This window comes from Takifugu rubripes, chromosome 13 (genome assembly GCF_901000725.2).
Source record: "Takifugu rubripes chromosome 13, fTakRub1.2, whole genome shotgun sequence".
Classification (NCBI taxonomy): domain Eukaryota; kingdom Metazoa; phylum Chordata; class Actinopteri; order Tetraodontiformes; family Tetraodontidae; genus Takifugu; species Takifugu rubripes.
In genome coordinates, this window is record NC_042297.1 from 12,457,277 (window position 1) to 12,713,178 (window position 255,902).

General features: G+C 43.2%; 6 protein-coding genes and 2 long non-coding RNA genes across 15 annotated transcripts; 5 read left to right on the forward strand and 3 right to left on the reverse strand.

The window, feature by feature from the left end:
• Positions 1 to 6,048: 6,048 nt before the first annotated feature.
• Positions 6,049 to 9,243, forward strand: htatip2 (HIV-1 Tat interactive protein 2). 3 transcript variants are annotated; one of them, XM_029846271.1, is made up of 8 exons: positions 6,049 to 6,264; positions 6,361 to 6,406; positions 6,927 to 7,116; positions 7,192 to 7,299; positions 7,601 to 7,738; positions 7,824 to 7,885; positions 8,454 to 8,688; positions 8,810 to 9,243. In XM_029846271.1, the coding sequence occupies exons 1-7, from the start codon at positions 6,249 to 6,251 to the stop codon at positions 8,668 to 8,670; spliced, it is 777 nt and encodes a 258-aa protein (XP_029702131.1). In that variant the 5' UTR covers positions 6,049 to 6,248; the 3' UTR covers positions 8,671 to 8,688; positions 8,810 to 9,243. The 3 variants fall into 3 exon arrangements, with proteins under 3 accessions (XP_029702131.1, XP_003969822.2, XP_011608176.1); XM_003969773.3 differs by having other exon boundaries at positions 6,049 to 6,406; XM_011609874.2 differs by having other exon boundaries at positions 6,049 to 6,406; positions 6,927 to 7,299.
• LOC105417259 (uncharacterized) lies at positions 6,771 to 9,967 on the reverse strand. 2 transcript variants are annotated; one of them, XR_003890486.1, is made up of 3 exons: positions 9,841 to 9,967; positions 8,441 to 8,622; positions 6,771 to 7,088 (listed from the first exon to the last, which is right to left on the reverse strand). It is a non-coding gene; the product is annotated as an uncharacterized lncRNA (long non-coding RNA). The 2 variants fall into 2 exon arrangements; XR_965012.2 differs by lacking the exon at positions 9,841 to 9,967 and adding an exon at positions 9,240 to 9,438.
• An 18-nt stretch (positions 9,968 to 9,985) lies between these two features.
• On the forward strand, positions 9,986 to 12,631 carry LOC105417258 (titin-like). Of its 3 annotated transcripts, XM_029846270.1 has the most exons (4): positions 9,995 to 10,130; positions 10,214 to 10,275; positions 10,343 to 10,459; positions 10,565 to 12,631. In XM_029846270.1, exons 1-4 carry the CDS (start codon positions 10,102 to 10,104, stop codon positions 12,532 to 12,534), a joined length of 2,178 nt encoding a protein of 725 aa, XP_029702130.1. In that variant the 5' UTR covers positions 9,995 to 10,101; the 3' UTR covers positions 12,535 to 12,631. The 3 variants fall into 3 exon arrangements, 2 of the variants coding, with proteins under 2 accessions (XP_029702130.1, XP_029702129.1); XR_003890485.1 differs by having other exon boundaries at positions 9,986 to 10,064; positions 10,343 to 11,928; XM_029846269.1 differs by having other exon boundaries at positions 10,343 to 12,631.
• A 2,437-nt stretch (positions 12,632 to 15,068) lies between these two features.
• prmt3 (protein arginine methyltransferase 3) lies at positions 15,069 to 46,627 on the forward strand. Of its 2 annotated transcripts, none has more exons than XM_011609875.2 (16): positions 15,069 to 15,135; positions 15,399 to 15,519; positions 15,709 to 15,791; positions 15,874 to 15,923; positions 16,025 to 16,130; positions 17,049 to 17,205; positions 17,658 to 17,799; positions 19,207 to 19,272; positions 20,330 to 20,451; positions 22,397 to 22,496; positions 28,038 to 28,116; positions 31,678 to 31,865; positions 33,684 to 33,770; positions 39,726 to 39,776; positions 40,315 to 40,402; positions 46,388 to 46,627. In XM_011609875.2, the coding sequence occupies exons 1-16, from the start codon at positions 15,114 to 15,116 to the stop codon at positions 46,495 to 46,497; spliced, it is 1,572 nt and encodes a 523-aa protein (XP_011608177.2). In that variant the 5' UTR covers positions 15,069 to 15,113; the 3' UTR covers positions 46,498 to 46,627. The 2 variants fall into 2 exon arrangements, with proteins under 2 accessions (XP_011608177.2, XP_003969666.3); XM_003969617.3 differs by having other exon boundaries at positions 15,082 to 15,144.
• A 2,334-nt stretch (positions 46,628 to 48,961) lies between these two features.
• slc6a5 (solute carrier family 6 member 5) lies at positions 48,962 to 68,544 on the forward strand. Of its 2 annotated transcripts, XM_029846542.1 has the most exons (16): positions 48,962 to 49,300; positions 50,107 to 50,574; positions 51,605 to 51,752; positions 52,015 to 52,146; positions 52,253 to 52,426; positions 53,581 to 53,731; positions 53,931 to 54,063; positions 54,936 to 55,070; positions 55,136 to 55,239; positions 55,607 to 55,731; positions 58,229 to 58,341; positions 60,061 to 60,192; positions 60,397 to 60,496; positions 62,328 to 62,428; positions 63,787 to 63,954; positions 64,893 to 68,544. In XM_029846542.1, exons 1-16 carry the CDS (start codon positions 49,298 to 49,300, stop codon positions 65,046 to 65,048), a joined length of 2,343 nt encoding a protein of 780 aa, XP_029702402.1. In that variant the 5' UTR covers positions 48,962 to 49,297; the 3' UTR covers positions 65,049 to 68,544. The 2 variants fall into 2 exon arrangements, with proteins under 2 accessions (XP_029702402.1, XP_003969823.2); XM_003969774.3 differs by lacking the exon at positions 48,962 to 49,300 and having other exon boundaries at positions 49,932 to 50,574.
• Positions 68,545 to 79,968: 11,424 nt separating this feature from the next.
• Positions 79,969 to 240,021, forward strand: LOC101068019 (protein kinase C-binding protein NELL1). The gene is made up of 21 exons (XM_011609877.2): positions 79,969 to 80,135; positions 109,094 to 109,234; positions 109,673 to 109,801; positions 127,522 to 127,672; positions 135,074 to 135,244; positions 147,919 to 148,015; positions 152,908 to 152,980; positions 153,444 to 153,526; positions 157,603 to 157,737; positions 158,680 to 158,782; positions 159,684 to 159,757; positions 161,807 to 161,906; positions 164,877 to 165,005; positions 202,577 to 202,702; positions 213,583 to 213,705; positions 223,625 to 223,720; positions 230,059 to 230,199; positions 234,255 to 234,448; positions 235,507 to 235,683; positions 236,053 to 236,277; positions 236,761 to 240,021. The coding sequence occupies exons 2-21, from the start codon at positions 109,150 to 109,152 to the stop codon at positions 236,809 to 236,811; spliced, it is 2,463 nt and encodes an 820-aa protein (XP_011608179.1). The 5' UTR covers positions 79,969 to 80,135; positions 109,094 to 109,149; the 3' UTR covers positions 236,812 to 240,021.
• Positions 176,189 to 180,580, reverse strand: LOC105417260 (piggyBac transposable element-derived protein 4-like). Its single transcript, XM_011609876.2, has 2 exons — positions 180,329 to 180,580; positions 176,189 to 179,320 (listed from the first exon to the last, which is right to left on the reverse strand). The coding sequence occupies exons 1-2, from the start codon at positions 180,418 to 180,420 to the stop codon at positions 177,400 to 177,402; spliced, it is 2,013 nt and encodes a 670-aa protein (XP_011608178.1). The 5' UTR covers positions 180,421 to 180,580; the 3' UTR covers positions 176,189 to 177,399.
• Positions 226,804 to 230,123, reverse strand: LOC115252215 (uncharacterized). The gene is made up of 3 exons (XR_003890630.1): positions 230,041 to 230,123; positions 227,357 to 227,382; positions 226,804 to 227,008 (listed from the first exon to the last, which is right to left on the reverse strand). It is a non-coding gene; the product is annotated as an uncharacterized lncRNA (long non-coding RNA).
• Positions 240,022 to 255,902: the final 15,881 nt, after the last annotated feature.

Sequence of the window (255,902 nt, forward strand, 5' to 3'; positions counted from 1 at the left end):
AAAGACTGACAGGTTTTACAGCATTAGCTCCTTTTTCTATAAAACTACAATTATTCCTCATCAATATTATGTCAGCATGTGCAGAAATAAAAAGTGTAATTCAAGTTTATAGCCTTTGTTTAATTGCAATAATCACTTTAAAATGATTATACTTGGGATTTAATTGAGATTACCAAGGCGATACTCCTCATTTCTCCCTCAGAAGATTCACTTTGTACCTCTTTATCACCTTAAATCTGTCTGAGCCAAGCTGCATTTGGACTGCAGATCAGAGCATCCAGGCACCGAGTGTGGTCCATCAGCACTAATCAACCCCGGAGACCCGGGCCTTTTAGCCAACAGCCCTCAACACGGCTCGCTGTGTTTACACACGCTGATTAGTTTGGTAAGTGTACAGAGGATGGTGATCTCTCAATCAGTGCGTCCCATCCTTTATCTTCCTATCCCTGTCACAAAAGCCAGAGATCCTCTTGGAATCAGCAAGCGAAATTAGGGGATCAGAGTCGGCCAACTCCTGAGCAAACAGACTGAGCTAATGGGCCAGCCGCTCTCTCCTCCCACCAAATTATAAGCAGAGCGAGGGAATGTAGCCAGTCCGGTCATGATGTTAATGCTAAAGCATGCTAATCCCTTACACACACATTGGACTCGCACTTGCTGTGATACCCACATGGCTACTGGCTGATGACTCCACCACCCAGGCAGTGGGAGAGGAGCAAAGGAATGAAACCAAAAGTGAACACATGTACACTTGGGAGGTTCCCATGGAGCTTAGTTTTCCCTTTTTGCTTGTGTAATGTGGATGTCACGTAAAGTAAGAAACCCCAAGAGAGTCTTGTGTCTTCAGTGGGAATATTACTGCTGAAGGGAACGCAGGTAAAATCCTAAATTATCCCTCTTTCATCACAATCAACACATTGCTAGGGAAGCCCGTCTCCACTGGCTTTAGTCTGGCAACAGCTGGCTAAAGCAGAATATGCTAATGCAGGTTCTTGGGAGGAGAACTTTAGGCTTATGAGGGATTAGCGCTTGTTGGCCAGCCGTGACTCCCTACTGGGCAAGCACGCTAATACAGGTGTTAGTAAACTGGCATTAGACTCCAGCTAATTAGCTTCCATTCACCAGCTGATTGTCCAGCCAGCTCTGCCATTTGTAGCAGTGTTTGCTCATCGGCAGGGAGGTCTCTGTGCTGTGGTGGGTCCGGTATGATCCGACATGATCTCCCTTCTCCCTTCTTTCACCAACTCTGTAGGCTATTGGACTGCCCAGCCATCCAGGAGAATCAACTCTTAATACCAATCAGACCCCAACAAAGACCAGACCCAAATAGACTGCAAATGCACAATGATGACCATCATTAGACCTCTAAATATGAATATGTACTCATCTGTGATAGCCTTTAACCACATGAAAATTATCTCTGCCATATCCATGTGTAGCCAGATAATTATATTTCAAATCTTATTACAGTATACTCTGTGCATGCTTTTTAATTAAGATGATTTTACCAGAAGGTACAATATGATGCTTTTAGTTTTGAATGGCAGAATGGCAATCAGTTAAAAATAAATCAAAAATTGAACTGGAACTTTAAATGTGTAAATGAGTGCCCTTAAAACAGAATGCGAATACCACCAAAGTTTCCATTAACTCTCCTTCGTCGCATAAGTGATAGACATAAAGATGCACTGATGACGAAAATAGGTGGAGAGCAGCATTTCGCTGTTGCTGGATGTGGGAAAGAGACTCAAAGGTTAACCGGATGACATTCCCAAAGCCATTCTGTTGGAGATGTCGGCAGTTCAAAAGCAGTCATTAAGCTTGGGCAGTTGTGCCACAAAGGGGAGATTTAAGACAGACAAATAGATCTGATGGCGAAAACTCAAAACCAAACATAAATGTCCACTAAGAGGCTTTTCTGCATTATGCTGTTATTACGCCCCCATAAAGAGCACACAGATTTAACTGTTTCAAGTCTCATTTTCTCCTGGGAAAGTCTCATGACAAATCGTTTCATCTCACCTAGTAAGAAATAGAAAGACGAACTGACAGCTCTTTAGAGTTGGTAGTTTCTGCGTAGTTTAAATGCAAAAAAAATAATAATTCTGCCCATAAAAAATATGAAAATGCTAAAATTAACTTTACTTCAATGCGCGTTAACTAATTTAGCTCAGGCAGTACTAATACATTACTTGCCCACCTAGTTAAGCTTATTGTCTAGTATAAATCAAGGAAACAACCTTACCTTCACAGTTAAATTTCTGCTCCTCATTTCTTTAGATTGATCCATATGTCTTCGCGTCTGGTATAAAATTATTTTTATGTTGATTGTATGTATTGAGTAAAGGACTGACAAACCGGTAAAAAGCTAATTTCTACTTTTATAGAAACGCATTTGTAAGAAAAACCTATTTGCGTTCACACACAAATGTCTCCCTCTAATATCTGATGGTGCATCTGCTGATTAAAATTGCACATATTCCTACATTATTCCATTCATTATTATATATTCCTTCTATTCTGTACATCTAAAGCATCAGGCACATCTGATGATGCAGAAAAAACAATGACCGGATGTGCCGATTTGAAAGTTGTGCTGCAAACACCATGTCTTGGACACCTTTTTCCAATACTGCAAACAATCACAACAGACTCCTCTATACTTTGTCAGCTGTGTAAATGTGAGAAGGTCTTTTGTTCATTAGTGTGAACTCGGACGTACCTGACTGACATTTCTTCTCCCACCCCTGTGCTGCTGGACCTCACCCTGCTTACTCAGGGATTACTCTCAACATCGGTGCCTTTCACCACCCCGAATATTCTGAAGGGGCAGTAGATGTCAAGGACTTCGATTCTTCCTGTGCAAGATTTTAAAAAAGCTTTTTATAACTTATATAATATATAAACTTTTATATACATTTATTTTAAAAAAATAATCTATTATGAATCTGTTTCACTACTCAAATATTAAGGCATGATCGTGGAGAAAAAAAACATTAAGACCAACTCAAGATTCTCACGCGACTCCAGTTTTGGATCAATATACTTTAATTTCTAACTAAAGGAAAAATGTGTAAGGCTTGCCATTTAAATTGGAATAATTTGAATGGGGCACTTATCTAAAACAGAAACTGATAAAACAGTCCGCAGCAGGCCAGCCAGATGTACAAGTTGCATCTCATCTGAACCTGCCTGAAGCTCCAGGTTCCCCCAGACTCCTGTTTGGCAGCCTCCATTGAAAGACAGTGATAATCTGTTTGCTCCTGTAAGGAGCTCATTGTTCCTCAGAGGAGGAGAAGCAGGCTTCGGTGCTGCTTAGCTGCGGCCCTTTGAGCAGGAAAGCTTCTCTTAGCACCCCTGATACTCTGTCTCACCTCCAGCATATTGTGAAGCTTTGAGCCTCCTGTCTGAGCCCGGGACAAAGCCGAGCCCACGGAAGACCCAGAGCCTCTGTCTTTATTCTACCTGTGATATTTGCAAAGCAAATCCGTAACCCCCCCACCAAGCAAGGCAATAAAAAAGTTAAAACACTTTATTACCAATTGGAAATAATAATTGACCTTGTATCATTCTGACAATAAAAGTGATTGGTAAATAATTCTATTCAAAATGCATGACAATGAATGGATATCTATCAGAGGGTCATAGAACAGCCAAAGATGTCATCTCGACCATTGTTCACACCAGCTGCAACAGCAACAAATGCCGGCCACAGTCGGCTCTGAAATTGGAGGCCTTGTCCAGACTCCGCGAGCGAGCGCGCACACACACACCCACCACGGGTACCATCAAACCGTGCATCTTGATCAGACAGCCCCGCTCTAATTGAGCTAATCCCCACTTCAGGATCGACTGTCCCCCGAGGTCTGACCCTCCACTCAGTCCGTCTCCAGCTCTCCCCGTCTAAGGCCTCAGATTAAACCTCCCCATCCCCTCTGTGGACTGTAAAGCTGTTTATTGGGAGACAATGGGCAGCAGATTGTGCTGTCAGGCTCCATTAATTTCCATCATTAGCATCACACTCCAAAGTCTGTGGAGTTGAGGACCAAAGCCTTAATCTGTGCTTGTGGACGGCATACGTTGTGTGATTTGTGTAAATATGCAGGCATACATAATTGACCCTATGAGATGCATGTATACCATTTCAATAAGGTGCTATTGTCACTTGTGTGCATGTTTGGGTTTGATACTACATACATCCATGGTTATTTTAACAATCTGGCTTTTTCTGCAAGCCCCCCTGTGGAGAGATAAGCATCCACATGAATTGTTATGATTTGTACTGTCTTGTGAAAATTTAACCCCCCCCCAAGGCAGCAGCAGATGCCGTTCTTTGTCATACGCATAAAAGGGCAGAAATCATGGCAGAACGACAGGCCGGGGCCAAAGGGAGCCAGATTCGCGTATGCATGTTTAATTTACAGCTCGTCATCCTATGCATTAGTCCATCAAGAGGCAACAAAATCTGAGAGCCTCCTACCAGTAAATGTGCTTATTTCAAGTGAATAACTGGCTTCTGATTTTAAACCAGCATTATTTGCATGAAGATGTAAAAGAACAAATAGACTTTATAACTATTGATATAATATAGTTAGAACTATTGATAATCGTTTTGTGACACACATCAAACACGCACATCAGCGTTTTTGATGACAGGTCAACCTGTCATCAAAAACGGTTTAACATGTTTATATACGACTGGGTGAAGAGTGTCAGAAGGGAAAAGGCATGAAGAGGAGATGCAGAAAGTAGAGCACCAACCAACAAAGAACAAACTTCTAATGATCCATACGTCTTTTAGTACGAGCTAATCAATGGACCAACGCCACTGACCACTGATCGCCATTGGTATTTCCACCTCTAATGGTGGCGCTCTAAAAGGAAATTGAACCACATTTCTGCAACGCACCCACTGAGGCATAAGCCTGCCTGATCCAACTTCCTGTCTGATCAATGTGAGAAACAATGGCTCAACAGGTGCGACAGACAGGAGCCCAGCAGCAGTTTTCCTCCCTGCAGTTAGGCCCAATTAGCACCTGCGGCTACGGAACAAAGAGGCGACATTTCATTTAAGCAGAGTGCCAGTTTAAGGCCTCTTCTCTCAACCTCAACTGCTTTTCTTTCTGTCTCTCACTGCTGACATCTTTACAGGATCATCCCGAGCTCCACCATATTCTATTAAAGCGGGTCGATACCTTGTGTTCCAAGTGGCAGGGGTGTTAAAAACATGGGGTGTTGATGAATTCATTGCATGTGACTGGACTTGCTTTCTTTTGTCTGGAGATTTTGGCTAATGAAACCCCCTGAAGCTCTGACAAAAGGCAAAGATATTTTTCAGTGTTAGCTTTGCATGCAGGGCTCTATTTCTCTGACCAAATTAATGCAACATGCTGTCGTCAAACGAGTTTGCAACGAAAATTCAAAGAGAAAATTTGGATTTCCTTCATTTTTTCAGTACCAATCATGCATCTGGTGTTGTAATGGACCTTTTCAAAATCTCTAAAGATAAAATTACAGCCCACATTTACAGTAGCAGCACCATGAGTCATTTTGAAAGAAACGGTAAAGAAAACACACCAAGTGTAAAGTGTTAAATTCAACTAGCCATATTTCTCTTTAGCCTTGTGTGTTTCCAGTTTAAAACAAACCATGACAGCCTGACATACTCCTGTTTTTCTTTATTATGCTCTATATACCAAATGTCCTTTAGCATAAATAAAGTTGTTTGAACATGTATGAATGAATCCATACATGTTTTGCAGAGCACCTAAATAAAAGTGATTAAGATCCGAGTTAAAATTACATTCACAATGGGCAGAAAACACCGATAGTGTTTGATTTTTGGTCATTGAATATACCAAACATATATATTTTTTAATAATATGCATTGCCACAGAAAATGATCCCCAATTCTTCACAATAACATTATACATGACACACACTTAAAACCAAGCCCCTTGTCGGTGTGAGGCCAAGCCACAACGTCCTCACTTTGCTAGTAGAATGCGGGAGCTTTGGTTCAAGGTTCAAGCGCAGCCGCAGGACGTGCGCATGCGCAGGATCGCCGTTTCGGTCCGGGCAATAACAACGGTTTTCTGCTGGGTTTAGCGTGATCAGAATTTCACGAAATCAATTAATAAAATTCGTCTTAACGAACAGTTTCATGTGGTGAGTACATCCACTCTCGGACAGCGGAGATCACCTCACGTCGATTCCCCACCATTATCTGGAGAACAACGCCCATAAAGATGAAGCAAACAGGAAGTGTGTGAGCTCCTGGCATGTCTGTGATCGAATTACTGTGCGACGCTCTCAGAAAAGCTCTCTGGTTCTTTTCTGTCATTATTGTTGTCGTCGCAGTCGTTCTGTATCACCTCGAGGACCCTGGTTCCACTAAATACGACAGGTAAACTGTAAATCTGCATGTTACCTGGTTTGCAAGTCGAGCTCTCGTTAGCTTCTGTTATGTTGATTCATATGCGAGGTAATGGGAATTTACCCAACCTCTCATCAACCACTGTTATTTAAAATGATCCCCGACCACCAACGTCAAGATAATCGTAAGAACTGCAGTTTGATTGCAAAAACAAACGTTTTTTTCAAAACCCAGAATTGGATTGCATAATAGAGTGAACTTTCCTTGAATCTGACGATTTTGTTGTGCAAGCCAACTGTAGCAGATATAATTAAATCCATCTTATTTCAATCACATTTTACCGTGGCCAAACCACGCCTTTTCCCTATATTTCGCCTTGAAGTGAAAGTTAAGGTGCGGTTAATAATTGTTTTATTTTTTTCGTGTCTTATAATGCATTAGGGATTATATAGAGAAGATTGCAAATGGTGGACCAGGTGTAATACATGTCAACAGAACAGTAGTAGAGTTACCTGGAAGTGTTTTAAAGGGAACTAAATCTGGCACACAGCATGGCAGAGGACATGAAGACCCTGGAGGAAAATTTCAGGGAGGAAAACAAAAGCTGTTTCATCCTCGGTGCTTCTGGAGAGACGGGAAAGCTGCTGCTCCGAGAGGTGCTGGAGCGAAACATCTTCTCCAGGGTGACCCTCATCGGAAGGAGGAAGCTCACCTTTGAGGAGGAGACGTACAAAAACGTGGTAAGTAGTTGTCCTCATATCCATCTTGATGAAGGAATTATATTTATTCTTTGCACGATTTCTCTGTCTCTTCAGGTGCAGGAAGTGGTGGACTTTGAAAAGCTTGATGACTATGCTGCTGCCTTCCAGGGTCATGATGTAGGATATTGCTGCCTGGGAACCACCAGAGCCAAAGTCGGGGCTGTAAGTTCAGCCATGACTCCGTGACTACCTTTAAAATTAATGTCAATACTATATTGTGGGATATAGCTCTTTATAGGAAAATAACCTGGTGAGGTTAGTTTAGTAGCAATACCTCAGCAAATATTAACATCTCTTACAGAGTCAACATGCTGTTACGCTGTGCATACTGTGCAAATCTTTTCCATATCATTTGTAATAATACAATTTTAATATATTCCTTGGGTAGTTTTCACAACTCTAAAACATGTCAAATATCAAATGTATAATATATATATATATATATATACACATTTAATTTTAGGACGGATTCATCCGTGTCGATCATGACTATGTACTTAAATCTGCCGAGCTTGCCAAGTCAGGAGGCTGCACACAGTTCCACCTGGAGTCCTCCAGAGGAGCCGATAAAAACAGCAGTTTCCTTTATCTCAAAGTCAAGGTAGCAAATATAGATGAACTCTGACACACTGACAGTGAGACCAAACACTGGGTAAAACATCAGTAAGAAACTCTCTTACTTTTAGGGACAAGTGGAATCAGAGATCGAAGCGCTTGGTTTTGACAGATTTGCCGTTTACAGACCAGGGTGAGTCAACCATGTATTCTGTCCCAACTTTTCACTGAACTCTCAATGGCTGATGCTCACGTGTCCCTGACCACATTTATTCCTGGTTGTAAACAGAAGTGCATCAGCCGTTGTGGATAATTTTGCTTTTATATCTGCCATTCAAAAGTTGAGGCTTTATTTTCAACGGGGACAGCGGCATCTGGTGGCTAATTGATGTTAAAGCAGCTCTAATGTCACGTCTGCAGTGAAAAGCTGCAAGTTTGACGCAAAGCTGGTTTGCTAGATTAAGATCCATCCTCAGTTTTGGTATCTTCATATCGTCAAAGACCATCTGATTATAATTAGATCACATAAACAAACAACTCATATTATAATACAAGATGGAATGGGACCTCTGCCTTTTTGTTAGCTGTGTGCGGATATTTGATTATGATTAACGTTGGTTCAGTGAGAGAGGGGAAACAAATTATATTTTGGAATTAGCAGTTAGTTGAATATTATGATTAAAGTGCTACACATATCTGGATTTTTTTTTTCCTATTCCAACCCAGTAACCTCTAAACTCAAGCGTACTTTTGTGTTCCAGCGTTTTGTTGGTAGACAGGCAGGAGAGTCGACCTGCTGAGTGGCTCGCCAGGAAGTTCTTCTGTGCTCTGTCAACACTGGGTTCCAATTCCATGTCTGTTCCAATCCAAATGGTGGTCAAAGCCATGGTTTCAAACACTCTGCTGCAGCCCGAGAATAAGACAGAGATCCTGGAAAACAAAGACATCATTGGTTTGGGAAAGCCTGCAGAGAAATAAGAAAGTCATCAGCTGCAGGTGAGGCACAGCAGTTCACACAGAAACAGATGTCACCCATTCTCTCTAATGATATACATCTTACATTAAGCTGTTGAACGGACGAGAGATTTGCTTCTTCTTTTTTTTTTTTTTTTTACAGGTTCTTTATTTCAAGGGATGCAGCAATGGATGATGGATGAATTATTTGAGGAATATTTTCATCAGGGAACTGTTGCCAAGTTAATTGCTTTGAGAGAATCCAGCCCCTCCATTGTTCCCCGAGCAGAAATAATCTGCTGTTAACGTGCGTTCGATGGATGCAGCTATTGCTAAGCTGGTTATTTAATATAATAATATAATGACTGCATTAAACTTTTTAAAGATTTTTAATGTTCTAAATAATGTTATTTTTATTTATGTGTGAGATTTGAGGAAAACAGTATCCATTTACACATGTGTTTTGGTTCTTTATTGTACGTAGATGTTAGCAGAGTTAATGTTTTCATACACTAAATTACTTCAGTGCCTTTCTATACACAGTGTGAATAAATTAAATATGAGGACGTGAATAAACTTTCTTGGTCACCAACCTTGCATATGTCCTTCAATTCGTTTCATTTAAGATGTAATTAAAAGTTCTAGTAGCCTTTTCAAATACCATTTTGCCATTAAATGTTAAATTTAGGCACTGTGCAAACCGACTCAACGCTCCAACCAAACCAACCCCGAATGTTTATGGACATCTCTGGCTTTGGTATCATAGCGCCACCCTGTGGTCAAATTGGATTGATTGCGCTTCATACACGTCACTCAACGATCGTCCTGCCGTCTAGTGGTAATTCCACATGAAGGCTTTTGGTCCTTCCAAAGCTACATTAGGTAATCTAGATCAAATCTTTATTAACTAACCCCAGTTTACTATAAATTAAGCATCCATGTTAATAACACCTGTGTTTTCCTGACACCCAGTTTGTGTTAAATGAATCACTTGTGCCAATTGAATATTATAACGTGAGGGGTCCCTTTAATTGCTAATAACCTTCAGCAAAGTTTTTCAGCACCTGACTTAAATTGAAACCGTCCGTGTCGCACAGTTGAACTAAAACAAGCGTTCCATAACAGAAAACTAAACATAGAAAATAACAGCTAACACCATATGTTCCTTCATAAGCCATCATTTTGTGCACTTACACAATTTTCTCTGCATTAAACACTAACGTTTAATACAATGCAAGCAGCTTCAACTGACTTGTTTGAGTGAACATCTCCTTCCTCCTCCTCCTCCTCCTCCTGCAGCTGTGGCTGCTTCTATCTTGGTCTTGCAGTAATTAGTCCATCATGACCATCAGCTGGATTCTTCTGCCTCATGCTGGGCAAAGATCCTAAATACTGGTCTGTGATTCCTGTTCCAGCAGGTTTGTCTGCCTGTGTGTTTTAAATGCTTTGGCAGAGATGAAAATGGGGCTTCTGGGTTTTGTTAGGTAAACTTGTTTTCATTTGGTAGACCTGTAACTAACTGAATGTTAAAGTAGTTTGGAATTTGATTATTTGTGTTACTCTTCAGGCTGCTTGTGCTTTCTATTTGCCTGCTGGATGCTGAGGTACATTGTTTGAAGACAGAAAAAGGTAAGAAAGTGTCCTCACCTGCAAGAATATTTTTGAAAACTTGCTTTTAATTGTTGTTTTTTTGTAGGACATGTCCAGGCAGGTCAAGCAACAGTGGCAGTTCAAAAGGCTAATGAGACCTATAAAGAATGGAATGGTACCAGTTACCACCCAGTTGATCGTAGGTCTGTAGGTTCTCAAAATGCTCCCCCAAAACAAGTCAGCCATTCTAAATTTGGCCAAGCAGGACAACGTGCTGCAGTGAACAAACCACCGGTAAGAAAATTGACTCAACCCAGATCTGCCTTAGGAGCGGAAAGAGTGAGGGGTCTTATTTCTGTTTGGAGAGATGAGACTGCTTTAGGAAAAGAGAAGGAAAAGCCTCACATTCGTGCACGAAGCCCCCCAAGAAAGATTGTACGTCCACAAGTACAACAGAAAAAGCCAAATGAAGCTGTGAAGAAGGGACCTGTTTCTGGAAGTTTAAGCCCCCCAAGGAAGATTGTACGTCCACAAGTACAACAGAAAAGGCCGACTGAAGCTGTAAAGAAGGGACCTGTTTCTGGAAGTTTAAGCCCCCCAAGGAAGATTGTACGTCCACAGGTACAACAGAAAAAGCCAAATGAAGCTGTAAAGAAGGGACCTGTTTCTGGAAGTTTAAGCCCCCCAAGGAAGATTGTACGTCCACAGGTACAACAGAAAAAGCCGACTGAAGCTGTAAAGAAGGGACCTGTTTCTGGAAGTTTAAGCCCCCCAAGGAAGATTGTACGTCCACAAGTACAACAGAAAAGGCCGACTGAAGCTGTAAAGAAGGGACCTGTTTCTGGAAGTTTAAGCCCCCCAAGGAAGATTGTACGTCCACAAGTACAACAGAAAAGGCCGACTGAAGCTGTAAAGAAGGGACCTGTTTCTGGAAGTTTAAGCCCCCCAAGGAAGATTGTACGTCCACAGGTACAACAGAAAAAGCCGACTGAAGCTGTAAAGAAGGGACCTGTTTCTGGAAGTTTAAGCCCCCCAAGGAAGATTGTACGTCCACAGGTACAACAGAAAAAGCCGACTGAAGCTGTAAAGAAGGGACCTGTTTCTGGAAGTTTAAGCCCCCCAAGGAAGATTGTACGTCCACAGGTACAACAGAAAAGGCCGACTGAAGCTGTAAAGAAGGGACCTGTTTCTGGAAGTTTAAGCCCCCCAAGGAAGATTGTACGTCCACAGGTACAACAGAAAAAGCCGACTGAAGCTGTAAAGAAGGGACCTGTTTCTGGAAGTTTAAGCCCCCCAAGGAAGATTGTACGTCCACAGGTACAACAGAAAAAGCCGACTGAAGCTGTAAAGAAGGGACCTGTTTCTGGAAGTTTAAGCCCCCCAAGGAAGATTGTACGTCCACAGGTACAACAGAAAAAGCCGACTGAAGCTGTAAAGAAGGGGCCTGTTTCTGGAAGTTTAAGCCCCCCAAGGAAGATTGTACGTCCACAGGTACAACAGAAAAAGCCGACTGAAGCTGTAAAGAAGGGACCTGTTTCTGGAAGTTTAAGCCCCCCAAGGAAGATTGTACGTCCACAGGTACAACAGAAAAAGCCGACTGAAGCTGTAAAGAAGGGACCTGTTTCTGGAAGTTTAAGCCCCCCAAGGAAGATTGTACGTCCACAGGTACAACAGAAAAAGCCGACTGAAGCTGTGAAGAAGGGACCTGTTTCTGGTGGAAGTTTGGTAGTAAAAGATGGCAAGCGCAAGTCTAATGCATCCCAGAGTCCTAGAGGATATGTCAGTGTAGAGCTGTCCAGAGGGAAAGGATATGCCTACGTTCGCCACATCAAGCCTGGCTCTGACACAAGGCAACAAATGGCTGAGAGGACATCAAGTGACAGACACTTCAATCTTGAGTCTGAGTACAGCCCAAGAAAACAGTCCGGCAGCTGGCGTCTCTTTCACCCACATAGAGCACAAAAACAGGGAAAGTTCAGTCCTTTCCAAAGACTTTCAGGAGAGCACCCTCGTAATGATGAATATTTATCCTCCAATACATTTGGAGAGACGACCGTACTTTCTGAGTTGAACTACACAAGTGTCCCTTTGTCTCCTGGAGATTCAAGCACCATTTCCACTGCACACCTGCCAACTGAGGGCCAGATAGTGGGGTTTGAACATCAAGCATCAACTTGGGAATACCAGACTTTGGCTCTCCCCTCACAGGGACCAAGTCTGCAGGCTACAGAAAAAGTAAGCATCGCTGAAGTCCAGCAGAAGTTGAAGCTTCCCTTAGGAACCAAGGCTGCAGACTAGAGGAAAATGCGCCTTGAGGATGCATCCAGAAATGTTCTTGCATTGAGTAAATGTCTGACCCTATATTATCTTTTCAAAATAAACTAAATTCAAAACATTTGAGTCTTATTATTCATTTTTAGTACTTGGTCTAGGAACTAGCTGAATCTTTACTTGAATGAAAAATGTCATTTACTGAGAATGAATAAACTTTCTTTTGAATGTGATCATTTTAATATGTAGTCAATCTTCCTGCTAAATGAACTCGATATAGATAACATTTAAAAGTGTTTTATTTGTGTTACTAGTATAATTCATTGAATTGCTAAATAAATTGAAGGTATATTTTTATAAGGTATATAATTAAATCCAGTCTCATTTTGTAACTTTTTTTTAACCATGAATTAAGATAGAAGGTACTGATGGTGTCTTTACATGCTATTTTAATGTCTTATCATTGATCTTTATCATCTCGTCTGAACTTTCATCACTGTAAAAAACAATTTTTGTGATCAAATTTTTTATTTTCAAGTAAAGGCAGAAAAACAATACAGAAGAAACAAGCCCAAGGCCAAGAACATCAGCAGTGAAGGCCCTCTTCTTGTTCAAAAGGGCCTTCAGGTCACTTGTCACCCATGGTTTGTTGTTTGGGTACCAGCGTACCTTCTTGGTGGGGACGGAGTTCTCAGTGCAGAACTTGATGTAGTCAGAAACACAGTCTGTCAGTCCATCCAGGTCCTCACCATGTGGTTCACAGAGAGCAGACCGGTTGGTGGTCTCCAGGGCATCCTGCAGACAGTCCATGGCACCATCTCACCATTTCCTAACATTTAGCAGCCTCATTGAGATGTAGGAGAGCAGATTTGGACCAATTAATTTTAAAACCTGATAAATTCCCAAACTCTTCCCAAATAGCCAGTAGGTGTGGTGTAGATTGAGCTGGATTTTCTAAGAAAACTAAAACATCATCTGCATATATTGACAGCTGATGCTGGGTGTTGTAGACGGAGATAGGCAAGATCAAATTGGATTGAAGAATTGCTTCGGCTAAAGGCTCCAGAGAAAGTACCAATAATGCAGGGCTGAGCGGGCGGCCCTGGCGTGAGGACCTGGAAACTGAGAAAGGAGAAGAATACGTTTGACCAGTCAAAACCTGAGCGGAAGGATTTGAGTAAAGCGTGTTAATCATTCCAATACAATTCTTGCCAAAGCCCATTGTCTCTAAGACAGACCATAAGAATGGCCACTCTAAACGGTCAAAAGCTTTCATGGCTTCATTGAGAGTACAGACATAGGTGTTTTGTTGTCTGTTGCTGCCTCAATAATGTGAAGAAGACGCCTGACATTATCAGTTGCCAGACGTGACCTTATGAAACCTACCTGGTCAGGGTTGACCAGCAACGGCATGTAACGTTCAAGACGGCAAGCAAGGAGTTTAGCAAAAATCTTCAAGTCAGAGTTTAGGAGGCTGAGTGGACGGTAGCTCGAGCAATCAGTGGGGTCTTTATCCTTTTTCAGCAGTAGGGAAATGAGGGCTGTGATAACATCCCTCGAAAATCTACCTTTTTCAATCGAGAACACAATCATATCTAAAAGAAATGGGCCCAGATGTTCCAAGAAAGTAACGTAAAATTCAGGAGGGATGCCATCAATGCCTGGTGACTTCCCTATCTGCATTGTTTTTGCAGCTTTTTGAAGTTCTTCCAGGAGAATTGGTCTTTCTAAGTGAGAGGAGTCAGTTCTTGGTAGTTGGGGTAAACGTAATTGATTTAAAAATCTGTCATATTGACTTTTATCCAAGGACACGTCTGTTTTATATAGCTCGGAGTAAAAAGTTCGGAATGTGCAATTTAATTTATTGCTAGTATTGCCATCTGCCAGTTTAATGGCAGGAATGTCTGAAAAATGGTCACTAGCTCTAATTCTCATAGCCAGGAGATGGCTCCATCTAGCACCATGAAAATAATATTTTTGTCTGGTCCTGTGAATTTGAAATTCGGATTGCTGTTTCAAAATGTTGTTGATTTCCTTTTTAATTATTGTGCGTTGTAGAGCAACTTGTTCTGTAAAATTGGATTGCAAAATGGAGTCCAACCTGGTAAATTCTCATTCAAGATTTTGTAAATGAAGGGATCTTGATTTGTGCGCATTAGAGCTAAATAAAATAGTTTTGCTTCTATTAAAGCCTTTAATAGCGTCCCAAAGGATTCTGGGGTCCTCCACAGAACCAACATTGAAGTTATGAAACTCTTTGAGGCCTGAAACAAATTGTTTGGTGTACTCTTCGTTTTTAAGTAATGAGGTATTAAAGCGCCATCTAACAGCACGTTTGGAGATGTAATTCAAAGTTACAGAGCAGAAGACACTCTTGTGGTCTGAAAGAGCTATTGGGAGTAAGGTTGCAGTATTGACATAGTTGAAATAGTTGTAAAAAAATTTAAAAATAGTTTGAACTTCATATATCAAGTTTGTGGTCTGTGGTAATGAAGGTTGTGATATGGCGCCATCTTGTGGATTGTTTCTGGAAGTGCTTTTCTCGGCTCGTCTGTCTTTACGTCAGCACCCGTCACCCGGAAGTTGATTAAAACCAGGGCGACATCATGGCTGAATACATAGATACACGTGAGTTGGGTAAATAACAAATTGACACCCCCAGATTGTAAATGATAAAACTAGAAACTCTTTTTTTGACTCAGGATAGTTTTTACAGCGATTACCTTTAATGACGGACACATATAGGTGTTAGCATCTTTTTGTTTAGCCTTAGCTGTTCAAAAGCTCAAGCTAATCAGGAGAAACTGATCCGTTAAGGTTTTCTTTGTGGTTTCGTGGCTTTTTGTTTTCCATGTTGCATACATGCCTTTGCTGTAACGTTTTTTTTCTAGATTGTGATGCAGACGAAATGCCCGAGCTCTCTGATGGTGATGATGATGCTGATGACGAAGAGCAGTGGATGGAAGAGGGGGACACAGAGCGGGTCAGCGTTCCCTGTCTCTTTTGTGACAGGTGGGATCATGGCACGGTTGATTTCGAACGATTTAGAAAATCGCACAGCTTTGCATTACCTTTGTTCTACAGTGTATCTTTGCATTGTTATGTATATGACAAATACTGCTCAAGATCTTCCCTAAGCTTTCAAAATCGATTTTAATGTTGTCACGTTTTGAATGTGGCGGATTTCCCTTTTTGTTGCAGGCTGCTGAGTTCAGTGTCTGCCACCCTGCAGCACTGCGCCACTGAGCACCAGGTTAACATCGTAGACATGATCAGAAAATACAGTAAGAACATTCTGGGCCTTTCAGCATGGTTAAAGAACCAGGGTGGAGTTTGGATTTGTCTGATAACTTTTTCTCATTTTAGACTTGGATGACTACGGTTACATCAAAATGATCAACTTTATCCGGTCAACAGTAAGTACAGCCTATAATAATTTGTTGGTTTAAGTCTAAAGAACATATGATGTTTAGCAGTAATTTCTAATTACTCTGTGTGTTTGTGTGTATTTGTATAGAAAGCTGAGGCAGCCTGTCTAAATGGGCTGTCAAATACTTCCTTACCATGGCAAAGTGAAGACTTCCTGCGACCAGTACTACAGGATGACCCTTTGCTTCAGACAGGTTAGTCAGCCCTTCAATTGTTTTTAGCAGAACAGATTCAAATCAGTAAAGTGAAGGTAAAGTAAAGTGAGTTTTCTATCCAAATCAATCAAATTTATTCATGTAGCACTTTAAAAAATCCAAATAGGTACCTAAAGATCTTCAAAAAAAACCATGTGTAGACAATGAATTAAAAAATAAATAAAACAAGTGGGCAAAACTGCAGGAATCACTGGAACACTAAAATAACTAGTGTAATAACTAGTAAAAGGAATAATAAAAATCTCAAGATATATAGATAAAATAAACTCAGAATAATAAAATACAGAATGATTGTCAATTAATGCCAATTTAAATAGATGTGTCCTGAGTTTCTATGTGAAAAGGCCAACACCCATGTGGTTATCGTGGTGTGACTTATTCCACATTCTGGGAGCAGCGACAGCCAACGGATGGTTTTCCACTATAATGACACATCAGGACACTGAAGTTGGCCAGAGGAACGCAGGACCCTGCTTTGGTGGGAGATAGTTCAATAGGAGCCAGGCCGTCAATGGCTTTAAAAACAAAGAGTTTAAAATGAATTCTAAACTGGAAGCCAAGTGAACTGCAGCAGCTTTCCGTACTAGTAAAAGACACCATGAACATTGTAGGAAGGTCCACAATTGAGTGATCCATGTGTTTGTTATGAAAAAGCACTAAATGCAGTTTGTTACTATGATTTTTACCTTCTCTGTCGTGATCAGTCCACTATTTGACATATGTCACATTTAAAGTATTATTCTCAACCATGTCACATTTAATGACTTGTACAGGGTTTTAAATCCTCAATTTTACACTTCTGTGTATCACTTTGTGCATCATTTCAGATTTAGAATGTGCGTAGAGATGCCGCTAGATAGTACTGAAAACCCTGAAGTCATTCATTTGTATGTGCAGACCCTGAAGAGCTGTGTGGGGATAATGAGTCGAACCTGTCAGTCCCGTCACCGGGGACCCCTGATGCACTGCTGCAGAGGGCACAGGCTGCTGAGGAGAGAGCCCGTCGGTCAGAGGAGGCGTTGGCCAGAGCCATGGAAGACCTACACACACTCAAGTCAGTCACAATTAACCATTTTCACTTTATCTTTTACATTTATTAAACATTTGCTTCTTAGAAAGTGAAAGATTCTATTTTTCTGTTTTGAGTACTTGCCATAGCCTCAGTTTGCTCTTCTGAGTGCAGTCCTGCGCAGCCCCCAGCAGGGGGCAACACTGAACACTACACGGCAGATTAACTGGAGTACCATATGGCCAAAGTTTGGAGGAAAGGGAAAGATAAAAAAGGGAAGGGAAAATTCCACTGCAGCATGGAGGTGACGGGGTGGGGGCGGGTGTGCAATGTGGGAAAATAACTGAAAGAGTGAGACTGGGAGTAGGCGGGGGGCTTGGAAAGATGAATGCCTCCCATCTTCTCCATTTACTGCTACGCCCTGCATGAAGGTTGTGTGCATTCCACTTGCTTAATATTCTAATATGAGAAGCTGAATCTGTCCGGTGTGTTTTCAGACTGCTGGCTCAGGGTTTGGTTCTAAATGCAGAAACCAGCAAATCCAGTAACCTTGGTGCTGTGGCCGAGCTCAGAGAAGACGAAGACGAGGCCTATTTCAGCTCTTACGGCCATTACGGCATCCACGAGGAGATGCTGAAGGTCTGGCTTGTGCACACACACACACACACACACACAAACACAGACACAAGCTCAAGAATGGGCCAGCAGGTTTCATCAGGGTCCTGTGAGTTTTTCCCTGGGAAGCCAGGTGCTACACAGCAGAAAATTAGGTTAATCAGCACCTGTCTTGGATGGAAGATTTCCATGTAGCACATAAATAAAAAAAAAATTATCTTACCGCATGCATTTATATTGAAGACATTTTCTCAAAAGTAACAAATCAGCAATCAGCTGTCATGTGAGACGTGGCCATGCAGGGCGAACCCTCAAAATGGGAAAATATTCAATTTTGGCAAACTTGGGCACGGAAAGCTGATGCTGTCAGCAGACGTAGGGTGTGCTTGCACGCGTGTAGGTGTGCTCAACTTTGTCTCCTCCCATCCAGTTTTACTTACCGCAGTGCTTGAATATATTCTTTTGGCGATCCTGATTGGTGGTAAGCGCCATTAAGATTTGCGTAGTGTGTGCGTCAGGCTGTAAATTCCATCAGGGCCTCAGGAGGGGCCAAGAACACGTGATCAGATGTTGCAGTGCAACTCTTTACCAGTTGATGGGAAGTGCATCACCTGTGACGCATGGTGCATTTAAGAGAGAGATGCTAGATGAAAATGGTCATATCTTGACTTTAGCATATAGTGCTTCTATTTGAAATGAAAAGAACTGAATGTATCAGGTGGTGACAGTCATGCTGCCTTATGCTGAATCTGCTTCGCTTTGCTTCATTGATTCTTGGCATCTAAACTGAGCCTGACAATACTGTAATTGAAATGATACAGGACAGACGTTTTGATTCATGTTTTAAAGATACCATCCAGACATATTAGGAGATGTGGACTGCACCTTAATCATTTCAAATATATACATTTTTTGTTTTGTGAAGTAATCACAGGTATGATTTAAAATATGGAAACAATGCAAAAATGAATGGCCAGGAAATCATTTCAAATTATGAATGACTCATCCCATGTACAGTGACTTGATGATTTTGTGCCAAAAATAAATTTGAAGAGAGTCTTTCTTTAGTGTTAACAGATAAAGCTCAGCGCAAACTGATGCACAGAAAGATGTTTGTAGATGAATCCCAAGTGTTGTTAGTTGTGGTCCTTTAAATTGAAATTCTTTATGACATTGTAGCTAAATGATAAAGCTTCCTTCACAGCTGCAGTGGGAAGGAGCATCGGTTAGTACAATCACCACTACTATTTAGAAACTTCCAGATTTTGTCTGTGGTATTAATAGTCACAGTACACATTTTTTGGACTCTTTTTCAGCAGTGAATAATTTTAGCTGACACTGGATATAATGTTTGTTTATTTTGTAGGAAGCTGTCATAGGCAGGACAAATGCTTGTAATCTGTTGTAAACATTGGAATGTTATTTCTTTAGGATAAAGTACGCACAGAGAGTTACAGAGACTTCATGTACTGCAATTCTGAGGCCTTCAAAGACAAGGTAAGCTGTTACGGATGCAAACATAGGAGTGTTTACAGGAAGTGCAGGGCAGCGTGCTTGCACAGCCTTCTGAAGGATGGTCATTAACAAGGTGACATTGTCTGATTTAAAACACTGTCTTTTTATTAGTACCTCGAGTGTTGACTGCAGAGCACTGATAACAGACACATGCAATTCAGCACAGATCCTATAACAACCCCCCCCCCCACCCCCGACCAAAAAAATAAAAATAAAATCCCTTTCAATGCAGCCCCCCCTTTACATTTTCCCTCTGCCGTTAGTTGCAGGAAGCAGTAGTGTGTATCATGGCCATCCATTATAAGGGCAGCTTCTGGTTAGGATGAGCCTGTAGGGGAGGAGGGAGGGAGGCAGCGTTGATGGGAACGTACGTTATCCCTGTCAGAGCCAAACATTCGGCAGAGAGAGAAGTGTCACCTACAGGAAGCGATAGATGGGGAACGGGACATGATAGCCTTGTCCCACCTCTGTTGAGATGGGGAGGATACAGAAAGATCTTGCAGGAAGAGCAAGAAACCAGGCTTCATTTCGCGGCATTGAGTCAGCACCGCGTTTGACGACCCTCTGTGAACCCGCAGGATGCTAACAGAGAAAATCCCTTAAATAGAGGCTCTAACCCATCGTGGTACAGGCATCACAGCTGTGTTTCACTCACTTCAGACCAGTTGGAGGCGGAGCTGAGGAAATTAACTGTATCCTATGAAAACCAAAAATAGAGGCACTCAAAGACACTGGTGTTATTAAACATGCCAGAGGAAACCAGAGGAATGTTCATTAACTATCAGATGATGTAACACATAGATGTGGAAGCTGAAGAGCCAGATACCACTTTTTTTTTTAATCAAATCAACTTCCTTACTCTTGCAATGGATTTAATCTTCCTTTTTTGAATAATTCAAGTCACACTAGGAGCCCACAGCCTTTCATTAATGAAATGAAACAAGCCCGTAAATCTGCAGTTGACCCTGTGTGTTCATGACCCTGTGTGTTCATGTTGCGGGCCTCTGATCCCAAAACTGTTTCACCTTCTAACCTGCAGGTGGTGCTTGATGTGGGCTGTGGGACAGGAATACTGTCCATGTTCGCTGCCAGGTCAGGGGCCAAAAAAGTCATTGCAGTCGACCAATCAGAAATCATCTATCAGGCTATGGACATTGTCAGGTAAGTCACACACACTTTTTGAAGGTATTTCCTGTCCTGGCCATGATGCACAGAATTTATCCTTTTGTCCAAGGCCCCCAGTTAACACACTCACAAAAACACGTGGACATTCAGATGACCTCCAGTTGGTACCTTCCAATATGATCCTCACTTCAATTTTTCAGTGTCACGTGCTCCCAGTTTTTCAGAGTGGAGTCATTTACCTCCACCAGAGCTTCTGCTCTGTATATTTACCTGCAGCACTCATTTCATCACACCCCTGCCTCTAAAATGCATTTTTGACTTAAGGGCCATTATAAGTGCTATTGCCACCATTATGCAAGTGAGTGTCTTATAAGCAAAACAATGGGGTTTGCTGGAAAAAAAAGGACATTTTTAATTTTACAGCCCACTGACCCGCTGTTGGAGTGTGTGTTAGCATGCAAGCTCCGTCACAAGTTCCCAAGAACTGAAAATTTTGCAGGAGGAACTAAAGACTCTGATGCGTATGCAGCAAAAAAGTCACATATTTTGAAACCTACATGGTTTCAGGGTGCCATTAATTCTTTGGCTGTCTTACGTTGTGAAGCTCATTTTGGTGTGTGTGTGTGTGTGTGTGTGTGTGTGTGTGTGTGTGTGTGTGTGTGTGTGTGTATGCAGCTGGCCTTTGTGTGTCACTTCCCCTCAACGTTAATATCAGGGCTGTAATTAAAGTGGCTCCTGTTGGTTAAGCAGGAGCATCCATCTCCTGTCTCCACTCCATCGGCAAAGTTTAAATGAAAAGCTAGATGTGACTTCCTTCCTTCACAGTCACTTCCTTAATGGATAATGGCCAAATACGTTTTTTTTTTAAATAGCTCAATTGATGGATTATCCAATAGAGTGCTTTGAATTGTAACAAAGTGGAAATCAACAAGATGGTTGAAACTCATTCTTTCGAAGGTCAGGTGAAATTATTGGGTTTGAGAATTCAGAACAATGTGTAAATGTACTCGTTTGTGTCTGTCATCCTTTTAAGAAATGAAAAAAAGCAAAGATTTATGGGTTTAAATACTTTTTCTGCCTTCCGCACCTCCTTATTCTTTCTCTATCTTTTTCAAGCACACACACACGCACATACACGCACACACAGTTACAAAGCTATACAGATCTTTCCCCAGAGTCCTGACATTGTCCTCTAAATTACCCCAATAATGAGATTACCGGTACAGTGTTTCCTTCTTGTGAAAGGTGCAAGGGGTGGGGGGGTGTTGTGTTCTGGGAGCAGGTGATAGCAGAGCAGCAGAGAGGGGAGAGACAGTTCAAGATAAGGATCACTGCCACAGAAATGCTCACTGGGCCTCTGTGAGTAATTGTTCTGTCCTCTCTAACATTAGCTGTCATGATAATGGAATATTCACAGAGATTGATACCCAGACTGGCCAGTCTCAAAGCAAGACTCGTTTAAACGCAAGCACTACTCCAACAGTCCAAAGCTGAGCCTGACACCTCAGTAGGCTCACACTTGCATTTTCTCCCTTATACACTCACAGGACAAGCCAGGATAGAACCGTATTAGACTGATGTCTGCTCAGCCTTCTTCAGAACAGAAAAAAACACTTGACAAGAAGAACTGCAAAAACAAAGCTGTTTGTATCCCCAGATATCGTGCCTTACACTTCTAGTATACTGGAGTAAATACATAGGCAGGAGTAATACAAGGTTACGCAACATAGTAGCTTGCTTTGTGATTAAAGCCAAAGGTCAAAGTCCCTTTGGAATCCAAAAACATCACCAAAATATAATCTTCTGTTCCTTGGTCCATGATCAATGATTCCTGAAAATCTTATTAAAATTCATTCTTAAGTTATTTTATATACTGTATGTTTTTTTTTACTAGCAATAACAACGCCGGTCATCACATAACCTCCTTGGAGGAGGTCATTTTAACCATTTTTTCATCTGCCTTTTCACGTGTTACACCCAGGTCAAACAAGCTAGAAGATAAGATCACCCTGATCAAAGGCCGCATAGAAGACATTACACTTCCTGTGGAGAAGGTTGACATCATCATCTCAGAATGGATGGTAAGAGCATTAAAGTCCTGTTATTGGCTGTAAATGTCCGTCTTCTTCTTTTACTTTTGAATAACCAGCCTGTTGTCCCACTTTTCCCGGTGTAGACCATCTAATCTCTTTGTTGCACTGACTCTCTGTTTCGGCATTTCTCTTTCACATTGTCATGTTGCTTCTTTTGAACTTTTAACTAAACTAACTAAAACTGATGTTACATTGGGGTATATTTGATATACTGTAATGAGACGGCAGATTGTTGGTTGCCCGTAGCTTCATTGCACATGTTAACGTGGTGTAACCATCACCAAACTTGACCATGAGCTCCTGTGAATACCAAAACAGGAAGAGCTGTCTTCCCTCTCTTTGATGGCCATTTATCAGGGAGATTCTCTGTGGCGATATAGACTGGCCGGCCAAAGTTGACTGCTCTGCTGAAGTCATCCATAATTCATGAGCATCCCGTATCTGTCCCTGCTGCACCTCCTCTATCCATCCTGAACCCCAGGGTCACGAGCAGGGGTCACCAGGCAGAGCCCTCCCATCCTCTCATGAGCGAAATTGAAATGGGGTGGTTGATGTGCTGGTGCACTGGTGAGGGATAGGGGATGTAATCTCTGATGACTCGAGCTCCTAGAACACTAATAAATCCAAAAAATCTCTCATCACCTCTCATCCTAGTGATGAGAAGTATTTCTCAGACTGAGAGAAATTCAAAAGTCTGCCTGTCTGAAATGGGAGAGCATTTGTCACAGGAGCTGACTTTCTGGCCAGTTTAGATGGTTTGATCTTCAATAAACTGAAATTGATTTGCTTCCAGCGTAAAGTCCTGAGAGTGGTTTTTATTTCTTGTACTATTGGATTTGAATTCATTCATTGAAACAAAAATAGAAAATGACTCTTCTAAACAAACGTTTTATTTTGTATCAATCACTCTTTATATGCTTTATCTACCAGATCCCAACCTCTAAAGAAATTCATTCTCACTAAAACATTTTGTAGCTTTTCTTTGTTAAAGCTCTTAAAAACAGCTATTGAGTCTTTTTTCACTCTCTAATTACCACTAATGCAGTTTTAGGTATCTGCAAAGAAATGCTTTCAATAACATGATGCAGTGAGCCTCTTTCTCCTGTTTAGAAGATTTTGGTGAGCTGTAATATTAAAAACCTCTGGCTTGACCTAAATATGTCACTAAATATGCTGGGCCTTATCTCATATGGGCTCATAGGTTAGCTGCTGTACAGATTGGCATCTTTGGTCTTGACTAAATAATGTTTTAATTGATTATGACCATGGGTTGGAAAAAGACTGACCAGCTCAACTCTCTTTCACTACAACTAACTTGTGGTGTGTGGTTCACGTCACTAAGATTCACCATTATTTATCCAGCCGAGAGAACAAGAGACCCATTCCCTGAGAGTGAGAGGTGCAGGAGAATACGTGTGACTATGGTTTAAAGAGGTCCTACTGGTACCACACTATTCATTTAGTATCAAACCATACTTTATTTTTCTCATTAAATCATATTTGTGAGCAACTTATTTGATCATTGAGGCTATTTTAAAAGAGTAACCATTGATTATATCACTGAACTCCATCTGTCAGTAGTTGGACCGAGCAGATGGACAGTAGTTGGGGGGCTAATAGACAGAGATGGGTGATGAATGTGGTTTATCACTGGTGCTGTGGAAGGGCACAAATGGGAGTCTCTCTGCTTTGCCAGTGTTTGAGAGACTGCCGGTTGCGGGACTCCTGTCATTTCATAAGTCACAACATTGATCGGTGCTCAACACATGGAGAAAACAAACACTCCAGAGAAGATAAGACAAGGGAGGTTAAGGGCTGTTGAGATGGAGAAGGTCCCAGTTTCCCAAAGGCTAAATAAAGAATCACTGCAAGGTCTATTACTTTGATGCACTTTGGGAAGGAAAGCAGCAACTCACAAGGAAATAGGCTTCATTTGTTATATAAGACATACACTTAAGGTAACTGTGACAATGCTGGAATATGCAGTTTCTGATATAATTACTTAGGTCACTTACTTACAATAGTGACCTTGTTGCAGATCAGAAAGTTTTGACATCAGAAACTTTCAGAAGCGGTGAGCGTTCCATCATTATAATATGAAAGCAAGCTGGCGCATATAGAAATGTCCCTTTGAACTCTGTTGTAACAGACTTTGTTAAACTCAGCGCTCTGACAGTTCCTTGATGTAAACAGAGTTTGAAGCTGCCACCTGTACAGTGCTCCTGATCATTGTGCGTGGTTAAAGTGTAAAGTCAAATGAATGGCAGCCCTTTCTCTTTAGCCTCATTATCAGCGCTGAGTGTCTCACCTGTTCAAGAAGTAGGCAGCAGTCATCAGTCATCCTGTCCTTCAGTGTGGCTGTCAGTCAAACTTACACACATACACACGCACAGGGAGTGCCACGTGTGTGTCGCTGTTCTAATGAGGATTTATTGGCTGTAGTTACCCAGAAAAAGTGTTTTTTTACCCCAATTCTCATTTAACAAAATTGTCTTCTCTTTCAGTACAGACGTTAACAAAGAAGTTAATTCCGGTTTAATCAGAAACACTCAGATTTCTTTTTAAAAGAGCCGTGCTTGAACGGTTTATATGTGGTGCTCAGTTGTGAATCTGCTGCTGGGAAAAGTTTGATCAGGATTGTCGAGGTTGCTGGAGAGACAGGGGACACTGTCCAAAGTTAAGAATGTTGCAAACATGACAATTCCCTTATATTTTTGTGTCCGTAATGTGAAAGTCCACGTAAATGATGATGGTTTCTTTAAAACACAAGAAGACCCTGTTTCTAATAACCTTGTTGCTATAGTGCATACTGTTGGAGAGACATCATCCTAATTTATGTGTCTGTATATGGAAATTAAGCTAATTCTGTCTGCTACTGGAACTTGCACGAGGACAAAGAGAGGAAACTAAACAAATTTATATTTTAAAAAACAACCCCAAAATAAAGCTAAGACAGCCACTCACTCTTTGATTGGATGGATTGATGTAGAAATCAAATCAAATGAAGGAGACAAATCTAATCTATCACAGTGAGCCTTTTTAAGCACCAAAAACTGGAGGGGTGTTAAAACTGTCTGATGCTTTGGTTTGATGTTCGTCAGTGGCACATGTGTAGGTGTGTTTGCACGTTAGGGCACCCATGGGAATGTGCTTTATATGCTAATTTTGTTAATGCATGTAAGCTGCTCAAGCCCATTCTCATTAGGTTTTCATTAGTCCCTTTGATGGAAATGCTCAGTGGCTGTACTGCTGGCACCAGCCTGGCTGACTGACACTAAAGAAACAGGTAGGCAGAGGTGACGAACACCTCCGCCAGCCAAGACAGGTCAAGACAGATTAGTCAGTTAGTGAAAATGGAATCAGAAAAGATCGTAAATCAACCCCGTGTTGTCATTCAATCATGTTTTCCTTAACATAAATGATTAAAAAAAGATAAATGATCACATCTGATGAAGAAGGAGGAAGGGTCATGTGTTCTAGGTGTGTCTTTACTTTAGTTCATCTTGCAAACGGAAACTGTAAAAACAAGTCTAAAACTAGCATTAATCCACATTGACACAAGTTTATTGATCTACCAACATATCAGGGATGGCAGATACATCAAGTCGAGGTGTAAATGTGACCAAAGCCCATAAAGTATTGCTCACTGCCTCCACAGGGAGGACCCACGGTGGATGGCTGACCTTGGTTTTTAAGCATTCTAAAAAAGGGAAAGGATGGAGATTTGCAGTCAATCGGCATTGGGACAAATTTCCTTAATTGAGAAACGCCTCCTGTTGAGTTATTAGCAGTGTTGGAGGGCGGTCTAGCTGCACTCCACGTAGATGCTGAGGGGCGTGCATGATTGTGCATTTTATTGTCAGGACAATGATAAAGCACATGGCAGCTTTTGACTTTTCCCCTTCAGTTTTACTGAAATAAAAATCTGTGCGGAGAACTGAACAGTGGCAACATGCACTCAGGTTTTCATGGAACAGAATTTCAAGTTTTCTCGTTTGGGGTCAACAGCGTTGCAGAAGTGGTTTGGTGCTTACAGCCGGGAGGTCTCTGCTGGAAGGTAGCAAAAGGGGCAACAATTTAGGTTTGTTGACCATATAGGTAAAGCGTGACTGCTTTCAGGCATCCTGCTCTGTCCAATGTCCCTTTTCCTTCAAGTGAATCGGCGTCCCGTGAAATTGGGATCTAAATTACGAGGCCTCTGTATTCATTGTGCGAGTTTTAAAAAATGGCCGTCCCCCCTGAGGATATCAGCTAGACCACAACAACGAGCAGACCTGGCTTAGGCCTGGGACCGGACCACGGTTGATAAACAGTAAGTTTCATTAATCACCTGTAGTGGATGAGTCAGGTATATCTGCTTCATCGTTGTTGTTATTATCAGCTGTGGCCTGTGACAGAGATGGTGACAAGAGTGGAGTCAAAGTTATAAATCAAGGCTGTTTCCTTCCTGGTGAGGCCTTGCTCTGCTCCTCTCTCTCTCTCTGCCAGGAAAGGTTGAGTTTGTTTGAATAATAAGACGCTTATTTAAATAAATCACTATTGTCACTGCACCACCCTGTCTAAGTCTTCCCCTTTTTCTTTCCATCATGTTCCCTTCTCCTTTTATCCTCTAGTACCTTGATACTTATTGGATGTTCCTTTTCCCCCGTCATCCTAACACTTCAGTTCTTGTTCTCACATGCATCAAGCTCTATTTCATTTGAAGTGAATGACTATGGAAACTCTTTAATGTTTGTACAATACATTTTAAAGCATTAGTCTGCTAATTAAACATTCACTTCCTTTCAGGGCTTCTTCCATTTGCTCATAAATTGGGCTTTTGCACTAAACTAAAATCGATCATGTACACAAACAAGAGTATCAAAAATCAAAACCGAGGCAAGAAAGTTGATTCCATGTTCTTGTACAGATTTCTGAATTCGTTTGTTTGTGCAGCAGTCACTCAACATCGTGACAGCTTTGAGTGAACAGATGTGGTTTATCCGCTTCCGTAAAACAAACATGCACTTTTTCACCGCCTCCTTATCCCAGATGGAAATACTCCATCCCATATGTTTGGGGTGTAACCCATGCAAATATTAACCTCAAATAAACCACATTCAAAGCACCAGCAGCTTGCATGACTGGCTGATTCGCTGGTTGCGGAGTTAGCCGGTAGCAAAAAGCCATTTGTCAGCAGTATCTGCCACTCTGGTTGAATCCAACATCATGTTGACAAAACTCAATTTCAGCATTAATGGATTAATACTATGGTTAATGTGCCGCCTACTGGTGCAGAACAGGAGGTCACTTCTCGGTCGCACCTTTGGATGCTGACCACGTGGCAGCATCACTTGACAGCACCGGTAATTCAGATTTTCACCGTAGTAGATTAAAAGGTAATTGAATTGTCCAGTGGTTGTATAGTCTTCTCCTCACAGCCTCTCAGTTTCAGCTTTAAAACATTAAAGACACAGACGGGCCTGTATATTATTGCACTTTTGTCTTTTGGTCCATAGGTTTGTACTAATATAAATGATCTCTTTCTAGGGTTACTTCTTGCTCTTTGAGTCCATGTTGGATTCTGTCCTGTACGCAAGAGACCTTTACCTGTCTGACAGTGGCTCTGGTAGGTCAAATTACCTCCTTCACACAAACCATGACTACTGCTACTAATAATAATGGTAGACCTTATTTGTACAGTGCTTTTCATTCAAGACCTCCAGCACTAATTGCATCAGATACAAAAATTTCAGACACAGATAAATAAAAGGCTTGATTAAAAAAAAAAATCAATACTCAGTAATATGGTGATGAAATCAAACCATCCCAGAATTATCCTTTATATATGAAAAACATAAAGATTAAAATTAAATTCTTTTAAAAACTGTGTTAACACAGTTTTTAAAAGAAGGTGTCGAGCACCTGCACTCTAAAATAAGCACTTGCTCTCAATACTAAAATAAAGAGATAATAAGAGAATACCAGGTTTAATTTAGGGACTTATTTTTTCCACAATTATTGAAAGGCATTTTTTTTTTAGTTTTGGGGGAATCTTGATTTAGTCTTTGTTTAGCTTCATGAAATTATTACTCATTTAGTTTACACTGCTAGTGATGCAGCTAATGGCTGGGTTCAGGAGAGCTGTGTAATTGTTTCAATGAAACTTTTTTCTCATCAGACTTTACTCTGAGGGGATTTTAGTGGGAGCAGTGCTGTGGTGTGATCTACAGCTCGACTGAAACGCCTCCAGGATATCACAAACCCTGCTACAGTTTTCTTTCAAATTATTTTCAGATAATTTCCTCAAAAGAAGGCTTGCTATTGGCCTGTAGCTGAAAAATGATTTTATTACTTTTGCCTGAGTCTGGCTCAAATAATACTCAAAGAAGAAAATAAATGTTATTCAGCATATTTAGAGAGACAACTGACATAATTTTATGAACAACCCCAGATCATAACACGTTTCCTATGATATTTTATGCACATTACCTCTTGAATATTAAAAATCATTACTATACATTCATGAAACAATCATGAGTTGGAGTTGTTAAGCCAGATTTCACTGTTTCAGCCTTCTGTTATGAGACGCAACCTCTGATGTTAATGAAGAACTGAGAAGCTGTTTAGTGGAACAACTTGTTGCCTTATTCTGTTTAAAGAATCATGACTTCAGTGATGTCAACTTAGGTTTTATTACTTTTGCACTTTAAGCCATTACAATTAGCAATTAGCATTATTTTGCGTTTGTGTCTGACATTTGTCACTGACCACATTGAATGTTTTGCACCCAGCAAAAGAATCACTGACTGGATGAGGAATTTTTCTCGGAGTGCATGTATGTGCACGCGCCCATTGAAAGAGAGAGAGCAGCTGCATGTATGGAGACGAATCTGTTAGTGGAGGTTGGACAAGCAAAAATGTGAACAGGGCGATGCAGAAAGTGACAGGTCAGAGGTGGCCCTGTCGTCGTCATGAACCTTTAACCATGATGATCCCAACATCACCTACTCTCAACTGGGTCAGCTGACACATAAAAAAATGAATCTAACCAAGATCACAGCTTTGTGGACGTCAGTCAGCAGAAATCTGGGGTACAAGAGTATAATTTGAACATGAGTGAATCAGCGATATGAAGTTGTGTTTTTCCCCAAAGATAAACCGTTCTGAACAATTCTACCCTTATATTTTCCCATCATTTATAGCGGTTTCTTTCTCTTAAGCTATTTTTTTTGGTGTTGTCACAGTTGTGAGTAAACAGCACCAGTCAGGTTCTGCAGCACTGCTGCTGCTATGTGTGTTTAAGATACATTACTAGAAAGTTACAGCGGCTCCGTCATTCTCCCCACTACATTAACCCCCGCTTCATCCTTAAATGTGTCCCTGCATGCCTCGCACTGCAGAACGTCCAGGGAAAAGGGATCTGTTTTTTCCCTGTGCCCCCTCCCAAACTCTCTCTCCCTTTTTCAGAGCTGACCAATAGGGAGATGGCAAAAGCAGGAAGGTGGTGGTGGAGGGGGGCATGACAAACGGGCTCTGAGCAGTGAGTCGAGAAGGACGCAGATGTCAAAGCCATGAATCTGTGAACGCCTGTGTGTATACCCCCCTTTCTGCCCTTCCCTCACACAACTCCCCCTTCTTCTCCTTCTATATCTCCCTCTTCCCTGCCCTCTCTCTTTTTTAATGCACCGCTCAAACGGTGACAATCGCGATTATGACCAATCAGCACCCCTGCCCCCTCCTTTTACCTGGCCCTCGTAATTACCTGCTCGCTTCACTAATCAGAGAATGATGAAATGACAAATCTTCTGTTTGTGTGTGTAAATATGCATGTGCACAGTCGTTAGGCATGATGACACTCGCAGGGTCACACGAAGGCTCTGGCTAATAATGAGAGGCCATGAGTTGCCCATCACTAAGCTGTCACCATCCATTCACTCAGTTTATGGTCTGATGTGTCGAAGGTTATATAAGACTGAGCATCTACATGTATGCTCGATGGAATAAATAGACTGTACACCCTGTAGGACACTGTTCTTTTGGACTTGGTTGGTTCAGCTGCAGCGAGAATGTAGGTTTCATTTATTTCACTGTTTGTTTCAGGAAGTACCACCAAACAAAGGATATCCACAAGCTTGTTTTCTCTGGATCAGAGCAAGAATGCAAAGAACAGAGAAAAAAAATATTTTTTCATCCACAGAGTTGTGTTCTAAAGTTTAGCTCAGGCCCAAGGCTTCAGCATTAGCTAATGTTCTTCTCAGTGGGGATACGGAGGCTTCGAGCATCCATGCTCTGACCTAATCACCAAGTATAATATCTATATAAGTGAAGCTATGTATGAAACAATGTTAGCACTCGTGTTTAATGGTCATTTTAATCAGGAATAATGTTAATTCAATCACCACTGTTATGTAATGTGGTAGCAACTCAATTCAAAGCCACTTTTCTGCGAGATGCTCAGCCGTGGATGTGTAGATCTGCTCTGGCCATGAAACAAAAGTGCTCAATTCCACTGTAATTCAGAATCTATTTCTTATTGAATAATACATTAGTTTAAGGCCAGTGTAATTTCCCTTTCATTATCACGAAACGTCATTGTTTTAATAAACGTGAGCTTAAATTTTTTGCTGTAATTTACACAGGATGTCCACCATTTAAAACACCTTCTGCATACCTTTGCCATGTGTTGTATGGATCGTAAAGTCTAATCCAAAGTAGGACACAATTTCATCAGCCATCTTTTTAAAAGTGCGTGATGGATACAGTCATTACAGCAGCCTTATGAAATTGATGTAAAGCACCACACCCACAAGATGCGAAAGCCATCTCTGATTAAATTTGCAATAAATTTAATTTAAGGTTTGTCTTTGACCTCAGCAGTAAGAATTATGGGAGTGAGATTTGCCCGTTTCTTTACTTTGACAGTAATAATAACAATGAACTTGCTTGAAAAAAGCAAAAAAAGAATTTCTCAGAAGGTGTTTAGTCAATAAAAATTAGACAAACAGGTTTTAAAAGAAATGGCGATGCTGTAAACTAACAAGTAAAGAAAAAATTTTAATTGGTCTGCGTGACACACTGGACATCTTCCTGTTTTTATCTCCTTTCTTTTGGAGGTTAATGTCTGTCTGACTCCTGTTTTTTCCTGGGTTATTTGTTTTGAGAGTTGTCTTTTGTTCTCCTTCGTTAGTGTATCCAGATCTCTGCAACATCAGCCTAGCGGCAGTTGGAGACATAGACAGACACCAGGACCGCATTGCATTCTGGGAGGATGTGTACGGCTTCGATATGGCGTGCATGAAGACGGCTGTGGTGGCAGAGGCTGTGGTGGAAGTGTTGAAGGCTGACACACTCATATCTGAACCTACAGTCATACAGGTTCGACATGGCTTTCTATAATTAATGTGTTTTCGTAGACATTGTTTACTTACTGTATGTAGATGTTGGAGAAATTACTTTTAAAAATGTAACTGTAAGGGTTCAAACAAGGCTGTAGAATACAGAATAATAATCATTACCCAGAAGACGACATACAAGATAAACACTGTTAACTGTTGGAAACCACTCTGTTTAAGAACTACCTGCCCACATAATTGGCATCACACTAAGCTCCTGTGTTGTCCAAACCACTTTAGTTCCAAGCTTAAGGGCTTCAGCTCGTCTTCTTTCTGTGACATCAGAGCTGGATTGATGTTCTGCTTTCCTGGACAATGGAATAGATGCATTAGTGGGAATGAGACAATTATCATCAGGTGGACTGAAGAAAACAGCCTGTTTCTCTCAGTGACACATTTTATTATTATTCGGTTTTCTCAAATGAAATGCACAATTTTAAATTCTTCCACAACTAAAGATAATGAAACTGTAGTTAAAGGAGTAGCAGTACAGATTTGTCATCTGTAGATGACCACACGCTTGATGTGTTTGATGTTTGACAAGACTTTAGGTTACTTGCGTAACCCCGGTCATCTTGAGTAGCATGAGTGAGCGTCTCACACTGGCAACTCCTATGACGTGACTTCAGTGGAAGCTCTTATTACTTCCTGCTAGCCAGCATTGGCTGGAATCAGGTGCATCAGTGTAAAAGAGGGAGGAGACCCTCCCCTATAACCCCCAATATGAGACACAGAAGGGAGCCCAAGATAGATGAAGTGCTGCATCAGCATGATCCTAGTGTGCAAAGATCTCTGAAGCAGCAAATAGGACAAATTAAGTTTTTAGGAAGTGTGCTGCTGAAGCTGTAGATAGAAGGACATCAGGGGTGTGCTGTGGAAGGGAGCATAAATGTTGGGATCGAACTGTTTGAGGCTCGTCTTAGTTATTTTTAAGGAAACTTCCTTCTACTTAGGACCTGATGGATAGATGAGCTTTCACTGGGCTCATGGGGAAAAACACACATTCTCTTAACATTAAGCAAACAAGAGCCGAGATTCTAGTTCCGAGTCTGTGTGTGTAGACACTATGGTCCTTCGTGCCTCTCAGAGAAGTGTGTATTTCTTTGCAGGGTGGCCTGATTGCTTCACAGCGTCTTCTCTGCTGTGGATGTGATGAATGAGGGCAGAAGTTGACATAATGGAATTTGAATCCTCTAATCAATAGTTTCTTCCCTCCAGTGACAAATAGACAGAGCCTTTGCACAAATTACATGGGCTATCATCTATTGCCTCCCGTTGATACGATCCAATAGTATTCCATTAAGTCTGGCTGCTATTCCATAAAATTGAGTGGCCTTTTCGTGAAATTATAAATTCTTGCAAAACAAATGTGTTTAGCACACACTTTAGAAGTTTAAAAAGACTCAGCTTTTGTTAAAAGTTAAACATACATAATATTCACACGTCAATCTGCCAGTGATAAATATATTTGCAAAACATGCTTAAATTAGCAGGTAAGGTGGTTACCCTGCATGACCCACTTGGTATGAGATTGAAAGTATTAGCATAATATTAGCTACAACTAGTTGCTACTTTTGTACCAATGTTGGATTTTGTTAACCAGCTGTCCAAGGTTTTAAGCTAATATATTTTAAATTATACTTTGTCATGTGTTTGGTGCCTGTGAAAGAAAAACATTTAACGAGGAGATACATAAATACTGTACGTAATTCAAATTCACTTTCAGTGAATCAGTGATTCATGTATGTTGAATTGTCTTACTTCCTGTACATATTTATTTTTATTTTTTTACTTTCTACAGACAATTGACTGTAACAGAGTGCGTCTCTCTGAGCTGGAGTTCACATCAGATTTTAGCTTGAAGATAACAAACACCACAGAATGCACAGTAAGTACACACACTATCCTCTTCCACACCTGCAGCCTGAAAATCAGTCTTCCTTGTATTCTTCAACCATCATTATAGCGATCATGATCATGTACAGCCCTTGAAAGAAGGGCTTAATTACCTACACTAGGCGGGCTTATCTTTAAGAACATAATTGGTTTTACGTATTAAAAACCAAAACACGTGTAAAAAGCTCTCCCATGAACTGTCATTCCCAGTATGAGATGCATGGTTTTACAGAGAGGCCTCACAAACAGCAGCAGCATCCATGTGCTCTTCCTGACAGACTATGGTTTCATATTTAAGAGGTTGTCTGTCAGATGGATGTTTAAAGCATCTCAAATGAAATGAAAGCAGCATATGACATTGAATTACATGTCAGAAGACAGTGAATGTTTAGATTGCTTGCCATGTTTACTGTTTCTCAAACACACTCACTTGAAGACAAATGCATACACACCTCACACAGTCTGTGCTGTGCACCTCTTGTCAGAGCAGTGCACATCTGGTCTGGAACTGATGTGATACGTGTCACTAAATCTCACTAGACAGTCTGATACACAAACAGTACCGGTACATCATGTGGCATCAACTGATGCAGTTCACCCTCAATCACGTTGACGTGTAATTCATGCTTAGTGTTGTTTAATAATTCTTTATTATTCCTATCAGCAAACTTGCATACATCATTTTAAACACATTATAATTAATCAACCACTTTTAAGTGTATTCAGTTTTTAAGAAAAAGAACATGAGATAACTTCCCTAAAATGTTCCTTTAGGTGTGCAGATAAAATTGTAAGTGTGTGTTTTGAAGAACTGTAGAAGCAGGCACCAGAGCATAGGAAGTGTATTTTGTGGGGTGCTGACTGTCACCCACTTCAGCAGGACCATCTCCACTGGCCGAGCAACTTTTCCCTCCCTCTAAGACATCTTCAGTTACCCGATGCCTTCATAAGGGTGTCAATGCTGCAGGCTCGGATGCTTTGTGTGAAGAGATGTGTCTCTAGGAATAAAGCTCATTGTGTTGCAGCAGCTTTGTGTTGTGCTGCAGTGTTACTGCACTGTCTGGCATATTGGTTCAATGGATAATCAATAGGGCCTTATTATCTAGCCCGCGCTCCCTGGGAAAGGCTGGGGAATTTAATGGGATTTGTAAACATCCTCTCATTTTTCCTGTCTTTTCTGCTCTGTAATTGAAAACATCCAGTGTCTATTTCTGGGCCAGGAGTCTAGTCATGTTAGTGTTCTGCCACTGTGAGATAAATGATGCGATCAAACACTACACAGGTGTAATTTTTCTTTTTTCTGTTTCATTCTCTTACGTCAAGCTGCGATGCAGAATTAGTGGAGTCCGTCTTCAACTGAGGTGGAGCAAAACACTGCCGCAGAAAGCTGGTGCTCTGCACTGAGTACTGGCTGGAGCTCCCTAGTAGAAGTTATAGTTAGATGGCATAAAGGGTTCATGGGCGCGTGGTGTGGATTGGTGAGGGAGAGCTCCTATCCTGTGATGGAGCGCCTGCTTTTGTTCTCCTGTCGACAGTCCATTCATCAGCTCAGCCTGCCTAACCTTGCATTAAATGAACAGCACAACCCCCGAGTCTGTGCCATTCACACGCACAACAAATTCTCGCTGCACTTTTTACATGTCACGTGTGCTGTTTAGAATGTTTCGCCTTCACAAACAATAAAGCCACAAACAGGAGACACACTTATATTAAAACCTGCGGCAGAAATTTGCCCATGTCATTTTAATTACCGCGTTTTTAGTCGCAGCCCTGGTTTCACCTGGTAAAATTTACCTGAAGAACGGAAAAGGGACGCACAATTATAGTGCGACACAGGCAGAGCAGAATACATTCTGCCTGTAATTAATTTTAACACCTCTGCTGATGTAGCTACTGTAGCGTACAGAGAACGCGGTCTCCGCAATCCATCTCTCACCTACCCTCCATCAAATTTACATTCTGTGGAGGCAGAGAACGGCCTTCTGGACTGACAGGGCAGCACTCTTCAACTTCAAGGGCGATTTTCAACACGCCAAGAAGGGAGAAGTTCATGGAAAAACCCACTCTTTAATTCTCACGAGTGTGACGGAAGCACAGTGCTTAGTATTCAGGGGTGGGTTATCAGCTAACTGTCAACGAGAACTGTATCGACAGCTTTTAAATTGACATTTTCATTGTCAACACACTAGAAGATTTGCCCGGACGGCACTACTTTATTTGTTGCGTTTAGTTGTTGGTATGCAGCTTTAGTAAAATAGTTTTTATCCTATATAAGCCATTGATATTGTTGAAACATATGAAATCAGTTCAAGATTTTTCTCTTTTCCAGTTTAATCGCATGCACATTAAATTGCCGCTAGGTGTGAGTGTAAGTGGTGTTTGACCTATGATGGACTGGTGAGCTGTCTGGTGAGTGCTGGGACCCAACACCCTTATTATAAATGAGTGGTGGGTAAATTCACAAAGATCCAGTTTCTAAAAGATCAGAGACTCCATGCTGCATCTGGTCTTCCATGGCTGGACAAAGACAAATGCATAACATGGCTGTATGGATAAATTATTGAGTCAGTTAATAAGCTGCATTCATATTTTTCCTCTTGCTTCAAATGCTCTATTGCTTTTATAGCCTGATCTGTTGTCTGATACTGAAGCTTCTGCTCACTCGTCACAAAGATCATGATTGACAGCTGCGTCTCAAGCGTGAATCAATCACTTGGGTCTATAAGCTGGAACTTAAATGAAGAGTCTACTAGCAACCTTCAGAAAAGTAACCAAAGGTAGTAAAAGACCCAATTAGTCCCTCTCCCAGTAACAGTTGTGCCGGTTAATGATGCCTGCACGGCAACACATTTGCGGTTTGTCATTTGGAACTTGCAGACGGTTGCTGCTTCTTGTGGAGCTTCAACACTGATGAATGTGCTCAGCGTTTGCTCAAAATTAGAAAGTTGAATACAAAAAGTTTCCCGTATGTTTGATTGTAAGATAAGAGGGAAAAAGCGATCCCCGTTTACGTTTACAGTTGCATTTGAGGTGTCACGGGCGTGGAACGGTGGCTGCAGCTGATGATGACAGTTCTCCACCTCTCCGGAGTGGCAGCAGTCAGAGATGAGTGATGGGGGGGTTGAGGAGGGGGAAATTCACACCAAGCTGCCAGTGAGGTGGTCGTGCTTGAAGCTTCCACGCCTGGATAAACACCATCAAAAGCGCATTAGCCCTCGTCCCCCCCCCACCCCCCCGTCCCTCCCTTCCTCCTATACGATGCCTCCCCTTTCCCTCCTCCTCCCCCACCATTGTATAATAGTATCTGGCCGGGCCACGCGGCTCGTTGACACACAGTCGGGCAAAAGGGGAGCAATGATGAATTGCTCCCTGTTGGTGTTATCCACGATGATAATTATTAATTTTCCCCCTGCTCTAGCCGGAGAATGGGGGCCGGAGAACTGCGGTGTAACGGCGCCTCCTCCGTGGGCCGTCACAGAGCCCCCTATCATCACTTATCACCGACAGAGGCTGGGCCCAAGGCTGAAACGCTGATGAAAATGAAAAGCACTCATTCTCAAATGTCCTGTGTTTTTGTGTTTGCTTGTGTTTTAACTCAAACCCGTTCTTTTCCCCATTCTTTCTTCTTTCTCATTCTCAGTCCTCCAGTTCTTTGTGAACACTTCACTGCCTACTGCTAGAAAAGCTGTAATTGATTTATATGTATTTATAACGTGTATGTGATTATTAATGTTCATTTGTAGATTGTCACACAGAGACATTATTGGTTTAAAAAAGTTTTACAAATCATTTTAGGCTGAAAATCATTGTGGAAATATTGTTATTATTAGTAATAGTTGTTGTAAGGCTACCAAACGATGCATTCATTGATTAATTCATTTGTTTATTAGCTGTGAGGAAAACCAACAACATTCTTTCCTACAGTATTTGTAAAAGGGGTGCGGCAGACAAATGTATACTCTGAGAAGAGAACAATGATGGAAGGCTAACAGGTGGTGAGAAATCTCTGTTAAAAGAAGGAAAAGTTGATGCTTACCACCATGCAAAGAATATTTACATTTTAAAATGCCCAAAGGGAAGTGCATAGAGGAGGACCATTAGCTGCATTTCCTGTATTATGAAATCTTGTCCCATCTGTGTGAATAAGCTACGAGCCCAGCGGCCCAGAACAGCACAATCCCTGATGACACTGCCAGGAGCTGAACACATTATCAAACTTAAATGGTTGCACTTCATGATAGTTTTACTTCTGATCTGCATAATTTATACAGACCTCTGTTAGAGGCTGTGACCAAGGACCCAAAAGCTGAGTACTTTACATTCTCTGTCACTCATGATGAACTTTTAGCTTCTACTATAAAAAGGTGCTGTTAGGTCGGAGTCATTAAGTTCTTTTATTGTTGAACACTTCACAAACTCTTTTGTTTTCATCACGAAGAGCTTAGTTTTCCTTTGAGAAATACTGTACATGCAGCAGGAAGTTTTCCTTTCATTTAAATTGCTCATCCTACTGCCAAGTGAAAGACGCCCAACGCAGTGACAATAAATCTAGTTTACGAGTCTCCGTCACCAGCGAGGCGCGGTGAATATGATCTGTGACTCTCCGCCTGAACTAGGTGAATCCGCTCTGCCTGACGAGTAATTACAGCTAATTTCCTAATTACCTCAGCACCGAGCGTCTCGGTAGCATTCATTAAAAGCCATAATTGCATTTGGTTGACATGCTCTTTTATCCACTCTGGGTTCTTTTTTGGCAGTTTAGCTGGGAGCCGTCGGTACCGCCCGTGCCTGTCGGAGTCGATAAAGGTTGATTGAAGCCTCGGTGTGAGGCGTGCATTGAACACATGCTGGCACATGTCTATCGCTCTGTGTGGTTTGTCCGTTAGGAGTGAACAAACGTGGCGAACAGATGTTGCACTGATTTATACAAAAGTATTTTTTCTAAAAATGCTGTAAATAAGAAACCCTTCCTTGGCTTTTACATGATGTTTCAGCTTTTCCTTCTTTTTCACCTGCTTTCCTAACTTCATCTTCCGTCTGCCGGTTTTCCTCTCACAATCTTGTCCTCCTTTATCTTCCTGTCCCTTCTACTATCCTGCTGTTTCCCTCTTCCTCCCTCTTCTACATCGATTTGGCTTCTTTGTCTCAGAGAGCTGGCCTCCAAGTTGTCAGCTGCGTCAGGATTAAAAGCTATTAGTTCTGCATCATTGCCACTACAAGCGCACGCATGAGATTGATAGAGTGCCTCTCTTTCTCCAGTGGGGGGAGTAGTGTGATGAAAACAACCCTGGGGGTTGGTTTTTACCTCTGCTAACCGGAGTAACGTGGTTCTTTTGTTTAAGTGGATGATTTAGCCTTCGCTTAATTGCATTGGTAGGTAACTACAGCGTGGTTAAAAAGGGGGAAACTTTGGAACTTGTTCTATGTAACAAGAATATTAAACATTTTATATTAATAGCACACATCCTATTTTCTTCCCTTTTGATATAATCTAACTAAATCACGCCAGTCTGGCCTAAACCACTGATTGTATCTTATTAAAGTCACAACTCTGCTGCCCAAATAGCCACCTACTGTTAATTTCACGCGCTAAACTGTATATTTTTCCTTGAGCATCAGCAGTTTTTCGTCATGGCTGTCTCATAATTTATTTCTTTGACAAGTGTCCCATGAGGTGAACACGAGCACGTGGGGGCAGTTGTTGACTCAGCCTTTACTAGAAATCAGGCTGATTTTAAAGGAAATGCTGTCTTATCATGACCTACTATAGCTGAATGAAGGTTAAGGGGTTTGCAAATTGTTTTTTACTTCTAAATGCATACAGCAATTTTTGAATCCTATTAAACTGATCATTTTACTGAGATTTACCGACACTGTTTTACCTCAAACAAATCCAGGGGTTTAATGTACTGTCACCTTCTAACACGCCCCTCATATTTCATTCCAGGCGATTGTCGGCTACTTTGACGTTTTCTTTGACAAAGGCTGCAGCACCAAGGTAAGCAGCAGCGGCAACAACCAGGCCATTTAACGGAAACTCAATTATGCTCACACTTTAGCGTGTTCCTCCTCCCTAAGGCGGCTGCCAGCAATCAACGGACGTCTTTTCCAACTGCTGATATAAGCATTTACCCAGCAGAGGCAGCGGTTTGGAACAGCCCAAGCCAAGCTTTGAGAGCAACACCGTTATGCCTTTTGATTGCACGTCCCCTCCATACCTCAGCCTTTAACTGCATTCTATCTACGCTCTCATAAATTTCCATTTCTGGGCTTCACGAATGGAACAATGTAACAGGAGATTATCTGTTTCAGCGTTAAATACAGCACAGTTTGAAGAGTTGACAAATAGATGTGACACGCAGAACTGTAACAAAGAAAAACATGAAATAGAAGATGAGCTTTATTTTAATCCTAATAATCAGGAACCTATAAAGATTTCCTGTTTTAAAGTTCACCTTTTTTCTGGTTTCAAAGTGAGATTTTGAGAGGTGTGTTCGTTGGAATTGCTGTTTTTTCATCCCATGCTACTGTTGCAGGTGATGTTCTCCACGGGTCCTCAGGTCCCGAAGACCCACTGGAAACAGACGGTTTTTCTGCTGGAGCGGCCTTTTCACGTCAAAGCAGGTCAGTCAGCCTCACACAGTTTCCACACGTGGCTGCGATCCCGCTGCGCTGTTTTCCCATCGACGACATCGGTGGTACTTGACAGTCCGCTTCACCAAGGAGTCACCCTAACACCCGTTATCTGTCACTTGCAAAGACAGTGGGGGATCCAAACAGATCACTATCAGGCATCTGAGACAGCATGTAAAACCCCATTTGATGGCTGCTCCCAGCGCTCAGATCCCCACATTAAAGATGAGCCCCCTGTGCCAGAATGGCTGCATCAGCAGATTTAGGTTTGTTCCCTGATGGATGGATGGAATGTATGGATGTTCTGTGAAATATGGAGCATCTTCTTTGACTTTTTGTGTTAACCTGAGTGTAATTTATCATTGACTGGGCACAAACGTGATAAAGTTACAGTCGCAATTTCGGTGGACAGAACACCGTTTAGTGACTGGGGGGATGGAACCGAAAGCTTCCTGTCAGGAGACTTTTACTACATTATGAATAGATCCTCATGTATTTACAATTATTGGATTATTTTTCTAAAAGTTTTTATTTGAAAGAAACTCAAAGGTTATACAATTTCGTGTCCCCATCGTCTTGTCAAACCAAATAACGAGAGTAGAATTTCCAATTATCTCATCACTCTCCGTTATCACAGTACCCCACTAGGTACAGTACGAACATCTGCACAGTGACATGTCAACTGGAACCAGTGGAATTATTTTAAGACAAGAATTATCTGTACATTAAGCCCTTTTAAGATTATGGAAATGATAAATAATGGTTCATAACGTTAAGATAAAAGACTGTAATGACAGCAAATGTAAATAAATGACCACATACATAGCAGTGAGTTTGGCTGCCTCACATTCCTAACAGAACAAGATCAGTGGAGTCACAACTAAGTGGGTTTATCTTTTTACGCAGTTACTTATCTGTAAGATTCTATGCAGTTTATCCAGATGTTCCAGAAACTGTCAAACTTTTCTTATTCAGTCCTAAGAATGAACGTCAGCTACGTCGATACAATATTATCTAGAACCACTGTGATCCTGCCCTTGACCCGAGGAAGCTTTCTCCACTATCTCCTTGTGATTGTTGTCATACTGACCCCTTCCCAGTTTCTGGTCTTAACCCCGATATAAGGTCTCAAACCTTTAGGGACTCACCATTTTCAGGGTTTCTTCCATGTATAATTGAATGTTTTACAATTATTTAGAAATCACTGTGCAGTCCCAAAACACAAGACAGTGGAATCTCTTTTGATGTGATTCTTTCTTATTGTCATTTCTTAATTTGTCATACTACTAAGAACATTAGCGTTACGGTTGCACCCATTCCAGAATAGAATATAAGTATATAAATACAAATTAGAAATTGATATAGGAATAGAAATCCTCTGTACACAAAACATGTAAAAAATAGAAATAAAAATATGAGCATTATACCATGATACCAACAAAAATCCACCTGTAATCTTTACAAAGCTTTTAATTTTGTCTAATGACACCAATGACCGCCATGTTGCGTAAATGAGCCTATCTGCTGTAAACTGAGGCCCTCTTGTTCTTTATCCTAATGGAAATCTGGGATGTTGTCTGATGTGAGGATGGATGAGGCTGCGGGGCCGGCACCATTTGCTGGAGCCTACTGTAATAAATGACCTACGAGGAGCAGGAAGCGCCCGTTGTCGAGCAGCCCTCAGCCACACTAGGCCCTCGATAAGAACATCAAAATCTCTGATGCTGCTGAAACGCTATCGGAGGACTTCTGCTAGGTCAGATAAACACAGCTGAGCCAGAGAGCTGAAGATGATGGCGCACTAACACTGTACACGAGTGTGTTTCTGCCTGTTATACGTACATAATGCACAGGATAACCTGAAACCTTAGATCATATAGTGTCCTACCTAAAACTCACGCTAACCTTCACCTCAAAACTAGTCTTAACCCTCACGTAGTGCTTTAAAGTTGTCAAGCCTTGTCAGAATGCCCTCAATTTGCAGGTCAAATACATAATCTGGTCTTCACTATGTAAACATGTTCTAGAGTGCACACACAGTGCCAAAAGCTTCATCTTAATCTGCGTTTTCTAAAGCTCCATCACCACACAGAGTGTCCAAGAAAAGTTGTAAAAACTCAGGACTGCACAAGATGGGGGTGGGGGTGGGGGGGGGGCAGCAGATTATTGATGTCCTTACTCCACCCTGGCACGCTGACAGTCCTCAGCCTCCTCCGGGGGCTGTAAACCAGAAATTGAGTTTTTAACAGCATCCACCAGCTTCCTGTAGCACCATTCCGAGCACACCTGCATCCCGAAATGGTCAAATTTACAGGGCTGTTTCTAAAAATTAGCATCGCTGTTAAATTTTTTGTGCGGCTTTAGGTGAATATTTTCCAAAGGCACCTTGAAAATGACTAAACTCATCAGCACAGGAATCATCCAAGGAGCATCTTCTGCCTTGACGGGCTGCACTGAGGGTCAGACGTAAATATCCAGCGGTTTGTTTTAATATAGACTCTGTCGGCGGTGATTTATCTGGCGCCAGAGCTATGTTGATGTATTTGTACAAGTGTGACAGTAATTAACTGTGAGACCGCTCTGCTGTGGGAGGCTCTGGCAGAAGAGAAAGAAGGCACGCAGCAGCCTGGAACAAAACATCCCTGCAAACAATCCCAACTGGCAGCGTAATAAATTAAACAGCAAATCATTTGTCATGCTCCGGTGTGTTTACGTAGCTGGAGTATTGAAGAGGAGGGTCATCATAGTTTATACTTAATTTTTTACCACAGGAAGGAGGTCACAAAGTCCCTTAATCCTCGTGGAGGGGCAGTGATCTGGGCAAGCACGCTGCCACCAACTTTCATGATTCACCTCCTCTGTTTTAAGTAATAGTTTGTCTGAGATTCTCCTCCTTTTCACCCTCTACAGCCTCTGAGAGCTGAGGTTCTCTCCACCGAGCTCCTTCAGCATACGATAGGACAGGTGTACATTTAATTGTGAAACATCGATACGCATCTCGAAGACAGTTCAGTCTGGAATAAAACAAAATGGTTGTAATCAATCTTTCTTTGCAACTTAATATAACGATGCAGGTGTGGCTCCGATTAGGCTTTTTGTGCAGCCTGCACATGTTGGAACACTTTTGCGTCAGGTTAAATTGAATATTATGGAGAATTATTGACTTAAATGAGAATTCATGAGGGCGGCCGGTTACAGGACAGTGCCGATTTAACAAAGGTGTCCAAGATTCACATCAGTTTATATGATAGTTTTGAAAAGACAGGAAGCTGGGAAAGGAGACCGGCTGAGCAGAGCGAAGAAGGTCAAAGCTGTCATCACTCTGCTTGTACCCAATATGAACTTGGCACCAATACTGATGTCAGTTTGTCCTTCACTGCTGAGGAGGGACAAACTGGGAGATGGGCTTCTAACCATTTTGGCTGTTGGCTGAAACATTTATCATAGCGTTGGGCTCACACCTTCATCTCCCTCCGAGTGCAGGTGACACTAAACCGATCCATGGTGAAAAATCTTGTTTTTGTGGTTAATTTAGAAACAAATTAGTTGCATTTATTTTTTCTCACACCGTGATATTAGAGGCCGATACAGTTCAAGTATAAGACAAATGGATAAAATAAAAAATACATGAAGAGAGCGTGAATTAATCACAAAGCATGTCGCGTGTTTCCACGGTAATTTCATGGAGAAAGGCTGCGTGTGACTGCCTCCGCAGGCCTGCCCAGGCTTAATGACACTGGCGCCTTGATGTACGACATGGTGGCTCCGTTTCCCCACTCATTGCTACACATGGTTAACTCTTCTTCTGCAGCATCTGAGTAGCCAGATTACTGAAGTCAGCTGGGCCTTCCTCCATCGGGACCGGGGGCAGGTTGTCAGGGTAGAGTTGTCGTAGTCACGCTGTCTGATTTGTTTTCCCAGACTTGAAGTTTTTGAATTAGTTGGCCAACTTCCTGCAACCTCAGCAGGAAGTTGTCATGTCTATTGATGTAACTTACATTTTTACAGTTTTGAGCATCTGCTGAAACTTGGCGGATGCCCGGCTAACTGAAACTGATGGCTGATCGCTGAAGGTTGTCGATATAATTTCGATTTTTTTCCCGTCCCATGTCACAGATCCAAGTGTTTACCCACTCGGATAAACCCAAGGGTTTCACTGGCATTTCCTTGGGTTGTTCCAGCATGTTGAGCACTGACTCAGTTCATTACATTGGAGCTGGGCTGGAGGGATTATGGTCTGGCTTCGCTCGTGTATCCCTTTGTCCATCTGCACCATTTTTGTAATAGGGTGAAAATGTCAGGAAAATACCTTCCATCCACATTTTGGCACAGAGTTTCAGTGAGCATGGCACTAACTGCATCCATATTTCATCACAGGAATCTAATGTCCTGCTATTTAAACTGGTACTAGTGACCGTGACACATATGAACCACTAGGGAACCATTCCTTAACCTTGCATTTATCTCTACACATTATCAATATATCTGGTGTTGTAATTACTCCTACACTTGCCTGCTAAGGTATTAAAAGTCAAGGTTACGTCACATGCTCAGATGTTGCAGTCTAGTCCTGTTTACACATTTAAACAGTCAATTCAGCGCTGTTGTTACCTGGGAAAAACCTCAAGTCTGGGAAAACAAATCAGACGGCGTGACTACGACAACATCATGTCCCCATGTCCCTCAGGTTGATTGGTGTTAATGAGCTTTGGTTTCCTGTCTCTCGGTCAGTCTGTACATTTTCTGTGATATAAACCGGCGTCAGTGTAAAATGTTATTTGATGGACCGCTTTTGCCTTTATCCCTCATGAATCATAGCGAAATAAATCTCGGACTGCTGCTGCTTGAATTTTTTCTGTTGCCAGGAGCAGAGAGCAAATTAGCAGCCTTAGCAATTTCCATGATCTGGAATCGAGGCTGAAGGGGACCATGGCCAGGCTTTGGAACAACCCGCTTTAATTCTTTTGTCCTTTTCTCTGTCTTTCACATCAAAGTGTGGTAGTGTGTGAAATGTGGTTTGTGCAAACTAGAGCGTAGAGAAAGCACATTACATGAGTTATTACCCAACATAGACCTACAATCCTTTATATTCATATGAATGTACAATATGTACGAGACACAATATAATTTTTGTCCCATAGCTGGTATTCTTATCTGGGATAGTTTCTGCTTCTTCTTGGACTTTGTGTTTTCAAGGTGCTGCTTAGCTGTTTTTTGTCATGTGTCAATGGTTTGATTACTTTTGGGTTGAAGTGGTTATTTTATTAGATTATATGGTCTCGTAAAGCATGATTCTTATTGATTAAGGCTTAAAATTTGATTAGTTGAGGTTCTTCCCATAGATGTTAGTGTCTGTAAGGTGTCCAAACGTGGACTTTAGCACGCAACACTCCGGTTTCTCACGCCACCCTCATCCTCTCTGCAGCACACTGGCAAACCTGGAATGCAGCACCAGCTCAGTAACAACTCGGTAACATGGGTGTTGCCCTAGTAACAAAAAGGAGGCGACAGCGGTGATAGTGGACGCTTCAGCGGAGCAAAAGCCCCGCTCAGCGCTTTCACTCTGTGTCCTCCGCTAACCTCCAGCGATGAAGCACGGCCAGCCCAGCGAGGAAGAGAGAGAGAGAGAGAGAGAGAGAGAGAGAGGATGCCTGTCTGGATAAACATTCATTTACGTCACGCAGCCAATCGTGAAGTTAATCACAGTGATAATGTGTGATAATCATAGGCAGCACAAGCACGTGCGCTGATCAGCATCCACCAACCCGCCGCGGTTTTATACACATCATTTCTCAGCAGCTCATCGGCATCAGAGGAATTTCTGTTTTAGTTCCGTCTTTCCAAGAAACCGGAGGAAGAGTTTGTCTCCCGCTCGCCCTCCGTTTGGAAACACAGTTGAGCTGAGGAACTTCAATGTCTTGCGTTCAGAAAATGTTGCTTTAGCTTCGTAATTTTCTGTTTCCTTCTCGTTTATAGGAGAGGATTTGCAAGGAAAGATCACAGTACGCAAAAACAAGAAGGACCCCCGCTCGCTGCTGGTCACCTTTGACCTCCGAGACAGGAAGCTGACATACAGCCTGCAGTAACAGATGTATTCTGTGTGGAAAATGGACATGTATATGTTCATATACCTCCATCTGTATGCTGGAAGCTGCATGTGTAATGTTTGAACTATTTCTTTGTAATAAAATTGATCTCAGATCCTTTCATTTTGAAGTGTTTTGTCTTAAGGGGTGACCTTTGACCCTGATCCTGTCTGATCAGTACATTCATTCTTCCGCTGTTCTTCACTGACTTTATGCATGCGCCACATCTGGTGTCGTCCCTCCTGGACCTCCTGCTGTGAATCGGTGAGCAGGATAAAGGTGCAGCGTTTTTAAACTGACCCAAGAGGACCTGAGATTAAAATGTCCCAGGTGCTGTTCAGCTTTCTCTTGTTTTCCCACCATATTTATTCCTTTCCCTCCTCCTTTGGAAGAAAATTCACCTTCAGTGCTCCTGCTGATGGCTGGCCAGGTAATGGAAGAGGAATGGGGGAATAGGGGAGGGCAATAAACAGATATACATGCAAATCATTAAATGTACTTTCCCAGCCATAGAGCCTTCATATAAATACACAGAGAAAAAAGTGACACAAAACTACAAAGGAAGTGGAGTTAAAGACATCCGACACAGGAAGAGAGGAGAAGGAACCGTGCAGCCATGAACCAAGGAAGTGAGATGGAAATGTTGCTAGTCTGAATCATGGAGCTCATTGGCAATTACATACAACAGTAGGGAGAAGGAGGCAATCCTGTAACTAAATTCACCCGCAAAAAACATCATTTGGGCCTCTTTCATGAATGCAGCATGTGTGAGAGCTCCTATAGGAACAGGGTGGATGGAATTGCTCCTCACATCCCGTCTAACATCCTTGGTATTCAAACAAAACTGCATCTGAAACAGATTTTTTATGCACTTGAAATGGACCCTAATGATCCTCGGACGACCCACTGACCCGAACCCTCTTTGCCTGAAGATCCAGCTGCACAGGCCTCTTATCACCCCGAAGACTGGGAGCGATCGATTAATCACGTGACGTGTAATTAATTGCATCGCCTGTAATTAAGCAGAGATGCCCAACCTCTCTGCAGGGCTGTGTCGTTTCAGAGCAGGGAGAGGAAATGAAATTGGCTCAGTTTTAAATTGTTGAATTTAAGTGGAATTTTAAATCAGTTTTTCCGTTCGAAAGTTCTCAGGTGTGCCTCCGTGCGGCTGCGCGTTCACAGACCTGAGAAAAGACGAGCAGTAGAAATCAATTACAATTATTCTCTGTTGACAATGTAATTAAAGTCAAGGCGGCGGCTAATACAACCGCTCCTGCCTCTTATCTGGAGCCCGCACAGGGAGCGCAGCGTGCATGTCAAATGACCGGCCTGCTCTCCGCACAGAGGAGCTCCGCAGCTGCCAAAAAATCTGCCCAATCCCCCATTATTGTTATTATAGTATTCTTTTTTATTTATTTCTTCCGGCGCTTTATCGCTTGTTCTGCAAAAACGAGCCCGAAAACGCGGTTGCTAAGCAACTACTCACACGCCTGGCTGGTTATTTTCGTTAAATGCTGTACATTTATAATTGAACTGTCATGCTTGACATTCTAGATTCCACAACCAGTTGGATTCGGTCGCAGTGGTGAGGTTGGCGGCTGTTTTTTTTTTTTTTTATCCAGATAGTTCCATTAACGGACCGCGCGGCCTCTGGGATGTTTCTACACTTTACAAATTGTCTGCTTCTGTGCGCATGGTCTCGTGCTCCTCCAGTCGCTTCATAATGACCCAGCCGTTAAAGGCCTAAAGATAAAATGGGCTGTAATTAAAAAGTTATCAGTAATGAGACAGACTGCTGGACGTCTGTGTGTCCTCTGGTTTGGACATATCAGCAGCCAGAATTAGCGTTTTCCACCGTTGAACAAAGGTATGCGCAATGCAGTGCTTTTAATCTCCAGTGGTGCACTCCCCCAACCCCCTCCTCTGTCACTGCTTCCACACAGGCTCCAGTTGGGTCCGGGTCCTTTCAACCCCCCCCATCCAACCCCCCTGCGTGCACGATTTAAACAAATGAGTAGCTTTATGGAGACCTCGCCCAATAAAAAACTTGATCAATTATCGTATCGGTGACGCACACAGGGACGCACATGCAGGCTGACGTGCGTAAAACTCCTCAAGCGCAAAAACTATTAATAGTTCATTTTTCTTTAGATACTCCGCAACATGCTTGACGTTTACAAATGGGAAAAAATACACAGTGCTGTGGGATATTCTTATATATGTTATATGTCGCTACAAAACTTGAGAAAACTTGGATTTTAAAGCAGCTGCCTACATTTTAAAAAGAAAAAGAAGGAAAGAGAGAAATCTATATATTGTTGCCCCTCTCTTTCTGGTGTGATTGTACAATCCTTTTAACTGTACCATAATAACCAGACTCAGCATTGGCTCTGCCGCCCACACCCGGAGCTCTGCCACCAGCTGTCTGCTCCTCTGAGATGCGTGCATGTGTGTGCAGAACCGTCCACAGAGACAAGACTATTAATCAGCTTTGAAAGTCCATCCACGGCGCTCACGCATGCACCTTGCGTAACTGGAACGCACAGCGTTCACGCAAGCACAGCACGCGCCCCCTGCGTCTTGGCTCCGGTTGTTCCTTTAAAAATCCGAATCCAAGGCCAATGATTTATCAAACTCTTATTATCAAGAAAATGTCAGGGGAAGGGCACCTTGCTCTGCACTGACGCAAACTGTTCTCTTTCCCACGGACCTATAGAAGCTTTGCACTCTCTCGGTCCGCTTCAGTCCTCTCCGCCGCTTTTTACAGCTGATTCCACACTGTCAGCAGCGCTCTCCAAACATGGTAAGGACTTAAAAAGCCACTTTATTTATTTTTGCACTTTCGCATTCGAACATTGCCTGAGTTTATTCTTTATTCTTTGTGCCATTTCCAGACTTTTAAACGCACTTTGACGCGCGTCGCTGTCCGCGGTGCTGACGCGCAGCTTCCACCTCATTTCAAAAACTTTTACTTCACTTTTTCAAAACATAAATCCTTTTTTTTTTTGTTAATAGCATAAACGCTGAGTTGTCTTTTTCAAACTTTATTCTTGTAATCGACGCAATTATAGCCAACATTTTTTTATTTTTTTTTATTAATAAACCCAAATTCACCGTCTTTTCTGAAACAACCTCGTCTCCTATTCTACTGCTTCAACGGTCCCCATGCAAAATTTTACAGCATCATTTGTGTATCCAGCGCCCCGGGTCCACGCGCTGCTGTAACGCCGGTGATCTCGCATGCCTGCCGGCTACAGCGGAGTTACCGGAGACCCGCAGCAGCTTGTCTATTGCCCATAAAAATCAGTGGATGTGTGTGGCTGAATGACATGAGGGGGAAATGGGCCGTAAAATTAAAGAATCTTGCAGAAAGCGAGGACTGGAGAAGCAAAGCCACCCCCTCCCACAGCACGCAAACGCGCACGCGCGCGCACACGCACACACGCCAGAGTGAGAAGTGAAGTACAGAACAGCCAGGGAAAATGCTGCAGAAAAACGCCGAAACGCTGAGAACGCAGAGCATTTCCAGTCCCGGAGCTGGGATGGGCTGCAGCAGCGTCACGCTTTCACGTCTCCTTTTGTCTTTCTAATCTGTCACTCATGTTCCAGGATTCCTCTGAGCAGAGAGACATGTCCAAACAGCCGGCCTCTGCACCCAGCAGCTACATCCCGATGCAGCAGCCCGATGGTGCTGCGGGACTTACAACAAACCAACCGGATAACGCAGCAGCGTGCCCCCCGCCGGCGCCTCACCATCACCCGGCGCCTCCACCACCGAGCAATGAAAGCAAAAGTTTTTGTCCCACGGAAAATAAACCTGGAGAACTGGACAGCAGCAAAGCGTATGGGACGTTTAAAAACGCCGCTCCGGCGGTGCCCGGGTCCGCGGCCGTTCATTCGGCCTTTAGGAAGGATTCTGCCGGTTCCGCCCGCGGCGGGTCCGTTCACAACGCCGACCCGCTCCGGGCCACTGCAGAGCAGAACAACACGGCGGGCAACTGGACGGCTATGAGCCAGACCACCATCATACTGGGAACAGATGGAAACACGTCTGTTCAGCCCGGGACCGTGACGGCGGTAAGTGATCGTAAATGACGCGGGGAGCGAAGCGGCAGGGCGCGGGGGGCGGCGCGGATGTCCCGCAGATCACAAATCTGAGAGTATTCCTCTGCAGCCAGGGAAGGAGCAAAACCCGGGGGAGCTTCTGTTCCCGGTAGAGTCTCAGTAGGCACGTGCTGCTCATGCGAACGGGGCATGTACGCGTACGTGCGCTGTAATCAGCTGCACCCGCAAAACTTTAAAGCTGAATCAGGTGTGTTTTATTGAAGCCATCTAGATGTTTACTTAAAACCTGAAATTACCCCTTTCCTCTTTATTATTGCTCTGTGTAGGATTTGAAATTTAATTTAAGTACACGCGGTTGGGAAAAAAAGGGTTCGACCGTCGCTACAGCAAAAGGGTCAAAGGAAATGATTCATCATGGTTCATTTTGAACCACCATAAGAACTTTAAAAATGTCGGTGATCGCAGGAACAAGGATGTTTAGTTACCTGTTGAATCACGTTTGCGGTTTGTGTGTGAAGAAAACGAAATCCTGAAGTCTCGCGGTAATTTCTGTGTCGCGGAAGCTCAGGTGTTCTCCTGATGAGATGCAGCATTTTTTATAGGAGGGGAACCCCCCCCCCCCCCCCAACACACACACACACACACACACACACACACACACACACGCACGCACATTTGTGTGATTATAATTAGTTAAATCTCTGAATGAAGTCTGCGGTGATTTATTTGAGTGGTGTGTTTGGTGTCATTTCGTGGTTGGTGATGAAGGGCCGGAAACGTGAAAGATGCATGTTTTTATTTAAGGATACTGAACTTGTTTAAACCAGGAATGATAATGTGGTTTACATAAATGGCACCCTTTTACTGTTAGAATTTTTTTCGATTTTAAATTTAGCATTAATTTATATCAGTTTATATATATCAGGTGTTTTCCCTCCAAATAAAGTGTTTTTTTAATGTTTCAGATATATATTTATATTTTGTCCGGCACGACTAAAATGATTTTTAATGAATAACTGAATAATAATCGTTATTTTATTAGAGTGACGACGATGACGAGGGAGGCGATGAGAATAAGGCCAGAGGAAACTGGTCCAATAAGATGGATTTTATCCTGTCCATGGTGGGATATGCGGTGGGTTTGGGGAACGTGTGGAGGTTCCCTTACCTCGCTTTCCAAAACGGCGGAGGTGAGTGGAGGAAAGAAAAGTTCTAAAATAACCCCTCTTTTTTTTAAAAAAACCAAAAAACTATAACATTAATACTTTTCACTGTGTCCTCTAGCGTCTGGATGTTTTCTTGGCTGAACATTAAAAACTATTATTATTTTTTAAAAAGACCAAAAAGATGAGAGAAAATGCACCAAAATAACAAAATGCATGTCAATAATAATAATAAAAAAGAAGAATTCGACTTATAGTTATTGAGACATATCTATTTTTTTAATCCCAGGGGCTTTTTTGATCCCCTACCTGACCATGCTGGGCATTGCTGGGATCCCCATCTTCCTGCTGGAAGTGTCCCTGGGCCAGTTTGCCAGCCAGGGGCCCGTGTCTGTGTGGAAATGTATCCCAGCTCTTCAAGGTAAACTACTGAACTCCAGGAAACATTCAAGCAAAAATGAAAGCTTCTTTTTTTTCTCCTCTACTTAAGAGTAATGTATATATTTCGTCTCATTTATTTATTTTAGGTTGCGGGATTGCCATGTTGATAATATCTGTCTTGATAGCCATATACTATAACATTATAATGTGCTGGACACTGTACTACCTGTTCGCTTCGTTGAAGGGCTCACTGCCATGGGCTAACTGTAGGAATGATTGGAACACGGTGGAATGTAAGGACAAAGACATGCTGCTGTTAGGTAAGGAACACACGCGCGCACACACACAGACACACACGCACATTAACACGCACACACCTAAAGCACCCCTCTCTCCACACTGCGCAATGCGTCACGACTCCCCTGCTGAGGTGTCCTGCGGTATAATGAATCCTGACCTGTGCTCTCTGCGGGTTTTTCCCGCACACAAATGCGGCTTATTCGTGATGGGAAAGCAGCATTTGCATTTCCAATTTTCTCTGCGTGATAATGTCAGATTTAAAATCCGTCCCTTACAGGTGTAAGTGATTACGCATGGGTAACACATGCTTTTAATTGAAAGGAAACGCGCGCATTGTTCCGTCAATGTTTCGTAAATGTTGTCTATCGACCTGCATCGAAGTAATATTTTTAAAAAAAATCGAATTTAGTGTGAAATGTTCCCGTTTTGAATATGTGAATTCAGCAGAAAAACTGCTTGCTTGACAAATTTACTGTACTGCAGTACTGCAGTGAGCGCGAGAGTGACCCCTGTTGGTCAGGACAGGAAACACACACATTCAACACGTCTCTGGAAAATAAAGAAAAAAACAGGTTAAAGAGAAATAACGACATTATGGAAAACAAAGAAATTGCGTATCATTATTATAAATTATTTAAAACGTGATAAATATGAAAATAATTCAACAAAAAATTAGGAAATTGTACAAGCAACAACTACACGACAGTCACTCATTGTAGCGATAATTCATTTACAAGTTTGACTTCCTGATGTATGGTCCAAAAATAGGGGAGGATTTTCTTTGTAATATCTTACGTCTACCCTGCTTTACTCAGCAAATTCATTTTAAAGGCTCTTGGATTTGAAGGGTTTAATAATTTTCTATGGAACGATAATATATCGTTGTTTTGTTGGCTTTAATTTAGGAAACTGTCCGTCCTGCATGTCTGCATTTTCTGCACGCAAAAGCAGAATCTGTAAAATAAATATCGCCTTTTAATGTAAATAATAGAGACATTATTCATATATGTATGATACACATCATATATGTATGATACACCAGGACATAGATGTCGTGTATCCGGAAGAATAAAAGACACGTGAGGCTGAGCCACTCTTCAGCCTCCGCATCCTCCTCCTCTCTGGCTTCACTCCGCATCTTTGACGTGTGCGTGTTTGGTTTCTGATCGGACAGACTCCTGCATCGTGCGGGACAGAAACGGCATCTCTGTCATGAACTCCAGCTTCTGTTTGTCCGCCAATGCTGTGGGAAACTTAACCAAGCTCATCAACATGACTGTGGAGGGCAACAAGACTTACGTCAGTCCCAGTGAGGAGTACTTCAAGTGAGTGTAACTAAAATATGTAAATGAATAAACAACAATCGAAGAGGGACATTTGCACAGACATTTTAATGAGATGGAATGGATGGAAAATTGCGCTGTTTAAATAGATTTACACCAGCTATTTTATTAATGCAAAATTTTAGTTTGTTCATTCTGAGACTGATTTATTTTTTTTAAATTCATAAACGCCACCCTGCAGGTACAATGTGTTACACATCTCTAAAGGAATTGAATTCCCCGGAGACATCCGCTGGCCCCTGGCAGGCTGTCTGCTCTTGGCCTGGTTCATCGTTTATGCCTCTTTAGCCAAAGGAATCAAGTCGTCTGGGAAGGTGACGCAACACGATCACTGCTCTCATCATTTTCCATCGGAGCTTCTCTCGCCTCAACTTCACGGTCGTAGTCGCCCCCTGGCGGCTATAATTAGTACATCTTTTTAAATTAGTCCTGTAGGTGAACTGTACGTTTATTATTCTTTCATTAATAAAACACATTCTGTGGAAATAAGGGGAAAATAAGACGCCTGGAAATTAATTAAATAATAATTTTTAAGCTGAGATGGCATCTAAAAAACAGTTGAAAGCTTTCAGTTTGTATAAATTAAGATTTCCTTTCTCGCATTAATCAGAAAGATTAGAGTCATGCAGCCATAATTACATATATCTTAACCATAATCTGCCTGCAGCTGTTAGAGCAGCAGTTGCTCAGTAATTCTTTACATCAACATGTGTAGGATTGGAGTTTTTGAAATCAGAAAAACCCCACAACACTAAGATGTGTTTGAAAATGTGAATCAAAATGTTTTTTTTTCATTTGCCTTTCCTTTCTTCCAAGAGGCAATTAAAGAATTTGATCACTTTTTGCAATGATTCAGAATAAAAAAAATAGGAAACTCTCGTGAATACGCGTGAAATGGTTCCCTCTAGTGGACAAAATGGAGACACCATCTTTGTTAAATCAAACTTTTGAGTCCCAACATTTTTTATTTAATTTCAGCCTAAGAAATCACATCAACTGTTGTGAATGTTCTAAATTATTTTTATTGATCTGAGAACCTCCGCATTCATTTATTATTGTCTATTTCCAAAGGAAGGTTTTCATAAAAGCACGCTAAAGGAATGTAAAGAAATGTTTTGAATTTGAGCTTTTCCTACTTTCCTTAACTACACATTTAAACTCTTCATCATGTGGCATCTTTGCACAGGTGGTGTACTTTACAGCCACCTTTCCCTATGTTGTGCTGATCATTCTGCTGATCAGAGGAGTGACTCTGCCCGGCGCCTTTGATGGCATCCTTTATTTTATCACACCAAAGTGGGAGAAGCTAAATGACGCAAAGGTACCCACATATCCACCAGCAACGACTGCATTTTTGTTAGTCTTTAACCTGTCGTCCTTTGCCAGGTGTGGAAAGATGCAGCCACTCAGATCTTTTTCTCTTTGTCGGCTGCGTGGGGAGGCCTCATCACCCTGTCTTCCTACAACAAGTTCCACAATAACTGCTACAGGTAAACACATAAAAGGTAAACCATACTTTCGGCTCCACTGAGAAATCACTCTGTTAAGGTGAAATCATTGTTATGATGATGTAGCAAAGAGTATGTATTCTTTACGCTACAATACTATAAAGCAGGAAAAAACTTGAAATATATGAAGACGCCACTGTGCGCCCTCTTGTGGTCAGTTTATATAAATGCTGTCAGAGGTTTCAGAAACTGCAGTGCATATATTTGCCGCTAGATGGTGACATTGCGTCTCTTATATGTGTAGACAAAGTGTGACTACAACATACATGAATTGTATTTTATTTTTAGCAGCTAAAGCAGATCAATTTCAGTTGGCAACTGTCTCTGTTTTTTCTTTCTCCCCCTGCAGGGATACTGTTATTGTGACATGTACAAACAGTGCCACAAGTATATTTGCTGGTTTTGTCATCTTTTCGGTCATTGGTTTCATGGCACATGAGCTGAAGGTGCCCATAGAGAAGGTAGCAGATGAAGGTGAGATGCCAAATATTAATTTGTTAAACTGTATGTTAGTTAGTGCAATGTTTGTTTTTATTTTATATACATGGACACAACATCAGAGTGCATCTAGATAACTTTTATTGTCTTCTCTCCTTTCATTCCACCATAAACTAGTCAATACGCCATCATATGGCCATGGCCATAACTACACCTGCCCCTTTTTGATGAAAGTTAAAATGTTTTGGCAGAACCTCAAGTCACTGAAACACATTCAACAGGAAGAATTAACAAAGACATTACTAGACATTAATGCCCCTGGTGAAATCGCTGTAGGCCTTTCATGGGCAGTCTTCCATTATGCAGGACTGTCCTTTCGGGCCAGTAGGCCAGCGGAAGCTCGTGCACATCTCTACTATGTTCAGGCCAGCCATTTACAATGTATCATCTGAGAGATTTGCAGGTGTTATCTGAGATTTATGCACTCTAAATTTGTTCCAGCTTTGATAGTCTGGCTGGGAGGTTTTCTATCATGCATGGTACCTTCAAGTATTTTCACGACCATAAGGCGCACCGTATTATAGGGCGCGCCTTCAATTAATGGCCTATTTTAGAACTGTTTTCATACGTAGGGCGCACCGCGTTATAAGGCACATAGCATAGAAACTATGGTAGTGCCTGGGGTTTCATGACACATTCACTAGATCGGGAATGTTAATAAAACAGTCAGATAAGTCAGTCAAACTTTATTAATAGAATACAAACCGGCGTTCTCACAACTCCATTCACTCCCAAAATGAATAAACAGCTGTTTTATTATTTTTCCCGAGTGACGCAGTGTTTTCTCGTAACACAGTTCTTTTAATAACAGCGAGTTATAACAGGTAGTGCAACATTTTTATACGTAGTGCTGTTGTGGTAAATCAAATGTTAGTGCAAGCACAATATACGGTAACTCTCATAACTCTTGAAGTAGTGCAAAGCAATAGCAATATACCTAGCAGCCTTAAATTCCTTTTCCAAGTCTTGCTCCCCCCCATAGCTGTGGCTGGAGGGGGCACCCTGGACAGGGCATTAGTTGTTATCAGGTGTGGATAATGTTGATAACGTTATGATCAACCTTATGATCAGGGAGGCCACCCAGTGCTCTGAACTATGTATAAGTGCTTTGTGATTAGTTCTAATTAAAAAGTCCAGCCACCTCAAGTATCCTCATGTACGCTCAAATCTTGACTCGTCTTAGGTCAGACGTCCCTTTAGAATTAATAACACGGCCCAGGAAGCAAATGTCCGTCATGGTAAACAGGTATTTCTCATTCAGAGCTTCTCTATTGGTGCAGTACTGTGTGCAGCTGTTCGTCACCTCTGGCCGGTCCCTTCCCGAGACACGGATATCGTCAGCATGGCACAGCTGAGAGCTCCTCTTTAGGAAATGTTCGGATGTTGATGACACACCCAAAGCCAACCTCTTGAAGTTTTAGTCGCCCCCTGGTGTGATGAATGTGCTCAACAACATAGTCTTTATGGACCGGTACCTGGCAGAAGCCTGATCTCGTTCTAGCGTGGTCAGCGCCTCACCTGCTGCTGGGAACATGTGCCTCTCTCCGATATCACACTCCCGTTGTCCTAACCCTTTAAAGGCTGGGTAGCTTAAGAGGGTGTGGCTCTATGTCACTGTGCCACAGAGCTTAGGGATCATCTGCGAATGGCAGGGAGACCCAATAAGGGTGCGATCAGGTCCTGTTCCCTCTCTGGATGACAGCGCGTTAAAGGGTAAGTGCATGCTGTCATTCAGAGAGGCGGCTGTCATATCTGTCCTGTACATATTCGGATTCTTGGATAACGGTTACACACACACCAGTATGCACTTTAAAGTGTAACTTCTGACCATTCTTGGTAAGTATTTCAGTCCATGATGGCTGTGGATGGTCAACAGCTCCTAGATAAGCCGCCACTTCACGCGTTTGAGTCCCACTTTTGAGCTGATCTGCACACATCTGCAAACTGTCCCCTCTTTTTTTTATTCACACACTTCGCACGCTGCTTTGACTCGGATGAGCTAGGCTGAGGCTGACAATGGCTTACACCAGGAGCCAGGAGACGCTGCATCTATTTGCCCTGATGAATCAGCTGACTGCAGAACAGCTTGTTGCTTCTTCACGCCTCGCTTGAACTATGGTGGTACCCAAATCCAACTTTGGGTTGAACTGCAGTTTTTCAGACAATTTGGCCCTTACATCGCCATATTCGGTAGCTCAGCAAGTCACCTGCTCTCACTCTCCACATCATTAAAACTCCTCCAACTAGTTAGCTGTGCCTCGAGACTCCTTCTGTTATGAGATATAAACTTGGGACGCCATGTATTGTTCCTGTATACTTCATACTCAAGGACACGACCTTCAGGGAGCAACTAGAAAACTATTTCTTGACATCTCTCCATTCATTCCACCATGAACCACTCAGTGCGCCACCACATGGTCACAACCGGCATTACAGTTAGCTGTTCTGATTCCTGCCTGTGTGTTGTTGACAGGCCCCGGCATAGCCTTCGTGGTGTACCCAGAGGCGCTGACCAGGCTTCCTCTGTCTCCTTTCTGGGCCATCATCTTCTTCCTGATGCTGCTGACTCTTGGCCTGGATACCATGGTAACAACTGCTCCTTCACTGTGTGTGATGTGTGTCTGTGAGTAGAAATGAAAGATGAACACCAAAGAGAAGGGTTAATCACCCCTGTTGTTGGTGTGAAGTTTGTCCCCTCTTAGAAACCCAGATTAAAACATATCATAATGCTCACACCATTCTCTGCTAAAATATAATACATGGCTAAACATTCCAGGGTCTCTTTTATCTATGTGGTACTGTTGGATATAGTAGGGCTCCTTTTGTGAAGAGCAGTTGGATGATGCTAATGAGAGTGAGGATAATGTGAGCAGCGAGACTGAACCAAGCATTAAATGTGCATTAAACCCGAGACGAACGAGCAGGCTGAGGGTAGAAAATTACACCAGCGGGTCCATATGTTCACTTTCTAATGGTGTTGGGGGAAAAGGCACGTTGGACTTTGGGAGCGCCATGCAGCTAAATACAAATGTTGCACACGTTGACCTAATTATGAAGATGACCCAAACAGAGTCCAGGCTGCCGTCTGGGCAGCACGACAGGAGTGAGGGAAGAACACTGAAGGAAATACATTGAAGTAGATTACAGCATTCTCAACGAGACTGTCCGCACGTGTGAGTGCAGCTTATGTTCTATACACCAGTAGAAACCTTGACTGTGCAGCTGTCAAAGGCCCTCAGCTACTTCAGCGACACTGTTGGGCAGCCGAAATGGAGAGAACAGACCTCAGTTCTGCCCATGGTTGGTTTCAAACACTATTAATCCAGTCCTCTGTTTCGACCTTTTTTTTTTTATTACACAATTTCTTCTAATTTAAGTAAATACAAAAGCAATAAAATGAAAAAAAGATGTTGTCTTAGGACAATATAGCGAATAAGAGGGCAAATGTTGCCTTAACCTGTTATGATATCAATATGCAGTTTGGACACACACACACACGCACACACACACACACACACACACACACACACACACACACACACACACACACACACAGGACACCTGAGCGTCACTTTAAAGCGGCTCTTTTCCCAGAACAAACCCACTTTGACGTTGCTGAACAAACGCTGGAGTCTCAGGGTTGCTGTCCCCGTCCAGAGGACATGTTGGTGCGATCTCAAACAGGTTAGAGCACCCCCAGGATGAGACAGGAACTCTTTCAAGGGTTCCTCTGGGCGGGGTGGAGGAACAGAGGGCACAGAGGTGCATTAAGGCTCCAGTCAACACTAACGGCAAATGATGATGTTACTCCGCAGTGGGGGGGGGGGGGTGTTAATCGCTTGGGATACTGGTGGGAAATTAGTTTGGGGAGTTTAGGAAGGGAAAGGGAAGCCAAAAGTGTCAGACAGCTGAACGCAGCGTGTTCTGTGTGCTGGTCTGTGTACTCACTGGCCTCCTCCAGGTTCCTCCTTTACTCTCATCTCACGTTTCCTAATCTCCAGACTTCTCAGGTCTCCCCATTGTCATTTAAATTCTTCAAGCCGATTCCTTTACAAATCGTCTCCTGCTGGGGATTAGGAAGGGGCTCCTGTATCGGGAAATGAATGAAAGTGCAGTGAAAGTCTGCTGGATCGGATGTGGTGAAGACAGACATCAACAGTGAACCATGATGCAGCAGCTCTGGATTCAAAGAAGCTGACCTCTGACCTCTGACCTCCTGACCTCTGCCTGATGTTCTTTAAATATTTACAGTGCTATTTAATGCGCATTTTCTGAATGAAATCCTTTTATCTCCTTTTTCTTCAGTTTGCCACCATTGAGACCATCGTAACCTCGGTTTCGGATGAGTTTCCCAAGTATTTGAGGAAGCACAAACCGCTCTTCACCCTGGCCTGCTGCATCTCCTTCTTCATCCTGGGATTCCCAATGATCACAGAGGTATGAAGGAAACGCTCATCCACCTTTTCTTTGAGTGAAATATATTCCTGACGCGTTCAGAGGACACGTCCTGTAAACAGAACAAAGGTTTGGGTCCTTTAAAACAATCAAATCCCCCCTGAACCGTCTGGTATGAAAACATAGTGGAGCAGAGGAGTATGTGAAGCTACGGCTCATTTCTGGAATCTTTTGTGTGTTGAACAGAACGGGATGTACATGCTGCAGCTGGTGGACACGTTTGCAGCCTCTTACTCGCTGGTCATTATTGCCATTTTTGAGCTGGTGGGAATTTCATACCTTTATGGTGAGTCAGTCTGACATGTTTACATTCCTGCCACCAGGTGGCGCTTTGGTCATTTTACTTCTTTACCATTAAAATGCAAATAGATCAAAAGATCATTTACATTTCCTTGTTGTGTGTCTTTGATGAGAAACTTGTTGGCCTCACTTATTTAATGTAAAAATATGAACCCTATCTCTGCTGTCTGAAACCAATATCTCAGAAATATGAGATTCTGATCTTTTGGTGCAACGAAAGACGAGTGAATAAATAATAAATGAAATACCCTCAGCTAAAGAACTGTTCTAACTTGTACAAACTAATGGAGAGTTTGATACCTCATAAGGATCTTCTGTCAGCAGCTTTTTTATTTTTAAACTTTTCCTGAATAAATTAGCAGTCATCAGCATCATAATCTCTCTTCAGCCAAAGATCATTGAACATTTAAATGCTTTCTGGTATCTTAAAAAGAGTTAGAGTCCCAGCACATCTATAACCCATCACACTTTAAACAGCTTCCAAAAACTGCTGCTAAATCTTTGACCTCCCCCCTGGTGCTGGGCTGACGTATTGGTCTCAGTGGTATCAAATTCAACATTTATTATGGGCATTTTTTTCATTTTATTGAGTAAAATTGGGTAAAATGTGATGATTGACAGATGAGCTTCGCCAGCGGGTGGTGGGTGTGTTTTGGAAAGCTGGTGCCACATTTCTGTTCATTTCTGCTTAATTTATCATTAATTCAAGATGATGCCTTTTATTTTGGCTGGATTCATGCACTGCAGGGGAAACGCAGAGATGTGGTCTGTCTCTATTTACATCAGTGATATGATATATTAAAGACAAAGAGAGACATCATCATCACTCCATGACTCACCAAACGTTGGGGGGCTTTTGTGAGTCACAGGTAATGACAGTGGAAATATGTGGGCTTTCCGTTTCTGCCAGATATTAATCACGGATTATATGCTGTTCAGAGCGGATGTTCCAAATTTTGCTTTTTTCTATTTAGCAAATTCCATTTTGTACCTTTGCAAAGATGCCCATCATCCAACAGTCAAATTTTCTCTCAGCCCTCATTTACCATTATATCAAGAGGACCCCCATTAGTGTTTAGGAGGGGACGATCGTGTACTTTGCATTCTCTCCATCTTATTATTGCAGTAGCATCATCATGTAAATGAACTTAAAAGCACCTTAGTTTGAAAATATTACAGTGTCAGGTTAGCCAAACCCTGCTTGGTGTCGGCGTACAGGTAACTGTAAGCTTATGCTGCTGATACACTCTTGGCAGGGTGATCTGCAGGGACGTGGTGGATGTTTGCCACGTCGCTGTACAGATATATGCCACTAGGTGGCGCTAGCACTCAGTGATTTAGGAACACCTTGCATGGTTTTATTGGACCGCAGTACTGTCTGGGAAGCAAGCAGAACATGACTCCTGCCTGCCTGATACAGATTCAGCTTGACTGCATAGGTGGCATACCAGCCGTGGCCACTAGGTCTCGCTGTTGTCACATAGAAGTGCCTAAGACAGGAGCTCAGGTGTGCGCCAGCAGGTTGTTATCAAGAAACAAACGCCTCTGCTTCCGTTTGTCAGAGCAGCGGTACAGGTGACATAGTGAAATGATTGTGTGACTCTGGCTCTTCAAGTCACTCACTGTTATCCATCAATAAAGGCCGAATGAAGCCATCTGCTCCCTCGCTTTCTCTCAAGGATGGCAGAAACCGATCTTTCTCTGCTAACATGCACCTAAGAATGGATTGAATTTTCTAAAACAGACCCTTGTTAAACCTGGGTCACTCCCTTTGTCTCCCTTTTCTGGCTTTTCCTACTTCTTTTCTTTCAATTCAGGTCTACAGAGGTTTTGCGAGGACATTGAAATGATGATCGGATTCCAGCCGAACCAATTCTGGAGACTCTGCTGGGCTTTTATAACTCCAACCATTCTCACGGTACATATTTGTCCCTCTCTTCATCTTGTTCCCTTGTTGATATATGGAGACACGCACAGGTGTGTGCAGCTGAAGATAGGTCCATTAACACTTCTGCCACCTTTCACATCCATTGGAGAAATGGTTCCTGTTGCACTAAAATGCCAGAAATGTCCCTTTACTTCCTGTCATGCCACCAGGTGGCAAGTTTGAGAGCTGAGTGCCATTAGCAAAAGTAGCACAGACACATGTACATGTTTTTCTTGAGCAGGCTTTCTTCAAAATGGCCACTTATTTCTCCCCTGGTCTGTAAGAAAAGTTGTAAATTCCATTGCACAGACTTTAACAGCACGTCAGAGCCGGACACTGGCCGGCCGTTACTAATTATAACGGAAGCCACTGTAGCTCCAAAACAGAAGTGACGATGACAAATGGAGCAGCATTTGGGCGGGCTGGCCTCCTCCCCCAGTGACACCACATTTCCTCAGGGAGCTCATTGATGCACAACTGCAGGCTAATCTATTTCTGTCTGCCTCCTTTTGGTTTGTTTTCCTTTTCCTTTGACTTATTCTAATCTGTCTTTGTCGATTTGTTTGCTGCTTCCCTCTATCTGGCTCTTGCTTCTCATCGAGCAGAAAAGGAAGTTCATCATCTTAAATGCGTATGCTGGAGTGGACACAGTCTAAGCTTTAAGGGACACTGAGCTGTGCTCCTAATTTGGAAAGAAATGCAAATACAGTCCAGATTTATCAAAACCGAGTGAATCAACCTGTTTCACCACCCACACAGCTTGAACTTCTGATTCTCCTTATTAATAAAACTGTAATTTAACCAAAATCTGGCTGCAGAAGGAAGAAAAAACTGAGCTTTTCACCTGCCACTGACACAGATCTGCTAAGTTTCTACACTCTGAAAATGCAGCTAATTAGATCTGCAGCATGATGCTGCAACATCAGAAGCTTCTGTTCATGATTCAGTAGCTTCTTCAACAATGGGTTCTAGCCAAGCTCACCTTATGCAGGTTTGGGCATGAAAACAACAGTTAGCAAACACATTTGTATTGCTCTTTAATGCAAAGCAACAGCAGTCTTGGCGCTGCATCTACCTTCTTCTACCATCAACTACATTAAACAAACTCTGAGGGTTTTCATCATATTTATCTGGGAAAACTGAGCAGTCTGTGAGCAGCTTCATCATCACTGTGATCAATCAGATACATATTTAATAATTGGCTGAGGACTTCAAAAGAATATTCTTGTCAGGAACCAGAGGCTAGCTGCTGATGCTAACAGGACTCAGCTCGCGATACTTCCTGTGTTGAAGTTCAGTTGTGTAGAAACCAGCTTATCTGTATTTCCTGCACTCTCATCTCTACACAGGGCATCCTGATACTGAGCCTGTACCAGTGGAAAGTGATGACATATGAGGACTACACTTACCCCACCTGGTCCATGGTTCTGGGTTGGCTCATGGTCATATGCTCCGTCATCTGGATCCCCATCATGTTTGTCATAAAGATGCATCTCGCACCTGGCACCTTAATTGAGGTAATCATTTAGCTGAAGTCATTGCTTGATGATGTCAGCGTTGGATGTCATGCGCGCACGCACACACACACACACACACACACACACACACACACACACACACACACACACACACACACACACACACACACACACACACATACACACGTACGCACTTCCGTGCTCTGTTTGAAAAATCAATAGTCATCCTTTGCTCATTAGGGAAAGGCGGAGTGCTGGCTAACTATTAATTAATTAATTTGACCATTTTTCTGGGAGCCCAGCAGTTCCAAATGGAACGCCCAGATGAGTGGAAGATGATCTGTGCTTTGTCTCCTGACATCTCTGTTCCCTCTGTCAGCCGCCTCTATCACACACCATCCTCGCTCTTGCTTAATAACTGCATAATCATCAAACAGTTAATGATGTTTTAATGGTTCAGCTGCAAGAATATCTCACCTCAGATCCCGGGTTTCGATTTTGATTTTTAAATGCAAAGTGCCACATAATGTAAATTACTTTGGAAATTGAATAATTTAATCAAATCAGACTCATACTTCCCTGTGATTAAAGTCTGTTTTTAAATTGTGTTTCAATTATTTCTTCCAATGTGGACATCCAAGGCCATTTTTAGAAAATTGTGTGCTGTAGTTTACGTGTGGGTCCTGCAATGGCAAAGAAATTTGCTTTACAACAGGACAATAATTAAGTGATACCAGTAAATTTGTCATGGTTTGTGGCTGATTGCCCAAAATGCACTTTGGGTTTTATTCAGCAGAGGATGTTTTTCATTGAGAAACAGGTAATATTTACTGGTAAAAGCATTCCTGAAAACACAGAATACAAATCACAGCTCCATATTTGTCCCATTTCCACCATCACTCAACTCAGACTGCTTAGAAATCCTCCCCACTTATTTTGGGACTATTTATAACCATGTTCATGTTGCTTCTCTGCAGCGTCTGAAGCTGGTCTGCTCTCCCCAGCCCGACTGGGGTCCTTTCCTCATGAAGCACCGTGGGGAACGCTACAAGAACATGATTGACCCTCTGGGAACCAACTCTCTGGGTCTCAAATTGCCCCCCAAGGACTTCCAGCTTGGCTCCTATCAGTAGCCCTGGCAGCAGCTCAGACATCTCCTCCAACCCCTGCAGGCACCACGCTGGGATGGGGGCTGACCACCTCTCCTTCTCTTCCCCCTCTTCTCTCCTGCCTGTCTCTTTCTCCCTAAACCCTCTAAGCAACCTTCTTGTGTAGTAGATTTCATGGAAATAGACTCCATTTTGTCTCCCCCCCTCCCTTTTCCCTTGCCTTTACTCTCCTGTAAAGGAGGAGTGGCTGCCCCCGGTGGACTTCACGCCTCCACCGCTGCTTCTCATTCAGTAGCCGGTGACTATTGCCACCCGTACCTGACCAGTGACCACTCCTGAACCCTTTCCCAGGGATCTTTATCCTGTTAAAAAAATAGTGCCATAAAGTGACAAAGCTCAGACTGGCAATATTAGACTCAATGTAGCTGCTCCCTACGGAGTTGCGCGTGCGTATACGTGTGTTTGTGTGCCATCAAACTTGTGTGTAGAGATAATGAACCACCCCGGTGCAAGCAGATACCCGAAAACAAGAAAAGAAAAAAAAAAAAAAAAAAAAATGGAAATTGAGCAGCAGAGAAACAGCAGTTCAGCAAGCTCAACGGGATCTCTGTTTTGTTCCATCTGTGTACAAAATTTCATCGGCAACACAAATAATATCAACTGCCTCGGGCCCGGGGAGGGAGCAATCACAGTATGCAATAGCATTACATTCTGTTTCTGTCCTGGGGTGTATATTATATATTCACATGCGCTATTGCTCATTTCCTCCTGCTTTTTAAAGTAGATTACGTGATTTATGGTTTGTGTTCTGTCCCAGCAGAGTAGTGAATGCATCCCCATTAACACTCTGAGTAGATAAAAGGTGGCCCGGGCCTATCTTTCTCTCTCAGTACGAGGGACCCTACGATACCCTCTCCTAGTATATTTATTAGCGTCTCCCGTATTATCCTTAAATGTGAAGTAGCACATTCCACTAGAGTCGTCTACAGTTCAGTAGGAAATAATGTGGCCATTTAATCTGTCTGCGTCTCCAAAAAGCCTGACCTGAGGTGCATTTATCGCTATATGTGTCGTGATCTTGTTAAGCCACCTTCAAATCCTTTACAATGTACTTCCAATCATTAGAGTTAGAGATTAAAAGCAGAATAAATGTACATATATTGGCAGTAGTATATTTTAGCCGTTGACAAAGAGATACAGCAAGGCAGAGATTGAGTACGTGTGTTTTTCCAAGTCTCTGTGGAGCACAGTTGTCTTGCTAGTGTAATATCTTGTACAGTGCACTTTTGTTTAAATATTATTTAAAGTGGTTCAGTATGCGTGTGCGTCCTTACAGCGTGCGTATGCGTGTGCGTCCTCACAGTGTTAAGAGCAGCTGTTGTGTGTGAGTAGGTGTCGATTACATTAGAAATAAGGCCTCCGTCTTCTCTGGAAGTGTACTTTTGTCTCTCGATGTTTGTGGTAGAGCTCCAGAGACCTCTTTGCCATCCTCTGTCAGACTTATGCCTCTCGCTTCACTGTGTGTCCACGTAAAAAAAACAAACAGGGTCTCAGGTATACTCGACTCCAGCTGACTACTGTTGCAGCTGTGGAAATGACAACATTAAGTACATAGGAAACAGAGTGACGAGCCATTTTTACACAAAAATGTGATGAAAGCGGTCTGTAAGAGGATCAAAACGGACAATTTTACAGTTTGTGTGAGTGAACATAGTGAAGATAAATCAATTTTGAGATGGGACTTTGCTGTACACTGAGCAAAAGGCTAAAGAGCTCAGCAGCTTTGTGGTCACCGTATTCAGGCTTGGTGAGCATGCTACGAGCTTCTTTGGCCTCCTCGCTAGCCGAATTATGTCCTTTCCACCTGACATTTCAACCAGTTGGTCACGTGTTTCCATGCTGGGCCACAAACTTGATTGTCCTTTAACACTGCAGGCATTTCTTGTTGAGTGGCTGATGCGTTTTAAATGGATCCTGCTGGGATGGATGCAATAAGTCATTTAAGAGGTTTAAGGGTCTCCCTGACTATTCCTCTAAGCCATGTATTTCACAACAGCACAGATATGATTCAAGAGGCAGTGCTATTTTAAACTTTAATCAATGAGCACAAAGCCCTGTTGCTAATAGTCCGCTTGTAGGATGTTGCTTCTGTTGAGACTTTTCGCTGTCTGGCTTTATATGGAAGGAGGACCTACTGTATGTGCGTAGGTTTGTGTGCTTGTTGTAGTTTCACAGAGCTCCATTTAGATATCACTTAAATGTTAGCATGGCTGTCGGTTGCAGAATGTTTTGAAGGATGTAAAGTGCCAAATATGAACTTAAACTGGACGACACAAACCTAAACACCTCATATATGAGTACACATGTAACACTAGCTGGCGTTCGAGGAAGCAGGCTGGGATTTTGAATCATGTATTGGATGGTACTATCTTTGTTGTGAGACTTGAAAAGCCTTTTATGCCCTGAGATAGATTTTAATGATTTCCTTTAGGGCCGCAGATAAAAAAAAAAGCTATATGTTTTGTGTCCCCATGCTTCCATTCCTGCTGCGCTTCTCTGTCTTTATTTTTGACAGAAAGAGGTGGCTAGGGCTTAAAAAGCAACTATAACTAAGAGCGTGCATGTGCACTTTGTGTTACTGTAAGTCAGTGTCCATATATCGTAAACTTTGTCCCTTCTCCCTCAGTCGTAGAAGTCTGTGCATGTTTACTTCAGGGAGCTTTTTGTTCTGCATCATGCTAAGAAACAAACATTTGCTGTTGTCCTTCAAAAAAAGGGGGACTAAAAAATTGAGAAAATGGTTGTTTTGCTTTGCCTGCAGGTCAACTTGCAGGTAACCAAAGAGAGAAAACTTTAGAGTCTTTAGCGACAACAGAAAACTAAGAATATTGGAATGTGTCATCTGCATATAGAGGCTTGAGAAACTGCCATTCATACCCCACGTAGTGTTCCTTGATGTTTGCCAATACGTTACAAGACATTTTCAGGTAACCATTGGCCTTATAGTTGTCCTCTAATGGTAGAATATTGTATGTACTTCAGAAATAACACCACAGAATAGCTTTTTGTCTGTCTAGTATGGTACCAGTATTCCTATTGTTATGTCTGTTGTGTCATTTCGGCACTTTAAGGTCTGACCTATGGATGCATAGGTTAAATTTCCAATTACTTGAGTAATGTCATATATTTCTGTGTGTTCTACATGAGGCACTGCTGCCTATGGATATAGATATGTGCCTCCTACAGCTCACGACATCCATGATTTAAAAGTAGAGATTAAAATATATTATGAATACATTTTAAAATTAGCGTGTTATATATATATAAAAAGAAGATATATCATATTTGTGAAATGCCTTTATTTATTTTCATTGTCATCAATCTTTGAGGCCCTACCTCAGATTTTGTATTTATGTATAGAAATGCAAATGGATTATAGTATCTTTGCCAATAATAATATATCGCTATTATATCATGAAATGTATAACCTATCAATCGATAAATAAATGTTATTGTTTTCTTCGTTGTCAATACCTTCTTGTCACCCTGCCGCACATGGAGTACTGAACGATCGCAGCAAAGTAAATAGGACAAGGTAAGCGTCACCCTCTGCAAACTATCCATCAGCTTTTGTATTCAGCTACAAAATTACCGAATGCATCCTGACATGCGCTATTTCTCGACTGTAAACAAAACAAAATCACGTTCGAAGACGAAGACATGCTAATGAAAAAAAAAACCAAAGATCATGACTTAAGCACTGCTGCCGCCGGTGTGATGTTTGTTGGTAGAGGCTCGGCTGTGGAACACCACTTCCTGTGGCAGACACGCTTGAATATTTCATTTTCAAGCGAATTTGAAATTTAAATGAATCCAGCATATCAAACAAAGCAGCGGTGAGAAATCCTGTAACAACGCCAGGGAGCAGAAAGACTAAAGAATGCTTGAATTAGGCTCTATTGATTATTCATTTGTAGTGTGAATAATGTGTGCCAAAAATTGATCAAAGTAAGCCCTATATATGATTTCCAGGAATCAACCTGTGATCAGTGCATCTTGCACCTCCTTATTTGAGGCAGGAGCTGATGATATAAAACAGAATCTGAGCAACGAAGCTAGTGTGCTAATACTTGAACGCTGTATTGTTTCTTGCGGCCAGCAGGGGGTGAATAAAGAATCGTTCCTTTGAAGAAAACGAACAAAAAAAAAAGACGAAATAAAAGTCCTTTTCTTTTTGAACCACAAAAGAATGCTGCCGAACGCGATGCCTGATATAAATTACCTCCAATAAGAAGTCAGGTGTAAAGTCTGAGTTATCGTAACCCCCTGGTGGCCAGTCGGAGGGGTGTGTGTGTGTGTGTGTGTGTGTGTGTGTGTGTGGGGGGGGGGGGGGGTTGCCTTTGTCTGTTACCCTTTAAGGAATAAGGAGCATGTCTGATGGATGGTTGGATATGAGCTGATAGTATTCCAGACTTTATTCTTTAATAAGTCACTGAGCGGGGGCTGGCATTCCTGGGGGCAATGTGGAGTCTTCATTTCAGGTTCTGGACTGCAGGTGGAAATTCATGCAGGCACAGAGAAAACCTGCTGACTCCATAAAGGAAGGCCTGAACCAGAATTAAGCTCAGAAGCTTGTTGATATGAGTTGACCATGCTGACCACTGGCCTTGACTGACCTTGTAATCCCTTCACATTCATCTACGTTCATATAGAGCCACATCAAAATAACAACAATCAATTAAGAAAATATGCCTTAGTTACAAAAATCACATCAATTGAAGCCCAAATAAACCTCATACTTTCAACAGTCTTTCCAGTGGATCAAAGCATTGGACCCACAAACCTGCCTGCATCATTTACAGTCGATCCTGATGTGAAGACATTCTGAGCTGAGAGATCTTGTCTGCTTCCGCAGGTGCTGGCATTCAGACAATTTGCATTTTGTCTGTGGCTTTCCCGCCCTCACGACACCCTCTTTGTTTACATCTCTCTCAGTTAACAGTTGCCGGGCCCTCCACTTGAAGACAACGCGACAGTTTCCTGCCTGTATTCAGCTGACAAGAAAATCCGCTATGATTTCCATCATCATCCCATGAAAGCTGATGAGATAAAGGCAGGCGGCAGCTGTCCTTGAAGAGATGACGACTCATCGTCCCGGAAGGACGACGTGATCTTCTGAATGCAGCTAATAACAGCTTAAATCTAAAATATTTACATGAATTTGGGATGTTTCTGTTTTGTTCTTTTTAAAGAGTCTAATTTTAGCTTATTGCAAGATGTTAAAACAGAACTATGATTATTAAATGGCTCTTAGCCGTGCCTTGTTTGCCAATTGAGGCCTGTAATGAAGTAAGAGGACGGCTGAGAATGCTGCCTGGTGCAAATATTTGAAAGCCCTGGTTGTGTGAAGTGTTTCCCTTTGACTCGAGGGCATCAATCAGGAGAGCAAACATGGTGACCCTGTGTTAACTTGCAAAACCTTTCTAGATGGAAACAAGGACAAACTCGTACAGGACCAAGAGCACATCTGCAGCGCGTTCTTGGCTGTTTCGCAGTGGTGACCCCCCACATTCTGTGAGCATTCGCAGCAAAATATCCCTGCATATTAGAGGTGGTCTTAGATTAAGAGTCTAATGAAAAGTTTTGGATGAGGTCATGCTTGAAAAGTGTCTATGTTCTTTTTGTTTAAGGACGTCCAAGCACTGTCAGAACTACTGTATGTCAAGGGTTATCTTCCCCAAAGCTGTGTTTATCCTGCAAAAGGAATCTTTAGAAACAAGAAAAGGATAAAGGGATGTCTAAAAGGATTGAGCAAAATAAATGGACTTCCAAAGGGGGAAAAAAAAAAGAATTTTCCTTTCAGGAAAGGTCAGATTATTGTTTGTGTCATGGCCACCTGGAGCAGCCTCCACTCTGGGAGGGGGAAGGAGGGGGGAGGGGGGTTATACACAACAGCAGAGGTTCAGCACTGAAGTGGAATGATGCATATCCACACCCAGCCATGTGAAAGGCAGCGTGGGAGGACACAATGCAGAGAGCGCTGTTATTACTTCGTCTGTGAACTCCTCCCAGATAGTGCTCACTTTCGGAGAGCCACTCCATCAGCAGCAGGGTAATAGTTTCCCTCCCCTGCTGTTGCCGTCTCCTGTCCGTCAGTGTGGCTGCACCTGAAGTGCAGAGTAAAATAACACAAACTCGTTTTGGAACTTTAGAGCAGAGCAAACCCCGTTCAAACTGTAACCAGCTACTGTTTTTGCTTCCGTATTTCCAAAAATATATACATGGACGGTTTTCAGAGATGCATTAACTATATCTCCATGAAAGGTGAATTATACAGACGGCGGAAGACTGAAAGGCGTATTGAAGCTTTGCCAGTTCAACATTTCAACATACCAGCGTTCGTATTTCATCATTTCACCAATGTACCCTAAAGAAAGAGTGGCTCAGACACCTAAAAATACATTCCACTGATCCAAATACAGACTAAGACATTTGAGGTGTGTCTTTGTGTGATTTCACAGCACTTCTGCAGACCGCGCTTTCACCACTGACAAAGGAGCTCTCATATCAAGTCCTCATCACGTATAAAACCAGTGTGTGGACGTGTCTGTGCCAGCATGCTGGAATTAAAGTCATTTCAAAGTGATGTGAAGTCAGACTTGTTTTTCCAGTGCCGCCTTTAAACGAACGTGCAGCCTTTTCTGCAGCTTTAATGTTAAATCAAGCAAGGTGCCCTTAATTCAAATGCAAATTAAATGATGCTAAGCTAAACTTAATTATGGACTTTGAGGAGTCGCTCCAACTTGAAAATGACTGGCAGCACACCAGATGTTGGCTGTGGGGACATTTACTCAGATTGAAAGTTTAAAAGAATGACTTTGCATTTGTCCTCAGGTCAGGAACGGCGCCCGCTGGACGGGACACTCCGAGCGCTGAGTCCTTCATAAGGTGAGGTTAAAGTACTGGAAAGCTTTGTCATGGGTAATGGATAATAATATGGAATCCCAGCATGCCATTGAGATTGAAATTATGTAAATAATGTTTCTAATTTTATTGCATCCATTCACACAACAGCAACAACGATACACTGATTTGCAAAACAGTTTAATAGTCGAGCCTGTCCCATCCTCCTGAACATTCCTTTTCATTTCAGTGCATTGTCAGAGATTTGATTAATTTTTAACTTGATAACAATGTAACATCAATTTTTAACTTGACGTTAGATTGTTAATACAATTTTATCCTTGGATTTGTCAGATAAAATTGGTAAGGTCCCAGTTTTCATCATTTTCAGGTCCAGCAATACTGCTGAACTCACTCCCCTCTAATAATTACCAGACCTTGATTTGAATTGATGTCACATATTCTTTGTGGTCACAATTATTGGTGAATTACATCTGTAAAACTGAAAAGAATCGTTGTTAAACGGATGATGTGAAGGTGACAAAAGCAAGTGTGTGTCAGATTTATAGAACTCCTCGTACGTGTATTGTTTCTACAACCACAGACAGGTTTTGAGTGACCGATTAACTGAAAAACTGTCAGGTAGCAGCACTGAAAACTGCTTTGCAACTCTTTCTTCTGTAGTGTTTAAGGTATTCTTTTGTTTTAAATTTCCACTCGCAGAAAACAATTTGCTCAGCTGAAGGTCGCGCTGATCGTAGGGCAGCACCTGCTATGATCAGGGAGGAAGCTTTGCATGGAGGATGCTACCTTGTACGGAATAATGTGTGTCAGCTCCACTATATAAGAGTGCCAGCCCGAATCATCTCAGTTAAGGTGAGCGGAATGTCACAGCACACGGTTTGCATGGTGTTTGTCTCCCTTCTTTTCAAAGAATACAGAATAATCTCCCCCCAGTTCTCACTTCACAAATATTTCTCTTTTTTTTTCATGACAGGAGACAATTATGCAAGCTGAGGCCATTAATTTTGCATCACATCATTAATCTAGTAGAAAATCACTTCAAAATGAGGTTGTTTTAGGTTTTTTTAATCAGCTTTCTCCGTTCTTAAACCCTCAAGCAGCAACAAGTAAGAAAACAAAACTGTTGGTGGATGTTGTGGTGGATTATGAAAGAATTTAATGAAAGGTGAAGCCAAATGAAAAGCCTAGTTTTCTCATGGATGGAGTAATTCCTAATACATATGATGACGTACCTGAGCTCATATGTCAGAGCTGTCCTGTGGATGCAATATAGCACCACGGTTACGACACGATGATATGAATTTTCACCTTGATGTGAAAAACATCCACTATCCAGGTCCCTGAGGAGACAAGCATCAGTATAATTCTAACACAATATGAAGCAGCAAACCAGCAGAAATCAATGACCTTTGCTTCATGAAAGCAGCGAGTGAATGGAGGCAATCATCAGATTAGAGGACTTGATTAGGACAAAAGCAGACCTTTGAGCCCATCATCACTGACTAAGTAACTGTTCCTCATTTTCCATCAATCCATCAATATTCTATTCAAACAGCAGTGAGTTCTTCCTGGTAGAGAGCCACCAGGGAGCTGGAGATATACATAAGGCATCTACTGCACATCTGTCTGTCCAAGGGAAAGGGATGCCCCAGTTGTGGCTCCCCTTCAGGTTTCTTCTTTATCTCTAAAAGGGTTTTAGGTTTTTCTCTGACCTGGTTCGAGGGTCTAATGACAGGGAATGTCACAACAGTGCAGCTTCAAAAAGCCCTCTGATGCAAACAATGTGTTAGAACTCACTGACAAAACACAAGGCGGGACCTGAGAAGACAGACAAGGAAGGCAGCTTCAGTGAACAACAGTTTATTTACAAAATATTTACAACAGTGAAGGGATGTGCACGTGCCACTCGTGAAAATGACGTTGAACAAAATGCCAAGCCAAAACCTAGTGAGGTGTTGGACGTGGAGGGAGGACGTGGTGACCTAAATGCAGCAAGCTCAAGGAATAGAAGTCTGGAGCACTCGGTTTACCACTGGTACTGCCGAAACGATCTGACCCAGGACATCTGGTGCTGGCTGCCTAAAAGGTCTGCTAAGAAACCTGATCAGCTGCAGGTGTCGAGGCCGCCAGCAGGAGAGGTGGGTCACCCACACCCCTAGTGGAGAAGCAGAGCACCACAGACCAGACACAGGATCATAACACAATGTTTGTAATTTTGGGATATACAAGTTGTGTATTTTAGCCAAAGACCTGCTAGCATCTACCCAGCCTTAGCTCAATTGTGTGGATTTAGGGTGAGAACCCTCTGGTGTCTGTTGTTGCTGCTTACACCAGTTCCCCAGTAATAATGCTTTCTGGTTCCCTGTCGGAGGCCCATATGCTCCTTCATCCTTTGGTCCTGCCACCATGGGAGACATTTGTGATAGATAAGCTTCTCCTGATACTCCTATGACAGTGGAGCCAAACAATGGCTGTTGTATCAACCATAATTATATGAAATCTCTGGTGGGAGCTCACTTGTGGAGCACCACAGGAATCCCAAAACAGTGCCATGCACAAATTAACTGCCAACTCAAACTAACATTTTCTAAATGAAATCACAAAAATGACACCTTTCCTTGCTGTTCCTGCTGATGCACCGTGTGTGGCCTTCTGCCGTTCTAAATCGGTTTTGAGGGAACGGTGACAGCAGGCTGGCTTGCCAATGGTCAGTTCCCCTCAGTGAAGGTCCCACAAATGTAAATGAGCAACAGCTGGATAGAGAGAAATCCTGAGGAGAAGGAACACAATCGTTTAACAGTTGATCCCAGCTTAAAAAGAGAAGATTGGAACATAGCAGATACAGAACAGGTGGAAAAAAGCGACTGCTCATAGTGCCTTTGTCTTTGCTTTTATTTCTGTTAGTCCCTGTTTAACTTTATTCTCTGCTGGTGTGTTTCCATTTAGGCATCCTCACATCGTTCCTTTTGCTCCACTTCTACAGTTGACGTTTTCCTAATGCATTTTAACTGCACTGATCCAATTATCTCCACTTCCTTTGTATACGCCTGTATGCTCTTTCTGAGTCATTTTTCTTTGCTTCTTTTAGTGTGTTTCCAGTATTCACTGTAAGCTGATTTTGTCATTCTAATCAGCCTGCTTGTTGGATTTATATTGTTTTTCTGTCCATGCCATCACTCTTTGTGTGATTTTTGTTTGGATCGACTTTTAGGATTTGACAATTGCTTTGTTTGCTGTTAAGGGGGTGAACATCTCGGCCTTTGTACGCTGCCTTTGGGTTAGGCTTAGGGGTCTGTTTAGGTGGAAAATAGGCGGTCATCAATCAGTGTTGACCATGAAATGATTCAGTGATTCAAAAATATGACATTAAATGTCCAATTTTTCTCTGTTCTTTCTGAAAGAGTTTCAAAAGTATGGATACAGCAGTTTCCTGTCCTACCTTGTCTGCTATAATTCAGCAGTGCTGGTACCTGCTGGAACTGTTGGGAGGGGTAGGATCATTCTGCAGCTTCAGCCTGATGGAGTCACAACAGCTCTTGAACAAGACGGCTTCATTTACACCAGAACGTTTACACCATTTACACTTCTTCAAAAACCAAGACATATGGTCAACATCTGTGTGTCTAGGAGAGGCAATTTGTACCGTCCTTGTTTTCAATTTACCACCCCGTCCACTGAAAGCCCTCCTCGGATTTGTCATTTATTCAGTTTTCAGCGTTAACCTACAGAAATCAACATTAGCTGCTAATGCCACTGAGATGTGTTAATTAGTCTGTAATCTGTGGCCGAGTCTCGGGACACCGTTGCCATTACATGCTAAATGTGAGAATGGAATCAAATATTTGTCCGCATCAGCACAGAAAAGGCTGTGTGCGGAGGAAGAACAACATCTGTCTGGCCTATTATGGGCTCTTTGATTTGTTCTTGGTCCAGATGGGATGCCATGCACTGTGGTTTCACAAAGTCATCACTGCAATAACAAATGACTCAGGGTCTGATCCAATGGTGGAGACTTTCCCTGGGACATACACAGAGCCAAATAACTGGGCATCCTATAGCTCCATAGTAGCTGCCAGCCTGCACTTGTAATATCTAAAAAGGAGAAATCATGAAGCAGAACTATAATTAATACTTCAGGGCCAGGCGAGTAATTTAATTTTGCTCCACTTATTTATAAGTATAAAATGATTATTGGTCATTTGTTGATGTAGTATTATGCCATTGATAATAATTTTTGATAAGCTATATTGCTTGGTTAGCATCGGTTGTCTATTACTTTTTGCAATTGCATTATGGGATACATTGAGTGCACTATACAGGGTACAGTGATTATCACCTAACATTCAGATATTAATTACTCAGAAGAATTAAGCTAGAAGTGGATGACTCAGTGGGGCCGGTTGACAGCTCAGTGCACAACTAATGGGGTCGGCAATACCTGTAGGTGTTTGTGTGTGTGGTAGTGAAAATGTCTGAGACTAACAGAGACTTTAGGCAGCAGCAGGAGAAGCAGCTCAAATATAAGTGTTGAGGTGTGAGTAGGTCACCTTTCATGACAGGGTGAGGTGGCGAAAAACATCAGCAAATAAATACTGGATGGAACACAAGTGGTGTGAAGTGGATCCCTCTCAAGATTCCAAGATTGTGTCACCTGCAACAGAAACAAACTAGCAGTTGAGGTGTTTCATTGTCTTCCAGTATGAACGGCGTTGTCTCCAGAAGACATTAACCAATCACTGAAGAGGATCTATACAACACAGGTAACAGGTGACCACGCCCCTCCTATTAGGAACCGATCTGGCATGTTTAACAGCCCAGTAGGCACATGTGTTTATCATTAGCTCATCATCCAGATTTAATAAATACTCCAACTCTGTGTTTCTTCCGTGCATGTTAGAACATTCACATGGCAGGATGGTAGATGCTCACGCCGTGTTTTCTGTCTGTGCCGGCTGTTGTCGAGTTTGTTGTTGCTGTAATCGAGCAGCTGTCTTCAGCAACAGCCTCAGGTTGGAGGTGGCAAATGAGAAGCCAGGAGGAGCCCCGGAGAGTTTCTCAGCCTTCTGGGATTGCTGCAGTCTTTCCAAACAGGAGGAAACACTTGTTTGTTCAACTAATTACACAACTACGGTGTTGGATGAGAAAGAAAATAAATGGATCAAAGTCACATGCAAAATTTTTTTTTTTTTTTTAAACTACAGAACAGAGTTCTGTTGCTTTTTTGGCTGAATGCAGGCAACCTGAAAATCCTCCAAATCTACCATCATTTTTTAGATAATTCAGTGAAACATAATTGACAATTGCCCTTTACCTCGAAGAGCAATTGTCTGCAGTTGAACTCTCAGTCTACAAGGCAGCCCCCTGTTACTAGTATTTATGTGTATAATTTAAAAGCCTTCCAAGAATCATATTACTTTATTCATGAGATCTGCTGACAGATTATCAGGCTTGGATGGAGACGTGGATCTGATTTTCCTCTCTGCTCTGGTCAGTGCTGCACCTGGGAGCCATTGCTCTGTTCCAAACCTGCTTCATTGTCTTTTGCAGGTTTCAGTTGTTTCTTCTTGTTTATGACATCTGGTTTGAAAATAGTCATCACTGCTTTTTTCCCCCTTTTCCTTTCCTTTTTCTCCTTTGAAGAAAATATTCCGTGATTTGAGTACAGGAGGCTTAGGAAAAAGAGCTTCATATAGTATAACCGTTACTCAGAATATCCAGAATTTTTTTTTTTTAAAGAGAAAAAAACATAACCAATATTATAACTACCTAGTTAAAGAAATTAAACCATTGAGGCCATTTTGGTACTTACAAAATGACCTGATTGTAACAGTAGTCACATGACCGTCTTTAAGGGGTCATAATCACAGCTGTATCTGAGCAGTGTTCCCAGACTCTAAGTGTCTTACAGTGTTGTGTTTGATAATGCAAAGTTGGTGTTGCTGGTGGCCAGAAATATACAATAAATGAATATGGTTGTTTATTTCAATGGATGCATAAACTCTAGAATTATGTGTTTGGAGAAGGCCGTCAATTATTTGTACAATTAAACATTTCAGCTGTGTGCATCAGACATTTCTCATGAGACCATTTCAAATGTTTTTTTAAATGCTAAATGTGTTTTGCGATTGCCAAAATTGGCCCATCTGTTGCTCCAGAAGTTGCCTTGTGTTAATTGAACCCATTAAATCAAATTTTTTATTCATTAAACTCACACTAAACTTATTGAGCAATTAGAAAAACAGTCTGGTGCCAAATTTACATTTCCTCTTAAATCAATCTCCCCAGGATACCCTGTATGTTGGGAACTAACCTTTTTGCGGCTTGTGTAAATTAAATGTAACAGGTACATTTTGTACATCCAGAGGTCCTGAATGAGTTTGACCCGGCTGAGCCCAGAAACAGTATGGAGGAAATGGAAACGAGCCCTTTGAGCTAACGTCCACGTAACAGCCTGAAGGTTTCACCACTGACTCACTAAACCATTTTACCATATGTCTTTTTTTTGTTAATGTCATACAAAGAGATTCCGACTCAGAAATGCACCAGTCAGATCTGCCAAATCATTGAAATGTGGTCTTATAAGCTATTATTTTTAAAACTTTACCTTATTTAACATTTAGTTAATTAGGTCCAATTTGTTGGGGCTACTTGACTGGAATAAATGAGATTATTTCACTGCCCTCAGTGGTGAAACCCTCACTCCTGGAGCTGGTGTCAAGCTTTCGAATGAGATTTTGACTGACTGATTTGACTTGATTGGTGAGCAACTCCGTTATTTTGGAAGCTTGAAAGAATTATTCACTTCAAATCCTCCCACCCCCCCAAAACACATCAAACTCATCAAATTGAGCTTTTAATGCTGCCTGGGCCCCAGAGCAGTGAACACAAATGTCAGCAAGATTACCAGCCTCAGTGGCGCAGCAACACACTTGCTTGGAGAGCTTGCAGTGGGGAGAGGAATCAGGAAAAAGATTCACACAAGAAACATATCCACACTGGGAGGAGGAGGCGGAGGAAACGTGTTTCTCCGGTCACCACGCGCACAAGATAATAACGACAATATTAAAACTCATTAGACATGAAAATTGTCAAGTTTCTTCATGAAAATCTCACAATTAAAGAACCTGGATATTCTCACCTCTCGATGATAGTTCTTACACAGTTTATTTTTCTGTAAAAATTAACAGAAAAGTAAACTGTTCTGGGTGACAATTCTAACATTTTGTGAGATCCCCAACCCGGTAATTTACTTCCTAACACTGCCTATTAAAGTTTTGGATGAAACTGAATATTTCCCCACCGATTAAATACATTTATAGAGCTGTAAAATATCAAGTAACAGTATTTCTTTTCAAAGAACAGACTGGTTCTTTACCTTTGATCTTGTCATTCTGTTATTGACTCAAATATTTTGACTTTCTATTTCCTATATTTGCTGTTTTTTGTTGTTTCTCTGTGTTGTCTAGCTAACGGAGTTTGCTGTCTATGTTCCAGATGGTTGGAGATCCCAGGTGGGGTTTGGAGGAACATAGTTAAGATAAGTGTTTTCTAACCAGCCTCTATTATTAATCCAGCTACAGCTCACTGTGCCTCCCATTCAGCCAATAGTTGTTTTACATTTTTCTTAAGCGCAGCCTCAGGTGTGCCATATAAACAAGTCCCCACTGCAATTAAGCTGCCGTGAACTATTTTGGGATGGGATTTATTGTGGCATGATGGCGTCTTCTGTATCTTGAACCCATCATGATGTCCCTGTTGTCAAACCATCAAGTCCATATTCTCCCCCACACCTGGGTAGTGCTGCCTATCAAACACACATTTGTGGTTCTTGTTTTGAGAGAATCATGATTTCAAGTCTATTTTTGGGTTTATGTTTCTTGTACTTCCTATTGTTTGTGTCATCTCCTGTTAAATTTGAAGGTTCTTGACCCCTCCCCACCTGTCTTCCTGTGATTGCCTTAATGTGTTTCATCTGTGCTCTGTGCTGCTTTAAACCCCCCCCATCCACACACACACACACACACCCATATATTGTCCTTTGTCTTTTTCAGGTCATTGCGATTTGCACTTCCATGTTTAAACTTAGTTTCTCTGAGTCTTTAACCTTGTTTTTTCTGGACTGGAAGTGGATTTTGTGTGCTGATTAAGCTAGCTGGATGTGGATCCTGGCCAATCTCTAGGACGGTGAGTTTAATTCTTCTTAATGAGACTATTCGACTCATGAACACGTGACATTAATTTCCAGATCAGCGAACTCTAGTTGTTCAGAGTGTTTGAAGTGAGGTGATTAAGATTGATTAGATGAGGCAAGATGTGGATCCATAGTGAGAGAAATGTATTATCTGGAAGGATGGCAGTGTTACACTCTGACAGGAGTCAGCATGCTGACAGCATATTGATGTGGGTGGTTTTAATATTCAGGAAGAGCAGTGTGTGGATGTTTTTCCTCTTTGACTCTCGGTGACATCACAGACACTAAAGCACAGCATACAGAATATAACATCCTGCCATCATGCTGGAAAGGGTTCCTTTCATGCACAAGGGCATAAATACACAACACTGCTGGTAGGCTCACACTGTGTGTGCTATATATGTTCAGTTAATATCTGATTTATTTTTTTAGTGCCTCTAAAAGTCCTTCGCTTTGCTCTCCTCACACTTTTTCAGACCGTTGCCAAGAAGCCAAATTAGCTAATGTGTGATTGTAGAGGCCCGCTCTCTGATCATGTTGCATTCACTGACACAAAAGAGCCTCTTCTTTGTTGTGCTGCTGACCTATCTGAACTTGTAGAAACTTTGCGTGGAGATGCTGAATGTGGAGCTGGTTGCAAGAGAAATCCCTGCAGTGACTGTCAGTAGTCTCATGTTCAGCGTGCAACAGCTGACGCCTCTGTGACTTTGAAAGTCTTCAGTAAACCGGATATTGTGCAACATCGTAGACCTTTTTACTACTAAAGTCAACAGCTGCAGGCAAAGGGCAGCGAGTTGGGCGGAGGGCAGGGTAAACTGAACCCACACATTTGTATGTCCACACCAGCTTATTTCATCCATGCATGGAAAAGAGCTTCTGGGAGTCAAATCGCTGGCAAGGGGTGCGTTTTGGTCCTACTGTGCTTCAGCAGCAAGAGATCAGGATGCAAAGAGCTAATGGCTTGATTTAGCTGTTAAATTCAGCAGACAGAATTGTCAAAGAAACAAACTGATTTAGAGTAGTGCGACAATATACAGCTGATTTATTCCTTTTTCAACTTTTCCCATTCTCGTTTGTATACAAGCAAATCTCTTGAGTTTTTAAATTAAACTCATTCAATTCACTCATGCCAGGAAAATTCTCCTGTCTGTACTTGTACACCATCTTCCAGCTGATGCTCCAACTCTGCTGCCACACGCTGGTGTGAAACTGTAGCCTGTTGATATATTAGTTCTGACACTTGGGTCATATTTTCATTAATTAAACATGGCTTTGTAATAATTCCACCCTGATGGAGACCAATCTCTGCACAGACTTTAGGCACACAAGATGGACCTTTGCTACGCAACTTAATTAGAAAATGATAAATGTCTTTGCGGTGTGTCCGTGCATTTTCCAAAGGTCGAGGCCAACTCCGACTGGGCTCATTTCAATTCATCTGGCATTCGCAACGGAGCTGTTATCAATGGATGTTGCATCCACATTTAACCTGTTGTGCAGCCTCAGGTGTGTTTAGGTGTGTGACGTTTGTTTCTGATTGTTCCATAACATCTGAAATGATCAGTGGTCATACTATCGTTGTGAGAGACTGACCTCAGGTCAGCATTCATTCTAGAAAACAAGACATTTGAGGCTGATACAAGACCTTCATTTTTTCCCAGTGCCATACTGGTGGACCGTGCTTGTTTTGTGCGAATAACTTTTGCACACTTTGACATGAGTGTGTGTGTGTGTGCTAATTCTTGTCTTGTTTTAATCTCCAAGCGAATGATGGCTGATGCCCTGCTGACTCACATGTTTTTAATTTCCTGCTGCTGACGGGGGGGGGGGGGGGGGAAACCTCTCAAACTCACAGCTTATTACAAGTTGCAGTCGTGTCCGTTTGTAGTCTGAAGCTTTGCTGTGTTCTGTTGGCCACGGACCCTGAGGCTCAGGGAGCCACCGCACATCCAAAAGCACACCTCATTAATTACTTACATGCATCAGAGTGAGGTGTCACGCCTGAGATTAATAGTAACGTTTTTGTTTCAATATGTTATTTTAATAGCTCTCATTGCCATGGGGGTATTCAGGGTCACATGACTGGAGGCATGAATGTCTCAAACTCATGCCTTGACTCCAACATAAATATCGTTTCCAAATTTCAATTCATCATTCAGTAAAATGACACCTGAGCGCGCACCTTGTGTACGAAGCTCGTGGGTGACATTTACAAAGAAGTATGAAACGTGTAGGCAGCGCGAACTGCAGGACTGTTCTGCGTTGTGAGTCTAGCATCCATCACTGTAAGGAATTGTTGTGTGCATTGACATTTTATACGCCGTGAAGGAAGCAAAGGAGCTGCCGCTGCCGCCTGTGATTCATTCATCCTCGTTTCTCGTTGGGATCCAGCAGAGAAGTGGAGGAGTCGCTGTGCTTTGTTTGAATGTCAGTAGCTGGGATGGAAAGGGACTGCTGGGCCCACTGAGCTATGTACAGTATGCTCCCATGATTATGATAGATGGTCTGCTGCAAGTGCACATTTATGAACGTTATGAGCATCTTTTATTCTGAGTGCTTGCTCTGGAATTCTGGCTGTCATAAATACTGAAACATTAAAACATTTCAACCTGATCCGCACAAAGCTTGACGACGGCACGGAAAACCTCAGGTCAGAGGATCCCTTACTTCAGGCTTCACTGGTAACTTTTCTTGTAACTGGTGACCTCACAGAGCTCACAACTATTTTTATATTGATGATTAAATGGAAATTTTATCTTGATCCTTCCAAATTCTCCTGCCGTGTACTGCATTCACTCTATGAATGATAAATTCATTGTTTTCCAATTTTGAAAAAATTCACCCTCCTCTCTAATTTAAATTCTGTCAGTCAATTAATTCTACATTGAAACGCCAATAGGGGAAATCTTCACTGATCAGAAACAATAATGGAAGCAGAAGTAAACTCCTTTAAATTTCATGGCTACGCCCTCTGGTTCTATCAAAACAGCCTGCAGATTTATGAAAACCCAGCACGTGTCTTGTTGCCCTCGGTTGACTGCAGAGATTTAATGAATTGTTTAAAATGGTGCTCACGAGCTTGCTAATGTTCTATAAAGAAAATCACTCTGAACTCTCAAGAAACGTGTCTTAATGATGTTGTGCATTAATGTTGTTTTATTATGGTGATTTAAATATATCACCTTTTTTATGGTACACTGTAGGTGTTTAAATTGGTCTATTTATAGTTATAGTAACTCATTTATAGTGGAACTGAGAGGGATCATAACTGATGTCCAAAGCCAGCTTCTATTAAAGTATGTAGGAGCTGTAAATCCCATTTGGTTTCATGGTCATAGTTGCAAATTGTTTTAGTTCTAAAGAAAATACTATCTTAAAGATGTTTTTGGCATAAAAATGGACCCAAATTCATGTTTAAATATATTAAAGCCATGTAAGTTCAAAGTGTAAGCATGGACTGCGGAGCAGTTCATTCTTTTTGAAGATACCGACATGCGTACATGGTTGCTACCATCTCCAAAACATAAATCAAATGTGCTCGTATGATTTACATTTCAGGAAGGCAAGTTATCTATGCTGTAAATAAAAATGTTTGTTTCAGGAGGCAACGTTTAGTGCTGGTTAATTATAAAGGTAGACCTGTTAATGAAGAGAAAGAAGAACAAAGTGAGATACTGGCCGTTTTTGTCTCTATGTGAATTAGCCTGTTTCTAATGGCATAGATGACAAATATACCAGACAGAACGCACAAGCTGATCAAGAGGTTTTGAGCTGCACATTCCTCTGTGTGACCCTGCTGCTTTGCAAACTGCTGAGAACCCAGCTGGAAATATCCATCCAAAACATCAACCTTCTTTTTGAAGATATCCATTTTTTTTTTTTTTCTTTTCTGGTTTAGCACTGGCTGATATGTTCAGAGAGACATCTTTTTTTATTTTTATTTTTATTTTTATTTTTTTTTATTTTTTTAAAGCTCCACTTTGTTATGCTGACAGATGATCAATGTGACTCATTTAGACGAAGCTTTGCTTCATGACGCCTCGCAACACATCACGGAGCTACTTATTTACTTGTCCAATTAACTACCGTTCTTAGCCTCCATGTTAGCAAGTATAATAACTAATAACGCTGCTAGCAAATGGTGGCTGATATGGGGGCAAGTCTTTTGCTAATTTATGTATCCTAGTCTGGGTTTTGTTTGAAGTTCTGAACAATTTGAAGCCCACCTTTGTCATTTGGTTTTGCAAACGCCAGTAACTAAACATCGAATCTGCACTAATGGCAATTTCCACATCACGGTGAGCTTCTATCAGTGTATTACACTTTTCTCAGGTGAGTCTCTCACCTACAGATAATGAGGTGCCTGGTTTCTTCTACAGGTAACTCGTTTAGATAAATTTGTGAATTGATATATTTGCTTTCCCGTTGCCATTGTTCTGGCCATTCTGTCGGCTGTTGCCATTGTCGGCATGGCCTTTTTCACTTTTTCCATGTAGAGCAAAGCTATATAAACACTGTGATTGCGGAAGCTGTTGGAGGGAGCAGCGTGCTGTCAAACAAACAATGGCCCGCTGGAATTACCTGCCATGGCTCATACACGTCATGGAGCTGCAATCATCCTCATTCACCTGCAGTGTTGGCAACTCCCTTCTGCCTTTTTTGTTTTCTTTTGTCTTCATCTGGGATCAGTCATAGAGAACAACACAATTACTTAAGGATGCTGATTACTATAATTGTTAATCATTTCCCCCATAATTTCTGGAGTCTGCAACAATGCACAGAGGGTGGTCCAAGAACACAAACAAGCATTTGTTTGTGTGTGTATGGGTTTAGAGTCAAATTTGAGTACTTTGATTTTATAATACACATTAGGATTTAGTGGTGTGCCGCTGGGATGTTATGAAACCAAGGTTAGATTGACAGAACTGTGGAAAAAGCTCAGCAGTATGGCCTCTGATATGAAAATCTTTTAGCTTTTATGCAGTCTTGCCTCATTTATATTTTTCAAGCCGTCTTAGCTCGGTTTCCTTTTTAATGCTGCTATAATCCAAGGTTAAGAAAAACCTGGTTCTGTTGACATTTTCAAACCCCCCCCCCCCCCTTTTGAAAATATGCTTCATTGGATGATGGAGATGATGATGAAAGGGGCTCATACGACACATCACAGAAATGCCTTCTGCAGAGTTTGATTTTAAGCCTGAAAAGCTTTGGAATCTTCAGCAAAGAACAATAAAGCTGAATCTTCCTTTTCAGTGTTTGATGGGTAGAAGCTGAGGTGCAGGTACAGACAAGAATTTCTGGATTATTTTCTTCTTAATGCTGTGTGTGGTATTTCTCTCTTATTTATTTATTTTTTTAATTGTGCAGGCATCATTTAAGGGTGATACCTTTTTATTTAACTGAGCTTGTATGTTGTTGGATTTCTGGATGGAAAAGGGCAAATGAGCCAGGAGTCGATCTGTTGGAGTCAATTAGTTTGTGGCATTTAAATTCTTTAATCTTGGTTTTAAATTGACAGATTCTAATTTGGTTCAAAAACAAAGCCCCTAGTTCTTCAATGAACCCAAATTCTTTTCTGCTTGTTTGGGTCTAATAAAAAGCTAAAATATCATGAAAGTGAGTTTGAAAAGAACCCAAAAAAGCTGTCGATCTAAAAACCCTGAAGCGTGAGTAAAGCAGCCCTTTCTTGACGACCATGTGATAAAGTGAAAATCGGTGAAGAAGTCACTTGAATAACTCTCAGAATAAAGAATGTCATGGTGGAAGTGATTGCAACCTTGTCCAGGAATGTGTGCAGTTCCACTAGATGTCTTCCTGCTGTAAAGGGAACAGAAACCTTGGGTTCTTTGCAGCAGCTGGAGGAGAATTTGCGTGTGTATTTGCGTGTGTATGTGCTGGCTGTGCCACACGTGTGGCCTGGATGCTGTTCATCCATTTCTGCTGTCAGATTAGAACTCCCATCCAGGCTGGTCGGTGCTCCTGGTGCTTCAGTCCTGAATGGGAAGCTCCAGCAGCCGCTCGCTGTGAGGTGCAGACCTGACAAGCTTGTGTTGACAGATAAGGCACAGCAGCTTTGGTCAACAACAGAGCTGCGCAATACAAATGCTAATATGCAACCGCAGTGTTGTTCCATCATGTTTGCTACTGAGATTTGATTGAATTCTGCCTCGAGAGCCAACTTGACCAAATCAGATCTCCACTGCTTATCTGGGAGAGCCTCGCTGATGGCTAAAATAGGAAATTGTAATGACTGTGGCCTCTATCAGCATGAGGTTTTCAAGTGTGCAGATGTCCTTCTGGATCCATTCGGAGAAGCTGGCTCCTCCTACAGGCCAGAACTGGCTGGTTCTGACCATTTATTTTGTTCCTGCCTCCAACTGCTTGTTGGCAGTTGGCTTTCAGTGGCACAATGCCACCATTTTCCAGTCCCCCTTGAATTAGGACACTGATCTCTGGAGCATGGCAGTGGCTGCTGTCAGCCATGTACTGTAGTGTGGGCAGGAGAGTGCTGGGCCTGAATAGGAAGATTTTAGGATTACTGCTTCAGACCCTGATGGTCCAGTGTGCAGTTCTTGCCGTTTTGTTTTGGTGCCATTGTGTTTTTATATTACATGGCATAAATTACGGTTGGTTAGGAATAATGTTTCCTTGAGTTTGTTCCCATGTTGGCTCAGAACTGGCAGAAGTTCCAGCATCAATAATAAACTCAAGCTGTCATTACTTGAAACACTTATACAAATACTGTCTATAGATATCAATTAAGCACATTTCTGTAATTTCTAATTTACATGACCTCTACCCCCCCCCCCCCCCCCCCCCCCCCCCCCCCCCGCCTCTGTGGTGGAAGATCAATTTCATGATGGCCCGTTCTGCTTTGTTACTGTTTTACAGCACTACTGTGCTAATTATTAAAGCCATGGCATATTTTCAGGATTTTTAGAGATATTGGCTAGCCAGAATCCAGGAGCTCATTATTTTGCAGCCCCATGGCCTGTGTTCACCTGCGGTGTTTTTCCTATAAATGAACAGAAGTCTTTTAAGACACTAATATGTGGAATTAGTTATTACTTGACACCTACACATTGGTGGAATCTTGAGGTTTTCTTTTAATTCTATGCAGTATTTTCAGGACCAGATAAAGATCTTTCTCATCCACTTATCTGTTCAGCTAATGTACCCACTCGTTCAGGAATTATCAGTGTGCATGAATGTATGAGGCTGTTGTTTGGAAGACCCATTAAAGTCTTCCAGCAGCTGGCTTGCATCGAATCAGTGACGGTTAAATTAGGTTGGCCTTCGTGTACTAATATTTCTCCTTCAAAGCCTGGTCATGTCAAATAGAAACACGGCTCACTGATGACTCCTTAAAAGCCTGATTAAAAAAAAATACATTGACTAATTGAAATTGTCTGAGCGTCTTTGAGTTTCATAAATACAAAAGCATATTGGCTGCTATCATTTCACAGCACTTTCCATTTGCAGGACTTGTAAGAGAGAATTGCTGCAGTGTAAACTGTCACTGCGAAAACGATGAATTAAAATGTGAGGTTTGCTGACGACTGATTGGAATTCAGCTGAGGTTCTCTGGAACCACCAACACGACTGCATTCTTGCCGTACGTCATATTTCCAACTAAGCTGCTGATGAGTTGTAGCAGACCGTGATTAAAGAGTGTAAGCTGTGCAGGTGTGCATAATCTACCTCAGGATGACTGCACCCTGATAGCAGCTAAGACACTGCATCTGAAGTGCTTTATTTTGTGTAAGTAGACCCGCTTCATTCATGATACATGTAAAATCACCTAACATGTAGCTTAGATCCTCATTTAGCTGAATGAGACCACAGTATTGTGATTGATCCTGTGATTAATCTCTTCTGCCCCTTTACATCACCATCCGGTAGCCAACCTCATGTAGCTACGCTGCTCCTAAATGGCTAAACATTTCCTTGTTTATTGGGACATTTCCATGGCATACACACACTTCAAAAATAAAGGTGAGCCTTACAACCCTCTAAAACCATCATTAGTTTACAGATGGGATATACCTCTCTGTAGTGACGCCCCCATTTGAGTGACTATTTCTCAATAAGGTGCAGATGATGAACCAACCCAATATTTCTAGTTTTGATGTCTTAAACATGGTGGACTTAATTATAGTAAACGCTGATCTTGATCAGCACCTGTGTGATGCTCTAAGGGTGACTAATGTGTCATTGCATGGAGCCCGAGGTGGCACCTGATGTTATTAATCAACGTGTTGGTAGTAACAACATTTAAGCTGAACTGCCAGCCTCCTTGTGAATTATCTACTCTCTTAATAATCAATAATCCTATTGTAACCTTAGGCTTTTGGCTAAGGGATACAATGAGGTTAGGATGACCCTTTTATTGTGTTTTTATTTTTTATTGACCCATACAAGAAAGTGACCACAATACATCAATGGGAGTTGAAAGGATTCTTGATCAATGGAACAAAACTTCCTTCCTCTCAGGCTAAGCTCACCTGTTTGTTTTGGTTTCTGAAATGAATTCTTCCACCCAGGAACTGAAAATAAAACAATGAGTTATTGATCACAGGAAAGGATATAAGAGGACAGACGGCAGCCGGAAGAGACAAAGCAGACGGGCTTAACTTTGAGTCCAGCAATGTAGCACATCTAGCGTGGAATGTACAACGATGTATTGCCCATGAAACCTGACTTTCTCAAATTTCTAAAGAGCCCACACTTTTTAACACGTGAATGCTCATTTACAAGAGTACATTTATTATACTATAATTTATATACCGGTAATATGGTGTATATATATATTTATGGCCACTATGAACAAGACCAATTGAGAAGTGAGCTGCAACCTAATAAAATCTGTGATCTGCCACCTTCTGGTGGGAGGAAAAAACTGAATTGTAAATGTATGCAAATGAGGGTGTAAGTTTCATTATCTAAGTGTGTTGATACTGCAAACAAGCTGAAACGCATTTGAGCCACCTCTAGGCTTTGCAATTCATCAGACGATACCGTTACATCATTTGCATATTGATGAAGCCATCACTTTTACTTTCATAAAACTTAATGAATCAAGTGATCTCTCACATTGAGCCATATAAGAGAAATCTTTCGGCCAATGTTCTCAAACTCGCCACGAGGACGGAGTTTAACGGGAAACGGGTATACGGATCTGTTCTCAGATATGAAGGCTACAGGCTACTCGTTAAAACCCAACTTTTTGGACTTTTAAGAACCATTCTTGGAAGAAAAACAGGGCTGTAAGATTTGGATGTAAATGAGATAACAGTTCCATTGACAAATTAAGCTAAATTACTCGATTATATTGTAATATGTTTCATTTTCAAACATACGCTTGGCTTATGTTGTGATTGTGTTTCATAAGAAAAGCAATAGACTTGCTCTTTGCATGCTGGGAAGTAACCCTAATCCCATTTACCGTCTTCCTGTAATTTGCTGACGGGACAATAGAGGGCAAATCCATCAATGAAAGCAATGATTACATCTGTTTTCCTCTTATCTATCTTATCTTCTATATTGTCCTCTGTGATCTGATAACAAAGTCCATCTCAAAACTGTTGACGCAAGTATTATTTCTTTTCGGTCCTCGAGGTCCGTAGAGACATTCGGCCCTTTTTTATCATGGTTTTGTCATTGGCTGACACTAATGTTTTCATTTATTTGGAAAAATAAAGAACCCCTGAAAAGTGTGCTTGACAGAAGTGCTGCACTTTTAGTTTAATTCCACATGAGATGGTTAATCTTGGAACAAATGGGATTAAACCATTTTGTTGCGGTTTGGTAGAGGACGTGTCTGTTCTTCTGTTCGTCTATTTGTCTAGTTCCTAATGATTCTCTCTGAAAGCTGCCAGTCGTCATCATCCATCATTTACTCACAATCCTGTTGGTGAGCTGGAAGCAAAAGCTCAGAGCAAAGTAACAGAATCTGAGAGGAAGGCCTATTTGTGTTACTGGAACATTCATAATCAACAGAACGTATGCACAGGTAGATGGTGTATTTTGCCATGGCTGATAATTCTCTGGTTGTTGAGAAATTGGTCAAAATTAAAGAATTAAATAGGAAAAGTGAGGAAATGTGTAATGTATTGAAATATGCTGGATAGGCATCAACGGGTAGTGGGGTGGAGAGGGTTCAGCTGAATTGTTTAAAAGCCCTTATCACAATCACCTGGAAAATTGACCAGTTGATAATAAATTTGTTCATAAATAAATGATAGAAATCAAAGTTGTATAGCTTTAAAAACTGATGTGTCCTTCCCCTTCTGGATTACATTATTCATAATCTATTAAAGGCTGTCACATCCTGTATGTCAGCATTCTCTACCAGCCCCTTCGTGCATCACTGCTCTTTATTCATGTGTGTTTGCGGTCCTAGAAACCTCTTATACACACACTTCATGGAGCCTCATCATCCGGCCTACCTCTGAGAGCTGGAACTACCGTTCCAGCATCCATTGAAAGAAAGACAAGCACCATCAGTCACACACTAATCGGTTTGAAGCCTATCCACAACTCTGCTAGTTAATGTTTTTTCAGTCTTTTTTTCTTTTGATCAGTTGAGGCAGAAAATGATTTTTATTACCTGGAAGAAGTTTGGATAATTAGGTCTTTCAAAGAAATGGTGGAGGTCTGCTGTTCACACCATTTCTTCCACAGATTTCACACGGCATCATCCTCAGGGCGATAATGACATCATATTTAAATTCCTCTATAGGGCCTCTACAGACACCTTCTCACATATGGAAATATTCTTTCCCCAAGAAGATAAATCGCACACATAATGAGCTGTTAATAAAAGCAGACTCGGGGTAATCACCTGGCGCCAAAGTGTTGTGCATGTGGCGGTCCTCAGGAACTAGTCTTTTATCGATTTCCTCAAGCTATGACTGCACAAGTTATTACCCATCATTTGGTTGGTGCTAAGCTTAAAATTAGTGGGCTGATGATGATTTTAACTTGTATGCTCATTGGCTGTGAATATTAATTTCTTCCTGAAAACAAAACGGGTACGTTCAGTATATAATGAGTTTTAAACCTGCAGTAAAATGATATTACCATCTCCAGGATGGAGGCTCTCCTTCCTTTCTGATTGGAACCTAAGATGTTAGAACCTTGACAGATGCCACTGTTGTGATAAAGGCTTTCTTGGCAGAGGAAGATGTGATGGGGGGCGGCTTCCACCCCGTGGATGCCATGGCAACATCAACCATATATGGGTATATGCATGCGTACTTTATTCAATTAAAGTACACCCTGAAACAAACATGTTCAGCCTATTTTTACAATATCTATAGGATAACCTCACCAGATGTGGGACTGCTTGGAATTCCACCTGCCAGTTGTCAATAGAGGACAAAAGGTGTTTGACTCGTGGACAAATGGTAGCCTGAAAAACCCTCTTGTGATGCAGGATGACAAACTGCAGTGTACAAAAAAACCCAACTCAAACCACACAATGCATTTTGCATTTCTGAGTATAATTCCGTTTTCATGAAGCCGTGCGCAGTTACTGTTAGAAACCAGATAATGGGACTCGGAAATAGTGTCATTCCTGATTACTCCTCATGCTGACATTTCTCAAACTTGACTTTTGTTTGCTCAGCCACTGATTTAGCTTTACCGTACTTTTCTGACAGTCACCCGAGGACTGCTGTCAAAAAGCACTTAACCTATTTAAGTGTTGGCTCAGTTTGTCAATTTGCCTTTATGTTCAGGTGGCCGTAAGCATTTTTCAATTCAGTGCATCTGTCACTTACCATTTAAAGTTGCTTTTATGGTTAAATTGCATACAAAGTGTCATTTGAAGTGTTTGATTGCAAAAGGATATATTTTAAAATGCTATGATGCAAATTTAATTGAGCGACTCGAACTTTCCACAGATGACAAGACTGAGGGTGTGGTGGGGGGAAACCCCCATGAGGAGATTAGAGGACAGAAATGAGCTTCCATATATGTTTAGATGTTGTTTTTTTCTGCTCAAGGTTCAGTGTGCAGGGAAGCTAAAGTAGGCCAGCTGTGGGAGAGCCATTGATTATGCCAGGCACATCATGGGCTTATTTTAGTCCTCCACTGTAGCTTCTGTCCTTGAAGATCTGTGGGGCAAAGATCCAGCCACAGAGGGGAGAAGGAAGCCCCTAATGGCTCCTGTCCTTGAACTAAATATGTGATGGCCCACTGTCTGACATGAATTCTGATGATTTACTTTTAAGAAAATTCATCTTTTGCTGCAGAACATAACCATCTTTTTATATAAAAACTTGACTTGGACAGCTTTGAGAGTACAGACATGTGCAACCTAACGCACCTCTCAAATATACCTAAAATATTTTGTTTCTTTATCCTAATTTCATTGTTTTTTTTGTTTTTTCTGTTCCTCCAGCTCTGAGCTCTGTTATGCAGACCAAAGTTTAATAACTCAGATGATCCAGAATGACACCCCCCCATGCCTTAAAAACAAACCCTTAGAATCTATCCTGAAATGAATAAGAATGAAGATGGGGGGGCTAGGCAATCACAAAGGAACAGTAGTCTCGAATGGCGATCAGGAAGAACTTAGCACAGGGTAGCAGGTAAACCTGGGGGTGGAAGCTAGCTTGATCACGGCTGGTCAAATAAATTATAGCTTTATTTTTAAATGCGAGCCACAGCAGGATTTCACATTGCTTTTTAATTTGATTTGTCAGTTTTTCAAAAAAATAATTAAGAAATCTCTTGCTGTGCGCATCTAAGATCTCTGTGATGTCAGTGTGGAAGGATTTATAAAAAAACTATTTCAAATACGACTGAGAAAATGCATGCATGTAACCTAAAATGTATAAATGACCAACATGTATTCACCTTTACAATCTGTATGTGTTTCTGTTCACTGTATCTACATCACAACTGTTTAAGGTATCCTTCTGGTGTGTCTTCAATCTAACCCCCACAGTAAATGTCATAAATAACACGTATCCTTATAATGCAACTTCCTAACATATGTGAAGGAGGCAACAGTCTTTCTTGCCATCTGAGCAGGATTAGAATATACACTTTAAACAAAAAATGTAAAACCTGCTGTATAAAATGTGTGTGATGTTCTCTGCGGACTATGTGCTTTTATTTCCATCGCTGATCTTGGCTTGGATCCTGGCTATGTTTCTCTGTATCACTGTGGAAGGTAGTTGCCACTGATCTTTCCCTGGACATTATAAAAGAATTTCACAGATCTTCCACATGAACATTTTTAGTATTGATATAAATGTGCAAGTCATTGCTGTCTCTCTTCAAAAGATGCAGTTTTTAATCAACAACATTCTCACCAAAATGCTAAATCTCCACTGCGATAACGAGGACCAACTGGCCGAAACCCTCAAATCTCTTAACTTTGAGACCATTCTAAAGTGCCAAATACTCCGTGTGGAACAATGTTTGTTCATCTACGGAGATGAGAAGAAAGTCTTTTGAAATGTCTCCAGTAAATTTGATTATCTGCCATAAGAACCACACTACCGCTCTGTGTACCTGACTCCTAATGAGTCTTCTCAGACTCGGAGATCATTTTTAACATCAGGGGGTCTGTGATAGTCATGGAGTGTTAATCACCATCATTGTTCCCGCTGCTGGTCGCAGCAGCGCTTCTCCCGCTGCAGCAGTTCTCGGCAGCAGTGCTGTCAATCCGCTCCTTCATTTTCCTCTTGGAGACGTAAACTAGAGCCTCATGGCTAAACGCACAATCCAGTCACATGCTCCACTGCATGTGCAATACACTCATAGCCTTTGATCTGTTTTCTCTCCACAGCCTATTATTTACAGTAGCACTGTCGTGTCTCCGTGACACACGATAACCAGCACATCAGTTTGGTGACGATGCCCGTAGTTTCAGCAGGAGGGATCCCGCTGATGTGTAGAGGTAGGAGCACAAGGTCCAAGTTTCTGCATTAGGGGAGGCCTTTGGAAAATCAATTAGCATTAAGATTCTCTGCCAGGCACTGATAAATAAGCAGGGTCTAGTGTGGACAGCCGCCAGGGTGGATGTGATGGTGTGACTACAGATGGCATTCTCACACCCGCACTGCCCACTGGCATCCTGCACAGCACTTGGGCGAGCACGTGTGGCTTGAAACTAATAAGAGCACCAGATGGACTGAAAAGCCGAGATAGCTGCTGACATACTTCCCGGCGTTCTTTGCAGGCTTGAAAGTGTATTGTTTGTTTTTTGTTCCAAGTAAAAGGATGATTGTTCAGGTTTTTCTGACGCTCTCCTGCATGTCGCATCATCAGTATTCAAGCTCTGTATTTATCGGCACTAATGCGTTTCAGTCTTAATGAGATGAGTTTGAGTCCTAAAGCAATCTTTGCACTAATAAGCTGTTTACAAGCAAATCAATTACAGCACAAAAGATGTGTACAATCAACGCGCAAAAGGAACTATCAAATCGGAGGATTCAAATCTGAGTGCTCACTTGACAGACATTTTAAAGGGATATTTGAAGTGTTAAGATGTATCAAATAAATGTTGTAACTTGAAGCTGTAGGAGATGATTTAATGGACAGAACTTTCAAATTAAAATACATCAGTTTGATCTTCTTGCATAAAAATGAATGATGCTGTCAGCAATTTTTGAAGTCAGTCGATTTCACAAATGCTATTTTAGAGATTAAAACAACACGAGGTTTAGCTGTGCAAACCTCTTGGTCGAACTGATTCCAAAGAAGTCTGGAGATGGAGTTTCACAAATCAATCCCAACTCTGCAGAGATGCGCTTGCGTTATATCTGGGGAGAAAAGGGGTGTGATTATCATTGACTCGGTGTCAGAGAGGGTATGGATTTACATCAAATCAGTAGGAGATTATCACCTCGAAATAAGCTATGCATGTTCAGCACCCGCGTTCCGAGCACTGTGCAACTCTATTGATTTCTACACAAATGTAACACAGTATTTTGTGTGTGCCCCATCAACTGCACTAGCTAGTAGTATTAGTATTACTAGTATTAGTTTGGTATTGCCAGAATTTAAACAAAAAACAAAAGTTGGATGCTTAGTTTTCTACTGTTAATATGTTGAGTCTGTTAAATGCTAATTTGGCATTTTAATTTTACTATGAAATCTTTTGTGTATTTTTAATGAATTTAAAAGCCTCCATGATGCTAATATGGTCCCTTTTGCCATCTGAGTTGTCACACAAATTACACACACAATAGGTCTGACTGCAGCAGTGCAAACAGGAATAAAAATGCATGAAAACAGCGTTACAAGCACTTTAATGTTCTCCCTGCACAAGGGAATATAGATCCAATATGCTATGAAATGGTGATCACAAATGAAAACAACTTTGAGTAAATCCATTAGTCAGACAAATGAAAAACTATTAACTTGAAAAGCTTGAGCTAAGAATGACGAGGTCAGGCCCACACCATGAAGCTCTCGTCCCAGAAGAACAGGCTCCGGCAAAAATGCCATCATCCTTAGCTTCAAAGTCAAAGAGTGTAAAATTAATCAATTGCACAGAGGCGGCTGCACTCCTGCCAACTGTGCGGTGAGTAACACACAGACGCGTTCTACCTTCTCACTGCTCAGCTTGGAGAACCACTGCGCAGCTCTGAAGCAAGGAGCCATGGTGTGCCCACCAGAGGGGTCTTCGGCGGTGACCAATTTTTCCACTAGCTAGTCCAAAAACCAGCATTTGCTGTTTTTTTTGTTTTTTTTTGGCTGGGCTGAAAGGTCGAGTCTTGCAATTACCTCTTGCCTTGTAAACATTTTGTCCTCCATGACGGTGTCCTGCCAAGAGCTGTGAAGCCGAGAAGAACTCACTTCAACGCGCTTATTAGATAAGAATCCTGGCTTTATAACCACAGAGGCAGAACCATTCCATCGTAGCCAATGTGCACTTTTAGCTTGGTCTCAAGCTGAGACTTTGCTTTCGTTTAACCAGCTCCTCAGATATTTCTCTCTAATAGACTATTAAAGGCAAATCTGTGGCATCAAAGAGAACGTTCACATTTTAGCAAAGGGCAAGGGAGGGTGAAGGTCATTAAATAAAATAATCAATGATGATATCAGCCACAAATGTGTGTGTAAAGTACATTCCGAATGCTGTAATTGCACCAAGCTGAATGTTTAATGTTGCACTTAAACACATGTGTGAAATTAGCCCAAGAGAGCGTGAAAATGCTTTGCAAACAATCCTAGCAACAGTGACACGTGTTTTTATGCTGCACGACTCATTAGGATGCAGCAGAACCCTTAAGCCACGTTGTGTTTCCATTTAATTAAAGAATTAACTTCTGTTGAGGCTTTGTTCCAGGCAAGTAGCACTTCCTGAGAAACTAATCAGAGAACTGGGGAGAAGAATGACAAAGCTAAGAACATTCCACATTTACATTCTTGCTATATTAAACACTGGTCTGAAAATGGCAAAGAAAGGAGGGAAAGAGGAAGATGAGTGCTGCAGCCACCACTGTCAAATGGTTGTGATGAGACCAGGACACATTGAATACAGAGCCAGTGGAGCTCCAGGGTCCTGATAGATGTAAATGATGGGATGCTTTTAATTGTATGTTTCTGTGACTATAAAATTCTAATGTTATTTGTCCTTTAGTTGCCCTTTTATACCAATCGTACAACTTTTTAGATGGGAAAGGAAGAAATTTGATCACATTTAAATTAATCTTGAATTATGATTGGCCAGTAACTATAATACATTGATATTACAGTTTATTGGACATTTGCATCAGCTGATAAATGGAAGCAAAATAATATTGACCTGCGCTCAGCTTCGAATCATTACTCCGCTCCCTCACAAGTCATAATGTAACCTCAATTGTTGTAAATGAGTCGGTTGCATTTACTGCTCATGAAGTTGTTGGCTCGCGTCACCATAAGACCAAGACCTAATGGAAGATAAATCGAGACCATCAAGAAATCTGCAACAGTGGAGGGAAGGTGAACAAAAGATGCCCGACGATGATTTTCAGATTTAATCGTAAATGTGACTTATAATAAAGGACATTTCAGAAAATAGGGCCTAAAATTGTTTACTTTCACAATAAAATGCCAAGTCAGAACCTCACAGAAGTGATAATGGAGAGCCAAAGTAATAAGCTCCCAACAACAAACGCATCATGCAAAGCAAGCCTGCCTTCCTCCCCTGATGCTCTGCAGCAGCACAAGCTGTTGTATGGCTTTAAAAACAGAGCCTCCCTGCGTAATAGACTGCAGAACAGCACGTTTCCCAGGGCAAATTGTTCCCTTTTCATCTTGTAAAGACATTGGAAAAACTTTGTGTGGAGATTGCATGTTGTATTTGACAACACAATCGAAAAGACACGCAAGTCAAATGAACTGGTGAACCAGAATTGTTTGTAGGCATAAACGTGACTGGTCTTTGTTAAGTGGGACAAATTACAGCCTCCTCACGACCCAGGAGAGAGTCTAATGAATCAGACTGGATTGGGTTTGAGGTGATGTTTTATCTGCAGCAGTTGAGCATGAAAACACCCGCAAATCAAAGGTGTCTGGAGCCATTTTTAAACATGCACGGGAAGAATAACTGAAAAATACATATATATATATATATATATAGCTGTTATGAATTATGCAGTAGTTTATTTTCATCCCAGTTCCAGGAGTAAAACCTTATCTTGCTCGGATATAACGTTCTTCTCCAGGTTGCTTGTTCATGTTGAATTAAGGTTTCAGTCAGTTTGGCTTATTAAGAGTCCCACTGAATAGAGTACATTTATGATATAAATTAGGAATGAGATCAGTGCGATCCACACTGTATAATTTCTGAAGTGAGAAAAGACATTTAGACTCGTGGGAAGTTGGATAAGACAACTGCTTAATCAGAGATTCTCCTCATTATTATTGTTATACAGCACTTTAAACACTGTCTTTAAAGCGGTTTGAGTAAAATCACCCATTTTATTGTAGTGATTTCCTTTCCTTCAGGTAGTGATCGCTGTTATGCTTGGAGAGATTATGAGACAGTTACAGCCTTCCTGGCTTGTCTCACTCGCTGTGTGCTAACTTTCAATTAAACACTCTGTTGGGAGTCAAAGTGCTGCAAGGCAACACCATCAGCAGCACGTCGTAACACTACAAACATAAAAGCTGCTAAGTTCTAACTTAATCATACGCGATGCTGAACTGACTGGAGTAACGCGATGTAATGTTTGTGTTTACTGGACGCTTGTGTCCGACTCCTGATGTGCAGGTTAAGCCGCATGATTGCTATACAACGCTGTAACACCCAAAGGTCTGAGTGCCCAGTGATGGGCTGGTGACCTGTCCGTGGCGTTTTGCTGCCTTTTTTCCTGATGTAGTGTTTTATTTGTTCTGGCAGCCCTGACTGATCGAGTCCTTGGGAACTTTTCCCATCACAGTGACTATGTTTTCGAATCGTGACATAAGCTTTAATAAACTGTTTTCACTGGGTTTTTCTGTTGCTAAGGGAGGGACTTTAACTTTAGTTTTTAGCAGATGCATGTTTATAAATGATTCAAGACTAATATCCTGGTTGGAACCAGAGATGTCAGTTTTTTTACACTTGACGGCTGGGAAAAAACCCACATTATGCTCTTGGTTTTTGGGGCCGAGGAGCAGCAGCTGCAATATATGGTCAATAAAAGAAATATAAAATGCAAGAAACTAATTTGGCATGCCTTAAAGTTGATTTATTGCATTACATCTCATATGTATCAGTCTTTAGAGGAGCATGACTCAAATAATATGGGGCTCTTGCCTTGGCCTTGAACATTGCTCTTTTCAATTAAATATTTAAATTTTAATTCTGGCACTATTAACACCCAGTATGAAAAAGTCAAAGTTCTCTTGTGACACATTTTCTTTCTCATCTTCCTTATGATGGCTGGATGTGGGTGAAAATCTTCCTATTCTGTTTTTCACATCTTTGCACGTTATCTAATCTAATTTGGCTTAGGGGACGAAAAATGTTGCAGACTATTCTCCTGGAGACCCATGTGTTGCCTGATGTCATGAAGGAGCATAAGCACCTAATACAGAACACCAACCAGAGCTCGCTCTTGTACTTGAACTGTAAATAAGCCAAGGACGGAGAGGATATGACCCTTTAACCCTTCCTGCAAATTAAAAGGTATAAAGATGGTAAAGGGAAAGGTATAGAAGATGGTGTGGGACCAGAGATGCTGTGTGGTTTGGAGACAGTGGCAGGGAGAAGCAGAGCTAGAGGTGGCAGAGATGGAAAGGTTGAGGTTGTCTTTGGAGAAATGAGCAGAGATGGGATCAAGAATAGGTCCATCAGAGGGACGGCACATGTCAGATGTTTGAGATTAAGTCAGGGAGGCCAAACTGAGATGATTTGGAGAATAAATGACTAAACTAGGGGAATAATGCAGAACTGAGAACCAAGAATAGATAGGTGGACATGACATTAGCTGGAGAGAGAAGAAGATGCAGAGGACAGAGCAGGATGAGATGTTTGTATTGTGTATAACAACGCAAAGCTTGACCTCAAATTCACATATTGGCAGTATTTGGTTATATATTTATATGATATCACATTATCTCTGTACAAAAACGGAGCATTGCAGCCACATTATTAGTGACCTCTTCACCCACTTTTACTTCTATCAATCATCTAAAATGATTAAAAAGCTTCATCACTGTAAAACGAACTGATCATTTCATTTGAAGTTTGACCATTTAAATGCTCTATAAATCTGCGTCCTACTGACTGCAGAAATACTTTTATTTCTTGCCCTTTGTAATATTTCATTCACTGTAACAATGTTCTTCTGACGTTCCTACTGCTCTTTCTAATTAGCTTAAATAATGAGGCTGCTGAGGCTGTATGCATTAATGAGCAGAGAAAATCTCAAAGTTAAAGCTATTAAAATGAACCCCACCTTGGGCCAACCTGCATCCAAACTATTTGATAATCACGTAAAAACAGAAATCCATCTTCAAACTGTCAGCACTTGCGCATTATGTATATCATTCACAATGTGGTCAAATTTTACTTTGGCTAACCCTAAATCAAGTAGTAATTCAACATATAAATGTGGAAAAATCATGAATGAAATTGTAACCTTTGTCCAATTTGATGCCAGCAATGAGGCCCAACATTGAGGTGCTGCTAAAATCCATTATATCTATATTTTGTCAGCAAAAATGTTGCTTTTCTTAAATCTAATTCAAAACTTTAATTACTGGGATGTGGTTGGATGACATTCTTTTCTGGGCTCAACGTGGGCCACTAGATGAGGCGGTACAAAATCCAAAAATGATATTAACCTGGGTCCCTTCTATGGGTGCTGGAACGTAGCACCACAGGGGCCCAGAATGGACACGACTGATTGTAATTGCAAGTCTTTGTTAATAGCACGCATCGCTGTAGTTGCTTTGTTCTATCCCTTTTGCAATATAAAATGTTTTATTTCCAACAAACTTTTGGACTGAAAACTCTGCGTATCCAGTGGGATATTCAATTGCACCTTGGGAATTTGTACTTTGTCAGAAAATTATTTGAATATTTATTCTTGGACTTTAAAGACATAAAACCCCAGCTTTGATATAAGTATCAACATTATTTTGATATCTGTATGACTGATTTGTTTAAATTAATAGTAATGTACTGGAAAATGAAGTTTGTGTTTAGTTATTTACAATAAATTTGCCTAATGGATGAAAATCTGGATTTTGTTCAGTAACTTTATTAGTTTGCATTAATGGAGAGCTCATTATGTTTATCAAAATAGAACAATAAGAATGATAGTGATTGAAACACATGATAATCATGAAGACAAAAAGCTTGTCTCCTTTTTGTACAGTTGGTGTAATTAGCTGCTCCCCGTAACAATAGCTGAGCTTCCATCTTCTAGAAGCGGGACAAGATGATGGCATCATTTTCAGCATGAACGTTTTGAGGCGTTCTTTTAGCGCTTGAGGACATGAATCTTGGGCTTTCAAGTAGATGCTGATGATGATTCCCTGTAGTTCTTGACATAATCTCTCAACATGGATGGACTGCTGTGAGGTAAGTTTCTTGACAAGTGCAGGATGAGGATATAACGTCTATTGACAACGACGCACCGCCGTTACAGCTGCTGCGATGCGTCATTCAAATCCCATTTCTCCGATTTCCCACAAATGAAGCTCTCAACAGGAAGTCTTCCCAAACTACTTAACTACTATTAGCTTAACAACACGGCATATTCCATTACGCGTTCCTAAAAGCAGAAGATGATCACGACATCCTTCCAAATGTCGACAGGGTTTTATAGATGTTTGATTCATATGATGACTTATGTCCTACAATGATAACATTTCCCTAATATTGGTGCACTGAAGGTGTTTTAGAGATGCTGAAGAAGACACAGAAGACAGATTACATTTGTCTAATTCCCACAAAGCTCATAAGACAATGGCCGGGGGAAAGTCTGTAATTCTCAGTGTGGTGTGGGTAAAGGAGCAGTCTGGCTTCATATGTGCCATTCGAGGTCATTTAGTATCAGCGTGGCCCTCTGGCCGCTGGGATTATCTACCTGAATTTTCCATTAATCACTGACAGAAGTCACTTCTTCTGGCTATTTATGCAAGGGCACCATCTCCAGAACAAGCTGCAATGCATTTTTCTGTCGGTCTGTGGGGAAATAAAGGATAGATCGCACTGCACTCTTCACATGTGACTAAAGGCGGCAGATGATGACTGATAGGAAAGGAAAAGAAATACTAAGAGCACTTTAGTGGGTAATCTGGGATTAGGCTTGGAGAAAGGGTAAGAATCTTCAACACCACAAAGCTGCTGGTCTTTCAGATAAAACTTTGGACATCGATGCTTCCCTTTGGAGTTCTACTGGATAGAGCAAATGGAAAGGGAATGGATTATTTTTAACTCGTCCGGCATGAGAAAGTCAGTAGATTCCCACAAAGGTGCTGAAGACTGTGCTGCAGAATGGCTTATGGGCTTTTTTCAACCCCATATCAGATAATGACACCGACTTCAAAAGATAGGGTGGAATGGCTCAAAGAGGCAAACACACGGTGGGTATTTTGGGCACAGATAACACAAAGGATATAAATGAATGAATAATTAATTCAATCTATGACGTAATGTGTAATCTGGTTCCATTAATAACGCTTTCACTCTCTCTGCTGCTCATAGATAAAATACTGCATGTACCTGCAGGACTTGCAGCTTTGAGACCACATGTTTTTGGAATGGAGGTGTTTAAAAAGTCATGAAGTACTTCCTCCCTGTGTTGTTGTAATGGGGGGATTCAAGAATATTACCCATGTGAGGTTTTCCTTTTCAATCCATTTGTGCCATTGGAAAAAGTCCAGACATATACTGGTGGGCACAAGAGGCGTTGATTTCATTGTTTATGTCGCTCTCCATGTTTAAACTAACTTTTTCACATGGTAGGTGATTATTTGCAATATTGGCCAAAGTACAGTTTCAGCCTTCGTCTGAAAGAAGGGCTGTCCTTGAAGGCACCGCGGAGGCTTCAGGGAACTGAATGCTGTCGGGAATTTTCAGTGTTTCTAAGATCTGCTTGTTGCCATTCAAGCAAGACCTCCAGCAGAGATTTTTTTAAACTTCTATGTGCTTCTATTTTTTTTGTATGTAAATTATGCTGAAATTATGATTTTTAAAAGGTTTATTTCCTATTTGGTATGTTTGTGCCCCCTGTTTATTAAAGCATCACAAGGTTTATTGAATTGTAATGTTGATTATATCAAAAGTAATCACCTAACACAATAATAACTACATTATTCACGTTTTTAAAATTCAAGATACGTTATTAAACTAAAAAATCCATTGTTCATAACAGCAGCTGTTCATGTTACATTTATGGTCCCACGTCAACAGCCAAGGTGTGAATTTCAGGATTTAAGGGGGAGGAGTCCATATGGCCTCCCACAACAGACAAATATGATCTCACCGTTGTTTTTCTGGCATAATGCACCACGGAGGATTTTTCTGCACTCTGTTTACTGAAAGGCAACACGTCATTTGTACTCTAATAATCCCAAGCAGGAGATGGCTATCAAGGTTCAATCATCTTTAAGCACTTCACTCAATTAGAAATAATCACAGCTCCATTTGTGTAAATTACACATTATGGCATAATACAAATATTAAAAAAAAAAAACACAGGACCATAAACCATCAGCTGTGTTTAGTGCTGCTCTTAGAGGCACTGATTTTAAAAAGGCAGTTGCATAATGAAGCAAGTATAATGAGATGACTCAGTGGGTTATGATGCGAGAGAGATAAGACGCATCACACGCAGAATACTTTCTACCGCTGGCTGTAACTATGAGGACGCGTCTCCATACGGAAGATTACATGATTAACAGCAAATCTGTAAATTTAGGAGGACATTTGTCCGCAGTGTGGGACAGTTGATGACTTATTAATGCATTGTGTTCTTGCTTTATGAGTATTTAACCTTTTTAAAAAGTTTTTATTGCACAAGCCTTGGCAATATGTTTCATGATGCTGTCGGTCTGGAAAATGAGATGCTGCTGGATTTTTGCCATGGAGGAGCAAGTGCCTAATGCTCAACTATAGGAAAGCAAAAAAGAAGGCTTGATAGTTCTGAAGAAGCAAAATGCACTTAGCTTTCCAGCCCTTTCTTTTTAATCCTTATTTGCTGCATTCATTTTGCACCAAGAATAAAAGCCGCCTTTTTGGTTATAACCTTTAGTGCCGTTATAAACATGTTCAGCTTCTACATATTAATGGGTAAATGAGAGAAATCTCACTGCAATGAGAAAACGTGCCTGAGGGCTTTTGCTCAAGACCCGAGATTAGGGAAACAATTGAAGCAGAGAAGAATCTGCACCTTCATCTGAACACTTAATGGTGTGACTACTTCTTTCTCTTCTTCCGGGTGTCATCTTTCAGCACAGTTACTTTTCTTGGGCTCTTATTGGTCAATATGAGACGGTAACCCTCCAGTAAGTTGTGTGATTGTGTGTAATTCATTTGTTTGCTGTAAGAACATTGGTATTGATGTCATTTGAAACTTAAAGGATTCTGCCTCCTGATCTGACCCTCTAGTCGCCAAGAGCTTCTGCACAAAACTACTGAACAGACAAATTCACTCTCTGCTCAAGATTAAATGTAATAACTTTGTTCCCTTTGATTTGATTATTGCACTTTGGAAAACATCACATGCTGAAGAATATCAGCAAATAACTCAAACTTTCTAATCTGTCTTTCCCCAGAGCTGCACTTTGAGACAAAAAGAAAAAAAAAAGCAAATTCAATCATTTCAATCAGCCTAATTGTTGCATTTTTGTATTGCTTTTTCATTATGAGGTGTGAGCATGCAGACTCAAGAGGAAACATATCTTTTCTGGCTTTGTAAGGGCAACACTCAATACTCCTAATTATTTTTATTGCTGCTGTTTGCAAGTTGACACTAATGCGCTCCTGCATTTGATATAAACCTCTTACAGAATTTCTTGGGCAGTGGCAGCATCTTGATTCATCCCTGATATTATCAGTATTAATGTTCTACAGCCTGGTTTAAAGTGAATAGCTCACAAAAATCTCTTCAGTTCAGTTTGAGGGGTTGGTGCGAGTGGGTTGGCATTCCATTCACACTGCTGCAGTCCGCAAAAGAGAGATGTTGCATTTACCCCCCCCCCCATCTAAATTGTACCAAGGATGATTACCTCTGCCTGTCTGAAGAAAGTTGAGAGCAAAAGTGGGTCAGGCTCGGGATAAGTGCTTCTGGATTTGACAAAGGAATCACACCACCCAACTTGCTGGGACAATTCATGTCCATCATGTCCAGAGATGAGTTGCTGTGCAGCCTGATTATTGCCTCCCGGCAACAGTTTTTGTGAACAATGCACCAGTTTACACTGTTGGTACCCACTCAATACACGTTATTCTGCTTTCACAGCTGGCTCGAGTAAAAGCATCAAAGCCACCTGCCAGAAGCCCCCTCTGGTATGAATGCAGAAAACCATTTTAAAAATTCTGGCAAAGCAAATGCAGTTTCGAGATGAGGGTTTGTGGAATCATTGCAGCTCGGTCACTACTGAATGGCACCACTTTAGAATGCACACTGCTGTATTTGCGCGCTGGCAAAACTCTTTTTTGTTGTTGTCGCTGTTGTGGTGCAAGTACCTTGAAGGAACACATTAATCATGCTCCCAGAGAAGTGACAGTGAACGAAGATTCAACTGTGGCTGACAAAATGAAGTTAGAGCATTGATTCCCCTGAGTGCTATTAAGGTGTCCCTCTGGACGTGCCCCCGGTTTTTATAAGACTCCAATAGTGCAGACTCATAACCCTCAGATGCTCTGCACCCCCACTGCTGAACCCATTAAAGCCAGATTGGACATAAACTACATCACAGCATTGCTGAAAGGTATAACACTCACTGTTTACTGAGGCTTCACCTCCACCTCTCTGTTTTAACCACCTGATGGCATGTTCAAAACTGCCAGTGCTACTCTGGGCTTCTTCTAAGGATAATATACTTAAAGTGTGTCACGGTTAAACCACAATTCATTTTGAGCCATGTTCCCCCACATCGCTAAAACCCCAAAACATTGCTCTCTCCCAAAGTATGGTGAGGAAATATCAAAGACAAACATTTTAGTTAATTAAAAAAACGTCTTTCTTAGATGTCAAGTTTGTAAGATTTTCTCTCAAGGACTAAAGTGTGTGTGTGTGTGTGTGTGTGTGCAAGAGCTCCCACCAGACAGGCCTACAAATGGTTTCAGTTGATTTGCTTGAAAATAAGATAGAAAATAATTTTGACTCTTGCGTGGATGCGCATCTACTTGACCAGTGAATGAAGATCCCGATCTGGGCAGGTTCAGTTGTATTTCTGAGGTCAGCCTTTGTAAAATACAACAGCACAAGAAGAAAAATGAAGAAAACCGCACCTGTGTGTTCTCGTACTCGCTAATAATAATAATACAAGAACTAAAATCTCCATCCTACTAGCAAACTGGCATTTTTGGGAAATGAGGACATTTCAACTGGTCGTCAAAACTTCAGAGGATGGTTGAGGGTTAAATTATTTAACGGTTGAGGTTAGATTTGGATTTAGTGAAAGGAGCTGGGTTATCCATTATGCCAATAAATTCCTCACATACATAGAACTACAAGAATGTGTACAGTAGCAATGTGATTATTTTGTCTTTAAAAGGGGGGGGGGGTCCCAGGGGGTCTGCCCCTGGGACTCGGCAGTGTTCCCTAACCGGGTGATAACATTCAGCTTTGTGTTCAAAGCCCTGTCAGAAGTTTGTGTCTACCTGGGTTGCATTATTTTTCTGCACTCAGTAATAGAATCAGCCTTGTCATCACAATCCTGCCTCCTAATTTGACTGCGTGACGCAGCAGGATGCCACGTCACAACATCTGTGTGCCACCGAGCAGAGGATTCACTGTAACGCACTATAAATGAACTATGTCTGGGGAAATTAAAAAAAATAATTAAGAGAGAAACAAAATGGAGCCATAGCAGACAACAATCCTGCAGCATATTACAATAATATAGGTATAGCAAGTTATATATGCATGTCATTTTTGGTTTTTCCAGATACTGAAGGCTCACTTTATCTTCAAGCTTCAAGCCAACTCATGTTATGTCATTTGTTTTGTAAAAGAAGACAACAATTGTGGATTATGACTTCCAGCTTTAAAAATGCAGCCCCAAACTCTCTCAAACTGCACAGACAGATGGTTCTCTCGCTCTGTTCCTGCAGGGCATGCTCCGAGATTTTGCATCAGAGCAAATGGAGCATTAAAGCTGGTGTTTTCTGGATGTTCCCCACTTGTTTTTGCTCACTTAGAATAGACACTAAGCTCCGCCCACAAACACAACAGCGTCCTCCACAAGGCGAACTTGTCAGTTTTCAGCAAACTGGTGTGCATCCACTTTTCTTTCTGGTCTCCCTTGGTTTTTGTATTGTGGTTGAGGTCCACTGACTGGAGTCATTACACATTGAGTGAACTGGGCTGTACTAGCTGATTTGATGAGCACATGATAAATATATATGCACACAGATATGAAATGGCTCCTCTCTTCCACTGTAGGCCAATCTAGGCGTGCTCTTAATGGTTGAGGAAACAGAAAAAGCCCAGGGAGACCCAAAAAGGTCTATTGAAGCTGGGGATTGAACCCACAACCTTCTTGTGGTGAGGCAATAATACTGACCACTGTGCCTCCAGGCGAAACAGTTTAAAAATGCAGGCAACAGGTCCCAAAGAGCTAAACAGAGCTAAATAACATTCATTCACAAATTCTAAAACAAATCTACTGCATTTTATTCGAAGAATAAAGAAGGTATTGACCTGACGGTACTGGGCTGAAGTGGAATTGGCGCTAAATTTCCCAGTACTGGGTGTTCCTCTTAGAGCACTGCTGTTTCCGCTGTTCACCCTTGTAATTGTGTTTCTTGCTGCTTTGCTTCTTGCAGCTCCGTCTCACCATCATTGTTTTTCAGAACGTAGTTTTAGGATTATTCTCTAGCTGCCAATTCACCTGCACAGTAGTGACTCCTGTGACTTTAGGCCTATGTATATCCCGGCGCTGCTTCCCAGGCCAAGATTGTTCAGTTGGGGTAACGCAACAGCCAACCTCACGGCTGGGGATTTTCTCACGTTTGCCTGAATCCCAACTAACACCGTGTTTACCTGTGCCTCGGCTTCTTGATCCTTGTGAGACTTCTGTCTCCTTGCGTCCAATCCAACACTCGGCTCTCACTGCCAGAATCACTCCAATTTTAAATCTGGCCTAACTATGTAGACCTCATTTCTAGCATAACTTATAAATAAAGATGTGTTTTATGCCCACGCCATGTCTCTATAGTAACCAGTCATGGAAAGACCAAAAAGGGCCTTTTTTGGATGTCAGGTAGTTTGTGTGATGACTGTCAAACAAACTTGGCTTTCATTTCCCCAAAATGAGCCAATTATCCCAGTGTTCAGCCTGTACTCTGCCAGTACCAGTAGCTGTAATCCTATGTGGACATATTAGTGCACATTTTGAAAACACCACAACAATATTGCAAAGCGACAAACTGTACCAGCTCTCACCAAAACAATCCTGATTGTGTTTCAACAGTCTAAAATTCCTTTCTCCTCATCCTCCTCGCAGCTCTGCAACCTGCGATTAAATGTTTTCCTTTGTGGTTTTGTAGTTGTGAAACTGTGGATCATGTTGAGAAATGCTGCTATTGTTTACAGACTAATTTGAAAAGGTGAAACAATGACCTACATCACAAAGCAGACCATCCGGTGTGGAGCACACGGCATAATCACAGAGCCGAATGTGCCGCTAGCTTCGATTTTGATGAAGGTAACCTAGACAAGCTGACAATGTACACAAATTAGAGGCAGCAAAAGAATGCTATGATTAATGGCTCCCAATAAGGACAGGCCTCAGAGGAGAGGGGACTGTAGTAGCAGCGCTCATAAATCCCAGGGATTGTGAGAATGGAGAAGGTGGGAGGAAGATAAGTCAAAGTGGAGGATGTTATGGGGGTGCAGAGAGGAGAATCTCGATCATCTGTGCCTCTGATGTGCTAGAATTTCCCCACGAACATATCTGTATTTTCCCACTGTCAAAGCGTCGTCATGTCCATTAAATCTGCTCTAATTTGTTAATCTGTCTCGAGATCATTCGGAGGATATTCTCTGCGTGACAACAGCCTTCTAACTTTCCCTCGAAAAAACCTTTCTCACCTCCAAAACTGCAAGTGTTGTGGACAGGGGGATCTTGACAGACAGAATCTTGACGAGATTGGCAGATATTGCTCCCGTGGTGCAGTTAAAAACATGTTAGAGATAAACACATTGGCAGCTCGCTGGTGATGCCAAAACGGGACTGACCGGACGCGCTCAAATAACAAAAAACGGTGAGATTGTGGCAAGAAGAAAACCCCCGCTGCTGTGATTTGGATCGTTCCGCCGTTCCTGCACAGGCAGACGAGGTGAGAGCGGCGCACTCCAGCAGACGGACCTGAGAGTGGATACGCGCATGCCGAGGACTGAGGACAGAGCAACTCCAGCACAAATGGATATTTACTTCACTTTGTTTTCCCTTTTCTTTTTTACCAAACCAGGTAATCGCAGACTTTTCGCAAATCTGCAAATCATTTTTCTGTTGCGCATTAACATTTTTACGCACAAAGCGCCTTATGTTAAATGTGCCTTTTGACTGCCAATATTTTTTAAGTGCCATTTATCGAGTTTCTTTGTGAGAACACGGGGTGTAAAAATAGAATTGGTAGAGTAATTGACACCTGCAGTTACCTCTGAGTGCGCGCACAGTGCGTCCACAGCGAGCACAGGTGTTGGCGGGGAGACAACGTTGCGTTTTTACGGGGCGAATTAATTACAACATGTCTTTTCACAACGTGCTATTTTTTTTAAAAGAAATGTAATGTCTTTCCTGTAAAAATGAATTTGCATTTCATTTAAAAACCTTCTCGGTTTAATCGCGCCAGCGTGTTTTAACCGGACTTCACCGTGTAACGGTAATTTCGCCCCCTCTCTTGTAGCTTTGGCTTTCGGATCAGATCAAGACTACCAGATTGATATCATCAGTGAACTTGACCTGGCAAATGCCACCTATGGAATTACCCAAGTGGCGGGACTACACAACAACAGCAAAGCTTTCCTCTTCCGAGGTAATGCACGCACGCACGCACGCACAAACGCATGACTGTGGCTTCAACAGAAGTTCTGGATCGTCTTTGTCTCCCGCCTCCACACAGGCGGGCTCACACGATTCTTTGTTTCATTCGTGATTGTGATCAAAAGCGCGCACGCCACACCTTTGTGGTGTGACAGGGGTGCTGAGCCAGATCACCCCGGGAGCGTCCCTTCATAATTACTCCACTTTTAATTTGTCCATGGCAGCAGATGCTCCGACTCCTCAGGACTCACTCGAGCGCCACTTGATGTTCATTATCAATGTTTCACTTCACACATGTTGCCAGGGCACCTGCTGCCTATCAGATATCTGGATTCTTGTGTAAGACACAGATAAAAGTTGCACTTGTGGTGGAAAGATGATGTTGATGATGAATGACAGTTGGAGGTGTGATGGCGGCCTTACACTTTGCGTTCACTTTTCTGCAGCAGCCTCACTTTTGAGCAGAGTTTGTGTTATAGGTCATGTGTAGGAAACCTGTGTCCTTCTGTCAGCAAAAATCTGCAATGACATCTGGTGAAACTTGGTTTACATGACAACATTTTAGTTGCCAGACGTACATATACGGTGTTACACCATCACCACCCTTTTTTTTATTAACACTGGGCCAAACACTGGGTCATTCCACACCAACCTTACTTTGCTGGCTCAGAGAGTAAATACTGGCCCTTAATCCCAGTGTGGATTCCAGAGGAGCAGCACTGGGTGCTGAGAGGCGTATCAGAGTGGAAGTATATCTTTTGTGCGTTTGCTTTTTTGAGTTGTTGGCTGTGCGAGCCACTGGATCTGTGTGAATACAGGCAGGGCAGCTTGCCTGTTCTACCGAGGTGAAGCTGTCCAAGTCTCGAAGCTGGAGGGGATCTAAAATGCACAACCACACACACCCCATAGATTCCTGACAGGGCTGAGGTGCAGCAGCCAGATAATGTGGGGAATGGGAGGCTAATCCAATGGGGAGGAAACCGGACCTCTTACAATCTTTCATGACCTATTTCTCATTTTGCCTGTTCTTGTGTGGCTTTCACGGCCCTGCAACACCGATAGATCCCAAGAACGCGCAAAAAACATTATTCCAAAAGGGGGCAGAAGGCTCCTTGGTATTCTCAAAAGGTGCAAAGTTCTGCTTCCTCCACAGCGGATCGATTCAGCAATTAGTCAAGATGATTTATGCGCTTTGGAAGTAATCGGACTCTGCCCGCGACACCATATTTTATCTGTTTCATTAGCTTAGCTAGATAAGAAGTTATTTTTATATCGTTAGAATATGGAAAAATAGATTTTTATGGATGCATTTAATAAATATTTTAATAACAGGATACGAAAGAAGAGGCAGTGACAGTGTGACAACTCTTGAACTCTGCTAACAATTACCGAAACTATGATTGTGTGAGTTGCATTATAAGCAGCTTTAATTGAGCCCCTATGGTTCTAGAACTTTGTTTGTTCTGTATTAAATAAAGTTACCAACAGGGTGACCTAGTTTCTCAGACTAGATTGTCAACCTAATTACTCATGCTCCCATCTGCCCTAATGTAGATTTAGTTTTCATCTTCTTCCAATAGTGATTATCACTTTGCATGTCGATACCTCCCCTGTGAAGGCATGCCCAGTCTGTGGCTCTCTGAGTGAACGAAATCCACACTGGGCCACTATAATTCTTTAATTCAGTCCTGCGAGGTGGCTGTTGTTGTTGTTGTTGTTGTTAAAACACAGGCGTTTGGGCTCCTGTGAAATCTTGAACAGGAAATTAACGAACAGTATAGATTTTCAAGGGTGCGCTTGCATCTGATTCATACATTAAAATTTCAGTTTGGGCAAATATTCAGTGTTTTTGCTTTATCCGGGGTTAGGCTACTTTGGTTATTTTCATCATTAGACATGATTTCAGATTCAAGACTATGGGTGTGAAATGAGAGACTTCTCAGGAAATAGCTATTAAAACTCTTCTTTACTGTGATTGCTCATTAATTGGGGTCACAAAAATCACGTGGGTCAACTCCAATTCAGGTTCAACAGGTCAGTTGATCTTTTTTGCACATTTGCACGTACAGCATTGCAATAGTTTGACAGGCCAACGATTGTCCAATGATAAAGTCATTATTTTGAAAAGCCGCATCATTCTGTTGGCATTTTAAAAGCTTTGGAATGCTCGGTTATGTTTAATGTTTCTTTTAGCATCAATATGCTTTGGTGCAGGTAATAACCACCATCGTTGGTTGAAATGTAAAGCTGGATCGCTCGAATCAAACACAAAATCAATCCAAAACCAGCTCTTCTATGAGGAACAATGGGCGTGGAAGTGTGAAACAGCACAGGTTCATGGGGCTGAAGACTCAGTTTGCTTTCAGATGTACAGTGACAAATTCTATTCCATACATCAAGTCACTCTGATCAGAAAATAAATCACTTTTACTGTCTGAAAATGTGTAGTTTTCAGGGAGAAACGAGAAGCATCCTGGCAGCGCAGACCTCAAGACATTCCGTTCTACCTTCAGTCACCACTGACTGACACGCTGACCTCTGCGTGTCTGTTTGTGTTCCTGCTCATGATGGACAGGTTGAGGCCGAGCTTCCAGCAGCTGCTCCAGGAGGAGAGTCCGAATGTGTACGGCACTTGGTTTTTAGTGGTCAGCCCGTGCTACTGTTCAGCACCAATCATCAGCAACAAGACGTTTCTGTGTGCGCGATGAGATCAGAAGTGACTGCTGTGAATGTAAACATGGGTTAAGAGACAGATTTATTGTAAAAGCTTGAAATAAGTCTTTTAGAAGAAACAAAATCTGGGATGCAGGAAAAGAGGTGAATTTATCGTTTAATGATCAATACGTGCTGAACTGTGGCTTACATCTTGCTCATTCTGGGCTCCAGTGCTTTTATTATCCACTTTTCCCTGCCTTTGCTTCACAAACCACATTAAAATCTGCCCTGAGCTCAACTCTTTTTTTTTTTTATATTATCAGACAGCTGACTAAATCCGTTGATTACAGTGATTAACATCCCTGAATAGACATCACAATTATCTGTCACGAATGATTTAATATCTGCCATCTTCCAAGCAGCAGGGAGTGTTAAAAAAACTCCAGAAATGATCATGTAATGGCTGGTGTGTGGAGCAGACTTTTCATCAAAATAAAAAATATTTTGATTAAAAAAAGTCAAATACCATGCAAAATTGTTTTCTAGTCGGCTAGAATGTGGACCCCATTGATAACTGGAGCCATCAACAATGATAGTTTAATGCAGTTGGTCTTAATATTTGGCTGTCCTGCAGCTCTAAAAATGTGATGCTGGAGTTGATGCAACCTGGAAACACTCATCTGTGACCGATCCCTTCATGACTCCTCTAAAACAGTGCATTCAACATTTGCATATAGCTTTAAAAAACATCTCAGAGCTGTTTCTCTGGTGCTTCTTGCCTCTTGAAAATCAGTGTAACCCAGCAGGTGGTGATGCCAGCATCTACCATGAACAGCAGCCTGTCACTGGCCTTGACCGTTTTTTTTTTTAATCTTACAGGGGCTGAATGTCCCTATTGTGGCTCCTAATGATTTGGCTATCTCAAGATCTCTTTCACAATCAATCCCGAGCTCCTGTAAATCGGGGCCCATGTTTTATTTATTTATTTATTTATTTTAACAGGATTTAATACACTGACCGCAGCAGTGATGGAGCTAGTAATGGAAGTGATGATGGGTTCCATCAGTTTTTTTGCAGCAGTTTGTTGCTGGAAATGAACCAGTTGTGTGTTTTTCAGTATGGAAACGGTAAATAAGGAGAGAGGAAGGTAAAAAGGGGCAACGTTTTAGATCCACATCTCATTGAACATTTCCTCTTTTCTGAGCATATCGCTATGGCGCACGCTGCTCCTGTTTTAGAACGTCAATGAAGCACCAGTCTAAGATGTGCTCTGCTGAGGTGTTATCATGTTTGTGTCAGGAATTTGGGCAGGCTGGTTTGGCACCACTCAAATGCATCTGTCGTCTCAGGTTGCAGATGAGCCTAATTGCATGGTTTTTGTTTTTTTTTTAAAGAAAAGGCAAATTAACAAGCTGCTTTTAGCTTCCTGTTGCAGATGCTACTGGGATATCTGACAGGAGTTGGTTTCAGGAGGAGAAAGAGGTGATGACACATTTTATGGTAAATAAAAAGGAAATGACAGCGTAACTAAATTTCAATTCGACCGCAGAGTGCAGCATCCGTGTAGGGTTAAGGGATTTGGTTGGAGGTAAACTCATTTAGTCCTCATTCATGTCGTCGCTATTTTCACTTTTACTTTCCTAGCAGAGCTAGGTCGCATGTATCTGAGATAGTACAGATAGAGCCCCGTGCCAGCATGCCCACGAGGCGGTGGGCAGTTCACAGGGTGCCGGCAGCTAAGCCAGGCCATGACTCAAACGTCTGTGGCACACCATCCTGGCTGCAGACTCCGGTGGAGGCCATCAGACTTTTCATCTTTTATGCATTAGTTTCCTGGCTGTCCCAGTGTTGGAGGAGGCGAGACACTGGTCCCACCTCACAGAAACCTCACTGGAATTATTCCATCTGAATTATTCATTGAATATGAAGGCGATATCTTTTAAAGGGACAGACGTGCCTCTGTTTCCCCTCGCTGTCAGATTAAAGGCAGTGTTGAGAAACATCAGAAGACAAGTGATTTCAGTAAGATTCAGCAAGAAACATAAGCTCCTCTGACAGACCCAGAACTGGAATTCTTATAATTGGACTTGATCGTCTAGGTCTCCAGGGTCCCGAATCTGGCATCTTTGTCTGCTACATAAATGAAATCTTGTTTCAGACTCAGTCAAATATTTTACACTTCTACCGAGGTATCATTCCATGGGCGACGCTACGACTGCATGAAGGCAAGCGGCACCATGTTGGGCACATTATGGAAATATTAAGTTTTGGATCCTTATATTTGCGTGCAGTCAACAACCGTGTAATCCCGTCAGAGGCTCACGACAGGAAATTCAGGCGTCAGGATCACAGATAAGAGCAAGATGGGCCTGCAGAGCGCTGAGAGGTGCCAGTGTCATCTTTTGATTTACTGAGAATTCAAAAAAGTGTGTGTAAGGCCCAGCCACCCGGGGCCAAAATTCTGGGGGCGTGTTATGAATACTTTGACATGATAGCTCAAAATCAAAAGCATGTTTAAAGCAAGTGTTGAATCTGCGTAAGAAGATTAAAAGATGATGATGATGGTAACAGATCGCCAACAAGGTATCGGCCAGCTGGCTCTTGGGAGTTTGTGGTCATTTTTAAGAGAAACTTTAATGATTCCTTAATTTCAGTAACAAAACTGATTAATTTAAAGTTTGATCAGCAACTGAAATACATTCGGTCCTAATTACTGTGATTTTGGGCGCAGTTCATACAGTTCCCACTCAAACCGGTTCCCTTATCACACCCACAGAAATCGTTGCGAAATGTGGCGAGCTCCGCAGTGAATCCTCTGCCGCGCATTAACGTAAAGCGGCGCAGTCGGCGCAGCTGCAGTCCAACACTTTTGATCACGCAATATTTGTCGAAGGTGAGAGTAGGAGCATTCAGCATTCTGCCATCTCCATCGGAGGCCTGATATAATTAGCCTCGTTTTTGTTCCTGCCTGCAGCCATTGTCTTTGTTTTGATAGTATGACAGATTCAGTGTAATTGCCTTCGCTTTCGCTCAGGTGGCTTTATAACCCACCGTAGATTGGAATTGGAGTTGGCTCTGTTGCGACTAATTGGAGCTGGTGACATTTTGCTGTCACCTTTTCATGTTGTCAAAACTTTATTGCCAACCAGCTGTAACATACAGAGGAGAGGAAGGAGGAATTCCATACATCCAGTTAATGTTAACTGTGTTAGAAAACAGCCATAAATCTGTGGAAACCAAACAGATTTGATCTGCCCCATATCAATAAAAGGTTCAGATCATAATTAAAATATGCGATTTGTATGTAATTGGATTTTTCTCTACCCGTTTATCTCTAGCTGTCTAGCTGAGGCGCGATGGATGTTGTTGATAACGTGTTTGAGACATAAGTCTAGAGGGACAGCATATAGAAATGTAGAGCACTGGGCTCGTTTCCCTCAATCTGGGCTCGGTTTACTACATGGATTAACTGTCAACGTCAACAAGCTGATATACTGAGGCAACGCTGGCACCACTGCGCTTGCACTTCCTGGGTGATTTTCCAGCACCACAAAATGTGGCTTCAAGGCCAAAAGGTTTCACTGACAACCTTTAAACTGCAGCTAAAGCCTGTTATGTGCTGTAGCTTATTGCTTTTCCATGTGAGCGCCTCGCTGGAGCAACCTGGTGAATATTCCAAGTTCAAAGTGCAGCCGTTATAGTTTCATGCCTGTGGGGAAAAAAGGCAGCTTCAAAGCCTAACAGTCTTTTTAGGGGATGCTTGTTGATGTCATTACAATGCACAGAAAAAGGTAGGATATTCTAAACTTTGTCAACACTAACTGCTCTGAGAGCAAAGCAGAGAGTGCCACTTAAATTACCTGGAATGGACACAGTTTTTTTTTAAGCTCTGTCATAATTCCCAGCTGGTTTCTGCTCTGGAATTTATTTTGCTCTCTGGGTTTATACTGCAGATTATGCCAAATCATGCCATTTGGATTTGGTTGCATCATTGGTGCTTTGATAGGCTGATGTACAACACTTATGGTGGTTTAATCTCCTTTTTAAAATTTCAGATAAGCCAGTAATTGCAGCCATTGGTTCATCCTGACATCATTCCCATTCCTGTGTGAAAACACATTTAATGCACGGACAAACATGTAACTAAGGATAGGAGCTAACAAATCTAATGTCCCTATCCACCCCCCCTCCCCACCCACCAGGCACAGCTTGACAAAACTGCCTGGTGGTTCTTGCTAAATACAGATGCTCCCTATGTGCACAAAGTGTAAGAGTCACATTTTCACACCCTGAAATCTGGTTCAAAATGTTGAATTCCTTCCATTACAAGTATAAACATATAGATTTCCATCCAGCAATGTTCATCGTGACAGCAGCATCTTGTCGGAGGAGGTTTAGGCTCAAGCTGCACATTTAATTCTTCGGTTTTCATCCTTTTCATCCTTGTGACTGGCCCCGCTACATTTCTCATCACAGCGGTCGCTTTGTCACTTTCTGAATCAAAAAGCTCTCAGCAGCAAAGCTATTATATTGATCAAGTATCGTAGCGATTGCCAAATCTCTGCCTCTGTTTCCAATGTTCCAGTTCCAGCTGACCATTCTGCTGATGGTTTACATCACATCACACCACGAGGCTCCTTGCTCTAGTCAGCTACAAGGGGTGTGAGTGGGAGGCAGGTTGTGGACATCCATCCCATCATGCATCACAGTTCCCAGCTAAGCAACTTCTTGTCAAGAGATTGTCCTGAGATTACCATATCCTGGTAATGACCATGTCCTGGTAATCTCAGTGTTATCGACAGAAATAACAAACAGAATGGAGTCAAAACTCTCGTGCTCTCAATCAGGCCTTTAGGCATCTTCATCGGATGGAAAAAAAGGAGGAAAGGAGCAAGTATTCTCTCTCGAACATTCACCACCTGCAGCGCAAAGTTCTGATTTCCTGATTTCAGCTTTAGCACAGTGCGCTGATGTTTCCAAGTTCTGTTGAGCTACACGCAATGTCAGAATTAACGTCTGCTCAGCCAAAAAGTGGCTTTTGATGATATTCTTATGCTGAATCCACTTAATTGCCCAAGATTCTCTTTGAAAGTAACATTAAATCAGTATGCAAGAACATCGCTTCCAAATATTTGGAGGTATTAAAATAAAACTGAATTCATACTTAAACCCTGCACATATACAGTAGAGAAACAATATACCAAATCTAATTTGGGGGCTTTAAGAGTCCCTGAGATGACATGGATGTGACTGTAGATTAAATTAGATTTTTGACACTGATTAGATTGTGCAAATATCTCAAAAAATGAAGCCAGCAGCTCGCTTCAGTGTTCCGACCGTCAGATTTTGGAAGTCACGAACGGCAAACTTCTCAGCGAAGGATCAAAGGAAGCAGTACTGTATTAAAGAAGCAGGAGCGTGCACCGACTGCATCACGGGGCGAGGCGTCATTTTGTTTTAGTCAGGGTTAGGGGAGGAGGAAGCGTAGCAAAACACATTCAGAGATGCCGCTGCTCTTTTGAATCTGCTTCACATGTCGTACAGCTGCGTCTCTGAGGCAACAAGGAGACCTAAAAGCTGAGGGGAGCTTTGATGGAACAACAGTGGGAGTTTATTCAGCAGCATGTCTAAATGACTCTGACTCGTTTACTCCTTAAACCTTTCATACCTAGACGTAGGAGAATGCCGGAGTCATGCCATTTTTTTTACATGAAAGAAATCCTAACATATAACGAAGACGTGTAAACTGCCAAAAAACCCACAAAACTGTCACACTGCATGTTTCATGTTCCCCTGCATATTTTAAAGCAAAGAATGACACTAGAGAATCTAAGAAGCTGTCCTCCTCCAGAACCTGATGCATTATACGCACTTGGAGTGGCATCCTGCAAATAGAACCATGAAACACTCATTTTCTTTTGGCTGTGGGAACAAAATTCATCAAATGCAGGTGCTGCATGAGCACAGTCGCATCTTTAACTTTAGTCACTGTGATCAAATTCTAAACAATGCCAACAATGTCTGCTTTCAGCCGATCTTATTGCCATAGGTGGTACTGCAAGTGTGGTCCCCCTTCTTTTTGGATTTGGTTGAACGTTGTCTGTCGGGAGCGACGTTGGTTGTTGGTTCCATCAGCTCAGGTGGCCCTTGAAAATGTCCTGGAGAGCCATTGAAGTACATGGACAGGCAAAGAATCCCTAATGGCAGAATTAGAGAATCATATAAATATTAAGGTGCAGTTACAGCAGTTCTCATGAAACCAAATGTGGAGAAATGAAATTTGCTTCCTTATAAAAATGACCTTTTTTGCAACAGAAGACAAATGAAGACACTTTTTACTATGACATTAAATACTGTTTAATATCTCCAGCCGTTCCCTCAGAGACGACATCTGTCGGATGTCGAATAATTCAAATTCAGCTTTATTTGTACAGAATCCGTTACATGTGCCTCCAGCACATACAGAAACCTCGAGTCTGACCTCTGAGCCCGCAACACAGGCGAGGAAACTGCTTCTGTACCCCGGCAACCTCGACCTGTAGCAGCATAGCTAAGGATTTCCTTCCTAAAAAGGAAGGTTTTAAGGTCCATCTTTAGAGGGGGAGTCAGACTCCAGTACCTCGAAATGTTGCTGGTTCCACAGCAGATGGGCCTGATAGCTCAAGCCACCCATTTCACTAAAGATTCTGGGATCCACAAATAAACCAGCAGAGAGTGGAGCAGTCTATTGAGTTGATATGGTGCTATCAGCTTCTCCAGGTATGATGGAGTTTGACCTTTTAAGGGCCTTGTAGGTCAGGATTTTAAAGTGTGTTCGGGATTTAATGGGTAGGTAGTGGAGAGAAGCCATTTCGGAGAAATGCGATCTGTGTTGTTCATTCCTGATAGGACTCTAGTCTCCGCATTTTGGATCAGCGGGAAGCTGAAAGAATATTTGAACTACAATAGACCAGCCTAGATGAAACAATTACATGGACTAGCTTTAAAGGATCTTTCTGAGATATTATGATTCTGATATTTGCAATCTTCACAGATCACTAAAAGCTAGTTCAATATGTGTGTCCGAGGTCCAGTCCGCATCGAAAGCCAGAGATTCCAAGCAATGCCAAACAAAAGCCCTCCCAAAGATAGCCAGCTCTCCGATTCGTATATCAAATCTTTGTTTAATCCAAGCCTTTATGTCAGCACAAATATAGAACAGTGGGAGGTGGTATCGCAAACCCGACTCCTACATTTTCAGGTGGGAAAATGAGTTGATTTATGCAGCATCAGCAGGGAAATGGAAAACAAAAACAAGTCTTATCATCCTCCAAATGTAGAGTACAGCGAGATGATGCTGCTACATCCCACAGCCTTTGATTGATTATTTGGCCTAAGGAAAACCCCAAATAGTGAAAATTAGGTGATTTGCCGTAAAATGCAGTAAAAAGACCAGGCAGCACATTTTAGACATGAGAAAAGGCCTGTTTTTCATGTCACGTCTTCAAAATGATGTCATATGTATATTTGCATTTTACTATCCGTACTAATCTCCACTTTAATAGCCTAATAAAGTAAGAAAAATGTATGTGAGCAAAAAGGCGGTAAGAGAAGCTTTCCCCTCTCAAATCCTCACATGATGGAAGGGCGGTCACGTCTAAGGGTGACGGTGCTTCCAGAGACAACAGCACTGACCTCCACCCTCCCAGGTACTCCCTGAAGGCCACAGAGATCTTGATGCTGGTTACGCTCCCCTCCCTGCCCGATCAAGGAGGACGTTTGTCACAAATACATCTGGGGGAAACATCTGGCGCATCATTCCTTTTAATAATTCATCATCTCTGACTTAATAATCATCCTCAGCACAGCCGGAGTTGCTGCACTTCCTCTCCAAACACAGTCCCGTGTGAATAATCTGCCTGTGACACGTGTTCAGGGTACACTCAGAGATGTTCCTCTCGCACAGCAGCCAGTTTGCATTTCCAGTTGACTGTAATTGACTTACCTCATTTCTGACTGAGTGAGATGATGCTTAGTCTTCTCAGATGAGGGAGGGAGGGAGGGAGGGGAGGTTTTGTGTTTTCTTTGCCTCTTTAGTGGGGTTTTAATCTTTATAGATAATGACACAACTGCAAATAGCTGCATATCGAAGAGCTTCGGTGCAGCTATTTTCACTCTGGTCATTGTGGGAAAATAAATAGTTCCTGTAGTTCTGATGAGGTTTTCCATCTTTACAAGCCTCACCTGATTTGCTGCAGATTGTATTCTGCTTAGTATTTTCACCAGAGCGATTAAAACCCTATTTAGAGCAGTGATATTCTGCTGAATGTTTTTGTTTTTAAAGGTTGGACTGGTTCAACCTGTTTGCTAACTCCAATGATTTCTAATGGCCAGAAAAAAGAGAACTGCTCAATGATTCACAGAAAAGAGGAGGAATCCCCTACGTTGTCATTTATGATCAGGGCGTGTTTAATTTGCGGACCTTCATGAGATTGTCTCCTTCATGAGTGTTGAATTAAAGATGGGACTCGTCCGGGTGGATGAAGCCATTTTTCTTGGGTTTGAGAGGGAGAGACAGGAGAGATGTGTCATTAATCACGACTGTTCTCGTGTCCCTTAGCAGCATGATAACCATCAAACATGAGCACTCGCAAGCACATCTGATGTTTGCCGTTGTAGGTGGCCACCGGCACGCCACAGCGATGGGAGGGTAGTGAGACAGCCTTGGGTGACCTTTGGCTGAATTATCTCTCCGTGCGTCTGGTCCCTGCGCGTCCCCTCCTGATGACATCACACAGCTCAGCTCTGCATGCTGCTCACACTGCACCACCTGTTTGCTCCATACACCATTGTTTTCTTCCACTGATTTCTATTTTAAAGTAGAAAGAAATGCAGCGGAAGCGAACACTGTCAAATTTTGCCTGGGAGAGAATGATTCAAGGGCCCGCCACCAGCACGGCTGCGTGATGATGAGGTTATTTGTTCATTCGTTACCTCATTTGACATTTAACAGCACATATTTAATAGCCCCTGTGGGATGATTCATCCCCTTGTTACCGCAGCCTTATCCCAACATCGTATATTTCAAAGAATGAAGGGTCGGCTAATTGAGATAAATAGCTGTGTAAGCAGTATGATGATGGCACGGAGGCTGGTGCGAAGGCTGCCCCCATCACGGAGCCAGTGATCAGCCGTTTGTCAGGCTTAGAGGTACCAGAAGAGAGTGGAGCTAATTAAGCTAGGCTGAGTCGTGGCTGAGTGGGGAGCGAGTCTCGCCCAGATCTCTACAGAGGCGGCGGGTGGCTAGGTGGTGGTCACGCTTAGCAAGGTGGTTTCCCAGCAGTGGGCCAACCGGAGGCCTGACAGATACTGATATGGCACCTCGGAGCACTCATCTCTCCACCAAACAAGCTCACAGCTCAATTCCACCTGTGTGGGTTGGGGGTTCTCTCTGTGCTAGCGTTCGTGTTGCGTTCGGCTCAGGCTGCCAGCTGTGGTGCTGAAATTAGCCTATAGCGGCGGAGGATAGTGAAGAGCTGCGGGCGGGGGGGGGGGGGGCTTGATTCTGGATCAGACCTCAGCCTAGAGAAATGTTAACGAAACTCACTCCTGCACAAGCACACTCACACAAACACATATCCTCACTTTATTAAAAGAGATGAGTGCCCTCGGGGAATACAGTTATGCAGCATAAATTTAAATATGTTGAGCTTGTGCACTTTAAAAGAAAGAAAATTAATTCAAAATATCCGAGGCAGTGCTTGGAACGTTATGCAGTTATTATTTGACTTTTATTTGTGTGTTTATTATATCATTGTTGTGTTCCTCAGTCCAGTCAGTCACGGACACACATCTGTGGTGAATCTGGTTGTTGTGAAAGACTTCACCGAATGACGGTCAGTCCTGGAATTATTCGCTGTTCGGATGCTAAAGAGATTGAAGTCTTTTCCTCTGGGAGGAGCACAGAAGCGTCGACATAATTCCCCTCTGGAAATAGCTGGTGATAAACCAGTGAGGCCAACTTTTGGATAAGTCAGTCAAGCGTCTTGAGTATGGTCCAGGTGGCATTCTAAAGTAGTTGAATTTGATAGCATTTTCAGAATAATATAGATATTTTGCATTAATTGAAACAAAATTTTGATATCGGCATACGGTAAAAAATCGTCGGTATGCTTCCATGCACAACTCAGACTGCTGTTTGTCCAGTATACGTGCCCTGGAATTTAAAAGATTTAGTGTTAAAAATCATACTGCCGAGTGCGCTAGCAAGTTAGCAATGCTTGCTCTGCTAAAGCTCCTATATTTAACTTTTTACCTGCTGTTTAAATTCTGAGTCAGGATTTGGATTGTATGCAGAACATCCTGACTAGTCTGTATACAGTATATTTAGTTCAATTGTTTGGTGTCTACACTGATTCAGGTAGGGGAAGGTCTTCATTTTAAGTCATTTCTTCAGTTTTTTGGCAGCGGTAGAAGTTGGTTTCTTGACTGGGAGGCCAGACTGGGCCTCTGTGCTCACCCTTTGATTGCATCTGTTGGTGCTTCCTCTAAAAACCAAGAAGACATTCATTAACCAGTAACTGATTTTGGACAATTCTTCTGGCTGGAGTTTGGGTCTGATCTCCCCATTATTCTTCTGTAAGTGACAGCTGATGACTCTCCAGCTGACGGATGGAGAGCAATTCTCAGAATTTCATCCCTATTTTCTGGAATCAAACTGCGCTGAGTGTGATGGAGAGCGATCGAGCCCGTCGTGGGCGTGAGCGCACTCCGACAGAATATCAACTGTGACCCGTCTCATTAGTCTGGTGAATCATCACTTAGGTAATCGAGCAGATAGAATTTACAGCGAAGTTAATGTTTACACTCGGCTTATTTACTTGGAGGTGGGATGGTGTTGTGGGGGGGGGGGGGCATCAATGTTTTATCTGTTCATGTTTATGAATTTTTCAACAGCAGAGATGTTCGAATGCAAGGAGAGGCTTGCTGAGAGGTTTTGTTTGATATGAACTCTGTCTCCTTTGCATGAAGAAAGCTCTTCTTCAAGGTGTGCTTAGTCGCGCTTCACTGTTTTTTTGGGTTTTTTCCTTCCTCTTTCAGGGAGCTTGTTTAACTTCATCATACTGTCTCCACCTGTTTGGTTTTTATGATTTACTCCATAACTTCTGCATCTTACGCTGCATTTCCCCTCCTGCAGCTCCTCTCCGGCCCCCCCAATGTCGTTCTGGGCTGTGTAAAATTTCCCGTTGCCTCCGTACCTGCTGTGTCCCCGTGGCTGTTGCCCAGCCTCAGTTCCTGCCCAGCCTCATGTGCTGCAGTCCAGTCTATCTGCCTTTATTCTCTCACTGCAGACCCTCTTCCTGAGCAGCTGAAAGCAGGCTAGCTCCTCAGGGATGGTCTGCTGTGAGCTGGATGGATGACAAGCTGGCTAGCTTCATGTGGGGATGTGAGGAAGGCTGCATGGTTGGAAGAGTGGAAACAGAAATGCTGGCTTCTTGCGGCATTGGAAAAATAACAGCCGTAAACATATATAATAGGCATATTTTAGAGAGTTCTATTCACATCTATATACTGTATAACTGGATAAGATATTTGTCAAGCACGGCTTAAACTGACGCAATGATGTTTAAGAAAATAACTGAATAAACTCGATATACAAAGCTATAGATGAGGGGTATATTAAAATTAGACTCTACATTGTTCCAGGCTTTGGGTTTCTGGGGGCAGCAGATGGAATATCTTCAGACATTTATGTTAGGTCCAAGGTAAATCTTTAATCAAAGAAAGAATGGAATGTTTAGTATTCAGAATCCACAGCATCTTTTGCTCTGACCAAAAGCTGGAGGGCTTGAAATGACTGAACCCATTTTCGATCGTCTCTAAAGAAATATCATATCTCCCAGAAGAAGCAAATGACATGTGTAATATTGAGATGATGTTGATCGAGTCATTAAAACCAAGTAATCAGAACAAATCTCCCTTTTTTTTAAGCATGAAATATAATTAAAAATCTATTTTTAGATCACCCTCCTGATTGGTTTTCTATCATATTCAGTAGTGTCTACCAGTAAAAAACCTGGCTCTTCCTGGCAGAAAGGGTCATGTTCATCTACTCAAGTGTTGTACACTTTGAAGATTCCTCATCTTTTGACATCCTTTTAAATAATCTTCCTTGCTGGATCGTGAAGCCAGTGGCCCCCGTCTGTGAACTGAGATGTTCCTTCATCAATTGCCTGATGGAATATTGGTGCTCATCTGCTCTTTCTCCTGTAAAGGTTTGCTAATCCGGCACTGACTCAGATGATATTGATATCCAGGTTTAAAGCTTTTAGGAATTATAAAGGAGTTATGAATTCCTGGATGTGCAGCTCGTCTATAATTCGCCGCTTTAATGAGCAGCTTCGTCTGTCACCCGATTTTATTTAAAGATGTGACCTTGAGCTCTGGGAAGCTGGTGGAAAAATCAACATCGAAATAAAGATGTCAACGTCCTCGTACTTACAGGCGTTGTCGTCCCAAAAGAAGCGGAGATACTTTAATGTCAATGTTTCTGGGGAAAATGAAAACAAAGATATTAAAGCCTTTGTCAGATAGCTGACATATCATCTTTGTCATCTGGTGACAACACCTGCAGCAAAGTATTAAAATAATAAGACACATAAGAAGCGTCATATGTAAAATAGCTCATTTTAAGAGAACACAAACACACGTGCCACCAAATGATGAGCTATGGTTAGCTAAAGTCAGATAAGACTTCTCCTCTCTAAAGACGTCAGGTTTATCTCTGTAAACTAAGATTAACACATCAACTGTCGCTGGAATCTGAGGGAAATGAGACTGATGCATTAAGTCCACGGAATGAGCAGCTTGGCCTGAGCCGGCGCCACTGTCTCGCCATTAAGCGTGTTGCTCTGATTTGAGTGCCACGTACACAAACGTGAAGTCTGAGGGGACGCTGCTGCTGGACGCTGGCCACTGAGAAACCTCTCCACGTTTCCCTGGGCAAAAACTGGAGCGTATTAAAGAACCGAGCTTATCTGGCTGTGACACTGATAGGTTTCCCCTATCAGGCCGGACAGAAGTCCACGCGCTCTGGGCTCGCCGCCTCTGTGCCGAGCGGCGCGTCCCAGCGCCGTAGCTGAGCTCCGCTTCCTCACTGCCAGTTAAAGAGGCCATCTGTAAGACTTACCCGAGATGGGGGAGGACCCGGCAGGCTCTGATTAAAGTGATGAACTGTAAAATAGAGAAGGATAGGGATGACAGGGATGAGAGTGCTCAGAAACAAACTTCACGCTCCACCTGCTTCCTCCTGTCATTGTTAATGTGTTTGTTTATGCTGGGAGCCTCAGACTGAGGTAAAACCCTTCAGTCATATGTTTATGGACTCTCAATGGAGACTCGCCTGCTGTAGTCCGACAGCATCTTTTAACATTGTGTCTCTTAGGTGACAATGAAAGAAGTTGGGCTGACAGCTGAAACAGCTTCATGTTATTGGAGTAAATAAGTTAAAAATAGTTTTATTGCTAACCTCATTATGGGGATGGATTTGACTCCAAACAGTGATTGCAGCTTTATGAGTTATCGGAATGATAGACAACTGAAACGGCGGTTTGTGACACAAAATCTAATTTTAGCGTCATTAAAAGATCTCGTCTTCAGTAACAACAAGAATAAATGAAGATGTTTGTATTTTTAGAAAGAGTGAAAAAGAATCCAGCTCTGACGAGATGCTATCAGAGGTTCATCGTTCTTTTTTGGGGAGATTATTAAAGAGGGAATCAAATGTCTTTTCTGTGGGGTAATTACAGTTCTGTGTATGAGCTTTGATTGTTATGTCTGAAAGGGTACATTTCCTCCCCACAATTAAAATGATCTTTAAAAAAAACTAAATAAACTGCTCTAGCAAGCAGAAAAGAAAAAAAAAAAAAATTAGCAGCCCCCCCTCTCTGTCAGTCTCTCTCTGCCCCCCCCCCCCCCCTTGTAGATGTTTGGGAACACATCCATCAATAATCAAGTTTTTCATGCCTCTCTTCCTTTGAAAATGGTATTTCAGGAAGAGTGTGATGGAAAACATTGTGCTCTAGCTTTTCGAATGACCCCAACACAGATTTGATTTTTATGCCCTGGGGGGGTGGGGGGGTAAAAGCAACTTCGACCTCCCATGACCCCCAGACTTCTGATTGTGATGCTCCAGGAATTTTAGTCACAACTTCTCAGAACTTTGTCTGGGTGTATACCTGCCCTGCATTTCAAATGCCCACATTTTGTAGCATTTTCTGTTTGTGGTTCTGATGTACTTTTAGCATTTTTATTTGTTTTTTGAGTTTACATTGCTACAGAAAACTTCAGCAGAAGCTACATTTCTATTTCTAATTCTAATTCCGCTCATACAGGAGGCAAGGGGTCACGTGGTTTTGATCTCTAGTGTTCAGGAAAGGCTGTCCATATGGATTTACAGGGCAAATCTGGGCTGCTTTTCTAATTCAGCTGTCAGTTTTGTTGTAGACAGTGATTTCTGTATCTAAATAAAAGTGGTAAAGTCTTTGGCTCTTGATGAGAGAGGACACATGGTGGGTGCCATCACCATGAGCGCTGTTGCTAAGAAATTGCGTGGGGTCATCTGCTGCTGTGAAATAGATTCATAGTCTTGTCTGCTGATTCCATGAGATTGATTGAAATATTTAATTTGATGACTGGTGGCCGCCGTTGAATGTGAAAGTATCACGATAATGAAAAGAAATAATCAATTCAAAAGCTGGTAAAGGGAAGCTACAGGTCAAAAACCTTCATCACGTTTAATTTTATTTCTTTCAATGTCGTTTGGTTTCGAATGTTCTTAGTCTTAATGTGGCACGTGGCATTCTTCACTGGCGGAAATTCTCGACCTCGACAGAAAGCGACTTTTCAAACTGGTTGCGGATGGAAAACGTCAGAGGTGTTGATCGGGTGAAACGTGCTTCAACATGTGTGATTAGCAATGGAATAATGTTGCTCACACTTTCTGAAGTGCAGAGGGGGAGTCAGTCACTTTTCAAGGTCTCACGATTTTCTCCTTTTGCTGTTTTTCCCCACCTTCAGATGTCGGGAGAGCTGTTCACGCCCCGGCACACATCACGGAGAGGGTGGTGCAGCTCTTCAGGAGTAAAAGTGAGTTTACCTTCTTGGCCTCCATCCAGCAGAAGTCCTCCACGTCGGGAGTCATATTCTCCATCCATGAATCAGAACACAGGTAATCCGTTTGTAATCCTCTTTGTTTTACGCTCGCTGCTCCTCCTTCGTACAACTTCACTTCCTCGGTTCACTGAGCGCTCCGGTTTGAAATTAAACCCGGAGATGAACTGGCGTATCACTCATGGCAGGTGGCTGTTGATGCGGCGTACTCAGGCTTATTGTGAGATTACGCCACTGGAGGTGCAAGTCAAATGGTGATGGCAGGCCGAGCCGGCGTCTGGAATAATGCATCGATTCCTCCTGTGTGCTCTGGCCAGAAAGATAAGCTTGAATGTATTGTACCTGTAATAGAGCCGCAAAGTAGTGAGCAATAAAAAAGCACCATGATAATGTTATATTTTATCACAGAGGCCTGAATAAACAGCCTTCATCCGTATCTGTGGCTGCTGCGCTGACAGCTTGAGTGTTCGGCCTTGCAGCCGAGTTGGGATACACAACCAGAAAACACACCTATTTCCTCCAGGTTGCAAATTACACGATGGAGTTCATTGACTTTGCCTTCCTGTGGAGAATTTGCCTACAGATTGTGATAGCTGCAGTACATCAGGGAGACGAAGCGGCGCGCTCACCCCTGGCCCCCGGAGAAATCGTACAGATTTGAAACAGTTTCAAAGGGCAATATTGATTTCTTCCACTCTTTTTCAATGTAAAGGGCTTTGTGTTCTGCAAAGCATGCAATCGCATGGACACGCAAGTGGGTGTGCAGTGTGTGTGCGGTGCCTGTGTTGGCTGATGATTGAAGGTGGAGGGGTGCCTCCACTGATGGAGGAGGGTTTTTAATAAAAGTTTGTCCACTAAAATAGACAGTTATACTGAACCCATAAAAAGTTTAGAAGGTATTTACGCTTTAACGCATTGGATTTCTCTTCTTTTGTTGGGTTTAAAGGGTTCATCTCAGCAACTTTAGATTGGGATCAGATGACGGATAATATTCAGCCACTCCAGCTGAGAGAATGCACAGAATGTGCATTTATCTACATGACATGATTCACACCTGAAGAGTAGGTGCTGGCCACTGTCATAATGACCATGAAGACGGTTAAGGTATCAGAGTAAAGCAGGCTAAATACTAGCAAGGCTAAATGTTGTGGGCAGATTAACTCTTTTCCTTCAGGCACAGACACGCGTTCTATGTGGTAAAATTAATCTCAAATGAGGTTTAGAGCAACAATAGAAACATATTTATATATATAATAACTTATTTTATTGCCAAATTATTTTGAGTTTTGGAAATTATACAATTTGTGAAAGAGCTGGAAAATTTCCTTGTACAATTTCCTTGTACAAATTAGCAGTGCTAATTTGCTTGTTTTTAAAAGTACGGTCTGTTCAACTTTCCACCAGTTCAAGGTAAATTCAGCCATTCACAAGCAACTAGGACATGTGATTTCGTAAATCTTGTTAATGAAATTGCGGCTATAAAGTCTAGCCATGGAGAACACACAATGTCTCAGCCACGCATCCTTTTGAAGCAAAAATGATGTGTCTTCCGCTGGTTTTCACCTTTCATTTTTCTCCAAATGCATGTTGTTGTGTATCACAAAGGGGATATTGGGATGCAAATGCAGCTCAGACAAGCTAAAGTTATTTCGGGCTGTGCTCTTATGCGAGGCAGCTTGCCACACAGCGAGTGTAATTAAATTTGGTGAGATGGCCAGAGCCTAGACTGGCTCGTTGCAGACCTGTTCTCCATTGTGACTGAGGATTTGTTCAAAACCCCTGAATCCTCTCTGAAGGCCCCATTAGAGCCTCAGCCAATGCCCATTCTTTCCCATTATAACACAGCCTTCTCATTCAGGGAGCTAACAGACAGCTAGCTCTACCACTTGGCCAGATCTAATCACACATTCTCTCTCTTCTCCCCTTATGTCTCCATCTTACTGTCAGTACAATTAAAGCCCCTTCTCTTGCCTCCCACCTTCTTCAGCTCAGCGTCTGCCTTATAATATCCCTTATTCTCGTGCTTGGCTCTCCTCACACTCAAAGTGAAAGCATCTTTTGAATGCATGCATTTCTCAGTAACCATTGCAAAGGCAGAAGGAACTTTTCTTCTTGTCCTCTGAGCACTAGGGAATAGAAGGGGAGGTTTATTGCTGCTCCGCTAGTCTGAAAAGAACAAAAGAAGCCTATTCTTGCGCAGCCAGCACTTTTCTGGCTCCCAGTAACACTCTTATTGTCAGCAACTGGCAGCAGGTCTGTGATGAAGTAACTCAAAGCTCTGTCTCTCTGCAGCTCTTCCCACCTGAGCACTTAAACACCAAAGCTGCTCAGTTACCTTCTCCTGTTCTTCTGTCTGCCCATTTTCACTCACCGACTCTGTCTGAATCTCTGTCAGGAAACCCACACGTTCGGTTTTAAAGCACCCGATGAAAGATGGAGACGTTTTTAATGTTATTATTAGTGTTTTAGAGGAGAAATGAACACTCTGCATCTCAACGGTTTAGGTTTCTGGCCACAAGTGAAATCAGTTACTTTGAATAATGTGAAGACTCCACCCATTAGTCAGATTTGAACTGTCCAATTCTGTTTCCACCCCAGAAAATGTACCAGCCGTGTACTCACACAATCATCAGAAACTCTCCCACCTGACATTTTAAAGTGTTCCAGCCATTTGCTGTACTTCAGACAGTGGAGATAAAAACTGATATCCTCCATCTTGAGGGTTTCCTTCCACTGTGCGGAGAATAATTAGCTGATTCCAGAATCTGCCATCAAGAACTAATCCTCTTGAGGCAGACCCAGCAGAGAAGTCGGCCCTGGTATTGAGTGGCCTGTCAGGCTGCGACCTGTACGCCTCCATTCTCTCAATCTAGGGTTAAGATCCAGAGGTTTGACCTCCCTGTTCAGCAGATAATTGGTTGTCAGTTCCCCTCCAGAAAATAGTTGCATGACACCTGAGGTAGAGAACAAAAACAGGATGATATAGTGCCAACCCTCTGATCCGAGGCAGCCTTTCTCTTCACAGTCCCTCTCTCGCCGGTGATGACAGCGCATTTTGATGACGACGATTCGTCACCTCAACAGACTCTTCCCACACCAGTCAGCATACTCATAGACCCTTCGACAGCCCATAACCACCATTTGAGTGAGCACACTCACCTGGTCTTTGGGGTGAGCCTCAGGAACATTCAGATGAACACGGAACCCTTTTTTTTGCCCTTTATTAACATTTAGACACGGCATATTTTTAGATATTGTTATTATTAAAATTTTATACATTCCCTGCAGCAATGTGAATTTAGAACTTTATAAATGGGAATAAATGATTCCCTCATTTCATTGCTTTAATGATAATAACTACAACTGGACAGCTTTGAAAGCCACAGTGCTGCTGGACTGCTGTTTAAAATCCAGCTGCATGCCTGCTTCAAAGCGCAAACATGCTCTCCATGATGAACGTTGAGAAGACCTCATTTTTTGTGCTGCTACAGTGCGGCTGATATGGCAGCAGAAACATGTTTTGCTGCAGAGGGTCATCAAACCAGTCCTGCGTGGCCCATAATCCAACCAGGCTTTATCTTCAGCCTGAGAGACACCCACATTTCCCTTTGTGAAAGCAGCTGGTAGGACAGAAAACCTGGTTGGACCCACAGAAGTGGGTTGACAACCTTTGCTTTAGAGGACAAGAGCTGCGCTTGTGTTTGGGTTCATTCAGAATGGTGGGTATATTTTCAGACTCCTCTTCAAACGTAGGTTACAGAAAAGGTTTGTTTCTGATTACTCCTAAAACAACATCATGATGTAGAGTGATTTCATGTTTCTGGCATATTCAACCTCGATTGCGGGGACATTGCATCCAGGTCCACAGGTTCGGTTATTATCTAGTAGACACATTTCAAATTTCTGGACTTTTAACAAAAATACATGCAGCTTTTCTTTGTTTTGTTCCAGCTCTGCTTATCAATTGTGTGGTGACCTTTAACAGTGATCCTCGTGGAGAGAACAGATCACAAAGCATAACTGCTGGGTTCAGAAGCTCAATTGTGTTCTGCTGCAGACTGAAACGGTCTCTTTGAGATGCAAATACAATTCCTTTTGTTTCCAAGATTTGGGAGTTTTAGATTAATTCAGCTGATGGTAATAAAACAATAGCTGGTGCATTGCAGTGCAATTAAAAAAAAAAAAAAAAAAAAAAAAAAAAAAAAAAAAATATCAAAGAAGCTACTGGAATTTTCATGTCTAACAGATTGCGCAATTTGTCCACCAATAGACCCTTCTTCATTCAAGATGCTGTAACAGAAACTTAAAATGGGGGCCCCAAAATGCTTCATAAAATAAATGGTTGCTCTGAAGTAGAGTTAAAAGCCTTTGATGATTATTTTATGAGTTAAATCAGGATAGCGGTGTTTGTGCTCGATGAGTGATTCCAGGCCTCTCAAAGCCCCGAGGAGGTCTCCATCAGTGGAGAGGCGAAGCTTGAGAGCTCTTCCTCTCATTTTACTCCTAGTTTGGTGAGGATGAGTCTTCTCTGGGTGGCGAGTATCAGTGACTCTGCTTGGCTGCGTGGCGGCGGAGGGCCGCCAGGCCAGTGCAGAGCAATGTTACTCATTTAATGCCAGAGGTATCGTGCGTGATGGAGAAGCATCTGTGCCCGTGCTGACTGCATCTCTTGGGTTCAGGCAGGACTCGGCTGCTGCCTGACGCCTGCAAACGCAGTGTATCCTAGAAAAGCTCTTCCCTGTGGTGTTTGTTCATTTACAGCGTGATGATTGTACAGTACAGCACTGCTACAGGAGGGAGGTGGCTCGACTGGTGTCCTGGTGCGGACACAACAACCTGCAGCTGAACGCTCAGAAGACAGTGGAGATGATTGTGGACTTCAGGAAAGTTACAGCCCCTTTGCCCCCCCTTGCCCTTATGGACTCCCCCGTCACCATCACGGACTCCTTCCGCTTCCTGGGCACCACCATCACCCGGGACCTTAAGTGGGAGCCAACCATCAGCTCCCTCATCAAGAAGGCCCAGCAAAGGATGTTCTTCCTACGGAAGCTGAGGAAGCTCAATCTGCCTCCCAGGATGTTGGCGCAGTTTTATACGGCCATCATCGAGTCCATCCTCACCTCCTCCATCACCGTGTGGTTTGCTGGTGCCACCGTCAGGGACAGACTGAGGCTGCAGCGCGTCGTGCGCGCTGCCGAGAAGGTGATCGGCTGCAGGCTCCCATCCATCCGGGACCTGTATATCTCCAGGACCCGGAGGTGTGCAGGTCGGATCACGGCCGACCCTTCCCACCCTGGTCACGGACTGTTTTCCCCCCTCCCCTCAGGCAGGAGACTACGGTCCATTCGGACCAGAACCTCCCGCTACACTAACAGCTTCTTCCCCTCTGCCATCAGGCTGCTGAACACCAAGTGACTTATCACTTAAGCACCATGTACAGCAGCCAGCCAGACTCATAAACAATACACTACTCCTCATGGACCTGCACTATTTCTCACCACTCACTATTTATGTAAATACTGTATATAAGTCTTATTTTATTTTATTGTTGATGTTGATGTCTAATGTTATGTTGAATGTCGCAGCGGCACACCACGACAAATTCCTAGTTTGTGTAATACTGTGTATTACATGTACAATGGCAATAAACCTTCTTCTGATTCTGATTCTTCTGCTGTATTGGGGGGGTTGGTGGTGGTGATGGGTTGTCATTACCTCTGTGGTAAACTTGGAGTTCTTTTTGAGACTGCGTCACCCCTCCCAATGAGTTCCTTTGTTTTGTCTTGATTAAATATTAATGTATTCCCCTTTATATCTGCTACAGAAGCAGCTGGAATTGAGCCAAAGTTTTCATGTTGGTTGCGTTTATTGCAACTATCTGATGCCACATGTGAAATAAGCGTTGTCCATTATCTCGCCGGAAGGGAGTAAAGTCGCGTGGGTCGGCCAGATGTGCTGCTGCAGCATGTTTTAATGCATCTTCATTTTTGGGAGTTTAGTTCTCAGGGATTTTTCATTAAACTGGAACAAATTTTAGACAAACTGACATGAATTTAATAGAGAGAGTGCTTGCAAAGATAATTAGATTGAAATTCCTGATAATAACAGTTGCGATTAGAAAATGATCATTACCAAGGCACGGGCAACATGGTAATACGCCACACAGCAGGATGGCTGCAAAGCTGTCTGCCAGTGCGAGAAAGGCAGATGGAAATAAGCCTCCTGTTAGCAGCAACTCAACTTTGAGCTACTGTGCTGCTCTTTAATGTCTCCGTCACTTTTGATGAAAAACAAAAACAAAATGCAGCAAGTGTGTGTTTGCAAATTTAAGAAGTGAATCAAAAGTTTTAACTGGTATTGGTATAAAGAAACCAGATCACTTAACGATGAGTCCCATTATGTTTTCCCCTTCAACCACAGAATCATTTGAATCTGGTCATTAAAGAAATGTCTCCAACATTCCAGCTTGGAATCAGTTCCAGTGACTGTCATTCATTTTCCAACAGGAGGATGCATAAACCTCCCTCCCCACAGCTTCCATTGATATTCTTTCAAGTGGGTCTCCTCTCTCCCTCCCTATAAATATGCATGAGAGTTATTGAGCTTTGGTATTGAATGGGCTTGATCCCTGTGTGATTCTCTGTTCCTGTGTCTGAAACATTGGGATAGGAATGTGTTATGCTATATGTGTGCCTGTTTCTGAGTGAGGTGTGTGTGTTTGTGTGTACTGAGGGGCTGTGGGATCAAGTTTTGAGGTCAATTGCAGCCGCAGGGAAGCTAAAATGTCATTACTGGTTTCCTGCAGCTCTCGGGGCTAAAGCCTTCTGTGGCTGGCTGTTGGATAATTTAGCATGGCTGATGAGGGTGAGGAGTCGTGCACATGCTGCCGAGATGAGCCGCAGGTCGAACACCTGCAGTCGTGCTGCAAAAAAACCCAAAATATGAGCAAATCTGTACCAAAAATAGCTTTTAGACAGGAGCTTAGCTGGGTCATATAGTTTAAGTATCCAGCAAAATTCAGCATAAGTTTAGCCCAGAATAAGTTTAGCATTTATGCCTTTTTGCAGCCCAAATTTGACTGTGTCCAAAATCAAATAGAGGCAACACTAATTATTGTATGTCTATTCTATTCTCGTCCTATCTTATTGACGATAAACAATGACCCGTCTGGCCTTTGCCTTACAGACACGTGGAGGTCAAGTGTACCTTCATCCCTGTATAACCACAGACACAAGAGAGGTGCAATTCTAATGACTTATTTCCTCATTATGTCTCTTGGAGAAATAATTATTTGAAGCCTCAGTTTTCTTGCCATCAGGCCTCTTAATCTAACTGATATCACTGATGTCCTGTAATTTTGGTGCTTGTGTAAGATTGGGAGAATTCCAGCTTGCAGCTTCACTGTTATGTCTGCTAAGTGCCCAGTGCCTCTGACGCCCTGACCTGTTTTCTGCTGCAGTTACTTTGAACTGGAGAGCAGCGGAGTGAGAGAGGAGATCCGCTATCACTACCGCTTCAAAGGCAAGCCGCGCTCCGAGTCCTTTCCCTACCGCCTAGCTGATGGCCTCTGGCACAAGATCGCTCTCACCATCAGCGCCTCCCACCTACTGCTGCACGTCGACTGTAACAGGTAACGATGCACCAAACGGCACCTCGGAATCTCTTACAGGAAACTGAGTTTACTTTTCTCACATTTGTCTGGGGCAATATTTCTAATGAGCTGTCTGTTTCTATAAAGGTAAATATTTGTTTGTTAGTATCTTAATGACAGGCTGTTAATAGCTCAGACAGTGGAACAGCTGAGCTAATAAACACGAGCAGGAGCCGTTGGAAGAAAGATGGAATGTCTGTATAAAGCCTACAGGATGTCTTGCTGCTCTGTAATGAAGTGGAAGGTAACAATGATATAATCACCTCATCGATTGGGTAGTGACTGGCCTTTTCTAAAGGAGCACTCAGTCAGAGCTGATCTATAAACATGCACTTGAGCTGCATCACTCCCTCTCAGTCGTCCCTCCTGAGAGCCAGCGAGCCGTCACTTGTCCTTTTTCATGCATCCGTACAGGTGGCAGCTGCCATCAGAGGCACTGTCTCTTTTTCTTTATGTGAATGTGAGTCTCCGGTAAAGGAGAATATGTTAAATGTAGCTCGTTACAATATTGGTAGTGGAAACTTGAGGTTTTCAAAACACTAAAAAGACTTCTCTTGAAAAGCAACATCGCAATGCTGCTTAATATGTAAAGGGTAAGCAATACGTGACTGGCTCTCATGGTGTCGGAGTCCTTTTCAACATGTCCAACCTGACATGAATAATATGGGCCGAATGCATCTACTGTCTGCACTCAGTGTGGATACAGCAGTGCAAATTTAGGCAGAGTTAATGCTCCCCGGCCTCTCGCGGATGAAACGATGTTGGATTTGTTGTAGTATCGATTCTTCCCAAATGCCTATTATTCCCCTCAGGCTGCTGGTTTGTCGATTAATTATCACTGCAGCGGTTGTCAGATAAGACTCCAGCCAAGATAAAAGGGAGGATGAGGGCACTATTAGGATGAAAAGATCAAAACGTAATTGTGTAAAATTGGAAGAAAAATAAGCTCGTCCCTACTTGGACGGCTGCGGGTGAGAGCCGAGTTAACTGCAACAGTTGGAGTGAGGGAATTGGTGGTTATGACCCACGTTCTTGCCTCTTTCTTCATGTCTGACATCAATTGATTACGATTGTGGCTTCACACACAGCCTGTGACATTCACTCTTTAATGGGGTTAGGGTGACAGAGGTGATTCTGTACAATAAATCACTGACATAAGACAAGGTCACGTGCACCGTACACATAAGATACAAAGGGGAGGGAAAAAAGGCGGGATGAAAAAGATTGAACAGACAGCAAAATGTCAACCTGAAATCAAAGAAAAGAGATGGAGGAAGATGGTGAACAAGACTGATAATCAATGGTTTCTACAATGCAAAGGTCAGTTTAAACAAACATATGTAGCATATAATCATTTCAGTATATTATGCACATAGTATCCTTCCCATTGTTTTCTTTTTTTAAAACTTCAATTGATTCTTTACATCTTCACATTTTAGTCATTAAATCAACACTTTCTCTAATCTGAGCTACTTTATATCTGGACTGGAAGAGCAGAAACTGTCAGGCTGGAATTATTCTGTATAGGCGTCAACATTTGGATCTGGTTGCAGATGTGCCTGGACAGTTTAAGGTCGTTGAACATTACAGCTGTTAGTTTTTTAGTCGATTTTTTTTTTTTTTTTACATAATATAAATTTGCAGTTATTTAGCTGCATGATTTTTTTTAAAAATCATTCTCACAGTGACAAAGGCCTGGTGGCCTGGCTCTGGTTCCCAGGTAACGCTGCCGCCTGCTCACTGCTCAGAAGGAGCTGGAAACTTTTTAATTTCAGTCTCCTGCAATTCAAGTCGAATAGGAAAAATGTATTTGTCACATGTCAAATCAAAATGAAATAAAAAGAAAATTGCTACATTTACTTGGACAGCATAAATACTGACTTCAGCTTCTCTGGAAACATGCTGTGTGTTAGCAGAGCAAGTGTGTCTGAAGTTCTTAAAAATGCACTATATACTGTACATTCACACTATAATTTAGCACCTAATATACTTGATCAAACCATAATGTTACCCGAGTTTGCCTGGGCTTCAAGGGTTTTCTATGTCATCATCTCGCGTATTTTTAGTCTGAAAAGTAAAACGAAAAGAGTTTCCAGAGAAGAGGATGATACCATCAGTGCTGCGGATTGTCTTTAAAAACAAACTTTTCTGTATATTTGAAAAAGGCTCCTCTGAGCCTCCACGTTGCTTCTCATTGCAGAGATTGAGGTCCCTGCTAACCGTCTCACTATAGTGTCCAGGAAGTCACGCTAACACGAAGCTCCAGAATGTCATTTTAACATTTAATAAACCCCCTGGTACCCTCACTCAATCCTGTCGCCGACATGATTTTCCACTTTGTGTTTGCCGGCTGGATGCTTGTCCTGAAATCACAAGTTGCGAAAATCTGTTGCTCCATCTCTGATGGATCCTTCCCCCAGGAGCCATGTTTGTTGGTATTGACAAACAGCTCAAGACCCACCCCCAAGATCGTGGCTCAGAAATATTCAGTTCAATTGCACCTTATTTATATAGCGTCTGTTACAATCAAGCTTGTCTCCAGGTGCTTTACAGGAAGTACACAGTATCACAGGAATATCCTACTGTACAGGTAAAGAAGGACAGTGCTGAATATCGAAGGGGGGAATTATTGAATCTAAATAAATCAAGATTATTGAGTCTTTGATTTGTCCATTAGGTCCAAACAAGGTTTTCTTGTCCCTGCTGTTCTGAACGTTTATAGCCTTTGACCTCAGTATGGCGCTGCTTCCTGGACTGTTGACCTGATTTTGACCTGGATTGTCCTGCTGTTATTCTTCTGTCTCTATAATTAGGGTTTTTTTGCTCAGTGATGAATGGATTCCGCTGGAAAGCTTATCAGTTTGGCTCCTTTAGATGCTAATAAATGATTCTTATCAGCCCGAGCCTGTTTGTTCTGCTCGTCCCCAGATTATTTTTATGGAACATTTTGCAAAGCCGACAGCCCTAATTTAAGTCTGTAATGCTTCAATATTCTCCCAACTCCATCAGCGGTCCAGAGGAATATCTTGAAACAATCTCCATTCAGAGGTTTCTGTAGACTACGTTGTAGGACCTTTATCTAGCTTTTAAAAAGAAAACTAAACCTAAAAAATAAAATCTACATAAAAAATGAAATAAAATGACGATGCTCTCGCTCAATGAGATTCTGATGAATCTCTCCTATCTCATATCTTTTAATGTGTTACATAACTAAGAAGCTGCAACCTTCAGATCCATGTGTTTTTCCCAGCTAATTAAAAGTTTTGAGCCTTTCTCTCCAGAACTGGGCCTGTTGTCCTCTCTGGGTGATTGTGGGAAGTTGCTGTCAGAGCACACAACAGTGGTCTTTAACTCCTTGGACCTCAGAAAGAAAAGGCTCTCAGAATTTTACAGCCCACCTGAGCTCGTTGCTTCCATGTGCACATACACGAGTGCACGAGTTAGGAATAGGACTGAGGTGATTTTTACGAAGGCAATGGTTCAGCGAAGAAGAGACGCTGCAGAGAATCTTGGAGAGCAGCTCGTGTATCGGCCCCCGAGCAGGAAGTGTTTGTGTGGAGGAGGATTTTGAGAGCCTGGTTAGCATGGCCGCATGTGTGCACGGTCCTTGAATAGACAAATTGTTCACTTCAGGGATGCTGCGATATTACATTGTTGAACTCGCACAGTTTTAAGACCTGGAGAAAGCTTGAACAATTTTTCTTTAGACGATGGTCAAATGTTTCAAATTCTATTTTTTATCACAGTTTTCCTTTTGGAAAAGACTCCATGTACCTCAGATAGAAAGGTTTCTGTATTTATTTTTCCTCCTCTTCACATACATTTAGACATTGATATTACTAATATTTCCTGCTGTGGTTGGAGTTCAACCCCGATAAAACGCCACATTTAGAAATGTGTCCAAGCTATACAAGGTTATATTCCTTTAATGGTAAGATTGCTGCAGTTAGTTTCCTCCCAGAAGTGACTGTTTTACTGCTCTGCATCTGCTGACATTCATTTCCTGGTGGATTTATTTTTCAAAAATACGCAGCTGCTGCTGACTTTTCCTCCAAATATGCGTTTATTTTAGCTTTAGCCACAGCAGTGCCTTTGTGGTGGCCGGAGAAGGTCAGACACACAGAACGGTTGTATCTAATTGCAATTTTCTAATTCCCCTAATTGAATTAGTGTCAAACATCTATATATTCTCCCTGGTTACACGCTCAACCCGGCGTTTGTCTTGGATCTGAATAGCCGATGGTGGTAATGACATTGGCTTTGCTCGCCTGTTACTACTGTGCAGCTCACACCGAATCACAGAAGGTCATTTCATGTACCAACTGTCTCCCAGAGGACCCGTGTTGCTCTCAGTGCAGCACAGTTTGGGCTCGGCTCTGCCGCGTTGTTGCTGTCATGGCAGCCAGTCTAGCCAGGTTGCACGTGTGATCTTTGGATTTTGTTTGAAGGCAAGCAGGAGTGCATCAAAAAGCACTGTTTCTCCTTCTCGCTAAGATTCAGAGATGGGATCTAAGCCAAAGCTTGCCCAAGTCAAGATGTACCCGACCTTTGTTTTCTTTTGCTCTGGGGCTCCTTCAGCCCTCTGGAATACAGAAACACATGGGATTTCCTTCAGTGCTCTGTATTTAACAGGATCTTATTCCCAATATGTAAAAATAAGATCTGAGAAAAGTAAAACAATCACCACGCTGCAATTTCATTTAAGGGTTGTAAATATTTTGTCCTGTTTTAACAAATTGGTCCCCACAAGGTTTTATTTACGAAACCAGAAGAAGCTGAAAATGATTCTCTATTTCTTGTTGTACATTGAAATTAATTGAATAATTAGAGCCCTTTACACCAGCTGCGCCACCTTGTGCCATCGCCTAAAAGCATCGCCTGCGCTGCATATTTGGAACTGCAAACATGAATTCCGAGAGCCTTTTGAGTCAGAAAGTGCCTGTTTTACAATGACTGACAGAGGACAGTGGACACTTGATCCAGCTCCAGTTAGAGGAGCAGATGCTCAAACAGCACGAGTGTGGTAATAAAGACATGTATACGTGTCCTGAATTAACCAGGGTCTTCACTAAGGGTGTATTCTGATCTACATTTTTCATTCATTTGGCTCATAAATCATCCATCGGTGTTTAAGGTGGACTAATGGGCTAAATTGGGGCAGCTTTTGTAGCTTAAAAGGGGACAGTTATATAACCATTAAGGATAAACTGCGACGGGGCAGGGCTGTTGTGTTTTCAGGACCCCCCAACCGCTCATCACTTCTTTCACTAACCACGCTGCCGCCATCTGTGTGTTAGTTAGTGTGTGCATGCACGCTTCAAAAATCCACTAAATGTCTGAGCCCCCCCCGTTGCCTCATTTAGCCCTATCTTTCTTCTTATCTCGTAGTGGCTCTGCTGAAATCTTAAAAGTGACTCTGCTTGTGTTTTTGGACAGTGGAAAACAAGACAGAAACAACACTGCCAGCACACAGTAAGCACCCAAAGAGCTGTTGTGCGTCACAGAAACGGACTTCTGAGGGTTCAGGCTTGCTAACGCTTGTAGCTTAAAAGCTAGAATTGTGGCAAGGAATGAGGGTTTAGTCACTTTGAAGCCAACTGAGAGTGGAAGAAACCATCCAAACCATCTGTGCTCATGTCATCACAAGGTCATTCTAATTTTTTTCCATTCTTGGTGTGCTGCACGTGATTTTATTTATTCAGTTCAAATTTCCCTTTCGCTTGTTGTGATCAATTTTCGCTTCCCACGGCGCTGTTGCATGTTGATGATGGCTCAACCAGCCTCAGTCATCACTAAAACATTAGATGTGGCGGAAAAGCTTCTACGTCGTAAAGATCAACATTATGCATGGAAAATGACGTCTCGCTGGGCTGCTGATAGCAGATCCATTTCAGAATCACTTGGTTTCCCAATGAAACGCACAGCCCGACGCGGGTAATGAAACATTGTCTTTTACATTACTCACTTGGCTAATGAAGTGGGACCGACATCGAGCGCTCCCCACCTTAAAGATCTCATAACGATATAGCTCGCGCAGCTTTTGTGTCCGGCAGCCAGAAAATGACACTCTGCTTTGCTCATTAATGAAGGCAGTGAGCTGGAAGGCAAATTAGCTTTTTTCTTACCTGCTAAGCAGCTCAACAGCCTGACCCAAACTATCATGAGCACAAGAAGAAGGCTGTGTTTAGGGGTGCATGTTTTTCTGCGCCGCAGTCTCAATATTGTAGCTTATTTGGGACATACAGTATGTGACAGGTGAAGTCACAGGTGAACATGTCAAACCAAAACAGTTTCTGCTAATGAGCAGCTCGGGTATAACATTTTAATTTCCTGTGAAGGACAGTGCCAGTGCTGCGCAACAGAGCAGCAAGCATTCATTACTCCATTTACCTGATCGCGGCGCCCCGGCTGAGAGGGAGCTATGCAGGGAATGATAATGAGTTGGAATCGGGTTAATAACGGCAGGGTGATACCGTCTGTAACCTTGGCGCCTTCGCCCCTCTCCTTGAAACGGATGATGCTACAGCTGGCACATCTGACCGGAAAACTCTTGTTTGACTGGGTGGCTGTGTTGTCACAGTTACCCTGGACACAGTGTACTATGGAGCTCCAGAGGAAATTACGTGTGGCCCTCGGGTTTCCGATCAATGGGCCAATTCCAGCAGAAAAACCAACATTTGAGCCAGCTGAATGGCTGCAGGTCTGGAGCAGGCTGCTCGGTAATTACTCCCATACTCGCGCGAATGGAGGGAATTTTTAAATGTCAATTAGCACTTTTTGTTTTTTTTAATATTATTGATTTTCTATAATGTGCTCCTTTTGTGAGTCAGGATGCATAAAATGCCTGACTGCTCCTCAGTTAGCTGGGATTTTTTTTCCGGCCTGCACTTATACTGAAATTGATTTAAAGTTTGAACTCCTGGTTTTGATTTGGAGAAATCAGGTGTAAATGGGCTTAAATCTTTGAGTTTCTTTTAAAGTACTTTCTCCTTTTATGGGAATGTGAATAAATGTACCACTTTATTATTTTAAATGCTTATAAAGTCCACAGTTGAGAAAAAAGAACACAAAGACTCACTTATATTGTAATTGTATAATTCCATTTCATCGGGTATGGCTCTAGGAATTGCCGACAATGCCACTATTGCCTTACACTAGTTAATATAGAATAGAACATTAGTTTCATTATTTTCTCCACGGCTAATTTGATACAATCATCCTGAAGGAGATGAGAATTTTCTCAATGACAGCCTCAATTTTACAGACAGGATTTATTTGTATCTTGGGGAAAATGCCTGGATTACTCCCAGACCATAATTCAAAGATTGGTCTTTGCCAGTCAAAATAGGTGTGACACTTACAACAAGGTAATGACATCGTACATTTCAGAAAGTTGCACCTTTTTAAATTAACGATCCATTTTGTCTCAATGTCTTGGTCCTGGCACATTGGTCTTTATTTTGCTGTCTTTGGGCTGCCGTCATGCTGCGGCTCATGGATTCAACTTTCAGCGCCTCTGCGTCGGGCCTCACTTTTGTCTTTTGCGAGGGCTGATGGAGTGTGTCGTTAATGAAGCCTTCCCGCGTGGAGCCCAACGGGAGGAAAACCAGGCAGATGCAGCAGTGCCAGGTACCACCGACGGAGACCCCGGGAAAAGATACACCAGCGCACTCGACTCTTTTTTTTAAGAAGGTATCTGCAGCGGCGTCTTATCAGACAGAGACAGGGACTTTCATCATCAGATAAGGTCATTGTTGAGGTGAAGTAATTACAGATATCCAAGACAGAGGGGAGCCAGGCGTGGAGATCCTTCAGGAATTGTATGACAAAGTCAGATTAGACTCTATCTTCATCTACATATTGTGGGTGAGTCCACGCCTCTATCCCATGTATCAAATGTGGGGTAGAGGAATTTAGGTCATCTTCCCCATTAAACTTGATTTATCTGCTTTTATATTAGGAAGCGTTCTACTTCCTGAATGAACCTTTTCCAGTATGGATGCTCTAGTTCTCTTAAGCTACTTTGGCATTTATGACATTTGGGGTTTAATGTGGTTTGAGGGAAATTCATGTTTTACTCTTTTTATCCATTATGGATTTCTGGGCCCATGATGGGATTTACCAAAGTATGTGCGTTCTGACTCAAGTGACACTTCTAGATCCTCTAACCACTGTGGATGGCGGTGCTCCAGTTTGAGTGAAGGTGGTTCAGTTCGATTTGATAGCAGCACTTAAGGAGTGTGAAGGAGACTGACGGGTGCCCTTTGAGAAGTGGATGCTGCAGAACTGCACTGACAGCTGCTTCAACATGCAGCTCAGCCATGATTCTGTAACCTCTGCAAGTGGAGTCCTCACCGCCCCACAGTGGAACTGGGGTTCCTTTACTGGAAAAACCGCTCTGTTGTAACGTCAAACAACGGTGAAATCATCATCTTCTGAACGCCTACAGTGACATCGTTCCTTCCCTCCTCTCCTTGGCGGGGAGACAACCCCACGGACACACAATCCGTTTGAAAACCCTGAAGAGACGAACAAAACTTCTGAGCTTAAAACGCATCAAGATTCGACCCTTTGCTGTTTGTATTCAAACCACCAGAATCTCTTTGTTGCCGCGTGGAATTTTAAAGCTGTCATTCACACAGGACTTGCTGTAAAAGTGTGGAAACATTGATCGAGTCATAATCATCATCATAGTGGCTCAAATAAAAAGAGGCTCTGGTCTGAAATGTCTCTGTAAATGGGCTGAGTTCTAATGAAAATAGTCAGTTTATTTATGTTCTTTTTATTGTATTGCTTTAAAATCTGTTTACCTGCTTTTTTATAATGTTCATATTTATTAACTCAACCTGTGTAATGTCCAGATGTGTAATGTGTTTGTTCGAGAAGCATCATTGCAGACATTGTTCTTGCATTTCAGGAATGAATAAGAATTAGTTTGACTTTGATATTGTTTTCTGCCATGTAATTGGAATTTTAAAAGCAAAAAAAAATCCAAATTTTTACAACCTTTTGCAACAAGCAGGATGACATTATGAATACCATTCAGGGCTGGACATCCCACAAGAACCCATGTTATGTGTGAAATGACCTTTGACCTTGACAGCAACAGACTGGTGATGTGGGCACAAAAGAAAATGATGTGGACATAATGCCTTACTAATCTTAATGCTGACATAATGGAGCTAATTCGGTTTTACAGTCCATTTAGTTACTGAGGACATAAATTCCAGGTCATTAATGTTGAATTTCTATTCTACGCAGAGCTATTGATCAGCTCTTCACATATGGTAACATATGCTGTTATTCTGGCGGTGTGTCCAACCTGTTTTACTATAGTAAATGCCCTATTCATGTTTATTTTAGTCAGAACGGTAGAACTGTTTTGTTTGGAAAGTTTCAGAGATGATTATGAGAGATGGTAAACAAGTGTGCCATCAGAGGGGTGTGTGTGTGTGTGTGTGTGTGTGTGTGTGTGTGTGTGTGTGTGTGTGTGTGTGTGTGTGTGTGTGTGTGTGTGTGTGTGTGTGTGTGTGTGTGTGTCTAATTGCATCCCTCGGTAACGTGTCTCTGATGGTCGTGACGGGTGTTTTCGACAAACCCCTTCATCTAGACTGCAGCTACGGTACGACTGAAGGGCTGAGCTCATTGATTTAGCCTTATGATACGGTGATAAATGGCAAACACACGCAACAAAATGGGCCGGCGGATCCGTCCAAATGAGTGTACATTCTGTCTCGGATCATTTGTTTAGAAGAAGAAAGTTAGATGAAAGTCTGAGCAAAAGTGTGAGGAGAATATTATATATTGATACCTTGACTGGGTCAACATGGAAGCAAGACAGGCTCCATGTCTGTCTGTCCTGATGTCCTTTTCTCCTTTAGGCAGGGATGAATGGAGCCCACTCATGGCTCCAGCCCGCAGTAAGGGAGAGGATTCAGAGGGGATGTGTGGCAACTGATTTTTGACTCTGGCAGAGGCCCGACACACTCATCTCATGCTTGAATAGTGGAGAATTGGTGGTCTGTCAGTAAGTGTGGCCAACAGATTTTGGCAGAGCGAATAATGGAGGCTGTGATTGAGAATCTTTTAAAATGAGATCCACGAGGGCTGCCAATGACTAAATATTGTGACTCTCTTTTGAAGGTGAAAAATATTCGTTTGGGAATACTCTGAACGCAACCTTCGCAGTGGGCTTGATGGCATTTTGTGGATTTTTTCTGCATTTATTTGTTCTTTTGAGAGCCTCTGCTCTTATCAGCAGCTGAAAGACAAACTTGGGAATCCTCCAGTCACCTCAACAGAAATGCTTCCTTTCCAAGATTAAACGTAGTTTATTCAATTCCGCCGGTAAATCTGTGGAAATGAGGCGGCCTGGCAGCTTATTGGAGTGGACTGTCAACAAAATATGTGTCAGGCAGTAAGATGTGGATTTATGTTGTCTGGGGGCCGCCGGTGTCTCCGCAGCTTGAGCTCGGCCATAATGCAGCGCTCCCCTCGTCTCGGGGTGGCTCCAGCCTCGTATTTCACGTGAATGATGGGCCAGATTCTGTGCGCCTGCCTCAGTCTTTCTTTGTGTCAAGATGCGCATCCCTCTGTCTCTCTGTGTGACAAAGGTTAAGAGCAACACTGTAAATGTGGAACAGCGTTGCCCTATTTCTCCCTGGTTATGGATGGCGTGATGAATCTGCTCCATTCGTCCTCCCAGTATCACGTATTCCTTTGGAGTAACTCTAAGCAGCCCTAATTGAAAAGCGTTTGCTCTTTTTGCTGCAATATAGCATTTGTCGCTCCTAATCCAAGTGATAAATCAAATAGCGGGTGTCAAAATTTGGGATGGGGGGGGGGTGTAACGCAGTCCTGCATAATGAATCCCGATTAGAGGGTTAAAGTTATTGGTATTAAAGACGTGGCGGAGCGGGTGTTTGTCCTGAGGTTTTTTTTCCCTGCCCACTGAAACACCCCACATGTTTTTACAACTCATCCAATAATGAAGCTTATCTGAAGCTGCCTCAGGCCTCACAGTGATGCAAGAGGTTCAAGAAGCAAAACCCACTAAATCACAGTCCTGCATCTGAATTCAGCCACTTGAAACACACCATCAAAAGCCACGATGGGGGGACGATGCGTTAGGAGTTGTTACATTTTACATTTGTCTTTTGTAGATTTGAAATCATCTTATTGTTCTAGCTCCTCTACGATATGGAAATCCTTTATTTAATCCTCCGGCGAGTATTATAACTTACACTATATGGGGGGTCGGCTGGTCCTGTAGAATTTGCTGCTGATATCAGCAGCCTGTGGTGTCAGACCATACAACTATGCCCATGAGCACGTCACTGTTCTAATTGACACTCTAGTCTCCTAGTGTGAATGTCCCAGATGTTCCCTCTGCTGAACATGCTGACGGGAGGTTCCGATGTGAGAAGCAAGCAGAGGCGAACGCACTAAAGAACACTCACATGACCTCATCGTTCTCCACAGCAGACAACTTGAGCCCGCAACCCCTTGTTTGTGAAGGAAAATTACTATTTCTCTCTGAGTTCTAAGTTGTACTGTAGAGTTGACCTGTGCTCTCATTTAGTGTCCTGAAGGAGTTTCTGAGAGACAAAGAAATGCTGGAGAGACAGGCAGGCTAGCTAGATGATTCTGTTGTGTCCAAGGTTAGCATCTTCTGTTTGGGTTGGTGAGAGACAGACTGCGAATTCTGATACGAATGTCATGTCAGAATTGATGCTGGCACTGCACGCACGAACTGTTGCTGTGTTGGCGTCACGTCTCCTGATCAGTACAGTTCATTTCAACACAAGTCATCTGAGTCTCCTGTGTGTCAGTTCCACAATCGGCAGAATTTCCAACACGGCAACACTTTCAAAACTGTGAATCTTTTAGAAATCTTACACCTCAGGTCTCTGGCCCAACTAATGTGCATGGCTTTGCACTGCAGGAGGAAATTGGAGAAAAGCCACACGGCCATGGGGAGAACCTTTGTTCTCTCAGGCAGTCGTGCTCACCGCTGTGCAGCTCTACAGAGCAACCACATGCAGAGGCAACTCAGACCCAGGAAGAGTTGGAGGATGGAGCACCAAGTGTTCCGCTGATGATCAAGGGCAAGTGGGGGGCGAAAAAGTTTCAACTACCTCTTCAGCATTACAGGCATTTAATAAAGATTTTAGTATAGCTTAAATGTTAACGACCAGCAGCAAAAAGGCTTGGCTGGGATGGGAGATGAGCTCTTTAAATGAGGCTAAACTACAGGCCAGGCTATCCTGGATGCCTCGGGCTGTCTCTGGAACAATGAGGTGCTTGCTATTGTTGAGCTCACTTGAACACAACAGTTTGGAATGACTCTGGGGACGTTGTCGGGATGAAGCTAAAGCCCATTTATGCGTGCGTCAGGAAAGCGTCAGCCGTTTATTCCCGGCTGCAGCCCAGGTCTGGATATCAAATCCATGTTAGAGAACCATGAGGCGAGACCGGCCGTCATGCTCCAGGAAAATGTTCCACGCTTGTCATGGAGGCTGCGAGAGGCCTGCAGGATTTACCCTGGTATTCCACTGTGTTGATTGGTGTTCCTGCCAGGACAAAACCAGAGATGTCTTCCTGTCCGGGTCCTTATCAGCACCCAACATTCTCCTTTGATTTGCTTTTGGCAGGATTTACGAGCGGGTGATAGACCCCCCTCAGATGGAGATCACCCCCGGCAGTGGAGTATGGCTGGGCCAGCACAGTCACAAGCATGGCCTGTTCAAGGTAACACACACACACACACACACACACACACACACATGCACTCTTTCTCTCTAATTACACATTTTAACATCCTTCAGCAGCAGAATCAACTAGTAATTACACAAATTGCATTTTTTCAGCCAATGCTGTTATGTCATACACAAACAGAAAACTGTGATAGGATTCAGGCTAGAAGTCCATAGAAATTATTGCAGATAGAGAACGGATGGAGAATAATACATTTTTATTTTCAAAACTTAAGTTTCATTTTATACATGCCACTTGTGCCTGCGCTGGTTGCAATATCTGTTTCAATTACCGTGTTTTTCATGGACATTTGGAAAGTAGAAATACAAAAATAGACACATCCAGGTGATGTGGATATGGTAGACATTCTGAAATTCGTGAATCATTCAAAAAGCCTACAGGTCAGGTTGATCCACAGCGGTTAAAGCTGCAGCGGTTCGGAACTAACCCTCCATCTTGCCCAGACACATTGCGCAATCAATTGAATCATGACAAATTAAGACATATTATATCCTATTCTCCAGTTCTAATCTCTAGTTTTCTAGAGATTCTGTCCAAGGTTGTCTATCAGGCAGCTGTAAAGATGCTCCCATTCTTTCAGATCCTTCCTTATACACACTGTCAGAAAACTACTGTTTTCTTAATCACTGTCATTGTTTAGACCATTTCTTTTCCTGTAATTTAACATAATCGTGCCTGCATGCCATCCAGCACCAACGCTCCTGTCATCCTCCCTTCTCCTCTGCCCCATTTTCTGAAGCTTCAAACGCTTCCTTGTTCTGCGGCAGAGCTCTGGTCTTGAAAGACGTTGCTCCATAATACACGTGGCCTCCTGCCGTCGTCTCGGTGAGCCTGTCGACCTTCCCTGTTCAGGGAACCCTCAGAAGTGGGACAGATGGTTCGGAAGCTCACGGGTCTCTGTGAAGTGACAGAACGAGTGACAAGAGTCTCCCTTCAGGATTGCTCTGGGTTGAGTTGACCGGACTCTGACAGGTTCCCCTGTAGCACCTTGAATCAAGGACCTGCTGCTCTTTGTAGCAGAAAGCCCATTAAGAGCTGCTTTGCGTTATCTCCCCATGCATATTCATGACTCGGCTGTATAAACAATGTTGCAACAATCCAGAAAGTGTCGGCTGATTAAGCTACACAAATTAATCTTCATGTTCTACACGCTATGTTTTCTAAGCTTTAAATGCAGTTATAGCACTGTTATAGCACTGTTATAGCACTGTTATAGCATTATAGCACTGTTATAGCACCGTTATATTACTGTACACTAACAACCCATTGCCGATTTTCCAATTTCTGTATATAATGCTGTTGTCCCAATCCCTTCCAAAGTTTTGGAGCGGCTCTGATGCAAGCTTTTTAATAGTAACAGAATGGATGTGACTGAGGAGGAAATATGATGAACAATATTTTTTAGCGTGAAATTACTTTAAATTTAAAAAGGAAGCCTGATGCTTTTGTTTTGTCTTTGTTCTTGTCTGGCCAGTGACCAGAACTATTCAGACTGTTAGGATCTGGCAACTACCTCCTAATGGCTGCAGTTCTATGCTTTACAAGCATAGTTCTTGGCTAAAATGTATCAAAGAACAGCTTGGGTGTGGGCTTTTTTCCTGTAATTTATATATAAATCATAGTTGCCTTGGTATTAATAACGTTAAAGTGGGCCTACTGGAAGTGAACACAGCAACTGTGTAGCTGCAAACTGGATCGGATCAGTACCTGCAAGACATTTTTGATTGAGGTGCAGGATCGGATCTGGAGCAAAAAGCATGGATTGGGACAACCATTGGGATTGTATGCGCCTGTTCCTCTATGACCCAGATGTTCCCATGATTCTCTTTTTTGGATTTTCTCATGCGCTGTAACTATACGCAGCTGTGCGCGTTGCTGGACAAACACACGTATTCAAAAGTTCTGAGGCCTGGAAGCATCCCTATTGTAAATTTTTACACGATTTGCCGTTTCCTTCGCATCTCTATTCAACATTATCTTTTCTGCATGCCTACTAAGAGTGGGTATAAATGGAGCTGCTGAAGCAGGATAAGGTGCTGAGCTTTATGGAAAATCGCAGAAGGGAATAAAGTAGCAAGAGGTGACGGAAAAGGAAAAACAGCCCGGAGCTTAAAAATAACCCTGTTGATCGAGATAGGGGGTGAAATAATGCAGAGCCTGTAATCTGCTCCATTCAGCGCTCCAGAGTGGGATAATGATAAGAACTGCTAACTAGGCTTTTAAATGATACATGCAGAGCCAATGGTCTGGCTTTAGTAGCTCCTTGTTCTTGTAGCTTCTGCTCTCAGGAGCCTCTCCATCCCAAGCAGTAACTGTAATAAATTATCTTTATCTGGAATCCATTGTGCCAAGGATGCTGATTCCTCAGGGACACTGCATGCTCGTGTGGACCTGACGCTTTTGCGAAACGCTCTGTTGCGTGCACCACGCAGCTGTAATGAATCTACCAACGGTAGTGATGGAAGGCTGGAGAAGGTCCCATAAAGCAGCGTAATGGAGGAAAAAAAGGCCCAAGCTTCAGAGTAACAGTGAGTGAGATCTCCCTCATTGCCTGTCACATCTGATCGGTTGTCCCTTGTGGACATTTCTTTATGATTTAGCATACACAGCCTACAGTCCCCCTCCCTGACAAGCAGAATTGTGCTGTATTTTTGCACTGCACTATGATATTGAGCAACAGTTGGACTGAAAAGTGTCAACTTGGAGATCAGAGCCTTCTTGAAGTGGTACACCAACATTATACGGTTTGGGGCTGTGTAGCATCGTCATATCAATTGAATACTTCAACTGTAAATAAAAGATTTCACATTTAAGCAACTGTGATATTAAACAGTAGATTTGAAGGGACGACTAACAGAGGAAGTGTTATGGTTCTTTCAGGAAATGCTAAATTATATGGAGATAATTCAAATTTTCATCACACGGTTGAGTAGAACGATGTAACGCTAGGCCATTTCTTCTCATTTCAAACATAACTTCTCCCTCCCACTAACTGGTGATATTGTTGGGATGGCAGTTCCAGGGTGGTGGCAGTAATGGCTACGGTAATGAGATGAGCGGTAATAAGCGGTGATGAGACAGCAGCAGTCAGCCCGTCCAGAGCATCAGCCATGCAAACGTGGTTTTGTTTTTTATCATCAATGAAGACGCTTTATTTTAGCAGATGAGACTTTTCATAACTATTCCATTGGCTCATGTTTCACCCTTGAGCAGTGACTTAGAAGAATGGCTCTGGTTTGTTGTAAAAGGACACGGAGAGAATTCCATTTGGGTTTGGATACGGCGCGGATAACGGTGAAGGTGAGGCTGACAGTGAAGGAATGTATAAATGTTTATGGAGATTTTATGGCAGGAAGTTGGCACTTTTACTTTAATTTAAAATCCACTGGGCTCTTTCTGACAGAGAGATGCAGACGGTATTTGTGTGTGTGTGTGTGTGTGTGTGTGTGTGTGTGTGTGTGTGTGTGTGTGTGTGTATGAGTGAGAGAGAGTGAGAGGGAGAGTGGTTTTATGACTTCACTTCGAATTACCTACTGATCATTGACAGTGATGTGTGGTCAGGACCCTTATATTACACCACCGGGGCAGACATCTGTGATCTACACCTTCATTTTCATTCCGTATGACAGTCACAATCTGCTGCTTGTGTGTGTGTGCCTCAAGGTTCCATCTCCGTGTGAGATGGAGGCGAGTGTTGCTTATATCCAGGACAGCCAGATGTGTAGTAAATGGATTCCCTGTGCAGTCAATTCTGGTGTCCTGTCCATTTCCTGTGGCTTCTGTGTGTGGGTATTTATGAGTGAGCCTCCACATTATACACACTAAGGTTTCTGTTGGAGGTTCTGAGGTCTTTCCGAATCCATATTTACCAGTCCTGCACTACTGGACTGAGCCTGACTGACAGTGTGGTACATTTCCACGGACAGACGTAATAAGAATTTCGAGGGTTTATATGTTTTACCTTGAATCTCCAAGGGACAATGTTCTATTTTCATCAGGACTATTTAAAAATGGGATTTAAAATTCAAACTGGGCCTGTGTTGGTGCTGTCGGGGGCTCCAGGTGTCTGTGAAGTACCTGGAGACGCCCTGATTGTTATAGACGCCGTATGAAATATTAACCTGAGCTGATCTGATTAAACTGAAGCGAGAATCGAAGCTGGGGAGAGAAACTTGGCTGATTTGATGTCCCCGACCCAGTGAATTCATGTTTTCCGAAGCACAAAGCCAGCCACCAGTCATTTAAAAATGACTCTAGTTTCCAGTTGTCGTTGTTCACCTAAGCTCCTTGTTTTTAACGGATACGGCCCCTGAGAATGAGCAGAGCAGGACGTGTTCGGATGCCCCGACTATTCAAAAAGAGGACCACTCTGGAGTTATTTTCATCATCCGCCATACTTGTTTACCTCATATTTGATCACGCATGTTTATCTGAGACCTCCCGTCTTCGACTGCTGTGAAGCAGATACAGCTGTGTGCTCTCAATGTCTGTCTGGGTCCCCCTAAATAAGCCTGGTCCTTCTCAAGGTTTCTTCCTATTAAAAGGCAGCTATTCTTGCTCCGTCAGGCTTTTGGTTTGTGTAACACACATAGAGAGGCTCTTGACGACAACAGATGCTGCATAAAAAATGTTTAACAGAATTGAATCAGTGTTTCTTGTTAGCATTTGAAGCTCCGCTGCTCCTCAACGCACTCGTTGCTCGAGCTGCCATTTTCTTTGTAGAACCAAACGTCAGATCTTGACAGAGCGAGCCTTTCCCTATGGGAGGTGCTGCTTGCTGCCCGTTTGCCACAACGGCACGTTGTGATTTCAGCTTCTGTGTAAGCTCCAGTAATGACTGTCTCCTACCTTCCCTCTCCTTCCAGGGCGTTATCCAGGACGTGAAGTTGATTTTCGCTCCCAACGGCTACATTACGCAGTGTCCTAACCTTAATCGCAGTAAGTGGTCTAAACGTGCTCCTGGAGTCAGACACATTTTTTCCTTCTGTGCTGTAATGAGCTTTGGATCGGCATGCTGCTGACCTCTCCCCCCGATGACAAAGCCTCCTCCACTCCAGTAAATCTTCATTTTGCTGTAATTTAAATTCAGCGCGGCGCTCTTTCTCCCCCAGACTTGTTCTCCATCTGTTTGCTGTCAAATAGATTAAAACACAAGGCTGCCGCTGCACCACTGTCTCTGCTACTGATCAATAAGCCATGTAATCACACCTTGTAGCTTTATTATTGATACCAGCAGCAGCTGCACGCCCCGGACAGATCCCGTCTGCTGGACCCACACACACAAAATGATTCTAGAAACACTGTTTTCTATTTATAACTGTTGTACTTTTAATCTAAACAATACTATCTCCCTCTTTTCCCCTTCTCTCTCCATGTTGTTGTTCTCTGTCCGACTGGTAAGCATGTCCTACCTGCAGTGATTTCCTGAGCTTGGTTCAAGGCATCATGGACCTGCAGGAGCTACTAGCCAAGATGACCCTGAAGGTAAGAATAAGATTGACTTTGATCTTAAGCGACGTACGGGAAAACCTGGGCTTCCAGGATTCATACTCTTCTCAGCTCTGACCAGAGGACAAAATCCTTTTATGTTTGTTCAAAACAAAAATGAGCGTTCCCCTTACTCCGTCTTTATAAAATGTGAGTGTGCTTCTATTGTCATGAGGGTGGCTTTAGGGGGGGAAAAAAATTGCATTTTCGAGAACATAAAACCAAGAAGGATTTATTTGTATTGCGGTTGTTTCTGTCAACCAGGCATGAATTTCTAAGAATATAATTGAACTGGTTCAACTTTGAAGGTCGGTTTCAGAGCTGAGGGCTTCTCGGGGAAGGTGGTGTCAAAGAATGAAACACGCTGAACCGAGAGAGTCTCTGTATTTGTGCCAACGCGCCTCCCTTTTGTCATGGTTTCAGATGAGACTGGTGAAGAAATTGAACATTTTATACATCTGAACATCATCAACTGACAGACAGCCATCGATATACCAGCAGAAAATAGCTGTGTGAATTCCATTACTGCCCAGTTGGAGTCCCGAGTGGGGCACTGTCATATTGGTCAGGCTTAAAATACAGAACTCTACATGCACAGCTGGAACTGACAAAGATAAAACACCCACAGCAGCGCACACACAATCTTACGTCCTTAAACCATAAGTGAATATTCCTATTAGCAGTTATGCTGAAGTTAGCTGTCTGAGCTTGTAGATTTGGGTAGGTTATTAATTGATTTAACTTGTTGAATAAAGGTTAGATTTTATGGGGTTCAGTCAAATTAAGTAAGTGCCATGTTAATAAATGTGGTCTAAAATAAAAACATCTATCTGAAATCCAATGTGGGAAATATACTGAACATCAGTGGCCACTGTAGCAGTCACGGTATAACTGTATCCATGGCACTCTACTCGTAGTTACATCTTAATTAGCACCCACAGGAATCGGTGTGTAAACCTCATAACTGGAAACTATTGCCGGTGAGGAATTCAGCCTGTTGCAGCATTTGTACAAATAGGATCTATGAAAGTGGGTTATAAATCAGCAACCCAGAGATCGAGGCAATCGCATACTTTACTGCTCTATTGTGTCAGAGTTTGCTGTTTTAAATTACAACCTCTCACTATAGTACCACCTGACCTTAGATGTGAAACTGCTCTCTGCGGGGAAGCTATCGTTGCCTGTTACCTGACCAACTGTGCTGTAAGGAAAAGCAGAACTGTGAAAAATGGACCTGATTTGTGAAGTAACATTTCAGGGCAAGATTAGATATGTTAAGGTGTATGTATGCTAGCATCAAACTATTTACTACTATGAGGATGCAGGAATTAAAAATAATAATGCAACTTCCTGCTTGTCTTCAGTATTTTCAGGTGGTTTAAAGTCCTTTTAAAAGGAGAGATGGGGTCTGTCTAGAGATTCAGGATGGCCGGCTGAATAAATGAGGCACAGCTGACGTTATATATATTCTTCTTGGATGCTGCTGTAGATTCCCGTGTGACAGCCAAGACATTAGCCTAAATTCACATCCCTCCAGTGTCCTCAGTTCTGACAGGGATGCCTCATTCACCAGCTGTATAAATGTTTGCTTTAGCTGCTAGCTTAATTCTATAAAGTTTTCCCCAAAGAGAGTCTCTGCACACTCGGAGTCAGTGATAACAGAGAAGCTTGTGTCTGTGGTTATTTGTAATACTTGGGCACGAGTGCTTGATTATGGAAAACTTTCATTTATTCATAATAAAAGAATTAGGACAGTAAATTCTGCAGTACTTCTTCCGAAAGGATGAAAAGAAACACAGGCTGATGCTTTATCTGGCTAGATATTTACATAGCAAATAAATAATGTGAATGTTTATGTGTTTGGAATTTTTGACAGTAAAATTTGCTCATAAAGAGACAGCAAATTAAATTAGAGTTGAGCAGCACACACCAGATGCCTGCTCATGATTATTTAAAAGTGACGTGTTTGTCATCCAGCACGATACACACAACACACTGATGGCAGGGAATGCACCACTTTTGTGCACAAGACACGATGATGACTTTGAGTGCGCCATATTTGTGTCTCTGAACAAAGTCCAGATTAAGAGAACATACCAGCGATCTTCAGTCCTCTCACTTTTTAAGGCTGTATGAGGATCTACGGTGGCTGTCGCAAAATTAAATACTTTGAAATTTGCCTTAAAAGTAATAAAACATTTTTAACAACCTAATAGTTCTCCTGTTTGGCTCATCCAATAAACATGCTTGTTGGCCTCTGGCCCTCTGTCCTGCATCACTCTGCCACTTGATCCTCTCTTTTTCAGGGCAGGTTCTCCTCCACGCTGCCTTCAGGCAGCCTTCCAGCCTTTGAAATTGCATCTCAAACATTTTGTTTAGGGCTTTGTCAGGACGCATCTCTGTCGCTCACAGCTATCACAGCTCAATCGCAGCCAGCCAAGACTCCAAATGAAGCCAGGAGCCGCGGTCACAGCCACTATTTTCCTTATTTATCGATAAGCCACCGTCCTTCTGCAGCAAATCCTGCCTCTGTCTGACACCGCGGCCTGGGCAGGTCTCACAGGAGCAGGGTGGGCAGAAGCAAAGTAGCAGAGCAGCCTCGAGTGTCTCAAGTGGACCAGCTTTCCCAGTTGACCCCTCGATGGTCACATCACCATCATTTCAAGTTCCCTGCACCTTTCCACCCTTCTAGAGCTCCACATTGTATGTGGGTCAGTCGCTACTCATATTTACTGTATAAATACACGGTGGAACAAGCTTCTATTCACAGGCAGCAATCTTACAATCATTGACAAACATTCATTTCTACCCAGTAAAAAGTCACTTTTTTCAGTTTGTTCAACCTCACTTCAGTTGTTCAGGTGTCGGAGCGTTGCTGCCGCCCAAAGGTGTGACCTTACGGTCGCTCTCCTGTTATCCTGGACTTGTTTCACACACAAGCAAATGATGGCAGAATGGATTCATCCTGGTGATACCTGCTGGGAAATGAATTCCATTTCCTGATCGTCATGTTTTTATTAGCTTTATGTTTTTGTCTCCTGAGGTCAAGCTGTAGCTTCTGTCTGCCTTCTGAATTGAATGTTTCTTTCTAGGGAATTAGATAGTTGCGCAGTGGTGAAGCAGGTTCCCCTCTATGGGGCTGCGAAGCCAATCACAATGACCAAAGCTCTTTTCATGAAAGACATGAAAGAGAGTAATATGCACATTCAAGTCAAAAAAGCATGAACAGAAATCAAAGAAACGGCTCTTTCACTTCAGGGCTCCTTTGCCAGACTTATTTATTGTACGCATTTGGGAATGCTCTGTGCCAGGCCTGCTGTTGTACGAGCACAAATAAACCCTGACATTGATATTGCAGCCCTGCACCGTATGCGCCGTTTCCAATGTCCTCTTTCACACTGCGGCTTGAAATCATGAATTACACTAACTAGAAGAAAAGTGAACACTAAAACATCAATATAAAGTAAAATAAATGCCGTTTCAACATTATTTAGGAAGACCTGGTGAGTTTATACCACTGCCGACCACCGAAGGGGGTGATCAGAAGGCTTTGCTGATTAGAAGGCTTTGGTATTATTACCCATGGGGGCCGTGACAAGTCATTTGACTCCTCAAGCTCTGATTCAACACCTGAAATACAGCTGAAATGAGGCTTTCAGCAAGAAGACAAGGAAAATGCAAAACCTAGGACATGACAGTTAAGGAAAGACAGGATTGCCCCAAAGTGATTTTGTCCCAGCCTCCGCGTCACCCTGCGCGTCTCAGCCCTGACACGTTTGTCACTCACTTCTCTCAGTCGGCAGCTGTGGACAGACTCGGTGGAGGAAGGCTGATCCGTGTGCGTAGGCTGCTGCTGCTGGTCATCTCTCAGTAGATGATAGAGGTCTGGAGCGTGAGCTGAATAATGGTCGCTAATATTCTATGAGGCTTCCTAACGAGTGACTCCCAGAGTTTCTCTTTCATACCAGAGCACGTCTGAGGGCACGGGGGCTGTTCGGAGGGCCTACCCTGCACGCTTTCTGGGATTTCTGGGTTTAGTTTGCTGATACCAATGATTGTGTGCTCGTCCTCAGTTGAACTACGCCGAGTCGCGGCTGACCCAGCTTGAGGGCTGTCACTGCGAGAGGACTTGCAGCGCCAACGGCCTGGTCTATCGGGATAAGGAGCTGTGGGTGGAGCCTGAGAACTGCCGGAACTGCGCATGTAAGGTGAGTGTCCTCAGCATAAAAACGAGTGAAGACACGATATTCCAGGAGGTGAGAGCTTTATATGCAAATGGGAAAGAGTCCTCAACTGCTACTAGAATGTTTGTATAGGACACCAGAATCAGCAGACTCGAATATGAACCAAGTGATTGCTCTGCAGCTATGTTCTATTACTTATTAAAACTGATATTATTGCAGATGCCAACAAATCCGACGCATTTGACCTTTAATTCTCAGAACATTACAACAACTTTGACGATTAGCGTCAACTTACAGAGTGGGAAAATGTTACATTCTGTTGTCCCGTGAGGTTTTTCAATATTCATACAGTTTTTCGACTTTTAGGTTTAAAATGATCTTTGAACCTGAAGCCTTTGATACTTAATTATCAGGAGAATGGTAATTAAAACAAAATTCAGATGCATTCATGATAGTTGTGTTTATTTAAAGGAAATTAATACAACAGAGGTTCTGAGAATATGCACTATCCAACTCCTTGACCTCTTGACCTCTTGTTTTCTATTGTGATGCGTCTTTCACCTGCTCCTCCTTCACTTTACAATTGAACTTGCTGCATCACTGCGCATGGAGCACTAGGCGGGAGTTTGTGGTTCCGATTTCCTCCTGTGGATTTACCATTAACTGATAACTGCGATGTCCTGGGGGAACCAGTGCTGATGACTCATGAAATGAAGAGGCGCAGAGAGATATCAGCTTCAAAAATGAAGACAGTCCTTCAGCTTCTGAATAACTACCTGCTATCAGCAGGCTGCGCCCTTTCAGTATTTGCCATCCCAGCTTTGTAAGATATCAGTCGCCTCTTACGTGGAAGTAAACATGATAGCTCTCAATGTTGGAACAGCTTAGGATTGGTCTCCATGGACACTTAGTTAATTAAGGGTTGATCGCTACTCTAACTGGGGTGCACGTGTGTTTGCTTTTCAGAATGGTGTTGTAGAGTGTCGCAGGATTTTCTGTCCTCCAGCCAACTGCTCCGAGGACTCCCTGCCGGTGCACGTCGAAGGAAGTTGCTGCAAAAAATGCAGACGTGAGTATCGCGAACACAATGTGTGAACAAAACGGGCTACATACCCGCTGAGGCAAATGTAAAGGCGCTGAGGCTGACGAGGATTTGAAGCAAAAGTAACACACAAGTAACGTTAATCCTATAATAGTGTCCTTTGTTTGTCTTTTTTCAATTGCCCATGTTGGTTTTAAAGAGGTGTTGTGATGTTGCAGGATCGTGTTGGCAGAACGGTGTTGCGCAACTCTCCCTAAAACTTAATCACAACTTGCTCTAACCTTGTGCTCCGGTTGGTGCTGCCCTGTGAGATGTGGGATGCTCTGCTGAAGCTCTGCTGAAGCTCTGCTGATGCTCTGCTGATGCTCTGCTGACACCAGAGCAGCTGTCTGTGAGAGCAAAGATCACACTTGTCTGATTTCCAAGGCAGCTGAAATGGAAGCACTATTTCAAGTAGAGAGCACACCAGGGTCTGTTAACGGCGTGCGGTGCCACGGCCTAGCATCTCTATCTCGCTATGCTGCAAAAACACTGAATCCCTGAAGTGCAGTTGGTCTTTGAATAATTCCTGGCCCCCCTACACTTCCCGCCATCCTCTCGTGCAATCCATCTTCTCTCCTCTTCCTCCCCTGTGAACATCAGAGGTCTGGCAGAGTTGCGACTGAGCTCTCCACAGTCCTGCTCCCTGGAGAGCAGAGACGCAGGACTTCATACTGTACGCCTCATTTTCTATTTCTGCTGTTGCCAGAGGAATATGCATCGGGGTCTCCGCTGTTGTATTCTTAATGTGCTGTTACGCTTCCTCTCCATGTTTTTGCACAGTTACAAAGACCAACTTTCTTTCTTATGGATTAAAAAATTACAAACGCTATTTCTGGCAGTGCATTTACTATGTTTTATTAAAGCAGTTTTATCTTTTCACCCACAGCGAAATGTACCTACAGGGGTCAGATATTTTCTGAAGGCCAGCGCCTTTTATCCAGGAGCTGCAGGGAATGCAAGGTAACCATTTATGCAAGTCTCTGTCCAGAATGAAACCTGTGCAGGATACACCATGCCACACCTTCCTTTAGGATTAATGCATAAGGAGTGCGTCTGTGTGTGTGCATGTGTGGGTGTGGAGAACAGCTTGGCCTGATTTTTTTTCAATTACCCAGTGTGCCTCAGCAGTTTACCCACTCTGCTCCGATCTGTTGAGTCCCTCCCTCTCTTCTTGGTAATGCTGAGGGTCACCAGGCAATTAAAATAATGTTTAAAACACAACAACAAAGAGACCTGGATTGAAGCACAGCCTCTTCACTGTATGGATATAAATAATTAAAGACATTTTTCCTGTTTACTCATAGAATAGAGGTGAGTTTTCTTCACTGAGCCTCTCTGCATGTTACGCATCTAATTGCCCACAAAGAGCCACATGATGTTTTCTCAGGCTCATTATTTACCAATTGACGCATCATTATCGCATTTACCATCCGGTGGTCAGATTCATACACGGGATCTAGAAATGTTTGCAATTTTTCTTTTTAGGTGTGTTTAGCATTTTGGGATGCTTAACAGAAAACTGGTAAAATGAAGACACCCTCAAGAGGATCAAGGAGTGATTTAAGGGCTGCGTTATTGGGTTGGTTTGGATGACATCAAACAATCTGCATTTGAAACTGCCATTGCTCGTTTAAAAGTCCATTACTGGCGAAGAGCCGTGTGTCATCCTCGCACATGTAGCCTTCAAGAGTTCCAAAGTTTTTCAAACATCAGTCCGGGTTTCCTTTGGAGACTCCAGTTTGGAGAAGAGACATTTAATCAAAAGAATATTTGATTTGTTTTTTCGCAGCCTGTCACATTTTGGTCCTTTTGTTCAGCGCTTCTGTTCTGTAATGTTGGCATTGTCACATTTTGCAGGCACATCGAGAGGCAGCCGGCGTGCACGGCAGCTTCAAAGCATCTATATTTCAGCCTCCCGTGTGCAAAGTCTGACGCACTGCACAATCAGTCAGCACGCAAAGAGCTGAGTTGGGACTGTACATTTCAGAAATGTGATGTAGTACTAAAAAGTGCGAGTGGGGGGGGTCCATGTCGGGAGGCAGTCGGGATGATTTGGCGGGTCGGGGTTTTGCCTGAAACTCAACCAAACTGCCACTGTTCTCATTAAAATATGCAAAATGTTTCAGAGCAAAGTGAGGCAAAGAGGCTTATTCAGATCTTTCTGTTTGATGGCAAAAAAATGAGCAAGTTCTGCTTTTGCCTATGTTGGTGGTAAATGTGAACCCCGTCAAGGTAAATTAGAGTAAAACACAGTGTTAACCAAGGACAAATGATTCTGCTGTGCTGCAGATTGATTCTCTCTGTCTTTGATGCAAAACAGCCAAGAGAATGAATTACGTTACTGCGGCTGGGTGTTAAAACAGAAATCTCGGGGATCTCAATCGATAGCCGGGACCACCGGAGCGCTGACATATCAGCCAGGCTGCAGCCGGTGCTATTTGTTCTGAAGGCTCAGGGGAAGAAGACAGTTCTATCTGCTCCTGCTTCGCTTCTACAGTGGCCCATATCTCTGCTTATCGCCTCCTGGAATTTATAACCTTGTCTGTGTTTGAGCTTAAGGTGCACACTATCATCGACCTCTAATTATATTTTACAACCAGATACAGCTCAACATGCTGGCCTGTTTCAGGTTAAGGAGCTGGGATTTCATTTTGAATAGCTTGAGTAATATAGTTAATTCAGGATTTAAATATTATGTCATTCAACTGCTGTTTTCTGACAGTAGAGAAACACCCATAGCTGGCTTTGCTGTTGCTAGTTATGACTAGTCTGGTGCAAGTGTTGTAGCCTGTCACTTTTGCTGTTGTGTGTCTTTGCTGCTTCTGCTCCTGGCAATATGTAAATATTTCATTCCTCCACTATGTGCGACATTAATTGTGTCAACGATTGGCTGAATAATTGAGCTGATCGTCCTGGATAAATCAGCTCAGGAAGAACAACATCTGGAGAAGAGAATGGTGACGATGAGATGATTGTTAAAATGTCACTATTTTACGCCTGTCCTTGCAGAATGGCCTGATGTTGAAGATCACAGAAACGTGCGCGGAGCTCAACTGCACCCTTGGCGAACAGATTTTACCTGATGGACGATGCTGCAACGTTTGCAGAGGTACGTCTCTGTGTACTCTCGAATGACTGGATTTGGACGCACCCCTTCCCCGCTGGTGTGAGAAGTCAACACACCCAGCCCCGGCGCCTTATTCCTCCTCTCCCCTCACCTGGTCTGCCTGCTTCTGTGCCTGAATTCACAGCACAGCAGGGCTGCCGTTTATGGAGCTCCTGTTTTGCCAATTTGCCTGTATCCCACTGCTTTGGCATGGAGGTACCACAAGGTAAATAGCCACCGATAATTCAGTTAATACATCGAATAAACAAACCACGGCAATCGAGCATCGATAGAGATACGAGGAAGTACGGCGAGCGGAGCTGTGCTGTTCAGGTCAGAGGAGCAGAAGGCGTGGGATGTATGGAGAGAAGGAACCTGGCTCCAGGCACAGATAACAGATTATAACTCCTGCTGAGTACTTTCGAGGACTTTGTTATGGAAACTGCAGAATTTAGAAAGATGATTATCGGCGTATTTTATCCCACTGACTGCTTTTTGGCACACCTACAGTATGCAATGATGTCCACGCTGCAGAGACAGTTCTGTTCCTCCCACAGCTGCACTGCCTGTACTCTCAATGTTAGAGGGCGGTTTATTCTGCGCTCTTCGTAGTTCAACACATTTTGTAAGGTGTTGATAGAGAGTGCAAAAACTGTAAGACCCAGCAGCAACTCACACTGAAAAGGTACAATTTTCTAGAGTGTTGGACGATCTACGGAGGCTGATTTAGAACAAAAAGGGATTAAAGTTTACGACTGAACACACAAGTGTTTCTCATCACTGTGAGTTGTGGCTGGATCTTGGGGTGAGGTTGTTAAACACCATGCAGGGATGTACAGTGTAATTTCTGGCATAATTAAAACATTACAGCATTTAAGATCCATCTCCACCAGCCTGTAAATATTCAGGAGCAAATGCAATAAAAGGTCTGATTATATATTAACAAAAAAGGAACGTGGGCCAAGTTTAATAACTGTGCAGTTTTTCTTTAAGGGTGCTGCTCAGCTCTGTTCTCCATCAGCACTGGCTGTGATACAGATGTTCTTCCAGGTGTAGTCTTTTCTTCTGCATGTGCTCACTGTTCAGACAAGAGCTCCGATAGATGGTGCAAAGGGTGAGAGGAGGAATAATGCACACACGGCTCTTTCTCAGGTAATGGCTCCCCAGGCTCCGTGCCTCTCAGGGCTTCATGTGCAGCCAGTTGTTCTTTCATTACAGGACACGATGGCCTACATCAGATCACACTTTCAAGCAGTAGGTGATCACCTCTGTTTCTGTCTCCGCCGTCTGATGTTCCCGTTACACCCGTGTTCATATGCGCTATCTCACTTTTACAACAGGTTGATATTGTGGCACAGATTATCTGTCTGCTACAATCACAGGAGTTGCACATTCTTCAGGTATTCGCCGTACTTTGACACAGCTTCCTGTCCCTCGGTGGGGAGACATGTGTCATTAAACCTCAGCCCCAGACGTACGAGGTCACATTTTCAGAGCAACGATTTATGGGATGTGTTTCTCTTGAATACTACAGCCCAGCATGCAGCATCCCTCACCCACTGACAGTGCTGTGGTGACCCTCTGGTGTGTAAGGATCTATTTTAGTTCCACCACCCCCTGCTCACAAACATTTGGGATTTCACTGTTTTTTTGAGCACTAGAGTTGCTCAGTGAGCTGCCGTATTTCCAGTGATACATTTCAGCCTTGAGGTCGGACTACCAAATGGAAGCATCAGAACAAATCAAATCAAATCAATCTTTATTTATATAGCGTCTTATACAATCAAAATTGTTTCAAGGCTCTTTCCAGAATCCCAGGGCCTGACCCCAGACAAGCAACAGTGGCAAGGAAAAACTCCCCTTTAACAGGAAAATACCTTGAGCAGGACCAGGCTCATGTAGGGGGACCCTCCTGCTGATGGGGGGGCTGGAGAGGAGAGGAGAGGAGAGGGGGGAAGAAGGAGAAGGAGGGGGAAGAGGAGAGGGAGAGGAGAGAAGAGGAGAGGAGAGGCACAGAGCACAGAAACACACATAAAAATACACTATACAACGGGTCAGCGAGCCGGAGGTCATCATGCAGCTCCGAAGGCGGCGATACCTGTAAATGAATAAAGGAGGGGGAGGGAGAAGCAGAAAAACTACACAGGAATCAGCATAACTAGTCTGCTTGATGAGGAGGAGGAAAGGAGAGGAGACGAGAGGAGAGGAAACCATGACCCAGTGGGGTGACAGAGGACTGTCAGGTGATCATGTTTCCGGACCCCGGCAGCCTCGGCCTATAACAGCATAGCTAAGATGTTAACCTAATAATTAGACGACCCCCTAAGTATGATAATTTGTCTATCTATTTATCTGATAGTAACTGGAACTACAAAACCTTCGCCTTCAGCTACTGTTCATACCAACGCTGGTACTACCTCATGCTACATTCAAATCATTTGGAGCTAAAAACACCCCAAGAAGTCATACAGACTACAGTATTGTCGGCTTAAAAAATAGGCCTGACACCTCATTTGAACATCATTTCCTTGAAAGGTTTGTGCCAAATTCAGACCAGTCTGACTTTTGTAAATCCAACTGAGTCAAAGTAACGTCAACTTAATGCTCACGTCCAGTTGTGTATCTGAGATGTCTCCTCCTTGGACTCAGTGTTGGTTCACAAGGGGGAAGAAAGTCAATTTGACCAAAGGTGACCTTTAAATCTGTTTCAGGATGTTAAGAACCTGCTGTATTTCTGACAATGACTGAAAATGTGCCGACAGTCACAATGGAGAATTGTTGGTCTCGGTAAAAAATCAACTGCAGCCATAAACTTTGGTCTGCACCTCCACTTTTTTATGGGCAGCGGCCACCGTGTTGCTTATTTGTCTAACCTCTCTTTATCTCAGTGTGCAGTGCATGGTTACTGCTTCGAATGAGCAAATGTTTCAGGCCAAACTACATCAAGGGCTTCCTTTGTCCCTCTCTCTGCAGGTTATGATTTCTGTGCAGAGGGAGTCATTTGTGGCGAAAACTCCGAGTGTAAAAACCTGAATACTAAAGCAGAATGTGAATGCCGAAGTGGCTATGCCTCCATCCACGGGGATTCCACATACTGTGAAGGTAGGACAACTGAGTGTACGGTGCCTGGAGCTGTGTTGGTGACAGCATGTCAGCTGTTGCTCTGCTTTTGATACCATGTGATGCAGGCTGTTATAAAGGCTGTGCTTTGTAATAAGCTCGCTGATAATAAGAGGACAGAGGACAGCATGGACCCCTGAGTCTGTCCTTGGGATAATTAGATTATGAAGCTGGTTGCTAAACCACAGCAGTATAGGCGATCAAAATGAAACAAAGCCAGTTTTGTAATGATGTGGGTGTATTTGGGGAAAAAAAAGATTAGTTCTTCACAATCTGTGCACCGGGTCCTTGATCTACGCTACAGTCACTACCATGGCGAGTGTTTTCAGCTGGATAACGAGGTCTAATCTCAGAATCACATGACTTTTAGGTGCACTTCGATACCAAAGTAGGGTTGGTTTGGTGACTGGCAGCCTATAACAGCAGTGTTTGACCAAAAATCAGCCTGTAAAAGTGCATCGTGCAGCGCCTGCTCCACTTTTGTTGGATTTCTATTGCCAGGTTCCTTAGCTATGCTTGTAACCTCACCCCTCTGCCTTCCTGGATGCTCCCAGTTTGGTGATTACTCGGCTTACTGGTTGAGTAAAATCCAGTTTGTCGCTGTTATGAGGCCCCGAGTATTTGTGAGGAGCTAATGGCCTTATATGATGAAGAGGCTTGGGAGAGGCAGTTGTTGGATTGAAGGATTAGCTCAGCACTCTGTGCAGTTGTCTTTGGGTCGCTGCCATTCTGAATTGACTTGACGCGCTGAAAGCTTGTGGCATCCAAGCTCTCAGCGCGTCTGCGTCCGCTCGATCTGCACAGTAAAGAGGTTTACCCAGAGCCCCTCTGCATGGCAGCCCCGCGCCATGCGAGACGCACCGATTGTGAGATCATGTGAGTTAATTACAGTGCAGCAGAGGTGGCTCTGTTGGCTCCGTGATGGGGGCTGTTCCCTGAAGGCAGCTCCAACTTCGATTGTAAGTGGATTAGCTAGTTTACTGTTGTAAATTCTGATGATCTTTGACACGGCTTCACACTCGCCTCCAACTGAAACCGGCGCAGATTATCATGTATGATACCGTATGATAAGTAAAGAGTTTAATGAGATTTTGTGTTATAAATCAGTTCTGGCAGTTTGAGATAATCTTCCTGATGTTGTTTTTTCTTTTGTTCTATGTTTATTAAATAGAATATTCTATCAGAAAGCTTTCATTAAGTTTGACCATTATATTCTCATTTAGACTTTACGCACTGCTGAAGCTGGATTTTTACTACTTTTTATTATTTTATTACAGATACTAGAATACATGAATGTGATGATGATGTTGGTGGGTGTGTGTATATGTGTGTGGTACATTTATCCCAGTGTTTCAGTCACAACAATAATTACTTCTTTTTTTTCTCCATCTCAATTTAAATGACTAAGCTGAGAAGTATCTCATTAGTAAACAAAAGAGAAATGAGAAATACACTAACACTGATGAATCTGATTCCCAACAGTAATAGCGTGACATTACACATTTTTTTCCAACTATTTACAATATTAGTTCATCACGTGCTGCCTTCCGCTACCATGTAAACTGCTGCTCACTCTAAAGCCTCAGTGACCTAGTTTGACTGACACAGACAAGATGTTGTTGGATTTTTGAAGGAAAACCCATTTTTCTGGTGCTCAGTGGGTGCTATGGGGGAATATTGCTTCTGCCTGGTGCAGCGTGTGTGACTCAGGGCCAATTTCAGCACCCTGCTAGAAGAAGGAGGTGAAATGGTAAATATTTAATGCCATCAGCCCAATCTCAAAGAGAGCCTAAATTTGCTTGCATATGCAAAACTGGAACATGTATAGAACCACAGAGTCCAGCTAATGATGGTCTGTTTATTAGTCTGCCTGCATTTGCTCCGCTGGAGCTGCATTTCTGCACATGGGCTAATATATTAATGCGCAAGCATGGAAATATTCTCAATAAATAGTTTAAAGAAAACCAACAAGATATGCAAGGTTCAGGACATTTGTGCGTCTGCAGGCGTTTTCGTTGAACTGTGCCTTTAACAGTATCGCTCAGGATAGGGGAAGGGTTGCAGTTGAAGTTGGGAACAGTTGCATCATTTAAGAACAAATAACATCCAGTAAATTGCTGCGCACCGCAGGGACCCTCCTCCCTAATGGCCGGTTGTCCTACTGCGGTGTTGTATCTTTGCGGTGGTTGGAATCCCAGCAGGAGTGTAATGATGAGCCAAAATAGACCTGGATGCTGTATATGTATCAGCGCATATGTTTTCAGCTTCAAATGGGCCCCCTTTCTTTCCCTGAGATTTTTAAATGACTCCCACACGGCAGGAAGCAGAGGCTTTTTATTCTGGATTGCCTCCTCAGTGCACCCCATTTCTCCTCCATGTTTCAAATTAAAAGCTCCATTGCCACAGCGTGTCCTTGGCACTATTTACTGGTGAGCGCTGGGAAAAGTTGCACAGTTAGTGAGATGCTCAGCTTCGAAGCATAGGCCCATATGAAGGATTGGGGCTTATTTCCATAGAAATGGTCTCAGGAGGGGTTTGTAGAGGGGTGGGTGTTTAGAAGCCAAACCCCCTCCCTTGGGTCATTGCTAACATTTATAGCAGCATTAGCTCAAGTAGCATCCTTAAATTATTCTCTGGCTCTCGTATGCAAGCACAACACAGACTCTCTATTTGGTTGACACACACACACACACACACACCCACACACACACACACACACACACACACACACACACATATATATATTTATTTATTTTGTGTCTTACGTAGATGTTTCTTCTGTTTTGGGGTCCTCATTTACATAGTAATCAACACTGGTTATGTTTCCATCTCGTTGCACGCTGTCAATCACTCTGGCTTTAGTGCCACACTTGGCTATAGTATATTTGTTTCAGAGATGGCAGTTTTCATTCCTGCTCTGGGTAATAAGATTAGAGCTCAGCATGACGCCGACACAGGAAACCTTACTGAGCTATTTCTGTTTGTTTGGCTCGCCTTCATTTAGTTTCAGTGCGGCCAAACTCCCCAGGGACTGATTCAGGGACTGATTGTCTGATACATTCCCTCGGCTAACAGGCTTGGCAGAGGCACTTTGTGGTGCATCTGAGTTCCCGTCCGGCTCTGATGACACCAGCTGACTTCACCTCCATTTCTTGCTTTTCAGTCTCTCATAATGTGCCTGGACGTGATGCTAAGCTCACAGCCTTTCCTCTAACCGCTGGTGCGTCTTTGTCCTGTCTTATTGGGATGTGCAGTAACTGTGCAACACACCAATGGTGCACATGTCCTTTCATATATACCTATATACCTATATATCATAGGGTTGGCAATGAGACTTCACATGTACCTGGCCGCTCTGTTTTGGTTGTCCTGTCAGTTTTTCCTCATTCTCTCCTCAAGGTCATATTTACAGGGTGTGTAAATGCTTCCCATATTGTACATCCTCCTGTCCTAATCCCTGTTAGCTTAAATGTTCACATCTGATATGGTAGTATCCATATCCCACCCCGGAGGTTTTAGGAAATGATTTGTGGCAGACCTTACCTCTTTCCTCTCTCCACACTGTGGTGATAGAGTTATCACATACTTGCAGTTTAGACAAGTTGGACATTTGACTTCTGGGTGGGCCTGACCAAGGGTTTGGCTGCCAGTCGTCCAGACAGTGAGACACGAAGGCACTGGGATTTAAAGCCATGGAGGAAGAGGAGCTACAAAGAGACCGAAAAGCAGGCAGATCCCTGGGTGTGCAAAGCAGCAGGAATCCTCCACAAAGGCTGGAAGTGAGCTAATCAAGGGCAGCGCCTGCCTGCAGAGCCGCCGACGTTGGTCTGACTGAGTGTGTGTGTGTGTGTGTGTGTGTGTGTGTGTCTGTGTCTGTGTCTGTGTAGGTGTGTAAAAGGCCAATTCTGTATGTGTGTGCAAGGAGTTGTCCTGATTTTTCAGATTAACTCCTGAAATCACAATTGCTTCCTGTTCACAGTGCAGCACCTGCATTTACACTTTGCTTTTTACCTCCTGATGAGAGAAAATGTCATTTGTACCAGCGGTATAACGAAAGAGAAGCAACTCATTTATTGGAGGCAATTTGGATATCCTTCTTTTCTCCAGGCAGCAATGATTGCTGCAACAGCATGCATCCGTATGCCGTGACGCTGGTGAGCATCGCTGGCTGAATTGGCTCTCATTCAGTGCCATTAAAGAGTAATTGGCGACGTTTGTACTTCTGCAAATCAATCAGGTTCTCCGTGTGAAGTCTTCCTCTTCTGCTTTAAAAGGAGCATGTAATGATAGAGAGCAAATGAACCACAGCTCCTGCTTCAGACCCATGACTCCTGGAAAGGTGGGCTTCGGGGGGGTCAGCAGTACAGTAGGTTGGAGATACAAAGGCAGACAGAAGGATGGGGTGATGCTAGAAAGAGACACATCAAGATGGCAACATTGGCTAACATGAGTCAATATGGATGTATACAAATCCTCAGACAAGCTTGATGTGCAGAAAACACATGTGTCACAGCCCTTGGAGCAAGCTTGAGTTACACATATACACAGGGGCTGAGGAGGGTAAATTCAGCGTGATTGCAGCTAACAGAGACAAAAGATAAACTAAGAATAAGAAATACTGAACTTAGCCTTTAAATGAAGATCAGAAGGACCCCTCTGACCTGCTCTAGAGGTGTGCAGACTGATGTGCAGGGGTTAAAGCAACTCCACTGCCTGCTGCATTGAAGACTATAATAAAAGGAAGGATGGTGATGAAAGTGCACAGGGGACGTGCGTCCGTGGTGCTGAAAGTCTGAAGTCTGGGGGGAGTGGGCAGATTGACTCCAGACCACTGTGAAACACTGACAGGCCCGCTGAAGCCGCAGTGGGTGAGCACTCTGGTAAAGGTCAGTATAATGAATTATAGTCATTTCACTAAATGCCGGTAGAGGCACAGTGTGCGTGTGCATGAATGTGTGCTGCCCCACTCTCTTCGCTGCCTTCTCAAACTGTCCTGGGCAGCATCCATCTCCGCCATCTGCACTCCTCTGCCTGCACGTGTTCCAGCACAGCCGCCGCCATCCCTGGCATCGTACTTTTCCCAAGCTTCCCATTCCTCATATGCTTCTTTATCCTTGCTTATCCCCACTAAATTCCTGACAGTTTCTGAGCCCCGGGGGATTTCGGTGGTAATCCTCCCGCCAAAGGGCTTGCTGGCTGGCTGCTCTGCATAGGTTTCATGTTAAAGTGTTCAAATTTCTGTGGAAATTGAGCCTGAAAAAGTTGCTGTAAGCAGCCTCATGGGAGTGAAGGAAAAGACTCCAAAGACAATTTGCTGTTCTCTGCATCTTTCTTGCTCACTTGCGGTGTCAGATTTTTAAATATATATTTTTTAAAAATATTTGTATCTTCATTTTTCTGTAATTAACTCATGTGGCTGATTTAAAATGAAATTGGCTATGCTGAGGCTTTCGCCCATAATCCTGATCTGGGTTAGTATCAGGTCATTTGTTTTTTAAAATTAATTCTCTCCAAACGCTGGCGGCTTGCATTGATTCCCAACTGCCTTCATTTTGAGCAAATACAACCCCAAATTCCAGCAGCAGCTGCAGTCAAATCGGATTTCTAAATTATCTGCAATTGGAGGCTGGCACAAATACCCTGTATGGTGCCATCAAAGGGTTATTAGAGGGGTGCAGGAGAAGATCTAGACTGGGATTTTACCTCCCCAGTCGTTTAGTTTCCAGGGCTGCTGTTCCACTATGTCCTTACCTGGACTCTGCTGGAAATATTTTCTCTTTTGTTGCCAACAGTACTTGTTTTATGGTTGTAATATAACGAACACCCATCATGGATGACAGAGTGTGAGTGAACTGGAGGTGGGCCATGTAGGTTCTGTGCAGCCTGACAGCGATAGAACACGCCATCAATTGGACACTGGTGCCGGCTCGCTTGGCTCCAGGCACAACCTCTCCCGAACATGATTACTTCTCGTAATACAAGATGAGTGTAGCTTTGTGCTATCATGAAGCTTATGATAAGTGTGATCCCCAAGTCAATGGAGAGCACAGAGAGCATTCACTCCCCATTCACTTTTTTCACTTTGAACATATTTGTTGGTTTCTGCATCGGAACAGCCTGAAATCTTTGCCATTATTGCCATGCCCTATGGGGAGATTGCAGCCATTTAACCTACTGGTCTTTGGTATTTAAGCATGTTGACATGTTAACATTAAGCTGTCAATTGGTCCATAAATGGGGATCACTTTAGAGCCTTTTATTGATGCTGCTTTTGTGTTGCTGGAAAGTAAAGCTGCAGCTTACTGACAGATGTTCATCCTCATTCCTTCTATTAGTCATCCCAGTCTGGTAATTACAGGAAAGCCCGCAATGACAAATGATACCAATCTTCAGGGTGACACAATTACGATTGTGAGGACATTCGTTACCTCCACATACTGTAGCTCCTCGGCCCTATGGACAGAGATGCACGTGCACACCTTAACAATAGTGCATTGCAGTTCAGAAACGAAATTATAGAGAATGTATGTATTTGCTTGTTGGTGGATTTAACTCACCTGTGTCATGAAAGCTGGAATTTCCTTTAGACATTGTCCTTAAAAAATATATTTCAAAAGGCACTGAAGAGTAGTAGGTTTCATCAGTCTGTCTAATTCAGGATGTGCACACCCTGAATGTTCTGGTAATGGTGATTAAATGCATCAGTCATTTAAGAACATGACCTGCCTATATGCCCTGCTCAAATTCTAAATTCACGTGAAAATCAGGGACATTACATCAACTTTATTACGTATTGGATCTTTGACTTCTTTTTTTGGGGGTCTTTGAAGAGGCTCAGGCTCCTCCTGCTAAAGAATGTTAGCTAGCTCGCGTCTCTAGTGACTCTGTTAAGATTTCATACCTGGTCCCCATCATAACCCTTATCCTAACCCATGTTCTGAACTGGACTGCAGGTTTAACTTGTGATGAATGATTAGCCCAGATGAATGACAAACGAACGAACCAAAGCACACATTAGGAAATAATCTTCCTGACTGAACATTTACAAGACCTTCCTTAAGTAAACAGCACATTTCTTGCAGGGAAGCCATACGAGTCCTCCAGTCTAGTGTGCTGTGTTGATGTTTAGCAAATTTAATTGCGTTTCGTACGCAGTTGAAGGTGAATCTATTGGCGTCTATTTCTGTGCCTTTTCAGCACCATATAGCTCCTACTTATGCTCATTTCATTCTCATTTACAGCATGGTTGTCCTCCCTCACTGGTGCCTGTGTACTAAAAGCCCAGAATGGTTTTAGACGGATTCAACTTCAAATTGAACCCTGCCACACTTCCAAAAGCTTTTCAATAGTTTAATAGCAACAGCAGCGCGATGGTTTGATTCCTTTCTGAAAAATATCTGCCAGCTGTCCTTGCTGTACTCCACAGGCTCAAAGTACAAAGAAGCTCTCTGCAACCCGTTGCCCAAAGCGTGTCAACTGCTGTTGCCTTTGAATAGTTTACTTTATCCCTTTAACAACAGCTCAGGTCAGAGACGTGCTTAAGGTTTACACAAGCAAAGGTGCGTCTGAAGCACCGTTAGCATTTATTATTGAGGGAAATCATTTTCCTTTCTGCCTCAGTCGGACTGCAGCTTCAGCTGTTTTGTCCACACAATGGTAGAGCTGCGGCACCTCTGGGAGTTCTGAGTGTATCAACATGTTTACTGTTCAGTAATAAGGAATCGCCTACCTGTGCAGCGCATTATCGAACCAGTACATTATTAATGAAGTGAATAAACATAAAAATAATCTGATATATTACATTGAACCTGATGGTTAAAGACTTTTTTATGGCCTAAAAATAAATGATCTGCAAGATTTGCAATGATTTTTTCTCTTGCAGTTTCTGGTTACTGATTGAGCAAGCGCACAAAGAACAGCTGCTTTTACTGTAAATCATCGACAAACCATGTTGAGGGGAGCTTCATGTTGTCATGGGAAAGCCATCACAGGGGAAGAAACACAAATTTGCTCATTTCCTGTATGTGCCAGAAGCCTTTGAGCAATCGCTTTTCCAGCCAACAGATGGCTGATCTGAAATTAATATAGAGCAGGTGGTGCAGTTTTTAATCTTTTAATCTGTTTTTTCGGGGGGACCCTCGTGTGGGATTTGTATTGCTCAAGACTGGCCCGTGTGTGTCCCCTTCCAACAGGGGTTGTATTCCTGTTGGAAAATCTGGGCGTGCTCTTTAATTGGCAAACTTTAGAGCTGTCCTTCCTCATGGACCCGGTGGTAGCCTTAATCCAGGTGGCTGCCTGTTGAAGGTGAGAACAGACTTGCTGGCTGGTTGTGTCTTATTGGTCAAACCCACCCAGGAATTAATGAAGCTTGTGCTGAATTGATCTCCACCTGAGTGTTGGACACCCCTGCTGATGTGATAATATATTTGAATGCACTCATGAATATTAATTAAACATTTTTACTTAAGCTTTCAACTTGCATTGCCATTAAGCATAAAATAATCTAATCACATGACTGTGTGTACTGTGGTGAAAGCTAATTTCACCCCAGCAACCCTCTGTTGTTTTAGAAATGACCAACATGACTGATTAAATAATTAAGCACCTTAACTACGCAGAGGCAAATTGTTCTACCTTTATCCTCCAACACGCTTCAGCAACACTGCATAAGTCGCGACTGTGACACACCGACACGGCTGAGCGACTAGAAAATTGAGCCCTGGGTTATTCACGTTAGGCCGATTAATGAGTCAGACCACAGAGAGGGTATCCTCTGTTAGGGAGCTGTTGACTCCATTTACAACTGTAATGGTGTGTAACGATGTGATCGGGCTTTTGCCCGTCAGAGTGCAGCAGCAGGGCGTCGACACAACACCATTTACCACAATGGCAGGGCACATAGTGGGAGTTCAGCATCTGCTTCCTGCTGGAACATCAGAGATTGGTCAACAATCAGATTGGCACGGACAGTGATGCTGTGAGTGGAGAAGATGTTGGTTTCTGCTGAACTTTGAAAGATCTTCTGCTAAAATGTGAGATAACCACCAAAAATACTCTCCTATCAGGACACGGTGGTCCTGCGGGCTCGGCCTCAGCCACGGAAAGAAAATGTTTTCGACCTGTAGATGGGACACACGAAAAAACTGCTGCAAATGCGCAGGAGAACGCACTTTGTCCAAGTGAGGGTCACACCTCAAGTGGTTGGGTTTATGGGCGGGTGGGATTAGCTTCAGAGAAGCCGTTGACAAACTTCTTTAAATGTTCCTTCTCATCCTTTTGATTCCACTGTATCTCAGGTTCTTGGTGAATTTCAGTGAAAAACATTTGTGAAGAAGAAAACGCCAGAGCTGCTCTGGACTAGACCTAGACCAGGAGTCTATCAAGAAACAACAAACTGTTCTAAATGTCCCTAATGAACTTATGAAACTATAACTATCAGGTCCAAATGGATTCTTACAGATACAGATCATGCTCTGAGATGATGGCCTTATGTTGAGCAACTCCTGCAACTGGACTCAGTGGTACAACTTGGAATGTTCTTTGAGTGAAAGTAAACTTATTTTCTCAATTGAAAATGGTGGAGAAACAAGGTGACGCTAACAGGCTGCAGACATTGATTTTTGTCACAGAGACAAATTGCTTAACTTGTCTGTACATTGCAAAAAGGAGACAAACTTTTGCTATTGTGTTGGCAGGACAGAAATATGAGCTGCAGCACACATTTGGCCCCAGTTTAGCATTTTAGAGTGGGAATCCAAATCGTGCTGCTGTGACTGGCAGAAGGTTAAACACTCTTATCTGTAGACACAAGGTTTATAATCACAGAGGCATTTTCACATCACATCGCCCCACCTGAGAGGCCGCTTTATCCAGACAGGCTCTGTGAAGGTGGCTATCAGGCAATTAATCGCAGGCAGAGCAGCTCTGCAGCTGCCACCTGGCTCCTCACGTTCAGCCTCCGTCGGACCAGAGGGGGATCAGTTCAGTCTTCTTTTTCCACTTCATCCCTGCTTTGCCACACTCTCCCGGCCTCGACAAACACACCTTTGTCTTATTTGTCAGCTAAATGTCCGGCGCATCGTTTGCATGGACAAGACCGTCTCGACTGTATTTTGGTTTTGGGTCACTGTATGTCAGTTACCCTCATTACTGTGTACGGTATCCTGGATACGCTCTCATGTATATTTTACATATTCATATAAGCTATATTTATCCACGCTGCAAATCCCCACTGTACCATTCCCTTGCCCTTTTTTTTTGTACGTTCATAAACCCCAAATTCCTTTGATAACGTGCTGATCAAGTGCAGCGACTGCCTTCTCATGTATGTCCTTGAGATGTACATTCAGATGTACCGGTACATATCAGATGTATGTAGACATATATGAATTGTGCTAACACATAACCTAATAAAGGGACACACTCAAGCCCTGTTAGCAGCTCCTGAGCGCTGGTTGTCAGCCTGAAGACGCCTGGCTTGTTCTCAGAACCCTGACACCTCAGTTAAGTGTTAAATGAATTCAACAGCGATCATCATTCATCCACTCAAATACAGTAAACAGCATTTACTTACTATAGACATTAACAGTGTGTGAATGCGGCTGTCCACCCGCACAACACACACTTAACACACCCTCTACGAAGGCATTTCAAACAAAAGTGAACAGCAGCGGGGTGAAGGATGGTTGCTTCTGGGTGGCGTCGTATAAAAGCAAGTATTTGCTACAACACTCTCACAAATATTGCCATTTTCCTGCTTCGTTCTTGTTCTTAATTGTGGATTAGTTTTTCATGGCGTCAGACATTTTATATTTACCTCATCTTATGCACACAACAGCAACTATAATAATAATCATCAGTAATCACTGCCATTCATTTATGTCTCAAAATAAAATTATAATACTTTACTACATGCATTAATTCAAATTGCTATGCTAATACCAAGGCTTGAGAATTTGACAGCGAGCAGCACATTGAAAATGTTGGGAAAACCTTCAGCTCTTTCCCCAGTCTGATCTTTGTGTCTAAATAGTTACTTTGTTTAATATCTTGTGTACTTCTATACAACAACAAATCATTAATAACCAGCACCAATTACGCGCTTAACTGTGCAGTCTTTTAGTCAAACTGCCTAACCCTCCCAAAATTAAGAGTTTACACATTTGTTGGGTAAAAACTTTATTAAGCTTCAACAAGCCCAAACTTCCCAAATTAGATTGAAATACAAAAAACTAAAAACACTGAGGTTAATTCGCAAGACTGTGACAGTTCAGTAATCCAGTTTCGGGAATAACAGCTGCAACAAATTCCTTTTAATTATATAAAAAGGTCCAACATTAAGGCCACAGAATACTACAGTACTTTTAGTTCTTTAAATAAAGATCAGCAGTAAGAAAGATACTAGTGTCAAAAATATAATGTAGAAAAAAACACACTATTATTGCAGTTTGTATGAATGAAGCCTCAACCAGCGGAGATCGAGAAGGAGGACCTGACAAGCAACCTAATCCAGTAAATCTGTGCACTTGGGTCGGATCGGACGTTCCCTGACGTGCTCTTAGTCGATATCCAAGCCTCCGTTTGGAGGGTGGAGGGAATCAGATCCAGAGAGAACACAGAACAGAGCAGTTGCATTTTCTTCTGCTGTTGAGTTAAATAATTTCAAACATCAGTAGTTTACTAAGCATTCAACCTGCATGGTGTCCTTCCAACACTATATATGGAAACTGCTCGTGTTGGCTTCAACTTCACCAGTTGTAGATGGCTGGAATGTTGATGCGAGGTATATATTTTTCCAGTTAGGTGCGTCAAGAAAATAGTTCCGAATTTAAATTTTCACATTGAGATTTTAAAATAAACTAATACGAGCGCAAACTAAAATCTTGGAAATATTTCCATGGATCTTCTCTTCAGCCTGGTTTCCAATAAAATATGAAAACTCATTGCCATTATGGCAACGTTAGAAGAGTCGGATTTTTCTACCTTCCCCATCTTTCTTTGCTACTAAGCTTTTATTCATTTTGCATGAAAACACAAGCAGCTGTTCACCCCAATATCTACTCTTCAGGGTGCATTAGCAGCATGTGAGGATTGTGCTTCTGCCACTGGAGCCATTCCACTCACTCAATGAGTGGAGTTCCAACAACATCACTTTGGTTGATCCTGGAACCATGTCGCACTCTGCAGAGAACAAAAGAGAAGTCTATACAGAACAGGGGCTGCAGTAGCTTGAGCACATTCGAGACAAATTACCATGTAATAAAATCCGTTGCTACCTATATCAGGGGCACAAAAGTAAAAGAAAATTCATCAGATCAGCACCGGATGTAAAAACACCCTCCTTGAATGCTCAGAAGAAGCATTTCAATCTACCTACTTATGTACATATACTGTTGCTTCTGTGCCAGTCACGGTAGCAGTTTCTCAAAGATGTAAAACACAGCGTCTTTTTACAGGTGCTGCAATAGACCGGCGACTTTCTTTTGCATAAAACACACGTCCTCCTGCCAAGAGTCGCTCGGAACCTGGGGGTCACGTCGTTCATGTGTTCGACGAAGTAAGCCGGCAGGTGACTGGAAGCGGGTGCGGTGGGGGGCGTGGTGTCCGGGACCTGGGAGGATGAGGGAGCCGCTGGTGCTGCGACAGCTAAACCAGGGTGGTTTTGAGGAGCCGAGCGCCGTGGCGTGGACCCAATCCCGGCCAGGGACAGGATTAGTTGCTCTCTAAAGGCTTTCTGTTTCAGTTCAGGCCGGTCCTGCAGTTTGCACATTTCCTTGTGAAGGATGAAGGCATTAACAGTAGCTATGTCCACAAAGTGATAAAACAGGGTTTTGTACCATTTCAGGGTTTTATGGAGGACATTGTAGTAGGAAATGAGTGCATCTGATAAGTCCACACCCCCCATGTGCTGGTTGTAATCTTTGATGCAGCCTGGAATAGGCACTCTTTTCACTGTCCATTCTCCTTTTGCATTTTTCACTTTGCGCATCGCTGTGTCATTGCTGTACGCTTTGTGCATGGTGGAACACATGTTTACCTGGCGGGCATCCAACCACTTAACAAACAATAGCTCCCCCTGTCTCATCCACCGAATCGTCCCCCTTGGTGTTTTGTCCGTCATATCATTTCCTTTCTTTTTGGGGTATCCGGCCATGTTAGGACGCAGGGTACCACAAGCCCAGATTTTTCTGGAGAGCAGATCGCGAAACAAAGTGGGACTGGTGTAAAAGTTGTCCATATAAAGCTTGTATCCTTTGCCCAGGAAGGGAACATTCAAAATCCTCATGACGATATCATAGCTCCGCCCTTTCCCCGTGGGTTCAGGATCTTTTCCCGCATCCACAAAAAAGTTGAGGGTGTAGCCGCACGACGAATCGGCCAAAACAAATAGCTTAATGCCCCATTTGGTGGGCTTGTTTCGGACGTACCGCTTCAAGCCAATCCTCGCTTTAGTCGCCACCATCCGCTCGTCCACCGAGATGTGCTGGTAGGGATGAAAAAAGGTGTAGCAGGCTGCCAAAATCTGCTCATACAGGGGTTTTATTCGACACAGTTTGTCATACCCTGGGGTGCCTTTCTTCAGGTCATTGGCGGTTTCAACTGCTGGGTCGTTTATGTGAAGAGAACGGGAGATAGCTAGGAAGCGGTTGCTAGGCATGACAGAGGAAGGGAACGGCAGGCGATACAGCTTTGATCCTTTCCAGAAATCTGTCATTGCTTTTAGTGGTACCATCCCCATGTAGAGCACGAGGGAGAGAAAAGAGTACATATCCTCTCTTGTGACGGTGTGCCAGTGCTTCTGCTGGGCTTGTCGTTTCTTTTTCCCATTAGCATTGGTGTGCTTGACCAAGTTGTCGATCACCGTTGTAGAAAAGAAAAGTTGGAATAGTTCGAGTGGCGTGTAATTTGCAGTTCTGTTCAGCTGTGGCCCGGGGACTCTCTCTGGGCGGAACCGTGGTTGGGGTGGCTCGAAATCTTCCTCATCCATGTCGTGCCATCGGTCTGCATCTGGTTCATTCCTTGCAAGCTCTTTCTCCGCTTGCTTCTCTCCACTGGAAAACACCCCAACAGCTTGCAGGGAGGAGCTCACTTTTGGGAGCGTGGAAGCATTGCTGATCCTCTTCCTGGGGGGGCCCGGACAACACATGCATCGCTCTTCCTTCCTCTTGGATGGGGATCTCAGGGACATCGACAGGGGAGACACAGAATCAGAGCAGCGGTGTTTTCCAACAGCTCCTCTCTTTGTAGCAGAACTATTCCACTCCTCCTCAGAACTGTCCTCATACGATGTGTCTTCCCTGTAAATAAAGGAAATAATTAAGGATTTAACATGCTGCATTAAGATACAAAAAACGAGTCACCAGTCTTGCATAAAAGCTATAGTTCCTGCCTGGATTTAAGATGGACTTTATTCATCCCCGTGGGGAAATTGAATTTTTTTTTTTTTTTTTTTTTTTTAAGATTTAAGATTTAAGGGGATTTGATGAATTTGCAGTCATTTTGAAGCTCACAACTTCAGGAATTAACGTTATAATGTGGATAGTTAAATTCTTCAAACATCATGTGGAACAGCAAGAGCACACAGGATATCTGCCAAAGTAGAAGATAATGATGATAACTCTTTACGGCACCCCCTCTACTGTCTTTGCAGAATATAGAGAAGCCCTCCCAACCCATCCCCCACCACCCAAACAGACCTTTTTACACTGCATTCATAAGACACAATGTAGCCCGGTGAGCATGGAGCATTTAGCTGTAGCGGATGTATCCTCGGATACAAAACACACACGTGGCAACATAAGATCTGTTTGCATACTGTATGATTAAAAACATAGTCTGTGCACCATAAGCACCTCCAAGTCGCTGTTTACCCCCAATAATTCAAATTCCGAAGGGAATCTCGTATGCAACAATGCTCCTGCACACATCCAAACCGATGGAAATCAAGTTTAGCCAAAATGGAATTCTGAATAACTTTCCACAATTGTTGTCAAACGTGCTAAATGCTAATGAAGTGAATAACTTCCTCAAACGCACAAGTGCATCAGTGGCCATAACCTGTTTACGTTCCTGATGTGGAGTTTTGTGCAACAGTCTACATGTTTTACCAACTTCCGATAAGAGAAACTTTGTTTTCGGGGTTTTCGCTCCGTTTCTCCTGCGCGCCGCCTCATTGGGATTGTTGTGGCCAGCAAAGCCGATCACCTCTCGGGCTTTACCTGCTCGCTTTGTTTGTCTGCCACGATGTGTCCTGCTGCGTTAAAAACTTAAATCTTCGCGTCTGAAATGGGCCGGATAATACTCACAGATCGGTGCCGCTCTCGCCATCGCTGCTGCTCTGGATCTCCGACCCCGACAGAAAATCCTCTAACTCGTCATCAGACTCTGGAAGAAGCATGTCTGGACGACGTGTTGGAAACTTTTTCTAAAGTTTGAAGCTCCCCTGGTGTGTGTGGATTAACATTCCCCTCTCCTCCTCCCTCCCCCGGCACAATGGGTGAAATTTGCTTTTACGCGCGGGTCTCCGGTCCGACAGGATATCCCGGCCTCCACCTCCCATATACGGCCAGAAGGCCGATTTCATTGGCTACATTTACAAGACGTTTTCCCATCCAGCATCATCCCCGGATGGACGTAAACGCCTCTGAGCTGAGTCGGGTTTTATTCCAAGTTTCCAACATGCACTGATAAGATAGAGATATAAAGCCTGACTGACAGTTCCTCTAATTACACGGTCGTCTGCGGTCAGGGACTTTTTTTCTTGACTATTTCCGAAAATGTGGTGATTAGTTCACTGCTGTTGGAATATTTTTAATATTCAAAGGTTCTCCGTGCTTAAACCTGGTGTAATGCGATCTCTTTGCCATTTTTAATATTTTATTCCTTTCTTTCTTGAGCAGCTGCTGTTTATGACCTAAATTATTGCAAAACATCCTTTAACACCGTTTTACAACCAAATGGAGGAAGCATTAAATGCCTGCGCACAGCCTGTGTTTACAGCAGGAGTCATGAACAGATCATGAATTATTCAGGCTGTCACAGAGTCTGGGAAGTTTACTACATTTTACTCACATTTCAGCCTTTTGTGAATTTATTTTTCATTGCATCATGCCCCAAGACTGCAAGTGTGTCATTATTTATTTACCTTCCAGATTGCTGAGGATCTTGCCATGCATACAGTTGTCGGGTACAGACAGCAGGTCAACCAGCATAATAACCTTTGAAAATCATTTTGATGGGATTTGAGACAAGGTTATGATATTGCCTTTTCCTCAGAAACTCAGTGTCGTGAAAATTAAAAGTGCAAATAAAACCCTTTTGTTTCAGCGGCAGGGGAAATTGTATAGAAAGTGTAAAGCCTCAAAATAAACGCTCAGCTTCTAATGTGTAAATCCAGTGTTATTGTTGCACCACAGCTGCCAACAATAATTAGATCAAGGGGGAAAATAATGCTCTCTGCTGCAGTCGAGTCACTCGATTTGTGGCCTCTAAATGATGCATGTAATGTTTCTTCAGAGGTGTGTGTGGGGGGGTGTGTGATGGTGATATCACTAGTCATATAAACTCTGAGGGAATCCTTGGGCCCATTTGTGGTTTCTGCCGCCCACTTCCATCCTTGCATGTTTGATTGCCGAACCAGATTTTTGGCTGTGCCGCTCAATTTTTGATTGGAATTTTCCCATTTGGGGCAGCAGTTTTCTTTCATTTTCTTTTGTTCTTTGATTGTGGTCCAGAACACAGAGTTCCCATTGCAGCACCAGAAATGCTCGCAGTTGTTAAATGACTGACAGGAAACAGTCTTTGTGACTGAACCTCGGATAACTTTGAGCACTTTGCTCCGAGTCTCTAACGCTTTTGTTAAGAAAAGTAAGGAAGCCCAAGGTTTAAAGGACAGGCAGAGATAAGAACGTAATAGACGAGGTGTGTTTTTATTCACCTTCCACCGTCCCTCGGCAGCATTCACGTGCTGTTGGAGGAAGGACCGCTGGTTACCTGCCATCCGTGTGTAAACAGAAAACAAATGAAAGATTCACACGGCTGCAGTAAAAAATGCAACAGCTGCTGCTTTCTGGACTCCAGAGATTTTTTGCTCCCACTACTGCATCTCCACCTGCTCATTTGCACCTCCATGTTTATTACATCGTGCTCTATTTTTTCATTTGCTTTTCACCAAGCGAGTGAGTAAATCAACACCTCAACTGCAGGTTGTAAATGTCTTTTTTAAGCACCTGGAGTCACAAGAGCCAGGCGGTGATTGCTGTATATAAATATGGGGAGGTATAAATATCAAATGACATTCAGAAAGTTTTATGTCTCAAAGTTTTTTATATTTTAATTAATTTTTAAACACTGTGCACTTTCCTGGCTTTTTATCTCAGACCTGACGTGAGATTGACATGATGATAAAAATCTTTCAATACTCCAAAGATAATTAATGTTTATTAGTGGTGGATAATGTTGGTGCTTCCATCTTGCTTTCAGCCCATGGGTGCTTACACCCCAACACCAAATGCACACACACACGCACGCACGCACGCACGCACACACACACACACACACACACACACACACACACACACACACACACACACACACACACACACACACACACACACACACACACACACACACACACACACACACACACACACACACACACACACACACACACACACACTGATTGTCTTGCACCAGTGTCCTGAGGCACTGGAGTGATTTTATGCCACTTACCAAAACTAACAGAGTTTCGACTTGACAGACCAACGTGTGAAAAATGTTCCTCTCGAAACAAGCAATATGTTAATCTGTTAAACTCGGTTTTCAGTTTCAATACTTTTACTAAAAAACACTCCTTTTGCAAAATCGCTTAAAATTGCTTTGAAAGAGAAAATAATCCTCCTCAGAAGGTTTATTAATGCTCTTGGAATCAATAACGTGACCCCCAACAAAACAGTTTATTCACCTCTAGCAGTTTTCCCCTCAACCTTCTACTCGGTGTAGTCGATATCATGTACACATATTAACCATCTGGTCCAGTTATTGATCTATTTTATGCAGAAAATGGCTGCCTGGACAGAATTTTAAGCAAGCACAACTTGGGCAACATTCACTTGAACGGAACCATTTCACACTTATTATTAACACCAGATTCTGAAACACACATTTCCCCATTTTAGCATCACGGATGAGTGTTCAGTTTCCGTCCAGTTCGGTAAAATCCAGCAGCATTTGACTGGCCGTGAATGGCGCATTCGGGAGAAATGTCAGGTCCTACTGAGAGGGAGCGATAGTGGATGGTGGCATTTCCAAAGGTAACTGCCTCTTTGGGCCACTCGCGACTGTGGAGCTCATTAAATGTTCAGCGTGGACACTTTTCTTATCAGCTCTGCCCCTCTATAAACCCTCATGCCTGAATAGAATTTCAGTTTAATCTCCAACCTGGCAGGAAGTTTGGCTTTTTCCTTTAATATGCTGAATTTGAGAAGGCAATGGTGATGGTGGTTAATACTCCTGCATCAATGGATGTCAGCATGGTTATTAACCTGCACAGACCCCCTGCTGTGCACCCCCCAGAGTGCTTACCCTGTCTCATCAATACCTCCCATGGAAGCTAAATAATCACTGCATTCAGTTTATGTCAATTTATGTCACTCAACACTGATTGAGTGAAGATTGGTAAAAGTTTTCAACATAGCTCATCGTACATGGCTTCACAGCTGCAGTTTATTGAGAAGACTTTTTCTGTAAACTTGTACATTCACAAGTTTTAGTAGAGCATGAGCCATTAATCCAGCTTTACAAATTTCTAGTCCCGATACACCTTTGGTGATAGATTCAAACATAAAGTTGATTCGGTGTTACTGATCATTTTCTATAAATTTATAATCATTGAACAATCTGAGTTTGTGTCTCATCTGAACGAAGGTCCAATGGGTGTGTAATGTTTTCCTCCTCTGACTGATCGTCATGTCAAACGTTGCTGCCCAGACCTGCTTATCTTGGAATTTAACCTTTTATAATAAACATCTACTGAATGTTGTACTAAAGTGAATTTACATTTGTAACTGAATCCACATTAGAATGTTGGGCTGGAACAAGAAGTGCCTTCACCGTGTTCCATCCGACACACAGGTCATTGGAATTGCTGTCTTTGAAAGAGCTGTTTTGCAACTGACGCAGCATCTGACATTTTGAATATGAACATCAAACACTGTAGCAGGTACAAATGAGCGTGATCAGGGAAGGCGCTCACCAAAGGCTGGTGAAACAATATTGTTCAGCTGAGCAACCAGAAAATCAAAAAGCAGATGAGAAACACAGTTTGTATTCCTGCCAAGACGCTGCACAATTCTAAAACTAGAGCTCGGAACATTCCCAACTTGATCGAAATGAAATGGCTTTGTTCTTGAAAATTAAATGTTTTTGATATTTAGCAATCCAAATGGGAAAAAAATGATTTTCAGCTTTTCATATGGGAAATGTTATTTAGCTGTCATATATTTGATATAATGTATTATACTGTAATAATTTATGTAGTCGTATTCATTTCCGGTATCTGTTTTTTCTACATAAAAAGTGCTTTTGATCTTTTTGGCACATGTAAACTCTGGTGCAGTTGGAGTTTAAATCCTCATTCTTTTACCAAAACTTTTTTTTGGCACAGTGTAACAGCTGGAACTAGAAAAATAACCCAGAGGAGCTGCCCTTACCCTCACCCTTATGAATAAATCATGTGCATCTTTTTCTCGAAAGGCGGATCAATCAGCAATCAGAGCAGTGTTTATTGCATGTGTGACACAGAATCACCGATCACGCACAGAAGGTGTTCCCACATCACTGTCAGGGCATCACACCTTATTAATTAGGGTCATTGATGAGACAGATTGGTCCCCGGTGACACTCATGATCCCTCAAAGCGTCACTGACGAGCACACGCGTCCCAGACAGACGCCACAGCGTTGCATTCTGCTGCAGAGGAGGTCTGGATACGGGGCCCAGATCTTCCACCTGTCTCCTTTCCAGTGCACGTTTGGACATTTAGGAGGAGATAAAGACCCATAGGTTATCATTTGAGTTGCCAGGCCGTGAAATAATGTCACTAAGAGGATTAACTGTACCTCCCTCATGACTAGATGTTTCTGTAACATATTGTAGATCTTAAAAAATAATTCTTTTCTAATTGACTGACTCTTATTGTTGGCTGGCAGAGGCCTCTGTTGGGCTTCATTAAATGTGGAGTGAAATTCAGCAAATTGGAAGATTTCTAGGTACAAACTCATTTGAAGACCCATTTAGCAAAGAGATAAATGAATCTAACAATAAGTAATTTTAGATAATTATGTGTTTAGCACATTTATTGATGTACCTGATAAAGAGCTGCTGGGGCCTGAAAGTTAGTCTCAGCTTCCCCTCAGAACTAAAGAGAGCATGTAATAGAGCTGTCTTACCCTTATTATGTAAAGTAAATGGTGACTGCAGCTTCTTTGATATTTATCGACTCAAATTCTTCTTTGCTGCCAAGCGTGCGGTCTGAGGGCCGAGATCACTTAAGCAGCAGGGGCAAGGTTAGAGTTCAGTCAGGCTACAGTATTGGACAGTAGTGATGCATCTAAGTGGGGGATAAGCTCATCAAATTCCCTCCATGTGAGAAGATGGAGCAAGCATCAGTGATGAGGTATCTAAATGAGCAGCTGAGCTGGCGGCTGAGTCTGCAGATGATCTTGAAAGAGAAGGTGCAGTAAATCAGTCTAAACTGAGCACACACTGGTTAATTTAAAGGAAGAAACCAGCTAAAATTGTGAGACATTCTAAACCTGCTCCCCCTTAGCTGCTGTTTTAGAGGACAGCCACAGTTCTGAAGCCTCATATCGAGATGCTATCATTTGTTTCATATATAACTGGCTCTAATGCTCATTTCCTTACCTCTTCCTTTTAAAATGCAATAAAACAGCAAGGAGGGTCATTTTTGGTGTGAAGCATACAAATGGATAGTCAGCCATGGTGTTTGGGATGCTGTGGTGGCTCGTGAGAGTTGAAGAAAGCCATTAAAATGCAGGGTATTTGGAGAGATTGATGACATGGCGTACACAGAGGAGAGGAATGGAGTGAGTCATGGGCTTTAAAGGTAGCAGCAAACATTAAATTCAGTCTGCGGGAGGTTGTACTCGGGTGTTTCATGTGAAAACAATGAAGCGGGTCTAAATGTGGCACCAGGCTGACGTGAGGACCTCCTATGATCAATTATGTGTGTGATTGGTCCAGGCCCGGCAGGAGAGACATTTAAAGTGACAGGGGGGGTTCTCGTCCACTGCTAGACTTTTAATCCTGTGAGATCAAAGTCAGACCCCATCCCATTAAAGGACAGGATGAAAACAAAGTGGGGGAACCCAGCAGGCTGCAGGAGAACAGAGACACCAGGCTTACTGCTGAGGAAGGAACACTGAGGAGGTTCCTGATCTCCGCTTCCATTTCGTCCTTCCTGAGGCTGCAGAAATAACAAAGCTGGTTTCTTCATCAGCAATATTTTAATTAAAGCTCCACTATCTGTATTTACTGAATCAAATCTCTAATGCTGACATGAAGAATCTGCATCTTGGCTGTGAAAGTTTTCTTAAATAGAAATGGCAGCCACAGCAATGATGAACTGACAAGAGACGCGACAGGGCGTCCTTGGGAAATTCTATAATCACTTCTTAAATTTGCATTTTAATTAATTGATTAGCTTGGATTCTAGGGACGAGGATAGAGTTGAAAAATACCCTTGGTGATTCTGAAACTGAACTCGGTACAGCTACACATTTCAGTGACACGTGCAAGCGTAGCTGATATAGTTCCTATAGATCATGACTGCTTCTGATGATGTGCTGCTGCCAATGATGTCCTAAAAGATCTCAAATTTCCAGGGCTATCATTACAATGTGCAAAGAAAAAAGGGCTTGCCATAGGGCGCTATTCTACAGTCTTCTCTGGGAGCTGTGTGCTGCTTTTGGTTTTATCTCATCGTTTTGTGGCCCATTTACTGTATGATTCAGCCTCAATGTTGGCATCATCACCATTTTCAGCAGCTGTTTGCAGCATCCAAACTCTGATAAATGGGCAGCGTTCGCATTGCAAAGTCACAGCAAAGTAAGAACAAGGTCTATTTTTCAGAAGTTGGTGGAGGAGAGTGACTGTGTATACATCACTGAGATCAGATGACACCAAAGCTGTCTGTTCCTTTAGCACCGCTGACAGCGTAAATGTACAGCACAAAATAGTGACGTTTCCGAGTCGCTGTCCACGACATGAAAGATCAGTGTTAGCTACATGACCTGCTGTCTAACATGGAACAAGCTGAATCTAGCTGATGATGTTGCAAACCAATGAATCACCTGATGTCATCTGACCTAGTTAATAGCTTTTGGTCAACAGAATTCTGACGTTGTGCACAAACTACACTTTATACTTCATTTTGGAAGCAGTTAGATTCAGAAAAATAAAAAAGCAAGAAAGTCTCCAAAGAATCTATGTTCCTTTTCCCTATCTTCCACTTCTCTCTTCCACCTCTCATCTCTGAGTACTCAATGTGATTTTCCGCTCCAGGTTTTTTTCTGTAAAATACAAGAGGATGAAGCATTCACAGCATATCTGACCTGAGGCTTTTGTTCTAAGATGGTTGTGTATAACAACTGTAGCTGTGGGTTTTTTATTTTCCAAAAGGAAACTATATTTAATGTTTTTCTCTTTTCCCTTCCTGTTGATGGCTCTGGTTCTGCACATTCTCAAGCAGGGGAGATGTCATTATTTTTGTGACCACTTTCCTGCAGCCATCCTGTGCAACATTCAAAAAACACATGACAAATGTACAAGATCATCCTCAGTCTTCCAAAGCAATGTGAGATTTGAGACGCTCCTAAGCCGCCCAGCCCCCTCCCTGGTTCTCCCTTCAGCTTCTCAGCAGTACTATGAGATATTTATAAGCATTTTGATAGTTTTCTTCCACTCTATCATTTGAGGTGAATGCTGTCATGTCAGATTATTCAGAGAGCTGCTCTAACCCTCTACGGCTGTTCACTGAAGTCACCGGCATGCTGGCACGTTTGTGTTTAGAAGCACACAGCGCTCATTCTGAATTATTAATCTTAGCCATGTCATTAAGCACCTTGCACAGCCTCCCAGTGACAGACCCCTATCTTTACATGGAATGGAGACAGCATGGCACTGATTAGTTTTCTGAAGATGTGGCTAAATCCCTCTGATGCAAGTTTTTGATTTCACAAAACAAATCAGAGATAGTTAAACTTCCTCTTCAGATGGGTTCAATCCACATGTTTCAGAATTTTGCATAAGAAAGAGCTTTACCTGTGTCTGTTCTCATTCATCCAGGTCATATTAATCCCTAAAGGTCTCAAGAAGAGTCAGCTGGCCCATTGAAAGCAAATGAAAGACGTTTCACCTCTTATCTGAAAGCGGCATCAACTCGGTCGCATTCAATGTGACAGGGCATCTGGCCACTATCCTTGCTCCCGGGATTTTGCTGAGAAATTTAAAAGTTAAATCAAAAGAACAATGGTTTCCTATAAAGCCACTCCACGGTGCATCCCTCCATCTGAAGCAACAAAATTGGTAAAACAACGAATATGGCACAGACCCACAAACTAACCGACAGAAATAACCCCAACCCAGAACACCGCCTACTTCCAACATAGGGAAAACTACTACAGGCAACAACATGCTGTGCCGTGTGTGGGTTCGCTGATCTAAACAATAATATAAGCCAGCCTTTACAGATGTAGAGGAAGCAGAATAAGTGGCTTTAAAAGGATATTATAAAAAATAATATCACCTGGCCTATAGAACATATATGTTGTTGAAACCTGGTCAAGAGTCAACAAGCAATTGGAGGCATTCACAGCCCACATCAACAACGTGGACAACTACACCAGTTCACCTATGAAGTTATAAAGACAATTCTCTGGTCTTTTTAGACCATGCAGTACACGTAGAGGAAGAGAGAATTATAAACATGCAATTGCACACGAAACCAACCCCCACAGACTAACATCTACTTTCCGACTGTATCCTGGGTGTTATCAGAACCCCGAACCATGGGGCTGCCAATGTTCCTACCAAAGGTGTAGGAAAAGACATGAAGAGAAATGGCACATCAACACGTGGCTGGGCTTTCATTAAAATAAAGATAGAGGGCAAAAAGCACCACAGAAAGAAGGAACAACTCCAAAAACATTATCATGCCCTTGATGGAGATTCTTTAACAAGCATCACATCCCTATTCATTTAGAGACAGAGGTTGGTCCACCCAGGGTACAATCACCTGGACAATAGAGCAATATTGTGTATGCGGTCCAAAACAACCATTCCTAAATGGAGGGCGGTGCTGAGGCAAAACCTCCCATTCACCTATACACAGTGCTGATTACCAATTCTCACATAGGTGTAAACACTCCACTATCTCCAGGGACAAGCGACCCTAATGACTCCCCTGATGGGCACCCGCAGCAAGTTTTTTTCTATGGGCCTTTGTTATCCGATGACCCTTAATGCCAGGTATTCATCAAACATACTCCTGCTGATCAGCATTCCCTTTCCTACACTATTGGCTTGGTTTCTACCCCAATCAAACCAATCACAACTGAAAAGCCTTTCAGATAAGGTGAATGTTGTGCGTTGCTTTCAACAGTTGAGTTGACTCTTCACACGATCCTCGTGGAAGAATTAAAGTGAAATTGTAGAAGCTTTTTTTGGCCATAACATTGGATCAAAGCTAATAGTCATTTCTCAATATTAAGTACACAATTATGCATTTTAAGTACTGCAAACTTCTGAAATACGTACTTGGAGGTCTATCATTTGAAGAACAGTATTTCCAAGTACACACCTCACTTCTTGATGAATTGCAACAGGCCATAGAGTTGATGACATCATTCTTCCATTGCTGCCTTGGTTAACTAGCTTCCCCTGTTTGGTACTAAATTAGAGCCCGGCATTACACAGTTCAGGAGCAAATATTATCAACAGACCTTTCAGTCACGCCACTCTCTATCCTTGGAAAGTAACATCCATCTGTCTGGCTAAATGACACAGTAATTACCTTGAAATAGGCCCCAAAACAAAATAGACAAACAACAGATTGATGTCCTACCTCAATGAGTAATAAGGTTAATATAGACTTTAAACCCCAGAGTACAGTCAGAATAATTCAAGCTTTGTACCTGTAGAAATGCAGTTTCTGCCCTGGAATATGGGGGAGTCTAAAAAACTGATCTGAAGAAAGCTTGTTGACCAAAAAGTGAGGAGGAAAACGCACAAGCGAAGCTGAAGCACTTCTCTGTTGGGTCGGACCAAACCTTTACACTTGTTTGAGCAGGGTGTGATCTAAAATGCAGCTCTTTCAGTGGGAGTTACAAATAGTGAGCTTCCTGCCTTCCCCTGTTCTCTTGACAGCACTCAGACACACACACACACAGACACACACAATGGTGCACATAGAAAATGGGTTTTGCTGGTGACAATAGGAGATGAATGGAGAAGTTCTCAGAGTAAATGAGGTTATTTCCATGATGAAATAGAGTGATAAAAAGGCAGAGCATGATCTCTTTTCCTCTCCTCCCCCCTCTCCTGCTCTCCTCCGCTTTGTTGGCCGCCTATTCATCATGACTGTACAGTGATGGAGAACACTCATACATGCAGTAGGTGAGCTGGAAACAGACAGCTGGACTGAAAACCTGCAAAGGGAATCAGGTTGACCTGCTCTCAGATCTGTTTGATAATGCTCCTCTCCCCAATGGTGACCTTGAGGAATGGAGTAAAGTCACTCAGTGTCAGGCAGCTTCAGTCTGTGTGACCTGCTGGGTCTGAGCTCCTGAGGATTGAAATGAACCAGACAGGGATTACCTAGGAGAAGGTCGGAGCAAGGGCAAAGTCGGGATTGATAGATGTTTACAAGTTTATGCGTCGTTTTTCTGTTAATGAGAGGCTGAAGGTGAATGCAGGGACTTGCTGAGCAAAAATCTATTCTTACAAATGCTGTTTGTAAGACCCAAATAGCAAAAACAACTTGAAAGATAGCAAGTAATCAAGAATGGCGTTGAATACTTTTTGATTTTTAAGAATCTCTGTGAATGTCCACAATTGTTAAAAATGCAGTTCTATGTCTCTCGATAACTAGCAAATTCTTTATATCACGGCAGATTTTAGAAATCACGGCTGAAGCCATCGTCTCGGTTTTTGTTTCGGTGATGACAGTGCACAATTCATGACAGTAATAAGACCTCGCAGCAGAAAAACAGTGGTTGCTATGGCAACCCGTAACTCCTCATTCCTAATGCGACAGAAGTGTGCGCTCAATGCACAGAAGCTCTCTCTTTGTAAATGCATCCTGAAGGAACTATCATGTGGGAAAACTTGGCCACTTGCCTTTGCTTTATGCCACAGAGGCCAAAGGTTAACTGGTCTCATCTGAATCTTTTCTTTGGGTCATTGAAACTGGAAGATGGAAGTCAGCCTGAAGAAATGTCTAAATCCAGCAGCAGCTGTGCTGTGAAGCCTTTAGTAAATTTTTAGTAATAAGGATAAAGGTATACACGGGAGATGGAACAGCCTCCTCATGGAGAGGTCTTTTTTCTGGGAACACTGTGGCCAACTGGTCCTAGTCCGAAAGCACACGGAACCATAACAGAAGCAGGAGCTTACAGTCGCAGGAACTAGGACACTGAATTATGTGTAAACATCTCTTCTGTGACAGCAGAAGCTGAATCATGCAAAGGCTCACGCTTCTTCATGATTAATGGACCCAAGCCCCTCTACTGTCTTGCAATGCAAACTTGGCAGCTCCAGCTCAAAAACATTCCTGGCAACTGTTGCTGCACATCATTTACAAACCAAAACATCTGTCGGGAGTGATAAATAAAGCAATGTAAAGATTTACGGGGACAACAGCCAACCAGCAGTGAGCTCTATGTCACAAATGAGCAGTACACATTCAGGAAAACTTTGTAGCCAGACTGTGACTTACAGCCGTAGTATAATGTAGTGTAGTGTAGTATCTTGGGACGATTAAAGCCCAAAGTCCCCCCAAATTCCACATCATCTTTTTCTTTTCCTTGGCTTATGGTCAACCATTCCCAAGAAGTTCATTAAAAGCTCTTTTTAAAAATTTTAAGATATTTTAATCAAAGGCAGACAGGTAAATGCCAGCTGTTACTTTACCACCTTGGTAAATAGATTTTGTTTTCTGTATTTTATACCATCAGTTGTGATATGATCCCTGATTGATTTGATCAGCTCAGATTACCTGGATCCCATGTGATCAAGGTTTACCAAATCTAAAGAGAAGAGGGTATTGAAGCTACATCATCTCGTGAGTAGAAATTACAGGAAGTGGTTGTTTCTGGGACTCCGTTCCACCTCATCTCGTCTGTATTTCTTCCTCGGCTGTCTAAGCAATGACAGAACTATTGTCGCATAATATTGTGTAATATAGGTGTTGTAACCTCTCATCATTAATCTCTGCCGCCACTGCTCTACGCCCTTGTCTGAAGGTCTGTCTCTCTCGGTCTCATACAGAGTCAGAGCTTTAGTTGAACAGTACCTCTTGTATCCCCCCTGCCCTGCCCAAAGATGCCCACTCCCCCTGGGAACAAAGAGGGTTCGGTGCAGGATTGACATTGATTTACATGTGGTTACATGAAACTTTACAAGCAAAGCTATTTTTTCGAACCCTCAGGTAGTCCTGAAGCACGTGCTGATAGAACTAAGACTTCAGACGAAACAGGTAAAATTGCAAAGCAACAAACCAGCAGCATGTCAAGGTGTGACTGGACTGTTGCATCAGAAAACCAGCAGCTTAAATCAGGGGACGTTAAACTCTGAAGTTGCCTAGCAGGGAATTGATGAAGGAAAAGCAATTTTTGATCACAACTCTCCAATAATTAACCATTTCTAGAAGGATATATGCAATTTTATGTGGTGCCCCCCCCCCCCGGCAAGACAGGGTTATCATAATCCTGTAATAACCCAAAAGGTGATTTCATGTATATTTTCTCAACACTGGCAATTGCAATCTGTCTCAAGGCAACAGCAAAAGCTGCAGACAGGTTGTACAGCACCTTCATCTCCATCTGGACCCTCTTATTGGTGCCAAGAACAGCCATCACTTTCACTGTAAACAAGAATTTATTGCATTTAATGGCATTTGAAGCCATCACCTGAGGCACTGCGAACAGCCCCAGGTTAGGCAAGAGGATGTAATATCTGATACAATATCAGGTGCTAACCACACCACCTCGTGGTGTTGGGAATGAACAGCTCTCTGTCTGCAACCCTCTCAGCCTTTGTTATTTTACGCTGGAGCCTGTTTTTTCCTGCATCGCTGGAAGCTCTAAATCTGCGCTTCTACTGACTCCCAGTTAACGACGGCTGACCAGAGAGGCTGTCTCTGCCGAGTCAGAGCTAATTTGCGTCCAGACACATGCAGGTCGAGCTGTCTCAATCCGGCCGTCGCTGGCATTTAATTGCAGTTGATATTTAAACGCTGGAGCAGATCACATTACAAGTGGCTCTTCCTCCTGTTTGTGCTGGCGGCTTATTCCATTATACACTCCTCATTTCCCTAGCTGTCCTTCAGCCCACTCTGAATGTCAGCAGCTCGGGGCGTCGGGACTCTATCAATTCTAAGAATTGAGCCGGCTACAGTGAATCAGGCGCTGATAGCATCAGCACATTTGGGGTAGGAGGGGACGTGGGTAAGCGCAGCGATGGCTAGTGGAAGGACATGGGGAGGTGGGCGAGAAGGGCCAACCACCGACCATCTCCATAGGGTGCCTAACTCTGCGGGAGACAAAGGTTACATTGGTAAACTTTCATTAGTTACCGACTCAGCAGTAATTATTCATCTTCTGCATCAGCCATGTCAAACAACTAGCCCTCCATAAACTTACATGAGACCTTACACAGGTTTTATCTTTATTATCTTTCTTCATCAGGGCGTTAGCGATACGCAAACATCGGTGCTTTATCCTGTTGGCTAGTTGTGGCTAGAATATAAGTCTGCTGTTCTGATAAAATGGACAGTATGAAGGGGGGAGTCACACAGAGCCCTGCCTGTTGTGGTTGATGATCCTTCCCCGAGTCTTTTGTAAAGATCTTTGTAGATGCTGTGTCTCAGTTGTTGGTACGTCCATAGCGTAATGTGTTTCAGTCCCACGCGGTTGATCTTTTGTAGTAGCTCGATCTCCACCTATGCTCATGTGGGAAGAGATGATAGTTATTTCAGCTGTGAGCTGCTTGATCCTGTGAGAGATTTGGGAGCATTGAAATCGGCTAAAGGGACAACGTGGCCAGGGAATAGGCCTGACGGCTGACAAGCAGAGAGAAATCTCCAACACCATTTTAGTCAGGCATGAAAGGTGGAGACAGGCCTGTGACGTGAAGCCTGATGATGAGGCAGCCAGTGATAACTTTAATCAGTGTGGTTTCATTGGGTGGATCAAATAATGCCCATCAATCCACATAGCATATACTGCCATTCTGTACCACTTTTAGTTAACGGTCAGTTTCCTTTAATCAGACGAAGCTGAATAAGTGGAAAAGCATCAATTACATTTCTGATTTTTAAAGTTGTTGGTGACCGTTTTGATTTCCAAATCCATCTTAGACACTGTTTAAGACAATAAATGTTTGGGAAAATCCTACAATGCAAACTCAATTTGGCCAGGATTAGGATTAAGATTAGATTTGAGATAATGCTGGAATGAAGGTCATGAAAATAATCCATTCACCCCAGTAAGCTTGCTGCCTCGATGATATACATGGTGGCATCAGCTGGAAAACACGCATACTGCCAGTGTATGGGTAACATGGTGATGCTGGGGTGGGGCAGGTCCTATTTAGTGACAATGGTGTTGCCTGAGGCAATTGATCATTGGAATTCATTTCACTCATCAGTAGTTTAAATATCTGGCAGAATCATGCACAGCTAGTTAATGGAAGCAATGAGTACATGATAAGTATTTGTTAAAGAGGAACATTAAAGTATTAAGTGCATTTATAAAGCATTTTAGGATGTATTTTGATTGTGCTATATATATATTAGAGCAGTGATGCTTAAACTTCCCTCGTTTATATTCCTGGCTTGTTAAAGCCATTTTCTGCCTCATGAACACCTCAAACATATCCACCCTGCAGAATAAAGACCATTAAGTGGAAGGATTTCCTGCCCCCTCCATTTTAAGGTGTTATATTCAATAATTTGTACAGCCATCCAGTTAGGTCTGGACTTGAGACGTTTCAGAGGTATGTTCGAGTGGGGAAAGTTCACACTTATCCTGTCAGCCTGGTGTGTCTCATGGCACATGTTGGAACAGGTGCAGCTGCAGTTTATCTGGGGGATTCGACCTCGCCGACTCTTCCTGCGTCCTCCAGCTGCTCTCTGCTGTCAGGTGCCACCAGAGGGGCCGGCCTTAATTATGGCGAAGAGTCTGACCGTGACACTGACATGGGATGTAGCAATGTTGTCTGCAGGCCAGGATGAACGGGGCACACCTCACTCCGTGTTCCTGTATTCTGAGGCGAGGAGACCATCTGCTGTCACCGTGTGTGTTTATGTGTGTGTGTGTGTGTGTGTCTACATGTGTTTATGAGAGAGAGAGAGAGGTGCTTTGGCTATAATGTGACTACTGTATGATTACTGTGCATCAAATGGGACAGATGATGTCTACAAAGTCAGTTACATTGAGCTGGATCAGGTGGAAAAAGTTGTTTGAAAGCCGAATCGGTGAATCCAGTGAACTTGGTAGGCATCATAATATATAATTATCCTTCATAGAATGGATTTGGTGACCCGGTTATCAACAAGTGTCGTTTCTTCTGTGAATCAAATGTCTCTGTTCGCATTAGCATCACCCTCACCGCCTCACTGTGGTTGATTGATCTGGTGACAGTAAAGTTGTCAATACTCACCAACAACAAGTCAATGTTAAACTTGCGCCCCAGACCAAGAATAATCCGTTTAAATGGTATCAGGAAGTGTTTCTGTCAGCAGGCAGCAGCTGCCTCTGGATGTGAATAACAATGAAGCTAATTAAAGCACTTTTCTTGCTGCATTTCACTGATATTTCAGCATCATCTCTGCCATCAATGAAGTAACGAGTACATTGTTCTTTGATATCTCGCTGTTTGTTCGTTTTCCTTCATTTCTCCCCGTTTGTTCAGCATTTCTTCTTCTACACCTTCTCCCCTCTGTTTTGTTCACTATTGCATGTGTCTTTGATTTTTCTTGACGTTCACATTTCCCATCCTGGCTCGAACGCATCAGCGTATCTTTGTTGTATCGACCTCTGCCATGATCCGTGTTCCGCTCTGAGTTCCCCCCCAAGAAGCCGGATGCTAATTTAGACTCGTGAAACCCCATTCTAAAACTGCCAGGATAATAACAGCTCCGCACCTCCTCATCTAACTTTCAATTGCTTTCATTTTCCAATCAGCCACAAGGTGAATGGTGACTGATGGGATGTCAATTAGATCATGCAGGTCGTTAGCCGCAAGGCATCGCTATTACCTTACAACTGTTCACTAATAGTTGTATCTGGTCAGTAATCAGGAGTAGCTTCTCATCTGGACCGGCATGAATAATAAGGATGACCTTCCTGCCAAACTCTGTGTGTGCGTCACAGCAACTCAACACAATGAGAACTAATTCAGCCATCTGCCGCTGCCGCCGTGCCCACGGTCCTTCAGGGTGCCGGGACAATCAAGAGTGTGTGCGTGTGTGATTGTGCCACTATTACAGCTTTTTGTATAGGAGTGCCTGTTGGCCATACCATGAGGAAAGAAAGGAAGCTACAGATCTGGGAACAGGAGCTGAGCGATGCCAGATGGTGCACAGCCGTGTCCTCAGGTTTCCTTTGGTTAGAATATTGGGCCAGATTCACGAAACGTTCTTACGAACAAATTTGTTCTTAAGTCCCACTTACAAACATTTTACGAAGATTGTGGCATTCACCAATTTCTTCTTATCCTGGATTTATGCGTAGGTAAGAACAAATCCTACGAACACTTAGGAGTACTCTTACGCACATTTCAGTGCCGACATGTTGGCCTGGTTGTGTTTTCTTCTCTTGTGCAGTCCAATAAAATTCAATATTACAATGATAATTCTGTCATATTTATTTATTTATTTCCTATTTTTGGTGATTTACAGAGAATTTTAAAATTACCTAAATGTGCCAATGACTTAACATTAATCAACCAAATTGGAAACCATGCCAAAACTGTCTTTTTATTTGATTTTATCTTGATTTATTTTATTAGGGGATCGAGGATATGCCCTGGTTGTTGACACCACTGACCAACCCTCAGACTCCACAGGAAATTTTATTCGCAGTCGCTCCACCATTGAACGCACCATCGGCATTTTAAAGGGGCGCTGGATGTGTTTGGACACAGAGCCACAACCCCGTGAGGATGTGCGTCCTGACGCAATGATGGGGCCAGACTGCAGGCACGCGGTTCACGTTTGAGCGCGATTAATTGCCCGTTTGTGAATAAAATGCATTATTGTCACAATTTCAGTCTAACAGTCTTGATTCACTTCAAAAAGAAAAAAAAAAAGAGAGACCGGTTTCAGAGCACAGCTTTTACACGTTTTTTTTTTTTTTACATTCTTTTTTTTTACATTCTCGTTGATTTCTTTAAGCGTGTTGGCTATAGTCATCAGGGTTGAGGCAATTTTATCAAGCGTGTTAGCCATCCTTTCTTGATTGTCCAACACGGCGTCAGAAATCAGGCGTGGAGAGGCAAGCTTTGGGCATTTGGCTGCTTTTTGCTCTGTCTACAGGGTCCTGCTGCAGTTCCTTTTATGGGCATTAGTGGGTGGTAACTTATGCTAATCATATGTTAATTAGACTCACCTGCTTTCAACTTACAAACAGATGGCATTCATCAATCTAAGAACACAACTGCGAACAATTCTGGGGCTTACGAACGCGTTGATGAATCTGACGTAGGGTTTTCTTAAGAAACTTCTTAAGAACAACTTAAGAAAGAATCTAAGAAGATTCTTAAGAACATATTGGTGAATCTGGCCCATTGATCTGATTATTGAGGCCTTGATAAGTTTGCTAAGATGGCATGAGGGGAAATTATAAAGTCTATGAATACTGTTCTTCTGCAAGTCGAGATTGATTATTTTTGTTTCAGTTTTGGCATTTCCATTATTTTAACTTGACATTTCAACTCAAAGGAAAAGACATTTACAGAAAGTCCTTGTTTTCTTTTACACCAATGTTGTCCTCAACAGATCTATTTAATTGTATTGCAATTGGAAATTATTTGAAAAATTCACAGCATTCAAATGATTTAATTAGGAACCAATTTCTCAGTCTTCTCTGAAGGTTTTTCAGCCTTTTTCTAAAACTGTTTCTTTCTGCAAGGGCCCCAGACAAAACTTAACCAGTGAATTACTCTAATTCAAATTTCTAAACACAAATGATCTCCTGTGATGATGGTGGTAGAAAAGGCACAGTATCAGTCCTGTTTTCTTTAAAAACAAAAGCAAGAAGGAGGAATAAGGAGCATTGTTTCATTGACGCGATCATGAAATAACCTAATTGTGGTGGTGCACTTGGAACAGCGCCAAAGCCTCCTGCTTTAGTCCTTTAGTTTGGAATATTTGCTGATGTGTGTGTTGGAACAAAGAGAGTGAAGTGCTGTGACATTAAAGCTAAATTTGGGTCATTTCCATGCCCAAATTGTGTTGTTATGCCAGAGTAAACACAAGCAGGTCATTGTTAGGTTGATGATTCAGGCGTTTGCAGGATTCATCTTTTATTCATACTGGAGCGAAAGGACATTGATTTCTTCAAGCTAATCAAGTGTGTTTTTTCCTGTTTGCAACCATCAGAACAAAGCGAGACTCGTGTCTCATAAACTGCTGGCAGCTGTTGTCACTGTTTCCCTCTCTCATCATCTGTTTATCTCTCATATTTCCACCCCTCCCTCAGACTCGGCAGCATCCGCCTGTCACTGAAACAGCTTCATGCATCTGTGCACGTACCTCCACGTGCCTGAGGGTCGTTCCATATGTGCAGCCCTGTGTGTGTCAGAACTTGTCTGTGTCTGCATGTTTGCTAACAGTCGAGTGTTCATCCATCTCTTTGCTGGGGTGTTGATAAGTAAACATGTTTAAGGGGTTCCTGTCTCGTAAAGCTGAAGCCAATCACACAAACCCCCCTTTTTAATAAATTAACATGAAGTATTTGAAGAAAGTTTTGGATTTTATTTGTTGAAAACAAATGTTCGCATCAGCTAGCAGCCTTTGAAAACACACAAATTCCCTGGAGACCTGTCTGAGATGAGCAATGCGCACCAACTTGTTTCCAGTGTCACGCGAACAGTATTGTGTTCATCAGAACGACACCTTTATCTTCACTGCACTAAAACAGCTGAGAAGACATAGCTTGCTGTTATTGTTCACCATTTCACTCTCACTGGGCCAGTGAACAGCAATTTAATTTTTGTCTGCCTTTAACAGCCCTCTAGCAATGTGAATCACTGAGTGTACGAGGAAGGGCACCGTGTTAGGGGCAGCATTCAGCCTTAGTGAGTAAAGGGGGAGAAATCTGATTAAATCCTCGTTTAACAGCTCTTTACAGTGGAGGTTATTACGCATGTGAACTTGGGCTTAAGAAAACATGGTAAATCCCACTAATAGAGGAAGTTTGAGATTCCAAAGTTTTGTCAGTTTTGTTTATGACTTCAGTTGTGCTGAACTTTGGAACACAGAGGCCGCTCTGGCTGTTGTCTTCTCTGTGACGAATTTTCAATCTCGAGCCTTTATGATGTTTACTTTTCAGGGATGGAACTTTTGCGGGATTTCATGTGCAACAAGAAGATCCCAGAGATGTGCACACTCCACTGGCTGTATATCCAGATGTATTTCAGTTAGCAGCCACTCAGGTGTACAAGGCTGAGCTTTTTTCGATGAATTTCCCCATGGCAACACCCAGCACACACAAACACGACGACTGTCATCCCGGTAAACTGCTGCGTTGTGCGTGACAGAAGGATTCTGTTACAGTTTCATGCTTCAGAGTGTCTGTCTGGAAGGCTGCCACACCGCGGCTCGGTGAATGGCAGATCCTTGTTGAAGTTGCAGACTGACGGTTAGATTAAACCACCTTCCTCACTCTGTTTCTTCATCCTGAGAGGGAACGCCATCAGTCTATACTCCCACTTCGCCAGCTCCTCTCAAACAATGCGAACCTTTTTCCAACGTGTTGAATCGAAGCACTTCCTGTGTGGTGCAAGTCCTCAGGAAGGACGAGGGTCACGATAAGAGCCGCTGCTTTCAAAAATGAATTTTAATTAAAAGCGCCAGTAGTTTTCCTTCGACTGAGATGGAGACAACCCACATCAGAGAAACATGCAGTCCGGCTCTGAATGTTGATATTTTTTTCTTTCCTTTTTTTTAAATTTTCTGTTGCGGCAACACGCACAGGAGATTTCAGCCATCTGAGGTGCGTTTGCATCCTCATTATGGTGACGAGACCCAGAAAATCCTTGGTTTCTTTTCTAGTGTGAGTCTAAGGTACGTTTTGATGTAGCAGGTGTGCTCTGCTGTGGGAGACTCACTTATCTTTATAAGTTGTTCATAAGTAATGCTGCGTGCAAAAGTGCTGGGACATAATTGCTGTCTGAGCTTCATGTCCGACTCGGTGGAAGCCATTTAAGCCATTTTCCTGGTCTCCACTCTGGCGGCGTAAAACTGTCATCTGCACGGGATGAAAGTCAATCACGGAGAGGAAAGGAAGAGTTTTCTTTTATTTCAGCTCTGACTGATAATTTTTCAGCCCTGCTAAATGATGCTCTGTGCCGCCTGTCAATCATCTGGGGCAAAAACGGCAGAGCAACGGGCTTAAACTTCCAACAGACGCATTAGAGTAAATTGAAGGCCAACATTTCCGATTCATGTGCCCCCCCCCCCCCCCCAAATCCCCCAATATTTGCTCCGGAGAAGTCTTTTTAGTGTGATTCTGCTCTCTAATCTGAAGCTACACAGAATTCTCAAACTCTCTCCTCAGTCTCTGCAGCAGAATATGTGTATGAAGTGGTGAGGATGCTTTTACCTGAAGCTCCACAGGACACAATCTTGTCCACCATATCAAAAACAGACGACATGTGGGTTTTAAATTTGAGTCGGTACGTTTGTGTCGTCAGCCGGAGCTCCAACCTCTGTATTCCGAGTCAAGATACTGAACCCAGATCGGATCCAGGCGGCTCCCAAACCGTCCTTCCTCCAGAGGCATCTGTCCAGTTTCAGTCTTCATCTGTTCTGCCTCAGAACATCTAATCACTCAACAGTAACAAAAACAAACTCTCTGCAAAGACCCAGAGAGACGCTGACGGATTAACGGGTGCAAAAAAAAAGCAAAGAGGGGGGAAAAAACCCCACACGAAGACACGCATGTGCTAATTCACACAGGAGTCACATCTCACCTTATTTTTAGCTGTTCCCCTCTCTGGTTCTGACCTACATCACAGCATGAATAAGGCAGCAGAGAGGGGGCGGGGGAGGGGCGCCTGGGCTGGGTGTGGAGAAACGGGAGAGACACTGATAAATCCAGAGAAATGAATTCCCCCGTGTGAAATGACAGTTCCAGTTCTGTCAGCAGACCTCACCTGCAACAACCCCCCCACCCAGCTACTCATACACACACCTACACACAGAGCTGAACCTCGGGCTCAAATTGTGGCATCATGCACCTGTTCAGACGGTGGATGTTTTCCTCCCTCTCAAAATAAATCAGCGGCCTCTCAGCATTGAATAATTGAGGCTGAGTGTTGGGGGACGTCACACGATGGCCATCATCAGCTTTGAAGAGTCCTTCTTTTGCCATTAAAGAGTTGTTTTAGGTGAGAGGGGATCTTTTGGACAGGATAAAACCTGAAATTGGTTATTGTTTTACAAACAACTCAAATGGCCTCCTTGTGTTTGATGTGATCGATGTGTTGGATGGTGAAGGCCTTTGTGACTATATGATCCATCTTTCTTTGTGCAAACCAGCACCCACATTAAAAAAACAGGTTTCTTTGTAAGTCAACAGCATAGTTTTATACAAAATCTAATGGGAAAAGAGGTGGAATCCTAAAGGAGGAGGATATGGAAATACTGGTCTTGCTTTCTTCCTGCCTTCCTTTGCATGTAGCAAACACACACCCTCAGCGGAAAAGTACCACATAAATACTTATATGTGCATACACACGCACAGTAGCGGGAATTCAGGTCCCTCTCCTAAAGCCCTCCCTCGTGATTTAAGATCCCATTTCCTCCCCGAGCTCGATGTTTTGATGCTCCCACAAAGTCTTTTAAAGCTCATTATGAGGAGGAGGATTCTGTGAACATGAAGCTCTGCCATGTTGCAGAGCGGTGAAACCGTACAGATGTCAGGACAGAGCCCTTCCTGTCTCATTTTCTTTCCTTTGTGTAAATATTTACGGGGGCTGGTTGCTTATTTGTGTGTGACTGATGAGTCTCTTTCTGCTCCGTCCTTCCGCAGACATCGACGAGTGCGCCACCCAGATGCATTACTGCCAGTCCAACACGGTGTGTGTCAACCTGCCCGGCAGCCATCGCTGCGACTGCCTGCCAGGCTTCATCAGGGTGGACGAGTACTCCTGCAGCGGTACGTCTGCTCCGGCTGTCTGACGCCTCGCCCTCTCCTTCTGAAGTTCTGTCGTCGCTAATGAACTAAAGTTTTCTTTTGATCTGCCAGGATTAGTTCCTCTTTATTCAAGTGTTTTAACAAGCAGAATGAAATTTAATGGGCCGGCGTTGAAATGTGTTGGGTCTCCCAGTCCAGTTCGTTTCCACACAGTTAAACTGGCATCGTTGGTTTATCAGGTCGTTGCAGCCTGTTCAGTCCGGCCGCGACACGCAGTAGATTTTATTTTGTAGACGGCGACATGATGGTGTCTTAATGGGGTAAATGAAGTAAACTTGAGTACACCAACATACTGGGCAAAACATCAAGCATGGCCCATAAACTGATGAATATACTCCTGCCAGAGTGGATCTCATTGACAGTGAAGCTGGGATATCCATCCATTCATCTGTTCCCTTCTTCTCCCACCTTTGTTCTCATTTTAAAGTGTATTCTTGCTGGAGCCCAAATGAAAGAAACAGCTCTACACTAGTATATACGCACCATTCTTTTGGTTTTGTACACCAGGAATTGAGTTCCTTCCATGCATAGAAATCATCAGGATTCGCTCCTCACACTTTAAAGCTTGATCACCGGTATCACATGGGTTGGTGGTCCAAATCCAAGCTACCAACTGCAAGGACTGAAACGAGCAGATTGCATCCCTCAGAAGGGCTTTTGGAAAAGCAAAGTGTGCCGGATGAAATTAGCCGGTGCACTTCTGTGCTGCAGGGATGGATGGGGAGTGGGGACAGCAGGTGTGGTTAAATAATTTCACATCCAGGTGCAGTGAACCAGGCTGATTGAGCCACCTGCAGCAGGGAAACAGCGCTATAGACACTCCCTGTCCCAGACGATCACAGTTTAGTGTGCTAATTAGCGAGCTTACACTTGATAATATTTTAAGTTCAGTCTAATCATATATTCGTATATTCTCCAAGCATGCAGAGTCACATCAGGTCTGAACAAACCCAGGGCTAATCCAACCCACCGTTTATGAAGCCTGGATGTTCTAGAACCCCCCTAATCCTTGATAAAAAAAAGATAAAGCTGCGAGTTATTGAACAGATACAGAGAAGTGTGCGTGTTATCACCGTTAATGCAGTCTTGAGGCCGTTATCTTGCGCAACCTGGGTGGTTTTTAATGCGTTATCACACAGATGCGAACGGGGATTGCGTGAATTTGGCAGCGACTTCCGAAGGAATCGGAATTCATTTCATCATCAGTCGTCAAGGTCGGTGTCTCGAATTAAAAATGCATTTGAACATTTCACACAGACGCTGACTAATAAGGAAGAATCTTTCACACTGTGATCACACAGGAACAAGAACATAATCCAGAAATCAGCCATTCACTCCACTCAGTCCACCATTAGCCCTTTTTGGTTGATTGAGCTTCTTTAATACGCGCTAGAGTAACACCTGATGTAGCTGTTGTTTGAGGGGTTGAGAGCAACATGTTTCTTTCAAGCTGAATAGGTTGTTCCTGGTTGGTTGCACAGCTTTTCTCGGCAGAAGTGATCTTTAATGAGGTCACATTTGGCACCCGCACAGGAACAGTGATCCATATGCAATCAATCAGCTTGGCAGCTTGTAAACTGTCCTGGCTGTTGACTGGGGGGGGGGGGGGTTACAGTATGGAAACATTCTCTCTACATCTGCTGGGAGAGATAAATCCCCCTCTCATTTTGCTGCTTCTGTGTGTGTGTGTGTGTGTGTGTGTGTGTGTGTAAAGCACAGTTACCATACAGGCTGCAGTGAGGTGTCGGCTTTGTAATTGGTGTTAAAACCTGGATTGTTTTACCTCTTGATGCCAGCTTCTGGCTACCAAGTGATTAGCAGAAAAGGTTGATTTTCTCCTGATATAATATGTCACACAGACATTCAGACATTGTCATAAAAGGAGGGAGGCTGAAATCTGCTTTATCCTGCCAAGTTGCCACATTTTAACTTATAATTTGTCGCAAAAGCCGGTTCTGTCGCGTGATCTCCTGACAGTATCGGTCCATCACTGGGGTGTAGACAACTATTTTGCTGACAGGAATGTAATTTAAGTAACTGAGCCTGAAGCGCTTCTCTGTAGATTTCTGATTGCATTCTAAACTCTCAATACCTCAGCTTCTCTGCTCTTAGTGTGCTGCAAAAAATCATTTGCATGACGCTTTGAAGGCCCTCGAGTCAAATAACAATTTATGATTTAAGACTATTAACTGCCTGCTTATCTTAAAAACAGAAGGTGAACGGGGTTTGACACAAGTATGGAAGTTCTGGAAAAGTAGAAGATGGAACCTAGTGACATGAGACGAAAGTTTTTAGGTTTACACAATTTATTAAAGAAAACTGTGGCTCGATATGACAAAAACAAAACAAATCAGCGCCTCCCCAAAGTTAACGGTGTAAAACCACAGAACTTTCATTTGCTACCTATGACCTTGGATCTGAAGTGACACTGGCCACAAGGGGGCGCTCAAAACACTGAATGATATAGGCGTAACCTAGGAGATATGATTAAAACCTGAGCACAAATGATGCTTTTAGCACCTGAAATTTACACTTATTATTACTTGTGGATAAAATGTTTACTTGCAGGTGGTTATTATTATTTTTGTCATGTTAAATCTAACTAATAAATTAGGCACTGAAAAAGACTGGAATAAAATGTTCTTCCTAATCACAGGCTGATTTGCGTGTCCTGTCAGCTGTGAGAGCGTCACGTGCACTGTGGCAATCAGGCAGAAATGAGATTAAACCATGGCTGCGGGTAAGAGTGTTTGGGATGACAGTAACTGATGGCAGTAATGTGCTTCACCCACTGCAAACCCACCTTACATCACTGTAGGCGGTGAACAGGCTCGAAATGCACCTTCAATATTATAATCGGAGCAGCTGCTTCCTCCGAGGAATAAAATGTCGCCTGCTCCAGCTTGTACGCGACACACCATGCATCACCTTCAGCGTTGGGCACGAGGCTGTCTGTCCTGCCTGGCAGTGGAGCCTTTTCTCTGTGGAGGAACCCTGTAAACAATAGGAGGCTGCTGTAATTGTGGTTCCACTTGATTTCACCTCTGCAGAAGCAGACAGGCGGCTTGAGGGGAACATTGGCCAGAGAGAGGGAATGAGAGGGGAAGCAGGAAGTATTAAGTGTATGCCTTATCTTTAGAAATGCGACAAGGCTGCAATTACATCCATATTTGTGTAGCCAGTATTAGTTCCTGGGCTTACAGCTGCTGTTTATCTGTCAGGGTGCATTTGGGATGAAATTTGACGGGCGGCAATATTTAGTGTCCACATTTTGCAGACTTTTCCCATGAAATAAAACTTACCTGAGAGGGTGGCGAAGGAATTCTGAGTGCAGGACACGGACAACAGTCCAGGTAGTGTGGGAGATGTGAACCGTGTCAGAGGCTAGTTGGGCATGAGTGGGTCTGTGACGGGAGGATGAGAAACAAGGGGAAATAAAGAAAAAAACAACTGCAAAGTGTAGCGCAATTGAGTTCTGCTAGTGTTCCAGATGTTTGCAGTTGATTGGCCTATTTTTCCAAATCACTGAACGTTTTACAGATGTGATCTGTGCGTCTTTTTGATCTACTACTAAACAAAGAAAATACAACACTGGCAGATACTGTATGTTTTTCTGACTTAAACAAAATTCCCAGCTGCACTCCTGAAATCCAGGAACTCTTCCTCCTCAGTTACCTTTGATGTTCAAGCTAAGCTCATTTACATATTTAGAGTCATTTATGTTGACGACATATAGAGTGTAAGTGTAAAAAAGAGATTGTGGCTTCATTATTCTATTAAGAGGGAGATTCTCAGGTTGCACCAAATGCACTTTAATACTGCAAATGGTTGCAAATCCAACCTCTGACTGATTCTCAGAACATTTCAGGTCCATGCTAAAGCTAACCTTAGCCGGGGCGCACCCAAGGTTTATTTGACTATTAAGAAAAACTAAAATGCATAAAATCACAAGTGTCACAGCCTCAGAAGAGACATGGGATCCTTCTCCCATGGTTAGACCCTCCTGAATATGGTGTAACAGGAGATAATACACACACACACACACACAAACACACTTGTTAATAGAGGTCATCCCCAAAATAATGCATACGATTTTTATGGTGCAGTGTTAAGAAAAGCTGAAGTGAATCCCCACGTGACCTCTGACCTCTCACTTTGGTAGATAATAGCTGTGTGTTTATCCTGCCATCGCTGTGTTTCAGTGGAATTGTTTTCTGCGTGACGCAGGTGCTGATAAATTTAACAGCTACAACTTAAACAGCGGGAGTTTAGCAAAGGCAGCCCAGGGGAAAGTTTAGCTCAGGCCGAGCAATAAGGTGAAGCCAGCTTAAAATGGATTTAGTGGCTGCTGTTAATTCTGAATGGCAACTTTTAATGTAACGGTTTTATCTACTGTACAGCACGAACGGCTGAGGGCCTCAAACAACAAATATTTCATTATTGAAGGATTATGCCGCATGAAGCTGCTGTCATCTCCTCAATAAATTAAGCTACTTTATACAAATAAATGATTTAAACCATCTTGAGGATTCTGATATATAGATGAGATTTACTGGCCCGCTTATTGCTATTGTAAGTCAAAAAAAGATGCCTCTCGCAGATATCAGCCGCTTTCTGTTAACTTGACTCCTCTTTGTGTATTCCCTTTTTTACCCTGTATGCACATAGAAAAATACATTTTCATTTAGAATTTTCTCTCCCAGCTCCTGTTTATAGCAACCGTATCTGACTCGGTGGCATTGCTGACCGCGAGACGCTGGCGTTAATTTCATGCACTGTTTGCCACATTCTCTGAAATTATAGATTTGACGTCTTTCCCCTGCAGAGACACATTATATGTTTAATGAAAATATGATCAAATCCACCTCCAATTATACAGGTAATGAATGTGGAGCTCAGTGGCGACGATGAGGCTGGAAACCTTGGCAACCTTCCTCGCGTACATTAACTCTTCAATGATGGAGGTCACAGCGCCAAGGCTGCCTCAGCACCGGCTGAATTAATGAGCCTTCGTGACGCGGTTCTGGACAAAGTTAGCGAAGATGTCTTCAGTCGTCCCTGTGATTCTTATTTATCTGGAACTCCCGCTGAGCAGAAGAGATGGATGTAGTCTACAGTGCAGGGGGATGTCAGTCCATTAAAAATGTAGATATTGGGCCAGGAACGGGATTTACTTTATCATTGAATTGGCCTTGAGTGCATGCGTTGTGTGACACGCACTGGCGACCGTAACATGATGACGGTCCAGGTGAATGATTTTTAGGAGGGAAATAGAATCCCCAAGTGTTACCTGCTGTATGACTGCACCAGTGTTTTCTAAAATAAATCACTTTGTTTCAATCGACAGTACCACATACGGCCTGTAGGGGCATCAGGTCTTCCAGCTCTGTGTCAGATTATTTGTCAGTAATTTTCCCAACATGTCTTCAGTGCATATCATTCCGTCATCAACATTATTTCAGTTTGCTGGTTTTTGATTATGAACGCTTTTCCCATGGTGGGGTGTTTTGGACCCCCTTTACTGCGATTACCCCCGTGGTTCCATCCCTCCACGTAGAGACGTGTTAAATGCTAATGTTTTGCAGCTATGGGATGGATGTTTACTGACAGAGCATATTAATGGAACATGCTTTCATTAATGTGAATTGCAGCCCTAAGCACTTTTATTGCTGAGAGCCGTATATTTCATTGGGAAGTAAATGAATTGCATTTACCCAGCACTCGGCGCTGCAGCCCCCACGCGGAGGCGTTATATTTTGAAGTCGATCTTCAAGACACCATAAACTAAAATAAATGTGAACTGCACTCAAGAAGCAGCTGTAATCCATAAAGAACATATTTGCAACATATCTAGAAACACTTGTGTTATGTGCCAACTTAATGTTGATGTAAATTAACATTTCCTTATTCTAAGTGAGGAAAGTCAACCATCTCTGCTCATTTGGATGTTAGCTAAAAAGAAACCCAAATACATTGCTATATTTACAGCAATCTGTCTCTGAGCGCTCTTGCTGATGTTGCCATAAGAAAAGAAAGGTCAACAATAACATCCTGCCTGTTTCACCCGTCACAGCATGCTGCTTCAAGGCTTAACACTGAGCTTTGAGACAGTAAAGTCAGTGTACGTGTTAGTTTCTGCCATCATATGATGCTTGCTGTTAGCAACAACCTAAGTCTGTGGCTGCAGGGGAGGACTGGATGCAGCAGATGGGGGACCTGACTCAACTATAATAGATTTACCTTTTTAGGTTATCTGTGGTGCAGACATTTATCTGTTCCTGTACTTGAGAGTTTAAGTTTTTACAGTACTATAGTAATTGCGAGGTTGTTGAGTTTGGTGTTTAGATCCTCCCATGAAGTGAAATGAGCAGTCGCTATAAGGGCGGTGGTGGTTCCTCAGGCTCTCAGTGTAAAGGGGCCAAGGAGGCAGGAAGCGCCGCTAAATGTGCAGTGCGTAGCATAACCTGGGACACGGGAAGCATTCATTCAGACGTCGTCTTCAAGATGAAAAGATAAATGAAAGCAGAGCCAGGATCCCACTTGTTCTCTGTGCTGCTCACGGTTTTAAAGTGAGCAGCAGTATTGTGCTTCCCTTTTGAAAGGGAAAAAAGAAAGACCCGTCCATCCTCGAGTCTTTATGATCTCGTCACTGGTCATTAAATCTCACATTATACCGAAGCGTTCCACTTGACATTGTCGAACGACACAATGGTAAGAGCTTAAGTGATGAGGACATGTCGTACAAACCAATTATGTTCAGGAAAAAGAATGATGGGGTATTGGTTTTACTCATTCTCTAATAGACGGGGAGTCTCTCGTCTTTATTTTTGAGCTGTTCAGGTTCTCTGAGCAACGGGAGAAATTAAGCTTCTTTGTAGCCGCAGATCTGATAAACGCAGAAAACGAAAGCACCAAGTGGATCTGAAAGTTCCTCAAAGGCCTTTTTAGAAAGGTTCTTTCAGGAAAAGAATAGAAAAGGCACTCAATGCTTAAGCATTACTGAAACTCATTTAAGTTATGCTTCTTTGTATACATGCACACAACAGTGTGGCTCGGTGGTGGTGCTGCTGTGGAGTATTTAAGCTGCAGCTCGCTGCTGTTTGAGCTCCTCCTCTCAGTCAACACACACAGCTTGGGTCTATAGGTGTGGATGGGAAAGTAGACTGACAGGTAAATTTGGCCAGCTGGTTCAGCAGACGGCACCGATGCTGCACCAATCGGCCTGTCAGTCTGCCCCCCCCCTCTTCCCCCCCCCACACACACACACACAAACTTTACTCTGAACTTCTCAACTTGAAACAGCAGCTCTTACGCAACATGGGAGGGTCAGTTATTAGCCGTTAGCCTTATATATATGTTAGGCTCAGTTAGCCGTTATTAGCCTGATACACCCGACTGCCACCACCAGGCTCCTCCTGGGAATTCTGTCCCTTATAAAAATAAAATAACAACCATTTGCTTCACATCAAGGTTAACGTTTATCTTCTATTATCGTGAGTATTCCATACTCTTAGAAACTTAATGAGCTCTGAAGCAAAGCAATTTGCGAGTAAGCTGTCAGTTATTTAAAGCGACATCTTATTTTCCTTCATTAGGAAATGTCTGATTAAAGTTCGGAGGGTTTCGGGAACTAAGTGATGACGATGTTCCACAGTTACAGAGTGGAAGAAAAACTTTATGTGAAGAAACTTAAAATGCTCTTTATGACATTGAAAATAGAATTCTTTTCCTTCCCTTTTTTGTAAATACTAATAATAATCTTGTTCTAAAGGGACATTTATTGCTTTTGACATGCACACCTAGAACACATTACGATGCAGTTGATAAACTGTCCTTGATTATTTGTTTAATCCTCCACGCTTCCAAACCAATTGTATTGAATTTCACACGTGTCAGAGCAACTCAAGCAATTAATAGATTCGCATTTCAATAAATAGCGGAGGGATGCCGCTTCCTGTCTTATCCGCCACAAGGAGAGTTTAGGGGATCTTCAGTTCTGTGACTGTTGACGTGTCGAGGAAGACATCAGACAGAGGTGGAGATGATGTGAGCGTTTGCTAAAGATAGGCAGCGCAGAGGAGCGTTAAAGCTGGAAAATGCCAATTCCCATGTCTCCTGACACCGAGGCTCCCCGCAAATGTGAGAAATGACTTCTGATCCGGCTCATCTGTTTGAATTTTGGACAGTTAAAACATACAAAACCCGACTGTGTGACATTTCATTAAAGAACAAGTCCAAGCTGTCTGGTATCTGATGTTCTTAGCGCAGCGTGTCAGTAAACCCGTCAACATTCTGTTTAGTGGCCTGTTTAGTATTTAAATGTACTCTACAGTTGGCTGAGTTTATCTCATATTTATGATCCTCTGGCCTGATTTTATCATTAAAATACATTTTCAGGGGTAAAAAGAAAAAATCTGCAAAACGTGGCTTCGTCATCTGTTGGACTCAGTTCTGTGAGCTCCAACCTGCCTCCTTCCCAGTTTGCCCGCCTGCTCGGCGTTCTGATGATGTGTCTTTAGACGCCGTGTTCAGCTGTGATTGGGTGTCGTCCTGTATTTAGCGTTAATTGGACAACAGTGTTCAACCCCACCACCACCACGCTGTGCTACAGCAGGTTTCTTTTTAAGCCAAACCAGTGAAGCAGGATGTTGAGTGTGGGATTGTTGAACGATTCCGTTTCTAGATGTTTAGATGTTGCCTCAGAGCTGTAAACGACCAGGTGATACCTGGTTTATTATAGCTACATTTTTGAATTTAGTGCTCTTCCACCATGAAACGTTCAACTTATAGTTGAATTATTGAGTTACTGACACTCCAGATCATATTTGCATGTAATGAGTAATTAACTTTATCTCCTCTCTATTCTTCCTGAACATCTTCCTGAAATCAGCGTCTTTCCTTGTAGGTATTCACCGATTTCATTTTCTTCCCAAACTCGTTTTCCTAAACGCTGTTTAGCCTCCATAATTCTAAATTGTGGTTAAACATCAATATTTAGGTGTGTTGCCCTCCCGTCCATCACATCACTGCCATCAGCAAACTGAATATTTCATCATTTAACTCTTCCTCTATTAGATTTCCACCCTGGCAGCCCACCTTCCGTGTCCCTCCACATAAATTCCAGCACATCCCACCAGCCTGGCTGATGTTCATCTCCGTTTTATAGTTCAGGGAGGAAAAGCTAAATAATTCCTCCACGTTGCTTCAGGGCCTTCTGAGCACCCTTCATTAATTAAGAGGAATCTATTAGTCATGACTCTGTGAATATTAACGACGGGTGTGTTTTAGCGTGCGCCTTGCTCTTGGGACCCACATCGGGCCAGGTCCCGGGCCTCGGGCCGTGTGCGTCTGGTGTCGGGAGCCGTGTTGGCAGTGAGGCTCCGCCGTGAACCCCAGAGATGAATCGCCGAGCGTGACGTTTTTAATGTTCTGTTTGTTATTATCTGAAATCCCGTTAGATCCCGATGTGAGATGAATTAAAGGCGCTTTAATCAATTGGACAAGCTCCCAACAATAAGATCTGTATTACGTTGCCAAAAAAAAAAGTAATTAATTTTACATTCATAAACCATGGCGAGATCCGCGATGATTATTTCATGTTGTTTTAATTCCGCTGCTTTTAAAAAATGTATGAATCACTTTAGCGTTATTCTCTAATGGCGGCTCTAGTGTTGCGGTGGCCTCGGGTCATCTCCAGCGCAGCCTCATTAGGAAGCTGCGGCGTTCATTATCGACACACGTGGGAGGTCGTGTTTGACGTGATTATTGTGCCGCTGCGATGCACAGGTTAAAGAATTCTGCTTGTCGTCTGTGCAGCACCGTAAATGAGATTTCGATGACAAAAAAGCCTTACTGACAGATTAATGTCGGCCTGCCGGGACGGCCGTGTAAAGCACTCATTAAAGGGGCAATGAGCACACTTTTTTCAACGCTAGGTTCGCTGTTGTGCGCTGTCTGTAGACCAAAACAAAACGAGTCCTGAGCCACACCCCCTCCCCTCTACCTCTGCTCTCCGACCCCACCCCGTCGCCTCGCGACCAATGTTAGTCTGACTTCCGTCCCTTTACCTTCTTCACCAACGGCTGTTGTTTCTTTCGAGGTAATGTCGGATCCCGGTCATCTTCACGTGGACGTTACCAATGTACATGAAACAACAGCGGCCCAGCTCGTAAACAAAGAGCTGGAGCTCAGAACACACAGAGGGTGTGTGTCATCATGCTGCACTCCTTCACCTAGCATTTTATTTCAAATGCCTTCCACCTAAAAAATGAGGAATTTTGCTTAAACCTTTAAATCAAGGTGGAACGTGAAAAACACGAGACAAGAACAGTAAAAAAAATGACTGATTCAAATATTTCACCTGTTGTCTGGCAACGCTTCAAGCAAAAAAAAACCCCAAAAACATCAGCCAGTACTCAATCACATAAAGTGGGATACCAATATTTTACTGGGATGCTGGGAAAGGACGTGGCAGTTTCAGCAAACACCTTCATGTACCAGCGAATCTCTCTGCAAGTTGATATTTGATATTTGGGATGGTCGAAGTTACCCAGCTCTTGCTAAGCCATCATTAGTCTAATTACTGCTGGTACAGAGCAGTCAGTCAGCCCTGGACGTTTTCAACATTTCCACTTTTAAAAGTAAGCCTAGAAAATTCAGTGCTTTAACGATCTTATCAGATTCTTCAGCCGTTATTACAGACTAACTCCTGAGCTCCCCTGAGTGCTAATTTTCCCTCAAGGCCATTTTGTGGTTACATTAGCACTAGCGGTGGGAAGTGTCACTCATTTTCCCCAGTGAACTTAAATAGCTCGTATAAAGTTCCTCTTTGTCCTCCTCAGAGCACGACGAGTGCGCCGGTGGCCAGAATTTGTGCGATGAGAACGCCATCTGCACCAACACCATCAGAGGACACCTGTGTACCTGCAAGCCGGGCTACGTGGGCAACGGCACCATCTGTCGAGGTAATCCTTCCCGAACCTGGAACAGATCACGGGACACTCAAACAGTCACGACCATCGATTGCAGCCCTCCTTTCATGCTGTGGTGGTGGCTGATCCTCTACTCTGTAACATCACGGTCAGTCTGGGTCACTCAGCTTTCACATCAGCTAACCAGGCAGCAGATGCAGAGATGATGGAAATTGATTCAGCCTGCCCCCCCACCTCACCCCCTCCCTCCACCTCTCCATTAATCCCTGTTTCCTGTTGGCCTTGCAAATGCATCTTGGCTGATTGGTGTGAGGATCTTCTGCACATGGAGGACGGTAGAAGGCCGGAACTGAGAAATGTTTTTGTTTTTGCTCACTCCAACCCTGGTTTGGTATTATTTATACAATCCAATCTTTTTAAAAGCATCTGCTCAGCCTCGTATATAGAAGTTTGGAGTGCTCGCACACTCCCTATTTATATCTACAGCACTCACCGACTGTGTGTAGTCATCTTCAGAATAATAAACCCAGGAAAATGGGCGATTCGAGTGGAGAAACAGCTCAGTAATAATGTCTTGATAATGGGAATTCTCAACTATCGCCAAATAACCTCCTTTTATTGCAATAACAAAAAGCAGAGACTTCTGGTCAAACATTGAAAACTGAATGAACTACGGCTAAACTGTGAAACGTGTCTCCCCAGCCCATAACAAAGGCCCCTCAGGGATGGAACAGGCCCCGTCTTTGCCCGCCGAGGTGAAGATTGAAAAAGCAAAGGAAATCATTTTTCCATGACACAGCAGTGAACTCTTTGTTGGCTGTTCCACAACACATTATTTATTGTTTAATAGTTGATCGATTGCACATGGATTGCCACGTTCTTGCAAGCCCCTCCCCCCGTCGTGCATCATGTGACAATATGTGTTATTACAACATACAGTTTCCAGATAAGTTTTAATCCACGCTTACTAAAAACCATTTAATGGCTCACTAAGTAACAATAGCCCACTAAATAACAGGCTAATGCAATTATGAGGAAAGAAAAACACAACGCGCATCACGTCTCCACCCAGAGAACCTTAACTACCACCAAGGTCAATCTGCCCCTTGGGAGCATTTTAATAACTTCTCCCTCAGCGACCTCCTCGGTGAAAGCAGTTACTCTCCGGACACAGCTAACACGGGCAACTTTCTCATGATGGACGTGATTCCCGATGGTTTCCTGTCCACGTAGGAAGGCGACACCAGGAGACACCAAACCAGCACATGCCACGAGACTTGTACATGTAATAACCACATGTAATAAAGCAAGCAGCAACTCTGAAGCTTTTCAGTTTAGTGCAAGGCAACATAAATAAGCCTGAAATGAAGTGAAAGTTATTCTACTTTAGCGGAGGGCAGCAGGATGTATCTGACAGCTCCTTTATGGACAGGACTGTAAGTGTTTTAATAAGCTTAAGCTTAATAAGTTTTTAATAAGCTCGGTGTTGCTTGCTTTCATTTATTTAGAGTTTTTACTACATGATTCAGTGTAAAGTTATCAGAATAAATACTACTAATAAAGAAATGGCCACCTGATTAACTGTATCAGGTCAAAGCAGCTGTGTTAAGATCAAAGGAAGCAGGCAGCGTGCACTTTTAACTGCTGCAGGTTATTTTCTATATTCGTGCACACATGTGTGGGTGCAGCAGGTGGAAAGGGAGATGGACAGGACACAGAGCTCCTGAAAGCAAAATAGCTGGTTGTTATAATGAGGAGGAGGAAACGGGCAGATTTGACAGAAGGAGAAAAGAGCAGGCGTTCCCTCCCTGCAGCAGGTCCACTGTCTCTCTGTAGCATGCCCATTAGGATAGGTGGGGGGTGGGACTCTGCTTCTAGGAGGAACCATTTGCAAAGTGGTTTCCACACGTTCTGCTGCTGCTGCTGCTGCTGCTGCATTGTTTCCAGACAGGTGAAAGAGCAGACGAGTGATCTGCGGAGGCTCTCAAAACAGCCGCCGTGTGAATCAAGGATGAATGAGGGTTTCTGCAACTAAACTGAATCTCCGCATCGCACACACGTCCCACCTTTGTGCAGAGCTTCAGAGTTCTCATAGTTGTTCTGGAAAAAACCTAAGAATCTCTCCTCATAAACCTCTTCCAGCTCCAACACAGCATTGGCCGCGTTTGCTGAGGATTTGTCCCATCACATTTTTCCTTTAATAATGCCATTAAACCTCCTAACATTTTACCTGCGGTATTCCAGCCAATTAGTATTATGCGACTAGGGAGTTGAAGAAATCTGCCTCTATTTTCCCCTCCCCCATGAGATCTCATTACTGCGTGATGGCAACAGTCTTGGCCAATCGACCTGTGCCTCCCATCTCATTCCCCTCATATATCACCACGTCTCTCTCAGGAATAGGAGAATTAGTCTGAGTGCAACTGTGGCTCCTCAGTTTACCCCTGCGAATAATAACAAGGTAAAATCTGGTGCAAATGTTGGAGACGACCACGGGACAAACAGCTGACTCTTATTTATTAGCCCACAATGTGGTTCACGTGAGTCCACCAAACCCCCCCCCCCCCCGTGGTTAGTGTTGCAGCCAAGTCCGAGAAGACACCCTTAAAGCTACTTGACATGCACCTCCATAACAGACGGCTAATTACAGTTGCTCGGCAACATCGTGCACTTGTGTGCGTGGTGTTTGTACTGTACGATTAAGTTTAAGCCGTTTCATCCACGTGCAGGGTAACATCACATCAAGTACCCAGCTCATCTTCGGCGGAGGCAGCTGAAGAAAGACCTCCATCATTTTCCAACGACTATGCTAATATTAATCACTCTTTTCATCTGAGGAGAACTGAGGAGTCAAGGGTCCCGCCTTTACTGTGCCTCGATTTTTCTTTTTTGATTCGCGTCTGTACCTTCCGTTTGTGCCCCAAGCAAGAGAGAAAAGGACTGCTGCTATGTGGTTCCCCTCAGAGCACAATAAATAAGGCCCAGCAGTTCAATTGCAGCACCAAAGATTATAGATCAGCATGGTCCCTGCTGCCAGCTTAATGATCAGCAGCCTATTTGAGATCCTTTGTCGGCCTCGGAATAAGTGAGCTAATCTTGTTAATGGTCTATTTCATTCGCTGAGCCTGGTTTGTATAGACTAAGGGGTTTTAAATCGAGAGGATTTGAGTAACGAGTCTAAACAGTAGCACAAAGGACAAAGGCACTGACTCCTGCTTTTCTCTTCTTGCTGTCAGAGTTAATCACTGAGGAACCACCTTGCATGCGGCTCGTGTGAGAGTGAGACCAACACTAATGCTTTCTGATAGCGAGTGGCTGCTGCAGGGCGGCGGAAACAAAAGAACTCCAGTTTTGGATTGATTTCACTTCCAAGACAAAGCACTTAATTTTGTGTTTACATAATTATTGCGCCACTTCATCCCTCTACAGCATGAACAACGCATTTGCTACTCGGCCGTGTGCTTTGGTGCCAGAGGCCACAGTGTTTTACAGCATGTAAAAACCCCTGTTTCTCTGAAGTTGTGATTCGGTACGAATGCAGAAAATCCACACAACACACTTGTTTTTGAAGCTTTGTAGCACTTATCATTTTGAAGCAATTATGTTCGGCCTGCTGTTCGATGAAGCTGCTGTAGAGAAAAGAAAAAGAAAAGAAAAGAAAGATCCCCTCTCATGTTCGCCCTGTCAGATCCACCCTTGCGTACCGTGTCATGCACCAGGCAGAAGTCGTGCACGCTGGACATGTTCTCTCACCTGTGGTGTTTGTGACGCTCTGCAGTAATAAATCTGTGCAGAGAATAAGCGCCTTAAGAGCGGACAGCAAAGCTCCATTTGCATGAAATTGCTATCTCCACTCCTCTATTCTCTGTATTCCTGTTTTTTTCTGCACCAACAAGGCTCAAGAACACAGATGCATTATTTACTTTAGCATTGGCGGCACAACCACTGATGACCAGATTGGGCTCATTGCTTTCATTTGCATGTTTTTGCTGGAGTCTTGTCTTTGGGGAGAGAAAAAAGCATCTTTTTTTCCACACAATAATAGCAAACCAGCAGTAATTGTTTTGCTGTCTTTCAGCGGAACACATTTAAACTCTAAATGCAGGATTTTGCCAGAAAGGAAGCAGAAGTTGTGCTAATCAGCAGTCCATCATCCAAGTGCTCTCGCTGATTCCCTCCAGCAATACTTCAAAATATTACAGAAGTCTAAATCAAAATATCATTAACATAGTTCCACCCTCTGATTATTAGCCATTTCTTGCTTGCGTTCTCGTCTACGTGTGAAACGGCATTAGCTGAAACCCAAGTACTGTTCTAAATCCTAAGAATGTAAACTGCCAAGTCCACTCCAAATGACCCAATCTGTATCAGAGGTGACTTGGGACAACTAGGTATGGTTAATCCATTCATCTCCTTCGCCTCAGGTCTCGGTGCCCAGCCATGTCTCAACTTGTCTAAGCTTGTTTGTGTGTGTAAGTGTGTTGTATGCATGTGTGTGTGTGTCCTTTTCTTGATTCTCTTGTTCTCTTTGCTGTTTTTATCCTTTGTGAGGCACTTTGTGCTACCTAGCGTATGAAAAGTGCCATATAAATAAAGATTGATATTGATATTGATGGATGTGAACTCTGAACAAAATGGCTTTCATTTCTCTGTTATTGGGGTGAGGCCTTTGTTTTCAACCCCACTTTTATGCAATGTCTCCCATCTTGAGGATTCCACAATGCCTGTTTCTTTTCTTTAATCGCTGCTTCTCTCTTCAGGACAGGACAGCAGAACTTACCTGTGCATGCGCCTGTGTCACAGTCATGAATTCATGTAGTGTCGTTGGTCCTGCGCTGCCCTTAGATATAAAAGCAACTCACACTCTGTTGCCAAGGGCATCGATGCCCCTCCCATCCTCCCTGCTCCGATAGGTTCATGGCCTGAAGGCTGTTTCACAGATGAAAATAGATAAAATCACCCAGACGTGGCGTGAACAGCCAGTTAATGTTTGTGGTGTAGTCAGATGGCTATTTTGTGGTTTTTATATTCTGATTGGCACCTTTTATTTCTCCCTCTCTCCTCTACACTTTGTCATTTTGCAGCTGTCATTAGTTTTGTGGGTTTTTTTGCACGTGCAGTGTTTTCAAGCCCAGAACATAGTACAACAATGTTTCCTTCACAGAAGATCTTGTGTTTTCTGGGGGATTGTGGAGTAAAATAATGGCAGAAGGTGATTTAAATATTCACTGCTGTTTTACATCTGGAGCCGAAAATAAATGTTTACTGACATAAACCATTCCATCGGTTTTAGATCAATCTGTTACCATCTGCTGTTGGAGGAAGCGCTTCAGTCTGCACGCGCTCTATAGGTGCGTTGAGTTATGAGTGCCATAGTTCCCCAGCAGTGATTTTTATTAAAAAGCACATCTGCTGAAAGCATCTGGGCCAACTACAAAACTAAAGTTAATTTCTTAGAACTGCGAGAAAGAAGCTGCGCCGCTGCCATTTCCTCAGAACTTAATGGCGTCAAGTTACGTCTTTATGTGGCTGTGGTTTATTCCCCTTTCCTGTTGTCGGAACACAGAAATAACTTCTCAAGCATAAATGCGCTGTGGCAGTGAAATTGCTTGTGTGTTGTTAAGTGTTGCTCGTTGACTTCCAGTACTTTTCTTCTCTCAGCGGTTGCGGACAATGTGGCGAGAAATCTCTGCCAGCACCTGCTGGAATTGATGGCTGTGTCGGCTGTATCGATCAGCCACCCGCTCAACCCGCCAAAGATACATTATACGGGTAAAAAAAACAAAAAACAGACTTAACGCATCTTTAATCCATGTCATCCACCTGGCTGGAGTGCTCATTGTCTTGTAAGTGGGGTCATTATCTGTGATTTGAGTAAATGCTGAACAGAGAGAACAAGCCAGGGCTGGTGGCCTCCGCTCAGGTGCATCACAGAGACAGCAGAGTTTTAGCTCTCTTTAGTGAGCAGACACTTGTACAGTGGTACAAGTTAACTACTTTTCCAAATGTGCACGTTGGCCATGCTTCCACAGTGGCAGGAGTTCATTTGGATGATTACATCGCTGATGTTGCTGCTGCAGGGTTGAGTGACTCAATGATCACATACAGAAACAGAAAATCCGACATGACTCTGACCTTTCGTTGGCTGCCAGTACAGGCCACACCCACCAAACTACCTAGCACGCGTTCGGCCACCGTTGTGATGCAAAACTTCAACAGGAAATCTGCACAGATGACTGTTATTACTGTTCATCGGCAAACACGAGTGGGCTTATAATTGCGTTCTCTTTTTAGTTCCAGTTCGGTGCCTTGACATTTTTTTTTCCGGCACGTTGCCTTAAAGGGTCATGTAACAATCTGGAGTCTGGAAGAGTCCAGTTTTTTTTTTTTTTTTTTTTAAAGAAAAGAATATTGCATCTGTTGCTGTATCAAAAAGACCTAGGACTCATTCCCTAAATTCATATCCAAAAACTCAGCACGCTGTCTCCATTTGGATTAGGAAACACAGTCAACTTTTGATTTCCCTGGTGCACTTTTATGTCTTAAACTTCAGAAGTAGGTTGTATATCTCTTTCCTTCATCCAGATGGTTAGAGAAGTATTTGAGCATTCTGGGAACACCTTCAAACAATACCAAGTATTTTATCTTCAGAATAAACAGATGCTTCCTGCTATAACATTCATGTGAGAGACACAAACAGAGGGTGGTAGACGTGGCTGATCATCACGTCTGTCTTCAGACTGAATCCTTCAGCCACTGTTAAAGCAATGAACTTGAAACATTAGTCTTGGTCAGGGTGAAGATGGTCATCAGGGTGTGGATGTTGTCATTGAGCAGTGCGCCTTGACAGGACAGCTCTTTTTCTTTCTCTTGTCGTTCTTGAATTTGGCTTTCTCTCTGACATTCCTGCTCTTAATTCTGAAATGGATTCTTGGACACTCAATGACCGTGAATGTGGCTGTTAGTGGCTGCACAGAGCGAGATGATTCCATTCTCGCCACCCACTGGAAAGCAATCTAGGCCCATAATGGAAAACTCAAATAGCAAATCTCTGGTTATAAGCATGTCGGCGGAAATCACAAGTCAGCACCAGATTCAGCTGGCCAGTGAGAGAGTTTAGCTGGGGGTCGTGGGGACAACAATGAAGGCGGGAGCTCTCCTCCTCACTACCCCAGCAGGGGCTATTTGTCGCTGCAGGGTTCCTGCTAATGTGAGACGGAGGCGGAGTCAGGGAGGAGAGAAGAGGGTAGAAAATGTGAAAAGAGATTTGATACAGGCCGTCCAAAGAAGAGAGGAAGATGAAAGAGTGGAGAAGTCAGCAGTTACGGATAATAGGCAGGATTGAGATCGTTCCTGCAGCAGCAAAGCTGCATTCTGTCACTAATATCGGCGCTAAATCCCGGAGGTTCCTGTCAATGCATTGGAAAGCAACGTTGTCTTACCAACTACTGCGTAGAATATGTAACTCAGAAGGAGAAAAAAATGCACGGTAACTAACGACCATGTTGCCCAGCCCTCCATTCCTGCAAGGCAGAAGACCATTAGGTTGATGGAAGCAGGATGATAATTAGAGCTGGAGATAGATTGAGTCAATATAAGTGTAATTAATTTAAAGTGCGGTTTATTCGTACAGAAGCAATCACAATCCTAATGAGGACTGTGATAGAACTCTTTAGATTGTGGAACCAGTGGCATTAATAGCTTTAATAGCTTATGGCATGAGATTCTGTTTATATTTGTTGATATGTTGATATGTCTTTCTATAATCACTGTGTTTTTCACAAGTGTGAAACACCAGGATGATCACTGACTTGATTAGCTAATCAGTCTGCTTGATTAGAAACTAAAGAGTGATGGGTTTCTGCCCATATATTACACAAAATGTAAGTATTACTGAATTATTCAGCCCATTAAGGCTCATCTTTCAAATTGTGTCATTAATTAGGCTTTTAATTACGCCTGCTCACTTTTGGGCTCTTTAAGGAGAAACCACTCTTTCTCGACATCTTAGCACACTCAAATGCTTTCCTATTTTTAATTTTTTGTGTGGATAACTGGCCTGTGCCAGCTTACTCATACTCTCTTGCATTCCTTTCTCATTGTAGCCGGAGGCTCACAGAACACGCTGATGATTGTAGGGTGTTGCAGCATTGCTCTGAATCCAGTCGGACCTTTTGCAGGTTACTCCAGAAAAAAAGAACTGTGCCCCAGTCTGTTTTATAATTACAGCATGAGGAAAGATGTGACGCATTTCAAAAATTGTAGTAATGCCTTGAATACGCAAAAAAAAAAAAAAAAAATGCAGAACAGGCTTATCAGCCATGTTAGTCTTATATCAGTCAGTCATGTTGTTATGACCACTATTATTGGCTATAACAAGCTGTAAAGATATGATGCAAAGTGTAAAAGATATTTGTTTCCTGTAGCTGATAAGACGTCCTCAGGTGAATCACTGGCACCTCCAGTGCCCCCTACAGGAGTGGGGTGTCATTACAAGAGGGTGAAACTTAATGAATCAATACAGTGGCTCAGGAACACGAGCTCCAAACCACTCAGAATACTTTGTTTTTCTTCTTCTTTTGTGACTGATCTCAAAACACCATTAAGTCACATCACATGCCGCCTTGCCTTACTTTCAATCAGATTGCTTGAGACTGCATAGAAGGTCAGCAGGGCTCTCCCTTAGAGATAGGGTGAGAAGCATCCGGGAGGAGCTCGGAGTAGAGTCGCTGCTCCTCCGCGTTGAGAGGAGCCAGATGGGGTGGCTTGGGCATCTAGTCAGGATGCCCCCTGGACGCCTCCCTGGTGAGGTGTTCAGGGCATGTCCCTCCGGTAGGAGAACCCTGGGAAGACCCAGGACACGTTGGAGAGACTATGTCTCTCGGCTGGCCTGGGAACGCCTGGGGATCCCTCCAGATGAGCTGGAGGAGGTAGCTGGGGAGAGGGAAGTCTGGGCTTCTCTCCTTAGGCTGCTGCCCCCGCGACCGACCCGGATAAGCGGTAGAGAATGGATGGATGGATGGGATGCATAGAAGGTGAAAGCGACTGGTGATTCTGCTGGGTATATGGCTCTGTAGCGCATGTTGTGAAGAAGTTTGTCCTTGCAACTTAATATGTGCTTTTGAGGTCATTTAATTACATTCCGCATGTGTGTGTGTGTGTGTGTGTGTGTGTGTGTGTGTGTGTGTGTGTGTGTGTTTAGATTACAACTTGAAGGAGACTTCTCAGCATATAAAAGCAGTCCGCTTCCCTCAGAATAATTTTGTAAACATTCCTTCAGAACTTAGAACTAAATCAGTCAAATAGAAAGAACCTTCAACTTTGTGAGAGACTTAAATGCACCAGAGTAACATTGGATACCAATGATGTTGCTGACTTGAGCTTCGTTCGAGTAAAACTCTATAAAATTATGTTTTAAGGCCATGCTTGGATTTATTTTTTGAAAAAAAAGCAGTAGGCAGCACAGGGGTGCAGTGGTTGGCACTCACAGCAATAAGGACCTGGTGTCCAGGGCCTGTTCAGGTTCTCTCCAGGCACTCTGGCTTCCTCCCACTATCCAAAGGTATACATAGACTAATAATAACTCTAAATTGACCTTAGATGTGGCTGATTAGCTGATCAGATTATCACACACCCTCAAATTTCTCAGTGAATTTCTGGGATCATGTTGCCTTTTCCCTCTCTGGTCCACATTGAGGTTTACGATTATAATTTACTAGTTGCTCTTTTGGTGTTGCTCCGACAAAACGCGTTCATGAGAACCATCATTTGCCTGACAGCTAAACTGGCAAATGTGTGTTTCTGCTTTGAACTGCATTTAAAATAACAGCCATGGGAGCCACTTTGGATTTTTAATGCCTTCACACACACCCCAAACACACACACACACACACACACTTTTTTGTGGAGCTGCTGTGATACTGTGATGACCAATGAAACCTTGTGTTTTCAGCCTTCTGTGAGGATGGATGCAGAAGCGGAGGAACCTGTGTGTCTCCAAACACATGTGTCTGTCCCTCAGGATTTACTGGTCCCCGCTGTGAGACAGGTAAGCTGGAGACCCTCACCTTCTGCTCAGCCATAGTATGGATTTTTTTCTCCTTCCTTATCTTTTTCAATAGGCCTTTGTTTTTTTGCCTCCTGTTTTTTGCCATTCCCACTCTACATCCATGTTTATCCAAACAATCAGCCATCATTACAATCAAATATACCATTACATGTGAAGAAGCTAAGGTTTCCTGTTATTATGCCAACGGGAAACTGCAGGATGGATTTTAAAAAGGAAAATTATTTCAAAAGTGTTTTTAGGAGCAATGTGGTTTTCGTCCTGGTCGTGGAACAGTGGACCAGCTCTACAGCCTCAGCAGGGTCTTCGAGGATGCATGGGAGTTTGCCCAACCAGTCCACATGTGTTTTGTGGACTTGGAGAAGGCATTCAACCGTGTCCCTCGGGGGGTCCTGTGGGGGGTCCTCCGAGAGTATGGGGTGCCGGGCCCGCTGATACGGGGCCGTCCGCTCCCTGTACGATCGGTGCCAGAGTTTGGTCCGCATTGCTGGCAGTAAGTCGAACTCGTTTCCAGTGAGGGTTGGTCTCCGCCAGGGCTGCCCTTTGTCACCGATTCTGTTCATAATTTTTATGGACAGAATTTCTAGGTGCAGTCATGGTGTTGAGGGGGTCCGGTTTGGTGACCTCAGGATCGGGTCTCTGCTTTTTGCAGATGATGTGGTCTTGTTGTCGTCATCGGCCCGTGACCTCCAACTATCACTGGATCGGTTCGCCGCCGCATGTGAAGCGGCTGGGATGAAGATCAGCACCTCCAAATCTGAGGTCATGGTTCTCAACCGGAAAAAGGTTGAGTGCCTCAAGGGTCAAGGAGGAGATCCTGCCCCAAGTGGAGGAGTTCAAGTACCTTGGGGTCTTGTTCATGAGTGAGGGAAGAATGGAGCGGGAGATCGACAGGCGGATCGGTGCGGCGTCTGCAGTAATGCGGACTCTGCACCGGTCCGTAGTGGTGAAGAGAGAGCTGAGCCGAAAGGCGAAGATCTCAATTTACCGGTCGATCTTCGTTCCTACCCTCACCTATGGTCATGAGCTTTGGGTAATGACCGAAAGAACAAGATCACGGGTACAAGCGGCCGAAATGAGCTTCCTCCGTAGGGTGGCTGGGCTCTCCCTTAGAGATAGGGTGAGAAGCTCTGCCATCCGGGAGGAGCTCGGAGTTGAGCCGCTGCTCCTCCACGTTGAGAGGAGCCAGATGAGGTGGCTTGGGCATCTAGTTAGGATGCCCCCTGGACTCCTCCCTGGTGAGGTGATTAGGGCATGTCCCTCCGGTAGGAGACCCCCGGGAAGACCCAGGACACGTTGGAGAGACTATGTCTCTCGACTGGTCTGGGAACGCCTGGGGATCCCTCCGGATGAGCTGGAAGAAGTAGCTGGGGAGAGGGAAGTCTGGGCTTCTCTTCTTAGGCTGCTGCCCCCACGACCTGACCCCGGATAAGCGGTGGGTGGGTGGGTGGGTGGATGGATGGATGGATGGATGGATGGATGTTTTTAAAGCATCAACCTCCCTTTCTGGTTTGCTCGTTTTAATGGTAAAAGGCTTTCTGTAGTTCAATAATCAACTATTTTTTGACACAAGACTGCAGGGGGAAATAACCTTGATGGTAAAACAAATTAAGATGTCATCATGGAGCGTTGGAACAATTGAGAGAGTAATCAATGTCAAGCAGAATGCAGCACATGCCACAAAACCTTGCAATTAGCCTGGGACTCATTAATCTTCCAATAAACAGCAATTAAACAATCCATGATTAATGCTTATTAGTGTGGCAGGCTAATTCCTGTTATCCGAAAATACAGTATTGGATGGCGCAACGTGGCAGGCTTGGGTTTGCTTAGCAGCTGAAGGACAAACTGTGGCTCCAGTAAAAGCCAAATGCACCACTTCATCACCAATTCCCGTCATGCACAAGGATGGCGGAGAGCTTGAGTACGAATGAAAACTTAATGCTGGTTTGAGAGGCACGCGTGCAGTGGTTGGCAGGTTAATGCGCGGTGCCCTGCTGACCTTCGAAGGATACAGGAAGCAGCAGGAGAGTCTAGTCTGTGCTTTCTTCGTGTGTCTCTTACCGTCCAAGGAGATGACACGAGGATTCCATCAGAGGTCGGCGAGCAGAGCGATGGGACATGTGTTTGAATCCAGACCTGAGGGGAGGCATTCATGTGAAATACTGGAAATACTGCAGACCACATTTTACATAATGAAAGGGGAAAAAATCTTCACACCCATGTTGTAATGGCTCGATTATTATGCATCATAAAACATTTACATTCATCTATAACCATTTTCTAGAATAACGTTACCATGCTACCCCAACCCTCCTTTTCTCCTGATGTGTTGCCAAGGCAACTTGCATGAGCCGGAGGATTGACATGTTCTCTCAACACGTTTTAAATGTGTCTGATTGTCACTGCAGGTCTGCACACCATCAGTCTCACTGTCCACTGTCCTCGTGTGTGAAGCCGCTCATCGCTGCTGTGCTTTACAATACGATGCAGCTCAGAAACGTACATCTTTGACAGGCTGCGTAGCTTTGAGTTCTGGCATTTTATTAGACACACGTCATTTGATAAATATCATGCAGTAGCCCTTATGGGAATTAAAACGCTAACTGGTTCAGCCACACAAATTTCCTGGGTTATTAAAGGTGACGCAGGCCTTATTACTCTAAATGTGTCACCACATTTTCTGTGATGCTGTTTTAGCAGGTTGGTAAGGCTGGAATTAGTCTAATTACAGTATTTAAAAGCTCAAACAGACAGAGGATTTTTCCCAAGAGCTCGAGGATTAGATAAAGTCCGTATGAATTCATTTTTGCTTCCTCAGTGAGTTAGAGTTTGCGGACCTTCAAACGCTGTCAACGTCTGCAAGGAACCCCAGCAGGGAAAATCACAGGCAGAGCAGGAGGTCCTCAGTGCGCCTGTTTGTGTTGTCATGGAGGCCAACCGAAGGAAATGGGGAAATACAAGCCTTTGACATAGACACAGTTCAACACACAAACACTCTTTAAATACAGCCAAAGCAAACAAAGGAAAAGATTAATATTTAATGAAATAATCAAATGGGCTTTTGTAGCTTTAGCCCCCAGAGAAAGAAAAGACATGTGATGGAATAGGTGATTTAGCATTTGTTATAACAGGAATACATTTAGGAGAATAAATTATTCCAAGTTTGTCCGTGTGCCGTGTGATTTGAGTCGATGGTGGCAGAGCTGCTGGGCTTCACCTGCAGACCAATGGATGCCAGCCTGGTGCTGGTCTTCACTTGGTGATGTCCTGGAGAGAGAAAACACCTTTGAAACAGATGCCTGGGGTGGGTGTGTGTTGGAGATGTTCGCTCTATATTCAGCGCTTGATGGAGAAACAGCTCAGGCACTCACGGAGCTGCTGACTGTGGAAGCTAATGAGCTTACTGCAGTTTATGAAAAACACATTTGTTCACAGCAGAGGGATGAGCTGGGAGGTAATGGCATTAAAGGACTGAGCCTTAATTAACGAAGCGCTTTGAATTACAAACAGGTTATGAAAGGTAAACAGGATACTTGTGAAAATAGTTATTGTACTCTCTAAAAAAAGACTCATTTAAATTGTAACACAGTAGTTGTCAGAGCAGCAATTTCTTACCTCAAACTTGTGAATTCTCATGTTGGCTGTGAACATATGCACAAAAAAGGTCAAAAGACTCACACAGTCTACTTCTGTTGTTCTACACTGGTATCCAAGAGTAACACACATGCACACACACACACACACACACACACACACACACACACACACACAGAAGAAAGAGAAAAGGCTGAAGCAGTTGAAGAAGGAAAAAGTCATAATTGCAGACAATGAAATGCACCTTTTTTGCCTCAGAGGATGAAAGAAGATTTGCACAATTACAGTGGCCACATTCTGTAGCCCCGGAACACCTCGGAGGAAGAGTCACTTTTCATAAATTACGGACAGACGTGTTGGAGAGCGGAGCTAGATAATTGTTATTAGGAGGGGTGGAAGGAGTGTCAGCGGTTGTTTCGACGCTCTAGATGTTCAAAGGTGGCTTTTTTGCCTCTCTTCCTGTTATGATGGAGAAGCCGCCTATCTGCCGATGCAAAGCAGGAGTTTGAAGGGACAGAAAGTGCAGCCTCGACATGTTGCTATGTGTATTTGATGTCCAGCACGTTAGCAAAGAATCAATATGAATAAATGAATAATGATCTGATATCGACTGAATCGTCGTGAGGTGATTGTGCGTCAAACCTGCCTTTTCCTGTTGGGAGAACGAGCTTAAACAGTGGGTGGATATATTCTGTAGGTTAAATCTACTTTATACTCACTTCAGGCTTGTCTGCATGGTGCAGCAGCAATAATTTACCGATCGAATCGTTTTGTTTTTAGGAAGCTGCCTATTGTGATTTGCATCGTGTTCGGTTCAAACAGCCTTTAGAGATGCCGCATCTCCATCCTGATGCGTAGATCTTCTGCTCTTTTGTGAAGAGGTCAACCTCTCTCAGCCAGCCAGCCAGCAGTCATCTTTAATCTGGCCATGATCCGCTGGGATCTCAGTGATTGAATCTCATGGTGCTGCTCCGATAGGATCTCTGACCTGAGAGGCTGACAGACGGCAGCCCTCCCAGCGGTTGTCACGTCTTATTACCTACAGCAGAACCACGAGGCGCCCGGCTAAACGGCTCACCCAGAGACCCGTAAATGTCTGCAGCAAGTGAAATGTGAGTGGGTGATTTTCGGTGCTTTGTGCTCTTGTCACCTAAAGATTACTCTCAATAGCTAAACACCTTCATGGAAATGCCCGGCGGATGATCGGGTCAGCACAAGTGGGTTCATCTGACCCACCACGAACATAGGTCAGGGATGGCTCAAGGCGCTGACCTCCGCAGATCCCAATCCATCCAGCCATTCCTGGAATATCCGAGATCATTGTGTAGAATATGGGGTCAAGACGATCAATCCATGGTGGTATTTCTGCCGGGGCTGGACAAACATAATCTTTACATGTTCTCCATCAGCTCAGGTTGTCTTCTGTTGGGATCATGTCTCACCAGGGACCACCTGCTTTTCACCCTGACCATTGTCATTCATATTTTCACCAATACAGACACGTTAGGAGCCGTTCAGACGGGTCAGAGGTTTTAAGAGGAAGGTTTTAGGAGATTTACATTTGGAACAATCTTCTTCCAGTCGATCATTGAACATGATGCTCTCTGTACGGATTTATGGAAGTTTGCGCTCATTCTCTAGAAAGTGGAAAAACTAACAACACGCCTCCCTTTGATTCCATTAGAGTTCAAAGAAGTACAGGTATTTGCGGAGCGGCAGAGGTGGATTTCCTCCTCTTTGATAATGAGATAGCAAACAGATGACAGTACTTTGCTAGCTTTACGTTTCTTCTGATACAGTTTGCATTTGTGTGAGTGTAGATGTGACTGAAGGTCGCGCCTTAACCACAAGGGTGTGTGCAGCTATTGGATTTTTACATCCAGAAGTGGGGAAGCTGCAGATGAGAAGCCGAGCTCGGGCCATACATAATGGATGAGAGAGATTTACTCTCTCGAGAAAGAGTGACGACCTCGCGGCTCTGGGCCAGGCGTGCCTATGCATACTGCATGCCAGAGACAAAGTGAGCTAAGCAGAAAGAGCAGAAGGTACGAGGAGGGGAAAATATAGAGAGGCCTAGCGAAGAACTGATTCTGCAGACTAACAAGTTCGAGACTTTGGCTGTGTCTATAATCACACACTGGCTCCCTCTTCACTACCCTCTACTTAGCGAGCCGGCCCGACTGAACTCAGTGATGAGCTGAAATTCTGCTTTACGGATACTCAGCTGCGAAGCTGTATTCTTTGTCATTGTGTTGCGCAATAAATACGAAATCAGCGCTGGATAATTTGAATATTTATGAATCACTTTGCGGTTGTTTGTTGATGTACTATTATGTCATTAATATTCCCTTTCATTATTAATAATTAGCATGACAGCCAGCTTCTTGCATACATCCACAAATGCTAATAGGATATTTTGCTTGGTTAATGGTTGTCCACTACTTTTCACAATGCATTATGGGATGCATTGACTGCAGAGAATACAGTGATCCTGGCTTAACATTGGAAAATGTCTACAAAACGGTGCATCCACTACAGAGTGCCCTATAGTGGGTATAGGGGAGGCTTCAGGCAGAGCGCTTGACTCCTGCTCTCTGGCGAGCGAAGAGACTTCGGGACACTTGAATCTGATTGGACACGTGTCCAAAATGGGGACGAACAGAAATAAAGCTGCAATGAAAGGTGTGAGGTTTGTGTTCTGATACCTGCCTATATGTCCTCAGATATCGATGAGTGTGCGGAGGGCCTGATCCAGTGCCACAACCACTCCCGCTGTGTCAACCTGCCCGGCTGGTACCACTGCGAGTGCAGAAGTGGTTTCCATGACAATGGCTCCTACCTGCTGGATGGAAGCTCCTGTATTGGTGAGGACACATTGAGCTGCTAGCACCGTTTGCTCTTTTGCTGCGTGAATGCTGAATGGCATCTTCTTTAAGCCTCTCCTGTTCATAAACAGTCAAAAAAATAAGTGATTCAGTGGAAATAGTCATTAAAACGGGTGAATAGAAAGTTTGAGTGTCGCAAAAAAGACATTTTCTGCTGTAACAAGAGCCAGAGCAGCTTTCACAACCCAGGATCTGCCTGCAAAAATGCAATATTTCTCATTCCACTGTGACATTTGTAGAATATTTACACCAACAGTGAGCAGTTTGTCACATTTTGTGGAAGGCTGTGAACTGTAGCAATGATACCTTTAATTTAAAGGATCGTTTCTCGATGGTAAAGGTCACATTTATGGATTCATTCCAGATACATTCTCCACTCAAATGCAGTATTTCTATAAAATAACAACATCAATTATGTACACAGCCAAACTCAACATACTGTAGATACCTAATCCAATCATCTGCCTTCCTTTGAAATCTGCCCTTTAGCTGTAGAACTTTACTTTAGTGAATAAAAAAGAAAATTGCTGCTTTTGTAACAGACACATTTCTTACACAGGTTGCTGCAAACATCGGTGCAGTTTCGCACCATAAAAGAGCAGCGTGCTTCCTTTATTGTTTAGTTTCTTCGCCGTCGTTCAGTTTGTTCCACTATTACCTTGAGATAACTGCCCAAAAAAGAAAAGCCTTGGTGTTATTGTTTAGGTTTCACGATGGCTGCGGGGTCTCTAACTGCTGTGAAACCAACAACGGAAATAAGTTCTTGCTGTGGTCAGCTTACATGTAATTACTCGTGAGCACTTCAGAGGACTCGTTTTCTTTGATAAAGTGACGTAAAACAGAAAAAAAAATATTTCTGGGGAATGCTTCTGTTCTCAGCTCTGACAAAATAATTATTTAAACACACGCCACCCAGTCTTTGAGTCATGAGCCAATAAGACTGACCTGTTGCTGTGTGTTTACCCCCCCCCCCCCACCGCTCTGTGTTTCTAATGTCCTGGTGGAATGCTGGCAAGCACGAGATTACATGTGAAGAATCATTTCATCAAATCAAACACTTTTTAATCAAGATGTTGAATAAATTCTTACGGGAACAATGTGTCTGTTGTGCTGTCAGCCTCCAAAGCTGGAGAGGCATATGCAAAAATAATCATGTAGATTAACCAACCCACCGCAGAAAACAGGAAGAAATAGAGATGGCATCACACCTTCTTGGAAAAAATCTAATTAATTAAGCTGCTGGCGGGGGAGACAGAGATTCAGGTGCAGAAATTGGGACCAGTGACAGTTTAATCGCGTCTTCCTTCTCTCTAATATCTCCCAAACAGGGGAGGCAAACCGGAACTGCGATTTCTAAATGAGTGAAAAGGCCCAAAGCAAAGAACAGAAGCGCACTAATCAGGAAAGAAACTTCAGGCAGCGTGTTCGCCAACAGAGTGACAACCACAAAAGCAATAATTAGCCAAACAGAAGAGACTAATGGGAAAACACGCTCTTTTCTCTGTGCAGTCCTTTAATTGTGTAAATAATTTAATTTGTAACCTCTTTGAGGTTGTTTCAGAATAGCTTCAATAGAGTTGAGCGCAACTTTGCGACGCACAGACGCAGAGCTCCGCGTCCGTGCACTAATTCAGAGATGCAAACACTGGAACGTTTAAACCACAACAGGTTTTCTTGTTTCTCTAAAAATGAGCGCTTTGTCGCAGCGTTGAGCATCACGCCGTCCTGTCGGCTGCCGTCGAGTCTTTCCCTGTTCAGCACATCAAGATACAGGCTATAAATGCTCCGTCCAGCCCGTAGGAAGCTGCTGCTTTTGACAAATCTTTTGAAATTTAGAGCGATTGCTATATTTTACAGTGCTCTCTATTGAGAGCGTGCGTGTGTAATAGTTTTACATATTACGACGCCGCAGACACTAAATCACACGACACTATTACAGTGTGTCAGGAAGCATTACGTTTCAGTCGTCAAAATGGATGTTTCTGTCGTAACTTTTCATTAGGTTCTATTACCTCTTATCGTGCTGCGGAGGAGCGGAGCGTCTCCACGCAGCAGCGCTTTTGTTTTATGACAGAGCTGCAGCCCAGAACGTGCACGGCGGAGGCTTTATGGACAGGCAGGTGGCTTTAATAAACACGCTCTGCATAAAGATAAGGGAAAACGCCATAAAGTGCGGCACGGGGCCGTGCACGTAATCATTTTCTCTGGCTCTGCCATTTACAGGACCTCTCCATATGTGCTGCCTGGAGACCAGCCATCTAAAGAGAATTTAAATAGTCAGATACCCAACTTTATGATGGCTCCTAATTGCCAGCATTTGTCAGAGGGATGTATTTGTTTTGCTTTATTAGGTTGCGTGCGTGTGTGCGGGTGCATGTGTGTGCACACGCCTGGATTAACGCGCATGTGCTGTTATTAGCAGTGCTTTCCTATGTGCTCAGCTAATTTCTTTAAAGGGCTTTTGTGTTGTAAGTTGTAAGATTGTCTTTCAGCGTCTCCTTGTACCCCCACACCTCATCACCGGGCAACAGCTCACGGCTGAATGAGGCAAATGTAGCATGAAGAGTATTAAATCTTCACCGGCAGAGGTACAGTATGCCTCGCTGGCTGATGCGGATTTCATTTAGCATATGCAAATATGCTGTCACCGGCAGGCTAAATTCTCATCTGACTTGTTTGCTTTTGTGTGTGTATCTGGAAAACTGGGTGATGCTCCCAATTACTGCATTAGCGGCGTAACAGGATGTTGTTACAGCTGCAGAGGGAAACAGGCAACATCAGCCTTCTGCATCTGAGGACGCAAACTATGGTGGAGCGTTTGGTTTCAGTGTTAGCAGTTAGAAAAAAATCCACCTAATGACTTTAATTAGTCCTGGTTAATCTCAGATTTGATATAAGGTACTTCTTATATCACTGATGTACTTCTTTGAGAGGTGTTGCTAGCAAAGAAAAGCTGAAAAATCTCTTTCAAATCAGCCATAAGTAAACCAGCGCGCTGCTGCTGTTGCTGCCTCCTTACCATGCACACATACATTTCTTACAACTAAAAAAATAAATGCTGGTTTTCTCCTTTGTTCAGAAAGCGGTGTCGTGCTGTCAGCGGCGCGTGGGTGTGATCGATGTCTGCAGGCAGCAGGTGCTGGCAGGAGAGAGCAGCGCGCCTGTCGGAGGGACTCTGGTCTTTTTCCTCTCGTTATGAGGAAATAAAGAGTGTTAAATGTCACGGCTTGATAAAAGCAGGGGCAGACTTTTGTCACCCCGTTTCCTGCGCCGGGCTGATAAAGAAAACCAGATGGAAATGCTGTCTGTCAGCTCCCCTCTTTCAGTTTGTGCAGAAGAAAAGTGGGTAAAAGCTGACAAGTCAGTCCTCCGATGGTCAAACTGGTCAAACTGCTTTATGTGACCAGGGGTCAGCTGTGTTTGTTTAGCTGGTTTACTTTGGTGTCAGACATAAGAAGCATGATGTGTGTGTGTGTGTGTGTGTGTGTGTGTGTGTGTGTGTGTCTCTATTTATTTGGAGGGATGATTAAATGGACTTGAGGGCTAAAATAGTAATTTCTGTGCAACGCAAATGATTACAAATGTCTCGGCTGGTACTTGCCGGGCTCCTTGCCAGGAAAGGTAAATATTTCCTCAGGGTGAGCTGCCTTCTCTGTCCAACACTCCAGTTCTAAATGTCACTTAATGTATTCGGCATAAATAAATATGCTGATGAGCACCAGAATATTACTTCTAACATAATTTAAATGATTGCTGTGTGTGTTTCTACATGGTACATTGCAGGATGCATATTTCACTAGCAAAGTGAGGACATTTGTGAGACATTTTGGGTGATTGTAGCAACCACGAAAGGCTCTTTTAGGGTTTTAAGGTCACATTTGGGTGTAGAATAAGAAGCAGGAGATGCATGAATGGTGAGGGAATGGTGAGAGATGCTGAGGGTCCTTACAAAGATGGAAACTCAAATGATCACGAAAAACGCCCAGAAGTACCTCTTCCGACACGTTTCAGTTTCCTGTGACTCTGCTTTCCAGACGTCGACGAGTGCAGCTTGCAGACACACACTTGCTGGAACCACAGCGTGTGCGTCAACCTCCCGGGAAGCTACGACTGCGTGTGCACGTCCGGTCCAGGATGCAGCGGCGACTGCCCGCAGGAGCGGGGCATCAGACGCAACGGAGAGGACTGGAAACCCAGCTTCGACCGCTGCGCTATCTGCTCCTGCAAGGTAGGGCGTGCGTGGATACGCTCTCCCGCTCCACTACAGTTATTACACGGTAATAGACGGTAGTATCTGTGGCAGCTGTCGGTGCGCCTTCACTGTCGGGTTTCTGGCTGCAACGCTTCGTTATCTGTGCGCACGTTCTTTTTGTCCTGTTGAAAGAGGACACAGGAAGACACGCCAAAACAACCGAACATTACTGAGCTCCGCTCATGACCTTTGCTCCGCCGCAGAGGGCAAACCCGCCACCGTCCCGCCCGGACCTTCATTAGATCCGTGACTTATGATACAGATTGCGGCTGTGTTGGCGAATGACCCACCTGTGGCCACCGCGAGGGTGATAATGATTCTTCTGGAGGTTAAAAAGCTGATTTTACTCACAGAGGAAGCTATTTAGATCATTAGAGATGCGTCCTCAAGAGCTACAGAAGAGCCGTTAGTTGACGTCATTTTGTGTGTTACAAGTTTGAGGGGAATCGAGATTTAGTTCTGAAAGTCAGAGGCTGTAGGAAGGAAAGCGAAAGGGAGCGTCGCTGCTGAGCTCTTCTGGGTTTCAGAGCCCAGTTTTACACGACGAACGTGTGTTTTTAGATGCCTGCGTTCAAAATTCCCACTTTTAACGCTGGTTGTGATTTGTGTAGCAGGACAACACACACTGGTTAAAGTGTAGGTTCCACACAGCGGTTTCAAGGCTTCCATACATTTAAAGTACCATTTCCACATCTCCATTACTCTGCTCCCACTGGGCCAGACAGTCTGGGCTCCAGGGAGGACACGTTTTCCTCAAATGCAGTTGGGAGAGATCACAGCAGCTGATTTGGATCCAGCAATTTCTTCTGCACTCAAAAGCCATATTTGCTTCATTTGTGAGGCTCAAATTGCTTTTAGAAAGTGGAGATTGGTGACACACAAACACACCTCAGCTTTCTCGTACAGTTCTTGAACTCAGTGCTGGAAAAGCCCAGTAGTGCCTCTATGGGACTCGATACTCCACAGACAGCTGCAGAAGGCCTGTGGACCACCCAGTTTACACAACAGTGACCTCTGTGACCTCTGCTGTGTAGGACGGCCACACGTACTGCAGGCGAAGACCCTGCGATTGTGGGGACCCAGACCAGGATCTCTTCTGCTGCCCCAGCTGCGACAACAGACCCAGCAGTCAGTGCCTGGACCAGAGCGGACGCACCCTCTACCCCAGCGGAGCGTCCTGGCTGTACGGCTGCCAGCAGTGCCGCTGCCTGGTCAGTACACAGAACTCTCCCGGCTCACTCGAGCCCAAACAGAACCATCGGAATATCCGTGGTTGTAACACGTGAGCTGCTAAGTAGCGATGAGGCTAAAACTGTTGTCAGAGCTGACTTACAAATGACTTTCAGCCATAATTCCATTGATGAGTTGAGCGATGTAGCAAAAACAGCTACCTGCTAATGCCAGAAATGTCAGAAATAGTTTGAGTCGCAGCATAAAAAATGATCTGCCTGCGTGGGTGTGTTTGTGGTTGGGGCAATTACCCCCCCCCCCCCCATTAATGAGAAACTGGCAGGTGAGCTGAGTCTGCGATTCTCACATCTATTCTCTCGCTTCCTTTTCACCTGCGTGCGTCTCTGCAGGAGGGGGAGGTCGACTGCTGGTCCCTGGTCTGCCCCGTGCTGGTGTGTGAGTACACCGCGGTGGTGGAGGGCGAGTGTTGCCCGCGCTGCGTCGCAGACCCCTGCCTGGCTGACAACCTGTCATATGACATCCGACAGACGTGCCAGGACCCCGCAGGCGTCATGCGTCTCAGCGGAGACACCTGGCATATGCCTAACTCACCTTGTACCACCTGCAAGTGTAAGGTAGGGGGAAGAAAGACGCTTTCTTCTTTGTTTGCTTCAAAACAGATCTGACTCAACAAATCTGTTCATCTTCACTTTCTTTGACCTGTTTTGTGTGTTTGGGGCATTTACATGTGTAAATTGAGGTGGCTAATGTTAGCATTGCTAGCTTCTGTTTCACGTGAGACAGTTATAAAACATGTTAAGTGCTTTTTAAAAATAGTTTTCAAGGAAATAATACTGAGATTTGATGCTTTTCGGGTGATAAAAGTGACATTATAGTGTTATCAGTTTACTGATAACTCAGTTCTGAGCGTAACAGCCACACCAGAAGTTTAACAGATGGACTGCAGTGGTTATATGATTGCAAATTGTGTGAACTGACCTGTTTTAATACCTTAATGAAATCACACATATTTTTAACTTTTTATCCAGCTGGACGCTAGCTGCACTATTATGCACAATTATCACGATTTTTCTTTGCTCTCTCTTCCTGCGGCTCAGAACGGGAATGTTTGCTGTTCAGTGGATCTCGACTGCCTTCAGAACAACTAAAGCCGTCCTCCTACTCCCGCTCCTCCTCCTTTCATTCCTCCTCTTCTCTTCGCTATGGGACTGCCACGCCCCTCCTCTTCAGTCTGACAGGATGATTAAACAAACTAACGCACGGCGTAAATCCACACACACACACACACACACACACACTGCACAGACTGGACTTTCAAGGCTGTTCTTTTCTTCGGAAGCAAACAGCTAGCCCGCGCAGGTGCGTGCCTACGTGTGCGTGCCTACGTGTTTGTGTGTGTGTGTGTGTGTGTGTGTGTGTGGTGTGGCTGGAATCACATTAGTGTTCTGTAAATGTAAATGTGTCGTTTCTATCACCGTGTCTGATCCATTTCGTCCAGCCAAACCAGTTGATCGGGGCAAAGGTTTCCCAGTTGAGACTCTGAGGCGCTCCAGCGGTCTGCGTGGCCTAAATATGGACTCCATGTTTGTTTGTAAAGTTGGAGGTCACCATAACGTGATCTTTTCATGCTCAGTTTGAAAGAGGACCCCCCCCCCCCCCCCCCACACACACACACACACACACACACACTGGCTGTTCTCCATGTGTCTGTATGCAGTTAATTCACACACCAGCACTTTCAGCTGGTTTGTCGGGCGACATTAGCGGCATTTTTAGCATAGCATGTTTGTTTTGTTTTTTTGTTCTGGTTCATCATGATTCATTCTTAACCTTCACGATTTATTATGTAAAAATGACGCAAGTCCCTGCTCAAACTGTACAATAGTATATCTGAATGTGGAATTGATTATTATTACTGATTATTCCAGGCTGAACTTGGTTTCTTTTATAAAGTTCTAAAGCTTATTTACAGCCTTGATTTTTATTTCTTGTGTTCCCGACAAGCGTCTGTGCATCCATGACATCAGGTTTTCTCCCCTGACCCATCTGTTCAGCTGTCAATCGTGTGATTTTAGCTTTGAGTAGAGAGGAAAAATTGAACATATTCTAAAATGACCTTGTCAGGATCAGGTGTAGCACGGAGCGTAAAGGAGCGGCAGTTAATTAACGCTGCGTCATGCTAGCCTGGATCTTTATATGCCAGCAGGTCCCTGCGTGTCAGACTCGTTCTCACACCTCCAGTCATATTAACGCAGGAGTTTCCATGATCTTCCTTCTGCGCTTCCTGCTCATTTGCCGCCGAGCTGCTGTGCTCCACACCTCACAGCCTCAGCTCGTCCCCGTCATGTCACCTTCATCGCCCCGCATGTCCACATCTGTAGCTTTCATTTTTCAGATATCAGGACACAGAAATCTGACTTCAGAGTCCTTTCGTGTTTAATAAAAGCTGTATAATTCAGTTTGAGGCGAGCACGTTCCCTGAAGGCAGCATTTGTTTCCTTTCATTTCAGCATTTTCTCTTTTTTTTTTACATCACGGAACAATATTGTGGCAGCTCCCCCGGGAGGAGACGAGTCCACATATGGCTGGAGGGCAGCGTGCAGGGTTCCATTTTTAAATCTGAAATCTGTTTAGGGTTGAAGACACCTACGTCCATTTGGATGTTATTGTGATGACATCATCCACTGACTTGCCCTCCTTCTCCCCTCTTTTCATCCTGCTTCTTTTCATTTCTTCATGCAACCTCAATCATCTTCCTCCTTTCACATAAACACCCTCGTCTCGTCCCTCTCTCCCCTTACCTGTCTGACCTGCACCTTCCCTGTAACGCACGCCTTTCTAATCCCATTTAATCCTCTTCACTCCAGCAAAATCTCCCCATCTTTGACTCCTCCGTCTCTGGTTTCTCCTCCTCTGCTGTTCATCATCAGAATAAACGGCGGTGGCGCGTTGTTGCCCTCGCTGAAGGCGTCAGTATGAGGGCAGATAAACCTATTCAAAACTAAAACTCACTAGAGATGCAGGACGGACACTTGTCCCTCTTTCCATCGTCTTTTTCTCCTCTTTTTGCACCATGTAATCGAGGTTCAGTCTTACTTTGCCTCCACTTTCTTTCCCCTAAACTCATATTTAGTTGCTTCTTTGCTAATCATCACCATGTTTTATTTAAGCAACAGTCCAGAAATGGTGTTTTTGGTGTTTTTAATGACTAATCCTGTCACTCAGAACGCTTCAGCGCCATTAAATCTGATGTAGAATCAGTTTAAGAGACGTGTCCGGACTGTTGAGGTGCAGATTTGACACTCAGAGACAGAGGCACTCGGTGTGCGCGGCCACTTTGTCTCATCGAGGATCTTTCCAAGTGGAATATTTTCAACAGGAGCTGCTCCGACAGACCAGGCTGGTAAAAAACCCTCAATAATGGGTAAAAACTTTCAACATTCCTTTTTCATTTTAATCCCAAATCATCTCGTGCTCCCTCAAAGAAAACCCTTTTTCCCACCACGCTCAGTGACTGTCCCGGTGTCCCTGTCTCGTCCTCGTCCATCCGTGTGTCTCTGCACCCGTCTTCATCCCCCCCCCCCTGTAAATCTGACACAGTGCACACAAAAGTCGAGTGATGTAACCGTATCTGTGCTCATCACGTTTAACGCAGCAGTGGACATTTGTTCAGTCCCACAAATCTTCAGACGTTTGAGTTGATATGGGATTGGAGGACTTCTGTAAAACACTATCTGTGTGTAAATGTTTTTACATGCTGCCCATGATGACATGATACCGTTTGACCTTTTTGAATTAGCATTGTGTTCATGTTAATTGTAGTTGACTGACTTTTCTTTGGTCAGGTAGGTTCTGTTATGCTGTAAATACTGTGTAAAGTGGAGGATTCTGTAAAAAGAGCAAACAATGTGAATAATTTTCACTAGAGCTTCTTCTAGGACCATGTGCAAGTCTGTGTAACAGAGAAGAACATTTTTATTGTTTTTACTATTTCTTTATTTTTCTATTGTTGCCTTAACCCCTTTAGTGTCTATGATAGTTTGGTGTCCTCATTGTTTTATTGGGTCTTTTATTGATTTGACTGTTACACGTGTGCACGTGTGACTGTTGCCACATTTATGATCTGCTCGCAGATGGAGGGAAGAGCTGACAGAAGTGAATCATTAAGACTAAATCTTTTTTTCAAATTTTAACACTTGTCTGTAATAAGAAAATGGAAACTTCTCCTGACGTGAACAGAAAAACCAACTATGTACATGTTTAAAAATGTTGAGAATCACTTTGTTATTCTTGTCGGTTCCAATTGAAAAAAAAAAATTCAATAAAAATAAAATTTGCCATGGCTCATCTTGCCTAAAGTTTGGTTGGTCAATTGGGCCAAACAATTTCCTCAAAGTTTCCTGTACTGACTGAGAAACTGCGTTTTTTTCTGCCTTTGAAAGTCAGGTTGGCAATTCCGATTGCTCAGGATCCCCCGTGTAAGCTAGCTTGCTAGACGCTAATGATAATTGCTAAATTAATTAGTTCTGACCTTTTAAGTTTTTCCTGGTGGAAGTCTGAAGGACATTATGCTGCAGTGCACGTGAAGACTTGACAGCAACTAGAACCATTCTGATGGAAGTGAAAACGTGGGACTAAACGATGCTGTTGAGATTCAGATGCTTCAGCGTGTTTTTTACTGACATGAGGAGTCTCTCCATGTCTCTTTATTCTTACATTAGTGGAGTCCACTGAGATGTACTTAAAAGGTCAAAGGTCATTTGACGCAGTGTCGTGAGGTTGCTCTTTAGCTGTGAGTTGGTTCACCTGTGTGACAGCTCAGATTCATCGATCCCGATTGTACGTGTTAGCATGAGGCGTGTGATCTGACGGTGAAGCTTTTTTCCGGATTATCAAATACTGTGTTTGTATTTAAAGTCAAAGTCTCAGAAATTAATCCCACTGTAAGAAAATAATTCTGGAAAAAACCCTTTAATGTTCCGCTTCTATCGGCGCCGCTGTTTTTCCTTTCTTTTTTCCTTTTCCCCCAGGAAATGTATGCAGTTCTGCGGTGGAGTAAAGATAAGTGCCTCCTTTTGATGGTTTAATGGCCCACTGCTGTGCTGCTAACGGGAGCAGGTACGGCATCGCGTTTGAAGCTGCAGCGGCACAACTGATGATTAGCTGCTTCGCTGCAGCTCCACAACATTCAGGAGCGTCTTTGGAATCCAGCGAAATTCCACCTATTTCCTGATGTTGGTGAACCGGTGGGATGACAGCGCGTCCGTGGCCGACGTCACTTGTTGTGTTGTTAGTGGCTCCCTCTCTCCGTCAGTAATCCCTCTAATTGTTGTGGGCTAATACCGGTGTCGCAGCTGATCCGTGCCGCTCCGAATGCTCCGCACACATGAAGGGCTTCAGCTTTGCGCTCGGTCGTTTGACTGATTCAACCAGACATGTTTGACCCGCACGAGGATTCCTAGAAAAAAGGGAAACCTTCAGCAGCATTAATCCCCATGGATATTCCTTGGATCCTTGGATACTCGTACCTCCTGTGACATGGCTCTCTGACACAAATCTGGATTTGGCTGCTTATTCCCGGCTGTGATCCCTGTCAGTGTATATGGATGCTGTGGACATGTCCACAAGGTGATTCTCCTTTACTGGAACTGTGCGACTTTCACCGGGATGAAACGGATCAGTTTCAATGTCTTCATCTCCAGTGGAGGATTGAGACCCCACTGAGGGTGGAACCCTCTCCGCTGAGCAGCACTATGGAGGGTTCAGTCCATCAACCAGCTGTCAGTCAGCTGTATAACACGCCACACTCTCCCTCTCATACTTGGGTTGAGCTCTGGCCCTGCACCTCCTGCCCAGCCTGGGACCCTCTCCCCTCTATCGTGGGCAGCTCCACCCAAAGGTGCTTACCATTCATGGGTTGGCGCCTCGATGCCATCGCAGAGGTGAAGGAGTGAGTCCCTCAGCAGTAGCTCCCATCTGTGTTTGCAGGGGGATACGTGCAGCATCTCAGCTGGAACAGACAACAGGAAGCAGCTGAAGACGGCTCCTCCAATCAGCCTCAATCTGCCCTTTATTCTCCATGTCCTGCGCAGCACGGGGAGGAGCTGGCAGCGTGGGACGGGCTCGGCAGGAAGTATCTTCAGCCGCCATCGTCGCCGCCACCACTCAAACTGATCAATTTGACCTGCTTCTATCGACGTTCTGGGCAAACCCCAGCTGGTGGCTGGATTGAAATGCAGGGGGCATCAAAAACAAGCCCTCCACCGCGGCCGAGAATTAATACATTAACTATGTGCATATTGTCCATGTTAATACAACGAGGATTAAGAGGCTTAAACGTCTTATCGACATCCTGGCCGCTCGATAAGTGTGTAATTAAAGAGTGCAGCTGAGCCAGTGACAAGGCCAACCACACCACCGTTATTGACCCGCGGTCAGGCACAGCAGCTAAGTGTTTATCTAATCTAGCGTGTGTGCACGTGTGTGTACGTGTGGCTCCTCTACTGCTTTTTGCTAATGTTAAGCAATCATTTAAATTCACAATTTATTATTGAATATCAAACTTGCACAAAGAATAATAAACTGAGTAAATCGATTAAAAAAACAACACTATAAATAGTAATGAGCTCATTATGTGTTTTGAAAACGGTCAAAGCAGGTGAAGAACGTCACGGGGGTATCGCTTCACTCTAATTGCTGAGGAGAAGGCCTTTAGCATAAAATGTTGACTTATTGATTGAGCTGATGGAGAAGCCTAAACCAGCATATAAATGTCAACATTGCATCAACCTCCCTGCCAGGGATGTGATCCTGACCATTAGCATGGAAAATTAGCAAGGAAAAACTCCCTTTTATCAGGAAGAAACCTGCTCGTATAGGAGGAGAGGAGAGGGGGAGGGAGAAGAGGGGAGAAGGGAGGACGGGAAGGGAGAGGGGAGAGAGAAGGGAGGAGGGGAGTTGAGAGGAAGGAGAGGAGAGGGAGAAAGGGAGAGGGGAGGAGGGATCGGAGAGGGGAGGGGAGAGGAGGGAAGGGGAGGAAGGAAGGAGACGAGACGAGACGGCGTTAAATGAGAGGATGTGTAAAATGTATAAATCTGCAACTCCTAAACATGCAAAATCTGAATCTTTCTGTTTCCAGGTAAGTCGGCTCCCCGCTCAAACACCACAGCTCTAATTATGCCTAAATTCTGAAAACAGGTTTGAGGGAAGCTTTTGAGTGAATCCAAAGACTTTAGAGAAACTGAGGACTGGATCATGTTGAAGGCTTTAAAAATAGGCCCATGTGTGCAGCCAGATATGTCTTCCAACTTGAATTCAAATCAATTAAAGCATCAAATGTCAGCTTAGACCATGACCTTCACGTCCAATCTGCTCCCTAAATTCATTTTGCTACAACTCATTGAACGCTAACATCACTGATTTGAAGAGCGCAGAGCCATGACAGCACAGAAAAGCCTTTAAAACTAAAAATACAGAGGTCTGACGAGGGCTTGGAGAGTCACTATGTGTCTTAGCTGAAGTTGTAACGGCCTAGATTGTATTATTTGAATTGTCTGTTTATTGGATAATTCTGGATCTGAGGTTTGATTTGATTTTCTTCTTCATTCCAGGTAAAATAGACCATTTTTGTTTCCCTTATAAATAGGACCTTTAAAAATCATCTTTAAGGAGAAATCAAAAAAAGAAATTGGGTGGCCATTCTGAAGTTTCTGAACTCCTCATTTGGATTTTAGGTGTAAATTATATCAGAATCACATGCAGATATTTCACACTGATTGCGTAATCTGGAATAATTAGGTCTAATTATAGATTCTCCCAAACCCTCCTGTCCCCATTTTGTTTGTTTTCATTCACTTTGTCAGCCACGCTGCGACACCCTTAAAGTGGGCTGGATGATCAATAGACTTCCTGTGATGTGCTGACAGACTCTTATTTGATGTGACAGGCCGCAGCCTCCAGCCTTGTCATCATGTTCGTGCACGCTGGCGCTGACTGACTTTGAATCATCTGGATGTGAGCAGAGTAGCGCGGAGGCATCCAGCCTGAACCCCCACTCGCTGTCAGATTGTTCATTTTATCAGCAGGCTAATATTTCCTCCTGCCGCATTCAGGGACCAGAAACTTCAGGGATGCGGGAGTGATGGATTTCCCCACGTGATTTGGGATTTCATTTGGCCTCCGTCGGAGGGCACGAGTTGGGAAACGGACCGTGCAAACAAATCTGAATCAAGAAATGAATTTCCTCTGCAAGGTGGAACATTAGAAGTGGTTCAGAAGTTCGAGAGGAGGCGTCCCACAGAGAGCAGCCGGCGGTTGGGCTGTCCGGTCAACAATCCTCCTTTAGGTCTCCCTGGGGGGGGATTTAGTGGATGGCCACCAGAAATGAGACCGGTGACACAGAGGGATTATAGCTCCAGCCAGCCCGGGAGAAGCTCGGCGACCACGAGAGGTGGATGAGCTGGAGGACGGAGCTGGCCAGGAGACGGTCAGGAATGATGGTGAGGTTCGGAACCAGAGGAGCAGATGAGCAGGGCCAGACCCAGAACGCTAATGACCCATATTGGAAAATACAAGAACCTGAAACCTAAGGAATAAAAAGTGCCGATTCCAGCAAATTTTAGTAGATGTGATCCAGATATCAGCAGATGGAAAACTGCTTATTGATGATGATGATGAATCAACTTTTGAGTTTATCTATATAAAGTTTAAGTAATTATTCACGCTCACTCATGTCAAGAATAATTCTAGTGTGCGTGCGTGCGTGCGTGCGTGCGTGCGCGACCCCCTGAGAGCCTAAAGGTCTGTGTTGTAAATATGACTGGAAAGGATACCGCCTCTCACTGGGTAATGAGACAGGTGGAAATGTGAGCGAAGCTTGGGGAGAGGCATGTAATGAAACAATGTTGGTGATGAGAACACACACACACACACAGACACAGAGACACACACTCTCCACAGGTAATGAAGCATTGTAAGGAGATGAGTCTGGTCGAGGCAGATAACATCCCACTGAGCCTGATGGAGGACAATGGGCCGTAGTAATGGAACCACGCTGTCAGAGCGCTGAACCCTCCCATCATCGCGCTGCCAGACACACACACGCACACACACGGAGGAAGCGTGCACGTGAAAGTGGGCCTGAAAGCGAGCAGGCTACGCCGCATCATTAGCGTAGACCTTGAGCCCGATTTGTCTCACCAGCGACTTTAATTAAGATGTTTTCACGAGCGAGTCAGGGCGATCCTGACGTGGCGGAGGCGTCGTCCTGCTCAAAGATCCCCCCAAGGATCCCCCCCTACCCCTTTCCCCTTTTCAAGAGAACATGGTACAGTATCTTAGAGATGCTCCCATGGAAACGCGGCTTAAGCAGCTCAGAGAGTTCGCCTCTTTTCATGGCGCGCTGGAGTTTTGTTTGGCGAAAGATTAGCAGAAGATTTGCTACAGCTCACGTGCCCCTCTTGTGTTTGAGGGGGCGTATTTGATGCAGGTAATTAATTCTATGGTGAGTGGAAGCCTCCAAAAACTGAGCTCTCCTCCAACACGCCGCCAGTGTAAGCGTGTAAACACAAATTAAATTGAATGTTTTATCGAGGTGAGCAGATGGAGAACACCCCCTGGAAACTGATGGAAACTCAGTTTACGCCGTCTTCCCCACAGTTCAGAGATGATGGGGTTTGTTATGTTTGGAAAAGCTGTTTTGTTTGCTGGAATAATGAAGTCATATCGATATAGCTCAGGCGATAGAGGAATATGAGAGCCTGAAATGGATTCCAAGAGACAATTAACCTCGCAGAGATGGGGGGGGGGGGGGGGGGGGGGGGTGCTATGCAGTTTCTTCCAAATGTCATGAATATTTGGATCATGTGCAAAAGGGGCCTGAGGAAATAAAACGTTGCCGCTTTAATTGGACAGCAGTGTTTCCGTTCCCCCTCAGATCATTTCAGTTACGCAAACTAGGGAGACGTTTTTAATTGAGAACATGTTTTAGGCGGCATCGAACGTGCAAATAAAAATCCACGACACAGCGAGAGGAAGGTGTGAATAAGGAATCGTGTTTTTATCCTATATGAGCTGCGAAGCCTCTTGGAGATAACTGGTGACATTTAAGGTCGCGGCCCCCCAGCGGTGATCCAGGAGACGGTGGGAAAGTTTCCGTCCACGTTGGGGGACGAGTTTTTTTTTTAATAACCAAGATGAGGAAGAAGTCTGATGTCTAGCTGGGATGTGTTGCTGCTGCATTATGGCCGGCTGCCTGGCGTGAGTCGCCCATGTTTGATCGTCCCAGCGTGCCGCTCGTGCACGTCTATGACACGGCGACGGTGTGAAGTCAGTCAGCATGAAGTCTGTGAAGCTGAAAGCCTGCGGGGGAGAACAGTTTGGTGGGGGAGAAGGGGGGAGTCTAACCGTGCATTTGACATTTACTGGCCTTTGTCCTCATATCAGAGACACTACAGGAGTCAGAAGAGTCAGAAACACGGACGGACAGGTTTGTTTCCTGATCCTGGGGAACGTGTTTCCTACGTTTTCGATTTTCCATTTAACAAGAATACCATCAGTTTAAAGTACGGTCATTAAAGCTGTAGGTCAGATTACAGTTATGCTAGTTTATTCAGTATTTACACTTCTGTTCAATTCATGGTCATTATTCAGTATCCATGTTTCTGTTGACCTATCGAAGTATAGAATGAGGTAATCTAGCCTCTGAGGATTTACCTTATCTGTATTTACATAATGTTTAGCGGCAGCACTGGGCTGATTACACCATCCTGCACAGAGGGCCAGATATGGCAGGCTTCATGTCAGCGTTTTAGTCCTGCGTTTGCTATTTTAATGAGATGTGACGAGAGTTGGTGGCCAGATACAGGGGGAAAAAAAAAACCTTCACTGACAATTAAGGATAAATAAGACAGCATAATGTATCACCTCAACTCATGGCTGTAGAGCAGTTTATTTTCACCAAAAACTTTTCTACCTTTTTATCCTGAAGGTTTCTTTTGAGCCTGGACGTGTTGATGCTAACCGCTAAAGCTGCTATTATAAGCTTTGAAAGGTCACTTGTCGGTGTGGGACAGAGTGGAAATTGTGTCCAATGCTAACAAGGCTCAGTCAGACAGTCCTGAAACTAAAACGGATGCTTGAAAGGGAAAGAACGATTACACAGCCGGGAGTTTGGTCAGAATTTAGAAGAGAGGCATCCATCCCTGTTGGGTCGGAGACAGAAGAGTAATAGAGACAGCTAAAGCCAACGCCTTCACCTAAAATCAATGTGCCCTAATCCAGGACACAGGCAGGCATTAATGATCTTAACCTCTCCCCTCCCTGTCCTCCGCGCCATTTACTAAACATCTGAAGTCCACGAAAAGCTCCATGGGACAAACAAAAGCTGGCAGGCACTTTAAAAGCTACCTCCCCCAGGGGCGGGGGGAGGGGTGTCCTCCCCTCCACAGAGACCCTGCTGCTTGATAAATATCGTCACGTTTAATGAAACACTTTTGCATCATTACCAAGCGCACAGTGAGAGGTACATATGTTAGCAGCAGCTAAAAACAATGAGGCCGCCAGCACCTCTGAGAAATGTGCGTCACCATGAGCTGCTCCAGAACATGGATCCGGCTGTGAATGCAGAGGTGCACGGGCTTGGATGGGTCGCACGTCCTCAGTCCTCTCATGTGGTGGCGACCCAAACGCCACGGCGGTCCAGACGACGGTCAGACAGCACGGACTGAGCACGCGGTCGCGCACAGCACGGGCGCATTATTCATTCCCGCCAATTATGAATATGGATGTTCGACACAAACGGGGAGGATGTGTTTTCTGCTCTTTTGTTGGCTCAGCCTTTTCTCCGCTTCATTTCCTGCGCGCTCGTTTCTCTTTTCACCCATCTGCGGTCACGATGGTCACCGATCACTGTGGAAACTGTCGCATTCCTCTGTCTGTCTTCATGACCTCCTGCTGTCCATCACCACTGATATTTATCACCATTTCAGAGCTGTTTCACACACACACACACACACACACACACACACACACACACACACACACACACACACACACAAACCAAAACTGAAGAAGGTATTAGAAGCAGAATATATATAAGTGTTTATTTATTTTACAACATTGGTATGCATTAATTCATTTAAAATCATAGTGGCAGTTAATTACAGATTTACAATTTGGCTGATTATAGATTATATCTATTATAGATTATATCTCTATTATAGAAAGTTGTCTGTCTGTTCAGAAGAGGTGGCTGATCTTAGTTTTTGAGGAATCACTAAAAGTGAACAAATCTCAACTTGCTGACATTTAGGTGATATTTACATTTAAAGTTTAAAAATAAGAACCAAATGTTGTATTATTTGCCACTGACTCACTTTATTCTGACATTTGAAAAGTTGGAGCAGCGAGAACAGGTGACATTCTCAAGGAAACAGAAGAGGCTGGACGGTGTGAAGAGATCATCCCCATCCAGGCTCGGCAGGAGGTCCACGGCCACGGAGCTGTGAACGCGCAGTAAACATGAGGCTCCTGGATTGGTTCTCTCAACCTTTCCTACAAGAGACAACAGCAAGTGAGTTGATGTAAACGTCCTTCAGGCTTCAGATGCACCAACAGTCATGTCGACTCTTTGATTTTGATGAAAAACGATAGACATTTTATGCACGTTGGATTGTTCCCGATGCTGTATGCTGCTTGATGTGGTGGCCGAGATGTGTAAATGCAAGGAGCATTGCATTCTGGGAACTCTATTGTGTCTCTCAGTTCGTTATAAGCAACACAACATGCCGCTGTGCCTCTGCAGCCATCATTGTCCCTCTAAAATGGCCCTGGTTTCCGCCCTCTCTTCTCTGTCTGGAGGTGTCAGAAATTGCCAGGTATTAGCAGAGATCCATCGGGGAGCAGGCCCATCGCAGGGACGCAGGAGAGCAATGCACACGCAGAGAAAAGTGAGCTGGAGTATTGGTTGTGCACACAGGTGCAGCGTTAGCAGCCCCGCCGCCGCCGTCAGCCACGTGGGCTAATAATAGCAGACACCAGCGAGTCGGCCAGATAGGGAACTGCAATTTCAAAGCATTTGGGTCTCCAGTGGTGGCAGCAAAGACCTTATGCTAGGGATATTTTAGGTAGCCACGGCTACCCCTGTAACCCCTCTTCGCAGCAGCAAATTGCCTCTGATTGTTGTCTTCACAGGAGAAATGTAACACCTTGTTGGATTTCTGAAAGTGCTCTGTAATTTAGCCTGATTAGGACACGAAACACAATCATTGTTGTATTTCTTTCAGTTCTTGGTGCTCCTCACTCTGGGCTATATAAAGACTTTATTTATTGCACCCACAGCAACTCCACACGCCTTTGCTAATGGAAAGAATGGAAGTCATTTTGAAGTCATCAGCCACTTCTATCAGCCAGTTCTATATGTTGACTATTAGCAAACAAACATCGGTGATAGGAGAAACACACGTCAACGTCTTTGAGCAATCAGCCTCATCAAAGTGACCTTTCTCGTGACCTTCGACACGCCCAGTCGAGCTGGTCCGGCACAGCTGTGGTTTCTCCTTCGTGGCTTCTTTAGTCATTTCTCAACGCTGCTGTTCGATCCTAAATTCAATGTTTAGTCCTGATCCCCGATACTCCTACAGGTTCAGAGCATATCGAGTCATTCCTGCATCCGCTCTGATTGTTGCGTTGCAGAGGATATTCAGACACACAATACCCCCCCTTCCCCCCCAACAATTTCAAATCTTTTGGAAGCCATAAGAAGGGTAATGCAGTGTGTCCAAAGTGTGGGAAGTTTGGAACATTTAGAAAATCACAGTGTTACCGAAAAGTGACAGAATTGCGAGACCCTATTTTATTTCATTTTATTTTTCCTGGAGGTTTGCTGCTGCGGGACCTTCCATCAACTACTACCTGAAGTTATGTCTGCTATAACAAAGCAATGCCTGTAGAAACAATAATAGATATATGGGTGGAGAGACACTTTCATTACATTTTGTCTGGTTCAGCTATAAAAATGCACAAACGGGCCTGTTTTATTCTTCTTGTAGCAGGGCAACTTTTTATTTTGCTGACCAGCTCACATTTTGCAGATGAAATTGTGAGTGAGCGACAGATTATTAACCGTCCGCAGAATATTCTGTTGACGAATGCACGTTGGGATCATCTCAAAGCCTCGGCGCACATGAAAATGAAAATACCCAACGGATGTGTGGAGTGTGATGTCACGGCGGCATCAGTGTCCATGAGATGTTTTTCCAATTCAGACTCAATCAGGGAGAAAATGAAAATCTGCCTAGGCTGGATTATTGCTGCACAGCTTTTTACTTTCTTTGATCAACCAAACACACACACACACACTTACACACCCTTGAGTGTCTGTGGCTTCTTTGTTTTTGTACCGTATGTGGTTTGAAGATTGTTTTTTATTGCAATTGTTTGAACTCCTGCCTTTAGATTTGAGATTTTATTATTTTTGTTACCTTTAAATATCTCAAAAACCAGCACAAACACAAGAAATTTCCTTCCTTGAATCCTTCAAGGATCCATCAATGAACCCTTGAATGTGCTGCGATGCATTGAAAGATTTCTGGCCAGCGTCTCCGTGCGGGAGCCCCCTGATCTGACCTTTCACCTCCTCCTTACAGCAAACTGATTTCCCGAATCTCCGTTTCCGCAACATCGACGGGGGATTAACGGATAAAGGGAGGAATAAAAGGAAATGGATGACCGGCGCCGAGCGGTGAGGACGAGGAGCAGGACGTGACAGCGAGCGTCTCCGGGACACCGGTGGTTTAATCCACCCCTCGTGGTTCCACATGCCGTCGCTCTTGGCTCCAGATTAGATAAATCACTGCTTTTAATAAAGGTTTTCTGGACACGCGAGCGGATCTCAGAGGAACTCCTGATCCGTGCTGCCAAGTCAAGCATCCACATGAGTCCCTCACCAATAATGCGCTGCTGTCTGAGCGCGCCGGCCTCAGAAGGTCACGGGATCGACGCCCGTCACTGTTTCGATGCTGAATCTGCAAACTGAAAATGACTCTGGCAGCTTCGCAGTCGCGGATGATCTGATTCCCTCAGAGGTCCTTGAGGGTTTAAAACGGTGGAAAGTTCAAATCAGTTACACACTTCACTGTATCTTTCCTTCAGCTCGACCCGAGTTTTACAGCTTGTGGAGCCGGAGCAGAAGAATAAATCAGAATAAGTAGGCCTGTTAAATGATTCCAATCAGATTAATCGCGGGGTGGCTGGATTCATCTCTGCATTGTTGAGGGATCAGAGAGAGAAATGGGGAAAGGCTGAGATGGTCTGAGATGGTACCACATGCTCCCTCCTGCGGTTTGTGCAAATCAGGATGTCTTTTGAACGACCCGTTTTGACTGTACTTGAACCCATCGAGTGGTCTGGCAGGCTCATCTTGTCTTTTTTCATATTGCTCCACTCAGGCCCTCTCTCCTCTGAAGCCAGACCTGAAGTTTGGATCAGATGTGTAATAAATGCTCTTATCGAGGCATCAAAATCAAACATCCAGCTGTGCAACTTAACCAGTTGGATGCAGTTTCACCTGGCAGCACTCTTTATATAATTCTGTAAAAAGCCTGATTACGCTATTCATATATCTTTAGATGTATACATTCCATGGACGTGCACGAGGTGTTTTTCTTGTTCTTTTCTTGTTGGTCGTGATAATCAGACGTCTAATATGAGTCATGACGCACGATTCTGTAAATAGTACGATTAGTGTTGCTGTTTTGAGCTGAATACATTGACTTCCGCCTCTGCCAGGAACAGAAGGTTCAGGGTCTTTCAAAAAGGGGATCGTGTGTTCTGGATCGGTCTGGCTGCCAGTTTCTGGGGTGTTCCTTCCAGAAGATGCACCTCTGCAGCACCTCCGAGCGGTTGAATAATTTGGTTTTGTTTTTTTTAAATATGGATGAGATGATTGATGGGATTCTGGTCACCAAACATATCGCTGGGGGGGCGTTCCAACTAAACAAAACTGTACATGCTTACCTGGAATTCCAGGCTAGTTAATTAGGCAGGCCAGGCCTCCGAGGGACAAATGTAGATCTTAATTAAAACCCCTCACGCTGTTGTCATGGTGAGACACAGAACATTTCCTGTCCTGATTGCTTCTTAACAATTCCTCTAGATGGAGAAATGAATGATTACTAATTATAAAATAACTTTACCAATAAGGTTTTGGCTTCTGTTCACGTTTTCATTTTCAAGTATGTCCGGATGAAAATAGCTGCTGCATTTATTCACTGGGCTGTTTCGTTGTTTTGCATACAGACCATCAATATGTCGGACGATGTAAAGAGAATTAAGCATCATGTTTCTGGATATTTGTTGGCTGAAGGAGGAAGGGGAACTGGAGCCAGCAGCAAAGGTGAAGGTGGCGCCGGCCTTCTGCTGGTGATCAGGTCCAATCGAGTTTATGTTCGTGTTTATGTTCACTGGCTCACTCCAGCTCACAGCTGAGTGGAAAGCTGGAATATTGTGGGCAAAATTAGCAGCCCGAGAGGCAATTTAAGAAGAGATGGTTATTTTTTTCCATCCCACTGTGAATCAGTGACCTTTTGGGTCATCGCGACAGGATCATGTGACTGTGGATTTGTACTTTCTGAACCAGCAGGGTTCCCCTGCAGGTCACACTGTCTCGTTTTCATCGACTCCGGGCTGAGGAAGCTAAAAAGCAAAGATACAGTAAAAATATATTAGTCAAAGAGCAGCAGAGTTTGTCTTCCTCTGAAAAATCATTCACTTTGTGAAAAAACAGTTCATTTATTCATGCGACATCCAGTAAAAATGGGTAATGTACATCTGTGATTTCAGGTTGTGCGGCTTGACAATCGCTCCCAGGTTAACAGGCTTTTATTTCTTTATTTCATTTCATTTCTGGTGTGATAAATATTCAGCAGGACATAAAACTGTCTCTGACTGCAGGAGCAGGCGTGCAAGAGGGGTCTTTGATTTAAAAGTCTTTTCTGCATTTTGCAGGTATTAAAACATTTCTTGTATGATTCAGAAGGAAGCTGATAATCCTTTTTTTTTAATCAAATTTAATTAAATTAGTGCCTGGGCTTGAGTGTGTCAGGGAGGGGCCAAACACAAAAGCTGTGAGCTTTGTGCTAGTGGAACGAATACTTATGATGTTTATAGAGCAAACAATTTAAAATTTATTATGCGGCCTTATGCTAAACTCAAAAAAATTGAATGTTAATAAATCCCTGTACGCTGATTATGAAGTTAAAACAGACTTGTAGGTAAATTTATTCGAGAAAAACCCAGAAAGAGTCGTTGGATCAAAACATTTGCCAAACCAACCTGTACGGATTGCATTAGCATTAGCTACATTAGCAGATGTAGCAGCAAAAGAGTCCAGTTTTCTTTCCTGTTGAGGGAAAGAACATGTTTCCCCTAAAATAACATAAAACTTTGTACTTTCTTTCTTTTACTTGACTTTTCCATCGTTAGCGTGTTGTTCGATGACGCAGAAGTCCTCTCAGTCCAAACCTAAACCCAGCTCAGATGGCACCGTCCCCTTTAATGTCACGCCACATCCTCACGCCTCTACCCTGTATTCCAGATGGACTCCGGTTCTGGGATGCCCCCCCCTCCACCCTGAAACTCCAACCTGAACAAAGCAGCTCAGGTATTTCTAAGCTTCAGAGATGGTCAGCAGGCAGACTAATGTCGCGCCCCCTTTCACAGATCTCACAATAGCTATTTTGAGAAAGCGGCTTCTGTCCCCTATTGCAGGACTTTCTCCATCTTAGAATTTGCAACTTTCATGACATAAATGACATTAATTATACCCGAGACCTCCGACTTGATCCGACTTTATTCTCTTTATTCTTGCTTTTGTTCAAGAACAGCTTCGTGCGCACATTTCTTTTGTCACAGCTTGAGGAGGCGGCGGCCCTCCTGTCCCAGGGAGGTGTGACGGGGGCTCAGACAGCTGATCCTTACAGCGAGCTCACGAGTCATTTGGATTTGGGAGAAGTTGGCTCGACCCGTCAGTGGAAACGTGAGAAGCGCTCGCCGCCACTTTCAAATCAGCCGGTGCATGTGCACGTGAATCCATGCACGTGACTCCAAACGTCTTCAAACGGCAGAAAGAAATCAAACCGATTCAACCTCCACAGAATTCCTTTTTTCAATATTAATGCCTCCTCAGGACAGACAGTTCATGCGCAGCGTGCACACTCCTGCTTCCGTCCTCTTTCAGACTGTTCTCAATCCCATGACCTGACTGGAAATGCTGGTTCTGCTGCTTCACCATCATTTGCGTTTGATCTGATTAATAACTGTCCAGTTATTAGTTCCTTGCATCTTCGGTCTGACCTCACAGAGGCAGCAGGGGAGCTCTGGTTCACACCCTCGGCTGGTGGCTGCTCTTCAACCAACTGCTGCTGGAGCTCCACTGGCTACTTGTATCTGCCCACAAGCCTAAGCTACTCATACTGACCCACACAGGACTAGCTGGATCTGCTCCCTCCTACTTGAACCATCTTGTTCAAGCCCACGCTGCCCCTCGTCCTCTATGTTCCGCACATGAGCCTCATCTGGCACAGTGACCCAGACTATTCTCCTACCTTGTTACCGAGGGTGGACCAACCTGCCGAGCTCTGCCAGAGCTGGGCCGACCCTCTCTTCCTTCAAAAAGCTCTCGAAGACGCAACTCTTCCGAGAGCGCCTGCTCTCCTAACAGCACTTGTCATTCTCCTCCTGTCTCTCCTCATCTCCTCTCTCCTTGTCTCATGTTTATATCTCTCTTCACTCCCTCTCCACAGTCCTGCACTCAGTCGTTAGCAGCATTCCTACCAGCTCGTTCAGGACTGGAAGGTGGCATTTTATTCACGTGGGTCTCAACTCTCACTGTAGGTTCATTTAGAAGTAGCTTGTGTTAATGCACCGATGAGCTGTTGTTCAGCCACAGTCACAATTAAAGTCTGCTCTTTCCATGGACCTGGTGGTGTTTGGCAAACGTCAGTGTCTGGGAAGTACGGACCACCATTATTCCTGTCTGGGAGGTATGGACCACCATTATTCCTGTCTGGGAAGTATGGACCACCATTATTCCCCCGCTGACAGATGAACTGTTCTCAATGATGACAGACCTGACCTAAACCTCCACACGGGTGTTTTGAACTGACAAGATGGCTGCCACAGGACCGGAAAACCTACGATGATGCTGAGGTGCTCCCCTCCTCTGTCTGGTCGCCCTGGTAACACCTCCCCCAGCTGTCTGCCTGGACACTACCGCTAAAACTGAGGAAGTCGTTTTAGACGTTCAAGTTAAAAGGTACAGAGCACATTTGGGTCACGCTCGGAGCCACAGTGACGGCATAATGTACCAGGACAATCTCTGCCGAGGCGCAGAATAAATCATAGATGCAACAGCCGTCACAGGGAGGAACTAATGGCTCCTCTTGGCGCCCAAACCCGGAGTCAGACAAATGGATTTGATATTTGACATTGAAAAGCTGCAGCCACACACGCAGCTCTCGATCTGCAGCCGGTGACATTTCGCTGCTACCTCAGAGGCAGCGAAACAAAGATTGATCAGTCAAGCAGGAGATTATGGAAGCCGCAGCACAGGTTTCCATCACCGGCCTCCTAATCCCGTTATAGGGATATGCTCTTAATGGGCGCAAGCGGGGGGGACGATTCGTGCTGGAGGCAGGGGTCATCCATCACGGACGGACCTGAGAGGGGACGGCCGAGGGAGGGGGGTTAATGTCGGCCTCAGCTGCTCTGCATTCGGATCTCGGCAGTTTAGCTTCTCCGTCCTTCTCTCTCGGTCGGGCTGGAAAACGATGTCACTGAACTTGATCCTTGGGAAGGTCAGAGCAGACGGTCCACCCGGATACGTCATTCCTCAGGCTTCGTACGCACAACTGCAGGCAGGCGTTGGAGAGTTTAACCTCTGGCAAAGGGGTCACACCTCCTCGCAGCTCCACCTCCCCGACTGCACAACGATTATGGCCCGTTCATAAGAATCGGTGTGAGGAAAATGTCATTATTCAGCAGGTTTCTGCCTGGTATTCTACCTGCATATGGGTCATAAATGTTCTGGATTTGCTATGTTTCCGTTCCTTTTCCTGCTAATCCCCTGATGACCGAAAGGGGGTGCTATCTGCTCCAAATGATGTCAGTTTCAGATTTTGAGCATTTCATGTGTCACTTAGAGAAAAAGGGGGTGAAATACTCTGCGCTAATTCACTAAAGG

Excerpts from the sequence above, each read along its gene's own strand:
- htatip2 (XM_011609874.2), top strand. The coding sequence starts at position 6,282 with ATGTCTGTGATCGAATTACTGTGCGACGCTCTCAGAAAAGCTCTCTGG. Across the intron at positions 6,407-6,926 it reads GGTTCCACTAAATACGACAG|CATGGCAGAGGACATGAAGA; the intron begins GTAAACTGTAAA and ends TCTGGCACACAG. Across the intron at positions 7,300-7,600 it reads CCAGAGCCAAAGTCGGGGCT|GACGGATTCATCCGTGTCGA; the intron begins GTAAGTTCAGCC and ends ATTTAATTTTAG.
- LOC105417258 (XM_029846269.1), top strand. The coding sequence starts at position 10,102 with ATGAAAATGGGGCTTCTGGGTTTTGTTAG. Across the intron at positions 10,131-10,213 it reads GGGCTTCTGGGTTTTGTTAG|GCTGCTTGTGCTTTCTATTT; the intron begins GTAAACTTGTTT and ends GTTACTCTTCAG. Across the intron at positions 10,276-10,342 it reads TTGTTTGAAGACAGAAAAAG|GACATGTCCAGGCAGGTCAA; the intron begins GTAAGAAAGTGT and ends GTTTTTTTGTAG.
- prmt3 (XM_003969617.3), top strand. The coding sequence starts at position 15,114 with ATGGCTGAATACATAGATACACGTGAGTTGG. Across the intron at positions 28,117-31,677 it reads CCTGTCTGACAGTGGCTCTG|TGTATCCAGATCTCTGCAAC; the intron begins GTAGGTCAAATT and ends CTCCTTCGTTAG. Across the intron at positions 31,866-33,683 it reads CTGAACCTACAGTCATACAG|ACAATTGACTGTAACAGAGT; the intron begins GTTCGACATGGC and ends TACTTTCTACAG.
- slc6a5 (XM_003969774.3), top strand. The coding sequence starts at position 50,098 with ATGTTCCAGGATTCCTCTGAGCAGAGAGACATGTCCAAACAGCCGGCC. Across the intron at positions 54,064-54,935 it reads GAATCAAGTCGTCTGGGAAG|GTGGTGTACTTTACAGCCAC; the intron begins GTGACGCAACAC and ends ATCTTTGCACAG. Across the intron at positions 60,497-62,327 it reads GGGAATTTCATACCTTTATG|GTCTACAGAGGTTTTGCGAG; the intron begins GTGAGTCAGTCT and ends CTTTCAATTCAG.
- LOC101068019 (XM_011609877.2), top strand. The coding sequence starts at position 109,150 with ATGCCGAGGACTGAGGACAGAGCAACTCCAGCACAAATGGATATTTAC. Across the intron at positions 152,981-153,443 it reads GTGTCCTAACCTTAATCGCA|CATGTCCTACCTGCAGTGAT; the intron begins GTAAGTGGTCTA and ends CCGACTGGTAAG. Across the intron at positions 158,783-159,683 it reads TTGCTGCAAAAAATGCAGAC|CGAAATGTACCTACAGGGGT; the intron begins GTGAGTATCGCG and ends TTTCACCCACAG.
- LOC105417260 (XM_011609876.2), bottom strand. The coding sequence starts at position 180,420 with ATGCTTCTTCCAGAGTCTGATGACGAGTTAGAGGATTTTCTGTCGGGG. Across the intron at positions 179,321-180,328 it reads GGCGAGAGCGGCACCGATCT|GGAAGACACATCGTATGAGG; the intron begins GTGAGTATTATC and ends CTTTATTTACAG.